Consider the following 269,410-nt stretch of genomic DNA (forward strand, 5'->3'; position numbering starts at 1 on the left):
GTAGATACGTGGGGGCTTTTATGAGGGATGTTTTATGAGGGATGTTTATAAGGGAAGAGGGGTATTGGATATGGTGTTATTATAGACAGATTCCTTATAGACAGATTTCTTATACACAGATTCCTTATACACAGATTTCTTATACACAGATTTCTTATACACAGATTTCTTATACACAAATTCCTTATACACAAATTTCCCAGAAACAACATTACACAGCCCAACTTCACAAAAACCAACACATCAGGAATAAATAACATCAAATTTATCACTCTTCATATGATAAATCACTAGTGTATATAAATTCCAAATCCTCTAAAAATCACATATCAACTGTCCTATTGAAACTATTAATATCAATATCACGCAACCCTTCTAATAATCCTAACCCAATATGGAATATATCAAATCATACCATTATATATGATCTCATAACAAATTTATCTTTGTATTTCCATAAACAGTTTTCCATATAGTATATATCGCATAGTCAAACTCTATCATTGTATAACAATACAATACAGTCTAGTCTAATTCTCAAAAAGAAAGAAGAAAAGAAAGAAATGAAAAAAATATATCATAAAAACATACCCCAAACATTCATTTCTCAGTCATGACTTGTCCTCATTCACTCCAGGAGTCACAAGATTCGTGTGATTGTATTATTGCTAATATGGCTATACACTCACAAACAGTCACTCATTCGGAACTGACTATGAGCATATAGGTTCTGCGTCTTACTCTCATATGCATCCATGTTCTTCTTTTCATTCTTTCCTGAACTATCAGAAGAATCAAACAAGATATCCGAGAACGAATCTTGCAGTCGTCTATCTACTTACGAATTTGTAAAAACATCATCGATATTCATCTTCTCAAGATCTCAAATATCCACTCCACTTGAAGCACTCCGACTCCCAACACCTCATCCTCGCCACCTCAAACCCCGACCTCCTACGCAACATGCCATCCTCATCCCCATCCACACACCAAGACACCCACTCCACCCCATCCCTCCACACCGCAAAACCCAAACCCCTCACAAGTAAATTCACCGAAGGACGCATGCAGGACGAACCATCGGGCCCCCCACCAAGAAAATACATCGACTCACAACCCAGTGCGCGATCTAGTTCCGAGACGGCGCGTACAGATACACATGTAGCAATAGCGACTTACGAACAACCTCCAAGGTCCGCTTCGGAACCTGTTGAAGTCTCGTCGTGGGTGAGTAAACGATTCCTATAACTTCCGTTAAGAATGAACTCTGCTAATTTTCCTTCCTTTCCCTCGTCAGGAAACTCGCAGATAAAGAGCTGGCGAAGAAATATGAGGGTTTACTATGTATTATCAGAGAATTTGATATCACTAGATAGGTAGTTCCCCGAGGCTGTTTTTACCCTGGAGATAAATAATACACTAGCATTCTCCCAGATGGGTTTTTGGATACCATATTGTAAAATAGATACTCATAATCAAATATGAAAATAATCATGACTTTTTATCTCCCTCAAACAAATAGATCCAGGTCTCTTGTGAAACAAATCCCAAAAGTAGGTATATCTATTGCTTTTAAGAGATTCAACGTATTAGTTCTCTGGAATTATTCTCTTCGGAAGTAAATAATGCACTAGCAGTCTTCCACAGAATCCTGGATACCGCTTTACTGTAAAATAGATACTCATGATCAAATAATGGAAGAACCATGTCTTCGTACTTGCTGTGAATGTAGAGGATTACTTTTCCCTTACAAACACATCACCCCCGCCCCCCTTCACAGAACTTCAAACACCACGGACAGATAGATGAATCAAACAGAAGGGAATCTCATTCCGAGACCTAAAATATAGTAAATTAGAGCCCCCGGAATCACATGTCAAATTGTGAGATTTCCCAAAATACGCACACCATGTACAATATAATCCTATCATCAACTAAGTAAGTACATCAAGCATACCCAATCCAAATTCAAATCCAAATCCAATAAAACATCATTTGCAAACCCACATATCCACAAAATCAAATGAACAACTCAACATCACAAAATCGTACCCTGAACTTCAGTGATCCTTTCATATACATTTTCATTTCTCTCATATCTCACAACCTAGCCTTTTCATTTTCCTTCTCTGTGCCCGGGAGTCATTCTCTCATATTAACCACACATCTAATACAATCACCCTTCTTCATATCATCAAATGCTTGGTTGATTCCCTTCAAAGGTTGTCTGTGAGTAATGAACTCATCAACCTTCAATTTACCTTGCATGTAATCATCAACCAATTGAGGTAATTGGGAACGACCTTTGATACCACCGAATGCACAACCTTTCCAGACACGTCCAGTGACAAGTTGAAATGCTATTAGAGATGTCAGTAATTTGTATCTTGTACGAATATCGGCTGCTAGCAAGAAAAGGGAATAACTCACGTCTAGTACTAATCTCCTGTCCAGCAGCAGCAACACCAATAACAATACTTTGACCCCAACCCTTATGACAAGCTTCCAAAGCAGCTCTCATAACACCAACATTTCCAGTGCAATCAAAAGTGTAATCACAACCACCATCGGTCATTTCGATCAATTTCTCTTGAATACTTTGGCCCTTCAATTCAGTTGGGTTAACGAAATCGGTGGCACCGAATTTATCAGCCCATTCCTTCTTGGATGAGTTTACATCAACTACGATGATCTTTGAAGCCTTTCTTTGAACAGCTCCTTGAATTACACTGAGACCAACACAACCGGCACCGAAGATAGCGACAGTAGATCCTTCTTCGACTTTGGCGGTTTCGACAGCAGCTCCGTAACCGGTAGTAATACCGCAACCAAGTAGACAAGTGCGGTCCATAGGAGCATCTGGGGTGATAGCGACAACGGAAATATCGGCAACGACGGTATATTGAGAGAAAGTAGATGTTCCCATAAAGTGGAGGAGATCTTTACCCTTGCACTTGAAACGGGATGTACCATCTGGCATGACACCCTTTCCTTGAGTTGCACGGATTTTTCCGCAAAGGTTGGTTTTACCAGATTTGCAGAATTTACATTCTTTACATTCTGGGGTACTGGAGAGATGTTAGCGGTACATGAAACAGATGCTTTTTGAATACATACTATAAAGCGACAACGTAATCTCCTGGTTTAACAGATGTTACACCTTCACCGACAGATTCCACAATACCAGCACCCTCGTGTCCGAGAACAATTGGGAAGGCTCCCTCGGGGTCTTTGCCGGAAAGTGTGTATGCATCTATCGGCCATTAGCATCTCTTTTTTTACGATTCGTACAATCTCATGATGACCCAGCGCCCGGCACCGTCCCCATCCCAATCCTCTTTCTATAACATCCTCCTCACCCATTCGACAGGATATCTTCATCCTCATTCCCCGTCTATCCCGTCTCCCGCACTGCCCAACTCACCCCTCCATACCCATCGTCCCACCAGCCCTCCTTCCCGAATCGGCAAAAAGTGAACAAAAAGTTAAAAAACAACCTACCAGTATGACAAACTCCCGTATAATAAATTTCAATTCTCACTTCATTCGCCTTAGGAGGGGCAACCTCAATATCCTCAATACTGAGTTCTTGAGCTGCTTCCCAAGCAACTGCCGCCTATTAATTTCTCTATTAGCTTTGTTTCTTTCCTCTTTCCCTACTTCCTTTCTCGTGCATTGTTTCTATCTTCTCCCTCAATGCTGAGATCGAGTTAAAAACCTCGCAGACTTTCACCCGCGCCATTCTGCAGAATCTGCCAATGCAGCAGATGATACTCTGAGTGCATCTGCAGCAGGAATAGTATATATCTCCGGGTTGTGTATGTGTAGAGGGGTATATAAAATGGCAGCTAACCTTGCAGGTAATAGTCTAATATGATTCACGAATTAGCACATGTACTATATTGTAACACCATGAATCTCCCTTTCCACGAGTCCGCGAGAATAGTATGCATCAATCGATCAAGCCATCAATCAACCACAAATAACCCTCTCTGACCATCTCCCGTCCCCCCACCAAACCGTGCAGACAAGCAAACAGAAAACAAAACATACCTTTCCAACAGTATCCGCAGGCATGTTGTCTTATTCTATTCTTTTAATTCGTCGATTCTGTTGTGTAAATTAAAGCTCTCAAGGTATCCAAAAGCTCTCAAGGTGCACAAAATGCGTCGTGTATTTCGTATGTTTCGTTTTGATCGAGAAGAAGGCAAACCAAGTAAATAGGCGTTGGTCACAAATGAGGGGTAAGTAAACGATCTTTTGTTAAGCTTTAAGGTTGAATGGAGCTGTTTGTAAGGTGTTTGTCCGGTATGCTATATCGGACTTCTTTCGGATACTGTGGTAGCTACTGAGTAAGGCAAGGTAAATGAGGGGCAAGTTACAGAACAGGTAAAACTATATCCACCTGTTAGAAATATTTCATCATCGATTCTATGCCATTATTCCATTGGATTTCCTTAACAGGTATTACGATACAAAAGCGACGGAAGCGAGTGTATTTTGACTCATACGGCGAGATTGTGCTGGATAGACAAGATGATGAATTATCAGATAGCATAATCTTCCACTCTCCAGGAGTAGACAAGACTTGACAAGACTTTACATACTTCATAGGTATCCAGAAGCTTGAGAATGAGGTCGGAGCTCATCGGCATCAATCCATCTCCCCACCTCGGGATCTTTTATCCACACCGAGTAACACTTTTTCATGCTCCAGACAAGATTCATCAAGATTCATCAAGGGCAACTGAATCCAGACTCTGGATCCTAGGTATCTCTATCCTCTTGCGAAATCCTCGAATTTATTTACACAAGCACAGTACACAATACCAAGATTCGTTTCTACTCTCTACATCATACCTCCCCTCTCTTCCATCCCCTCCTCTCCTCTCCCCTCCTCTTACCAAGAAACCAAGGCCATCTAGCAACCAACCACCCAGCAAATCTACAGATACCGAAACCCTCGCAATTCGGAGACTGAGCTATGATTCTCTCTGCATCTACGTATCTAACTTTCTATCTAGCATCATACTTCTTGGCACTCCTCTTCATCTCAAGCCGTCGTACTCTTATTTCATCCTATATCCCATATCCCATATCTAACCACCCATCCCCTCACCACCAATCTAACAACTTCAAATCAACACAGCACGATTCTCATTCTCAATCCACCAGATCCTCACTCCTCAATTCTCAAACCTCAACTTCCCATCCATACCCTCAACATTCACAACCCAATCAATCACTCCAATACAATCCAGTACCAAAATTCTAGACACCTAGCATCTTCCCACCTCCCTTACATCTATTTCTACATTTGCATTTATTTCCACACCTGTATTGGTTCCTACGAGGGTGTGTTTTTGATGAGGGCCCAGATCCATGTGCAAGCACTTTTTACACCAAAAGTTATTTACTTTAGAATTCAATATTAAATTTAATTAATATTATTATATGTCACGGAATTCACCGTATGATATAACACTACGATACTAATCCTAGTACTCCTCCGGAGTACTCATTCCTATAATTACTAAAACTATTTCACTCAGTTTATTTGTATACCCTATATACCTAATTAGGCAACTCTATCGCTTGATCAGAATATATAAACCAGGTATAATCCTTATAATCACACCTCAAGTCAATCTAGTTTATTATCACTCTATATACCTATCTCCTAATCAAAGTGACCATTAGATATAGCTATTACCTCCGTGATATTATATATTTGAAATTTTACATATAAATAAATTTAAATAACGTGGTTTATCAGCATATGGGCCATATCATCATATGGGCCACCTCAAAATACATACAAAATTCGTCTGTGTGTAACCGTGCACCTTCTTTATTTATAAATATAATCTCTCAAAAATTTAATATATGATATTTGATTATAAAAGTATTAAAGATTTCTAATTAGTTTTCGAAAATTCAAATTAATATAAGAGTTATTATTAAAATAGTTTTTTTGTAACGAAAATCGTGACAATTCTGACTTTTTCCAAAATCTAATAAGAATATTCATTAAAAAGATTTATTTATAGAAAGCTAATTTCTTATTATTATTTAATGATCTTTTTTTCCCTCAAAATAATGATTAGTTATTTTATAAAGAATATGAAAAAAGCCCTAATTTTGGTGTATTTTCAAATGGCCCACATGATGATATGGCCCACATGCTGATAAACCACGTTATATTATCTTTCAACTTACTCAAGATCTATAAAGAATTATTAAAATTTAAAATTGTTACAAAAAAAATTGTTTATTTCAAGAATTGAAATTCTATATAAGATTTTTCAATTGATATTTTATCAAAATTAATATCAAATTATTTATTTATCAAATCTTGATATATATTCTATATTTTAAAGTTTTGTAGAAAAATTATTCGAATTATTTCATATTTATAAAAATAGAGAATAAAGTATAATTTTTGGTGACGAAATTTGCTTAAATTTTATTCGAGTCCTCGTCAAAAACACGCCCTCGTAGGTATCTACATTTTTACATTCCTAGCTTTATATATCAATCAATCAATATATCTACACACTGATCTAACACTCATACTCATACTCAAATCCATACTCCCACTCATCTACAAATCCACCACTCCACCACTCCACCTTTCCACCTTCCAATCTCTATTTCTCTACCTCTCTACCTCTCTGCCTCTCTGCCTCTCTGCCTCTCTACCCCTTCATTTCGCCATTTTCCTCTTTACCCCCTCTTCACCCCTCTCCTCACCATCTCTTTACCTCATCACCTCACCCCCTCTTTCCCACACCCCACTACCTCATCTATCATATCATCACCCATCACCCATCACTCACCCCCCATCACCGATCACCCATCCTCCTCCAAACACCCCTCTTAATTTCCACCCCCTCCTAATATCCATCCCCCTCCTAATACCCATATCCCATATCCCATATCCCCAATAAACCAACTTCATATAATTCAAATCTCAATATCAATATCAAATCTCAATCTCAATCTCTCTCATCACCATCTTTCCAAATCTCCTTCTCCTCAAACCTACTCCCCCCCTTCCCCCTTTCCTACAACACCAACCTTAAAGCTCTCGTAACCCCCTACTACCCATCCATCCATCTACATTTCACACCCTCCCATCTAAAATCTCATCCATCACCCTTTCTACTGCTAGCCAGATCTCGTAGACACATACACGCAACCCACGCGTGCACAAGTCAGTCATATCACGTCACAAAATTAAAATCAATCATTGCTGGTTCAAAATGTATTATTTCATTTTGTATATGCCACTCTCCACTAGGTATTCTTGCGCTAGGTAGATGTCTTCCACCCATTGTTCGCTGTTTGTATTTCCTACTACAACAAACACACCATCATCATCATCATCCTCGCCAACACTAATGCCAGGAGCCCCTCCGCGCGCTCCACAATCCTTCACCCCGCAGTCTCTCTAGTTTTCCCCCCTCGTCTCCAGCGCGCTAGGTACTCTCATAGAACACTGCTCTCTCACCTCCTCCCACTCATTCATCAAGCCACCACAATATCAAACAGAAGAAAGCCACGACACTTCAGACTAGTTTGTCGTAGGCTAGCTGGCCTCCAAAGAAAGAAAGAAAGAAAAAAAGGAGAGAAAAGAAGCCATTCATCAGGACTCAGAAAAGAAAGAAAAAACGCCATTCCACTCCCCCATAATGGTATTTGTGATATAATATGACTACAAAGCTGTGCCCCTCAAATTCCCTTTCCATTCATTCCCACCACATATTAAGAAAAGGAGCGCGGCTACCGAAATGAAACTTTTGATGAGAACGTGGGTGTGTGCATAGCATAGATGGATGAAAAAGATCGTAACAACTTAAACCGCATCCTATCCGAATTAAAAGTTTTGTGAAATACCTGCACTTTGTTGACCTGGGTAATGTGATGGATTTTCGATTCGTGTGTTTCTTCTCGCTGATACATCACGTATAATTGGTTGACCCGCAGCTTCAGCTCGATTTTGTGGACTTCCATATGGTGTTGCATCAGTGTATGGGTTTCCACCGGCGCCTCCGTATTGATCATAATATTGTCCACCTCCATTATATCCAGCTTCACCTGATCCATCTGATCGGCCAGCTGCACTGTACGAGGAAGAAGCATTCGATGGTCCACGATTTATATCACGATTTCCCGCTGTAGCTGGTCCCATAACGCCCATACCTTCTTCTTCATGGTGATCAACTAAAGGATTGTCAGATCGAGTATCGGAAAGTGCATGAGTCGGCGATCCATCCGAATAAGCCATACCAATTCCACCTGCTGATTGACCACCAGATAATGTTGTTGAGGCTTTTCTTCCTGACGATGCTACGGCTGTAGTTCCCCATCCACGATATCCAGACCCTTCTTCTTCGCGCATTTCGAATGGCCCATCACTTCCACCTGATCCTACGGCTGGAATAGTTGGATCATTGTTGGGGTTGTATCCATATTCCTCCACTTCCTTTCGTCTCATTTCTTCGGCATCCTTACGTTGCTTGCGTCTTCTCCAGAAGAATAATCCAGCAGCAATCAAAGCAGCAACTGCGACGATAGGTACAACTACTGCGATGGCAATTGTTCCTCCACTTGAAATACCTTTACTACCCGAATTACTCGATCCTGCATTGCTAAGGCCGGCTGTTCCGGAAGCTGTTGCAGAAGATGAAGTCGACGATGTGGAAGATGCCCTAGATGTGACGGCCTGAGTAGATGTGATGTATTCGGTTGTGACTTGTCCAGACGATATGCCATCCGTTGGAGTTACAGTAACGACAGATACGACAACTGAAGATGATGGTGTAGGGTCGGCAGTTGTCGCGGGAGTTGTAGCGGCTTGTTGAGTTGTTGTAGGTTGAGTAACAACAGCGGAAGTTGTGGGAGTTGTTGCGACTGTCACTGGAGTTGTCGGCGCTGGAGTTGTTGGCGTCGGAGTTGTTGGCGTCGGAGTTGTTGGCGTCGGAGTTGTTGGCGTCGGAGTTGTCTCTGTTGAAGATTGTGTAGTGGGTAATACTGTAGGGGGAGTAGTTGCAGGATCAGCACTCGTGACTGTAGTCGATGGAGTTGTGTTAGCAATTGCACTCGATGAAGGAGCAACGGTGGATGAGGTGGATATCAAAGACTCTGAAGTCGCCGAAGGGACTTCAGAAGAAGTAGCTGCACGCGCACTGGTTGCCATACTTGTAGAGTTAGAAGACATCGTGAATTGTCTGACGACGAATTTTCTGGGCTTCCTAGATGTAGCCATATTATTAGTCACCAATCTCCAATTGCATTCAGCCACTCTCCATTGAACATTTAGGCAAAATGTAGAGATGGTGTAATTGATATAATATCTTGGACATATCTTACCCTCAGCCAATCTTTCCCTTTCTTGAACAATGTTAACCACCAACTGTATGTGTTGTTGTAGCTGTGGAGAATTACAATGCGATGCAGTTTCGAATTGGTTGAAGAAGGTATTCAACGTATTCAAGCACAAACGAGAGGTGCTTCGAAATGACCGGACGAAGATCGAATTGGGGGTCAAGTCGGGCTATCGGTTCTGGTGTAGTGTACTTGAGTGGTTCTCGTACAATGATTACGAACGCTTTGATTATTATTTTTTCCTTCCGGGGGGTGAGAGGGTTTCGACACGTCGCAGATGTTGGGAAATAAATGGTGGTTAAAAGTTGTATGTATAGAGTAGAAGAAAGAGTTAATAAGAGAAGACTGCAATCGAATGCGTCTTCCAAATTTCGATTATTAAGGCGTTTAAGTTTAAGATCTAAGACTTTGGACCGACAAGAAGAGGTTTGTTTAGTTTTGTGAATACCTAGGTAATGAACGAAGGGGTAATTTGGAAATGGTTGAAATCGGTAGGTTATTATGTTTTTTTGGTGGTTTTATCGTTTTAGACGAATGAAATACGAGATACCAGATACCTAGATAGGCAACGGAAAATGAATGTGTGGTTGAAAGTGGAAATGGAGCTGGAGGCGTTCAGTAGTGGATGGCAGTGGCAGTGGCAGTGACCGTCGCAGGAAGAGAGAGAGGCAGAGAGAGGGAGAATGGAAACGCGAGAAGAAAAATGAATGAGAGTAAATCGTTTTCGATCGAATGAATCGCTTTCGGTCGGCACCTCCTTGGGGATTTTCGATTATGTACGAGTACGGTCTTGACGTATAATTTCCAATATTTTGTGCCGGTTTGGTTATGTGAGACAACGAGTGACACCCTCAGACAAAGATTTTTCTCTTCTCTTTCCCTTTTCTTCTTCTTCTAACTTCTCTCAAAATTCAAACTCCACTCACTCAGTCTTCACGAACCACTGATGAGGTTCTAAGACTCCTAGTATGTACTCTGTAACTCTGTCGTTTTTACTTTTTCCTTGCCAGGGTTCAAGGTCTCTTTCTCAGCCCGAGCCAACGTGCTACGAAATTAGATTTTCTTAGCTGGCAGCGGGATGGGATGGCTATGACCGTGATATCGGAATTTGGGGGGGAAGATTGAGGACTCGCTCGTGGGTTGGTTGATTGATTTGATTTGATTTGATTGATTGATTGATTATGTCGATAAGAGTAGAGTGCTTAGGTAGTAGTAGTTGTTGTTGTCTTGGTTGCTGTTATTGCCGTCGTCGTCGTCTTCGTCTGTTGATTGTAGAGGAATGTGTCTTGTGTTTCCATCGAGGGATTCGCTGAGAAGAATTGATGTTGTTCGTACGTACTGTGAGAATCAATCAAAACAAATACATTGTGATGAATGGATGAATTTGTTTGGTCGATATAAACCTCGGAACAAGGTTGGAATCGGAAGAGAGGAAGCTTATGCGGTATCTGTGAGCCATTGAAAGTTTTACGGGTAGGTCCTAGGTAGATAGGAATGAGTTTGTTCCTGCTCTAAATTGTAACTACTATGTAACTACCTACCTAGGTAGTCAATGTAAATACCCTTTTGCAAAACTATATCTCTTCATATCATCTTTATGATTTCATCGATGACCATCTTATCATCACGATTCGGAACATTTTTGACATTTGAGTTGATGTTTTCCTAATACTATCATCACTCGTGACTATTTCTATAATAACTCTAAATATACTCCTGAAGTCTAAAATTTCCCTAAAAGTCTATATTTCCAGTTTAACAATTTTGCATCTTTTATTGTTGTGTTGCAAATGCCTTGTTCGCCATGTCTCTTAGTATTTCTCATGGAAATGAGATACGATGTCGATCAGACGGTATCTTAAAAAACTAACATCGATAGTCTCCAAGCTAAGATTCAAAAATTCCCGTCTACCAAATCATCTCAACTTCCCCAACTTCAGGGTCTATTCTTGTATAATATCGCCTGCAATTGCGCCTAGGTGACAAAAAAAGGCTTTCAGAAGGACAAACATTAGTTGTCTCTCTAAGCATGCAGTGTCAATCGTGATATCCCCACGAATCAGAAGTGATGACATCGTCGAAAATACGAATGTACAAAGTACGAAAATGACCGTTTCATTGGTGGCTGTGTCTCTATGTAAGTAAGAAATCTCAGCATATTAATAAACGGCTGCATCGTGACGGCGTCGGTCAAATGATTGTTTTTTCCTCAAGCCTCAATCGTATTGCGCCTACCTCACCAGTGCAGTTCGTTGAACTAAAATAATTCATGGCAATTCACGATTCGCGAGCCTTCATCCTTTGGCAAAGAATGTATCAAGACGTTTCTATCGACGCTCAATCCTTCTCTTCCACTTTCCAAGGACCTTTCCGGATTGTAACATCACTCGGGTCTCTCCTTCCTAATGCATCTTCACATAACCCAAATGCGGTCAAACTCCTCCGGATTTGATGATCGCCGTTACTGTGCTGTATCACAAAACTTGCATCTTCAAAACTGCAGGTTGAACGGGTTCATCACAATCCCCCTAACCCCTTGATTGACCCCTCACAAAAAAACATTTGCACACAACAATATTTTTTTCGCAACTTCACAACATTCAATTCCAATTCAGAATATCTCATTTAGAAATGAAACTTGATTCGTCAATCCATACCTTCTTCCATGTCTTCCTTGAGACCTTCCATTCCAACGATTTTCATGATTTATAAGATCCGAAAATCCACAATATGATTCGTCAATAAATCGGAAATTAACCAAATACTATCCCTACCAGTGACGAAAATCGTGTATAATTTTCATTCGATTTCCCCGTTGTTTTTCCAAGATGGTAAAATAATAAGCAAGGGGCGAGGAGAACATATGAGGAGAAACCACGAGATTTCTAGGACCTGGGTCTTTAGATTTCCTTGTCCTTAAAGATCCTCTGATATAAAAACATGGAAGAGCAATTGACGTCAGGAAATTATAGACAGTGTTGTCATTATTGACATTGATCATTTCCATGAGTTGGAGAAAGTGTGATGGGATGGTGCTGGTTTGCAAGTGATCTGGCCAATTGCTCATTTCTTAAATTTCTGGTTCACCTTGTAACCATTGATTGATCCTGTCAAATTTCAAGAAGAAATCGTTCCGCTCGTTGGTACATGGGAGGACAATAAGTTTCAAAGCACAAGAAGACCAAATTCACACTCGTGATTTGGATATCTGTAATTGTAAATAGGTATCTCCATTCATACTCGATTTTAAGACTTTGAAGCAATAATAAAGAATACATGGTCTTATTCCAATAGTCTATGCATGATATTTCCAATGGTAAAAGGGTTCAAAAAGTGAAAAAAGTAAATTCAGGCTTGTGTCACGTGATTATTCTCGAAGCTCACCTTTGCTGAGCTACGAGCTCTATGTCAAAAAAGCATGAAACCAAATTTCTCGATACTAGCGATCTTTTTTCTTCATCTCATAAGCACGACGGTCAGCGTGGTCGTGATTTCTTTCTTTCTTCGACACAACAACAGGTATTGTGAGTATTCTATTCCCATACCCATTCCCATTCTCCCATTTCACTTGATAGTCAGTCTATGTTGCATGATTCTTTGCTCCGTACATCGAATTGAGATATCCATATCCATCGTACTTTTCATAGCATAAAGATTGGTATCTTGATGGGAGTTATTGAACCACGGTCTTCACATTATTTCCCATCTCAAGATCGGAGTGATCTCGAGATAGCTGAAAGGAACTATGTTGTTTGTGCTTTGGAGCTTTATCTATGAATGGAAACTAACATGATCGTTCACAGAAACTTGCCATATTCTTTTCGCAGATTGGTACAATACTATATCACCGCGCGGGGCCGTTGATATTTATATCATTTGGCCCCAATTTTCATCATTGTTCTAAGAATCAATCAGCTGCAGAGAGTCAAACTCTAGCAAAGCGTAGCGACAAGCAAATCCAACCCGCAAGTAACTCACACCGACTTCAAAGTTTCATTCCATTTATTCCATTCGATCCAATCGCTTGGTATCTATGAATGATTACTTTCGATGCCTCACCTTTCGAGATAAACCTCTTTCCTAACCCCTGCTCTCGACTGGCTTCATTGCATCTGGGGCGGAGGGAGGCCTCGGAGGGCTTCACCCATGTTCTTCACAAGTTTATTTGTGTCGACGCGGTTCGTGGTAACCAATTCTTTTCTTATCCTGGGCATGATATAAAACGGCTCGCCTCAGATATTGCCATGGAGTTTCTTGTGATAATCACTTAAATTCTTCAAATGCATTTTCAAGGCTAGTCCTGAGCAGCGACGTTAAAAGGTTTATCCTCGTATGCATGGTTGTGTAGCTGCGGGATGAATTAATTTGACGTCTTTGGAGGCTGTCAAATTACTATCTTTTAGATAGCTTCAGTTTTCAATAAAAGCATATCAGGATGTACCAGCGGTCGGAGGACAGTGATGCCAGCTTTTTGCGTCTCTATTGAGAGCTTCTTTTGACCGTATGTTCACTGGACTAATGAAAACTGCGACTCTGGCTAACTGCTCACAGGTTTTCATTTTGCAACTCTCGCGCAATACTTTCAGCAAGTCAGATCCACGCCAAGGCTCAGCTGTTCTGATCAAATCTTTGTCGCGGTATTCTACTCGACAACACTTCCTCGGAATATCAGCTTCGCCAATCTATCGAACATCATGGGAACCTTTCAAAATCCTTCCCTTGCTCGCATTTGTTCCCTCCGCCTGTCGGCCATGGCCAAAGTCCCTTACCAAACGCTTTCCGATCATCCATGCCTTTTCGTCTACAGCAACGTACTCGGTATTCTTTTATTTCGGTGAGAACGTATACATGATGAAATTCTCGAGTTTGAACGGATTTTAAGCTCTTGCCAATTTTCAGTTCCGACTCGTAATTGAGTATGCAGATCACCGGGATCTAGCAACGGAAGAAAGGCCGCTTATTGAGAATTGGGTTCGACTCAGACGTGCATCGGTATCACCTTCAGAAATTTTACATTGGGCAGAGAAACGGGCATGGAGACTTGCGTTGGATGTTAATATATGATGGACTCATAGCAGATGGTGTGTCGGAGCCGAAATTGGGAATGGAGAAGGAGCAGTGGGGAGAAAGTACACGAGACACCTTTTATCGAGTAGGTAACCAGGAAACGATAGGAGAATAAGCCTTAGGGGTGGCGACGAGGACTACTGAGGAGAGGATTTAGCGACTATCAAACAGCGTGCAGATTTGACAATTATAAATCCCCTGTATTCTCAAATTCAAACTCCATCAGAATCATCAAAAAATCGAGAAAGTAACTCTCTCTCCCTCTTTCTCGCTTCTTTTCTATCTCATCTACTTTACCATGTTTTCAAACTCCCACACATAAATTCTTGATATACCTACGTTGTATTCTCATCATCCCTCACGATATCCAATCCCTTACATCCCATCCCGACTTGTATTCCTACGTTGATTTTTCTCTCACTGTCCCGTGTGTAGATTTCACAAGGTGTGAAATAACAGATGGCGCATAGTACACTTGAAAAAATATTCCGTCTTTTAAGATCTCTTCCTATTGGTTTCTTGTTTCTAAACTTTCAAATTTTCGAACTTATGTATAGATTTTTTGTGTCTTGAGGTATATAGATTATGCTTTCTCTGGCACCCTTTTCTGGGATAGGAAAGGAAGATAGATAGATGGTTTGTTGGGTGTGGAGAGGTTTCTGTTTTTCTCTGGGATGGGGAAAATGGAAGTTTTTGAAGAAATTGGGTTTTTGATGGAAGATATATAAATCTTCTCTCATGTGCGGAGCGAAAATTGCCATCAACGGAGTATTGATCTGATGGTTGAGGTAGGAAGATGTGAGAATTGAGGTGTGGAATTCTACTAAGTCATGTTTGATTTTGATTTTTAGGGATTTGATAAGAAGAAAATATCAGGAGAGGGGAAGTAGGCATCGAGAAGTGTATTCTTGAATGGATCATGGATAAGAATGGAAATGGAAATGAGAAGTGGAAATATCGAGTCATCCACAAAACCCATGAACTGGGAAAGAAAACCGAAGGGCTGAGTTCTTGGTTGATGAGAGAGGTAGATGGAGGGGAGATTTTAGGTTTACCTCGCTTTACTATCCGTATAGTGTACGGAATCTTCAAACTTGGAAAGAGAGAGTAGTAAGGGATTTCTATTCTCACAAGTCATTAGGAAATGTTGTGATGTATCACAGATGTGTGTTTTCCACAGTCTCACAATAGTGAGTGTATGGGAAGTTGGAACAATATTTTGCGGATGTGGGAATTTATTTTCTACCTGCCATCCAAAACCATGCGGAGCTGTTGCAGCTTAATCTATTGTACACTGAGTTGCTATAATCAGTTGAGCTCGCATAAGTTAAATTTCCGGGGCCAACTTTTAGATTGCCGGGGCCAATTTTTAGCTCTGTCCTGGGTTTTTATTGACCATCGTATGTAGATTCTATGTTGCTCAATCCTTGCCCTGACCCGCTGATAAAAAAGTTCTCTTATGATTCTTCTATCGCCGCCACCAGGCTTCCTCTCCTGAATATAAATTTCACTGAGTATTTTGTTCTTCAATACTATGAGCTTATTCCAACATTCTCGCTCGCTCGCTTTATCATTCTCCGGATCTGGTGGATGGTCTGGATGTTTCTGATCGTATGTGTGGGTGTGGGCGACATCGCTCAGGTAACTGTGGTATTTTTCGACGTCGGAAAACAACTCCCATTTTATTAGCTCCGGGCCAGTAATTTCGGTATCGATACCGCCAGCTTTTTCCAAGAGGTAGATTATGGTTCTCGCGTGGGAGGTTATTCGGTCGATGGTGGATTTCCCGTATTTGGCACTGCACTCAGGGCAAATTTTGGAAGCCAAAACCCTTACACTGTTCTTACAAGGCCTTCGTGTCTCGGTCTCAAAGAAGCTTATGTGGCGGAGATTTGGATCGGGGTTCTTGTCACATCCTTGCCATTCCTGGGCGAGATGATGTGTCTTGGAATAGACATGCGTTTTGCCGGGACGAGCGTGATCTTCGAAATCACATAGGAATTTGATGGTGCGGGAGGTATGGCACATGATTGTTCCTATAAGTAAAGTAAGTCTTGGGGTTTTTCTATCGATGGTTCTCTTAGATGGAACAAAAACATTACCTGTACTGGAAGAACTATCTTTGAGATCTGATAGTAAATAGACTTTGATTTGAACTATCGTATTATGTTTGGTTTTCGATGTTATTAAAAAGTTTTGTATTGATATATGAGCAAGTGTTTGGTTGTATGGAAGAAGGATAAAAAACAAATCCATGGGGAATTCTCTGGGTATTAGGTATTGAGTAATATCTTTACCAGTCATTGCAGAAGTAGGATTCATAACGATGAATCCTTTCTAGAATAATATATGGCAAATTGGAATAAAGTTTTGCGGATGAGTAAATTTATTTTCTGTCTACCATCCAAAGCCATGCATAGCTTTAATAGCTTAATGTATTGTACACTGAGTCATCACTAATGAGTTGACTCTAACTTTCCCGATAGCGTTGGAGATGTCGAGTTTGAGATCGATGAGCGCTCGATGGACCTCCCGCCTGTCGAGCGTACAAATTCTGCGTAGAATACTGTGTCATTTGCCTTGGACGAGAAGCTTCTTCGTCCTTTCTAGCTAGCCATTCACGGTTCGCATCATCCTCGCGTCTTTGCTCTGGGTTTTTTGCTGCCTCAATACGCTGAAGTCTCTCTTTCTCAGCACGATCCTCCTCATCTTCCGCTCGAAGACTTTCACCTTGCAAACGAGAGATCTCAATTACTACCCCGATTATCTGACAAAACAACTTTCTCATCGAATTCATGCGATCAAACAGGACTACCCCTGTATTCCTGGTGCTCTGCTTCGCGGAACAGCTCCTTTAAGTACACATTGCTTAGTTGAGCTGAGTATTGGGTGCTCTTGCGTGAAAAAAATGATGCGAATAATTTATAATTCGGATCTCTCGCAGGTATTGCGCCGTTCCTATATTGCTCTCCGAGCCGAGCGGGCTCCAAATATGTATAAAAGTCACACCTCTTGAGAAGGCGGTACAACCCCTCGACCTCATAATGGAGATCTTCAAAATTGCATAGATAGTCCTTGACTTCTGCAGTTCTGTACATTATGCGTGAAATATGGGACAGGATAACTTCTTGATGATACTTGCTGTGAGAGGCAGCACAGTCGGGACAAAGGCTTGTTGCGATGGGAACTGGGGGTGTATCAGAGCAAGGCTTGAGATGTTTATCTTCTTTGAATTTTCTGCCGTGGAGTCTTCTGTCAGGATGATTAAGGCATCCTGTCCATTCCTGGATATGGGCGTATCTATGCCAAGTAGAATCAATATTGTCATCACAGACGAATCTCGTGGTGTTTGCGGCAATGCACATGATTGTACTGGTAAGATGTTCTTGAGAAAGGGCCAGTGATGAATCCTTAAGTAAAACTGTATTGTCGTCTGTATTGGTGAAATGGAGTATGAGTTGCAATGAGAGCGAGATAAACTTCGAGTATTGTATGTTTTATTTTCGATCGTTGAATTATTGAGAATTTTAATGTTGATATCTGAGTAAGCGTTTAGTTGTATTGAAAAACAGAAAAAGTTGATTAAGAAAGGAGCTTCTAGGTATTAGGTAAAGAAGCCAATGTTTTTATTAGTCATTGAAGAGATATGATTCATTAGGATGAATCCTTCTAGGAGCAAGCTACAGGAGTCATATCGTAGTTTCGACTCATCCAAGTGCATGGGAAGTTGGAATAAAGTTTTGTGGATGAGTAAATTTATTTTCTATCTACTGTCCAAAACCATGCATAGGTAGCTTTAATAGCTTAATCTATTGTACACTGAGTCATTACTAATGAGTTGACTCTAACTCTTCATATAGCTGCTGGGTTGCAGCTAAAGTTATGGAAGACGAGGATCATTCAACGTCGCCCACGCCTCTTGATATTCAATCTTTGCACGAAAAAGTTGAAATACAAGGCAGGTCATCTTATCCCTATTAGGATGAGGTTTGTTGTACTCGGACTCAATGTCGTCCCGGATCCAACTTCTTTCCAGTCTCCTAAGAGTGGGTGAATAATTGTACAAGCGATCTTGTTCCGGATTCAAACGCCATGGACGTGGCGGATGACTGGGATGGTCTCCATAGTTTCTGTATTGATCGCCTGGCCGCGGTGTCGGTTGGAGATAGTCGGAATATCGTTCGACGTCGAAGAAAATGTGCTCTCTTATGTTCGGGGCTCCCGTAGCGAGACAACGGTTATTGCCAGCTTCAAGCACCAGTGCGAGTAGTTCGGTAATGTGGCTCTGTATTTTGTTGGCTCGTAGATCACCGTAATCCAGCCGGTGTTTGGGACAAACATCATCTGGCAAAGGGGGGTTTTGAGTAACAGGACATGGCGGTTCCTGTGGTGTTTCTAGGTAGCGTGAGTTTCGAAGTGCCGGATTCGGATGCTGATCACATGCGTGCCACCATTGATTGGGCTGATATCTGTGATGAACCCTATCATTATCGCAGTAGTATCTAGCGGCGTTGGCGGCTATACACATAATTGCAGTTGTAAGATTCCTCTTGAGAAAAAGTCAGCGACGATTCAATTCTGTAAAACAGAATATTCATATTACCTGTATTAGAAGAACTATCTCTGAGGTCTGACAGTAAAGTGACTTTGTCTTGAATTGTTGTATTATGTTTGATTTTCAATTATCGAATTATTGAAGATTTTAGTGTTGATATTGAGCAGGTGTTTGGTTGTATTGAAGAACAAAAAAAAGCAAATTGAGAGAGGAAATTCTGGGTATTGGGTATGGAAGCCAATATCCTCGCCAGTCATCGGAGAAACATGATTCATATCGATGAATCTCTAGGAGCGAGCTACAAGACTCATATCGTAGTTTCGACTCACCCGAACTTTCACCACATGTACTTACTACATGTGACTTTCAGTATTGAGTCAGAGTAGAATGAAAATACGAAGATTAGATCACGGGAAGTAGAAATGGAATCTCAAACGTCATGGTGTGAATGCTAAGGTTGAATTATAATAACAATCCAAGCCGTCGACCAAGTGATAAAACCCCAGAATAATGTAACCCCCAAAGCGCTGGATAACAAGAATGTCTTCAAGTATCACACGATGTTCCACCACCAACCATGCTCTATCTCAAATTTCATGTATCTATCTATGAGCATCATCCTCTCAACGTATGCAGCACGCAATACTCAATCTGACAACGAGCAAGCTGGCCAAATATCTCTGCCAACGATTCATCTTTCACCTCGCTATTTCCACGTCTTATAATATCCGCCAATTTCCGCCACTGCGGGATATCCACTTGGAGGAGCTGATCAAAGTACTTAGTACTACTGGATGTGTTATCCTTCCCGGTGCCTTTTGGAGGCGACAGATACTGAGTATACTTTTCATCAGGCGCGGGCATCTCTATATGCATCGCAAAGTCGAAAACCAAGTGACACGAAGAACGCATTTCCGCCCTGAGTTTGCTGGGGTTGTTGAAAAGCCCACAGAGTTCATCCATGCGTTGGAGAATAGCCTTCACATGCGCATTTATGATGGCGGTACGCTCAGCTCCCCATTTAGAATAGCAATCGGGACATATTGATTTCGCGAGTGGTGCTTGATCGGGTGCATCGTAACATGTTCTCTCTGGTGCTGAGAATACTTTTCCGCGAAGGTCTACATTGTGATGATTTAAACATCCTTCCCATTGCTCTGGATCTGGGTTGAGGTAGATGTGTGGTGGGAATGCTTGGTCGTCGTCATAGTAGTATGTGATGGGTTTGATGAGTCGACACATGTTTATGACTAGAAGTTCAGTATTCAATATCAGGAAGGGGTTGATGTTACGGATGTAAAGCTTACATGTATATTGATGATTTTTGAGATATAGTTAAAGACACCAAGTATTTCAGCGAGGTCTGAAGTGGGAAATCAAGGGAAGCAAGATAGTTAAGAATGATGTAGGAATAAAGATCATTGGAATTCCTCACCAGTCAACTTCTTGTGGAAGTAATAAAATTAAGCACAACTCGTCGCTTCCTCTCATCGCCACCATTATTACTACGGGGGCACATAACGCCTGCTCTTTCTTTAATTACAGCAGTGAATCTAGGCGGAAGACACATTGTAAATATTGATTAATACAATCAAAAGGGTTTTGGTCAAAAATCGGGAGTCATAAGCGAGCCGGTACTCTCAAAATGCAGTTTCCAATTGTTCACAACAACAAAGTAACAAGATGATCTATATCTCGACCAGATCTTGAGCTCGTGATGCTTCAAAAGTAACAAATTCTCAAAAACAATACAAAGATTTGCGTGAGTTGATTTCGCAGTTATATCCAATGTAGTGAACAATCAGAATTTTGTTCCTCTAAACTACTTGTATGATTCACTTGAGCTCCAAAGCACCATCAGGGAAATAGTCTAGGCAAGAGACAATATGATCATATACCAATGAAGATAGGGTACGCGGTTAAGCATTCTTTGATGGGCAAGTTCAAATTTCCCTGCTTTTGAAGGCCACTGCATGGCTCCCCCATACTGTGAGGGTAAGAGCGAGGGGGTTGAGGGCAAATATGGGAAACCACTTGATATTCCTCCCTGCTTCGAATTTTAAAGCTCAAGATTTTGTAACTGAAACTAGCCCTTGTGGTCTTAAAGTAGTCTTAATTAATTCCTCATCCACGTGCTTCAAATCAATTGAATACAAACTTCAAATCAATTGAAATGTTGAATTTGTTTCGACGAATTGAATTGTTTTCAAATGCTAAAACCTCATAACCTATATAACATCTGCTGGTCCAAACTGCAGAGTCAGCGACGATATTTTCCACTTGGTCATATTATCATTATAGGACTAGCAATGCCCGGGATCATTACAATGTCACTGTATCAATTGGTTTCTTCAGTTCATTATGAATTGGGAATTCGAAATTGGAATTGGAATTGCCAGTCGGAAAGAATCGCACCTGAAGCTCTGACCTCGGCATGTCACATGATGCGGCCGCATGTCAAAAGTCCATGACGTCCATATTTACTTCCCCACGCCGTGCATGATATCCTCCCCAGCTTGAGATTTTTCCAATTGCTTCACGAGCCTCGAGATCAATTTATTTACATATCAATTCATATTAAAATGACATCTTTACGTATTGCCCGTCGGGCTTTCCGTGCCTCAATGCTTAATACTTCTCGACCATTTTCCAGTACAACTTTCCGATTTGCAAATGCCAATCCCGGCAACGCAAAAGAGCATGATGGTACTGAAGAATATCGCAAACATCAAATGGAAAAGCCATTAAATCCACATATGACGAACACCAATTCTACTATTGTAAACGAAATGCCTAGTGCAGGTGCGGGAAAGGTTCCACCAGAGTTCATAACGAGTGTGGATAGGAATTTCACTCCAAAGGATAGTGTACCAGAGAACACGGAGAGGATGACTGGTGGCACTCAAGATGGCCATGGAAGTGGTGTTAACAGAGAGATGGCTGTTGGAGAAATGGAGGGAGCACAGTTCAGAGTTGAGCCATTGAGAAGGGATGGAGAGCATGAGGAGAAGATGAGAGCGCGATTATTGTGTATGTTTTTCGACATTTCGCCACAAAATCTACCTTGATCCTATCTTCCTATAAGATTCAGAACTCTGCTAACAGAATCTCTCATAGATCAATCGCGCAAACGAGGAACTCTCGAATCCGATCTGCTAATGTCCACCTTTGCCGATGCTCACCTTCCTAACATGACCGCTGCACAAATGGTACAATATGATCAATTTCTCGACGAAAATGATTGGGATATCTATTACTGGGTTACCCAAGAACCCTCCCCAACATCTCGTGAAACAGCTGAAGGAGCTGGCCTTGGAGCCGAAGGAGCTACAATCAATGCTATGGGTACCGATCAAAAGAAATCACCAGTAGCACAAGGCACGGATCCTGGGAAACAAACCGGTCCTGAATTAGAGACAGATGCATGGAGAAACGGTGCTCCCAGAAGTGGAGAATGGGCACAAACGATTGGAACTTTTAAGCCTGCTTATAGACCGGTACCAAGAAGATGGCAAAATAGTGAGATTTTGGCTATGTTGAGGAAACATGTTATCTCGAGATCGGCGGGAGGCGTGCATGATGTGGAATTGGGTTCTAGTAGTGTATCTGGTAAGGGAATGGCTTTCATGCCACCTATCTTTCAGACTGATCAGAAGCGATCATGAAATGGGGGTCAAAGGATTGTAACCACCTAGGAAGATGACTTTCTATTGGTCTGTTCACTGTGATTAGGGATACCATTCATGTATGATATTAGTTGGCAAAGTACGGTATGGCAATTATCATTAACATATTCCATATTCCATATTCATCATATATTCTGATCTCAAAATACCTCAGCCCACCAACCATATTAATCTATAACGCTGATAACCACATTCATCTTATATCTGAACTCTTATCTAATCTTCGTCTAAACCATCTAGATACATTCTTGAATCCCTCAATTACATATTACGACTCTCATCCAACAATACAAAGATTAGCCCCCGCCTCGGCAAAATCACCCAAGCCCTAGAACCGACCCCCTTTTCCTTTCGTTGCCGACAATGCAAGTCGTAAACACGAACCTAAGTCTGACCTTTCACAACTATTACATACCAGCTCCAGCCTGTGCTTCAGCAAAATCTCCTAGCCCAAGACTCAAGAGTGTGCATTGGACGAATAGCCATGTTCGTATCTGTGCCGGATAACGAATGATGGTGTGCAAAATTAGGGTGATACTTTCTCTGGGGAGTGAAAGCATATTAGACATTGTGATTTTGTCTTTGTGTATGATGATTGGTGATGCGGGAAATTGTGAGTAGGCAGCTTATGAGAATATATTGTAGCGAGGGTAGTAATCCGGTATGATAGAGAGCGCTCGTAAAAAGCTAATTGGGTAACGAAACGATTGCAAGCCAAAGATTTCCAAGCAAAGAGATATCCGCTTCTCTCAAAATCGAATCAAACACCCCTTCTGAAAACCAACTTTAGAACTTTTTCCCTGCCCCTCCACTTTCTCACAACAAATTCCTTACTTTTCCTCAACAGCTCTTTTTCACTTCTCAATAATTCCGCTTCGCTTCGCCCTCTTCCAGCACCCAACGTATAACAAGAAGAGACCGATTGCCAACAAAAACCTTCTCTACTCATTCCCTCTATTCCTTTCTTATGCTTATTCTTTTCCTTTCAAGAAGTTCACACCAATAACCCCCTGATACTTCTTCAACAAACCCTCCAGTCTCCTCGAAATTCTCTCTGTCCCAAATTCCGCCCTCAAGTTCGTTTTCCTAGCGCTAACCACCGGACTCAACGGACTCGGCAATCTCTCCAATCCAGATACGTCAGTCAACGTATCAGGCGTTCCAGTTCCCGGTACAATAGTTTTCTTCGCTTGAAAAAGGCGTTTCACCACAATTATCTGCCTGGTAAAAAGTCCGCTCGATTTCTTTCCCGCGCTTTTTGCACTCGAGAATGAGAGTGTGCCAGTAGAAAATTAGATCGCGACGAAGACGTTCGGCTTCCAGACGTTCTTCGAGAAGTCTTTCGAAGGCGTGTGAGAGCTCGATTTGCCCTTGCGGAGCGCTCATGTGGGAATTGGGATAGTGTGTATGTATGTATGTGGGTTATTGAGGGGTAAGTGGTGAGGGGTACGTGGGAAGTCAGACTTGCATATGCATATGCAGGTACAATAAGATATGAAACTCCCGAAGAATGAAATGTAAGTGGAGCTCAAATATCATGCAGATAGATGTCATGATAAATTCCTCTCTATTTTTACATCAACCCTTCTTATAACTACCTCTTCCCTCCCTCAATTTCCTCAGTTTCTTCAAATTCTGCAACCAAACTTACAAAAACCCCAAAGGCTGGAAATGAAAATGCAAAAAAAAACCGCAAAAAGTTCATCGCGCCATCTTGAAGAATTCGCGAAAATTGCTCTGGAATGTAAAATGAAACACCCCCCCTCAAGTCTGCCACAAAGAAATATTTCCAAAAAGCTTATTAACCAATTATCAAGGAATTGATCGACGCCATACATTCCTCGGTCACAATGTGTTTGTAGCCGACGCAAAATTGTGTATCTTACAGGTTCTCATCTCTTTATTCTTTGAGAGAATCCCCTCAAGCCATATGGGTTTCTTTGAGGAACTTGACAGCTCCATCTTCGCAAAGGAACTCGAGTCGATCAAAGAGAAAAACTTTTCATAGAGCTATGGGGGGGTAGCTATATTATGCTGTGGTTTCTCCAATTACTTTTGCAAGCTCTTTTCCGTCTATATTTAATTTCTTAAACGTTTGCATCACTTTCACTTCTATCCAAAACCGAGGCGAGGATTTTTCGCCTATCCATCTCCAAGAATGTACTGCATTCCCACGCCCAACGAGATAGCTCCGCATCGGCAAACACATGCACAGAACGGCATGAAATGGCTAGTATCGGCACGTATTGCCATCCCGGGGAATTCGAGACGATGTTTAAGGACGGTGCAGAGTGCACAATCACGTGTATGTCACGCAAATATACTTCATTCCAATGAGCACAGCGTATAATATAATGAAGAAGGCTGGTAGACACCTGACCTGTTCATAAATATCCCCTCCTGGACATTTTTGTCTTGATTGCTTCATCACCTACATCATCGTACATCTGGCATTTGACTTGCATATTCTGCTTCTCCCTCTAGCCTATCATACTTGTACTTTTTCTAACTTTACCTGTATACTCAGGCACGTTCATACCTTACCACTCAGCCTCTTCACACCAAGCCCAACATGTCTCCTCCTCCGAATGTTGGAAAGTCATCGGAATTATTCACAAATAACTTTGACGAATTAGACAACGCGTTTTTCGACGAATTTATTACATTCAGTCCGTCCAATGATGCTGATGATGACCTTCCCCAGCCGAAATCTTCAGAAGACTCATCAGATAGCAAAGATCAAGATTCAGAGACACTACTAGGATCTTTACACGATGCTGATGCCCTGGACATTGAAGCCAATTGGCAAGGCGATCCATGGGTTTTCGCCCAAGTCTCAGCCTCACCAGACGGCACACAAGATAATCTTTTCTATGCAGAACTTTCTGGCAGAGCCGCAATATCTGACTCTGATCTTCTCAGCCTTGAAGATATCTCTTTGCAACCACCTCAAATAGAAGCATGGTCTCACCCATCTCTTCCAACAACACCAGCACCCGCTGCTTCAACTAGAAAGAAGAGTCGTGTTGAAGCACTTGCCAACACCTTGAAGAAAGTGAGCACAAAATCTGAGAAATCTCTCCGAAGTCCTATCCGAAAATCGCATAAAAATTCTTCAAATATGCCACGAGGCTCATCGAGTCTTGGAAAAATGAGTCGGGAAACAATGAGGAGAAAATTGACTTTGGATTCTTCGAAATTTGGTTTCAATCCTCAACATCAATCCCCAATGTCACCTCCACAATCGGCTAGAATGTCCAATGCTTCTAAAAATACCTCATCGTTGAAGAAAATTCAGAAAACAAATGTTTCTGAAGATTCATGGACCGGTATGCCGCAAGACTTACAATTCCCATCCATACCTACGGATTACAACACACCACTCTCAACACCCAACCTGGACAATAAAAATACACCAGAAATGAGATATCATCAATCGTCGTCAAATGGATCAATGTATCCTATAACTCCAAAATCTCAACAAGTATCAGCCTCATGGTCACATGTACCAGGGTCAAATTTCAGCTCAATTGGAGCCTCATCTGGGTACCCCGTTGAAGTAGAAGCTGACGGAAACTCTCTCTGGTGGAACCACGCGGCAACAACACCAATGGCACAACCTTCACCGAATACGCTTCACCGAAATTCTCAAAGGGCAACCAAAAACCTTGCTTTCCATTTGCAAAATGAACTTTCATATAATAGCAATGAAATGAACATGGCGCAAGGATTAATGATATCCATGCCAGAAAGTATGCCCCAACAATCATTCGTCGTAGAATCTTCCCCTATGCTTCAGCAAGGATACTTCAACACCAGTACCAATGGAGGAGGACCCCAACCTCACACACCATATCACACTCACAATGGAGCATCTCGAACACACTCGCATTCACACTACTCCCATCACTCCCCCTCATCCCGCAAGTCGCATCAACACTCCCATTCCCATCATTACTCCAATCCGCGACCCCGCAAAACTCGCACCGGATCCAGCGGGTCCGAATCGCCCTCTCCCAAATCCTCACCTACGTTCCACGTGCGAAAACAACGGAAATCAAAGAACAGAAATACATCTCCGCGAACACCTACTTCGGGACGCGGCATGGTGGATTTTGTTAATTATACGCCAGATGATAGTCGCAAGATATTGACTGGAGTAGCACCCAGTGGATCAAGTAAGACGAAAGCGAGACGAGAGAAAGAAGCAATGGAGAAGAGAAGAAAATTATCGCAGGCGGCGCTGAAAGCTATCAGAGCAGCGGGAGGAGATGTGGGAAGTTTGGTTGAAGAGGGATTGTTTGTTTAATTCTTCTAATTTCTTACCTTTAATTTTATTTTAATTGTTCATTTGGTTTTTTGGATGGGTCGGATTAGTTTTTGATTAGCTTTGGTGCCTGGGTTAACGGATTTTACTTAATAAATTGTATCCACGTAGCTTGAGAATATACATAGACCTAGATACCTATATAAATTGAATATCGGCATTGGTTGTTAATCTTTCTTTCTGATGTCTTTTGTGATCGTCTTCGAACAAGCTGCTGTGATGTTTGACATTGTCTGACAATGCCTGTGTGTATTCAGTCAGAAGTAATCGATCTCGCGGTTCATGGAAGAGCTAGAGAAATCTAGAAAAGAGAAATTAAGCAATCAATAATGCGACACAAAAAGAATGGATGAATTAAATTTATTCGAACCAGTACACATCATTCATTGGCTAGGTATCTCGGTATAGCTAACTAGTCTTTGTACACTCGTAGTTCAGACGATAGTTAGTTTTGCAATCTGAGTACAAAATCTACCTAGGTAGACAACAAAAGAAATTTTTACTCTCCAATATAATCAATCACCACAACAAGATGGAGCTTCATGAAGTATTTATGATCAAGGCAAGCAGAAATGATGCGGCGAAGTCGTAGAGACAGGAACATTTCTTAAGAAGGAAATTTGATGATATTACCGCAAGTGGTATTCATGAAGAATTTTGAAGGCGGGCGGACACTTGGGATTTTTGCCCGTCACCATCAGGAATGTTGAGAGTACTCAAACGCACACCTATATTGGAGAACGATTGAAAAATGGCTGTACATAAGTATGACAGATTATTTTTCCCTTTCTCTGAGAATGATTCTAGATCCTCTTGGTTTCTCCTATCAATCACGTTTCAAGATTATGTCTATCACATTTTTTTCAATTCAATATCATTGGTGTTGTTTACGATGAATGTCTCAACCCACTCTTGTACAGTGTACATTGGCGAAACATGCCACGAGGACTGAATCGACACCTTTTGGTGGATTTCAGCCCTATCAACGAACTATTGCATACGTCAAAACTAAGCTTCAAAGAACATGACTTTGATATTTTACTATTTGGATTCTCTTTGAGTGCCTCAAATTCCATGGCATTCTTCTGTACCAGAAATACACACCTTCTCTTTCCCAACTCCAATTCCAACCCCCAATCACATCAATCTATTCGCGATATCTGAAACGCTCACCAACCTACAAGGGTATATATGATCAGAGATTCAGTACGCGCTTATCCAGAAGTTATTTCTGTGCATACACATTCGATTCGCTTCCACCTTTCCTAATCCGATCTATTTTGAGATTAGATGTGGCGAAAATGAGAAGAGGTGATTGGTGCTATGTGGTATCCTTCACGTCTTTTATTGGGGGCGTCTAGGTTCTAAAGCGCTCTTGGCAATCCAGCCCCAGCTTTTGGGATACTTTCAGATGAAAGGTCCGGTTCGTCTGGAGGGACGGGTCGTGATACAACGTTGGGAGGGAGGGAAGGAAGTGATGACTTTCGACCAGGATTCTTAGCTCCGGTTGGCGATAGCAATGTTTGTTTGTACCTATGAATAGGTATCTTCTTCTAACTTCACTTTCTCTGTTTTCTCTGTTGGTGTCGTGAATGGTTTGTATATCTTATCTTCATATCTTGTACATCTTACATCTTACATTTACATATACAAACTTCAGCAAAAGTCCCGTGCAGCACAGCCCATTCACATACATATCAGAAGCTGGGGAGCTTATCGCGAGGTACGAAAAGGCTGTGCCGCCCACAGGAAAGCCAACCAAAACATACATTCGAAAAAAACGTTACATCTTTCGCATTCGTACAATTAGAGTTTGGTACTCTACCACGATCGTTTTAAAGCTTTTAGGCTTCCACCAAAGGGTGTTGAAATATCCAATTACCGAGGGCGAGTGCCTTTAGACCCGCTTTATTATTCTTCCAGGTATATTCACTCTGTATATATGAAAGAAAGCGTTGGTTCTAACTTTCTCGCAGCCTTGTCCCTCGAGCTTGATATTCGATATACATAGAAGTTTGAAATAATTAAAGAATTGGGTCATGGCAGAACATGAATCCGGGGAGATCCCTCAATCCCATCAATCTACATCACCCTCCTCAAAATCGAACTCAACACATCATATCACCTCAATTGGAAATCAGCGCCCTCCGAAAACAGGCACCCAGCATCATAATAGAAATCGATCTTCATTAGCATCAAAACTTTCACCTACATCAGAAGCTCCTTTTCTATCTAATGAGAGTGATGAGATTGATATCAGTCATGTGCCCTTATCTGCGCATATATTGACACCATCGGGTCCAATGGATACATCATCAAAACACAATCGAAGATCACTATTCTTACCAGAAACTTTCAAAGCGGGACTTGCATCTCCAACTCAGAAATCTTTCAAACTTTTCTCGAAACGTGCTAGTTCGTATAATCCATCAACCACAAAAACAGATGCAGATTCCAGCAAAGACACCACGAAGGGAAAACTCGCCCCCAAGAGATTTTCCCAAGGAAAATCACTCCTCAGCCATTCTCGAGATGCGTCTATACCAGAAGAAGAATTCGATCTCAATCTCCTTAGTGCCGCTATGCCAATGGCATACCAAGGGAAAACCATCGACAAAACCGCCAGCGCAGAAACCGAATCTGAAGATGCGCCCATGGTATCTCCCATGGCCATTCCTTTCGATCTCTCCATGTTCCACGAACCCATCCACAACTCCTCATTAACCCCTGCAATGCGCGAGCAGATCAATCGACAAGAAGCAGCGGGGATACTTACCGGCGGATTGGGCGCTGGTTTTACTCCAGATAGTACGATTACCAGCCACGATTTAATTGCAGAGAGTTCTCAATCCAGCAACGCAGCTTCTCGTCTCTCCCGTCGTCTAACTCTACGGAATGGTCTCACTCGAGCACCCACACTCAAAGATCTCGCTCAGAACGAAGCCAACAGACGCGGCGAGGTAATCGAAGTCATCGTGCAAGAACCCATCGATGTACCCGTTGATATAAGTTCCTTTGCTGGGCACACCGGAATGCACGAATCGAATTTCGATTTCAAGAGTATGGATTCTCTGCCCTCAACCATCAATAAAAACGCCACATTCAAAAGTTCCAACGTGGAAGTATTCTACCCCCAAGCAAACTGGAAGCCTTTTTCCATGCGCGCCCCCTACCTCACCGCACTCATCATCATCTCCGTGATCCTCGGTGCCGCAGAAGAATATCTCTATCAAAAATCGCGCAAAAGTCCTCTCTATTCCTTCACATCCGCATCTGCGATGAAGACATGGGATTATTTTTGTTTCAAATATCTGCCTACTCTCGTCGCCGTTATCTTTGGCGTTTTATGGCAAATCACCGATTTCGAAGTCAAGCGTCTAGAAGCCTATTATCAGCTTTCCAGAGAAGGCGGTGCGTTGGCCGCGGAATCAATTAACGTGGATTATATCACCTTTTTTAACGTCTTGCGTCCTTTTCGTGCATTACAGTTTAAACATTACGCTGTGGCTGTCTCGTCCATCGCGACTTTATTAGCCGTGTCTCTGGTTCCCACGCTGCAATCTGCAAGCGTGATATTAATCCCCAGTCGAGAAATCCGAAGAGCAGATCCAACGGTACTAAAAGGAATCGTGATTAGTGGTCCCTGGTCTCGCTTACTCAGTCTATCGTTATGGCTCTGTGCTATCTTTGGGTGTATCCTACTCTGGCAGCTGGAGCGCCGCCCCTCGGGTCTCGTGGCCGATGTCAAAGGAGTAGCTGGAATCGCTGCCATGGCAAATCGCTCGCATATCCTGATGGATTTCAAAGACATGGACACCGCGACTCCGGATATGATTCATCAGAAACTAAAAGCACATCACTACACCCTACGCAATTCTTCTCTCGCCCCATCAGACCAAATTCTCACCCAAGCAGATAAAGATAAATACGATGCCCACTCCCACGTTTCTCAAAATCCGCATCCACTATTTCTGCGTCTCATCGCCGGCATCCCATTCATAATCTCCATGTTCCTCTTTACCATCCTTATCCCCATCATCCTCTTCACCCCCGCCAACACCATCACCGACAAAGCCCCCTGGCTCCTCACCCTCGGCGCCGTCTCCATCAAACTCTGCTGGGGCAGTCTCGAAACCGCCATCCGCATGATCGAACCCTTCTACATCCTCTCTCTACGCCACGCCTCCCCCACCGCCCTCACCCTCGACTACACCGCCATGGCCTTTGGCTGGCTTCCCATCCGCGCTTTCCTCAACGGCCACTACCTCGTTGCCGTCGTAGGTCTCGGTTCTGTCCTCGCCGAAATCCTCACCGTCTGCGTCACCAGTTTCAGCACCGTCACCGGAAATGATTTCACATCTCGCTCCTCCTCTCCCAATACCCCCTCCAGCGGCGTCGACGCCGGCGAAGAAACCTTCGCCTCCTTCTGGGCCTCTTTCTTCCTCGCGCTCTCCATCCTCGTCTTCCTAATCTGCATCTCCATCCTTTCCTACACACGTCGACGCCATCCTTTTCTCCCCCGCCAACCCAGTTCCATCGCGTCGATTCTGGCGTTTATCTATCAATCCAATATGCTGTATGATTTTGTGGGCACCGAGAAACTCAACAACCGCGAAATGGAAGAGCGATTGGTGGGGATCGGGAAGAAATATGGCTTGGGCTGGTTTAAGGGTAGGGATGGGGAAATGCATTGTGGAGTTGATGAAGAGGAGTTGAGTGCGAGGTATTTGCATGGGCAGAATAAGAAGGCGGAGAGTGAGCCGTGGCGGGGAAATTGGCAGGATTATTAGGGGGAAAGGTGGATGGGATACATTTAACATGCGAGCACAGATTGGATAGTGAAATGGTCGTTGACGTGTTAGTGTTGTCTGGGTTGAGCGATAACATCGTGAGGTACAACGCTCGGTATAAATCGAGGATTTGATTTAATCGAAAGGGAAGAAGGCGGAAAGCTGCTGCTTGCTACTGGGGTTGTGAGAAAGGTTCGAGCGCCGGAACACACCGGACAGAAGTTGGTGGGGCGCCATTGGGGAGCTGCTCGCTAAAGCCGAGCTTAAATATAGGCTACATGATGCTACGCACCTTCGCTGTCGCAATTATCAAGTAGCACGAAACCGAATATTTGGTATTAATTTATAATTAGCTCAATTACCCTAAGCTATCCATAGTGTCTAGAGGGGAATAGAAGGCAGTCATATGCTGTACTTTGTTTACAATATCACATAACGGCTTCGAGTATATAAAGCCACCTTCTCATTCATAGTTTTTAATTCAACCCTCTTGCGTAACATGATTTGGACTTACCACTCTTCACAAGTAGAGGAGATGAAAATAAAGCACATTTGAAAAAGGACTTCAACAAAACTCATTCTACTATATGCTACTTCAGAAGACAATCTGAGACGCCTCAATTGGCACTGGATGCTTTGGCGACAACGTGGCCACTGAGATGTGTGGCCAGCCCATCTCATCAAAGTCCAACGTGACGTTCTGGGAGTATTGAATCTGGGTAGCGTCGAGCTTCACAATCGTGTTTGGTGGTATCACCATGTCCAGCTTCAATTCGAAAGAAGGAGAAACCACTATCTTTCCAGCTGCTTTCTCCTCTTTCCGTGCTTCAGACTCCACAACTCTCGTCTCTTTCTTGTCCCCAGAAAAATCACCTTCCGGCAGCAGAACATCGTATTCAACGGTTGAAATCCAATAATCACATCCGACATTGACGCCATGGGCATTAGGGCCTGGGTTTTGGCGGCCATCACGAATACCGGAACCTTGCAGGAAAGCGATGTTTGCTGTGCCACCGCCGGGAATCTTAGAAATTACAGGGTCGGAATGGATTGAGAAGAAAAGGTGTTCTCGGATATTTTTCTTCGTGCTGTTTTCGTTGAATTCTCTTAGCATCTGATTTGGATCTAGCATGAGAGATGTATTGAGTACGTCGCCGTCCCTGATCTCTTGCGGAATCCGCAGCTCATACTTCCTCTGGAAATTCAGCTGAGGGAAAAAGTCTGCGAAGGTGTTGACATCGCCCTGCATACCCATGGGGAATGGTAAGACTGAGATTGGTCTGATATCCGGGTTACCATGTATAGGACTATTCATGTCTGGTTCGAAGCCTTGGCAGTTGATGGCAGTTCCGTGTGGTATAGATGCTAGGCGTGAGATAGTACCTCGAAGGACCTCAGGCCTGATCTCAGTCGGTGGGGTCCTGAGAAACATGCCTGACTCGAAGTGAATTGGAATTCCTTCCTCCCGATCAGCCTGTCCTGTTTTGGGATTGAGCATGTCCTTGATCGTCTGCATGTATGGGACACCCTTCAAAATGACGTCTCGTTGCCTGCCCAAGCCTCGGTTGAATATGTCGCCAATGTCCGCCAAGAATTGTGTGTCCTCTTCGGTCACGTTGTACTCCAGAACGTTATTCCTTCTGTTGTTTCCCCAGGATGGGCGGAAGATCATGTTCAACCCAGCACCGTGGAAATCTCCAGTGAGCTTCGCAAGGATATTAAGTTCTCCAGGGACTGGATCATAGTCCTGGTCAGCTCCATCACTGATCGGTATGAATGATGCAGGGCCCTTGTTCACATCGGGCTCGATGTTGGGTTTTGGAGAGGTGAGCCCATCAACTTGCGTTAACTTGAACGAGGTCGGAACATTGAGATAATTGGTATCCCCGTTCATTTTGGGTGTTATGCCAGAGAATTTGATACCAAAGTTGAAGAGGGAACAAAAAGGTATATGGTCGATCTTGAGAAGGAGCAAATAATCAAGCCTAGTATTAGTATATATATACTGACTCCGCTCCCCCCTATCGGAACGGGACTCGGCTGCTCAATCGGTACCTATGGGTGGCTAATTACATCTCTTCAACCTACCCCACATACCCCAAGAGGGCCCGTGACCACTCAATGGGTGCCCCAACCCACCCGGTAGGTAGGTGAGCAGCCTAGCCTTAGGTACTGACTTGACTATCCAATCTTAAAATTCCGAATTGATGAGTTGTATGTACATGAAGCTGAGATGCCATGCAGATACCTCAGCCTCGATCCTGTGCATAAGTCAATAGCAGAACCCTTTCTCCTATCTGTCATATCAATCATATTTGTCCTATCATATAAAGCTATTGAAATATTGTATATCAAGCTGAAATCCCCTACGTCGATCATGTCTATCCGGTTGCATAAAGCTGTTGTAACGTCGTGGATCAAGCTGAAGGCCCCCTCTTCATCAATTGTATTTATCCGGTTGCATGAAGCTATCGAAATGTTGTGCATTTAGCTGAAGACCCCTCTTCATCAATATAATTGTCCAATTGTATAAACCTATTGAAATATTGTGCATCAAACTGTAGAACCCTATATAGATTAAATTTCTCCGACTGCATAAAACTATCGAAATTTTGTGCATCAAGCTGAAGGCCCAGCTCACCATTTGCGCGCCAACCTTCCTATCCGCGATTTTCAGTTCTCCAAAGATTAAAACGTGGTACCTTTCAACCAGCTCGTAAGCCGCGAAAGCGGGGTTAATGGTCAGATAATATAAATTAAATGTTACTTATCTCTATAAACGTGGGGTACATGGTAATACTTGATGATGTGTTTGACCTTGGCCCTACAATGCTAGAGCGTTTCACCCAATAAACGTTTTACTAATTGTGAGACTATGAGGTAAAAATGTATTGATTTAGATTCATCTGAAGAACTAGAATATAGGAAAGCAGCTGGTTTCCTTCCTCAATATTGTGGCAATAATCGGAAATAGAGCTCCGTAAAAGGGGATCTAAATCTAAGCTAGGGGTCGTCGGACCCTCCCGCGAAGTAAACTACGAATAGCCTCAGATCTAGAAATCTAGATCTCATACTAATCATAGTATCTAATTGTTATCAACTGCGGGGTAAGCCAGATCATCAATCATTACAATACACGGTACCCGTACAAGCTTGGAATTAGTGGTTATCCTACCACAGCCCTACACAAGAGACAAGCTGAAGAACACAGCATGCAAGAGAAGTCTCGGCTGACCTGAAGCCAAGTGTAGGGTTACAGTGCCATCGCGCCACGTGGTAGCAAAGGAACGTTGACAACAACTACTCTAATCATAAATGATCTTATTGGCTTATACTTGTTACGCCTTTTTCATGTGCTTTATTTTGATCATATTTACAATTATGAGTTTATACCAAAAAGTCCTTTTGCATTGCATATGTGATGCAACATGTGCTTCCACGACTCAGTTAAAGCGAAAATGAACCAAAGCGTCTATGAGAAACTGGCTCACGGCAAAAAAGCGTGCATACAGTAAAGTGCAATCTGCAGCGCCATCACAACGCTTCCCCGCTTCACAATTTAACCAACCTAGGGTGTCTCAACGGCTGTATCAAAAAAGCAATTGGGTCACTCGATCCGAGCCAATCTTCACTGCACACTTGATCCAATCCGCTCCCCGCATTCGATCCGGGCCGTTCTCTACTGCGGAGGGAGACTGGTAGAAGCTGAAAGAGAAGCGCCGAGATGTACGAGACGAAGTCGTGAAAAGGGACATAAAATTTCATTTATCATACAGACCATCTCCTCTTCTTTACGCCGCAGATTCTTACGAGCTCCTCAAGTCAAGCTCCTAGTCATTTTGCCATACTCACTACTTGAGTGCCGTCAATACAGCCTTCTCACACACCCGGGCCCTCAACCTTCGAAGCAAACATGGGCGACAAAACCGTCCACGGAGAATGGGCTCCAAAATTCCAGCTTGGAAATTGCGCTATTCACCTTCACCTACTACCGACTGGCAAGGTACTCTATTGGGGTCGACGCTCTGCTGTGCACAGCATGGATTATTGGACCCTCAATGAGCACAAAACCCACGTCTACATCTTGGATGTCGACACCCTAGAGAGTAAACGCACCGCTGAGGATCCGATGAACGAAGACGAGCTTTCTGTGAATCTCTTCTGTTCCGGGCACACGTTCCAGCCAGACGGTACCTTGATCATTTTTGGTGGACATGTCCTGGATGGCTTCGGGGAAGACCAAGCTTGTGTTTACGATCCCTTCCAAGATAGGTGGACGGTAATGCCTATGATGGCTGCAGGTCGCTGGTATCCTTCTGCTATAACTCTGTCTGATGGGAGAGGCCTCGTTGTGTCAGGCAGCTCACAAGATGTCACAAACCCTGTGATCAACCTGGTCCCCCAGATTTGGGACTCACATTCCAGTACATGGGGCATAGTCCAAACGCCTCTGGTTGATATCTTCGCTCTTTACCCACGGCTTTACCACGTTCCAGACGGAAGAATATTCATGGCGGGCCCATTGAGAAGCTCTCGTTTTCTGGATTTGAATGCTCATGGTGGCCATGGTGAATGGTCGAGCGATGCCGATTCGCCATTCCGCAATGCAGGTCAGCGCGAGTACGCCGCTTCAGCTATGTATGATAGTGGCAAGATTCTCTACGTTGGTGGTGGAGGTGGTGATAATGTTCCTCCCACCAATGCTGCAGAGATCATTGATCTGAACGACCCAAAACCACGCTGGGAATATACGACTGAAATTGGCCACGGGCGCCGACATTCCTTTGCTACCACGTTGCCCGATGGCACTGTGCTTGTGACTGGAGGAACCAAAGGGTTAGGCTTCAATGATTTGTCTACGGGTCAGCCCGTACATGAGCCTGAGCTGTGGGATCCTACTACTACAGAATGGTCTACGATGGCCCCGGAGGACGATGATCGCTGCTACCACCACACCGCACTACTATTACCCGATGGCAGAGTTCTTTCAGCTGGTGGTGGGGAATACGATCCGGACAATCAAAAGAGACCCAACGAGCCTAAACACACTCTAATCACCGGCCAGATATTCAGCCCACCTTATTTGTTCAAAGGCGAACGACCCACCGTCAGTAAACCGCCAGAGGTTATCGAATATGGCCAGCAATTCAAAGTCACAGTCGGTGAACACGATGTGATTGGCAAGGTGAGCTGGACACGGCTTGGATCTGTCACTCATTCACACAACATGAACCAATCGTTCCAATTCTTGAGATTTAAAACCAGTGGGACAGAAGTCACTATAGAAGCGCCAAAGAATCACCATTTGGCTCCACCAGGTCATTACATGCTCTTCCTTGTGAGCAAGGAAGGCGTACCAGCAGTGGCGCCTATCATGCTGCTCAGACCGGACGTTGAGATACCTGTACAACCACAACTGCCCCCTGGGGTATCGACACAAAATGCAGTTTTGGAGAGAAACATCGGCGTGTCCCTTGAGATGCGCAATCAGAAGGTCGTCTCAGAACAGGAGGGGCCACCTGTCATTGTTGGTCTTACGCCCACGTGTCCCTACGGTCTCGGTGCTTGCTGGGGCGGAGCTTATGAAGCCCTGAACAACATCAATGATATCAAGACCGTCCTTCCAAGACCCAATGCAACCATCTCCGTTGCCTTTGTTTACCTTCACGACGACATTCTGCCCGATATCAAAGTGTGGAAGAAGGAGCTCTTCGAGGTCGACGGTGGCACGTACAATATGCGCGGTATTGAGATGACGCTCACTGGTGTAGTTAAGGTTACCAAGAACGGCACGAAACTAACACTAGCCGGTACATCGACAAGATCTGAAGTGGTTCTTAATCAGTTCCTAGCAGGTAGCAAGCTCGAATGGGATAACGTGGCGAAGGTGCCCAAGCCACTTACCAAGGAAGAAGCCAGCGCATATACCCGGCTATACCAGACAGTAGTCTCTCATCCAGAGGGATTGTCGCTACAGGTGACTGGACGGCTGCAAATGGACGAGAACAACAAGTACTCTTTGGATGTGAAAGACTTTGTGGAACCTTCAAAATCCGGCTAGGGCCACACCGCATAGGCATTGGTGTTCTTCATTTGAATCAGAGTTATACACCATGCAGCTTTTATGATTTGGCAGGTTGATTTTGGTCGTCCAAGGCAGTGTTACGATATGCTTTCGGGAGTCACGTGGAAGGGTTCATATTGAGAGCGACAAGTAGTAGATTGAGATCGGGGTAGTCGTAATTAAACAAAAGAATTACTATTTGAGTTAAGTATGAAACTTTATATAGTATGCGCGAATAGTACGTGCTGGTCATGTGACTATAGGTCCCCTTCATATAATATCAGAAAAAGCAATCAATTCCTACCAACTCAACATCCCCCTATATTATAAAACACGATCTTATCCTCTCATCCCTCTCCTCCACCGAAAACACTACATCTACAATAACACATCTACAATATATACAAAGAACTACTCTATAACCCTATCACCTTTCCCTCTTTTACAATATCTCTCTGAATCATAACCTTATAAATTCCCCATATCGATTCGATCTAGATTCTAATACTTTTACTCTCTTTATATTATTCCATCTCTATTATTCTTCATGAAAAATTTCATGCTCGGTCTTCTTATAGTAATTTCACTCCTTCATTTATTCATTCCATCTATTAATCATATCACAAACACAAACTGTCTTCTCAATTTACATTGATCTTTACATTATATTATTCATAAAAATAAGAAAAATCACATCCTTCCCTTCCCACAAATTGCCATCACCAACATGATCTCCCCCCCTTCCCCCCCCCTCCTCCCCTCCCTCTCAACCCTCACAAAACCTTCAACCCCCCATCTCCCCCAGCCCCCAGTCCATCAATTCCCTCCCCCGCATTCCCTCCCTTACAATCCCCCTCTCTTCCACCCTCCCCCTACTCCTCCTCCTCGCATCCAAATAAACCATAAACTCCCTATAACTCTCCGGCAAAACCTGCACCTCCCCCTCCACCTCAAACGTATAATTAAACTGTCCCGTCGGTTTCGTTTCTCCATGTTCTACATTTTTAACCTTCGTATCTACTCTGATCTGCACCCTGGTTTTCTTTCCTTTCGCTTTCCCTCCCTCTCCATCATTACTCTCCATCTCCCTCTCCGTCTCCGTCTCCGCATCTCCCTCTCCCCTCACAAGCGGCCGATCCCCATATGCCAGCGTAGCACTCACATACAGCACACTACCTACTGGCACGGGATTCTCAAAAGTACTCGGATCCAGACCCAGGAAAATAGGACGCGAATGCGATATAGCCGATGCGCAGGTGAAAGCGAGTTCGAAGGTGGATTTGAGGAGGAAACCGCCGAAGATCATGAAGTTGTGGCGGTTGCGGTATTGGGGTTGCATGATTTGGACGGATTGGATGGTGGAGTTGGACATGCGGGTGCAGGTTTTGGGAAGGAGGGAGGGGGTGTTGGGGTCTAGGGAGGTTAGTGGGTTGGTGTGGTGGGGGAGTAAAAGAGGTAGAAGTTGAAGTTGATGACGAGCGGGGTAGAGGATGAAAGGGTTGGTGGAAAATGGCTGGGGTAATTTAATCAAAGTATAAGAAGATCAAAGGAACTTTCCCTCCTTGTTCTTTCATAACAATCCATCAAAATGAATATCACGCAACCACAGATCTTCCATCTTCATTCCCCCCCCCCCCCCCCCAACCTACTCGAATTCAAGCAAAATTCTTCAACACAAATGGAAAAAGAAAGAGAAATGAAATGAATGAAACGAAAAGAAAAGAAAAGAAAGAGAGAAGACACAAATCCAACATACCATGATAATCCAACGTCTTCAACCACAACCTATGAATCAAATCACTCTCCTCATCATCCGGCTCCATACTCCTCAACCCCCTCCCCAACTCCCTCTTCTTCTTCTCATAACTCTTCCTCCCCCTCTCAAACCAACCTTCCTCCACTTCCCCCTCGGGCCTCACCCCCGCAATCCTCACCGCCTTCTTTGTCACCGGATCTAGCGACACCATCGTGAAGGCACATTCCATGAAAACATCTTCTTTCCTCCTCGGTTGATTTTCCTGTCCCGCAGACGGAACTTTGCATACTTGTAGCGAGACTTCCATGCTGGAGCGCCCGGTGGCAAAGGTCACTTGGCCGGATAATTCGAGATCGCAGATTTCGAGGAGGGGTCGAGAGAGCGTGATGCGGTCGACGGCCGCGGTGACGGTCATGACGCGATCGCCGGTGTGTTTGTAGGAGATTACTCCGGCGAGGGCATCGAGATCCTGGTGTGGGTGTTGGTAGGTATATTTTTTCTCCTTTCCTATCACGCATCTCATCTCCTTGCTCTTTATGAGTTCTCACAAACTTTTTGTAAGACTCTTCTTAACCCTCCTCCCTCTTCCCTCCCATCCCATCCCAACAAACAAAAAACAAGAAGAAAAAACTCACCATAAAAATAGCTCCCAATCTAATATGTCCACTCGCCGTGATATAATTATCCAAAAGCCAAGGATCGCTCGCCAATGGTAAAATCTACAAAACCACATTATTAGCATTCAATTAACCCTCTCCCTACCCCCTCTCCTCCATAATTTCTTGTCGTGAAGAAAATAAAATCCTCAACAACCCAAGACCATCAACCTCCTTCCATCATATCAGATATCAGATATCAAACATCAAATCTCACATGACCTCGCACCATCTCCTCTTCTCCCCCTCTTCATTTCCCCCTTTTCCAAACTCAATTCCATCTCTCATCTCATCCCATCTCATCTCATCCCATCTCCCTACCACACAATCCCCCACTCTCCACTCCACTCTCCACTCACCTCCCACCCCTCCCCCAATGTCCCAATATCCCAAAACCTCATACACAACAGCCAAAAAAAAAAAAAAAAAAAAAAAAGACTCACCACCCTATGAAAACTATCCCCCATCCTCTTCATTTGCAATTCCTCTCCCTCACCCCCTTTTACCTTCCCCCCCTCCTTCCCCACCCCCACCTCCTCTCCCCTCTTCCTCTTCCCCTCCTCCCTCCTCCACGCCTCAATAAACGGCACCCTCGTCCTCATCGCCGTCAACTCCCTATAAACCCCATCTGTCTCGCACCTCTTGCCCATTGAAAACCCTCTCATACCCCCACTCCTCACCCAACCACTTCTCACCCCATTTCCCCCTCGCCCTAGCGATCTCATCGCAATCGGGAGCTTGCATCGCGTTCCAATTAACCTTGTGCTTGTGCTTGTCATTTTTGTTTGGGATTAAGGTGGATTGATTTTATTGGGAGGGGGGGGAGGGAGGGGAATGGAATGTGGGAATGGAAAGTAGAAAGTAGAAAATAGAAAGAAGAGACAAGGGTAGTGGTGAAGATAAAGAGTAAAAATGAAGATGATGATACAATATCTATCGATCAATCAGCTAGCCAGCCAGCTAGCTAGATAAATAGGTAGATAGATAGCCGATCAATATATCAATTATTTTTAAGTATCGTATTGTATCGTATCGCAATATATCGTATCGCAATATATCGTATCGTAACCTATCATAAAAGATGTCGAGTATCGAACTCTTCAATCAATCAATTCAATCAAAGTTACACAATCAAAGTAACACAAACAAACAAATCCATCCATCCATACCTCTCTAATGTACCCCCCACAACTCGGCTATCCATGTTCCCTCAACCTCAACCTCAACCTTGCTACGGAAAAATACGGGATTGGAGATTGGATTACCAGATACATAGCCGGGAAAGCATTTATGCTTGCTTGCTTGCTCACTCACTTGCTTTCTGATGACCACATCTACTCGTATATAGATATATATATTCTTAAATCCCATTTACTAGGAATCAATTTACAATTTTTACAATTTCACAATCCTCACAATCAAAATCACACACCCAAAAAATCCAAATCACCAGAGTAAAAAAAAATTGTATCAAGAATTATTCGATATAAACCCCTCCTTAAAGCCCAAACAAAACAATCAAAGCCCACATAATTTTCCCACCCAAGTAACACCTTGCCTACGATAAAATAATGCATCCAGCTTCTCGATACCCTACCACCTAAAACTTCCTCTTCTTATATGTACCTCCTTGTTTAGGTTGACTTCCATAAGGTCTCTTCTTCTGCGCGGTATCCTTCATTCCAGCCGAGATATTTATGTCGACTCTTGGAGGAGCATCGAATCCAAAACTCTTAGCGACCTTGATCAAATCCAACTTTCCAACATCAAAAACACTGCGGAGGGAGTGACTTGCGTAGGCTTGAAGATAACTCTTGTAACCTTCCTTGGCGCTCTTATTTAAATAGTAGTTTTGTGCGATTAATTTCGAGAGTTGACTTTGGATGTTGACGATTTTTGATGCTGGGAATTCGAATTCGACAACGGGAATACGGGCAGTCTTGAGATGAGTAAGGAAACCGACTTCGGATGGTTGAAGGAAGAGAAGGGAACGTCCCTTTCCGTTGCTACCTCTAGCAGTTCGACCGACACGGTGAATATAGTCTGTTGGGTCATCGGGAGGATCGAATTGAATTACCCAGTCTACATCAGGGATCTATTGAGAAAATATTAGCTTTGTCGGTCGAAATAAATCGGGCAAGAAAACTTACATCAAGACCTCTAGCTGCAACATCTGTGCAGATAAGTGTACCTTGTTTAGCATTGCAGAATTCAAAAAAGGTATTTGTACGTTTTTGTTGCTTCTGTTTGCCATGCAAGTCGAGAACTGGTAAATCGATATAATTGAGAAGTTCGGCATGATATTTAACACAAGCGCAACTGGAGAAAAAGACAATGATCTTCTTCTTCAGGTTGCGCTTGAGGAAAGAGAAGAGTAAGAGGAATCGTTTATCGGAATCGCATACGACGTAACCTTGTTCGAGACCCTCAACTGTACTGTGTTCCTTCTTGTTATCGACATTGATGTAGAGAGGTCCTGGACGAAGGGAAATTCGCGCGAGATCTTCGACTTTGGTAGTTTGTGTTGCGGAAAAGAGCATGGTTTGACGATCATCCTTTGGTAAAACCTTGACGATTTGCTTCATCTCATCTTCGAAACCAGCTTCCAAAATTCTGTCTGCCTCATCGATAACCAATGCCTTCAAGTTCTTGAAAACAAATCCTTGCGTATTTTGTAAATGATCGAGAAGTCGTCCTGGTGTAGCAATCAAAAGATTGACTCCCTTTGCCAATTTCTCCGCCTCTGCTCTTCGATTTGCGCCACCCATAACAATACCATAAGTTTGCGAATGGTGAGCCATGATTTCCCTCGCGACTCCAAAGATTTGCAATGCCAATTCTCTCGTAGGTGAGACGACGATAACACCGGTACCATTTCTTGGTTTGAATCGCAAAGAGTGTAACATCTCAACCGCAGGAATCAAGAACGACAATGTTTTTCCCGAACCCGTCTTTGCAGCACCGAGCACATCTCTTCCTGCCAATAGTGGTGGAATACCTCTTCGTTGAATTTCGGTCATCGTCTCAAATTTCATGTCTTCGACGAGGGCCTTCATGGTTTTATCAGAAAGGTTAAGTTCTGAGAACTTTTCGACCGACGACGCATCTCCGACATTTGGTAAAGTCAAGTGCTTATTCTCGTCCACCTCCACCTCTACATCGCTTTGATAATCGGTCGTGGAGCCCATTTTGAATGTCGATAGTGATTTCGTGCAGTAAGATTGATATGGATGCGAAGTCAAACTTGACGAAAGCGATTGAAAATTATTTTTATACGCTAAGAAGTTGAGATAAGAATTTGCATTGGGGCTTATCCATTGGTCGAAGTTTAATCCACAGTTAATGTGAGATTTTGAGTGAGTCACGTGAGTCTAGGATTCGACCTTCTAGACATGCTCGAAGCATGTCCCTGAGATACTAACGTTCCAATTCACATTACAAATACAAATCGAGACATCATATTTTCCTATCCTCATATTTCCCTTGTCTCTTCTCCTCTATAGATCCATGACCCCTTCCGCAGCCCTTCCCCTTTCACAAAATTAAGAACAGAAGATCATTCAGATCAAATTATTCATGTTCTCATCCTCATTCTTATTCTCATACTTCTTGCAGTTGATCGTTGGTTGTAATTGTGTGTGTATTGTGTATTTGATTCTTTTATACAAGTTTGTTTCTTCTCCCTCCTATCTCGAATCCACTCATCACCTATTCATTCACCCACCTATCCCCCCCCTCTTCTCTCTCACCTCCTCCCCAGCCTCCGCTCTATTCCTTTACTTAATCCCCTCCTTCAAATCCATCTATCCCTTCACATATATCCACCACTTCAATCCACACCTCTATCGACATCTCTCCCATATTCACCATTCATCCACCATATCACCTCTTCCTCACCATCCAACAAGCACAAATGAAACAGACCAATTCAATAACCTCCCTCCGAGTCCCATTCCCAACACAAGAAAAAGCCCAATTGCAAGACTGAACCAAAAAGCAAAGCAAAGATAAAGAAAATCCACTCTTGAAAAGAGTACTATGTCACTTAAGACTTTATGATCCTAATGCAAAAAAAAAAAAAAAACGAATCGAACAAGAGAATTACAAAATAACACCTTCCAACCCCATAAGATTTCCTCTTTGATGGTGTTTGTTTTACGTGTAAACACGTTCCCCCAACTACCATCTATCAGCCAATATATTTCAATTCTCAACGCCTTTTTATGAAGCCCCTTCATTAATGATCATAACCTGCTCCACGTTGCCAAGGACTGTTGTATTGATTAGCTTATGTCCATATCTTGAATTCATCATAAAACTCTTACCTAGCATTGCTCTGGTTCTGATTCTGTGGTCTGAACCCCCCTGGTGCAGGACTACCACTATTTTGTGATCTATATCCCGTCGACAAATTAGATGTCGATTGGTTATCTCTATATGGAGCTGGCGATGCGTTGTTCGATCTATCATTTCCATACATCAAAGGAGCATTGCTGTTTGGTCGTCCATCTTGATAATTTGGTGGTGGACCACGCGAGCCAGTTGCTGGGAAAAGAGGAACCGAAGGATCGATAGGTGAGTTAGGTGCTTCTCTAACAGATGGGTTCGTATCTCTATATGCTCCTGTACCGGCTGAAGAAGGTGGAAGTGGCGTGTTTGCTGGGTTTCTCATGGAATCCGAGGACCATGAATCGTTGTCATCATCTAAATCGAGGTTGTGTTTGTACCCAGCTTTATCGCCTCTAGCAGTAGCTCCCAAAGCATCCAACTCGGTAGTCAAGCCAGTGTTTGACTTAATGAATGATGCACGATCGTCAGTCATTGGCAAGTAACGACTGTCTGGGTTCTTGCGAACAAAGGCGTAGATCGTAGCAAGTAAAACAAGAATGAGAAGAACCAAGGAAAAGACTGCGTTGATGATGAAGAAGACAACCCCCATAACACCAGTGACGATACCTGGTTGATTGAAAATATCCGTGAAAACCAAAAGGAAAATAGTGTTTAAGAAGTTGATAGCACAAATGGCGATGTTGAAAGAATTGGTACTTCTGTCCATCCATGGTCGAATGACGCTAGCTCCAATTAAAGCCGCTGCTTCGATCAAAAGAAGAGCAATAGCTTGGACGGTAGATGCGTTTTGTCCAAATGCGATGAACATTCCCTTGATCAAAATGTAAATCAATGTGGGGAGGATGAAATAGTAAGCCGTTGCTCTGAATTGGACGTAAAGGAAACCCCATTTGTTGAGAGCCGAAGGATCAGAGTAGAGAATGTAAGCTGGATTCTTGTGCATCAAAACCGATCTTTTGGCGATTCGAACAACTTTCATAGCTGCCCAAGCGAGAGTACCTGTCATACCAAAGAAGAAGAAAATGGCCAAAACGATCTCTGCGGGCGAATCATTTTGGGTGAATTCCCAAAGACATAAAATAGTCATCTGAGGGTATCCGATAAGAACCATGCGGAACATGATACCCTTGAGAACAGTAAACCATCCATTACGGAAATCTAGGAACTTATCAGACTTCATCCACTTCATTCTAACCGCAAGTTCACAGAATCCCTTGAACAATGCAACAAATAAAATGGTGAAAACAATGAAAATACAGAAGAAAGCAAGACCAGTCAAGAATAAATTGGTCGATTCGATACCGGCACGGAATGCTACTCTCTTAATACCTTTGACGAGATACGAACCAGTTGTTGTAGTGGTATCGGCTCGTTTCGTCAAGATTTCGTGTGCTCGAGTAAGAAGTTTGATGGTGTGTTCGACTGATCTCTTTCCCATAGAACGTTTCTCGACTTGAACGGAGGTGGTGGTTAAAGTGTTCAAGAGTGTGGCTGGAGTTCCACCAGTCGACTTTTGATACCAAGTTGCAATGCTTTGCATGAAATCAACCTCGATTATACCCATAGTCCAATCAAAGTTTTGAGTCCACGATTGAACAATAGGTGGAAGAGGAACCGCAGTGAGTCCGATCATAGCTTGGGCTTGGAAGTATCCAAAGAGTGACAAGGCGTTGGATGCTACATGAGCAGCAGTATTTGAATGACCCAATCCAGATGTTACAGCAGAAGCGACCAAAGCCAATCCAGCGATAACAGCAGTTGCCCATCCTACACCCTTTTGATCGACGGTTTGTCCGTTTGATAATTGGGCTTCGACACATGCCAGACTAACGTCTGGGTTCGCTGTACCATTGATAATAACTTTAACATTAGCATCCAAATCCGGTACTCCGTATGCGATTGATGGAATACTATCAACGGTAGATTGAGGGACCACAAGGTTAGATTTAATATCGATTTGACCGGTACTCATTGGGCAGAGACCAGAGATTCCAGCAGTACATGGATCGATGACCCTATTTAAAATGGGATAACCATAAGCCGTGACTTCAACATCGAAAGTAACATTTCCTTGAATCGAAGAAACACCAACTACGTCGAATGTGAAGGTTAAATTATCAGGTGTGAAGATGACGTCGAACAGTGTTGCCGTGAAACTCGAGTTGTCCTGACACGCGTTCAAGGACTTGGATTCAATTAATCGAGTGGATGCTGATGCGACCGATAAGAGAGTAAGAAATGAAGTCAGCAAGACCCATGGTGATGATGAGAATGTCGGTCGCATATTGAAAGATCGCAATATTAAACGGAGCCTATGAAGGCTTTAATGTAAGAAGAATGAAGTCCGTAACACCCGAAGCCTTTTTATTGTGCAGAGAGGAAGCCTTGTACTGAGTGATGAATTGTGTGTTTCCTTGGTTCAATGTTTCCCTTGATCGCAACCCCTTTGTATATGACCTTCTTTCGATGGGATAATTCAATTGATTGATCGTGTTGGTAAATATCGTAATGGGTGAATGAGGAATGGTTTCGTCACTGTTTCTTTCTTCCAAACTCCAAAAAGGCCGACAAAGATTCTATTATTGAATCATTGACAGACTTGGAATGATTAGCGACCGTAAGTAATTTCGTAGATCCAGCTCACGAGGGATTTTTTTTGTTGATAAACGAGGGAAAATGTATCTCTGCGAAAAGAGATGGAAATGACGACGAGGAGATTGTCGGAAGAAGAGAGAAAATAACGAAAGGAGGTCGACGACTAGGTTGATGACCTGGGTCTGTTGGTGGTCGTCGATTTGGTGAGATGTAGGAGGTAATTTTGAGGAGTGGGTGGTAGTAGTGGTGGGTGGTGGAGGTTGATGAAAAGGTTAAAAAAAGAGGAAAATGAAATGGAGGAGAGGCGGAGGAGGATGGAGGTGGTGGTGGAGGCGTAGTATTTTGGTAGTAGGTAGGTAGTGAGAGGTAAGGTGATAGTAGTAAATAGGTGTCGTGTAGTGAGTGAGGTAAGATAAAAATAAGAATAGTAAGAATAGTAAGAATACGGTAGTGAATGAGTGAAGTGAAAGATAATAAAGTTTCCAGGTTTATTAGTAAGGTTTTAGGTATGAGGATGAGGTGAGGTATGAATTAAGTGAATGGTCGAACTGTAATGTTTTTTTTTTTCTTTCCTCTCTTCCCTCTTCTTCTCTCTCTTCTCTCTCTCTCTCTTCTCTCTTCTCTCTTCTCTCTTCTCTCTTCTCTCTTCTCTCTTCTCTCTTCTCTCTTCTCTCTTCTCTCGTTTTGAGTGGTAATTTGTAATATGTAAGAGACGCCCAGGTGGTGACGAGTAAGCATTGTTATTAAAGGGAGGAATGAAGGGTCTGATACCCAATCAATGGATTGAGTTACTAGGCCGTTGAGCTTGGAAAATGTGTACCAGGTATCGTAGTCATAATGTCAAAGTAATGTACAGAGGCAATGCAGGCAATGTAGGTAATGTAGAGAAACCTCGTATTGGATATAATCAACAGAATAGCAAAATAGGTAGATTTGTACGAGTACGAGTAGGTACGAATGGATGAGGATGAGGATGATAGTATGACTATGAGTATCGGTATTGTGAATAAGAATAGGAATAAGAATCAATTATTATTTAGTGGTCAATCATTCCTGTTATTCATTCAATCATTCCTGTTATTCAATCATTCATTCAATCTTTCAATCTTTCATCCATCCATCCATCCATCCATTCCAGTTTCCAGTTTGATCTAATAAACTGACTACCAATTCAATGCCAGTTAATGAAAACTTTCCCAACCCGTGAATTCCGTATCATTCTCTCTCTCCTTCGTTCTCTCCTCTCCTCTCCTCCTTCACTCTTTCCGAAATTAAAGTGATGAGAGTGATTAATCAGAGGTGGCTGAGTTGATATTATAAGATTGGGATGAGATGAGAGGTATCGTACGCTGTTGTCGTATATTGCGTGTATACCTGTGTGTTGGAACTTTGGAATTCATATACCGGGTTGATTGGAGTTATGAAGGATGCATCGGATGGGAAAGGATTGCATCTACCGTATGTATGTATTACATCTATTACATCCACCGAATATACCCATCATGTATATTTTGTAGCAATACCAAAAAAAGATATAATTTAATACGAATCCCTTTGCAGAAAGACAAAGAGTATAAAAAGGAATCTCTTTTCCCATTTTCCCATCTTCCATTTGCCGTACAATTAGCTACGACCTTCTCACATCCTTTCCCTCTGTCTCTCATCCCTCTCCCTCTCTTCTCCCTTATGTAATAACTCACTCACCATCTCCCCTTGTCTAGACCCAATCTCCCTCACGGAATATGGGGATCTTTTCTCACAATCCCAAAAAAAACCCAGATTCCAGGGGTTAACATCAACAGGGCTCTCGCAGAAGGTACCTAGTAATGTATAAAATCACCCCCCCAAAAACAGGGGCAAAGATATGCAAGATTCAACGAAACTCTGGGCGCATGGAGATCTCTCCGAAAAGAACGGAGAAGGAAAAATGGATTGGAAATTTGGGTCCTTCTTGGGTAACAAACATATGGAGTATCTGTATCAAAGATCAAGAGCTTAGATAGATAGTGAATGGGAGAAATTGAAACAGAAATTGAAATTGTTGCGAAAGATTCTTTGTTGATGTGATGGGATGGGGAATGAAAGTCTGATTCAATGATTACGTGGATGACTTGTTAGAGTTTTGCTTCTCCTATGGATGGAATAGTAATACCTACTAGGTACCTATCTATCTACCCAGGATTCAATTCTCTAACTCCTCATCCGTCAGATATGGAATATGTAACAAAATACTCCCGACTGCAAACAGCTGAAGAGTGATATTGATTTCAGATGCGTATCGATCCATATGTCTTAGATATATATATGTGGCCACTAGGGAAGGAAGTAGCTGAAATCAAAATCACCTCAAATGAATCAAATGAACCCATCCATATTTATTATAATTTATCCCATTTCATTGGATTTCATTTCATCCAATAACTGGTACTTATTACCCCTCCGATACTTACTTAGGTAATTATCCTTCTCGTATTCTTCCAATCCTATCAAATCTCATTAATTAAATCTCCCTACGAGTAAACACCCCTCCGTTCATCTTGGCATTGTTTCTAGATTTCCATTCATACCTACTTATGAGCTAAATACTAAATCTCAAATACAATCCATCCAAACATCAAGTCTCTCCCTTCAATATCATATCAACATCATCTGATCTCCCATCTCACTCCATCTCACTCCATCTCACTCCAACTGATCACACTCCAACCTCTCAAATAGACATTCCATTCCTCAGCAGCAAACCCTCACAACATCATCACTTGCCACAAGCCATCAAAAACTAATAATCACATCACCATACATAGGTACATGACAGAGGTCTCCATCCGTATGCAACGCCTCATGCATCATGACATCCGTGTACTCCGTACAGTTCCGTTCCGGTTTCTAGACCAACCAACCTCGCCAACCAAACGCCTGGCCGGTTGGTCTATAATTATCTCAGCTAGATGCATACCTTGATATGTTGATAGAGTAGAGTATTGATTACAAACTCTGGTTTTCAGATATCGTAGGAAGGTAGGTAGGTAGTAGGTATCCAAAAAATGATTTTAAATCCTCTTCTAAAAGTTATTTTATCATCTCTATACTATCTATGCAGACAAAACACATCAAACCTATTAACTTGATTACAATATAATTATACCCAGTCATTCCAGCTCCAGCTCTCTCCAACACATCCAAAAATACCTATCCAAAGCAATAACCATCTCCCGTTCCAATCCATTTCTACCTCTACGATAATTCCCACACCCAAATCCATCGGCAGTTCCTCAATCCCCTCACTCAAACCTTACCATCAATCTACCCACCAACTTATCAAGATATCTAAGAATGTGCATACCAAGTACTCCGTACATATCTATCCATCAAATCCACAAGTACAAACGCACAAACAAAGAAAATAAAATAACTCAAATTACTCCTAGAACTAATATTCGCTCGCAGCACAGCCTCCTTGAGATGTTATTATCTCACACTAAATACCATAGGTACTCTACCTATCCTATCCTATCTTATCTATTCAATTCTCATACCAGTCCAGTCTAGTACCAGTACCGGTAGTTCCGGAAGCTTATAAGCAATTTGTAAATGATTTTATAATCGATTCGAGTCGAGTTCTTATGAATAAATATTCGCTATCTATTATAGATGGATAGATAGATAGATAAATAAATAGATATATAAATTCTTAATCTTTTATTTATAGATTCTATCTATCTATCTAGATATGCAAATATAATATAATATAATAATATACAAAATCAATCATATCTATAATCACACTCTTATTTACTCCCTCCCTCCTCCCCACCAATAAATACACCATCACATGACAAATCATCATCCCCAAGAGTCACCCCAAGAGTCACCCCCAAATTACGATAGTCGTCGATCAAACAACTCTCAAACCTTCAAACCCTTCTTTTTTTCTTCAAAGCGCATACGCATGCATATGGTGATATGGTGATATGGTCTTAAGAATTAGGTAAGATACTCCGATCTTTATATTGTGTTTGTTAAGGTTATATTGTTTCTGTGTTATGAGTAGAGAGTAGAGTAGAGTATGGTATGGTATGGTATAGCATATTTGATCTGATTCGATTTGATTTAATCTGATATTCAATCCGATTCGATTTGATTCGATGTGATCTGATATTCAACCCGATAAATCAATCAATCAATCAATCAAGAAACTCCTATCCTTCAGATGACCAAAGTACTATCCGCTCATCCATTCATCCATTCATCCATTCAACAACCTACTATCTAGGTACAAACCACCCTTAAATCAAGTGATCGAAGAAATCGTCTTCTTTCTTCTTTCTGTTCTATTCTTTTAAGTTTTACTTCTTTTCATCTTTTTTGGTTTTTTGGGGGTTGTAATTAGTAATTACTTGTATACTCTTCTCATACCTAAGTAGATATGTTGAGTAGGTAGTAGGTAGGTGAGGATTTCTATCTATCTAAAAGTCAAACCAAAATAAACAAGGTTTCAAATCTAATTCGCGATGCGAAATCCTGTGGTGATGTGGTGATGCGGGAGGGATATCCGCAGATGTGAGGGATTTGGGAGGGATGGGAATGCTGGGTTGTGATGGATGGATGGATGGATTGGATGGCCGGCGGTTATTTAGGTGCGGATGTGTGGGAACGAGGAGGATGAAAATGAAGTGTCATGTGATAAGAGGGATGGGAATGCGTGTTGTGATTTGTGATTTTAGGGGAGGGAGGGGTTTGGGATGCGGAGGGATGAAATGGGTTCTTGTACTTTGTGTAGATAGATAGATGTGGGTTTTGTTGTGGATTTGGATTGGATGGATGATGGGGATACTGGGTGTGTTTTTTTTTTGTGATCGGTTTGTATATAGTCTATTCTACAGTCTATCTCGCGTGGTTGGGAGCGAAGGGTGGTTTCTCGGGGTTTGAAGATGTAGTGGTTGAATTTTTTGTTTTGTTCGTTTTCTTCTTCTTCTTCTTCTTCTTCTTCTTCTTCTTCTTCTTCTTCTCCTCACTCAAGAGATCCGAGTTGGACATTAAAGAGAACGATTGTACAGCAAGATCGATACCGATATTATCTGACTACAGAGTGGTGTCGATTTTGGGGACAATCAAGTACGCTGATTTTATGATGAGTTTTTGGCTGAAAGAAAGGTAGCACTGCGGAGAGCAATGTGAGTGGGAGAGGTGGTTTCTTTGAGATGGTTGCTTCTTCGAGATTGTTGCTTCTTCTTTTTTGATATAGGAGAGATAGCAAAATTGAGAAATTAATCAGATGGTAGAATGAAGATCGGGTGGATAGAGTAAGATGCTCTCTTATCTTCTCTTTTCTTTTCGATCAATTTGTATATAGTCTGCCTCCACGGCAGTGGCCCCCGGAGGGCCAGCGGAGCGTCATTTCATCTTCATTTTATCTTTATATGAAAAGGAGACTGGTTTATTTTCATTGAATGTTAATATGACTCGAATTAGTGTTCAGTCTTATTTGATTTTCTCTCTCGTTTCTTTACTTCTGCCCTGATTGACTTTGCAGTGGGCTAATTGGGAATATTTCAAATCTCTCCAAAGGTGTCTTCTTTTTCGTTTGAAAGATCACAACTTCGTCTAGTTTAAAGTTGGGTTTATTATTTCATTCATGATGTTTTTTTTTTTTCAACTTATCTCGTATTTTCATGTTACGATCAATCACAAGGTCTCAACCAACTAAAATTCGAAAACACTCTTTGAAGATTTTCTTGATACAACGATATTGATTCCCAAAATACAATACATAAGTATGTATGTAAGCTTACAAACTGAGGAGGAGAAACGTTCTCGATAGATCATCTATTGGTCCATCAATCTAAATGTTGCAACGAGCTCACTCAGTATTCTGCTGTCATAATCTAAACGCCACCAGCATACAGTGTATAATGCACAAGCGGAGATAGATTACAGAGTTATAATACCGTGCGGTTAGACTATTATGAACTGTGACTTGCAAGCCCTAAAAAGGTGTTCATTATGACCGAATATGATTCTAACAGTTGGATGGTGATGACAGGTCATAATTTATTTTAGAAAGGAAAGAAAGAGTGTTTAAAGGGACTTTTCTTTTATTCTACTGAAACCTTGTATATTCGAAACCAGGATTATCATAAACCAAATTTGGCGAGGGTAGTAGTAGGCGCTGGCTCCCACATTATAACATTCCAACACTGTGAATTGTTACTTAACGGCACAAATGTCAACTCACTTCATGTTCAGAACCATCCGATTTACTTGATACCCGCGTTCGATATAAAAGCTCTATTCTCGTGAAGAAACTTGGCTTGGATCTCATCACTCTTTATTATATCTATCGCGTTCGCCCTGGTTCCTTGTGCGAGAATAGCGCATGGGGGAGTTTAGTAGAAGGTGTACGAAATTAAGTCGTTTGTAGATTTCTTCAGTTTTTTCGCGGCGTTTCGAGCGGGATCTTGGTATGGGGGTTATTATCTTTGAGTTGAGTTGAGTTGAGTTGAGTTGAGTAGCTGATGCTACCTACTCGGATTCGTTTGGTGTGTTTTTTTTTTTTGGTTCTTTCTGCGCGGGTCATTGGCTGGGTTGATTTATAATGGCTTTGCAGCTTTTCTTTTGGGGGGTCTTGGGTCTTGGTTCTTGGTTCTTGGTCGGGAGGCTTTGGATGGTGGATAGGATGGGTTTGTACTTTTTTATGATGAGCTTAGGTTGTGCCACCAGTGGGTGTACGGACTAACGGCACACTGCAAAAATGGACTTGCGAATACCTCTTGATATATCAACTTGCATAGTTTGGGAATCGTTACGATTGTGTATTTGAGATGAGAGAATGAAATTATAGATTCTGATATCAAGCAATCGAAGAATGAATTTGTTATAAAATTTCGATGGGTGGGAAGTGTCCCGTCAATCCATGCACCCACCGGTGTGCCTGAAAGAATCGTGATGTCTGAGTAGATGTCGGAATTGGTTTGCTGAGGCATGAGATATTGCTGGTTAACACTATCGTCTAGAGACCTCGAGGACGCGCGTGGATTGCGTGGTTTTGTGATTTCATTCGTCGACTCTCTTATGTGAGGCCAGTTGTGGATCTTCTCTCCATGGCGGGATTCTTGACGCTCTGTTTGGATTGGAACTTGGTCTTGATTGGGCGTGATGATCTACTGATGAGTAATGATGTTTTCTTGAAATCTCACGGCTGTCTGTGCATGGTAAGATCTTAACATTTCTGCTGATATTTTTGATATGCTTGTGGGTAGTTGCAAGGACATACGTGAATCTTCTCATATCTGGGGGATTCTGGAACTTGGCGAGAGGATGCTCATAGCTGAGATTATGGTCTTTACCGATTGCTTGGGCACTGGCTGGTTCCTGGTTTCATGAGAATGAGAGATAGATTTGACGGGATGGGATGGGATGGGAATGGATTCACGAGGTTTTCTGGGATCGTCCAAGGCAAAAGCAATGAAAATGATTCGGTGCTATGTAAATCGAAGTACATATTAGTGTTGTGATTAGTATTTTCCGTGTTTCAATCACGCCCGTGCTAAAGTGGTACATATGGATGTATATGGAGATATTTTCGTAATTATTAGTGAATTATGTACACCTCCTTTCCATTGGTAAAGAGACTTATTATCTCTTTACACTCACAACAACTCTTAATAGTTGTTTATTAAAGAGTTTTAGTATGACGGCCATACCGTATGTCTACTTCAACAGTTAGGTTTGATAGATATTTGCTTCTGATTCGACTTCAGAAAACCCAGCCAGGTAGTTTATAAAACAAAAATTGTATCTAGGGATACAAAATATTTACTTAAGCCAAAGTAACATCTCTATTCGCTCATCTATATAGTTTATTGAGAATATATTGGGCTTGGTTTATTCCAGTAAGATATTGAAAAGTAGATATTATTACTAATAAAATATTCATTAATATAAAATTGTTACTACTTTTTGATACATTTAAGTCGAATTCTGTCTTAGTTATTGAACTAAAATAAGACTTAGCCTAGGCTTGTGATTTTACAACCTTCTTTCACTGTCATTGTAGAATAGTTTCTTGGTATTCTTTTAGAGCTAAGCTTGTTTACCTTTTTCGAATAAGTTGTATCGCCACGATATAAAGTCAAATCATTAAAAGATTGCATAGTATAAACCGCAGCATTACGGGTTTTACGCAGGGTTTTTTCAGACCCAATGTGATCGATCGACCTCTCAGTCTCGACTACGGAATTTCAAGCTAGTTAAGTCATTACCTTAACTACTACCTATCCGAAATATTTATTGTCCTCTTAAAGCGGAAATTTACTTCCTTTCTTCTTCATATTTTTATAAGGTATTTTACCTTACTTTAAGGCAGCCAAAATATTAAATACTCAGAAAGGTATATAAAAAAGATACAGCTATAATAGATTTCTCCTACAATTAGGTTTGGACGGATTTTCGATTAAGAGAACACTCGCTTCGATTAATTTGCCATAAAAGTACTACAATACTAGGTATGTATGCTGAAAGAATCCTATATTTTGATAATATCGAATATCACTAGTAATATACTGAAATACGGGAAGTTACATATTTGTACTTTGAATTTATGAATTTTGAATAGTCTCTTTTCTGATTAGACTTGAACTCATTCAAAATATATACGACAAATTACTCTCGTGCTTTTCAAAAGTGATTTAGTTACTCTTGTACCCTAAAATTGAGAGGTGATTTACTCTTATATCTCTTAGATTCTACCCCCCTCGTATGGAATTTAGCTTAAAGTAGCTAGAATCTATTCTTCTTTAATTATAGAATCTAAGGGGCATGAGAGTAATTCGTCGAAATATGTAACATTCGATTAGAAATATGTAACTTCCTGCGTTTCAGTATATCCCCAGTATATACACTTTCCTATAATACGTACGGGATGTAAATATCAGTGGCTAATATACGCACTAGTGTACGTATTACACTCCCTATATCAGCCGCAGTAATACTAGCGTATACTAATAACAACACTAGTACACATACCCAGCAGCAATGACCTTGCGTGTGCGGGTTCCGACCAATCTTGAACCATCTCCAGGGAAATCGACAAGAAAGCATGGCATATTAGCCTCTGAATCATGCCATATGTAAATCGAATTGATTGCCTCGGTGAGTTCGTGCTGGTCTACTTTGAGATTCAGCAAGTGTTAATCCAGACATGTGAATATCAATCACTCCATGCTTGAGTGTAAGTGTTTTCACATTTGGCAAATCCTGGGTTCTTTGCTGCCCTCGCGAGGTTACAATAGATCGCTGAGGTTTACGTCGTCTTATCTTCGGCCCACGGGTGGGACAGGATGGAGTACTCTTCGTGGGGCGAGTAATAGAACCGCGGGAGACAAATATTGCTATGGGTCTTCCAATATACCAACGTCCATGAGGTGGATTTTTGGACCTTTCGTGATTCATGAAGCCACAGATGTGGTCAGGAATGTGACTTCGGTACAATAACAGACCAGTAACGAGCGGTCAAACTTTCGAATATCTTTGAGGGTGATCATACTCGAATAGGGGAACTTTTCGCTTGTCTTAGCACTGCCCATAATGCTTTTACGGGGTCATCTATAGAGCATTACGGTTTTCCACCGGAGAATTTTTCCGTCCGGTGGAGTCCTCACACTATGAGTCCCGAAATAGATCATCGGATGCCAAGCCTGTAAATTTGAAGCTTAAAATCAAGCATGTTGTCCCAATTAACTATTGGAGGTTTCTTGGCAGACTGTCACTTATCATCCTCAAGGGGATCTTTGCATGCGCTCCATAAAGTTTTGCAACGCTAGGGTCTTGGCTCTTGCTTACTTCCCGCCCCACCCAATACGGGAGGGATACCGAGAATCATACTTTCATTACCTTATTCTATGCCCGCGATGGCTCATTCTCTTCCACGTTAATCATTTCACCACAAAATTGAGTTTCTTCACCTTTAAGTTGAATAATGGCTGTGCAAATTGCAATTTGTGCAACTCTGTTTCATTACTGGCACGTGCGTCTCATTGGGGGGGAGTGGGGATTAACCTAAACAATGTAGTCCTCATACATAAGATGATCTGGTACATGTGCGTTCTTCCCCATACTACATTCGCTTGTCTAGAGAAAATGACATTTCTCTTCCCACCACACAATGGCGTGAACGTGTCAGGCGTCAGACTTTAGCACTGATCGAGAAAAACTTCCTCCTGTTTTCTCAGATCACCATGGGCAACTCTCTTTCGCGCATTGATCCTGCCAATAGTCTTCACTGCATTATTCTGTTCCGGTGGAAAACTCACCAATATTTCATCCACGCCGACCGAAGGTGGAATTGCCGACTCTTCACAGCAGATTAAAAGTCTGAAAGAAGCGCTGGATGGGGTTCCCCTCAAGAAACTTGTTCTTTGCCGGAATGGATTCAATGGAACGGAACTCAATTCGATCATAGAGACTGCGGTACAAAGGCCTCAGTTTGGACAAGTGGGTTGCTATTGACGATGTGGATGACTTGTATTACACTTGTCTACAATCACGGACTGGCATGTCCAACTGCTTCGCTGCTGTCATCTTCACCTCAATCAATGCTACCAATGTTGATTATATCATCGCCACCGACAGCGCTACAAGCCTATCGAGTACCGACTTTGCAAAGCATGAATCCTTGAGCAACGACCGCCTCCTACCACTGCAGTGGGCTATTGATTCTAGCATTGGGAGCTTCAGTAAAACGACTCCGCCATCGGAACTTCCCTGGTCTGGATATTTTGGGGACCAAGCAAAGGATTCAAGCTCACCACTTGATTCCGCATCTTGGTTTGTGGTAATTTACTACTTCGTCGCTCCGGCATTTCTCCTCGCTTTGATTGGTGTTGTCTACCATGCCAGTCTCTTTGTGGCATCGGAAAGAGAATTGGGAATTACCGAACTTCTAGATGCACAAACATGCACGAAAACACCTCGAATTTTCTCCACCATTGCTTCTTTTGTTGCAATTTACTCACCGGGATGGTTCGTTTGCTCTATTCTCATGACCCAGCTTCTCTTCACGCGTTGCTCGGATGTCCTCCTCCTGTTCCTCACACTAATAGCTGGGACATCTCTCACTGTGGTAAGCAAATATTTCCTGTCATCACATCAAAATCCTTCAGGAATCCAGACTTGAGGGACGTAATTCAAGATCTGCTTCTTTCAAATGCAGTCGTTAAGACTCATATTTTCAGTTCCAGCTTCAGCTCCATAATCTTTGCTAATACTATTGCAGTGGTCACTGTTCTTATCCTCATTTTTCAGGAAAGCCCAGCTAGCAGGACTTTATACTTCCATTCTCACATTCACGCTGGCCTTCGGCACTGTAGCGTTCGCTTTCGGTGATAACCCACCTCATACCACGATCTCAATACTAAGTGTCTTATTTCCTCCATTCGCCTACTCAACTCTCATCGGCGACATTGCGCGGGCCGAGGCGCAACTCGCCAGCTTTTCGCTCTTGAAGTCCACGGTGTCCATCACTGCCACCTCTGATACTCAACATTTCACTCCGCAAGTCACCGGCTACCTGTATATCATATTCTTCTGTGCCCAAATTGTGATTTATACCGCTGCGTGCTTTGCAGTCGACCACTACAAATGGAGTGTGAAAAGAACCTACGATGAGATTGATTCGTCTAGCGACGTTGCAGTACGTTGCACCGAACTTTCGAAGACTTTTGAAGCAAGCCGTCGATGGTACTGGCCATGGAGCACTGTGGGAAGCAGCCATCTTGCTGTTAACAGTTTGAATCTTGAATTAAAGACAGGTTCAGTTAACTTCCTGCTCGGGCCAAATGGGGGAGGTAAAACGACGACGCTGAAATGTATCGCGGGCATTATATCAGCGGACAAAAGTTCTCGACTGGAGATCAATCAGAATGCCACGTTTTTTGGCGTCTGCCCCCAGCATAATGTAAAAATCACTCCTTCCAGTTATGTACCGAGCTAATATTTGTAGGTTTTCTGGGAGAGACTGACAGTTGCCGAACACGTCAGAATTTGGAGAAAGATTAAAACTGGAGCAAATGTGGTTGGAGGCGAAGATGATGTGCTTGCGGAGTGCGATATCTTGACAAAATCTAACCAAGCTGTGGAGACATTATCTGGAGGCCAGCAAAGGAAACTGCAGCTTGCCATCGCATTTGTGGGAGGTTCCACAATGTGTTTCATCGATGAGGCTTCCAGTGGCTTGGTAGCTACAGCTAATCCAAAGTCTCGACCACTGCTAACAGGTTTCAGGATCCTCTCTCAAGACGCAATATCTGGAACATTATCTCAAATTGTCACTCGCGCCGTACCGTCTTGATAACTACGCATTTCCTTGATGAGGTAAGGAATAAGTCTAGATCTCGATTCTACTTACAATGCTAAGTCTTCTCAGGCCGACATTCTCGCGGACAATATTTCAATCATCTACAAAGGAGGACTTGTGTGTACCGGCACCCCCACTTCACTGAAAGCAAAACACGGACTGGACCTCGAGATCCGCCAGATTGCGACAGAAGATGACGAAGGCTACGAAGAAGATGACGAAAATGATGAATACAAAATGCCTACGTGGAACATGAAGACTTCTACTGAAGCAACAAAGAAGATTCTCGAATTGGAAGAGCTATCAGGTGGTTTATACTCAGCTACCTTCCCGACGCTGGAGCAAGTCTTTTTGAACGTCACCAATTCATCGCTGATCAATGGTAATGGTAACGGAGATGTAGCACTTGGTGATCAGATATCTAGACAGGAGACTGAGCTCGAAGAACTGAACCCAGGAAGTGTGGAGGGAGTAACCCTTGAAGTTGGGACGCAAACCAAGCTATCTCACCAAGTAGGTTGCAAATTCGTCGGCCTGACTATCGTACTAACCACATTCAAGATTCTAGTCATCCTGAAGAAACAATACCTTCTAGCACGGCACAGCTGGATGAGTTATGGCATCGCTCTCGTAATCCCACTCGTCATTACCGCTGCACTAGCCAGCTCGATCTCCAAATTCGAGAGCTTTGATATTTGTACACATAGAATAGATGTTACCATGCGAAATGCAAGCATAGCAGAGTCCATATCTTTGGGAGAGGGTTATGATACTTACGATGTTCTCGGTCCTTTGGATACCCCTGATTTCTACAGTGCTGAGGACCTTGCACACTATGCAATTTCTAGCATTGCTGGACCACCGGCTGCTTTTGATGGCGAAGCTCAAAATATACTTTATGTCGAGAACATGGAACGATATTTTGGGTCACTCACTCTTGAAAAAGAGGGTGTTACTGGAGAACAGAAGGCTCTAGCTACTCGTGGCAATGCATCTTCACTTACAGAAATGATTTCCATCATCAAAGATCACCACGGTGAGCCAGCATTTGGTGTTTTTGTTGACTCGGCCAATGTCACGCTCGTTCATCGAATGTATCCAGAATTCTCCATGGCGGGTATGAACATCATCACAAATCGACTTGCGAACTCCTCGACACAAACTGGAACGGCAAGGAAGGTCAAGACCACGTACCGCAAATTCCGACACGTCAAGTTTGAGCCCGACCCATTGTCAATTCCTATCTTGGTGTTCATAACACTTGGGTTCATATGTAGCACAAGTGTAAGCATCATATATCCGGTATTTGAGAGGATCAATAATGTCAGAGCCTTGCAGTATTCAAATTCAGTCTCGGTAAGTTTCTCCAACGGCTTGAAGATAGTGTGCTTTTGTCTAACATAGAAATAGTCTGCAGCACTGTGGACAGCCTACCTGATCTTCGATATACACATTGGAATCATCACGTCTGTCGTAACATGGGCAATTATATTTTCGGGCGGGAATAGCCGCATCTGGTATGAATCAACATTCATCCTCTTTGCAATACTGCTATTCTGTATTGCGACTTACCTAGGGCTTTATCTCTGCTCTTTATTCCTCCGAAGAGCTGCGTTTGCAGCTGCAGTTGGCGTGCACATCGTGCTAATGATCGTTTATCTCATCGCAGTAAGTGTCCCCCTCTTGATTCTGAATGATTCTAACGCAAAGAAGTATTACGTCAATGATTCCAAGGACCCTGTGAACGCATTCGACATAGCCCTCGATATTCAAGGCGTACTTGGTCTCACCTCGCCAGCAGCAAACCTACTCCGAACTTTCTTCATAGCAACCGATAACTTCGGCATCACCTGCGGCGAGACAGGGTGGTATGATCTGCATCCCATAGCATTTCAACTTTATGGTGGTGTCTACATGAATCTAGTTCTACAGATCATGTTCTGTAGTTTTGTGCTTACGTATATTGAAACTGGAAGCTCAGCATGGTTTTTCAAGCTTCTCCCAAAGAGAAAGATGCCAGCGACTCCAGCACAATTAGACTTTGGTATCGAGGGAAGAGAGTCTCCGAACTTTGAACCCACAGCAGAGCACGATGATGATATCCCCCTCAAGACTCTCAAAGGAAAGAACAATGTACTTGTCCTCGTTGTCTCCAAGATAACCAAATTTTTCAAGTCGCTACTAGCAGTACAAGAAATATCTCTCACCATCTCCACGAATGAAACACTAGCACTTCTCGGTGCCAACGGTGCCGGAAAAACAACAACCATCAACATGATCCGTGGTCTCATCACTCCTGATCATGGCAACATAACTATAGATGGGATCAGTGTCCTCGCTTCGCCTCAACAAGCACGAATTCACACTGGTGTTTGCCCTCAAGATGACGCAATTGACGAGCTCACCGTACGCCAAACACTAAGCTTCTACGCGAGTATCAAAGGTCTGCGGGACGTCAAGGGGAATGTCGACGGCGTGATGCGCGCATTCTGCATAGAAACCTTCGCCGACCGCCTCATTACCAAGCTATCGGGCGGCACCAGAAGGAAAGTTATGGTCGCGATCGCCATCCTCGGGAATCCGCGACTGCTGCTGCTGGACGAGCCGTCGACTGGGCAAGATGCCGGTGCCAAACGCGTTTTGTGGAAGATCTTGCGTTCGCTGAGTAACGGTCGCGCGATCCTGATTACCACGCATAGTATGGAGGAGACGGAAGCACTGGCGACGAAAGTGGCCATTGTCGACAAGAAAATGTTGGCTTCGGGCACGACGTCGCAGTTGCGATCGCGGTTTGGAGGGTTTTATCGCGTGCGGGCGTCTTATGAGGTGGGGAGGGAGACGGAATTGGAGACGGCGCTTAGGGGCATGTTTGGGACGCAGGTGCGGAATCTAAAGTGTGCGTTTGGCGAAGTGGAGTTTGAGCTGCCGTATGAGAGGAAGATAATTGGGAGGATTATGCTGAGTATGGAGACTTTGATGGTGGATAAGGAGGGGTTGGCTGGGATTGAGAGGACGATGGTTGGGCATGATACGAGAAATGTGTCGAAGGTGTTGAGGGATTATACTATTTTAGAGCCATCCATGGACGATGTTTTCTTGAATGTTTGTAATGAGGCCGAGATTGGAATCTTGTAGAGAAATAGAAGATTTTTCTGTAGAGAGAATCAATTTCGAATCTACACCCAGGATATACAAGTTGTCCTAAATAACTCCCAACTTCGAAATCGAGGCTGCCATTAATTGAGGAGAGGCTCGAAATTAATATGAGAGCTTGAATTATTAAACGCGATCTACTTAAACGATTCTCAAACCGTCTCATAGTTTTCACTACCTCCTCTGCTTCATTAAAATCAAATCAATCAACAACGCAAATACACCTCAAAAGAGTTACAGAATAGCGAACATCCCAGTCTATTACTGGACCATGATCAAACTCATTCTAACTCCTCAAATCACCTTAAGCAAGTAAAACCACTCGAATTCTCCTCAACACTACTACAGAGTAACGATTCTCGATGAGTCACTGGGAGTTAACGAGTAAGAGTATTAAGTCAAGTTGAGGAATCTTATGGAGTAATCCGCTGAAGTACGTTACCAATAAGTATGAATTGGATTTTGAAGTGGAGTTCGAAGCTCCTATCTGCAGTCTTACAATCCATAAAGCCCTCGTTCTGTCGGGCGTTCCTTTTGTGAGAGTCTATTAGTGAGTATGTAGACTCACAGAATGACGGAACATTCTGGAAGAAAATACAGTTTTGTATCGAAATTTATCGATTGGAATTTTGAGGGTCTTGTGGAGTCAATCTGCTTGGGTCTTTTCATTTTGAGATATTCATATTTATTTATTTCATTCATGGTATTTACTCCTCAACAATCACTTCTTCTCTTTTCTCCTCCTTTCAATGTTACAGATCCCATCAACTTATCAAAATTAAGACCATGGCTCGACCAGGATAAGTAGGAGAGGAAGGAGAAACTTCTTCGATGTTTAAGCTGCGTTTGATAGAAGTGATGAGGGAAAAGGGTTCACGTAGAGATTATACTATACAACAATTAGATTTTGATAACTCATTAAGATTCCACCAAGATTCACAGGGAAGAAAGCGACAGAATTTGACTCTTCTTTTTGTTTCCATGTCTAATAGATAGTTGAATAGTGAGGGTCTACAAACAAATTACCATGAAAGATTTCTTACTCATCTTAATTCATCATGATCCATTCAACAAGGCAGAGGAAAGATCAAGGATTTTTTCCATCTTGATATTCACTTCGACAGAGAAGAGCCAATGATCAAACAATCCAACCCCACAGCCTCTTCATTCCTCTCTCAACTCACCCTTCATACCCCTCCAAACCCCCTCGCCAACTCAATCAAAACATCACAAACGCGTTCCGGCTGCACAAGCTGCGGACTATGTCCCGTATCCATATCCCTCACGATCCACTCTTCCCTGGTACTTTGCATAAACATATCCTGAAACAGCAACGGGATCCCGGTATCATTGAGAGTTCGAATAAATGCAATTTTTCCTTTGAAAGATTCTTGATCCAGGAGGCGCGTGGACAGGGTGAGTGCCAGGAGGCGTAGCTGGGACAGAGAGTGGAGTTTACGATGGCGTTTGGAAGAGGAGGGGTGTGACGTCGGAGTAGAGGGGAGGGCTGGGGTCGGCGCAGGTGAGTATGCCGGAGGGTTTTTGGTGGGGGTATTAGGGGGAGATAGATGTCGAGGGAGGGGATGGATTATTGGAAATTAGATTCTAGGGATACAGTTGGGGACAGTGTTTCCACCAAGCGCGAAAATGATTCTTTCATCTACTACTAAGTAGTTGTGAAAATGAGAAGACGCTTCTTCACTTCTCCATCCCACCCGATACTCAAACAACCAAAGAGAAATCCTCAAGAACATCTAAGAATCCAAAACAATCGAGAGGAAAAACCAGCAAAAAACTCACATCAGGCGTAATATGCGGCGGAAGTGATCCTCCCAACGCATCAAACAATATTCCCTCCATCACCTCCTTTCACCAATAACGATGCGATATATATCTGTCCCAAAACAGATGTTTTCTTGCCCGCTGCTTCGCGATCTTTTTTGCCTAGTCCGTAGGCGGCGGCGCTGCCAGGGATACCGCTTTTATGGTGGGTTTGTGTTAGCTTTTTTCGGTTTTTCTTACCCTGTGGTCTACAATTTCTATTACTTTCTCTCTCTTCTGAATCTTCTCTTCATCTCCTTCCTCCCCCAACTGCCAAAAGAAAAAAAAACATAACGAAAACGAAAACGAAAACACACCTGTAAGAATGCATAACCATCACGACATCATGCCCCTCCGTATCCAAAATCGGCAGCAACATATGTTCACGCACATACTCTGCATCCACCTGCGCGGTTACATTCTTTGCATTTCCGGGGCCGGTACTAGGGATAATGGCGGAGTAGACGGGGTGGCCGCGAGTGAGGAGGAGGTGCATGAGGAGGCCGTAGTGGGCGGGGGATTGGGAGGCTCCGGGGACGAGGAAGAAGACGGGGGTGGAGGGGGGCGGGGCATGGTTGGAAGGGGAGAGGGGTGAGAGGGAGAAGCGAGGGTGGTGGGAATGGGATAGTGAAGGTTGAGGGTTGAGGTGGGAGCTTGGTATATAGATTATCTACTTGAGACTTGAGAGTTAAGAAAGAGATAATAAAGAGGAATGGAAAAGGCGATGAGAGAAAACTCTTATATTTTGATATGAATACTAGGGAGATATCTTACAACTATCGATCCATCCAATCATTCATTCACACATACATAACACAATATAACATAACACAACACAGCACTTCATCCTCAAGTAATCCACATCTTACCAACTGTTGGATAAATACAATCCGAGTATAACGAGAAACACAAACGGGTATGATTGGGTCGCTAATGTGTTGGTGAGTAAGTAGGTAAGTAAATAAGTAATACCAACAGTACCAACAGTAGAGTATGTAGCCAAGTATCTAGGTATATAAAATACTGTTAGAACCCGTTGGTGGCGTGAAGTTATTCGTGAGTACATCAGGAAGTTGGAAACGACAAATCCTCATACCTCCCCCAAAAGCCAACCGATCGAAGCTCAAATCAACATTCTTTATCTTCCATATTATCCTTCTCGCTCAATTCGAATCATACCTACCTAGGTACATACAGACATAAATCGAAATCTCAACGATACATCTCATCAAAAACAAGAAAACACATTACCCAAATCTCAAGTCCAGGTAATGACTGATTATTTCGTAGCAGATTATCAAAAAGTTATATCTGTTATAAAACAGGGGTTGGTGCTAGTGCACACTAGCAAATATTAGAAAGTGTAAAATATACTCCACAATCTGACCATAAGAATCTTTGAGTGCTATTGGGTAAGCCTGATTATCAGCTTCGCAACCATATCCCACTCGAACATTGGAATTCCATTTCAAGCGGTAGACTTTTCAACACCAGCCGCACTTACCCTTTCGATTCTCTCTAATCACTAAATACCCACCACTAGCAATATTGGATTTCGATATCTTGATCGCTACCGGATTCGCCGACTTACGGAGATGGTCCAGGCTGAGGTGAGTCTCAATTAGTATACGTTAGTCACTAAATACCTATTTCAAAGAAGCGGAATAGCTTCAGGGATTCTTCCGGGTTCTACAACGTGATTGATGTCAAAAACACAAAAGATTTAATTTCGGCATGTGCTATGCCCGGAATGATTTTGCTAGAGATATACAAACTATAGGTGCTATCAAATCAGGATGCAAAAGATTGGATCTCATGCTTTGCATTTCATCCCCAACAAGCAGTATCGTGAAGACTCAGCCAGAAATTTTGGCGATTTAGGGTAATGTAATGGGGGATCTTGGCCATCTACGGAGTCGCTGGAGTCGCGTCGATTTACTCGCATTGAGGTAAAACCATCTCGGGCAAAGCCAGGGTCAGTAGTAGTCAGAAGGGTTCTTGGTGAGATTTATAGACTCTTTGCTCTTGTATATCTAAACCCTGAGATAGTATCTCGTATTTCTTCTATAGTTGTTATCGACGGGAAATATATTCGAAGATTATCCGTCATAATCCCATGCAATAATCATGACAGTTTCCCAGAGCGAGTTTGTCATACCAGTGCCATACTTGTGGTTCCTTGTACTTTTCAGCAATTTTAAATGCTAGGTGTTACTCAAAAACGAGTGACGCATTAAATCAAATGTAAAAAGCATGGTCGTTCATGGAGGGGTCTATATGCTGCCCCTCGTCCGAAAAGAAGGTAGAGCTCCGTCACCTTTTCACTAAATTTTTCATTACTACCTGTTGATATCGAGAAAAGGGGCATCATCTCTTCTATCTTACTTTTTATCGAGGTCGTCCAAGCTTCGATTCCGGACGTACTTCCATAGCTTCTCAAGCCTAAGAGCACTATCACTGGACTAACCAATTCTACCACTATTGGCAATTGCTCGCTTTATGCCCTAAAAGTGGTGGTGCATGTTTGACCACTGTATCGGTAAATAATCTAACCTAAGCACAGCTTATATCATGGAATTCAGGCCTCACTTCAACATGCTAGTGAGTGAATCTTCGCCAGAACTTTGTATGCTCTGCTCGCCGGGTCTAAGATCAGACCATGCCTATATAAGATAGCTCACCCCGTAGTCTTCCTGTACGTAGTTTCATCATTTGTTCATGAAAATGACGATTTCAAACCCCCTTCGGTCTTCGCGTGGCTATGTTGAATAGTCCTGAGTCATTATTTCATGCTCCAAAACCCTCATCCCGAGTAACAACGCCCGAAACACCCGAATTGAGATCGCTCAATGCCCATCTTGTGTGTCAGTGCATTGCCGTTTGACCTGGCGCCAAATGGGTTCTGTTTGTTGCCGTAGATGAACCCGTTCGCTTGGTCATCTACACATTGGTACCGCATTGGAGTGTATCGCATGCTTGATCCGTAGACATGGACTATAACCCTAGGTCTTGCGTTGGCAGCTCGGTCATGCCAATCGAGAGTATCGCGTATATCACAAAGAACATCGCGGTAGTTTCCACGATCACCGACGATTTCCAAAAAAAACTTAATCGACAAATCGTAGTATTGTCGGAAGCGCACCGAGCAAGGATAGTAAATCAGGCCCATCTACGATGAAATTTGATAGACCGAAATATTTGAGCTTCTGCCATCGATCAAGAGGGAAGACGGGTTGAAGTGGAATGCAATTTTGCTCGAAATCGGGATAAATTTGATTTTAATCAGCAATTATTTGTAGTCTAAATGCTCTAAGTCAGGCGCTGCCTCGAATATTTTTTTCAAGTGACCACTGCGGAAACTGAACCAGTCGTCAACATAATCCTGTCCACCAGCAAGTAGGGCGAGATATATGCGGCAGAAGCCTGGCTGTTGAAGTAGATGAACAAGATTATCATACTCCTCACATGGTTCATCATAGACACGACAACTCATTCCTGTTTCGAGTTCTCTAACATCGATGATTAGCTCTAGGATATGGTGGTCATTCCATCCTGCAAGTATGTTGGTGATAACACAAAACCCTCGCCACCGTTTCTTAGCAGCCCATGGAGGCAAGGCATGAAGTCCAAATGGTCCAGAAGATGGCCAGTCGCATGGGATTGGATAGTTGAAACCTTTTGGAAAAGATTTTATCATGGGCGTTTCGTAAAGCGGTCGATCCAAACTACCATGAGCGGCGGGCGTAATAGTAATTCTTCGTAGTGATTGAAAGCGCTCCAACACATACGTCAATGCATTAAAATCAGCCCCAGATCTTAGCACTTCTTCCTGCTGCTCTAGAAGCGTCTCGTAGTAACTCCATGATTCAGAAAATGGCAAAAACTATCGTGTCTTTGGCCTGTCTCTTGACTCTTTTGAAATTTCTTAATTTATCACTTGAATTCCTAATGTTGTCCTTGCAAGCTCGTATAAACCAGGTAGTAGGGTCATCTTCCGCCCGAGGAGGACTCTGCTAGCATATGAATTGCTTCATTGGGCCTCACTATATCGTGGGCAAGTAGAGCATCATCCCATATGATCTCTTTGACCCCTTTGCGAAACTTTTCGTTATCAGCAATTGCTCTTGCAATTTCAATGTTTCGCGGATTGGCAGACAAGAAAACCCTTTCGAAATGGAGAGGAACTTTCTCGCCCAGAGCCTTGCACGTCAGACGAAGGCTCTTGAGATCCGGATTAGGGAGGTAAGAGACGATAGCAGTGGGAAGCTCAGGGACAAGGAGCACGAGATTTGATGTAAATGACGAGTTGGACATAATGATTATAATATCTGAGGGATTGGTTAATTCATTTGGGGACGAAGAGGGGAGTGGTTGGCTTTTGATTGCTTGATTGATTACGCAGGTGATATTGGATAACCCAGAAGGCGCTAAACTCAACTAGAAAATAAAGAATATCTGAATATATGTAATTCGAAGTCAAACTTAAAAAAAATCAAAATACGGGAAAGGTCAACATTCGATTGTATCTTTATATACCTATGTAACGATCGCGAACTCGAAGGGGCTTACAACGACCTGAAACTATCCAATTGGCTACCGCTCTATCTACGCTCCTTTCTTCTGTAGAGAGAACCTCGATACCTTTTTCTCCTTCTCTGCATCTTCCCAGTCGTCGCGATCTTCAATTTTAAGAATTACACATATACAAACAACCAATACCAGTGCATCTGTAACCTTACTCCATCCATATCCTCCCCTCCCACCAAACAGTGGATCACTCACTCACTCACCACAACTTCAAGCCATCCAAGCACAAAACAAAATCCACCGACCCACCCATCACTCATACCCCGCTCCAAAACTTCCCCTCTCGCTTTCACCTCAAAAACAACACCACTCAGCCCAGATTCCTCCCTTCTTTACCCCGGACAAAAACATAGCTTCCAGTAGATAACTGGAATCAAAAGAGCAAAATACATATCTTCCGAATCCGGGAATCGAACCCGGGGCTACTCGGTATCGTATCATGTGATAATGAAAGCGAGTTATGTTAACCCCTACACTAATTCGGATTCATATTTGATGGAAAAGCTGTCAATATTTGTAGATATATTTAAAGTTAGTACTATGAGTGGGAAAAATGGAAAATATAATGATGATGATCTCAAGCAGTGGAAGAAGAAACAGAGATATACCCAGTATGTGATAGATAGTATAAGACAATGTGACAATGTATATATAACATAATCAGAGGGATTCAAAAGTCAAGAGGACGAATCATATGACCATGTGTCAATCAATGTACCTATAGATCAATTAGCACAATCCGAATCATGAGTACTAGGTAGGTAGGTAGACTCTTCTCGACCTGTTTCCCCTCCCCTCCTCCAAAGTCTTCATATTTTGTGAACAAATAACATCTATATCTCCATTTACAAACACAATTTTACAATCCACTCAATACATATAGCTATCCATAAGAGAGACTACGCATTCTCCATATTTCATTCCTATAGAAAAAAGGTAGCTGCACAAACCTCACCCAATTTTCTCATCCAAAAAATCCTCAAGATAATGATTAAATTCAGCCCAATACAGATATGAATACAAATACTAATCTAATCCCTCCCCTTCCTCCTTCCCAAACTTTCGCTTCCCCTCCACCCCTCCACTCTCATCACCCCTAAACAAATCATCCACAACCCACGACCTCTCGTCACCTCCTCATTCAAGCCCCCTCGCCTACTCACGCTCTAATCACTTCAAAATTCACATCCACCTCACATAAAACACCATATTCTATTCTTTCTACACCCATTTCTCTGCTCCTCGAAATTATATCCATACATATCTATGTACTCATCTTCCCCCATCCCCTTTTCATTTTCATTTTCATTTTCCTTTTCCTTTTCCCTTTTCTCTTGTTCCCAAACCTCATATTATCTAATATCTCCTTACCCACCTAGATGATATAAAGCTCGCATTCCTAGACACTCATCGATCCGTCACATCAACTCACACTGGGACTTTGCCCAAGTATCAGTATACACATAGACTCATTTCTTTATTTCTTCATCTGTTCTGTTCTTTCCAGATCTATCATTTCTGTATTCCTCTCTATACCCTAGTCCAAGATCCATGCACTTAAACATCTAAACATATGAACATTGAACCCCAATGCATACTATGTAAGTAGGCAAATAAAAACTCCAAAACCCATATTCTATTGAAGGAAAATGCCATTCTCAAGTGATACCACATCAGATCATGACTTCAATAAACTGCCATTTCCTCATCCCAACCCCCCTTCCCTTCCCAGCCCATTCACAATCATCCCTTTCCCTTCCCTTTATAATTCGGCTGCCTCTCATAAGCATTCGGACTTCTTTTTCTTTCTTTGCCCTTTCCCTTTCCTTTCCCATGTCCACATCCATCTCCATGTTGATGATCGTGATCATGATCATGTCCATCACCTTTTCCTCTACCTCCAGAAGGTTTCGCACTCCCATCATCATCATCACTACTACTATCGTCACTATCACTCGAACTTTCATCCGAGGATTCATCGATAGCTCGAGGAGCGTGGTATATGCAGCAAACTATTGAATTCTCGTTAGTTCACACATTCCAAGTAAAGATATCAACCATGTAGATTCCACCTCGTCCCTTTCGTCCTTGAAGCAAGAGCCTCAAATCACAAATCCGAAAGACTCCAAAGAATAGAAAAATGAAGCAAAATACCTTTACTCTTCTTCCTCCCCAACCCTTCATTATCCACCACATCTTCCGCCCACTGAATCCTCCTACCTCTTCCTAAACCCGTTTCTCCATCCGCACTACTTTCACTTTCTGTATTTGGCGCACCTCTTAAACGTAAAACCGGTGTATTTGTATTCGATTGTGATTGCGTGATTGTTAAACTTCCGCGGTTCTGTGGAGCCGTTTGTGCTTGTCCTTGAATCCGGGTTTGTGTTCGGCCTACTGGAGGGGTAGAAGTTGAAGCCATTGTTATGGCGGGGTCGATGAATTATTTGGAAGAAACTTCGTATGCGTGAGAGGCTGGATATCGGGATAGAGTAGGTATGTAGGTAGGTAAATTTAATTCGATGATGGTGCAGAGAGTGGTTTGAATGTAGGTTACTCGCAGATATCTTCTTTTTTCTCCTTCCTCTTATTCCTTATTTGTCTTTACTACCACTTCTCACGATAAATAGGTATCGTAATAAACCCACTCACGAATTCTCGCAATTCTTTTCTCTTCGAAAGTCCAAGGGTTCTCCAGATTCTCAAGAATCTGATGCTGTCTGCTGGTATTCGATAATCTCCCTTATCCCGAAGTCTTTGATTTAGAATCACGTCCTCGTCTTCCTATCCTATGATATAGTACCGTGTCGTGTCGTATCGTGGCGTATCGTATCGTAATCCCACCAAATCACACCCTCCGCCGTATCTCTCACCCAATAAATCTTCGTCGCAGAAACTAGAGTCTCAGAACCGCGTAGACGCAATCGCAGACACAAACGTACAATGTCGCCCAATTTCTTCCAAATCGCTCACAAGCCTTCTTCAAAGTCCGCGACACAAATCTCTCTACTTTGTATAATTCTTTCACTCTTTTCTTCGACTTCGTCTTTGTCCTTGTCTTCGAGATTCGGTTTCGAAAGATATGCGACGAGTTCAAGTCCTCGAAGTAGGTAATCGAAGTAATCTGATTCTTCCCTGAACTTCTTTCCTTTTCGTTCCTTACGTTATTTTCTTCTCTCTCGTTGCCTTTTCCTTATTTCTATTCTTCTCCTTCTTAATCCTTTTATCCCTCTATCAGCTCAACACATTAAACCACCTTTCAAATCCCCAAAGTAAGTGAAAAAGCAAAAAGTATCCTAGTTTAACTCAAAAGAATTCTAATTTTAATCCTAATCTTCAGCCCCACGTATGCAAATCTCTAAATCTCTAAATCTCAAACTCAAAATTTAAACTTATCTGTATCCTCTTGAGACTTCTGTCATCATCATGTCATGTCATGTAAATCAACCAGTCGCATAAATTATTCATTATCAACCCCTCCCCGTACAAAAATATCCGAGGCTGAGGCTGAGGCTGAGGCTGCGCTGCTGTGGCGTCGTGATTTAGTACTCCAGCTACATATGATCTTACTAACTTACAAAACCTTCAAAAAGAAAGAATAATTTCATATCAATAAAATTCACTATCATATTAGATATTATGAAGTATTAAAATAAATATAATATATTAAAAACAAACTAAAATACTTAAAATTTAAATTTAAAAAATAAAATTTATAGTTATCTTTTGATATAAAATTATACTTTATTTACTTATAAGCTATTCCGTAAGTCTATACCCCTACTAATAATCTTTAATCGAAATAAGAAAGATAAAAAAACCTCTTTCAATAATATAGATATCGTCTTATTAAGACTCAAATAAATACAAATTACTATATCTAATTTCTAGCTTAAAAGACTAAGAAAAATCTTAGAGTAATAGTTAGAATAAGAGTTAGACAATTAGTACTTATTCATGAACTTAATGATAAGTCCTATAAACAATCGCTTATTCTTCTAGTGTGCGTCCATAACCCTTCAACTGATCTCGATAAATGGTATGTGCATGAAGCCTCAAATCCCCGTATTCATCATTGGTCTGTGGTGCGCTGCTGAATGTTAGCTTCCTACACTAGACCACGAAGTGATGATTTGAGAAATCTCCAAGAGAATATTCTCATATACTTGAAATCAGAGAAAAGGATGAGAGTAAAATGTTACTTACTATTCCACCCAAAGATTTGGGCCGTTGATGCGGAAATAGGACTCGCCGTTCTGGTTATCCTCCTTTGTGGTGGGACCGCTCCACGCAAAGTAAGTTTCGTTCAGACCAGCTTTGATCTCAACCAAGCGGGGCGCGTAGTGGACTGGGTTGAGAAGGCCAGCGCATTCAGACACGAGGTCGACAACCAATGCTTGCTGGGCTTCGGTGAAAAGGCTCACACTGACACCTTCTGTGATGTACTCTTCGCCATCGTGACCAGGTCCAAGAGTGAGGGTGCTCACATCATGAGTGATGTTGGCTTGTGCGAAGAGGCTGTCGTCAAGAGACCCGACCAGAGAAAATGCGATGTCATTCTCTGCCGCCAGCACGCGGTTGGTGACGTTGTTGATGGCTGGCAAGCAGCCGGTCAACAGTGGAGCGATGACGGCCTTACTGCCATACATGGCCATGTTGATCCCAAGATGATGTCCGCCGAACTGAATCATCCAAAGAGACGTCAAACTAGGCTCCCCGAAAAAGCCTAGCGTGTAACTTCCCAACCCAGCTTCATAGTCCACACCACGGTCCTCCTCGACTTGGTCGGCGTTCATGATCTCCTGAACCTTGTTGTAACCATCTTCACTAAACATGACGCGTAGCAGGTTCAGAACCGCTTCCTCTTGCGTGTCCGTGAAGTTGTCACGGGCCAAACCAACGCGATCAACGATGCCGACGGGGTAGTTGGTCCACACCGACTGACCGAACTGCTCACCGGCAATGCCGCCGGTGGTCGCCGATCCGAAGTAAACGGGGGTTGCGTTCCCGGCTGCTTCGTAAGGGTACACCAGTGATGCATTCTGCTCCGCGGTGAGAAGGCCTAGGAGAGTGTTGGCAGCGTCGACAATGGCCATCGATTTAGTAGTACTATCGTCGACTTGCCTAACTGCGTGCGACTTTGAGGGAAGTGATTGCACTAGGGTGCACAAAGCAAGAGAGAAATTCCGAAAAAGCATTGTAAGAGCCTTTTGTTGATTTGACGGATTCAAAGAAGTAGACAAGAATGAACAGTGAAGGCAAGTAGAAGATGCAAGCGGGAAGGAAAGACTCAGCTGTAGTTAGCTGTCCTGAAGTTAACATCGATAGAACATGCATCGCCTTCCTTATATAATGCAAATGTTGTTGCCCTGGAGTTCTCTCCTGGTAGGTAAAAACTGTTCATAGACAGCCAAGAAACGTTCCTACCGGTATTACGCAGCCATCGGCGTATGCAGACAAGGCTTTGCAAATTAGAAGAGTCAAAAGAGGGCTCGATTTACTTGGCGTCGACATATTTAGGTTGATGTACCTATTCTGGTTGGGTGGGAGAAATAAGTCTCAATATATGGTGAAAAGAGTTGTAGTTGATTAACAGTGCATGATGAGGTGAAGATATGAACAATATTAAATTAACCCCCTTGTGGAAACCCCCCCCCCCGCATGATTCGTATCACTTTCATATGGGAACGTGGAATTAAGCTTTTGGTCGATATAATTCATACAGTAAAGGTATACGTATATGTAGTAATTAGTCCAGAAGAGTGCGGATGTATCGTTCCATTCGGGATCGGACATTATGGCATCGGACATTATAGCTTGAGGTACCAAGGCCTTTACATAACCATAACCCGCCATGTTCTCCTTCTCCTCTATACCCTTCCTCCAGCCTTTCCTCCAGTCGTAGAGATCTACCGTATTTGATCGATGCCGGGTACATAAGAGGCGTACGTAACCTGCGAAGATTCTCCAACGCGGCAACCGCACGAAGCAGGAATATCCCCGCCTTGGAAATACACATACGTGATTGTTCTGTTACGCAGACAGCCTTTTTGGTTGTATGGAAGTAGTGAGAGCTTTGATCTCGAGGTAGTTTAGACTAAACTCCAAGTAGGTGGTTGATAAGGTAGTATAATATCAATAGGTTTGCTATTCTCGTAACTATACTATAAAAGTAAAGATTGATCTTACGCACAAAGTTCTACATTGTAATAGAGCCCCGATTCTTCATATAGACTTTCATACTCTACAAATCGACAAGTCCACTATAAACAAGTCGATTACCGCAAAGCTGGCTTCGAGAGCTCGGTTTCGTGGTCACGTGATATTACCAGTTGTAATATGCTCACCAATTGATGAGGGCCAGGGCACGCCTAGATTGTATTTCAGTATACAAACCAATATTATACCTCCCTTCGAATAAGTATAAAGCTCCATATATTCATTGCTCATAACCCATCGTCATCATCATCATTCATAGCTCATAAATCCATCCTCAATCAACATCCCTCCCTCACAAAACCAGCCACCAAACCAGCACCCCCAAACCTAGAACTCCTCCTCTCGACCCCCTAACTCTTCCCCCCTTCCCCGGCACCTCCTTCTGAAGCACCTCCGTAGTCGTAGCCGTCGCCTGCACACTCACACTCTCACAACTAGCCGTTCCACAAGCCCACCCACTAGGACAACAATCACCGCCCAAGCTCGCCGCGCAACTCGTCCAACCCGTTGCACACGCTCCTGTTGCCGAAGTGATCGATGCTGCCGATCCAACCGGAACCGCTACTGTAATTCCACTACTCACTATTGTCGTTGATGATGTTGCGGGACAGGATGTCGTATCGCAATTTCTACCCGTTCTACAACATCCTCCTTGATAATGTGCTGAGCAGGCATAAAATCCCGTGGGACATGTATCTTGAGTGATTGTTGAAGAGGTAGTTGTAGTAGTAGTTGAATAATCACCTGTAGGACGAACAGGGACGACTCCCGAAGCAGATGTAGTTGTACTAATCGGAGTCGAACTTTGAGAGACAGTACTAGATACGCTTGAAGATTTTGTACTAGTAATCGTAGTAATTTGAATCGTAGTCGTTGGAGTCGACGAAACAACAGTAAAAGTTTTGGTTGTAGTAACAACCACCACAAGTGATGGATTGATCACACATCCAATTGAAGCGCATACATAATTTGGTATACAACAACCTCCTCCTACATCGGCCGCACAAGGTGTATTTGGCGAAGCGCAATTCGTAATCGTTCCTCCGCAATTTCCTCCACTAGGACAACATCCTACAGGTCCCAATCCAGTATCTGTGATTTGAAAGCATGTTTCATCAGTTGCGCAACAACTATTTGGATATCCGATTGATGAACAATTCGATGTTCCCGTAGGACATTTAAAATCTCTTCTCTCCAGTATAGCCAACGCGGCAGCCGAATCCTTTTTACGAGCTCGAATTTCTTCATAATCCAAGAATCCTGAATGATTTTCCGTATGTAAGGCAAATGGCGCTCGAAAAAGAATAGGAATCGATGAATTCGCAAGTGATCTAGCCTCCTCCTTCAAATCCCTCTCCCTCAGAAACTTATCCTCTCCATCCAAACTCATGTGCGTATCCTCATTTCCAAATCTCCAGTATTCCATATAGAATTTTTCTCCTTCATCCTCACTCATCTTCAGTATCCCAACTGGACTTTTCGCAACCACTACATCACTCCCCTCCAATCCCTCATCTCTTTCCCTCCTCGCAGATCCATAAACCCAGTCTTTAACATGTATCCAATCGCGAGGCCACAGAGCCAGTAATCGATTATTATCAATATCAACCGCCTGTACCGAATGTGTCTGCGAAATCAACAATATCAAAATCGAAGTCGGGAGACCTAAAATTTTCGCCGAGAGACGCATTTCGAGAATGGCTTATCCAGCCAGCTCCCGATTTAAAATTGATAGCAGAGTGGAGACTATGTACCTAATCGATATCAGTACTAGGATCAGCTTTCGAGAGCTTAAGAGCTATCGGGTAGATCAAAGGTAATTCAGTGATGCATACAAATTCGCAACAAATTAAATTGACAAATGGAAAAGAAGCTTCATTTAAAGATTATGCAGGTAATGAGTATGTAGTAGTAGTGGAAATAGAAAAGAAAGTAAACTTTCCTTAAAGCGCGCAACAAACGAGGCTGGGAAACCAAGAATTAAAACGGGATTGATTCACTAGGTATCTACTAGGTACCTGTCAAAAATCTCCGGTGGCTGGGATGCGAACTTATGAATACCTACCTAAGATCAAGTAACAAACACAAACACACGACATATGAAACTTAATGTATTACTCTAGTAAACATTAAACAATTTCTACTCTTCAGAAATGAGTTAAACCCTTTATAAGTATAATTATATCGAGATAGTAAATGAACAAGTTGTTTACTTTCAGTTATATTGAGGCGGGGTGGATTATATTTTACTTAAATAGATACTTCTAGTATTAATAAAGTATTTACTATATTATTATATAAACGTTCTTCAAATCTAAACTTTTAATATATAAGATTGCTCGAATATACTTATACTTTTTATAACGATATTTCTTTAGCTTCTTTATAGAGAATAGTAATGTAACGATTGCATCATTTAGAATACTAAGGTGAAGAGCTAGAAGAGCTCTTTGGAAGGAAGTGGTAATATATAGGATTATAGATTATGTGAGGATCTAGCCAATCTATTAATATGATAGGATCGTTATACTACCCCCTCCTTCTGAAAAGCTTACCCTCAAGTATATTAATAGTATTCTAAATATGGTTTTTTAATCTAATTATATTATAATCTATATTCTTTATTATTATTAATATCTAATTTATAGTTCTAATACTAATTCCAATATTGCTTATAATATAATTCATAGTATTATTAATCGCTTTATGGAAGTATATGTTTTGCAATTTTATTACTTTTGCGAGAAAGGTTTTGAAATTAATAAAAAAAGGTTTCGAGAGTTGTTGAAAGATAAAATGAGTGAAAGAAAGGAGATCCGCTTGAAATACATTTCTTGTTGATAATATTGATAGAGTGGTGAAAGTGTTAATGGAATATGGATTGGTCTAGCAGATTAATTGAATAAGCTGTTTTGTTGTGGTATCAATTGTGCGAGTGTATTGATGTTTCGAATTGATCAATTCCTGTAGTTTGTGTGTTAGGTTCAGGATTTTCGAATCTATTATTGATAGAGTAAGGAGATTCTAAATGATATAATAATAAAATATCAGTTTGTCGGTGAATAAGATTTGCAAAAGTGGAGTTAGGGAGAGATCTTGATTAAAGATTATACAAATAATTGTATCGGGGAAGTAGATGTAGAAGGTAGTAAGCATTCGACGAGCGGGCTAGCGATAGAAAGCTTTGCAGGAGTAATCAAGAGCTTAAAAAATTTATATGACCTTAGTATAATGTGACGATTGTATCATTTAGAATATTAAGGTGAAGAGCTAGAAGAGCTCTTCGGAAGGAAGTGGTAATATACAGGATTGTGGATCATGTAAGGACCTAGCCGATCCACTAATATGACAGGATCGTCACAAGTAGAGATTATTCATGTATCAACTAGATGATTATTCAAAGAGAGAAACTCATTTTATTATTGTAATTTTATAACTTAGAATATAAAGTATCTAGATATATATAGTTACTATCTTATAAAATCTTAGGAATTTAGAAAATGTCAAAATACTCTAAGTAGATAGCTATCTATATATACTCGCTTCTATTTCTCTTTAGATATAGCTTATATACTTACTCCTAATTATAATTATTTCTCTTATATCTACGAGAATTCCATTATATATTCTAAATTAGATTTAATCTCAATTCATACTCCTTCAAATAATAGAAGAAATATCGCGTCTACTCTAATCACTCGAACTTCTCACTAGTCAATAAAATCTATTATATTCGAGAACATCTTATCCTAAAACTATAGGACTAATTTTCGGGTTTGATTGAGTCCATCTTTTTACCCAAACTTGCCCAAGACCAACTCTCTGAGCTACCTTTCCACGCCAACGTAGTAGCATCACATTCAAAACCGGTAGTTCGTCAACTAATCGATCGCAAAGTGGTTTATAATAGCCTTTGTATCTCATCTCTTGGAAGAATTTCTCCTTCGACTCGGAAAACAACTTTACTTCATCTTCTCGGGTAAAAGGCGCTTGATACAAATACTTACTCACTTGTGTATTGTCAAGAAATCTGTAAAGCGGGCTCGAACCATCCCATATATAGGAAATGGAAATAGCAGCAAAGTCAAAGAAAGCCTTGTTGCCACCTTTACACATCTGCATGACCAGTTCCGCATCATATTCCAATAGCTGAATTATCCCAGTCCATTTTTCATCTTCATTCCATAGAGAAAACTCAGTTGGTGATTCAGGCTCGCCAGAAAGTGTGCCATAATATTCTAGACGTAACCTAGCAGTTTGGGTTAATAGCAACAAACGTCCAGGTATAAGAGCTGCATTGGTATCTTCATCGGAGAATTTTTTGAGAAAAGTCGATGTTCTTCTCTGCATGTTCATTTGTACACGAGTGTGACTATCAAGGCAGCAGTCTTCGCAGCATTCCTGATTCAAGCCTTTGCACTTACAATCACGAAGATCGATCCAGTGCTCAAGATCAAAGAATCTTTCTGTATGAGCTAATTGATGCAATCCGTAGCGTTTCATTTTAGGTGGAATCAACACGTCAAAATTGTCCTCTTCCGGTGAGAAATGAGCCCAAGTTGTCACCGGCACATTGTAGATATATATTTCAAATTTAACAGGTCCGGCGACTGAACTCCATGACCAAGTTGGGAATAATGCAGCTTCACTAGAATTGTGAGTTCGACTAGTTTGCTTCCACAAACACGGCCGCCAAAGGATATTGTCATCGAATTCATTCCAAGGCATTCATGATTGATGCAGAATTCCAAGATGATTGAAAATTCCTGAGAACGCTCGAATTCTATCTGCATCACAGGTCAAGTGACGTTCTGAATATTTCTCTATCAAGCGGCAGATATTGCGGGCTTCAAAGTCGTGTCTTTGCAGACTCATAAAATCGTTAGGTGGAAATCCAAAGGCACCCCGACATCCATATTTGGGTTTGTCTTTTGGGTTGCACATGTAACATATTCCGAAGTCTGTGAATATAAGCAATCTAGAGCTGAGAACAAGCTCCTGGAAAGTCCACCCTCTGGTGTGCTATTTTGGAATTGCCTCTGACTGTATATAGAATGGATGATCCACATCTTCTACTAAAATCATTTTGTTCAAAGAGATGATCCAGGGTGCTCTGGTCCGGGGCTTGCCATCAATCCCTGCTAGGCCACTTCTTGCGTCGGTCCCACACGCCCCTACTATGGTCAAGAATGCAGATGAGTAGATATCACCCATTCTCTCTATCTGAGCTAGTTTAATGTCATCACTATCATCCTGCACAATACAGAGGCGATCGACCTAAAGGTATCTTTTGCCAATCATTGCACAGGCTATCATGTCATCTGTGATAGTTGCTGGAATATCCATTCTAGAGATAGAAATTTTTTTGGCAAGCTGCTGAACGTTGCTGGTACACAGCATCAGGTCGCTGGTTGTCTCACCCCATACATAACTTAGCGCGACAAATTCACAGTGATCAGGTGCTAAAATCACCTTGTCTCTTTCGACATCTATAACACGAAACTGTTTCGGAAGAACTAGGGAGCGTTCAGGTTTGGGGTTAAATCTGCATTCGTCTGTTTGAATCCACCCCTCGATTTGATCCCAATTAATCGGCTCCCGAGACATAGATCTGACAGGATCTGTTTGCCTTGCATGGGACAATTGGGATGACGTGAATTTGATCGTCGAGTAGATCTGGACCCGGTTGCCTTCTTTAAGCTTCACATGGATAGAAAGTTCCTTTCTCCGTGAAATTTTGGTGGTGGTGACAACGTACTTGTCTAAGAAATCCTCGGTAAATTTTTTATTTTTCCATCGAAAAACAAATAATTCCATAATTTCAGAGCAAAGCTTACAGCTTGACCGACCTTTCAGTTCATTAAACGTGCCTAATTCGATTCCGATCGCGATATTCGATGACCGTCGTTCCTCATGCAATTTCCTCACCACCTGTTGAATATTATCTGTGGTTTCGGGGAATCGACCCCTATCATCGCTCCCTAACCAATGTCCATATAATTTCTTCCCTGCATGCTGAATGTACTCTAGAGCTTTGGTGAATTGACTGCGATGTTCGCTCGCAAACCAAGATTGACTACAAGAAACCAAATGTTGTAGACGAAGATGCCTGCAAACTTCACAAATCTGAAGAGTCTGGTCTTCTTCAGCGTCGCACGTTGCGCATGGTTCAGGGAAGAACTTCTCACGAAAATTTTGAAGGATAGAAGGTTCGCAGGGTTCCAGATATGGCAGAGTTAGACGTTCACATAATGAGCACGATGGAACATCCATTCTGGGAGAAACATAATAGGTGATCGCGAGAGATGTTTTCCAGGAGAAAACTTGCAAATTTGTGTGTATGAATACTTGTTAGTTGATCCATGGATAGTTGAATGATGTCGTGTTGTATTGTGATTAGTTTGTTGTTAAATCTAAAAATATACGAGTAACCTTAAGTAACCCCGCATTTGCTTTCCCTTAATGTTGTCATGAGTTTACCCGCATTTGTAAGCAAAGGTAAAAATGCCTGAGGCATATATAAACTAAACCTTCTCCGTTATTAGAATTAGAATTAGAATTTAGATATAAATAAGTATCTCTTTTAAAATATAAGAAGAGGTCTTTTAAAAAGTATTGAGAGTACTTTTGAGAAGAGATAGAATACATGCTCTACTTTTCACTGAGATATTCTTGATATTTTCAATCAATTTTTGCTCGGCTAGCAATTTCAAAAATTCTGAAATTAAAGAATTCGTCTTTGAAAAGAGGTCTATATTATAGTAGTATAATACATCTATATAAAAATCAAAAAGAATTAAACTCTAAACTCCAAAACCAAATCATAATTACAATCTATAAACTATAAACTCTATTCCTCTCAAATAGCAAGAGATTATTACTAGATAGTATTCTTATTCTCAAATATATCTATTCATCAATTCGTCTACTCATTAATTCCCGCTTCCTCCCTCCCCTCCCTTCCTCCCGGTTAGCTGTGCCCTGCGCCCTATATACTTCAAACTTTATACTTTATTTTTTATACTCTATACTTTATATCAATAACCCTAATAACACAAACCCTTCATTTCAATAATCACATATTAATTAAAAGACTGATTTCATATCCACACACCCACAATTCAAAACCCCTCCTCCCTCCTCCCTCTTATAAAAATCTCAGATACAGAGAAACAACACAACACAACACAACACAACACAACAACCATTCACCTAACCCCAACTATGCCCCGCACCGACGAAGCAACCACCTTCTACCACTCCGTCTACAGCGCCATCCAAGAAATTCCGTTTGGAAAAGTAACGACATATGGACATATTGCGTGGTTGATTGGGACGCGTGAGTTTTCTTTTTGATCTTTGTTTTTATCCTCCTCTTCCTCCCTTTTCCTTTCACACTTTCCCAAACCCCATAGACACACACACACACACATACATACATACAAACAACTAATCCCCTCTCCCCCATCCAGCCAACCGCCCCCGCCAAGTAGGAATTTGTCTTAAGCATCTTCCCAGCGCCCCCTCCTCCACCACACCCCCCTCTACCTCTCCCTCTACATCCACTTCTCACCTCTTCCACAACGGAAATGTACCCTGGCAACGAGTGATTAATGCAAAAGGGGAGATAAGTCCACGGTATGTATTTTATCTCTTTCTCTTTTCTCTTTTCCTCGCCTCTCCCTCATCATTATACATCATCATGCATCATTATTATTCACTATTTTCTCAAACTACATTCTCAAACTATTTTCTCAAATATTTTATTCAAACTATTCCCTTTTCTTGTTATCCTCTCCCCTCTCCCCATCTCCCCCCATCTCCCCCATCTCCCCATCTCCCCCATCTCCCCCATCTCCCCCATCTCCCCCATCTCCCTCATACCCCTCATACCCCTCATACCCCTCATACCCCTCATACCCCTCATACCCCTCATACCCCTCATACCCCTCATACCCCTCATACCCCTCATACCCCTCATATCCCTCCTCCTTCCAACCCCCTCCCTCTCCCTCCAAACCCCCCCCATCCCCCAAAATCAAACTAACCCCCCTCCCCAAAAGATCCCACCCCTCGGGCGCACAAACCCAAGCCGCCATTTTACGTAGCGAAGGTATCGAAGTAACGGTTGGTTCTCGTATGTATTTATTTCCCTCCTTTCTCCCCATATCCTCATCCAACTAACTAACCCCACCCCCCCCCCCCCTCCAAAATAGTAAACACCCACCACATCTCCCTCCCCACCTACGGCTGGTTTCCGCGTCAACTACCGAGCGAAGAAGCGGCGGGTCTCGATCCCCCTATTAATTCTGATTCTGATTCCGAGTCGGGAGTTTGAAGTTAAAGATGGTGGTTGAGGCGGAAGAATGAGGCAGAAGAATGATTTAGAAGTTAATGATCCGAAAACTAATGATTTGGAAGCTGATGATTATTTTGTTTACTTATTTATTTACTCATTTATTTATATGTTATGAACCATTCGAGTTTCGTATATATATCATTATTTAGCAACTCAGGTTAAGGGAGTGCGTGCTTTATCTGAGGAGTCACTAATTAAGATCATGATTAAATAAATCCAAAATAAAGATTATTGAACTCAGTACATCGCCTCACATCATATCAAAAACTAAAAAATGGTGATGGAATGGTGTTTATGCATATAAATCTAAAGCTATGTAAGATACATAACCACAATGGCAGTAGAAAAGTATAATCCACTACCCCATCAGCAAAAAAAAATTCTTTATAATTCATTCATTCCTTCCATCATATCTCCATGTATACATTTTCATCAAGCCATCTCTCATAAGATGGAATCCCGCATCGCATCTGCTATTCTGGCCAGCTCACCAAATGCTTAATGAATGATTATTTCTTTGAAGATAAAAACATTCCATGCAGATGGTTCCCTTCCTTCCACCCCACTGTACAGTTGGATTGTGAGTTGTCCAATAAACTTAATAGCAGTCGAATCCATCAATTTGGTCAAATCTTCTGATACAATCATCAGATATACATCTCAAAGGCAGTATATAATTCTCCATACTACACAGCTAAGCAAAAAAAATAACTTTGTACCAATGAATACCACCATTGATTTGAGATCAAACCGGTGGGATGGATCCAACTGCCCTGATCTTTGGATTATTGATGCCAATGATCCAAATAAGGTCTAATGAACTATACTGATGCAATCACTATAAAGATGCGACAAATAAAGATCATAGACTTGATGCTGTTCTCCTCCATATTGTCAAAATGCATGATGCTAAAGCATCGACGTGATGAATATATTTTCCAAAGTCAGAGCATCTTCGCTCATTTACTCTCATCAGCCCCAGGATTAGTTTGAGCTTGAGGGCCGGTAGGGACTTGGTTGTTGGGTGGGCCATGTGGGTGTTGGTTGTGTCGGAAATTTTGTTTGTTGCCATTGAAATCTGGGTTATACTGATTTCTTGGACCGCCTTGAATATTCTGAGGGCTTGTAGCGTATTGGTTCGGTGCTCCATAAGCACCACCTCGCATTGGCACTATTGGTACATTAGAATCTATTGCAAAATTTCTTGAACTTCTCAACTTACTTTGATTTGGGATTGGTTGCGGGAAAACGGGTGTTCCATATTGAGGGACTGGGCTCATACCATACATAGGTTGTGGGTGACCTTGTTGAGAACCTTGATTCATCATCATTGGAGCACCTCGGCCCGGACTTGGATAACCGCCATTTGGCATGGCTGGAGGATGTCCATTATTTGGTGGCATGAATTGACCTTGTGCGGGTGGATACATCATTTGTGGACCAGGTCCCATTGTTTGTGGAGGAATGAATCCACCTGCAGGGTTAGCCATCATAATTGGTTGACCCATATGACCTTGTTGTGGCATAAATTGATGAGTTTGCGAAAGGGATCTGAATGGTGGCATTTGAGGTGCACCAGGGTAAGAGACCATCTGTGGGTTGTAAGCCAATTGAGCATTTCCCCCCATGGGAGAATGGAAGGCTGCCATTGGAAGCTGTTGCATTCTTGGTGATGAAAAGGATTGTGCAGAATGCGATGGCATCATACGCAATTCATCAGCATTGAATGTTGGGGCAGGATGACCCATCTGAGCTCCATGCATGTTGATAGGTGGTTGACGCGGGGATTGTCTAGCATTGATGTTGTGAACGCCAGATTGAAGATGGAATGGCAATTGATGTTGGTGTGGTACTTGTGGAGCTGCTTGTGGTGGGTGAGGCTCCGATACAACGGGTGTAGTAGTAGGGAATGGTGCCTTTTCAAAGACTTGTATATAAGACTCCGTTGGTGCATCACCAGCAGTGAGTTTCCAGAGCAAATGAGTGTCATAAGCTGGCTTCAAACCACCATTGGCTAGCCAATTCTTCCCCTCTCCTGGCTTAAGAGTCTTGATGAGCTCCATTGCATCATATTTGCCTTGGAGTGAAGGACGAGCGCTCTTAGCCATTGGCTTACGGCGAATCAAGGAACGTGCGACTGGTGCTGTTGAAGCCTCTGGAGCATTGGCTGCTGAACGAGGACTTGAGCCACTGCTTGGACCAGCGGGACTAAAGTCTTTTGCGAATGCATTGGGCCGGAATTCGCTGACGCTAGCATTCAATCTTGGGCCACCTTGCGCACTCGCCACGCCACTCGAACGACGGGAGAAATTTGAATCGGCAGCGTTCGAAGGACCAGTAGGAGGAAGTCTGGCTTCATGGGCTGGCATGACATTGGATGGAACTTGAGCTGGTCTATTTTGTTCGATATTTCTCAATCGCTGGGCCAAGTGTCCGGCGGTGCCACTTCGGGGCATGGTCTGCTGTGCTTGAACAGGTCTGTCACTGCGAGAATTTTGTGTGAAACTGTGGGTGCCTTGAGGATAAGGTCCACGATTAACGTTTTGGCGACCAGATGTAACGGGCGGTGGCGATATAGTATGAGTAGAGGTTGTAGTAGCGGAACGTTGTGCAGAAACTCCGTCTGCCCCTGGGGTAATTGGCTTTGCCGAGTCAGTAGGATTGAGCTTTGCTTCTTCAGCATTGCGTTGTGCTTTCTCTTGGATCGCCTTTTGCTTTGCTGGATCCTTAGCAATGATAGGGACAAGATCCGATGGAACTGGAGTATGCAACTTGAAATCATTGGCAAATCTCTTGAGGTCATTTAATTTGATTTGCTTATCATTCTTGATCTTGTTGGCGCGAATTTGTGAAACATTGTTTCTTTGAGTTGCAGCAAAGGTCTTGAAAGCCTTGGAAACATCAGCCTCAACAGTTGCAGTAGCATTTGGCCCACCCAGATGTTTGACTGGTGGAGGAATTGTGCGGCTTGCAGAAGGAGCCACAGTCTTTTTGACCTCTGGAGTGGGAGTGGTACTTGAATCAGTGGTAGCAGGTGGAGTTGCGACCTCTGGCTTTGTTGACTTCGCGGCTGTAGCTGGTTTTGCCTTGTCGGCGGGTTTATCGGCGGGTTTATCGGCCTTAGCTCCTGCAAACATGATGGCTGAGTCGACAAGAGTACGATCTGCCGGAGCAGCAACTGGGGCAGTGACTGGGGCAGGAACTGGCGCAGCAACGGGAGCAACAACGGGAGTAACAACGGGAGCAACAACGGGAGCAACAACGGGAGCAACAACGGGAGCAACAACGGGAGCAGCTGCGGGTGCGCGGTCAACTGGAGCACGCTTTCCAGGTGGTTGATATGCACCCTTTGATGCGGTGAGGGGTGGGAAATCCTGTTGTCTGCGAACGCCACTGTATCTGCCCATATGTTAGCAATTATATGCAAGGGATAGAATCCACGAAACTCACTTGTCTTCTTCATCAAGTCCATTCTCATTTGGTCCAGTGTGGTCCGCAATACGTTCTTCTGCAACATGAGAGTTCATTGCCGTGCTGCGTTCAATTTCTCTAGCCTTTCGATCTGCCTCGGCGACTCGCTGCGAATATTGCGGATGGCTTGTGTTGATCTGGGTTGTGTAGATGTTCTCATCGTAGTCTGTCTTCAAGCCAAATCGTCGCTCATTCTCTGCGAATTGGTCCCAAGGAGCTACTCTTCCTCCTCGACCTGATTCCAAGCCACCATCATTATCGGCGGGCTTGTCAGGAACCCATCTTTGTAATACACGCTCTCCTTGGTTTCGGTTGCCCGAAATCGCAGTGTCTGTACGGAAAAAGCTCGAGTTACCTGAGCAAGGTTAGCATTTGTGATGTCATTGACACAATGTAGAAAGGACCAACCATTTTGCGACCTGCCATCAACCTTTCCATTACCATTTCCTCGAGCGTCTCCCATATCTTTTCTTTGCGACGTCATGTTTCCTGATTGTTCTCTGTACTTTGTGCCGCCGTTGGGAAGGTCGTTGCCCTTTTTTCCTTGTTGTACCATATTCAACAACTGATGGTCCGATGTAAGTCGATTCTCTTGAATTTTGTCGTGGTACGTGTATGATCTATTCGAAGAGATATCTGGAGAGGAAATAAATTAGTAACCCAATCCATGTGAATCACAAGATTTGAAGGTGAATGTTGCAGGTAGGTAGGTAGGTAGGGAAGTAGGGAAGTAAGTAGGTAAGGTGAGTGTGATTCGGCTTTGGGTTACACAACGCACAAGAAATGCGCAAAGCACTTCATCAACTATGCATGCAATGCAATCGATGACAGAGGGAGTGAGAGAGTCATCAGAGCTGGGGAAGAGAGATGGAGGGAAAAGCCGCAATACATACCACACAAATGGAAATCTCCAAAACACACCCTTCCTTTGATCTTCTCAAATCGCGCCCAATATGTGTGCGTGGTGTCAAGGCTGGAGGATTCGCGAATAATCTGGGGTTCAATCTGGAACTGGTCCCAAGTCGAAAGATAAAATTCTAATGGAAAAGGAATGTGGTTAGCATACATGCAATGTCATGCACAATTGCCGTAACTAAAGAAGTGAAATTGTGATGTGGTTGTTTGAGTTGATTGCGAAAGCTCCAAGCTTAATCAATCGTGTCAAAAAGAAAGGCTGGGGTTGTTGTAAAAGTGTATAATAATCATAATATTAATCATAACTTTTGATAAGTGTGTGCGTGTGTGTATGTATGTGTAGAATTTAAAGAACCATCTTGTCTCACCTCGGATAGGAAAAAGAATTATGAGAAGAGAAGAAGATGAATCGAATGAAAAAATCAAAAAGACCTCCACTGCTCTCCCTTTCGTGACGAGTGAAGATGGTTACAGTATATCGTAACAGATCAAACAATCATTGAAAGTTATGAGTGTTGGGAGGGGGAATTGGTGGTGGTGGTGGTTATGGTTATTCTGGATCCTTCAGAAGAGGGGAAATGTCCATCAGAATTTCTGAAGGGGGTGGTTCGGGTGGAGGAGAGGGAGTGTAAGTAGTTAAGTTGTGGTTACTAGGTAGTGAAAGTTGGGTGATGAATAAATGATGTCCTCAAGCGAATGGGGTATTTTGGCTTGGTTTTATCAAGCAACGGGTGTGTAGGTAGGGAGGTAGTAGGTAGATTCAAAAGACAATAAGTCGAATGTATTTCTAAATACTCGTAGACTCATCATATTAAGTCTAGAATACGCAGCAAGTACCTAGTTCTACGGTAGGAGAAGAATGTAGTTGCAATCAAGAATTAGGTAAGATTTCTATCTCGAGATAAATAAACGGATTAGTAAAGAGAGAAAGAAGTAATTGTTTCGATTTCTTTCCTATTGTCTGTTGACCCAAGGGAGGTTTGCTTCAGTGTTCGTAGAGATATTTGATTGTACGGTGGATGGGATGGATGGATCAATGGATGGATGACTTGGGTGACGTTTCTTGATATATCGAATCTTTGTTGACGGTACTAGCAATTAATCGAACTTTTATCATTCATAAAGTATTTCCTTATTGGAGAGACTACTAAATATAGCCAGGAGGAGAAGAAGTAGGATAGGAAGAAAAAGGTACCTAGTAAACTACCCAGGAAGAGAAGTCCAAAAGAAAAAGAAGTGAAAGTTTCAACATCGAGGATGAAGTTTGCAAAGGGTGACAATAAGTGAAGATTGATTAATCCATGATATGATATGATATGACTGATATGACTGATATGATTAATCTGACAGCCGTACCAGTCCACCACGCCCCAATCGACCACCGTATTAAAAGCTCGAGGTCAACACCATCCCAGCCCCATCCACTCTTTTTCCTTCCCTCGAGGCAGAATCCACGGTTATTGATTTATTAGCTACTGGGGGACCTATCCATCCAAGAGCTCTTGTCTCTACTCCACGATTCTCTCCGACACGATGACCATACTACAAGGAACTTCGCTGGACCACGACCCCAAATCAATCGAACAGTCAACCGTCCAGCCTTCTTCCCTTTCCATGTTATTAATATCTCGGGGATCCGGTAGAGTTCATATCCTAGTGTCGATAGACGGGAGCATTAATCCGAATGGGGGTTTGATGGGATGCAAATGTGCCTCAATGGTAGATATCATCATCATCATAACCACATAATGAAACGTTTAGTCACATCGTAACTGGGGAAATCAGATATCGTACAGTCAGTAATAAAAGAAGTGTGGAATTCGGGAGGATGGACTGTCGGGAAAAAGGGGCTTGGTTTTATTTTCATTTATTTTCATTCTTCAGATGAAAAGGAAAAAAGAAATAATGCATGATGGAGAGTACCTAGATGGTGAAAACCACACAGAGATACTCGTAAAGGCTTCTCAGATAGGCTGAGGATCGTAAATGCAAAGATGCGATTCCAATATTTTCATTCAACAAGGGGGAGAGAAAGGTCCATTTGGGTCGCTCGGGTCACATATACGAACACCGGGGCATCCTTTGACCTTGGTATGAGAGATGTGCGTGCGGTAACAATTGCACAATAATCTTCCTTGGTGCGCAGGCTTACTTGCATAGGTAGGTGATGATGGCTGATGAATGATGGATGATGGATGATGGATGATAGACTACAGATGTTCTATATTTATTTCAAGGGGATTTACATAGTAGGTAGTCAGGCATTATATAGACATTCCTATACATTTCTATGAATAATGAAGTATTGAGTTCCTACCTAGAATGGTCTAAAATATCACGCTTCAATATATACATTCATCAGATACTCTACTAGTACAATGATAAATCCAACTCAAACCATAGACAATAGCCTGGTTACCTAGGCAATTACCAGGTAATCAATCACAGGATTCTCATTCTTCTAGAAAACAAAGATCCGAAAGCGCTTCCTCCATTACGAAATGGCCTGATCTTACCTAGCCCAGACGATCCAAATCTTAAGATGCTTTTCAATCCTCTTCTTCAAGGTCCCGAGCGCTTTCATAAGGTACTAGGCATATTTAAATGTCTGGTAACACAGGCCTGAGCTTCGAATCCCTACATGGATTGGACACTTGCATGGAAGATTCAAGTACGACCGGACTTTTTCTGGCATCTTATAACTTATATCCTCTCGCGTTTGTACTCGGCCACGTTACAAATATCATGGATGACGTCGCGTAGGTAGCTAGGTACCTCGTATGGAAAGAATGGAAATACGTGACGTATGTGATGATCTAGGGGTGAGGACATCGTCGAGTATCTCGTAGATAGAGAAAGCTTTTGTTTTCATCCAACTCCTTCATTCTTCACGATCAACAAATCCTTTACAAAATTGTTGAGGATTCCTAGGTCATTCTGATGTATGTTTGTCTGCTGTACCTTTCCTTTCTCTCGGATATCTTCATCTGCACGGGGGTCGAGATAACAGCCAATCAGAGGAAAAGGAAAAAGGCTTGCATGCCCCCACGGCCTCGGAATGCGGCCTGGACGGGATTGAATTTGTTGAATATTGGTCACTGCCGCGCGGTATGAAAATACCCGAGTTGTACCTCGAGCGCAGTGCCATCTGACACCTGTGATATACCTGATACCTTGGTTGTGGGTATCGCTCTAGATTATACGTGTTTAGTATGATATAATAAGCAGTAAAGTACCGGTGCTTGATAAGCTTCAAACAGTAGACTCGAGTCTGGAATGCTTTCTCTTGATGGTTGATTTCGAGAAGTAATTTGAAGTTGTCATGGTTGATGGAGGGTTCATACAGCAAGAAACTTTAACGAGGCCGATGGATCTCTCTAATGTCAATTGGGCTCGAGGATAACCTAAAATGCTGGTGTAGCTCTACTTCTTTCATCCACATTGAGACCAAGTAATGTGATCGCGGTCCCCTTTAAGAGCTTGTTTCGCCTTGTTTGACTTCTAGAAGCTACTAGGGATACTAGGTATGTATAACTCTGACTTGCGTTCTAACTCTCTTCTAACTCTCTTCTAGTGCTTCGTCTATATCTGAAGTATATGAAGGACGCCTGCATTTGTCAGAAAAGACTTTCTTCGTGAGATTACCTTCACCCATCTCACCATTCCAAGGTTGTTGTTAAAATAAAGAGGTTGGTCTGTTAATATAAAATGCTTTCGTACGGGAGCAGAATGAACCCAAAATTGGAACGGCAGGGATAGTCCTTGTCATTTGGATGTCTGAAAATGGAAATCCAAACTGGACTTATTTAAAATGATTAATTTGATGTCTGAATGCCCAAGTGTCTGTGAACGACAAGTACCGTCAAGTGGTTCGAAGTTGTTCTACATTAGACAACTCCAGTCGTGCATCTTTCGCATCTTACCTAATCCATCAAAGTGATCAAAGTTAATATCAACGCACTGCACTACCTCCCTAGTACGAGTAATATTTTATTTTTACTTCATGACCTGCCTATCTCACTAATCTCCTTTTGTCCTAGTCCCACTGCACTCACGTTATTCATTCACCCTCTCCTCTCCCTCAATCTACCCTTAAACATGTGATTCCACTGTAAATCTCTCCAAAAGCTCGGACCTACCCTCTTATAAACGTTCCCCAGTCAGAAAGGTTTCACCACCTGAGTAAACCTTTTCGGCTAAACTAGCGTGATCTGGCACACTTGCATGAGGCACTCACCTGCCGTGTAGATTGATTGAATTGAATTAAATCCATTCGAATTGATACCCATCTACTTGAACAACTTTTACGACAACCACGAAGGATTCACATTCATTTGCCGCAAATTTCTTTCCTAACCCTCTCATCATCGGAGCGCATCGAATTGCATTGATTTGCCAAATAACTCGGGTTATCATAGGATACTTTGGTGCATGGCGCGCTGACTCTTTGCGGAATCCTCCTTTCGACTTCCCATAGGATATCAATAATTAGATCGGTCGCAGAAATGCAAGCACCTCAACGACCCGTTCAAAGACGATCTCCAGCATCGGATTCCCCTGGTCCCCCTCCGACCATATCCGCCAGGGCTATATCTCCAAGTTTGGGTCCCCAGCCAAGGAATTCAACGGCTTCGACCAAGTCTGTTCAAAGCAATCACTCCGGAAGAAGACAAAATGTAAGTGATTGGTTCCCCTTGATGTAATTGATTCGCCTTGGCGACAATGATCTCGTCCATGAGAATGCATGCTAATGTGTTGATTTTGGAATAGGGTGGTCAACCTCCGACAAGCAGCAGTAGTCAAAGTGGTCAAAACCCCCCACCATTATCTCAGATCGAAAAGAGCGTAACACATCTTCTGGTCGCCACGAAACAACTTCTCGAAACCCTCACACAATGGTCTCGACATCAAGCGACAGACGCACAAGTTTCGGATGTTTATGTGCGCTTGGGATATGAGTTCAATATTGCGTGTAGGGCATTTACAGCAATAAATGTTGATACTTCGGATTTGGGGAATGTACCAGAGTTGCTCCGACATATACTCGAATCAACGCTCAGTCAAGAAGCAAGTGTCGAGAGCTTGGAGAAATACCTGCCTCGAATTAGAGATATAATCATTACTCTCCTGCATGGTTTAAAGCGGAAGCAACAAAAACTGCGGCAAAAACAAGGGCGAGATAGCGCATCACAAAATGGAGAAACCATACCGAGAAATGGGAGCCTCAGTAGCATTGCGAGTAATAGTACTGGGTTGACTACATTGCTGAATCAAGGGCTGGAAAATAATTTTCAAGGGGAGTCGGGTGTGGCAAATGATAGGGGAAGCAAAGGACAATCTACCACCGACTCTAACATACCTCCGAGGACTTCTTCGGCTACAGGATCATCAAGCAGAAGAGCGGCTGGACCACCCAGAGACTCATCTCGAGGTTCAGTATCTTCAGATCAATCTACACTGTCAAGCCAAACAATGCAGAGCATTCCTGTTGTTCCACCTTATCCGGGAGATGAAGTCTCTATACCAATGCCACGTCCAAATGATCCTGGTTTTTTGAATGTGGATAATTTTCCACCACCTCCGCCGCCACCAAAGACAAATGCTGCATTGGTAGCTTTACAAAAAGGGGGGGATTTGGAAAGAAGAGCTTCCAGACGTTATTCTGCTTATCAAATCTCAAAACTTGTTGGTGCATCTCCCAATGGAGTTCCAATGATGCCTGTTCCACAAAACTCGCCAATACCAAACAGAGGACGCAATGATGCCAGGGAGTCGCTGAGAGCTGTTCAAAATCGTGACCAACGTCTCGGTCGAACAAATTCTCGTCTGATTCAGAATGAGACATCCCCAGTTCGAAAGCCAAGTGTGATTGCCGAAGATAGTCAAGAGTCATTAATTCAGCAGCCAGAAGAACCACCCTCGAATGACAGTCCTATAGTCAAGACCCCAGAAGACAAGTTCAGACAGTCTATTAATGATTATGATGGACCGAGTGCAACTCTCAATGGACCACCCCCTGATGTTCTTCCAAACTTTGATAATCAAGATCAAGATGAAGAAAAGGCTACTTCTGAACCTCCTCAAGCCCCCCAACACAAGCGATCCCCTTCGAAAAGAGAAAGTCCTTCTTATGGTAGCCAAGCTAGACAATTTACACCCGAAGAATCTCCACCTCCACCTGATAAAGAGATCACAATTTTCTTACAATATAAGACCAAGGTTAAGAAGTTTGTCCTTGCTGATGGATACAAGGACTTATCTATGGCAAGACTACAGTTGGCGTTCATCGAAAAGTTTGCCTGGAATACCCACAACAATGGTGTTGATCTACCCGAGATTTATATCCAAGATCCAGTATCTGGAGTTCGTCACGAATTGGAAGATCTTCAAGATATCAAAGATCGTTCTGTACTTGTACTAAATGTTGAAGTTCTAGATGAAGTGAAGCGACATATTGATGATAGTCTAGGAGGATTGAAGAAAATGGTCGAGAGTGTCAAAACAGCAGTGGATGATCAACAAGTTACAATTCAAAGAGTCTCGGATCGCCAACAGGATGCTGCAAAGGAGATGGCTCGAATCGCATCTGCGCCACCTAGTTCTGCAAGACTTTCAATGATCGACACTGGACGTATCACCAATGGCATTAATTCCAGCCCATCGAAAGCCAATGGTCAAGCTCAACTTACTGAAATCCAAAGCCTTCGTCGCGATCTTGCAGTACTCAGGCAAACTTACTCTAGCTTCCAATCTGACATTCAAAGTTCCATGGCTTTGATTCGCACAAAGGCTAGCTCCGTCAAAAGTGTTGCCGTTAAAGCTGTTATTCCAGATATCAATGGTGATTCTGGACGTTCTTATGTCAATGGTGGAAAGAAGAACCTCAGCGAAGATTCCGATAAATTGGTTGCACAAGTGGATGATCTTCAAGATATTGTTGAAGATCTACGAAAGGATGTTGTACAACGTGGTGTACGACCTCTTCCCAAGCAATTGGAGACTGTTGCCAAGGATATTTCTCAAGCGACAATGGAGTTGAAGAGGATGCAAGACTTCTTGAAACGTGAGAGACCAATCTGGACAAAGATCTGGGAGAAGGAATTGGAGACAGTTTGCAATGATCGTGAAGAGATTACAATGCAAGAAGACCTTGCAGCAGATCTTCAAGATGATTTGGAGAAGGCCGCACAAACCTTTGCACTCGTTGAACAAGCTACTAAAGAACAATTGAAGGATGGATCCCCAAGTCATATCGGTACCGGTCGAAGTCTTTCCAAACTCAACCGTATTGATCCAATTGATCCTGCCGCGGCAAAAGAAGGTGTTCTTGATGAAGTTCGTGCCTTGCAACCAAATCACGAGAATCGTCTTGAAGCCATTGAGCGTGCCGAAAAACTTCGACAAAAGGAACTTGAGGGTCGCCGAGGCAATGTTCTGCAGAAAGAATTGACCTCTTTTGTTGAATCAGGAAAATTGAAGAAGTCTGGAGGCTTCGAGGAGGTCGAAAGGCAAAGAGTTGCAAAAGATGAACGAATCAGAAGAGAAGTTTGGGAACGTCAAAATGGAATGACGCAAGCAGATGCAGATTTTGAGGAAGTTAATGATCCTGCTGTGGAAGAGGTAGCAGAGGCAGATGAAATGGTCGAGGAGAATGTAGACGAACATTCTGATTTGGAGACATGAAAAGATATGATATCACGATGGGGAATGCGAGTTGCATTTCCGAAGCATGATGACAATTTTTGAAAATTTTCACTATCATGTCTTGAAGGAGCGATACAGGAAATGTAATGTCGAACTTTGATTTCAACCTTTACACGATTATACCATGTTAATTTGACATGGAAGGCGCATCTGGTGTTTGTTATTATATTCAAGCAAGGAGTTGTTAGGAATTGGGCATGTTTGTTTCATTGATGTGGTTGCATGGTTATTGACATGAGCGTTTCTTGTGATTTTCGCGTGGCGATGAAAGCGTGCCATGTCGATATATGGAAGATTCCATGGCATGTTGTTATAGGGGCGTTGTTTAAACTTGGCATTTGATTTGAGGCCTGGGAGGGTAGTTGATGGATTGACATTACATGATTGTGGATGAAGTGTGAATGAAGGTGTATGAAGGGAGAGGAGGGAAGTAGAAAGACATTGGAAAGGAAATGATGGGAAATACAGTGGCATGATATGATACCAATGCAATACAAGGAATGGTAGATAGTATGTGTATTTTAGTGGAGCGGAGTGTAGTGGAGCCCAATACTAGGTATGAAGTACCAAGTTATCATTGTAGATGAGAGAAATTTTAAAATATACCTTGGTGTTAAATTATTTGGATTGGTGATTGTGGTTATGGTGTGCTTGTGGTTGTGTGTTGTTATGATGGGATGGGATGGGATGGGATGGATGGGATAGTATAATATAATATACTCCTATGCCTACTCCTCAATCCCCTCTCCATTCTCCATTCTCCATTCTCCACTCTCCACTCTCCACTCTCCATTCTCCATTTTAGGAGATTGTAAACTCGCCTTCTCTACTATCTACTATACCTCGTAATAGATCGATTTCCTTGTTTGATATAAAGAAGGAGGGAGAGGGGAGAGGAAGAGAGGAAGAAAGGGGGTGAGGAGGGAAGCGAGGGGAAAGGGAAAGGAAAGAGGGTGATAAAAAAGGGGAAAGAGAAAGGGGGTGAGGAGAAGAGGAGGAGATAAAAAGAGAAGAAAAGGGAAAAGGGGGGGGGGGAATAGTAAGCGAATTTGAGTGGATAAATAAACATTATTTTATCCCTTTCTACTGATTTTTACTTTAATATTGGATTTATTTTTGATGGGTTAAAATTGAGTTTTGTTTTGAGGGGAGAGAGGGGAGGGAAGCGAGATGAAGAGGGGAGAGAGAAGAAAGTAGACAGAGTAGGGAGAGAGAAGAAGGGGGTAATTTAGGTGAATAAGTAATGACTCTTTTTTCTTTTTCTTTTTGTTGATTTTTACTCTTTTCTTGTTTGTATTTTGATTTTGATTTTTGGATTTGGATTTGGATTTGGATTTGGATTTTCTTTTTGAAAGAGGTGAGAGTAAATAAGAGAGAGAAGGTAGCGAGCGAACTTAGATAGATAGATCTCTCTCTCCCTCTCTCTCAATTTTCATTTTAAATTTTCATACATTTTATAATAAGTTTATAATAAATTTATTTTTCATCTTTGGGATTAGATTAGATTGAATTGAAGTTTATATTTTGATAAAAGGGGACTTTGTATAGGTAGATAATTGAAATAAAAGATAGAAATTGAGTGAGTATCTAGTAATTAGCTTTTTGAGGGATTTTTTGATTAATGAATAAATGAATGAATGAATAATTTTGTTTATATGAAACTTGAGTTTTCTTTACATTGTTATTTGGATCTATATATGTATATTTAGTATAATATTGTATATATTGGAAAGAGATTTATATTATTGAAGTTCTAATAGATAGTATTTGTATTCTATCTGTCTCTTATTTCGATTATAGAAAGGGGGTTGATAGTAATAGTAATAGTAATATTGATATCGAGTAGAAATGAAATGTGAAAAAAAGAGAATAGAATAGAATGAAAAGAAAACTTTTCTCTTATCTCTCATCTCATCTTTTCACTTTTTTTTCTTCCTGGGATTGAAATTTTACATGGGGAGCGAAGTGGTAGCTATAGCGATTCTTGTTCGTTATTTGTTGTTTATTGAAGGGGCTCGGGTGAGTAGAGGAATGGATGGAATGGATGGAATGAATGGAATGGGTTGCCGATTGTAACCGTGGGTAAGCGGTAAGTTTTGGGTTTGGATTTGGATTCGGATGTGGGAGTGGGAGTGGGAGGAAGGGGGAGGAAAGGGAGCGAGCGAGCGCTTGGAGAGCGAATGGGATGGGATCGAAGGTTCGAGATTGGGGGTCTGGGTAGGTGCATAGATATGTTATAGGATTTGTAGTATTTTAAACTGGAGATAAAATACTTTGAAGATATTGATAGATACTAGATAAGTATATTGAGTTTGAGTTTGTGGGTATGGGTATGGATAGGTATTACGAGGAAATTTTAGCATGCGAATTAAGGTTACAACGCCTCTTATGTCATTTTTCTTTTTCCTTTTTACGCATTTCGGCATTTTGGTATTTTGGTGCGGAGTATGTCGTCTTACAAAGCGAACCTGAGGGTGATTACCTAGGTACTATACTCGGAATTCGAATTTGATGCATGGGTGACAAGGGTTCTTGCATAACTTTTTGCAAATACGGAGGGCCCGCTACATTACATGGGGGTTTGGAAGGGGTTTATTGCGGTGTGTTTATTATTTGTTTGTTAGTGATCGGCTCATGGGTTTAGGGTGACTTGGAGGTGTAGATGCCGATAGCCGACTGGGCGGAGGATGGATGGTACGAAGTTTGGTGGAGGACGGTAAGGACGTAAGCTGAGGTAGGGGTTGGGTTGGGTTGGGGCTGAGTTTGAGTTTTTGAGTTTTTGAGTTTGGTTTGTGTGTTTGTGATACTCGATGACTCGACGTGGAGTCGGAGCGGACAATGTGGGTTGCGGACCGGTGTTAAGCTCGAGGGAGTCTGGACGTGTGGTAATCGTATGTTAGGGGTTAGATGTGATGGTGATGTGTGAGTTCGGTGAGAGAAGATGTAGATGTAATGTAGATGTAAATATACATCTACATGGATATACATCTACATAGAAGGCTTACTAGATGAGAGCGAAAAGGAGGAAAGATGAATGAGAAATGGTATGATTATGAATGAAGATTGGATGATGATGATGAGAGATTCGAGGGTTGAATAAAATTGCAATCAGAGATTGCGAGTATCAACTTGTGTAGTTTTCATCTGTCTACGAGTATTAGCTGATGTATAAAATCTGATATCTAAAATCTTCCATAGGAGATCAAAATCGAAATGAATTTAAGGGTTTATTAGTCTAGCTACAGATTGAATAGTTCGATTAGTTGGAACGTCTAGATGGCTGACAAATTGTCAAACTGTCAAATTATCGAATTATTGAATTGATGTCAAAATTGATAGGTACTTACTATAATCTAATCCGCTGGTGCGCCCGTATGAGTGGATCTAACATTCAACGGCATAAAATTAAGATCGGTATCACTCTCCCAATTTGCCCGACTATGGAGTTCGTCCATAGTCGTGTTACGGAGTATGGAGATGGAGTTTAGAACTTTACCTAGGTAGATCGGGGTGGGAACTTTTTTGGAAAAGAAGGTTCTACTAATCTTCTTATTTCCCCTTACCAAGCTCAGCTAAGATGGATATCTTGTCATATAACCGGTTTTATGCTTCGGCAGTGAAGATTTTATGTCCCGTGTAAAAAGTTTTTTAGATTTGAGTAAATAGAATAAATATCTTATGATCCCTTTGTTTTTTTAGTTTTGAGGTTTTATTTTTTTCATTCATCATTCATACATAACATACAATTAATTAAATCCTCATCATCATTGTCATTGTCAAAGAACAAGGTCTAGACGAGTCCAAGTCTGATAAGCTTATCTCTCCATACCTATACATCGATAACTACTCGGACGAGTATAAACACAACTACAATAATCAATTGAGAACAACCACAACATCACAATCGCAGCCATGAATGAGGCAGATCGAGAAATAGTACGCGCCGAGCGTGATGCCTCTCCAGAACGTTATTCCGTCGAATCTCCCATCCATTCTCCTCTACCCCGCCATCCTTCCCACGAAATAGAACGTATACCCACTGCATCCTCCATCTCGACCACTTCTTCCGATGCCTCAATTCGTCCTACAGTTTCTCGAGCTCCCACACAAGCTGATTTAGAACGGCATCCAACTGTTATATCTCGCATTCAAACTGCGCGTTCGCAGCATACGGGGACGGTAGGAAGAACTGCGACGGGAAGGAGTAGTAGACTTACCAGGATATTCAGTACGAAGGAGAAACCATTACCGTTGATGGGTCTAGGAAAGGAGTATCCTCCATTGCTACCGGCTCAAGAAGAATATGTAGTAGAATTTGATGGACCAGATGATCCGCTTCATGCTGTCAATTGGCCGATGAAGAAGAAGTGAGTTCCCAATAGTTTTCCTACTACTCGAATCGAAGTGAAGCTAATCGATCGAAATAGGGTTATTACAGCAGTAATGTTGGCTTATACAACATTAGTGTCATCATTTACATCGAGTATTTTCTCAACAGCAACCAGAGTTGTAGCAGCGGAATACAATGTTTCCACGGAAGTAGGATTGTTAGGACTCTCGTTCTATGTTTTAGGATTCGCTTTTGGACCAATATTATGGGCTCCTTTGTCGGAATTGAAGGGAAGAAGATTACCGATTGTTCTCTCTATGTTTGGATTTTCGATCTTTCAGGTTGCAGTCGCGGCGGCGAAGGATTTACAAACAGTTTTGATTTGTAGATTTTGGGGAGGTATGTATACCATTATTTTCTCGCTTCGAGATTTGGCATAGACAAAAGCTAATCATTGGATGAATAGGTATGTTTGGTGCAGCTCCTCTAGCAGTTGTTGCAGCTGTTTTCTCGGACATGTTCGATAATAAAACGAGAGGCCTTGCTATTACCGTATTTTCGATGACAGTTTTCACTGGACCTCTTCTAGCACCTTTCATTGGTGGATTCATCGTTGAATCTCATCTCGGCTGGCGTTGGACTGAATGGTTGGTTGCTATAATGGGTTTTGCAGCATTCATCCTAGATCTCTTCTTCCTTTCGGAAACCTACCCACCAGTCATCCTGATCGAAAAAGCAGCCGAGCTCAGAAGAAGAACCAAAAATTGGGGTATTCACGCCAAACAAGAAGAAATCGAGATTGATTTCCGTGAATTGGTCACCAAGAATTTCTCTCGTCCTCTTAGACTTTTGGCATCAGAACCTATCGTTCTTTTTCTATCTATTTATATGGCTTTCATCTACGGTCTTCTATACCTCTTCCTTACAGCTTATCCAATCGTCTTCCAACAAATCCACGGTTTCACAGGTGGCGTAGGCGGCCTCCCATATTTCGGTATGATCGTTGGAATGTTAATCGCAGGTATCTACATCGTTCTTACTCAACCATCTTACAATCGTAAATTAGCAGCAAACAACGGTATTCCGGTTCCTGAATGGCGTCTTCCACCGGTGATTATTGGAGGAGTGAGTTTCGCAGCAGGACTATTTTGGTTCGGTTGGTCGGGGTATAGAGCTGATATTCATTGGATCGTTCCCACTCTTTCGGGTTTACTTACAGGATTTGGACTTTTGGCAATCTTTTTGCAAAGTTTGAATTATCTTGTGGATGCATACCTTATGTTTGCAGCATCGGCTATTGCGGCAAATACATTGTTGAGATCGTTGGCAGGAGCGGGATTCCCGTTGTTTTCACAATATATGTTCAAGGCAATGGGAGTCAATTGGGCGGGAACACTGTTGGGTTGTGTAGCACTTGTGTTGGTGCCGATTCCAGTGTGCTTTTATATGTATGGAGAGAAGCTCAGGGCGAAGAGTAAGTTTGCGCCGATTTATCCCACGCAGCAGGCTCCGAGGGATGAGGAGGAAGGAGGGAGTACGAGTACGAATGGGAATGGAGAAATCGATAGAGATGTTAATGGAAAGGAGAAGGGAGAGGAGGCTAGAGTTTAATTTGAAGAGAGGGGCGGGGTGTAGGTGAATGGATTATGATTTCATGAGGAGATGAAAGATGGAAGATGGAAGATAAAGATACCAATATTAGATAATTGCATGGGGATGGGATGAAGAAAAAGTAAATATTTACAGTGGATATAAGGATTGAATGGGAATGAAAAGGAAAGGAAAAGGAAAAGGAAATAAGCGATATCCAGGAGTTTGAGAGTTAAGCGATGAATAATAGATACCTAATTAACGATGACCTTTTTGAAAGAAAGTGGGGTTGTATTATGGTGTTTGTATATATTACTTGAGTAGAGTGGTGGGGTTTAGATTGTGTGGTAGTAGTAGTAGTTGGTAGTGTAATGGTTGGTAGTATAGTAGTTGGTAGTATAGTAGATGGTAGTATAGTAGTTGGTAGTGTAATAGTTGATAGTGTTAATGTTAGTGTTAATGTTAGTGTTATTGTTAGTGTTAATGTTATTGTTAGTGTTAATTTTAGTGTTAATGTTAGTGTTAGCATTAATGAGTTTCAAATAATGATAGATCTCTGATAGTTGTTTATGAGTTTTGGGGTGTTTGTGTTGTATTGTATTGTTGATTGATTGATTTAATTAACGTCCTTTTCTCAGTCCAAGACTATTTAGGACGGCTAGGCTTTAAGAACCTAACAACTGCTAGTGGATATCTATAGTAGATATATTCAATTTGGGGGAGTAAAAACGAATGCTGGGGTGCTATGCCCGATCTCTATTTGGAGTGTAAATAGAGATTAAATAGTCTTTATCCTTTGAGACACTTTCTTTCTCACTTTTCCCCTATTTTTAATTCAATTAAAGCATCCCAATATCCAATTTCTCTTTTTAAAATCCTAAATCCAATTTGCTATCCCTCCTTTTCTATAAAAGACAAAATTATCCCCTTCCGAGTTGCTTTCAATATAATAAAAGGTCCTCTTGCTAATGAGATAGCAGAAAAAGACACCATTTTTCTCTATCTTTATTTCTTTTAAACTAGCCCCTTGTATATCTTCATAAACTTGATATCCTTCAGCTCTTATTAAATGTGTATAATCGAAACTGTTGAAAATAGTAGAGCAGAGCTGAATCCTAAGCCCTATTGCCTATACACAAATCAATTCGGAAAATTCGAAAATTCGAAAATTAAAAGAAAAACATTGTATTGTATCAATACCCAGAGCATAGTATTAATTTGAAAGCGATGGCATTCTCTGTATTGTATCGTCGTAATATTCGAGTGGCTGAAAGCCAAAGGGTATAAAAAAGGGTTGTAATACGAGTAGAGCGGCGGCAAGCTCTATATCGAAAAGACTCTTCTAAAAGAAGAGACCTACTGCGTATCATATTTCTGTATTTGAAATAATAATCGATAATAAATGTTGAATCTAACCAGAACTTCCGTAACCTTCGTATCCGCGTCTAAAACTGGTATTCAACTCTTCGTAGATATTGCTGTCGTAAAATCGTAATATAATCCTTCGCTATATCTCTGAACCTCTCTCCTTCCAATTCTTCCAATTCCATCTGCGACTCAATCTTAGCTCTGCAGACTCTCAAGAGAGAGCTGGAGGTTCGTAGGATGCACCGCGTACAGGTGTTGAGTCTTCGCATCCCTGTATTGTATTGTATTGTGTTGTGTTATATTGTGTTGTGTTATAATGGGCGATATTGTATTGAGCGATGTTGTATTAAGATTGGGGTTGAAGTAGAGGATGGAGGGAGTGGATATGAGAATTATGATTTGTTGGGGATTGTGGTTGTGGTTGTGGTTGTGGTTGTGGTTGTGGTTGTGGTTGTGAGTGAGTGAGGGTGAGTGAGTGAGGGTGAGTGAATGAGAGGGAGAGTGTGAGTGAGGGTGATGATAGGAAATAGATACATGTATTATATTATATTATATGTTGAAGATATGAATGGGAAGATGTAAGTGAGAGAGGAGGTTTGAGGAGGAAAGGAGATTTGAGGAGAGAACAAGGAAGGAATGAGGAATAAGGAGGATAATGAATGAGTTTGTAGAATGGTTTGGAGGATGGTTTGAGCAGAATTGGTAGATTTCTGAGACCTGGGTATGATGGTTTGTGAGGTTTCGATGAAATTTGAATTCTGATGTTTTTTCGTGGGGGGAGCGGGATGAAGGGGAGTTGGAGAGTTGGGGAGTTGAGTGTTTGGGAATCGAGAATCGAGATGGGGGGGTTGAGGGTTAGAGATGGGATGGGGATGATATGGTTGGGGGGGGGGGGATGATGTGATATAATAAAACGATAAAGAAGGAATTTCAAAATCGAGAATTGAGAGATCAGGATCAAGAATGAGGATAGAATATTAATGAGAGGAAATGTAATTATGAGGAGGGAATAAAGAAGAGAAGACAGAGAGATTGTATTTGTATATGTATATGTTTAGGCGAGAGTTTGTTCTATTATGATTTACATGTGAATACTTCTTGATGAAGGAGGGAAGATAAAAGGTATAGAAGGTGTATGAATATGAAGGGTGAGTGGAATTTGGGTCGTATTGTTTGTATGTATAACAAGAGAAGATGGGATCAGATGGGATCAGATGGGATGGGATGGGGGCAAGTGGATGAATGGATGGGTGAAAAAAAATAGAAATACATTCAGTTAGATATTAAACACATAGTATATAGAGAGTATATAGAGATAGATATAAGAATAGATTTCAAAGAACTCAAACTCAAATTCTACATAATATGATAGGACATGATTCGATGTAAACAAATCTAACAATTCGATATAATACATATATCACGAAGATATGATTTGTTCACTCAATGCACAAGTGTATGGACTTTGAGATTTGAATGAAGGCTTCAAGTTTTGATTTGTATGGATGTAGGCAGATACTAGTTATAGATGTGGAAGCTTTCGAGTGGTTTTGACTTTGGAGAGGTCTTGATATTTTTTTGTGATGTTTGTTAGTTCATGAAAAGGGGTTTTAAGAGGGAGGAGACTTTGGAGCTGGGTGGGAGTTTGGTTTCGGGGGGTTAAGAAAAATCGAATGGATAATAGGGGGGAGGAGATGTGAGAGAGAGATGAAAAACAGGGAACATTTTGTTTCGGAGTGTAGCGAAAGAAACTTATACGTTGGATTTTATGGAATTTTTGTATAGTGTATAGTGTATATTGATTATATTTTTTATATTCAGGAATTCAATTTGTATGTGATTATATGATCTGGATATAATATAATATTTTGTATTAGTTCAATTGTATAAAGAATTAAAAAAAGAATAAGCTTTATTTTCAGTTTTTGATATCAAAATTTTATTAGATATCTAATTTAGCGATATTGGAGTTATTCAAAAGATAATCCAGCAAAAGAAACTCTTTGTTTATTCTTATTTCCCTTTATCAGGACTATATATAATACTAATATTAAGCGCTCCGAAACACTAGAGAGCTGGCTCGCCTCGAAATGATGGGTATGAGTTTCAAAGAGAAAGTATATGTACTTGTGTGTTTTTGATAGAGTAATGTGATTCAGTAATAGATAATCAGCTTTTCTTTATAGTATGTTTTGATTTAACGAACTCAAGTTACTCAACTTAGGAATGTAAAATAAGAAGAGAGTTAGTTTTAAGATATGTTATATATATAAAGATATATAGAAGAAACAATATCTCTATATAGCGTACACTATATATATGTTTAGCTCCAAGAACTTGAAAGATGGATTTGATCAGTATGACTTATATTTTGAATTTTTGATCTCGAGTAGAGAATTTGAGAAACAGTACTGAGTTGAAAAGTTGCTTTGATTAAACGTTTTCTTCTCAGAGATTATAGTGATTCTTAGAAGATGGATTTATGGGAGTACTACATATAGGATTTCTGCAAATTGATACGAGGAAGGTTTTACTTGACTGTAGATCTATAGAAAAGTAGACGAGGAGAGGATTAGAAGTCAATAGTGAGGAGTTAGCTGATTTGAGATTTTCTTAGTACTAGGACTAGTAGATTCACCGTAAGATGATACAGAAATAGATACATGATATCCCTCAACTATTTTTCAACACAATATCAAGTCAGAGCTGTCTGTCACTTGTCAAATAAACCCATCTATTCAAGAGCATCAGAGAAGGTTATTAATCAGCTCTTGAGCAAATGATCAGCCGAATATATAGAAACTTTCTCAAAGCAAAATACTGTTCTTTCATATTTTTTTATTATAAATTATTCATACTGCTTCCCCAAACTACGAATAAAGATTCTGAGTGCATTTGGAATATTAGAATGATTAAGGGCAATAATTTTTATGTGAGAATGAGAATGAGAATGGAAGTGAGAATGGCGATAGAAATCTTATATATTCTTTTTTGTAGTTATCTTCATTCAAGTTCGAAACTTGCGCTGTTCAGATTATGATGATGATGAGATGGACGGGTGAGAATACCACGAGGTTGCTGGGAAGAGCTTCAATCATGACTATGATGGGAATAAAGATTTGGTTGGTTTAACAAGAATACATGAGATAATTCTGAAGAAAAGGAATGACTGGAATGATATTGAGTGGAAAGAAGGTGATTGAGGTCTGGAATTCATGGAGGTGAAACTATGGAAATGCACACGGTGTTGTACGAGATCACAATTTACTAACGATAGGCATGCTTTGGATATTCGAAAACGAAAACTGAATTGCAGTTTATCACATATTCACAATACGAAACACGACGAATAACAAGATTTCGATGCAGCAAAAAAGCCATAATATTTATGCACATAAAGCGATGTAAGCTTCAAATAGCTATATACAATTGAAAATACCTCATCAGAAGATAACCACATCCCTCATTCCCCATCCCCAATTACTACTTTTACGAGTCATACCGATACCCCCTTTAAGAAAGGTAAGAGGTGTCAACCCATTTGGAGTAGGAGCTTCCTAAAACACCAGCGATGGTGTAGGCAGTACTGTACTTCTTTGAAAAGCTAGCACGAGTACCTGAAGCACCGGGCCCAGAGTTGTCATACTCCTCAAAGAGAACAGCACCAGTTCTTGGATCGCTGGTAGACCATTGGGACCATCCGGCTTTCTGAATAATGCTGCCGAGGGAAGTTTCTTGGTAAGCAACACGAGCATACTCAGTCCATGGACGACCGAGATAAACAGTTCCCGAACCAGCAGTCGAGGAGGAACTGGTAGTAACAGTGCACTTGTTGATAACGTAGAAAGATGGGTCAGAAGAAGTTGCGCGTCCGTTAGCAGTAATACATCCACCGCCAGCAGAAGCAGCAATGGTAGAGCCATCAATCCAAGTGACGGAGTGTTGGCCAAAGATCCAATCAACGGCTCCCTCAATGTAGCACTTGGCGTAAACTTGGTTACCGGTTTGTGTCAAGAGGGTATCTTGGTATCCGTAAAGACCAACACCATAGTATCCTTGTTCGGTGTTGTAGGCGGCCAAAGCAATGGCTTGCGAACCCTTTCCATAGGTATTCTTGATGTTGATGTTGTAGAAAGCGGTGTTCTCCGACAAGTTAATGACGGTTCCGGTTTCTTCATCATTGGCAGCTCCACTCAAGAGGGAAGAGCTGTGTACGATGTTGACAACATTGTTTGAGTAGCTGGAAGTGTCCTTGGTGTATCCGTAGACGGTGAGCTTTCCCTTTAAGGCGGGAATGGTCACTTGTTCCGAGTAAGTTCCGGAGTAGAGGAAAATGACTTGGGCGGAGGTTGTGGTCTTGCTAAGAGCATTAACGGCTTTTTGGAACTATTTGCTTGGTTAGTAAAAGCGGATTCTTGTGGATACATTCTAAGCAACTTACGGTAGAGTAGGTTCCTCCGGACCCAGCCGTGATAGCACCCGAGGGGGGTGTTGTACGAGCAGTGGCCAGCACAGCAGCAATGAAAGAACTGAGGGTAAGAAGGACACGCATCTTGGCAATTAAAGTTAGAACGAAGATACGGATGAATGATTGAATAGAGTGGGTTGGAATGTATTGATTTTCGACGGCAAAGCCAGACTATTTAACATAGGGCAATCACATCATGCGTGCGTAAGCATTAGAGAAAAGAAACACTTCGTGGAAGAATCCGAATTAAACGCTGAGGGTAGAGAAACATGGAAAATTCCTGATAGACAACTTTTGAATAGGATTCCGTGAATAATGTTTCGCCTATAGATGTCAGGAGCTACTAACCCCACACTTGCACGCATAAATACCCTAATGCTACTCTGCATATATGAAATGGGATCGCTCAATGAGGTCTGAATAACCGCTTTTATACAAGGCAACTCGCCAGATTTACATTAGTATGTTCAGCCAGAAAGCTTGTGCTTATTCCATCCATACACAACTAGCAGAAGGGAGCTCATGTTGATGAAATACATTTTGGACATAAAACATGACGTTAGCAAATCTAGTCAATTCGTCACATCTGGTTTGCTCGTCAAGTTATTTCTGGATATTTTTATCAGATAAACACAAACAATGGTTCAAGTAAAGTTTTGCTACTTGGCTGCTTGATCATCTGATCTACGAAACAAGCTATCCGTCATGAAAGCCCTTCTTCACCAAAATTGTAGAAACATGAAACGCCTCTCGCCAATGGAAATAAGAGTTCTGGCCCCTGCTCAGCGCACATGTAACGCTTTTCCGGCTAAATTACAAGATTATTCATCTTTTCATATCCTAGTTTATTTATTATAATAAAAGATAAAATTAAGAATTATATTATAAAAAGATTTAGAATTGTTGAAAGTATTCGAAAAAATATATTATTTATTTTTGAATATTTTTATAATAGTATTTTTGAAGGGTTAAAGTTGAAAATTCAAAAAAGTTCGAAAAATTTGCTTATTTTATATAGGAAAAGCGTTACAAGTCAAAAATTCTGAATTTTTTGATTAAAAGCTTATATAACTTTTTAACAAAAATATTTAAAAATAAGGTAGAAATTTTTATATATATATTATGATTCAGATTACTCATCATTAAGTTTTTGTAATTTAATATCGATAACTGAATTAATTATATAGTATTTTAGTTTATATAGAAAAATATGAATTTTGCAGGGATTTTGTTGCATTTGTCACAGGGGTGCGGTAAGTAGGTTCCAGAACCCTTACAAGTAAAGTCTAGACGAGTCGTACTCCCCCTGACCTGAATTCAATTGCAAGGGAGTGAGAGATTGAGTAGATGCACGGACAGACCATTCGGCGCATTCTAGACTTTTAAAAAAGTAAAATAGAATGTAAACACTTTAAATGGACGATGAATCATGTGGAATGATATATAAGGCCACCAATGACAAACTCCTATTTTATACATTGAGACATCATTCGATCTTTTGATGATTACGAGAGGGATAATAAAGAACAATACCGATATACAGATTGAAAATCGTAATCAGAAGAGCATGAAATTAATTTTTCCTGCGAATTGATGAACCAAGTTTCCAAGAAATTTCTAGTCGTTCCATGTTCCCCCAACAAATCCACTCTCGCACCACTTTCTGTCTATTTGCCGAGAGGGCGTGATGCACCTTGCGAAATCCGAAATGATTTACAATCTGATTTGTTCAATCATGTTATAATGCCGTTGCGGGACACGTGCGGACTATTGCGGAGTTTTAATATATTATTCAATGGGTATTCTTGCATGTATAGATTAATCTCTTGTTGCTCGCAACAACTTAGCAAAAGCTTATGCGATGCCAATAGGGGTATTGGGGAGCCAAGTCGATTTATATGAATTGGGATCACTTGGAGGCGGTAAACAAGCAACGCCGAGAATCTTTATTCGCCTGCCGGCAGCGTCGGGGAGATCTTGGTACTGCATGTAGACGCAGAGAAACGTAAGTGTTGTTCTGTGTAGATATATCTTTCTGTTTTTTTGTATGACGTCCAACGTGGAGCGTACAGAACAGAACAGACCAGACCAGGCTCGCAATGACAGGTCAATAGCATCGGGGAGTCCCCTGATGTCTTGAAGATGGGGGTAAGGTTTACTGTTGCGATATCATTTCAGAATATGGAGCTGGAGCCGGAGGGTTAGATTGTGCACCACTGAGAGTTTAGAAAGTATATCACGGAATGTTTAAACTTTGGTATAGATAAAGTACATATTAATTTTACATTTTATCACCCGCGGGCCGTATCAGATACGATGAGTGACATTCTAATCACAATTCTAACGACCGTTGAACCTAGTCACCTAGTTGTTTTCCCGCCGTGTAGCTCACGTGTTTGCGTATCCTCGAGTAAGATGAAGAATTAACCTGAACTTCTCATTAACCAGGCCTTTAAGTTCAGAATGTTGCACTTCCGATCGGTTATCGTACCTTAATCTTAGTGAAGATGGTTAGCAAAGTCCGAAAGGTCCACCGGGTACGATTAGTATGGAAAGTGTGGCTGATGTACCAACAAAAAAGAATGATTCCCTGTGATGATGAAACGTGGGTTCATGCACCTGTCCACTTTCATCTCAATCATTGGACGGAAGAACTTTGTGGGATGAAAAAAAAGCCACCTTGGTAGTCATTTTATCTCCTGTAATGCGAGCTGGTGATCCACCTTCTTTCAATTATCAGATTTCCAATTCCAAAAGCATTAATCCCTACGATGCTCCGTACTGAATGGTACTACCTCGCAAAACCACCAATTAGAATCTCAGGGGTTCCTAACCACACCAATCATATCCTTCTACACTTCCATCAAATTTCTAGCGCATCCTGTCATTTATTGACATTTCATCAACTCAAAACATCCAACAACTTCGCCGCATCACTTTTTGGGTTAGTTGTTTATTAGTCACACCAATTGAGGTATTGTACTCTGGTAGTAGTCTAGAAGAGCTTCAATCTCATCACCTTGACAAGTAATTATGGAGTAACGGAACTTCGAAATTACTTCGGGATGATATTTTAATATACAGGAGGGTCTAGCCAAGATTGCTTCTTATGCTTGTTGAAAGCTTCTTTTGCTTCGTTTCATGTTCCAAGCCTTTCGTTCCCCCTTGCTGTGTGTGCCATTCAATGAGAAAGTGGTGAGATTTGCTACTCCACGGGCAATCTCTCCTTTTTTGAAAGCTTGTGCTTGATGATGTTCCAAGGATTGCTGTAATCAGAATGCGGACCTTGACCAAAAACGTACCATAGCATGATAGATACTTTGGCTCGCCGCGGGTTAGGTTTACCGCCGTTGACATCTCGCATCAACATCCGACGGCGGGATTCAACCGGGTTCCACTTCTTTGATGCTTCTCCGAATTTCAATCATCATGTATTCACATATATAAGGAAGCTTCAAACGCCTTCTTTTCATTCCTCATCTCATCATCACTTACATTCTTTTCCATACTGTCTAGTACATTCACTCTTTAAACTTACATTCTTTTACACTACTAGCCAATATGGTTCAAATTCTCTCCATGGCCTCGAGCCTCCTTGCGCTGGGCGCAATCGTCGCTGCTGCTCCAGCACCAGCACCAACCGCAGCCCCAAACCCAGCTGATGCTCTCGCTGCTATCGAGAACCGTGCCGCCGCCTGTACCTTCTCCGGAGCTGCTGGTGCAGCCGCCGCCTCCAAGTCCAAGGCTTCCTGCGCCACCATCGTCCTCAGCGCCCTCTCTGTCCCATCCGGTACTACTCTTGACTTGACTGGTCTCAACTCGGGTACCCAGGTCATCTTCGAGGGTACCACCACCTTCGGTTACGAAGAATGGTCCGGTCCTCTCTTCTCTGTCTCCGGAACTGACATTACTGTCAAGGGTGCCGCTGGCAGCAAGCTCGATGGACAAGGAGCCAAGTACTGGGATGGTAAGGGAACCAACGGTGGAAAGACCAAGCCAAAGTTCTTCTACGCCCACTCCTTGAAGGGTAAATCCGTCATTGATGGTATCAACATCTTGAACTCCCCAGTTCAAGTCTTCTCCATCAACGGTGCTTCCGGTCTTACTCTCTCCAACATCAACATTGACAACTCTGCCGGTACCTCCCTCGGACACAACACCGATGCTTTCGATGTTGGCTCCTCCAGCGACATCACCATCTCCGGTGCCAACGTTCAAAACCAAGATGACTGTCTCGCTATCAACTCCGGTACTGGTATCACCTTCACCGGTGGAACCTGTTCCGGTGGTCACGGTCTCTCCATCGGATCTGTCGGTGGACGTTCCGACAACACTGTCTCCGATATCATCATTGAATCCTCCACTGTTAAGAACTCTGCCAACGGTGTCCGCATCAAGACCGTTTCTGGTGCCACTGGATCAGTCTCCGGCGTTACCTACAAGGACATCACCCTCTCCGGCATTACATCCTACGGTGTTGTTGTTCAACAAGATTACCAGAACGGTTCCCCAACCGGCAAGCCAACTGCCGGTGTCCCCATCACTAATGTCACTTTCTCCAACGTCAAGGGTACCGTCTCTTCCAGTGCTACCAACGTCTACGTTCTTTGCGCCAAGTGCTCTGGATGGACCTGGGATGTCAATGTTACCGGTGGTAAGACCTCCTCCAAGTGCGCTGGTGTCCCATCTGGTGTCAAGTGTTAAGTATCTTAACACCCTGATGAATAAGCCCTGCAAAGGGTTTGTTCAAACAATATAGAAGGGGAAAGGGGGCGGTGTTGGAGGAGATTGCGCTCAGTGTTCAGGTTTTTTTTGTAAATATAGCTTCTATTGTCCATATCGACTGTTTAAACCATTGTAATCGAATTGATTTGATTACCTTTAAAACTTTAGTCTCCAAATATGCTCTTCGGTGAATTTTCCATCTCCCAGTGATAAATTTTCTATTTCTTACTACTGAAACATCACCTTCTATGATCAACTTCCTCTTCTGTTCGATAGACAAAGTATATTTAATCATGAGATCAAACTCAGCATTCTCCAACTTACCCCGGTTTTCTCACTTCGACGATCAGAGCATAAAAATGTCGAGACTTCGTTGCTGTTTGCTGACGTTGCGGGGGTAGGAGTGCTTCAATAAGCACTGTACTATCAACACACTTTCCTTACCACTTCGGCTCCCCTATTGCCAATTGCCGTTCCTCTCTTTGGAAATCAATATGGGGGCAGGCCCCCAAAACCCCATGGCTCGCTGCGCTCGAATATGTGAATTACCTAGCATGAAATAATCTAGACATTCTGTCTTCACATCTCCCGACTACCAACCATGAATATGTGGTAAGCCGGCGCGGCGTTTGCTACTTCTTTAGTTAAAGACAAGATACATACAAGGTATTCACAACCCTTGGTATGAAATGCTCATCTAGTAAAAGACGTCGGGACGAATATAATTTCGTAAGTCATTATGTAAGACTTACAAATTTCATAAGAGACAGAATTGAGCCGCTTGTTTGCATAACTAGTACTCTCAGAACACCGTAATGTGTAATTCTTTTACATCATCATGCGCTCATTCGGGAGCTTCCCTTGTCAAAAACGTGGAAGGAATTTGCCGTCTCAAATTTTGGTAGGCTAGTCCCTCATCAAAACTTTAGTGGAATATAGCGACGGATTGAATGAACCACGATTTTAAGAGCGCATGTTAATCGAAACATTGCGATGAATTACTGAACTGCAGGAAGGAATGAGAGTCTGAGATTATTAATTGACCTGTCAGCTTATTACGAAGTCAATTATACAGGAATCAGCACTTGCGAGCGGATTTTCCGGACATAGTAAACGAATCCGGTTGTTGGGACCCCTCATTTCGAGATTGCGAGGATATTTGAAGAGGAAGAACGAACGCGATTGAGTACGACTTTGGAATTTAGATGGTAGTTACAGGAGGGTGAAAGAAAAAACAACATATCATCCGATTCATATTGCGGTAGGAGAAATCACCAAGCGCAAGTATGTTCCGCGCAACGATATCAGGACTGAGGGCTGGGGGAATGCGCCAGTTCATCACAGCTTCTCGGACTACGATTCAAAATACGACATCTACAAGATCAGCTATTCTGCGCAACCTGCCACAACGACCTATAACTACATTAACCTCTACTCCTATAAATTCTCTCCGCTCAAAATCCCGTTCGCAAACTACCAATTTTACATTTTCCTCGAATCCGAGACCGTCTTCGGAAACATTATTCCAACGTCTTCGCACAAGAACAAATAGATACTTTCACAATTCAAGACCGAGGAGGAATGGAGAAGCAAAGCCTGAAAATTTGGGGGATGATACCAGTCTATCAGGGAGAATGAAGAAATTGAGTAGAGAATATGGGTGGAGTGTGGTGGGAGTCTATATCTTTTTATCTGCGGCGGATTTTCCATTTTGCTATTTGTTAGTCAGGACGCTGGGAACGGATAGAATTGGTAAGTGAGATGTCTCTTTTTTTCTTTCGAATTGAGTTGGGTGGTTATATTGGGAATTGCATATGCGCGGGAGTTTTATTCTATATCCCATGAATGAATAGTTCAGACGAAGGTCTATCTTCTGTCTTATTTTTATCCAAAGCCCAGTCCAAGTGGCCGGCTAACACACTACCATAGGTGAATGGGAACACACAATAACCTCCTCCATCAAATCCATAATCCCCGAATCCATCAAAACCACTTTCCACGAATGGCGTGTCGCCATGCAAAAAGCCTCACACGATGTTACCGGATCCGGCAAGCTGGGCGACGGAGTAGAAATGGCAGGATGGGGTGTAGAAGAAGCAGAAGAGCGCAATAAAAGGGATGCTAGTTTAGGTACTCAACTGGCTCTCGCTTACGCGATCCATAAATCGTTTATTTTTATTAGAGTGCCGTTGACGGCGGCGGTGACCCCGAAGGTTGTGAGGACGCTGAGGGGTTGGGGATGGGATATCGGGAAGAGAACGACTAAGGAAGCAAAGAAGATCGCGGCGGTGAAACATGCGGCTCAACCGGCGAAACCTCTTAGGACGAAGGTTAAGAAGGTCTTTCAGACGAGGAAGAAGTAGAGATGATTGAGAAAGGGCATGATTTGAAGGAATGAAGTGTATATATGGGTATGGTACATATGTTTGGGGAATCTCACTCTACTGTAATTATGTATGAAGAAAAGTGGTACATGAAAGTGGTACAGTGGAAGAAAAGGATATGAATGAAATGGAATGGGAAGGGAGAAGGAAGGAATGTTACGATTAGTATAGCATGGTAGTGTATGTGGTATGGTGAAAAGAAAAAAAGCATTGGAAGGAGTTCATCGTGTGTTATCCATATATCACAAGCTACACAGCACGCATAGATAGCAATGGATAGGTACTTTTGGATTGGAAGGGAAAGTGATATCAAATAGAATGCTCTTCTCTTGTTGTTTGATGGTAATACATATTTTGAGGTTATGAAGCTATTATAGGAAGTCCCCGAAGAAACCCCCGACCTCGGAGTAAAATAGGTGGGAAGGTTATGCGTTTTTATAAAGTTTATGAAGTTATGAAACGAGCTGTTAGTATTTATGCAACAATTGACGGTCATCACCGCCTCTTTTGGTAAATAAATCCCAAAGTCATTCCTCATTGCCATTACTCCGAGTGATTGTAGCACCCAAACATAAGCATTTTCTTACCAAGACCACTCATTCTTGTCTAATAGAGCTTCAATTATTGGTCCAATCGGATAATAACGGAACGGAACTATTTTCAAGCTGGCTTTCAGACGGGTGTTTTACCCCGCCATTCCTCAAATCGTGGCTCCTCAAGCTAGACTGTCTGCTATTGCACGACAGATAAATCCCAATTTACTTGACAGCTCTACCAATTCGGTATCTACAACACCATCGAGAAGCTTCAGTAATTCTACGCAAGTTCAAGAAAATAATATCAAAATGTCGACTCAACAAGCTCACCCTACTTTGCTCATTCCGGGCCCAATCGAGTTTGATGATGCTGTCTTGCAGTCTATGAGCCATTATAGGTATGTATTTACCTATCATTACCACCAAATTGATTTGAGCCTTAAAATAGAATATATCACTAACAAATCCTCAAATAAAATAGTGAAAGTCACGTCAGCGCTCCATTTGTAGCAGTCTTCGGCGAAACTCTCTCTATGCTGCGCAAGCTCTTCCAATCTACCGATCCCTCTTCCCAACCCCTCGTCATTTCTGGTTCCGGTACTCTTGGATGGGATCTCGTGGCTGCAAATTTGGCAGAACCAGGTGATGAGGTCTTGGTTCTCCATACTGGCTATTTTGCAGATTCGTTCGCGGATTGTTTTGAAACTTATGGAGTCAAACCCACACAATTGAAGGCGAAGATTGGGGAAAGACCTCAATTGGATGAGATTGAAAAGGCATTGAAGGAGAAGAAATATAAGTTGATCACGGTCACTCATGTGGATACTTCGACGGGAGTTTTGAGTGAGTTGAAGAAATTGAGTGAGCTTGTTCATCGAGTTTCTCCTGAGACGTTGGTTGTGGTAGATGGTGTTTGTAGTGTGGGATGTGAGGAGATTGAATTTGATAGTTGGGGTTTGGATGCTGTCATTACGGCGAGTCAGAAGGCGATTGGTTGTCCAGCTGGTCTTTCAATTTCATACTATAGTGGTAGAGCGATTGAGACATTCAAGGCTAGAAAGACTCCTCCAGGATCATATTTTGCTTCGTTCAAGAATTGGTTGCCAAGTAAGTTTGACATTTGCATCTTTGGTGTATACGATGAGATGCTAATGGAAAATAGTAATGCAAAACTACGAAGCGAAAAAGCCATCCTACTTCGCCACTCCATCTCCTCAACTAGTCCACGCTTTACACACTTCTCTCACTCAAATTCTCTCTATTCCTCTCTCTGAACGTTTCGCTAAACACAAAGCTACATCACAAAAAATCAAAAAGGCAGTCGCGGATCTAGGGCTCAAACAATTGGCACCTAATCCTGCCGATCAGGCAAATGGTATGACAGCTATTTATCTCCCAGAAGGTGTTAAAGCTCCGGAGCTATTGCCAAATTTGGTGAAGAAGGGAGTCATTTTTGCAGGAGGCTTACATAAAGAGATTGCGACAAAGTACATTAGGGTGGGACATATGGGAGTTAGTGTTATGAATGAGGGCAGAGGGGATGTAGAGAAGGCCATCGAGGCACTTGGTACTGGATTGAAGGAGGCAGGGTATGAAAAGGCTTAGTTGCGTTAATTGAAAACATGCAAAGGGTGAGAGCAGTGCTGAACGGAATGAGACGAAGTGATGTGTAATTTCTATTTACTTATGGGCAAAGATCAGCATTGTTCGAAAATCATCGTGGATATATTTGGAATCGTTTAGGGGAACTCAAAATCTCTCTTAGGTGGGGATGGGAATATGCAGATAGGTTGGAGAGATCAAAAATCATTGTCTAGGTGGTTATGTAAAATGAATGGATGAACATGGATGAATGCATATAAATACTAGGTACATAAATGAATGAATAAACGAAGGAACTTCATACACACGTACCTTTGAACTTTTGCATGTGTTGATGAGGTGAGAGATGGATGTTTTAGGTAGGTATTGATTAGATAAATAGATAGATAGGTCAGTATTACCTGTTCAGAAATAGAAGATGTGGGATGGAAGGGTAGTGTTGACTTTTTTGTGGGGAAGAGGGGGGGGGGATTGGGAGTTATTGTGTATGTGTAGGTATGTAGGTATGTAGGTATTATAAACGCAATTTGAGTATTGATTTTATCTCTTTCTTTCTCTTTCTTCCTCTCTCTTCTTTATGTGTTTCTTTGTTTCTTTGGAGGGAGGATGTTGTGAGGAGGGTGTTGTGATATTGGGTTGGGTTGTGTTAAGTTGTGAGTGTTTGTTTGTTGGAAATGGAAATGGAAATGGAAATGGAAATGGAAATGGAAATGGAAATGGAAATGGAAATGGAAATGGAAATGGAAATGGAAATGGAAATGGAAATGGAAATGGAAATGGAAATGGAAATGGAAATGGAAATGGAAATGGAAATGGAAATGGAAATGGAAATGGAAATGGAAATGGAAATGGAAATGGAAATGGAAATGGAAATGGAAATGGAAATGGAAATGGATGAATGGATGGGGATGGAGAGAGGGGATGGAGAGAGGGGATGGAGAGAGGGGATGGAGAGAGGGGATGGAGAGAGGGGATGGAGAGAGGGGATGGAGAGAGGGGATGGAGAGAGGGGATGGAGAGAGGGGATGGAGGGGATGAGGATAAAGGCATAGAAAATACATAATATTGATTTTCTACTAGGGATCAAGAGATTGAAGCAGAGAAAAGGGAGGAGCAGGAAAAAGTGTCTTCGTGGATTGATTCAGAATGTGTGGGTGGGAGATGTGTGAGTGGAAGAATGGGGATACGGTAGAAATGATAAGTTCAGAGTGCATATGTACTCCGGTAGTGATTGCTTTGGTTGGGAAATACATTCAAGGGTTTGTGTACGAAGTATGTATGTATTCTTGATATATCTACCTACTTACCTAGTAGATAGGTAGATATATTCTATAAATTCCCTATTAGAAAACGGAGATTCTAGAGACTGGGAAGGTAGAGTATGTAGACGTGGAAATTATCCGGTTTCTCGAATTTAATCTTATATAGGTACTTCTTTTTAGTTAGAGAAATCTGAGAGAAGGGGATGTGTTTCTGGGGATTTATGTATCTATGTAATATGTAATATGTAATATGTAATATGTAATATGTAATATGTAATATGTAATATGTAATATGTAATATGTAATATGTAATATGTAATATGTAATATGTAATATGTAATATGTAATATGTAATATGTAATGTGTAATGTGTATGGAAGATGTGGAATTGTATGTGGAATTGTATGTGTAAGTGTAGTTCTGAGGGGCAGGTATATGTGATTTTTAGATGTATGAGTGGGAGAAGATGAGAAGGGAGGAGAGGAGATACCTATCAATATACAAGTGAGTGGAAAGTCTTGGGAGAGAAGGATTTGTGTATGGAAGTTTGTGTTTGTTTTGTTTTTTATTTTATTGGTAAGAAGCTGGGTGGTGGATTTGGGGTGTTGAAGTGGAGGATTGATTTTTGTTGAAAATTATATCCATGCATGTTCTCAATTAATTGTCCTCAAGTCACTGCGTTTTTGAACATCCCGCTGACATTACCTATGTTTCTAGATTTGTCTAGTCTTGGGCCTCATAGGTATAAATTGGTCTTGTCTTGGAGAATTTACCTCTAATGAGCTGAAAAGGCTTGGGTGTTGTCATATAGATATACTGTTTACTATTTGGCACTTGGGTCTGCATTTATCTGGGATTGGATTCTGCTATAACTTTTGGTCATTGGAGATATATATCTCATTGAAAGAGTTATAACAGCCATGAACTTAGAGCTGCAATGTTGTCTTTATTTTCCTTTCATAATTGCATTTGTCAAATTTTTGTTGTTTGCTAGGCATACAAATTTGTTTTGTGTGTGGTTGACATATCTTCATCTCTTATGGCCCACTACTCGTAAAGCAATGCTGTTGATACTCTGCTCTGACATTGGATTGATATAGTACTGGTTATTCCCAAATTCAACCTGAAAGGCAAAGCAACTGCAAGAAAAGACTACAAGGCCCCCAGGCTCCATGGTCGTACAAACAAACCATCTTGCCTCGACACCCTATTGGACAGTACATTCATGTGTAACAAACGCAAACTCATTGGTTCGGAAATTTAGATACAACTCGGTAGAAGGAACACGGAAGATTGTACGGAAGCCTTAGCTTTCCACAAGATCCTGCATTCAATAGATAGGTAGATATCGGGACTTATAGGCAAGAATGTGATGTATCGAATTTCGATTGATGAATGTGTTTGGGGAAGAAGCTTCTTGGAAGATCTGGTAATCTATGCCTAAATATGATATCAAATTCATAATGTTGGATCACTTAATTTAATGAATGTTATCATGATGCAGGTATGTATAGCTGTGAGCGAAATGAGATATATGACATAGAACTTGGCAATGACTGGTACTGTATAGAGAATGAGGAGTACGCGAGTATATACTACTGAGTATATATGAGATGATGAGGTGAAGTATTGATACAAACAGTAGATGGGCATATTAAGAGGTATATTTAGTCTCAGGACAAGAGGGCCAAGGAGCAGAATGATAGATGTAGCCCCAGGACGGAGAGGATCGAGGGGCACATCGATCAAGCTTCTCATTCGCCATCGATGTACAGACTTGAGGATCGTGCTGAGCTTATGCAGGAGAATGGAAGAGTGGGTAAACTAAATATAGAATATTAACCACCAAAGACAGAGAATGGAAGAGAATTGATTTTGTACAGCTCCCTCGCTCACCACGCTTAGAGAATCGAGGGGTATGATGAGTATATGCAGTTTTCTCATCCATGACTCTACTGTAAGGTTAGTTGCTTATAAAATAATCGTAATCCACGGTGGATCAATCTGTTTCCAACAAGGGAAAGAACTGCGGTATAGGTATCGTATTAAAACAAGGCCAGAAATTGAGTGTAATTTGATCGAATACCCTTGAACAAGCTTCGAATTATAAATCACATCAGAGGAATTCACTTACGGATAAATCTTCCGAGAGTGATAATTTAGGTGTGATCACCTGACCTACTGGTTTACCGATCGGTATTCAAGGCCCGCTGAGAGAATCCCTCCTCTTAGTGGGGCACAAAGCACTTTGAACATGCGGCTGGGTCCAACAATCTTCAACTTGACATTTTCGAACAACTTCTTCAACCATACCATCAACTTCGTTTAATAAAGTTTCTTGTAACAGCGCAAGCTGCACAAAAGGATATTAAAGCATATTGCTTATCTATTGAGAGCAGGATAGGGTACTATACCTAAATCAAGCTGCAAAGATGGCTGTCACCATTGAAGAGCTTGACGCGACCGTCAAGACTTTCTATGAAGGTCGCGGTGAGGCTGTGAGTATATATCATATACCCAAATGAATCTATTCATACCGGAACATCTTTACTGACGCGTTTGTTCCGTAGCAAAAAGCCGCTCAGGCTGCAATGAACCAGGTACGACCTCTTCATGCGCCGAAAATCTTTCTCGTTCCATATCGCCATCGATACTGATATACTATATAGTTCAAGGAGGATCCAGATGCGTGGTTATTAGTTGATAAGATATTACAAGAGTCTACATATCCGCAAGCCAAATGTCGGTCAAGGTTCCTTAACGCCCTCTCTATGCTGTTTCGCTGACAAATTATCAGATTTGGGTTTGCAAGTATTAGATCATGTTATCATGACAAGGTGGAAGGTTCTGCCCAGAGAGCAGTGCCAAGGTAAATAGATTCTGTTACTCTCCTTAACGAAGAACGCTATAATGACTTGTTCTAGGTATTCGGAATTTCGTCGTTGGTTTCATCATACAGTGTTCCGGATCGGAAGAGTCTCTGAGGTCCCAAAGAGTCCTCTTGAACAAGTTGAATCTCGTCCTCGTTTCCATCTTGAAGCAAGAATGGCCTCACAACTGGCCTACTTTCATCAACGAGATCATATCCTCCTGCCACACAAGTTTATCGATATGCGAGAATAATATGTCGATTTTGAGATTGTTATCGGAGGAAGTTTTCGATTACTCGGCGGACCAGATGACTTCCGCAAAGACGAAGAACTTGAAGACGACGATGTGTGCAGAGTTTTCCTCCATCTTCCAACTTTGTAACGAAGTCTTGAACAGCGCCACTCAAGAAAGTTTGATTAAGGCTACCCTCGAGACTCTTCTTCGATTCTTCAACTGGATTCCGCTTGGTTATATCTTTGAGACGACCGTTATCGATACTCTTAGAGAACGATTTTTGGAGATGCCCGAATTCAGAAATGTCACATTAAAGTGCTTGACAGAGATTGGAGGACTCCAAACTGGTACTGGGAACAACTACGACGAGAAATTGGTTCAAATGTTCACCGAAGTTTTGACCACAATTTCCAAGATTATTCCTTTGACTCTCGACCTCAAGAGTACTTACAATTCGAGTAACTCCAAGGACCAAGAGTTTATCCAGAATTTGGCCCTTTTCTTGTGTAACTTTTTCTCTTCCCATCTTACTGTAAGTTTTCTGTTACTCGTTTAGTCTTCCTCGATGCATTCTAATTATTCCAATAGCTCATTGAGAACCTACCGAACCGTGATTTCCTCACACACGGCCACTTCTACCTTATTCGAATTTCTCAAATCGAGGACCGAGAGATCTTCAAGATTTGCTTAGAATACTGGACTAGACTGGTCCAGGAATTGTACGATGAACAACAGTCGCTACCCATTGGAGACGTCAACCCTCTCGTCGGAATGGGCGTCGGCGGCATTTCGAGTCCCGGTGCTCCCAACCCAAGTCTGCTCGCCAACTATCCTCTCAGAAAGCACAAGTACAACGAAGTACTTTCGAACTTGCGAGTGGTCATGATTGAAAAGATGGTCAGACCAGAGGAAGTTTTGATTGTTGAGAACGATGAGGGAGAGATTGTTCGTGAATTCGTCAAGGAGAGCGACACCATTCAGTTGTACAAGACAACCAGAGAGTGCTTGGTTTATCTTACCCATTTGGATGTAGTCGACACCGAGAACATCATGACTGAGAAGCTATCTCGACAAGTCGATGGTACCGAATGGTCATGGGCCAATTGTAACACATTGTGCTGGGCTATCGGTTCCATCTCCCTTGCAATGAACGAAGAGACTGAGAAACGTTTCTTGGTCACTGTCATCAAGGATTTGCTCGGGTTGACTGAGATGAAACGAGGAAAGGACAACAAAGCCGTGGTTGCTAGTAACATTATGTATATTGTTGGTCAATATCCACGTTTCTTGAAGGCTCACTGGAAGTTCCTGAAGACCGTCGTCAACAAATTATTCGAGTTCATGCACGAGTCCCACGAGGGTGTTCAAGACATGGCGTGTGATACTTTCATCAAGATTGCCAGACAGTGCAAACGTCATTTTGTTGCTTTACAACCTGGCGAGTCTGAGCCATTTATCGAGGAAATCGTCAGAACTATGCGTAAGATTACTTGTGATCTATCCCCACAGCAAGTACACACTTTCTACGAGGCATGTGGTTACATGATTGCAGCTCAACCACAGAAGAATTCACAAGAAAGACTCATTGCTGAGTTGATGTCATATCCAAACGCTGCTTGGGATGCCATCATTGCCCAAGCAAACACTAACCCCCAAATTCTTCAAGACGCAGACACCATCAAGGTCATTGGCAATGTCATGAAGACTAACGTGTCTGCTTGTTCCTCCATCGGAAGCTACTTCTATCCTCAAATTGGACGCATTTACCTGGATATGTTGTCCATGTACAAGGCTACTAGCACAATGATTTCTGAAGCCGTTGCAAGTGAGGGTAAGTTGTTCTCTCATAACGTGTTTACGATTCTTGACACTAATTATGAATAGGTGAAATTGCCACCAAGATGCCCAGAGTTCGAGGTCTAAGAACTATCAAGAAGGAGATTCTCAAGCTCATTGAAACGTTCGTTGAGAAATCCGATGATCTTGAGATGGTTCGAACCAACATTGTTCCAAACCTTCTTGAAGCGGTCCTGATTGATTACAACCGTAATGTTCCAGGTGCACGTGATGCCGAAGTTCTCAAGGTCATGTCTGTTATCATAACCAAACTTTCTGTACGTTGGACCCCATATCGCTCGAAATATTCAGTGGTGCATACCCTTTCTTATCTTAGCCTCCTTATCTTGGAGATGCATCCAGCACTTACTAACATCTAATATAGGGCCTCATGGAAGATCAAGTGCCAAACATTATGTCAAATGTGTTCGAATGCACTCTGGAAATGATCAACAAGGATTTCTCGGAATTCCCAGAACATCGTGTAGAATTTTTCAGCCTTCTCCGAGCAATCAACCTTCACTGCTTCCCAGCTCTCCTCAAACTCGATAACAGACAATTCAAGTTTGTCATCGATTCTTGCATGTGGGCTAGTAAGCACGACAATAGAGAGGTTGAACATGCCGGTCTCAACATGTGTTTGGAGTTGATCACCAACATTGCAGAAACGGACCCTGCCACGTCTAGTGCTTTCTTCCAGCAATTCTTCGTCCCAATCCTCCAGGATGTATTCTTTGTACTCACCGATACCGATCACAAAGCTGGATTCAAGTCACAAGCAACTTTGTTGGCAAGAATGTTTTACTTTGTTCACCCAGCTGACGGTACCGCGCCAAAGATTCAAATGCCTATCTATGTCCAGGACCAAGCGCCACCAAACACAAGCAACAAGGATTTCCTTACAAACTTCGTGGCTAGTTTGTTGCAGAATGCCTTCCCTAACCTTCAAGCGTAAGTCATTGCCCTTATCTCTATCAGTATACCTTACTAATCCATTTTAGACCTCAAATCCAAGCCTTCGTTGAGGGTCTCTTCACTCTGAATCATTCTGCAGATCGATTCAGACTTAACTTACGGGATTTCTTAATCTCGTTGAAGGAGTTTGCTGGGGACAACACCGAGCTATACGCTGAGGAGAAAGAGACAGCCGAAAGAGATGCCAAGGCCGCAGAACGCGAACGTCTGTCCAAGGTCGGAGGACTCATTAAGCCTGCGGAACTCGACGATGAAGATGAGTTGTGACTTGACGAGGAGCTACGGATCGACTTTGCACGACCCGAAAACCCACCCTCAGATCAAAAACGCCGAATCAACTACAATGCCAATAAACTTGATGGTTGGGATGTTTATGATCTCTAAACAACTTCCATATACATCTAGCAGGACAAACTGGTGTCCGATCTGGATAATGATTTTTCCCTTTTACTTTTTCGCCCAATGATATCACATACTTAGGAGCAATTTCGCTACCTACGTGGAGTTACTACGAAGGATCAGAATGATATTGTTATCTAAAAAAGTAATTTTCTGTTTAGATTCAATTCTCCGATGAACATCGTGAGACGATACACAATAGGCATTTGCGAAGCAATTTTTCATTTCTCGATACCTTTGAATTTAGGAGGCACATTCTGCATGTGTCAGTTGGTGGAGGAAGTTTGAGCAATTTTTAAGGCATTGAGCGAAATGAAATGGGAATGAGATACGTCATATGAAAGAAATGCAGAAGCATTTTCAGATATCACAAATATGGCATCAAGGAATTATGAATTTTTTAATGTGACAATTCTTCATAAAGTACTTGGTAGGTATTTTTCATACTGATATGCATTGCACAGGTTACTCCATGGCAAATATCCCAGTCAGAGTAAGCTGGCCAATCAAGACTCTCAACGCTACAACGTGCATGTATTTAACCACAAGTCATGGTGACCTTCCCTTCTTGCATAATCTTCGTCATTAGTTCATCCTTCAGTGCAACCATCTGGAAAATTGTACCTGGGGTAAGAAAGCTAAGAAGCTTCCGCATCTTCAACTTCAGGCACGTTGCATCATTCATTGGTCGGTTTTCCGGTGGCAATACGGATCCTTTGATCGTCAATTTATTTCGTGTATATTGGCACCCGCTTCACCCGGAGCAAGGAATATATGTTCTCCATGTTACCCCGCGATCTTTACAATGTTCCTGTGTATCTTTACTTCTTTTCTTGTTGGCATTGGTACTGTTGATAAGATTTCTAGTGATGTCTTTAAGAAAGTTCCTCGTAGTGACCCCTCTCTTTGGGCTGGCAGCAGCTCAAAGCAATTCATACGTTAATCAAACTATATGTAATGGAAACACATATACGTATCAGGCACTAGGAGGCTATGGATATATTCCAGGTACTGCACGTGATAAATTCGGGGACACAATTGGCGGGATTGGGAGTGCGATCGCGATTGACACAAAGAGTTGGGAGAAGTTAGAGAATGGTAGTTATACGGGGGTTTTGTGGGCCTTGCCTGATAGGGGATGGTTTCGTTGCATTTCAGTTCCCTTTTCCCCCTTAATCTACCACTTATCTATCGTTCCTGGAGTTACGGCTGAGTTACTTGAGGTATTTGGGGAAGCAGGTTGATTGAGAGTTCTAACAGACATAACAGGAATACAGAAGGCACCCTAAACTTTCAAACCCGGGTTCATAAATTCGACATCGTTTTCACTCCAGCGGCTAATGCGACAGTGAAAAGCCCTTCAGGAAATAATTTGTGGTTCAAATATACTGACACGGTTCTGTTTTCTGGACCGGATGGGACGCCAACGACAGGGCTGGACGCGGATGGATCGGGTCATTTGAGTTATGCGGGGTTTCCAGATTTGCCCGTGGCGACGTATACGGGTGATGGATTCGGAGGAAACGGGACGGGAGGGAGGAGGGTATCGGTTGATGCTGAGGGATTGGTGTTGGATGGAGCTGGAGGGTGGTGGGTTAGTGATGAATATGTATGTTTCCCCTGTCTCCTAATGTTTCACCTTGTCTAACTATCCACTAGGGTCCCTATATTTACCACTTTAACTCTACCGGCACAATGACATCCGCCATACGACCACCAGATGCCTTCATTCCCATGCGTAATGGCAGCGAATCTTTCTCCGCTGACTCTCCCTACCATTATCCCGACCAAGGTTCTGGCGATGACGTCTCACCTGCCGATAATCCTACTGGTAGAGATAATAACCATGGATTCGAGGGTCTCAGTATATCTGCCGATGGAAAAACTCTCTACACACTTCTCCAAGCAGCAAATAATCAGGAAGGCGGTTTGAAATCTCAAACGGAACGCTATAGCCGTTTCCTCTCATACGATATCTCAGACCCGGGAAACCCATTGTATTTGAGTGAATATGTGGTCCCTCTTCCTTTATGGACAGACCCAACAGCTAAAGCTAGTAAAAACCCAAAAGTAGCTGCGCAGTCTGAAATTCATGCGTTACCTAATGGACAATTCTTGGTTCTGGCGAGAGATTCGGGGTCAGGAAATGGACAGGATAGCACGGAGAGTATTTATAGACAGATAGACATTTTCGATATTAGCAACGCGACGAATATTAAGGGGGCGAAATACGATTGTACTAGTTGTGCGATTGCGAGCTCGACGGGGGTTCTAGGGAGCGGAATTAAAACGGCAACCTATTGTGCGTGGTTGGATGTTAATGATAATGATGAGTTGAAGAGATTTGGAGTACATAATGGTGGGAAAACGGATAAAGGATTGTTGAATGAGAAGTGGGAGAGTATTGCTGTGGTGCCTGTTGATGGGAAGGAGGGTGCGGATGGGGAATGGGTAAGTTTTGTTCCTTGGGGAAAGGGAGATAGGGATATTTGCTAATGAAGGATTGATATAGTATATTTTCAGTCTGAGTGATAACGATTTTATCACGCAAGATGGGTATTTGGAGGGAGGAAAGTTCGCGTACAGTGATGGGAGTGGATATAATCTTGATAATCAAGCACTGGTGTTTAAGGTGAAGATTCTGGTGGGTGGGTTTACTGAGAAGAATGGGGTTTGAAAGGGGGGTCATAAGGCGAGTCTGAAAGAAAGAAGTGGTTTTTGGGGGTGACGGGTATACTGGAGTGTTATTCAAAGAGGGGAAGAGATATAAAAAGCAACGATTTTTTTTGTATTTAGTAAAGCAACGGACTAATTTCAACTGGCGAGTGTACTATTTGTGTGATCTTCTTTTTCGTTCTGGCTTCCAAATGCTCTCAAACGCTTGAGTATGCCTTCTCAAGTTTTCCTGCTCCGCTTTCGTATCCTTGTCTCGCCGTTCATTCTCCCTGGCTTCATTTTCATCCGCTTCGCGATTTATCTCTGCTTCTCTTTGACGCGTCTGTTGTCGTAATCTATGGGAATCTTGTCTTGGACTCTCTAGGGGGACACCGTCCCTATTCACCGCATTCTCTCTTTGAGGATAAGAACGTGTTTCAGTGTTGTAGCTCCCTCTCGAGCGTCCCGATTTACCCGAGCTTCTAGAAGGACCCGATGGAGCGGGATTTTTGACCGACTTCTCATGATCTTCTGGATTTCCAAATGTGTTTGGCGGTAGTTCATTCTTGTAAGGTAAAAAGCTCGTGATTTCAAAGTGCTGGATGCAGCTGACATTTTTATCCCATGGAAACTCTGGCTGCGCAGAATCCTTGCATCCCCACGTACGATCATGTGTCAATCCATAATAGCATGGCAACCACATTGGGCGGCATTCATGGCAGAAGAACTTTTGACTAACCGCTGGATTTTGGCAAATCTGATCTCCTATTCTTCCATTGGAGTATTCGACTTGGACGGCCGCTGGCAATCCGTCAAGGCCTTTTATGTATTGCCCAAGAGCATCCCGCTGATAGATCTTTGATATACATTCGTAACCGTACTGATATTTTCCCTCGTGGTAACTACATATGAGCTTTGTTCTTTTGCAAGGGGCATTACACCGTATCATGTCTGGCCTCTTGTCTGCATCTGGAGAGGCATAATATGAATGGGGGGCAGGCACCGGTAGTAGATAACTGCATTTTGTAGAAGTAGAAGTATAGTCTGAGGCGAAATCTGCATTGGCTGCGGGAGGATTGTAGCCTGGTGGTTTTCCATCCGAATTATAGAATGATTCTGTGACAAGATAAGGATTATTTGATTGAGAAGTCGGTGGAAGGTTGTCGAATGTAGGAGCTGCACCCATATAAGTTGGCGTCGTGCTTAGTCCACCCGTCGTACAGTATGTAGGGCTATAAGCTGGAGCGGAGTTGTAGCCGGCTCCTGAGCTGTAGGACTGGCTTCCTTGCTCCGTAGCGAAAGTATCACTAGATGCTGGCTCTTTACCTTTGGGACTTGGGCTCCAGCTTGGTGCGACGTTACGGACGAAAGAAGCTTGGGTCTGAGATTCATAGTGGCTGACTTCTTGAGGTTCCGCGGTAACAAACGCTTGGCCATTTCTTATGATATACTGACATCCGTTTATATCTTGATAATGTGGATATTCGATGCCTTCGAATGTATAATCACCAATGCGAAAAGGAGATTGATCATAACTCGACATGCTATTGATATTTGTCAGCTACCATTGATACATGGTTGAGATTAGAACATGTCAAATACCTTGAATGTATAAATATCGATCAGATATCAGGGGCATGCGACGTCTGATGCTAAGTTGCTGCCATCATTTAGGTTTCAAACTCATACATTATAGGTAGTGTGACTTACCGAAGCCTGCATTCGATCAAGAAAAAAAATAAACAGTGATTTCAGGAGCTCGAATGAAGGGTGAAACGCACTAGAATGCTCATAAAAACAGGCAACGAAGGGGCTGCTATGTAGAGGTAGAGCTCTCAATCTATGGTGTAGTTGTATGCCACTGATGCTGTCTTACATAGGACTTTTGTAGTAAGAGGCAGGCGTGTTCTTGTAAAGATCTTGTGTGGTATGCTTGAGAAATGTGGTAAGTGTTTTGGTACAGCTTATTGTCGACGAGAAAAGAAGAGCTACAGAAGGAGCAGAACCGATCGTATATAAGCACAATTGAACACTGGAAATGACGCTAGGAAACATGTCATTCGAGTCCAAAATTGCCTCGAAGTCATACACATTCATAAAGACTTTTATCTATTCTGTGTCATTCAAGGTACTCTCAAGGTATTCCTGCGTCATTTCATTGACATTTCGAGTCAAAAATACCTTAAAACGGCGCAGAACTATCTATTCACTATCATATCTGTGTCATTCCGTTCCATTTCGAGTCAAAAGTCCTCGAATTTAAGTACATTCATACCTAAAATACAAAATGTGTGTGATTCAGGGCGATTAATCATCGTTTGTTGACTTTTAGAGTAATCAAACCTCAAGATGTGGTGGTTTCACACTCATATCGATGTATATGAGTGACTTGTGGCCGTAAACAGTCATAACAGATATTTCGAGTCAAAACAATTTCGAAATGCGACACAGTCACTGAATTATCAGGGTGATTCACATGCAAGCTCAAGGTGCTTTTCGAATCATTAGGAATTTTGAGTCACTTAACAATTCACTTCTAAACTTTGATGACCCTAGGTAAGAATACACTGTATGCCCAGGTGATACTGAAGAATAACCTTCCAGGTATTATCTAGTCAAAATGAGTCGGAAATACCCTGGACATCCTCGGAAAGAATCTCTGAATACTTCATCGTGTATTTAAGTGCAATCATGACCTTTATATGGGCTGAAGAACACCCAAGAATGGTATTATAACCTCGAACGAGCCAAAATGAATCAAAACGTGCATAGAAAGTCCACGAGACAGGAATTTTGGTGCTTGAGGCCTGTGGCACTGGGCTTTAAGAACACCAAAATACACCAAAAAGTTCCAGACACGAGGAATATAGGCTTTATTCGGTCCAAATGAATAAATGGCATATCTCGAATGACCCAAGATTAGCTTTTGTCTGCTTTGTCTAGTGGTTTTTGGCTTTTGAGGCCTGTATGCATAAACAATTCCAAATGGCTTATTATATTCACGAAGCACTTTGAAATCCTCATGAAAAAGCTCAAAATTTCCAAGACTCCCGAGACGATATGAAAGATGATATAAATAGGCATAGTCTGAGAGACCAGATTAGACATCGGATATAAACAATGTTATCCGTAGATGTCAGACAAGATGATTAAATGTCTTAGCGAGGATGAAAGGATGAAAGTAGAGTGAGTGACTAGCTCTTAATATTGTAAGCGATAATACTCCCTTCCGCGTTTATTAATCTATACGGCAACGTTGAATGATCTGGTGAGAATCTAAGCTAGACATTACGGATAATTGATTCCCTCTCGGATCTACTAGACGAGATGATTTTGTGCTGAATCGGGGAATCAATACATAATTATTCGGGATGAAAGTACTTCCACATTGATAAAGGAGTGGACATATTAGCATAATGTTCAATTATATACTAAATTTTGAAATAAATTGGAATAATCCTTGCTAGATTGCAATCTTATTCATTAGCGGTGCTTATGACTCCTTATCTTTATCTCCATCAACTTACGAACACTTCATTAGTTTAGTTTGATATTCGTAGATCATGCACACCTAAGCGTCCCCTTTTTCGCTTAAAGTTAGCCTTTGGAGGCGGCAAGTTGGAGCCGCCTGGATAACGAAAAACAAGTGCGATTACTGCAAACCCCACTCCTTCGATCGGCCATGTATTAACATCTAGCAACTCACTGCTCTATCTCGGGGTATCGTTTTGATAGGCTTATTTACTCCATATGTGTAGTTGGTTTGAGAAAGATACGAGATAGATTATTCAGAGGCTCGGATTCTATCATGATTGAAGAATGATTGGAATTGTAGTGACAAATACTGTGTGGTTATAGAATCAGCCAGAGCATAAGTGATTGAAAGAGTTATTGATACAGATTTTCAATTCTAGTGATAAATGAAAATCAGAGCTAGTGAAACGATAATAGTTGTCCAAAATGACACGATGCACGACATGTTAGTCTTTAGCCACAACAAATTTCGAAGGAAACTTTTTCTTCGAAATACGACCCGTTCGCGATCGATTTAGATCATAGTTATTAAACCAAATTGATTGCAATTGCCCCCCAGTGATTCTGACCAGTAATTATTATACTACTATTGTTGACACTCCGAACACAAAATATACACAAAAATTCGCATAAAATTTTCTCATTCCGAATTACCAGAATAAGAATAAGATCCTCAATATAAGCTCTCTTAACAATCCATCAATATTTAGGAATACGATTATAATAAAGACTCCTTCTGAAGCCTTTATTATACTAAATACTTATCCTATTATTGTTTTAGATACCCCAATACCTTTAAGCCCTCCCCCGCTTTTTGAAAACCCTCAATTCGAAATCTCTAGCTCTATCCTATCAACCAACCAGCTAGCCAGTTCTAAAAAAGATTTGAAGAATTCAATCTATTTAGTAACCCCTTTATTACTCAAAATACAACCAATACTATCTATATATTCAATCAGAATAAGAAACAGGGCTCTACAATACCCCTTAGCAATCAGAACAAACAATCTAGAATCCAAAACAATCCAAATACACCCAAGGAAGCTATTTTGAAAGCTAAAGACCTTATAGTGCTAGCTTCTTCTTTCTCCCAATTACACAAAAAACAATCCAAGCTCTTAGATCTCCTAAAGATCTTTAGAAAATATACTAAAAAGGGGAAGCTTACTACAGCTTCGAATATCATTACCTCTCAATCACCCATTTGGAAACCGCTACACACAAAATCGAATCACAAGCAAAAGCATTAGTTAAACCTTTTTCGCCCACTACTACTACTACCACTATATTGAAACCAATATATACTAATATTTCAAAAAAAGAAGAATGAAATTTAGTTCTCAAAGAGAAAAACATTACATCTACTAATATAGAAAAGAAATCTAATCTCATCCAAAAACAAATTATCTTAATCAAGCCAGGTTTTCCAAACCCTATCTCCTTTTTCCCTTTAATTATCCAAAACAAAATAAATAAAGCCTTTCAAAAGATCGGAATCAAAAGGCCAGTCATTATAGCAGTAATTATATTCTTCAATAATAATATCATTATTACAACAAATAATCCCTTTACATTACAATTCTTATTAGAAAAAAAAGCGATTTGAAGTAATATTATCAAATTCGAAAGAATCCAAAAGGATCAAAAATAGTATAAAGTCATTATTCACAAAATCCCAATTAAAGAATTCTCAGATATAAAAGGAATGAATCTTATACTCATAAAATCAAAATCTTCAATCCAGACTTCAAGCTTATAGGAATCCCCTTTTGGCTTACACCCGCCTTCAGAAGAGCTCATTAACGAGAGGGTGCTATCGTTATTGCTTTTGCTACAAAATCAGAAGCAGAATTAGCTATTCGAAAGCGATTATATATTACTGGAAGTAGTATAAAAATAAAACAATTCTACGAATCAAAACCAACTATACAATATCAGAAATATTAAGGATTTGGGCATCAGAATGCTTATTATAGAAGAAACCCTTTTTATAGATTATATGGAGGCAAGCACATTACATCAATATACTTATATATGATATATAATATCAAAGGAAAGTTCTATTAATACTTAGAAGTAAAATGCTCGAATTGCTAAGGGAATCATACAGCAAATTCGAAAACATGCGAAACCTATCAGGCTATTCAACAAAAATCGAATACTACTTATTAATAAATTATACTAATATTCGAATCCTTCAAATAAATCTCAATCGGAATTTATAAGCTATAGAGAACATTCTATAGCTTGTAATAAAACTTAACATCAACCTCATTATGATTCAAGAACCTTGAATTATTAAAAACAAAATCGATTACTCAAATTCAAGATTTATTATACACTCCAATTTCATACAAATATTATCAAGACTCAATCCTAATTACCAGTCACATATACTACTATATATATCAAAAACTCTTCAAGCTATAATCAATCTAGCTTCCGATTTTCTAATAGATTCTGATATACAGATTTTCAATTGTCAAAATGAAAACAAAACCTTTCAAATCATTAATATATATAACAAAGCTAATCAAGTTAAAAAGAAAGGTTTCACAATCAAAAGGTGCTTGTATAATATATTTATCATACAAGAAATCATCCTTTTAGATAACTTTAATGCCCATCACTCATAATAGGATCCTTTTTTGAAGAAAAGCGGAAACGCTGATCAATTAGCTGAATAGTTTGAAGATCAGAATCTTATTCTTTTAAATGAGCCTGGAATCAGCACTTTCTATCAAACTAATTTCCTTAATCCAAGTGTTTTTGATCTAACACTAATATTAGAAGGAATCTCTCCTCAAATTCACAATTAGCAAACGCTTTCAGATACAGGATCTGATTATATAGGAATACTATTCGAATTAAAAGGAAAAGAAGATCTAAGTACTTCTAATACTAAATCGATAGCTAGATACAATACTAAGCTAGCGAATTGGGAAAAGTTCGAATCAATACTCAAATCGGAATCCTTATATTCCCCTATTCTGTTGAATTTAGAATTAATCCTTCCAATCAAAGAGGATTCCTTAAATCTTTTGAAAAATAAAGATAATTACTATCTAACTTTAAATTAAGTAATAAACGAATTTATTAGGATTATTTAAAAAGCAATAGAAAGGTGTATATTCAAAATTGTTTTAATCAAAAGGGTCAAACCATAATGAACACCTAAATTGAAAGATCTCTGAAAAGAGCTAAGAGAAGCAAAGCAAAGAATTGAATCAGATCTGGAGAATCATAGCTCTAAGGAAGAATATTGAATTACTAGAAATAAATACTTTCAAGCTATTAAAACAATAAAAAAGGATTATTGGAATAAGTTTTTAGAAAAGAAGGATACAAAGACAATTTTCAAAGTAATAGTCTATACTAAAGACTTTCAAGATTAAAGGATATTGGATATTGCAATAGAAAGCTTTTTCAAAAGAAAATGCTCTGCTTTCAGATCAACTCTATTCCTATCCCCTTTTATTATCCCAAAACCACAATGGGAAGGGTATAAACAATTCAAGAAATGGGAATGGCCTAATCTTATTCAAATCGAATTAAGCAATACCTGTTCAGCTAAAATCCAAGGAAAAACCCTTGGCCCAAATAGAATCACTCAAGAGATCATTATAAAAGCTTATAAAGCAATCCCACATACCTTTTTTATTCTCTTTAATAAACTTATTAATCTAGGATATTATTCGAAATGTTGGAAACAAGTCATAGAAGCTATTCTGAAGAAAGCTTCCAAACCAGATTATTTCCTTTTAAAAGTATATAGAGTAATTACACTCTTAAATTGTCTGGGTAAAATAAGCGAAAGGATTCTAGTTCAACAATTAGGATATTTAGTGGAAACAATCTATTTCCTTCACAAAAGTCAAATGGGAGGATGTCAAAAGAAATCAGTAATCAATGCTGCACTTTTACTGATTATAGAAATCGAAAGAAATAAGTAAGCCAGTAAAAAGACCTCAATATTATTTATGGATATAAAGGGAGTATTCAATTACATTTCGAGAAATCAACTATTAGATATTTGTAAGAAGCTAAAACTGTTTACAAATCTGATAGTCTGGATAACCTTATTTCTTCAACAAAGATAATTGAAACTATCTTTTAATAATCAAATCGAATCTTTCAAATCAATTTCGATCGGAATACTACAAGGCAGCCCGATTTCTCCAATTCTCTTCCTTATATATATCAGAGAGCTCTTTTTACCCAATTCGATCAAGTTTCTTTCCTATATAGATGATATTGCTTTAATCACATACTTATCTATATGGAAAAAGAATATCAAAACCTTAGAGAAAGTTACAAAACAAATCTATGAACTTAGTTCTAAAAATGCAATCCAATTCGATTTGGCAAAAACAAAGCTAATACACTTTTCATTATTCAAATTGACGAAAAAATATCTAATTACGCTATCCAATTCGGAAATAATTGTATTCCAATCTCTTATTAGATGGCTAGGAATATAGTTCGATCCGAATCTCAAATTCGATTAACATATTAATATTCGAATTATACAAGCGAAAGGTACCTTCCATCAAATAGCTTGATTAGTTAATACCGAAAAGGGCCTTAATTCTAAAGTTTTTAGATAATTATATATAGTATGTGTAATTAGTATAGCTGATTATGGATTAATGATTTGGTGGAGAGATCAAACTCATTTCAAGAATATAATATAATCGCTTCAAAACCTAGCTTTTCGAAAAATATTAGAAGTTTTTAAAACAGCCCCAATCCTTTTAATGGAAATAGAAGCAGGCCTAAAGCCCTCAAAAATTCGATTAGATTCAAATGTTAGGTAATACGCGTTTTGTTTAGCTAAATTCTCGCCAAACCATTCAATCAATATCGAAAAAGAAATATCAGCTTAATATCAAACCGATTTGGAAGTAATCTTTACTCCTTAAAGAAAACGATATAAATCAATCCAACTTGATAGAATTAGAGGATTAATAAATCAGGATCTCAATCCTATTTCACTTGAAAAGATTATTCATTTCAACTTCCCCCCATAGAAAAAGGAAACTTCTTTTAGAGTTAATATTAGTAATTTATTAAAAAAGATATTGTTATTCTTTATAATATCGTTTTCAATTATAGAGATAAGGATACTATCTACATTTATACTGACACCTTTTTTATTGAAAAAGGAATAGGTATAGGTGTAGATATAATCGTAATACAATTAAACAATCGAATTTCATATTAATAATAATTGAATTTATTTATTTTATTTATTTATTTATATTAATTAACGTCTGTTTTGGACCTCCCTAAGGGTATTTAGACGTGCTAAGATAAGGAACTATTTGAGCGGCGTGATCGTCGCGATTGAATTTAGCAATTTAACTTCAATACCAGGGGCTATTCGCTTTTCTGTAGGTGTGATCCGCTTCTATTTTCAGAAGGGAATATCTGATCTGGGTTGTTGTTGAGGTAGAGCTTGATTCCCGGGTGGATAGGCTTGTTGTGGGCTTTGATCTCTATGGTAGAGGAGAAGAAGCAAGAGTGGGTTGCTATTTGTTTAGTCGAATAGCAGGGCTCTTGTGTTATATATTGGGTTTGCGGTTTTTAGAATGTAGTATATTCGAGTGATTAGTTGAATAATGAGTTTATAAGAGATGGGCAGTAAGCTTTGTTGAAAAGATTGTTGCTTTCTAAGGGTTCTTTAATAGTTAGGATAGATCTGAGTGTAGAACTTTGAGTCGGTAATCAGCTGAGTGAGCTTGTTAGATGTGTGTAAGAGTTTCTTGATATATGTAATCGCCTGCTTGTTAGATTGTATTTCTATAGAGGCAAAAGGTCAGTCTGAATACTTTAGGTTGTTTATAGTGCATTTAAAGAAGTAATATAGTTTCTTAACACTACTGTATGAGTAATCCAGCTTGTTATTTTGATAACCAAATCGCTGATGGTAAGTAGCGTAATCGCTGTAGCCTGTTTTTATAGCTATCAATCGATGTAAGATTGTTTTTGGTAGAGTTAGTTCCTTTGGTTCCTTTATATTGTATCTAGGAGACCATTCCTTGTAACTAACGAAAAGAAAGGAGTTCATCTCTTTCCATCAGATAGATTCTGTGTGTAAATGCTTCTGACAGATAATCGTTTGGATTTCACTGATTGTTGATAACTTATTGATTGTCTGGTCCATAAGCCTAATTGCGCCTGCGTTTGCTAAGCGATCTGCTTCCTCATTGCCTTCGATTTCCATATGTCCAGGTGATCATTTTATCCTGATGTTGAGTTGTTTTATTGCTTTGTGATACTTGTGAAAGGCCCATTGTGTTGTAGGCAGTGTGTTTCTGTATATACCCCAAATAACCGATATACTATCAATACATATCCAGATCCAACTATTCAAGGGATCTTCAAGTATAGTGATTAAATACTCTAATCCATATTATACTCCTATCGCTTCTATATCGAATATATATGAGTCGCTTTGGATCTGCTTAAATCCGGAGGCTATTTGAGTGCCATTGCGATATATTGCATATCCATAGCCAACACAATATTTGCAATCAATAATTTATTCTGATTTGTTAGAGAAGATCGTATAATCTTCGAATAGGAATTGTCGCCATTACTTTTTAAAGGCTTAAGCTATTTCTTCTTTGATTAATCCTTTTATTGGATCCATTCTACAATTACTCGAAAAGTGTAAACAGAATAGCTTCGAGTATTGTATCTCTAGAATAAAACAACTAAACTATTGGATTCTTATAAAAGATCCTCTTACTATACCTGCTCCTCATTTGTATTTTTGTATTACTAACTTTAAATAATTTATTAACAAATATTGATTATCAATCATTTTTAAACAAAATACAAATTACAGCTTGATATATTCTAGCACGACTATCCCCAATAACAGACCTGCTTCTTTAATAAAAACTATAATCGATATAATCTTGTATACTAGGATTGCTCCTCTTATAGCAATATTAATTATTTTATTGATGTAATAGAGATAACCTTTTATACCTGCATTTATACTTGAATCGCTTTGGCCTAAACTAAGCTTATATTTATCAGCATATCATACTTCCGTGCCGAATAGTGTTACTAGGAGAATGTAGGTAATCATTGCTTTTCTTAAAGAGGAAGCTAACAGCTCATATATAATACAGGCGATCAATCTGATATGCAAAACTACTTTCATAACTTTCGCTATACATATTTTGATATATTATAAGAACGAGAGCTGGCGATCGAAGAAGATACCCAACCATTTCAAAGTAGGCTAAGCATTTCCATTCGTTGCAATCAGTATTAGAGTAATTATTAGATCTGGATTTACTATCAATAATGGATTAGTAATATTATATTATCTGATAATATAAAGTAATTCGAATTTCTCAAAAGCAAATAGGATTCTATTCTCTTTATCCTATCTAATAATCTATTATACTTATTGTTACAGGATTCTAGTATTTATAAAGAAATGCTTGAAAAAGTAGTAGATTGTAATATTATCTATATAGCCGAAACGGAATTTTGTATCTCAATTAAGAAGCTTAGCAAAATAGAGTATATAGAGTATAGGTGATAATAGGAATCCCTAAGGGATACTGTATACCACTAGATATTCCTCAGTTGTAATATCTTCGAGTTTCATTCTGACTTTTCTATTGTAAGGAATAAATCTATCAATTTGAGCAACAAAGTTGACCATTCTTGTTTGATTATTCGGCTCAAAAGTCGATGTTTCAAGAGAGCATCAAAAGCTCCCTGTATATTCATAATAATAATTAAAACTATATTATTAGTTGCTAATACAAGCTCCGTATTGTAAATAAAGACAGCTACTAGATCTATTTCTAATCTTTTAGGAAGCGCTTTACAATATTATAGACTAATTATTTTATATCTCAAAGCTATTCAAAATATTTGACTAGCTATATATTATTCGAAACCCTTTCTGATACAGGAGATCAGAGCTATTGGTTGTTATAATCGCAGTGACATTTTGTTTTTCTTACCTACCTTGAAAATCATTACTACCTTCACTAGCTTTTATCCTTTTGGATAATAGTTTAAAGCTAGGCATAATACAAATATCTCCCGGATCAGTGACTTGACGCTTAACTAGCATACCTTAAGGAAATGTACAATAGCTCGATCCACTTCTGATACAATACACAAGGCTTTTATAACATGCTTTTCTACCTCTTTAGTCGAGATTATTCTTTTCTAGGAGAGAGTCCCTTTGTGTGTTTAATTGTGTAATGGATATTTGAAAGATCATCGTTTGCTTTGAATCGATTCAAAACCGCTATAAATAGAGTGTCCGCTTTCTCTCTTGTATCGCAGATCTCCTGCTCACTGATTATTAGGGAGAGGGATTTCGCATTACTTTCGGGGATCAACTTATACTATTCCATAATTCGATAAAGTTCTTTATTGTCCTTAACCCCATTTAGACATATAGCCTAATAGGATCTCTTGGCTTGTTACACTACTTTTTATAAAAAGTATATAGTATAAGTTTTCCTTTTCAAGTTTATTCCTCTTTGTACTTTTATATATGCTTGATAAGCTTCTTTGCATTCATCCGTTTACTATAGCAAGGCTTTCCCTACTTTTTGATTGATTTTGCTAACCACTTGAATTGACTTGTCTAATGCTTTTGTAAGCTTATTAATATAGGTTTCGATCTTGGTTATAGTCTGGATATCTATATTATTGAGGTGGGTTAGCTGATTGGCCATTAGTTTATCCAATCTCGGCAGATCCGTTTCCTTTATCTGGTAATGGTACTAATCCCACTCTGTTGTTCCGCAGTTTGCTAGATTAATAATCTGAGTAATATGATCAGATCCACAGTGAAGTTCTTCCAGCACCTTTGTATAAGCGAATAGTATATTGGAGAAGGTTAGATCTAGTATATACCCTTTTGTATAGATGGGTATACCTAAAGTATCTATAAACTCTATACCCTATTTGTTTATCTATATTGCAAGCTGCACCCCTTGATTAACTATAATTACCCCTGGTTCTTATAGCTTATGCTTTGCATTAAAGTCTTTTTCTATAATTGTATATTTATTTGAAATCAAGTGTATAATATAATTAATAATATCTAAAATACACAAAGCTCTATAGATATTCAGGATCGAGTATCCATTGACTCGTATTTAAAGTAGATCTCTATTTTCGAGTCAACCCATTTGCTCTATTTTCAAGTGCATATCTTTTTGTATATATATTATAACCCGAGGGCCTTATTTGTTTTCCTCCAAGTTTCCTTAGAGATTCTAGTTATCGATCAGCTGATATTGATTGTATGTATTGTGATTTTATATAGTTAAATTTTAGTATAATCTTGGCTCCTGTAAACAGATTATATCCAGCTGAGCTTTAGCTATTAGCTATAATAGTATAATATGATTCGCGTATCCCCAATCTACATTCACCTAAGCAATAGTGAGATTTTTGTTTCTCTGAGTGTACTTGTTGATTATGCTATTTATAAAGAGGATCTAGATACAATATCTACCGTTATAAAGGTCTCTATATTGTTCATCTCCAGATCTATTAGAGTAAAGGCTTTTTCTGCTAAGACTTTTATATTGAGATTCCGCTGGCTTTGGCTACAAGCTGGGTGTGTGCATAACATAATTAGTGTGATCGGCAGACTTGTACTAAACCTACACGGATGTTTGCTAAGGTATTTATTCTTATATGCTATAATTCTCGCCCCCAAAGTGATCGGGGTTTCTACGATTGTTACTCTAGAAGGTAAAGGTAGTTCAGGGGTGTGATCCGTTTTGTCTATATCTGCTCTATGTAGTATCTCATAGTCTTTTCTATCAACAGTTCTGACTGTGGCTAGTTCCTTTACGGTTAGAACAATCCGTTGTTTAGCGTAGACTCTAGGAGCAGCTGGGCAATTGGAATGGTCAGTGCAGAAGGGCCCATGACAATTAGTGCATTGAGCTGCTTTAGTATATTACTGATATACAAATGCATTCTTATACTCAATATTTAGTTTACCGCATATCGAGCATCTTAAGGTTCTATTATAGGTAAAGGGGTTACAATATTCTAGACAACTAATACTATAAAATTGAATTTCCCGGGTTTATCTAGGAGAACCGAATAGGAGCTGTTATTGAATAATCGAAACCGCAGTACTGCAGTATTGAAGTCAATAATTCAGGTGGCTCTTTTAGTAATCGGGTTAACCCTGTTATATGCCAATCTATAATTGATTGACTGCTTACCGGTTTGAGTTGTGATCTCCTTCTTGATAAGCTCAGTAGGTATAGGAGCAGGAGCACTTTCGATATGATAGAAATCGTATAGTACTTGTGGGACTATATACATAAACCATTTTTCTAATCTACATATACTTGTTACATAAAGGGTTTTAAGTACTCGCTCAACATTTTCTGTTTTCATAATCTCCTTTTGACTAGCACTAAAGTTGCACCTTAATGTCCAGTTTGTATTGTTTCTCTAAAGAAAGGGAATCTCTATTAATGTAATCCTAGCAATTGCCTCTTTTATTCTGAGTCTTAATAGGAATAGGCTAGTTTCTGAAAACAAAGCTTCCCCGCCAGTTATTATAAGGATCGTTTTTTCGATCCGATCATTCTCCCTTTTGAGTCTGTATGCTCCCAAGCGATTAGTATTTGTACTTCCACTAAAAGCAGAGTGTATTATATTAGTGAAGCCTGTAGTGGGGCTTGCTACCTCAGGCCTTATTTAAGTTTTCAGTACATTAGTATAGGTTTTTGTATATTGTTTTTTAACTGTAATTACTCCGTTGTAGACTTTCTCTCTTGATTAAGGGTAGTCTCTGTTACTCCTAGCAAAACAGAAATAATTGTATTCTTAAACTTTGCGGCGAGTTTGTGTTGTTGGTTTTGGAATCCTTATGCAAGCTTATCTATTAGCACCGCAAATGCTTCAATTATTTTCCATCTCTTTTCCTCTATCTTATTGATCCTTTTGAATTGTTTCTTGATTGCATTAAGGGCAAAGCCTGTAGGCGATCTTATAATTGGTGGGGGCTGTATACCAGTCCCTGAGGTGTTAGTGACTATTTGGAAGGAGAGCGTCCTTTGGGTTGAGGAACCACTCGGTGTGCTAGGGGCGTGCATCGCTATCGGTATGATGGGAGCCTCCTGTGGTTACAAGGTTTGATAGGATTAAGCCTGCCGGGGCAGGGGAAATAAATAAGGAGTATATGTGAATCGTCCCTTGTTTGTTGATATCGTTGTCTATTGACTATAAAAAGTCATAATATAACTGTTTTTTTCTATTAAGAATTGTAATGTAAAAGGATTATTTATTGTAATAATGATATTGTTATTGAAGGATAAAGTAGCTGCTGCAATAACTGATCCTTTAATTCCAGTCTTTTGAAAAGCTTCATTTATTTTGTTTCGAATAGTTGAATAACAATTGAATATTGGTAGCAATTAACTAATATATAATGAAAAGCTTTACAGGGTTACTAGAGCTATTGAATATACTAGCATAATTGTTTGTATTAGCAACAAATTTAAGATATATTCAGACAATCAAGTTGGTCTATATTACTTAAAAACACTATTAGATTACCCTGGACAGGTTTATCAGATTCGAGTAATCAAAGCAGCGGAAATCATCAAAGCAAAAGGAGCTAAAGTATCTCTAAATTGAATTTCAGGACATACTTTAGTAAAAGGAAATGAGCTAATAGATAAACTAGTAAAGGAAGCAATTACAATATATTCTATTTCAAACAAAACAAGTTTTGGATTTTTAGGTATAATGATTAAAGAGTACGATTCAGATTAATGGCTTTCTACTCTCAATCAATACAAACTCAAATCAAATCAATCCCCTTTAACCTATTCAAAGCTATTTTTATAGAAAATAGAATCGAAAATCAAGCTATTAAGCGAAATCAAGCGAAACACTACTAATACATATTTTCAACTCAAATTAGATCATGGATATATCAAATCTTATTTACATCGATTCAAACTCTCTAATAACAAATATATATATGGTAATATTGAGGCTCCACAACACCTTCTTATTAATTATCCTATATACAAAGCAGAGAGAAAAGAAATATTCAAGAATATATCATTATCTAAGATTATTATATAGTTCCTACTCTATACAAAAGTAGGTATTGAATTAGCTATTAAATTCATCAATATTACCAAAATCGCCATAAGAGTATGGCATCTGGTCAGGGCTCTTATATAAGACGAGATAGAGGAAGAAATAGTAATAGAAGAGGAGAGAGGAGAAGAGAATGAAGAAGAAGTAATTAGGGAAATAAGAGAGGGCTTTGATTTCCTTACAATTTCTTGATTTTCACAATTTTCTTATTATATGCAATGCATATAATGAGCGGGCACTGTTCCCCAGTATTTGTTTTCACTTCTCTAAATCGTATATATTCATTTTTGTAGAATAAAAAGTTATCCGCTAGAGCCTCTAGAGGCCTAGCCGTCCTGTATAGTCTTAGACTGAACGTGGACGTAAATGAAATCAATCAATCAATCAATCAGACACGATGCACGAAATATCTGTCCGCGGCTGCCGGTAGCGACCAAACTGACTTCGTGATTGAAAAACTTGTACGAGGTGGCATGTTTCTTGTCGATTGAGACAATAATGCGAATCTGAGGTTGTGAAATTGGGTACACCGAAGTTCGTAGGAAGGCACTTATGTTTTTTTCAGAGATAGCTTAGAAGGAAAATGAAATGAAGTATTATCCATCGTCTATCAACTAAATTTACGCACTGTCCGCCAAAACCCTTTCTATGTCGTTAACACTTATAGTCAGCAAATCAGGTCGACTATAATGACCACAAACATCCAAGAAACTCCTCGATTTCAAAATTTCATCTAGATCGAGGTCTGCATATAAGAAACCCTCAACTGTATCTGACAAATCTTCGGACAATTTTCGTCCATCTGGGCCGAAAATGGCAGAAGTGCCTCCACCAGGCATGTTCATAACAAGACCATTACTAGTATCCATTCTATCGATTCCGTCCTGACTTAGCACTGCTGTAGTATGCAAGACGAATGATTGTGATTCTATGGCATATGCCTGCGAAAGAGTTCGGCTTCCTAAAGAAACTCCATTAACTTAATCATCTCCAAATGGTAATATAAACACATACCGTCTCTGGACATGGACCAAAGATCAGGCCCTCCACTATGTTCCCATATTGGTGGCCACTGGGAGACGTGAATACTTTCGCGCTGGCTATAACTGTGGTATTTGAGTAGAGGAAGTGCATGTTCCCAGCAAGCTAAAGCTCCCACTCGTCCAATGCCAGCGAGATCAACTACGTTCGTCAACGATGATCCCGATGCCTCGCCAAATACAGTTCTCTCCATATGTGTAGCCTTAAGCTTTCGACGTTTCACTTGTATGATGCCTTCATGATCGATTATTGCTTGAGAAATGTAAAGAGAGTGATTCCAATTCTCGCTAAAACCTAACACGACTGATATATTGCCTTCTTTCGCTGCTGCACATATGCGACCCATCTCGGGTGAATCGATGCGTAATGAGTTCTTGATATAGGTAGTAGAGAGATCAAAATCAACACTTTGAGTCCTTGAAGAAGTATTCATCGTTAGCGAGAACTAAGAATCTATGAGTGAAGGAACTGCTACCATATCCATGATGGATACCCTGGGAGCCAGCATTCTGGGAATGATACCAGCTGTGCCCCATTTACAGACGCTTCTTTGATAAGAAGACATGTTTTATCAACTGTCTTTTGCAAGTCGAGCCAAACAGGTTCAAATTGTGTCACTGCGACTCGTACATATCTGGGTGGTATCGGTGTTTGGGTCATTTTTGCTGAATTTTAGCTGAATTGTTCCGCAAAGTTGTGTTATTTCTGTGAATACAAAACTTTTCAGGAAAGACGAATAGTTCGCTATTTATCTTTTCTCGGGGGCAAATGCTGAATTGTAAAAGATATGAAGATATTACCTCATGGTTACTTACTGGTGACTCTGATGAGTTGGTTGGTTAGTTGTAGATCGGCTGAACCTCGGATAAGGCCGTGACATGAAGCTATCACGGCGGCATGTTTGAGCCGCCTGATTGTCTGATAAGACTAAGATCACATCAATCAAGCCACTTGATAAGATGAAATTAATGGCATGTATTAGATACCAAAAGTCTAGATAGACTGAAATGGATTTAAGATATAAGAAGCCGCAATGGTTTGCTCTAGAAACATGTATCCAGTCTTTTTCATTATCTTCATATTTAGAAGAAAATCGAAACAGCTTCCTTAGTGAGCAAATCGCCACATCTATTCTTCAAAGTAAAATCGAAATGGCTTTCGGAATTCTGGAGCCAGTGTCAAGCACAATCCCATCTGGAACGAATCTCCTAGAGAATTTGCGCAGTGCATCAGACCCAGACGGAATCGAGACGCGACTCATCCTTGTCCCCAAGCCATCCGACTCGCCATTAGATCCATCGAAATGGCCTCGATATAAGAAAGAACTCCTCTTCGGGACTATTGTCTTCGGGGCATGTGCAGCCGGGTCATTAGGGCCAGTTCTTGTGCCTGGCTTTACTACGGTCGCCATATTGCTCGATGTGCAATTGACTGATATGGCTCTTCTGAATGGGAGCTTGATCATGACTCTTGGTGTGAGCGCATACCTTTGTCCCTGTATAGCCGAAGTATACGGAAAGCGAATGGTGTATCTTGTAACGACGACTATTATTGTGGCTGGATGTTGCTGGGCTGGCGCAGCAAGTTCATACAATTCCCTATTGGCGGCGCGCGCAATACAAGGTGAGTTCTAGTAAAGATCTTTCTGGAACAATTTGAGCACTATTGACTTATCACCTTAGGTCTTGGAATGGGCGACTTTTTTGCGATGGCAGGTACCGCTTCAATCACGGATGTATTCTTTGTGCACGAGCGAGGGAGACGTATTGGACTTTGGAATTTCAGCGTCATGATTTCAAACAATCTCACACCGATTGTGAGTGGATATGTCATCTCCAATCTGTCCTGGCACTGGAGCTTCTGGCTTCTAGCAATTCTTTGAGTTGTGATTCTGGCAGCAACCCTCGTCTGCTTCCCCGAGACGACTTTCTACCGCAATGTAGCCTTAGATAACTCCGTTGAAGTCGATATCTCCGGTGATAGCTCAACTCCAACAAAAGACAAATCAGAACAACCAGCATCGATCATAAGCTCACCAAATCATGAGGTCAAAAGCTTAGATGTTGAGAGGTATTCTCAAGTATCCAGTTGGAAATATCATTTTGGGTTTGGCGCTGTAAAGTTTCGCGACCAAAGTCGTGTCTTCAAGCTTTGTGTAGATCCAATTATTCTCTTAGCACACCCAGCAGTCCTTTGGGGATGTCTAATGTGGTCGGTGGTTTTTACATGGATCATTCTAATCGGCACTGTGGTCTCTCAAATCTTTGGAGCAGAACCATATAGCATGAGCACAACCGCAGTCGGAAACCTTGCAGGAATCGCACCTTTGATTGGATCCACAATAGGAACACTCACAGCGGGGTGGGCTTGCGACAAGATAGTCGGATATCTGGCACTACGCAATCGTGGTATGTATGAGCCAGAGTTTCGTCTTCTTATCATTATACCGGCATTTATTACCATGGCTGTTGGTGGATTTGGTCTTGCAGCTGCCATTGATAAAGGCCTCTCGCCAGTTACGTGCGGTGTTTTTATGGCGATTTTAAATTTTGCGGTTGGTGCTGGGTGCACCGGCGTTGTTGCATACACCAACGATGTATGCGGTCAGCGATCCGGTGAAGCCTTTGGTCTTGCTATGGTAAGCTATCGTTTCTTTGAAGACAAGATGAGGAAGCAATTGTCTAACATTTATTTTAGATTATTAAAAGCGCCTTTGCTTTCGGTCTCACGTTCGCATTTAACGATTATTATACTACAGCCGGCCCTCTTGTATTTTTCTCAACTTTTACGGCGTTGACTTTAGGTATCATGCTGACGACAGTCCCAATGTATATATTTGGAAAGAGGATACGATCATGGGCGGATACAACAACTGCGTTGACTTTCTCTGGGCCTAAATGAGGTATTCGTGTTGGAGAAGAGCGAGGTATATACTCGTAAAGATAGGGAAATAGTTGTTTAAGGTTGATCTAAAGGAGGAAATAACCAATTCATATCGTTTAACTGAAACGGGTCGCCCATTTCATAAATTCCCAGCGTGAAGTCAGAATTTGCGAAACCTCTACCTTGCTTAATTTCTGTTTCAGGAAGATCGTCCTTCAAAGGAAGATTTTCGAGCTTGTCGGCCGAGTAGGAATTTGCAAAATTGTCGTCTTTGTTGTGTGTTTCCGAAGAGGCTGTGATTTGGTATTCCATCGATGATTGATCTTTATGCTCGCTTGAAATATCATTTTGGGAGTGCGCGGGCAGAGGATAGCTTAGTCGCATTGGCAATGCAAATACTACAGACCATCTATGCGCAAGTTCTTGAAGCAACGCGATGGCCTTTCGCAATCGCTTCCAAGCATACTTCATTTCTCCTAGCGCTTCTATACACTCTCGGAATCGAGTAATTGATCGCTTACGCAAAGTACCATTCGAGGAGGTTACACTAAGCAGATGCATAATGGCTGCGGTAAGAACATGGTGTACTACGACAAAAGGAGCGGTTCGGAGACATCCGGCTTTTCGATAGTCTCGGAGCAAATTCGTGATAGCGACAGCTGAAGAGTTTGATGATTGCACAGCCATGCGGTAAAGAGCACCATTGGAGTCTTCGCGCAATAGGGGTCGCTGCACCAATATGAGGCACATGTGATATGTCATTCGGAGACTGATAGTGGTGCTAGACTGTCCGTTCCGTTCGCTCGATAGCTGTCTATTCATTTCATTATAGAAGGTACATAAGGCTTCGCGGGCATCGAATAAAAGTTTATTGCGGCTTTGGCTGTCCAATTCATGAAACTGGAATGAGTAACTAAAGCTATTAGCAATGAAAATTGGATGCTATACCTAGCTGACCATACATTTGATCCATATATTTGTCGAATAAAAAAAGAAGCTGACACTCGTAATTGAAAACGAGCTCTGGGAGCGTCGCTGATGATGTCAGAATACTCTCTAACCATGGAGTTCTGACACGAGTCCATGGTATACAGCATTGTCTTCCTAAGCTGAATGTAGCAATTCTTTGAAAATTAGTCGATATCCATAAATATATTTGCCAAGCTTACCGGTCGATCCGAAACCAAAGCCAGAATGTTCGGATACGCGAGTCTTTGCTTTCAGGTGAGATACCTGCGATATTCTGCAGATTCACCACATGCAAGCCAAGTTGTGTTGTTAGAGCTGCGCCCATACCTATTAAGAGAAGATACTGGTTAATGATCAATGCTCTTAGGTCTTTCAATGAGACTAACAATTATACATCCAGGCCGTATTTTCATTGTCTAAGGTGAGATCCCGCCAGCACAGCATTGCCAACGCCCGAACGGTAACAAGCGATGGGCAGATTCGACAACACTGCTGGACAATATTCTCAGCACTCTTGTAAAACATATCGCCGATATGAGTAGCATTTTCTCTCGCGGAAAAACAAGCTGCAAGAGCAAACATTGCAGTTCGTAGCAATATCTCATCCAAGTCAGCTCCAGTAGAAAGAACATCGAAGTTGTTGAGAAAAAACGGATCAATAAATTGATTGTTTGGGTTCACAACAGAGTTAAAGACATCAAAGAGCTCCTGTTGCAACGCCTTATCCGCAAGACACTGGTCTAACGAAGGCATATCAGATGCCGTGATTCTCGGATTGCTTTGAAGCTGGCTGTCACTTCTGGATTCTTGAGCAGCAGATATAAACTGGAGGTTAGACGACGGGCCAATAAATGAAGTGTCTCCGTTGCTATCTATCTTAAGCTTCCACATCAAATTTCCTACCTCGTCGACTGCAGAAGCCGATCGTGTTTCTTGGTTAGAAGGAGCTCCAGAAAGCCCATCCATCCCTGGCCTTGTGGGCGAAGATGTTGATGCTAGAGTAGCATTGCGCGTAGAGTTACCAGAAGAAGCTTCATTCTCTAATTCTTTTACCCTTTGTAGAAGGATCTCAATTTGTTCTTCGAGTTGTTCAACCTCTTCTGGGTCTCTCTTGCGTCTGAGCGGAAATAGATTAGCAAGCTCTAACTCTACTTTGACAGTACTAGAAAGTAGAGATCAAAGTTCATTCTCACTTTCGATTGCTTCGCTCATTCTCGTAAACACACTCTCTTTCTTGAGCCTGGCATGAAGAACATTGTGGTTTTCTCCCGTCGCATTTGCGCTTCCTTCGTCGGCATTCAACACAGGCAAGGTCGATTCTTTTGGCGTGATCCATGCGAGACGTTCGAGGGGGAGATCAGAAAATTTGAAGTGGAATCGAACAGATAGTCCATCTACGGACAGAATTCAAAGTTATCAGGTTCAAAATCTGCAAGTCAAGTGGCCTACAGTTTGATTGTTTGTGATTGAAGTTGTAACCTACACTGGCCCACATGATGATTAGATAAGATAATATTAACTTAACACGTGACCTGACCAATTCTCATATGTCGTACCTGGTCTTTTGTGTGATCTCGTTCGAAATGCACGACCATTCTTTTTACCATTTTGAAACATGGAATGTGCGTGCCCACGCAGAGACAGTGGTGTATAGATCAAACGATATCACATACAAAATTAACTAATCAGTCAACCTCTCATCTACAATTGTCCATCGTCTTTGGTATCCATTTTGAACGACCTGCAGTTTGGCCTTCCAACGAAGTCGCGGTTTATATATTGCGATCTCCACAAACCTCCGTACAGTGACAAGCCAAAGTACTAAGATATTTTAACCAACATGTTAGCCAACGAAGACTCCAGGATTACATCCTGCAAAGTCCTCCATACTATGGTTAGGATGAAAGCTCAGCATCGTTCGAATTTTATAACCGAGGATAGAAGAATAGGTACGGCTACCAACACTATCCGGCCTGCAAAAATTCCATCTTATTACTAGGGTGCGACTTGTGAATTGTATTTCACTGTACTGAGAACTTTGATCATTACGCATTTCTTGCCAATTTTTGCGTGCACAGGTTTATGGAGAGACCTTCTAGCTTCGACGAAGAGTCAGTGGTCTAACGTGGATCATGAGTGGTACAGATTGGACACAACAGTTGCAAATGATCAGGTACCATTCTCTTTGAAATATTTCACGTCCACTAACAGGGTATTCACTTTCGCGCCCGGTACAGCTTACAAAACGGGAGTTTGATTCGGTATGACTTTGAATTTGGATATCTATTTTGATGAATCCAGATGAAATGTCTTCTCGAATTCCCCGCCCATGATGTTGGGCTAATGTCCCTCTCAATCAAGGTAAGCATGTAAGAATACTAGAGAGCTTGCTCAAGACTACTGCTTGGTTGGCAGCACTACTATCCCTCTTGTTTGTTCCACCAAGACTGATACTGACATAGCATCCATCGGTTCCAACAACTTTGGTCTCAGTAGGGAGTCTACCTCCATTGTTGCAAGTTACGACATCAGTACCACTAACCAATGGAACTGCAGTGTAAATTCTGGAAAGAACGAAGCTGAAGTCAGACGCCGATGTACAATCGGCAGTTTCAGGGAAGTTGATGTTTAAGAACGTTTCGTCTGGGAGATATGGGGTACCGGAAGCAACGATGGCATCGACTACTATTGCACCTAATTCGCCATAGATAGTGGCATAGGCGGGTGCTGCAACATTCCAGGCGGTTGCGGATCCTTCGGCTCCACTGAAAGCAATTGCTGGTACACCGAGCCCTACGGCCTCAATCGCTGCTCCAACAGTACCAGAGACGAAAGATATAACACCAGTATTGACTATCAGTCATTAGTCTTCATTTTATCAACCTCCATTGCAACTAAATACATACCTCCGACGTTTGGTCCAGTAACTGCAAGGTCAGGGGCACCTCCAAAGTATCCTGGAGCCAACGTTTCGATGCCATACTCCATTGCAGTCGCAGGGTAAGAGTTGACGTAGTTGAATTGAGGAGCTGAGCTATTATAGCCTACTGCTGGACTCCCGCTTGGACAGGAATTAAATTCGCATGCCTCAGTGAGGACAGTAGGTGTACCAGTTAGAGAACCTTTTCGTAATAATTAGATTTGTTCCTTAGAATGCTGAAGGAGGCCATACTTCATACCTGCACCACTCTTGTTCTCTGCAGGGGCAGAAACGAGAACATCATGTCCCGCACTGGTCAGAGAATTGTACAGAGTTCTGATATTGATCTCGGCCCAGCCATCATCGTTTGCAGAAACAATGTTAACTGCCTGGGCAACAGCTGGAAGCAATGCTAAAGATGCAGCTGCGAAACGCATTATTGATGGCTCGGTGCAGAACTGAAGAGTGTACAGTTTCAAAGATTGATTTGGAGACCTAGAAAGCGACAGCGAGAAGAGCTTCTGTAACCTCCTATCGCCGGGTTAATCAAACCATTATATACACAAACTCACAGAAGAGAAACGCAATTGTCCATTCACCTCACCTCAAAAAAGCGGGGTCGACTTGGTACCTTGTGAAGTGAAATTGCGGAGATTACAAGAATGTGACCCACGCACGGTACCTGTCACTTTTCACCTTCTGTGAGGCCAAGCAATTATTTTTCCATACGCACGTGAAAAAATGTAAGGAGTTCGTGATTAGATCGAGTATAGTTTAGATGGACAAGAGGGGAACAAAGCCTGTGAGCTTGTATCTTGTAGAGTACCGGCATCTCTCCGTATATTAGAGCTGTAGGATGCCGCGGTGTAATCCTTGGCTTTGAAGAAGGGCCTTCCGGAAGAAGATATTGCTCCGATGGTGTGGTTAAACAACCATCTTTCCTACCATCAATGCCAATACCCACCAGCGGTCGCACGGCGAACTTCAAGCCGAGAGTCTGACCTTATTACTGTGATTACTAGATGTGTTTAAGCATCTAGAAACTCTACTTGGTACGAGGATAAGAATCACGTTTGATGTTCTTTGTTGATGTGAATTTTGCTTGGTGATGCGGTGAGAGTGGAGAGATGAAGGGGTTATCTCGCTTCCACTTATCAGATGATTATCTCCGGATCTCCACGTGTTTAGCTAAGAGGCTCGAGGCTAACACTATTCCGAACTTCCGAAGGCTGTGTCCACCTGACTGACTAAGCTTCGTGAATCATTCAGCAAGTATCGGTACAGAACGATGAGAACAGGATCTTTTTTTAAAAAATAAAAAAGAAGAGTGTTGGCAAAAAAACCATACTCGATGGTAAAAAAGTTGGCCATGCCACATTGGAGCAATTGAAGCTCCCTAACCGGTTCGAACGATTGACCTGAAGATATTTGTACGAAACTGCAATCTTCCGCTCTACCACTGAGCTAAAGGAGCGAACATAGACCATTTATTATGGAATTTGAGGGCACGTTTCACTAATATATACTACCAAAAAAGTCCAAGACCGCTCAGTTGAAAACTCAAACACAAAGGAAGTCCGTATAACATGGGTATGCAATGCGGGTACGCGTCAATCATAACAAAGGTAATAAATACAACAAAGAGCCTTTATTGCCCTCGATAAAATTTCCTTTGTACTGACTCGAAATACGGGGCCATGAAGTACTCGGTCGACAATCCTAGTATTCCACCATACAGATTGAAATGATTGCTCTATATTCGAATAACAAAAAGTGGCACTTCACTAGATTCAGCAGCCTCAAAATGTCGATTGTCTGAGGTCGAGTTGTCCTATTCATTAACATAGTTCCTTTGGCTCCCGAGTTCCGACCATCATTGTTGTTTTGCTTCAGGTTATAGCAGTGGATTATGTCCCTTCTTTTGGGGGGAGTGGAAGGTCTACTACAACAGCTTTAATGTTCCCAATATTTAGTACAAGTGCCAGAGTTTTGTTGGACTGCTATATATGATAACAATCGTTTGTCAAACATTATGTATTTCGCGAAAGCAAGAGTATCATTTATATTCAACTAGTGCTACACAGATCTTTATTTCCAGACAAATCTAGGCAAGACAAAGTGAAGAAGCCGGCTTTTTGCGTCTGTATTATCTACTATCTGCTATCACATCATCCCTCGTCGGCTTCAAAGCAAACCGCACCCGATTTAACTTTGGCATCCGGTCAAGTACGACAGTTTCCATCCGCACAACCGCCTCTTTATACAATGTCGCCGTGTTTGCATCATAAGAACACAAAAGCATCCGTACTAGTCCACGAGCGCGCGCACCTGCCAATACTACTGATGGCGGAAGCTCGGCTTCGAATTGAAACGCTGATAGTGTGCATGTATCTATAAGTGTGAACAATCTCAGTCCGCTTTCATAGCTATATTCGTCACCATCGGGATGATCAGTCACACTATCCCCTCCTTCCATCCACTGTAAGCGACCTTGATCAGATCCAAACATCAGCTCTTCCACCCTCCCCAAATTTGGACGCCCAGCTACGCCATACAGTCTAGCCTGCGCTTGATGGACTTCAGGACTTTTGTAAAGGTATCGGACTACCCACGGTACTATAATGGCATTCGCCACGAACACACCCAAAGCTACCTTCCAGAAGTTCGAGAAAAATGTATCGAACCTTCTGCCAGATCTTTGAGACCAGAGAGGAGACATCACCACCACAGAAACCATAAATACCATACTGAAATACGAACAGATTCTCAGCAGTCCCCAACCAAATCTCTGTGGACGTGTAGCCTCATAATCAATTGCTTCAAGAAACTCCCAATTAACCATCGCACCTTTCGCATCCCCTAATATCACAGTATTATTCTCCACCACTTCAGAAATCTGACAAATCGGCGTGATATCCCATAATTTTGCTCCCCAAACATCTTGCATCTCATGCCATGGTGCCCGATTATCCTTCAATTTGAGGCAGAGAAGTCGTTCAAGAAGCATATCACTATCGTTGGCAAGAGAAAGTCTTGCAAAAGCCTGGAAATCACTATCAGATTGAAGAACTCGAGGACGTTGACGAAGTAATCCCTGTAGAGCATATGCTACGTCGCCGGCCATGCGTTTCTCCGTTTGGCGCCGCTTGAGACATTCAAGGGCAATGGAAATCAACTCCAACTTCGTGAGATGAATTGAAGATTCATAGTGATCAATCAACTGGCGTAAGGCAATGGCATCATCCCAAACACGACCTGGAAGATTCCGTTTTGCGACTAACTCGGGCTCAGCAGTACCAGGTGTGTAAATCGAAATGCGGTGTTCGCCTGGACACAGGAGAGCTTCGGGAACAGTCCAGAGACGACTTCCCCAGTCTCGTAGCCATTGTGTTTTTGTATTTGAAAGATCGTCTGAATCCCCCTCCATAGCATCATGGGTGTAATTGGTAAAGTTAAATCGTGGTCCAACAACTATAGCCATTGAGTGACATGCCCGTACGATATCACATATTCGATATACTTCTCCTATACTTCTGTCCGGATCTTCATCTTCTTCGGGACGTATACACTCATAATCTATCCAAAAAGCATCAATACCTGCGGTATTTGTAGCACGTATCGCGAACTGGATAAGCATTCCCATGTCCTGCTCCGCGGCAGCCTGTCGCTGAGCATTAATAGAAGATGGCAAGCTGGGGTCTCCAGAAATGATGGTATAGAATTGAAGGCGGGTATAAGATATGAAAATGTAATTAGGGTAACTGTTTCCATGTGATTGAGCCCAAGTAGAGACGTGACGAGTGGTGTAGCCGGTAGATGAGGAAGGGTCCAAGAAACAGAGGTAAGAGGGGCCGAGTTGTCGGTCCGGAACGTCGCTTGTGTTGAGCGATGTAGATGGATGATGGGTGGGAACTTCGCTGTAATCAGCGATGCTGTGAAGACTCATGATATCGGTAGAGTGATTAGCTTCTTCGTCAAAGTGGGTGATATCTGTAGGTAATGGGCGTTCTCGTAATGAAGCAAGAAAAGGCTGTCGGCCTTGCAAAGGTGCTTTTATTTGGTCATGGCGTCCTAGTTTTGGTCTGTTGTAGATCCATTTACTGCGGGCGTTTTGTGTGATTTGAATTGAGGGTTCGCCAGGAAATCGTGGGTGTAAAGGGATCTTTGAGATCAGTTAGCTTGGCAGACTCACTCACACAGTCTGACTTCTAGCAAAAGAACGGAGACTGGGTATACGCACTAGGGATAGAAGGGCGGGCGTCCCGATGAGACTTTTTAAAAGCATATAACCAACTCCAAGAACTTTCGATCCCCAAACGACTATCACCGCCAACTTCCCCCAGACCCTTCTTTCCTCGAAGTTGGAGCTAGGATCATTTGATATCACGTGAAGCGGCGCATGAATCCAAAGCATTGTTTTAATAATAAAATTGTTCCGGGAGGTGAGATTAGATGGACTGAGAATCTTGCGCGGTACAAGATTCATTCCGGGTTCAATATAACTCTCATCGTCATCCTCGTTAACGTTGTCATTGCTATCACGACGATTTCGCCACAGCAGATACCAGGTCCATGAGCCGTACGCTAATGCTGTGCAGTATGAAAATCTTTTATACATATATATCAGCATTCTGATATGGCATGATAATTAGAGGGACGGGAGGGGGGCGATTATCATATTTGTTTGTGGGACCATTTAGCAAGATGAATACATACAGCAAAATTATCAGTCGTGCCCATGCAAAGTATGCATAACGGTACCTTCGATCGCTTCGTAAAGTGCCAATAATAACTGATAAATGAAAAGTCACATGAATGACTCGGAAGAAATTGGATAGGGAATAGTAAGAAGGCCTCAGGCGGTTGACGGATATGAAGTGGAAATACGGTTCGCAGACGAGGAGAATAAAGCCAATGAGAGACGTGACAGGGACTATGCGGGAACCACTAAAAGAATTATCAGTGGGAAACGTGAGGAAGATGGCGGTGAATAGAGAGACTAAGGGATTGAGGTGGGAGTGTGTAGGTGGTACAATTGAGGGAGACCATAGACTGAAAAAAACTGGAATAAGTGAGGTGAGAATTAGAACATATTATCACCATGGGACTTGATAAATATGTATTTGGAGACAAAATGAAACATACAAAGGCAGTGGCATTACATGTTGGCGTAACGAAAGGGCTAAGAAATAGCTGATGTCGATATAGGTAGTGTAGGCTCCCAGGGGGAGCTGTATGAACCAGAGAGTGACGAGAACAGAGGGATTCATATTGCAGCTCATTGGCCTAGAGACACTGAGTGGGGCGGGATTGCACTATACAGGGAATAGTTTAGGCGAAGTGAGCAAGCGGAGCGGAACGAAGAGCGGAGAGGTGGAAAGTTGGATCAGCGCAAGAATAAGAAAAGACGGGAAACAAAAGAGGTTGAATTTTGAATCAGGCTCGATCCACAAGTTAATGGTGATGAGGGGAGTGTAAATTAGACTGGGGCTGAAATGTAAGCCCAGCTAGGTAACGAGAAAGGATTCCTTGGCGTTGTGGCTATGCATAGCAGCCATATCTATATTTATCTTGATATGATTGGATGGTATCTATCCAGAAAACGAATTGTATGTCAAACGAAGAACATTCAGATCAGTGTATATTATTGTTGGTATCAACTTGGTTGATAAGTGTAAGTACTTTAGTTTATTATGGTTGTATTCGTTCTTGATCATTATTATCTATGGGAAGCTAGTATTTAATATAGTGAAGTGCTAGCGCCACGCTAGCTAATACAGTGTCCTCTTTGATCACATGATCGATATCCCGACAATTATTGATGACTTTAAAGCTTTTGTGAGACTGGAATTGAAAAACTCAAATGATGTGAGAATCCGTTCGTCTAGTCGGGAAGTTCTATCCATCTAAGCCTGTCCATTGCAATGAACCTACTCGGCCTCAACAAATATAAATTATTACTTACAAACTCATTTTGAGGAAATCTTTCACAGTGTTGCCTCCGAAATTCTATACTTTGGCCATGTGAATAGCGTGAACCTGCCCGACGAAAACAAATACCTCCAATGCATCACAAAATCCACTTTTAATGCACATACACTGGAAGAAAGCTTTTAAAGTATAATTGCTTATCAAAGAATTTCTGGACAGCTCCGGGAGCTCCTTGCTTGAGATGGCATTCGTAGGTCTCATCTCGAATGAGGGAAAATTAACAAACAGCCTTTCAAACAATCAGCTGCTTGGTATACGGTTTAAGTCGAGGGGAGTGTAGTCCAATGTGGTGGACGAAACACGAACCCACAAGGAAGTACATTTACTTCCAACGAAAGATTATCAAGTAGTGATATCGATGACTACTAGCAACAAGTAAAATACGAGAAAACAGCCCCCGATTGGGGCACAATAGCAATAAAGAGGTCGATCGCAGAGTCCAGCTATGATGAGATGATTTGAAAAGTGTGCAGTTGTTGGAAAACGTGCCCAAGGCTGTATGTCAGCGGATGTTGGCAGCTTATCTTTTCAGATGTTTGGGATATCTTTCAGCAAGCTGATTCTGCAGAGAGCGTTACTTCAAAGTTGAAGTTTGCAATCAATACCCATGAGAAGGACACTAAAGGAACAGTGAGTCTTTATGATGTCAGAGATTCGTTGACTCGAGCATCGCGTAAATGGGAGGTGCCAGTGAAAATGACCTGCGATAATACCAGTGAACACAGAGTATTAGGCTCAAAAGCCATAACTTTGGGGGATACCGTGTGCGCATCCAAGAGTTCGAGTACATAGTTATCACTCCGCATGAGATGGGGATGTATATGATGGCCTTACTTACCCGTTAGTTCTGTCAATGCCAATATAGAGCCTAGAAGATATAAAATAGAGAGACAATAGGAGCTCATGTCAAGTCAGTGGCGCATGAACTTTCAATCTATTTTCACGATGATTTCTTGAAGATATGTGTAACACTAGCACAGAAATTAGATATAGTTGTGAAACAAGATTAAATAACACGAAATTAAAGTGTCAGCGAAAACCGGTAGCAATGATGCAAAGAGCAGATGACAAAAACAATCTAGGCATTCGCCGCGAATTCATCCTAGGAAGTTGATCAAGATTAGCAGAACCTAGCTATTGGCTAAGGGTGCATTGGCGGCGCATGCTAAATCAATAGCTTTCTAAATTTCCAAGTCAAGTTGTCCACCCCAATACCTAACTTCCATATAACAATGCCTGTCATCTGACCTCCACCCAAACTAATATTCACACTCATCTGGTCTCACCAATTTCAAGCCCGTCGAAATTCAGACATGCAACAAACCCATCTCCATCTCCTTTATGATTCTTCCATTTGTTCTTTCATTCTCAATGGATCTCATCACCTTCGAGTACAGCCACAACTCTGTGGCTGAAGCTAAATATGACAAATCGCAATCATGAATACCTACCTACTGTCAAGTAGGTATCAATCACGCGGCCAATTTGCGAACCAATACGACCCAAGTAAATGACCAGAGTTGAGTTGTGAGTGAAAAAGGGAGCATGCGATATGATCAAACTTCATTTTTCCATCTAGTTTTCAAGTGCCGAAACGACAAAAGTGGGGGAGGATCAAGTCCCGAGATGTTAAATAATAATAAAATTAGAATCCATGTTTCTTCGACTGATTTCATACTGTAGTACTACTACCCTACTCCTTCAAGCTAGCGATGTATGTCTTGCTTTACCAAGACCGGGTATCAACCTTTTGATGTCTCGGGGAAATATCCATGAATGTATGAGAGGCTACCCACTCTAGATAAATGAGATGGATCGCGCGATAAGGTACTCTCCCTGGTGACGTAGAAGCTTCGCTACTACTGCGAAAGATAAGGAGAAAGGTGTGTGTGATGACAAGTTCCCAGATATGAAGAAATATCCGAAGATGGGATACGGGACGAGCGGTATTTGAAGGTAGAGTGGAGCATCAATCTCGTGATCACCGCAGCACACCCATTCACGGGAAGCTACCTAGTAAATTGTAACGGCACGAATCTGCTAACACGAGAAATAAATGACTCTCATCGTAATCGCCATCGCCATCGATCGCAAAACTTGTTTTCACAACAGTCGCCATGCCGATTTCAACTGCAAATGTCAAAATGCACATATGAGACGCGGAAATGTCTAAGAATCCCTACTTTTCGGTATACCGTTGCCGAATATTTATACGCGTAGAGATACCTCCCATGCCAAGTAGAAAGCATCGAACTTGTCGAAGTACATATGAATTTCTAGCACACGGTAAATGTCTAAGACTAATCTCATATTCTATACCCCGCCCTTCTCAACATGCCGAACACGTGCTGTATACAGATCCAAAGATGCCTAAGTGTAATACTCCGTCAATCTATATATACATATGAAACTTGTACTACTACAAGATATCCATATGTATGATTGTGTCTTAATTGGGCCCGCTGCCCTAATGTATTCATGCCGTTTCTCGTTCGGCACCCATGTCTTCTACAATATCAACACGTGTGCTCCAGATACCGTCCCGGACCCATTACCACCCTTAGATCAAATCCCCTAATCATCGACCCGCTCCGCTTGTTTTCTTATAGTTTTTGTATAAATACCTAGCTTCGCTCAAACATACGAGATGGGAAATGAAGGTAAGCGACATTAGGTTACTTTCTGCACAAACTTTCAAGTAATATACAAGGGAAAATATGAGGAGAATATTGATATATGATGGAAATATGTGCTAGAATGCGGAGGGTCACCAACGAGTTGGTGGATACTTGTAGGATTATGGATTAAAGATAACTGTGCAACCATGCGTTACACAAACAAAGAAAATAGGCATGGGCGAGGAGAAATGGATTGCCACGTGTGTAAAAAAGTAGTATTAGCGGATTTGTTAGATAGCTTACAGTTTATGATTTTGAGTTCTGTAGGTCGAGATGAGATATTATGAGAATATGCATCTCCTGTGCCTTTGGGAAAGGGGTATCCCAAAACGGCGTTCAAAATCACTGCAACGATAATCTCATGTGAGAGGAAAAAGAGATTTGATCAACGCATTAGCAAAATCGAGCATGAAATCTATGATTTGGCTATGTGCATCGCTATGTAGTTCAACAGATCACCATGCCAGTGCTGTGCTATATGACATATCTCGACCCTAGATAATCATACTTCTCAACTGTCCTCCACCAAAAGATACCCACGATACATGCGTCTTTTCGGAGGAATTTAACCAAGATTGCTAACTATGCAAGACACAGATAAATTGATGATGATGTCGTGATAAATTAAACAGATTCGGTTACAGCCGAAGACATTTCTCGCCACACTTTTATCATTATATCCATCCATCCTCCATGTCGGGACCGAGATATGGAGCTAATGCAAAGCATCAAATAAAATAAGAGGGTGTTACCACAGGTTTTGTAGCGTATCATCTCAGCCCTTACGCATCTCTTATTATCCAAACACTCATCACCATCCTGCCGTAACACAAACAAGCAGGTAAGTATGTATGGTTTATTCTCAACTTCCAGATGCTTTGAAATCAAGATAAGTCAACTACAACACCACGCATAGTGCCCTAATTCGATCCCTTATCGTCTGAAGCCTAGAACTGACCTTTGATAACGTACTCTTGAAATTACAGCATCCATGTACCACCCATGAGCTGCTCCGGCTCCCCGGATGTATAGTCTGCAGGGCGCGGAGTTCTTGAAGGCGATATAGGGGTTACTTGGAGTGTCCCCGATTCGTATGCAAATGTTGTATATCGTGCTGGGCCACTAGCTACCGGTGAGAATTTACCCAAGCCTTTCTGGTAGCATTGACCTCAGCCATGGTCTCAACCTTGATCAGGAAAGATTTTGATAGATGAACACAGCATAGTCCCCAGTATGGGCAGCATAGGCTATACAAGCCAGCCAGGAAAGACAGATAGATGGAATATTCTCGAGCACCATCCATGAAACAAACCTTGAAATGCAGGCTGTGGTGCAACGTAGTAGCAACGAAAATGCAAAGACTTCTTTGCCTCGGATGATTATCTCCACGAACATTTCGCGTCCAGGTGTTGAGTTAAGCTTGATTTGCTTTATATCCAAGCAAGTCGACGCGCCCCTTAGCACTGTTCATTCTCTTGTCCGTCCATATTCATTGCGATCGTCAACGGGACGAGACGAAGCAAGTATGTGGCGGGAAAGCTGTGGGCGGTTTCGAAATACTTTGCTTATCCGAACTTCAGACAGAAGAAAGCCACTGGCCTGTGGTGTAATTAAAGGGTGGCAGATTTTCAAACTTTGAGAAGTCGCCACCTCATGCAATCCCACCCTCTATGCACGATTTTACCAATTTGGCATTGTATGTACTCTAAATATGCCTATTGATTCATCCATCGACAGACATCCTAGTTCATTCTGGCCGCAGTAGCACCTTGAAGGCCTCACTAGATTGGAATTATCCAGTGAGAATATTTGATACCCTTGCTGAAATGCATGAATGATATTGATGGATGAAGGGAAATATAGTAAGTAGTTCATGTGCGATTTGATAACATCTAGCAACTATGATACCATTGGCAACGGTTGTACACTAGTAGCCTGCACCCACACCAATTAGCAACCATGTTTCTCCTATTTTCTTTTTTGTCTGCGTCAATCCATGAAAAGCCTTGTTTTATAGAATTAGGCTATCGTCAAGTCAATTCGCAAAATTAATCTAAATTCATTGCTACTATCTTGACACTATTGATCCTTTCACGGAAGACAACCGAATGAGTGTGCCTACCTGCCGCTTAAACATACCTGGTAAACTGAGCTGCGTTTCAGTATGGAATAGCTGGCTAATTGGGGGCAACCACAAAAACCACATCTTCAAAGCAGCGGATGATAACATCAATGCATGTGTCAATAAAATCTGCTGTGCCAGAGCCTTGCTTTGATAGAATATACTGACCAATGAAATCTTGAGCGCTAACTCTCATCCATGTTTATGATTGTCATTCTATTTTATACGAGCAAAGCGCTATGTGTGACACGCAAGTTGGGGTTGAAATGCGGGGAAACAGTTCAAGGCATGCCTTTATTCGACATTCGTCTTCACCTGCATAGTGGGCGTCATGATTCATTCATAAAAATTGAAAAATGTTGCTTACTCTGGAGGCCTATAGTGTCGTCACCAATAATGCCTACGTAGGCTCACCGAAAAGAATCATTGGACAATGCTGCAGGATCTAAGCTTGAAAATCATTGCGAAGTTTAAGAAACGCCAGCAAGGATCCAAAGCAACTCAAGATGATGCAAATGCATCAGAATCTTGAAGAATCCTGGTCTAACTGCCTAGATGTAATTTGGTTCCTGAACTTCCTGCAGGTAAACTTTCAACAAATCGCCCTCTCCCGTTCATCAAGACCTTGTTCCTCTACTATGAAATGAACAGTACAAAATTTGCACCTCTTAGGTGCAGACAACTCGAGATCGGAGATCGCCATGAAGATGTATTCAAACTGATGCTTAATTTTGATTACAACTGGTGTTTCTCATGCCGCTGTGTATTATAGGAATATGTGAAAGGTCAATTAGAGATGATTCTATGCCGGAATAGTACCAGGGGGCTGGTGATTCTTGAATAGATCATCCATCGGGATTTAAACTGCCGATTTCCAAAATGAATGAAACTCTGAGGCCCCAAAAGGTTGTGTATTCTCGATCAGGATCGTTCGATGCAACAATGTGTATCAAACATGGATACGGCTGCATATTAGCCGACCGATGGAGATGGAAAGAATAAAGGATGTCTGAGACTTTGAGTGCAATTCAACGGCAAGATTTCGCACCGATGAAGGTCATCTCTTAGTAAGTAAACCAATAAGAAAGGTGACCCCGCAACGCTATTGAAGCCATTGTATGTCAGCATGTGATGGGGCGACGACGACTTCATGTTAAGTGTGGAGTTGTGCATACTTCAGGGAGATAGGAAGTCGGAACGGAGAGTCAAAAGAATAGAATACCGTGGGAGGGCTGCCTATCCCTTGTTGATACAGGTAGAAGCGCAGGGTATATATGCGTTATCCTAGTTATAGCCAATAGTAATACAGAAAGTGATGCAGTAGGTCCGCGATACAACGAATCGCAATCGTCGGTAAATTCTATCAGATTAGCGATGGGGGTCTAGTCATTTTTTAGTCTGTGTGCTTGCATTAGCATTCGATCGTCATCCCCTGTCAATTAGATTGTGGGTGTGGGGGAAAAAAGTAAAGATTTGAATGAACGGTTGTAAAAACGAATTTGGAAGAGCAGCTGCTACTAATGTCCAAAAACGCTCAGACTAGTACGAATAGAACGATATAAAGACAATCCATGGCCGGATTAGTTAAACGAGATGGGCACCTTCAGCAAGTGGAGAGGCATTGCTACGAGCCATGTGTTCATAGATCTAGCTTTCTATGATTTGGTGTATTCAAGTGATGGGTTAGATAGATACCTTTGAAACTCATTCGAGTAATCAAGGAAACTCAATCTAGTGAATTTACACATGAGACGTTCAGGAGGCTTTGAAGGTGTGACAGGATTGAAGAATTTTGCAACTATGGCGCATTAACCGCAATAAATCGGAAATGGTCTAGCTCAATTACTGATGATGCGGAGTTGGTATGCGAGATAACTAAAGAGGCATGGTTTATGTGGAATTATAGTTCCTTTAGTCCGCCCCCTGTCTTGGAATTGAAGGGACGAGGCAATCTGATATTGATGATTATCGCGCAGGATGTGTGGAATGTTGAATAAGAAAAAGATAAGGAAAGGAGAGTTTATGTGCGGATATTGAAAAATAGTCGAAGAATATTAGGATAGCATCATTTTGGTAAAATTTCACGTTGTGCTTATGATGACTATCAAGCTATTTCGATGAATAGTAGTTGATGAGTGATCCACATGACATTCCAGTCTACAGTACGTAAATTCTCGTGATAACGGTGATACGAGCTGAAAGTCAGCTCCTTGGTAAGAGACGGCATCGGTACGACCGACTAGGGCTGAGACTTTTCCATCATTAGAATTCCGAAGCTCTCCAAAGCCGTCCGATGAAGAGTCCACGAAGCCGTCTTATGTCGTCGGTTAGAGATAGTGCTGTCTTGTGAACCCCCACTCACTTCTCAGCCCTTAGTGTGATCACCAACTAGCATGGGATTCCTTTTGTTTAGTTCGAAATCTTGTAACCACATTTACTCTGTATACCCGCTTCAAATAAAGTATCGGAGAGCAGATTGGCTACCGTAAATGAATTTCGAGGTCGCTCTCTTCAGCCTCATGAGAGACTAGACCAAAAAGATCGATGAGCATTGCCATATTGTTGGGTGGAAAAGATTTAATTTCTCTCAAGAGACGGCTGGTTTGTGGGGGATAGATTGTTTTGCATAAGGATCTTGTACATGGGGTCATAGTACTTCCATGGGTCTGCAGTCTCTTGGTAAGTACCAGAGATGCAGTACGTTGCTTCATAGAAGATGGCATGTTGTAATTACATACCAGAACATTGTCATAATGGCCAGTTTGCCTATGTAAGACTGCAGTCGAAAGTGCATACCGTCAAATTGGTTGTCGCTGTACCCCGAAGTATGTAATGCTTCATAGTGGCAGGAGGTTAATAACATGACTTGGTGACGTTGAATACAAGACGGATACAAGCCATGTACAACCACAACCCCACGAATTACTGTCGTGAAAGCACCAGCGACATGATTCAACGACGTTGCAACCCAGGGGCGCAGAAGGCGTAGCAAGCAGCCGCCTCTCACAATCTCTGGGTTTGGTCTTCATATCAAGCTTGTGAGCGTTTTGTACTTTTCATGCATTCGTAGTTCTAATGCTATAAGATAAGAGAAGTTGATTGGATCAATGAAGCTCAGATATCAAATGATTGAACCACGGTTCGAAGAAGTGAAATTGGGATAATCTCCGCAACTTTTCTCCGTTTTCGTGATTCCCGTAGTTGATATCACTGAAACCTATTTTTATTTAGGGTCAGATAGTGGACAATGCTTCCCATGTTTAGAGTGGATAATATCTACAACGCCGCTTTGTTCGGGAAGAGTCCTGGGAGCGAGAAAGCGAATTCAAGACCATGAAAATGTTTATACTCTGTATTTATTAAACCTTTCGTGAATAGGTATCCAAGAACAGGGAGATTGAGGCATTAACTAGATGTAAGCGAACAGATCAACCAATTGTCAATCAATTGTCACTCAATAAAACAATAAAATTTACAAGGCTCCGTCTCAGAAGGTTTCTAGCTGGCTCATCAAGCGTCTTAACTGTTATCATACCTATCTATTACTTGACTTTACTAACATAATTCACAATCTATTTCATATAAAAGCTATTCAGGTATATTGAAGCGCCGAGGAGCTAAAAAGACCATACAGAAGACCTAGCCTTGGAGCACGTTTCGTGGCTAATGACTCTCCAGTCTGGAGAAATACGTACTAACACGGTCATGGAAATTAGACCCTAGATCTTGGCCCATGAGGCTGTGGCTCTTGGAATCTTGTCCCGGATATTTTGAAGCAGCCCAGATTCCGTGACGTACTCCGTAAAGCTCATTCGTAAAACATGTTGCAAACTTGTAATGTCGTGTTTGAAGGCTTCTCGTCGAGGAGCTTCCGTGAAGCCGTGGCTTTCCGGTTTATTGTTGTCATTGGAGATGACGAAGGCAACGGCTATAGTCCCAATATCAAAAGTCACATCCGATTGTACATGAGCATATAGATGCTATAACAATTACTATCCACAGCTTTCGGAGAGTATCTTAGTACCTACCAACCCAGCTTACCTTGTGGTGTAACATGGTTCAAACCATTCTACTGTGACCTAATGTGGTGATGGAGAGATAATGCCGATCTTTCTTTTTGGCGGGTTTCTTGGAGATACGGCTATAATAGAAAACGGGTGGTGCCAAGCGGGAAGTCAATAGTTTGGGACACTCGAGGTTCTTCGCTGTCCCAATCTAATTATCATGAAATGAGGGGAAATCTCAAGGATCCACTGGATATTTGGTGTTCGTTGCTGCAGAAGCGACCAAAAGGAGAATAGAATGCACATCACTTTATGACAATGACCATCAACGTACCGTATAGAATTTTGGATGAAGGACAGTGTTGATGTTCCGAAAAGATTTTAAGGTTGGGTATGATGAACCATTTACATTTTTATTGCCGCTGTAACCATTTCAACAGGATAGGCAGATGAGGCCATTCATTCATGACTCCTTCATTAACCGAAGTCGTCATCATCATTTTGTTCAGCGCACATCATTTTATCAATTTCTCCATCAGAGCGGACAGAGCGGACAAAGCCACGGCCAGTAACCAATCACATGAAATTAGCTTGAGAATGATGATTTAATCGTCGCCCAGCTCAGGTGATTGATCATGGCGTTTTTGTTTTATTTCCTCTCGCTTCCCATTTCGCGATGTCTTGGCTGTAAGGCCTTCTGCTTACTTGGATAAGTGAACTATTGCTTCAACAGTCACTCTCACTAGTACTATACCAATATCAGTCATTTCCCCTCCTGAATCTAATTCTTTCGCGCGAAGTTCGCGATGATTAATTTCCTTTCACGATCCTGCCTTGGATCTTTGATTATTTCCATTTCTTCACTCGTTACCAAGGCCTTGAATTGGGTTACTTATTGAGATTTGACAAGTTAATTATGTGCCCTGTACCTGGTTCAATTGGGGATAAATCGGGAGCTAGACTTGATTTAGGTATCTTTGGGTTCTAAAAATGACGATATTTCTGGTGTTCGAATACAAAATTATCCCATCATGAGCCTATTTTATGGAGCAACAATACTTTGAACACTTGAAATGAACCCTGTGCAAGTTTTCATAAACACTCCTTTTATGGATGTACGGGTTTGAGAAAACATACGCCATAGTTCAACTCTTCGTGCGCGATTCTTTTCGAAAACCAATTCTCCACTCACACTATTCTTTTTATTCTCATTCCAATCGATACCCCAGCATTAAAGCCTTGCTAGAAAAATTTACGAGTAACCCTACACACTGCAGGGACACAAATGCGGACTCTACTAGAGCCAGAAGGATAACTTGGACCCTGTGTACCACTAACCACTTGTCTTGCCTAGTCAAACACCATCCCACGTCGCTGTTTTAGTTGAAGTATTTTGCTTCAAGACTGAAGAGCGGCCATGAACATGGATGGTATAAAGCCAAGATTGCTCAAAAGGTGGGGAACTTCTATGCAGCTGCTACCAGTCATAAGTTCAAATGGTATAGCTAAAAGTCATCAGGGCTAGTATTTAGCTTTCTAATAAATATTCAAGGATTAATTGTGCCATTTTGTGAGTGAGCCATATCTTGATTGCTGCTATAGTTACAGTGCATATGTACATATTTGAGGATTAACTTTAACCAAAAGGGGTCAGCAGAAAGTGGCATGATGAACAACTATACGCTAATCGGTAATTAGTCTGATTATCTTTGTACTCATGATAACACCACCAAAATCACCCACTCACACCACTTGAACACACCATATCAGAAGAGAAAGAGAGAAAAAAATCAAAATTCCCGCAGGCCTCCGATAAGTCTTGCCCTTTTGATACATGTCTGTACACCCAATCAGTAATTGTGAAGCGCACACACACCTTTTCCTTAGTAACGATACTGATTTTCGCATGACTACCATTAGGCTAGCGTCTAGCAGCCTATTTTCACTGCCCTCTACCCCAAATTGCAATTGATCTCTGCGCTTTACCATTCTAAGGGAAGTGGCCAAAAAAGCGAAAAAAAAAAGCCATCTGCACAAGACAGGCATTCTATCTGCAGGACCCAGACAGGCCAACTCCCAGTCAACCCCAACTCGCTACTCAAATCTGTATATACTTCGACCTCCGCCCTCATATTTTTGACCAATATCAGAACTTCAAGGACTTTCAAAACATTACTTTTCTAAACAAGCAAGACAATTGAGTGAAATAAGGGAATGATACCATACAATAACTCATATTCGTCAACTATTATTTATTCATAAATCACCTCATCCACTTTAGAAATTACGGCAGTAGTCTTCATCGCACAAGATCTCCTCCACTTAGTACCGAGTGGAGCCTTTCGTCGAGTCACACCATAGCATACTTGACCGAGCTTTTGTCTACGACATAAAATCAGACAACACAGCATTATTCCTTACTACGAAAAGATCCATAAAGGAAGACTCATCCTTCGAATTTTGGAAATTTTACTTCCTCAATTAATTCGATCCTCATCAACCATTCCCAATTCCTTCTACATACTCTAGTTCTATCAAGCAATCAATATACAAAATGTCTTTCGATATGGAATGGTCTCCAGATTTCTGCCTCGCCTGTGACAGGCAAACAGATGGCAGTGTTTACTGTTCAGAAGCTTGCCGTTTGGCAGAATACGAAAAGGCTTCCTCCAGCGACAGCTCAGCACCCTCCTCACCATCGTCACTTCATGGAGCTGCTTGGCCCACAAAGTCGAATGGTTTCTACATGGAGCCAGCATACAACTTCAGCAATGCACAACCATACGGTACAACCCCCTCTAGTACTGCATCCTTCTACCAACCTTCGAGATCATCTCCAGCTGCGAAGTCTACCTTGACTCCTTCGAGCTCGCAATCTAGTCTTTTCTCCATGCAAAGCACTTCCTCGACCTCGTCAGAACCAGCACAGTTATCGGCGGAATCAAAACGGGCATTGAGGGCATATGCTAGCTCATTCGATCAATCTCGCAACAACAGACGACAATCCGGTAGCCATTAAACGATTACCTCCTAAACTTTACTACAATATCATCTCAACTTCTGGCATTTATTGGCGTTATTTCAGACCGCACAAATTTTCTCTCATCATGATATAAATACCCATATCTCATCTCTAAAATCCTTACAACGGAGTCGGCGTTTTCTCACAATATACGATCTAAAATCGGTTGTTGTACAAAAGTGTTATCATTTGGGGCATTCGGATCACATCATACATTCACACAATTCACATCTCTTATCAATCTTCGGCATTTAAAAAATTTTCTTTGGGTCCAGTCTTTGTTCATCATTTGCATCGGAGCATTCAGAATAGCGAGGAGCGGAGTCTCGCATTCTTTTTATCATATCGGCACTACACTTTTTTTTTCTCCTAATACATCATGGGCATAAGGAAGGCACGGGACGGATATAAGATGTCATTTCAGACTATGGGAAAGCATGGGAGCAATGGGATAGGCAGCGTTGGAGCAATTCAATTTCATTTGTTGGAAAGGAAGGAATGATTCACTTTATGGTGAAGGGGCGCCTTTTTTTCTCGATTGTTTCTCGCTTGATCAGCAAATTCATCTCTTGTTAGCGATAGTTTGGATTGGGAGGAGAATATACCACACGGTATGAATGGATGGATCACTCTGGTCTTGTCATTACTTCTTAAGAATGAAGTGAAATGGCTTGTGTTATTAGCATGATAGTAAAGAAAAAGAATATTAAAGATTCTTCAGTCCGTTCACAAGATGACGGATTTGACACCAAACTTTATCTCTCCTCATTGCTTGTTTTGTGATACAATACATGTGAGAATTGTAAATTTTCCTTGACTATTTTCTCTTCCATAGCTTTGACCCAATGACTTTCCTCATCCTACAACACCGACAATGGAGTACGATTTTTTCCCACGTAGTATGGTACCCCTCGCGCTCCCACTAATTCACTAATTAGAAGACAAGCAAATGATGTTCGTCGATCGGTACATTATGGCGGCCACCACTCCTTCCTTCAAACAAACAAGAAATCTAGTGTAACAAGTACCTTGGCAGCTAGTTTGCGGCGAAGCCCAAAAAAACAGCAATGATGTGAGCGCTTAAATCTTAAATGATGAATATTCGTAAGTGAAATTAGGTCAGCAATAAAGTAAGAATTTATGTTTGCACCTTGTTGGTTGTTCACTAGGTAGTAGTAGAAGGAAACGACTCTGGATTGAGTGAGGAAAGCTGATGAACTTTGCACAGGGTTAGTGGGAAGGGAAATCGGAGAATTTTCTATGTATAGTTCTTTCGCAATTTTACTCACGAAATACCTGGCGGCAAACTGACCCATATGCTTTACAGATTTCTAGAGTGGGAGGATTTCACGCATTAGATTTCTTGTGTAAGATGGAGATAGATTTTGATATTGTAGATATCCGTGATAGAAGTGATTGATTTCTATTGTTTAGACCCTGATCTAAAAAAATTACTCGAGTGAGCGGTTCGGGGCGTATTGGGAATTGATTTGATTCGATCGAGAGTTAGACTTTTGGCCAAGACGATTTGGAATCGACAACGGACTTGAACTCTAATGTCGCGTCTAGTTCTTGAATCTAGATTCAGATAGAGTTTGGAAGATTTTTTTTGTTGGATTCTACACGAGATATTATACTGTACATCACTTCTTCGAGTGTTTCGAGGTGTTGTAGAAGCAGAAAGATACCGGAAAGATGGGATAGTTCAACGTCGACTGTTAGTTGGGACGGACTTTGGGAATGCTTAGACATTAGGCTACAATTTAGAGAGATATTTGTGGATTCTTTGGGCTTGCACGTGTTCTGTTCCTCGAGATCTTCTGGGAATCATGGATGGAGTCTAACATTGTGTGGGGAGAGCTAAATGGATGATGATGCGATTCTCATGTAAGGTTGGATCATGTATTTACTCTATTAGTGAAGAATTCATGGATGAGCTGTCTTGAATGCATGAAGTGAGGTCTCCGCTGGGGGAATTCTTGTTAGGTAATGGGATCTGTGCTAGAGCCTTGGGAATCTGGGAACGGAGACACGTGCGAGGGGTTTGAATGAATGTGGTGATGATGAACAGTTGGATTGGGGTAATAGCACACAGCATACGGGGAGTAGGATTGTTGGAAATTGAGGCATTATTCGTGCTTGTAGGGCGATTGATGAGGGAATTGAATATGCAAAATTTTATCCCTCATTCTTTCAGATTACATTCCACCCCCAGAGCCCCGCTAGCTTCTAGATACCTCCCTAAGCATGAAGCATGATGATTCTAAGTTTCTTCCATTCAACCCCACCGCCCCGAAACCGAAACATCACAGTATCTACGAAGCAAAAAACAAACATTGCGGAAACCCCAATCCATACCCGCGGAATCTCCACTGAACAGCATATTTGCTCCATCGGTACCACCCATTGAGATTCTCTGACTCCGGCGCTGCCCGGAGCTCTGCCTTACCGCTTGTACCTTGTTTGCTAACTTGCTTTGCTTGCTTTGACCGTTGATCCCCAGAATTCACTCCACTGTAGAAACCGTCCGTTACAGCGGCCTCGAGGGCGGGACCTAAATTTTTAGTCACAGCAAAGGTTAGATGATCGCGGTCTTATGAGAAATCTACAAGGAGTGACCAAGAGGGGATGAAACACAATTAAGATTTTCCAGAAGTTTTCACCGAAAAATGACTTTCGATAAGGAGAGACTTGAAAGGGGAAGGAAAGATGCTTGAGAGAAAAATTGTAGGAAAAAATGTAAGGAAGAATTGCGCAATGATCGTCGTGAGGAAGCGGGAATGCCGTTATTCCTCTCATTTTTCGTCCGAGTAGTTCCAGGTACGAGATGTTTTGGGAGATGAACTCCCTTGCCTTGTCAGGTGAGATGAGAGGGGTGTTGGTTCGTCTGAGGATTTAATGTTGGTGATCTCAAACACGAAGGTAAAAATAACCAATCAAAAAATATCGGTTGTAGACATTTAATTCCTTCTATGGAAACGGTAGAGAAAAAGAGATTATCTACCCGCCCGGCCAGTCTGTTTTCGGGATTTTTTCTTAATAGTAGAGGCTTTGAAGTAGATCAATGGGGACCGAACCGTGAGCCCTATAACCTACCTACGCGCCGAACTACTACGCAACATGAAGGAGGCACAGTTCAAATAATTTTCCATATATCTTAATTCAATATTTTATTCTATTTCTATTTTCATAATTACTTAAATTGACAACACTTCAGACTCCACCGTCACTATACCAAGAAGAGCAATATCCACATCTAGAACCATTCATATATAGCAGTTGGTGACCCAATGCTTCCCTGCTCCATAAAATAACATAAGTTACATAATTTTCTGACTCCATAAATATAACACACATCAAGACGGATCTCGTCCTTGGCTAGCGCTTCACCACGCTTCCATCTGTCAGGTACAACATCCACTTGCTCACCTCATCCTACACAAGGATTTAGGGTTAGTGAGGTTCCGGCTTCCATTGTAGCTCCCGGCCGGGTCTGAAATCGGGCGGGTCCAGTTCTATGACATGTGTTTCGATGAGTGGAGGGCGAGTGGAGAATTCCCATTCTGCGATGTACGGTATCGGCGATGAATCCAATCGTTTGAAACTTCTGGATACACGTGGAGTTCTCTGGAGGTGTTTGGGCTTTATGAGAGTCTAGAATCTCGATATACTTACTTGTGGTGATTTTGTACAAATTGTACAATGCAGACCCACGAATTGATACCGAGTAAGAATCTAGACACCGAGTTTGTTTTGTTTGAGAACGGGACAACGATTCAATTGTGGATTTCCGAACTCGGTGATGTTTTTCCGTGGTTACATGGGTGGGAGACTTGTTGTCGTTCATTTATTCCGTTTCATTGCCGTGGATTCGGCGTTGTGTGTGCATTATGGTCTTGGGTTTGAACTTGGGCTATTATGGAGTCTGGATCTACAATATCGGGTTCCGTAAGGTTAATTATGGATTGTTTTGCTTGCATTGATGATGTTTGATTAAAGTGGCATACTTCCTACGATTGCGTGGTGGTGTCGTGGCTCGTGTATTCATGTTGGTTGGGCTGAGCTGAACTCTCGAGGATTCATGTAGGGAGAATTTTTCTCTCGTTACCATTTGCTCGGGAATCCTTTGAAGAGTTTTCACTGATCTGACTGTATTCGGTCGGATGGAGATGTTTATTGTTACTTTTGTTCAAACCTACATTATGGTTTGAGACTGTTAAGTTTTGACTTTTTCACATCGGTGGATAATTTTTTTCCTCCGACTGTAATGAAGGGGTACATGTGAGGCGGAAGCGAGAATGTTCTGGATGACGCCGCAAAACCTCAATTTGGAAAAAGATGAGGCTGATGTTGATGGATCGGAGCGATATTTCAAATTTCCAAATCGAGTTAAATGCTCATCACGTTTATTTCTTTTATGTTTGCTTATTTTTTCCTCAATGTTTAATGTTAGTGGTTGTCACTTGGTCAGGTACGGAAAAAGGAATTTGAGATATGACTGAAATGGTTCACGATAATTCAAGCTTCAAGTGGGGTCATAGCTTCGAGTCTCAGTAGCATGCACGTCTCTATATGTACGAAATTACAAATAGAGAGGAAAGTGTATCCGATTTGGGTATGAATCGTGTTGTTGAGGTTCGCGATCTTCGGTCCATACCTTATACCCACCACATGATATGACCAGCAGTTTGTACCTTAGATAATCCGGGTTGTTGGTACATGAATACCTCTATCATTCACCAGGTCATTGGTACGAGAACGAAAGCTGCAAGATGAAAGAGCTTTCCGGTCACCGAGTTCTTTGGCTTGTATGGTTTCATATGTCGTGGAAAGTTCTATTTGTTCTTTGAGACTGAGACCTTTGTAGCTGCAGGACCGGTGGTAAGGTCAAACACACACGTACCAATTTCCTGTTGAAGTGTCAAAATATCTAGTCTAGTAACTTCCCGCCGAATTCCACATTTACAATTCCAATACCAGCCTTCTCCTTCCCTCTTCTCCGAAGTTCCACAACTAAGTTCTGCACTTCTGCATCAATCTCTCCATGTTTGCTTTTGTAGTTACACTTTATGATCAATATCTTGCTCACTCATGTGTTACAACACCACGCCCCGAAAAAGCCTACAACTCTAGTACAAACTTAAGTACAAAGCCCATCTTACTGCGGTACAGTCCATACATTCCTTAGCGTCCCCTCGGGAACCTGCATATGTCAAAAAAACTAAGCACTGTTTCATCTGCAACTCCAACACCGATCTATTACCGAAAGCCGTTGCTGGCCGACGCAAGGAGAAAGATTTGGTTAGATATTTACTTGCTTGTTCTGTTGGTCCAGTGATACGACAGCTTGTTGTACCTCTATTTCACGTGCAGTGGCTTTCCTTCTTACCCCTTAGCATCAAGAATTGTGGGGCACGGAAATATGCATTATTATTAGTACAGGATTACTTTTTGTCCGTCTTTTATTAATGAAATAAGAATTGAGTTTTCTAGTTTCGTCCCTACATACATTTGTACGGGATACAAGAGGATCTTGGCGTCAATTGTGACCGATGAGATGAAGATATCATGCGGAGATCACGAGATGGAGTGTTACTACTGAGTTCTTGTTTCTTCTTTTTATGTATACGTATGTGGGTACTCAGTCTATCCAACCAAGATCTGAAGACCGTCTGGTTTTTCTTTTTTCTCCTTTTCCTAATAAGCGGGCATATACTGGAGATATGTAAGGGAACATTTTACAACGCCTACTTTGCATCTGCTGCGTGCAGCATCTGTTGTTCTCGTGATGTATATGAAGACATTGCTGCTTTATGCTGCACTTAAGTCCAGGTAAAATGCCGTGTCTAAGAACTCCACACGTGGAGATGGAGCGTGGGGGTCCCCCTTTGCTTTTTCGACGCCAGCGCAGTGAGACGCTTTGATACTTGTCCCAAGACTACGTCCCAAGGAGTAAGAAAGCAACAATGAGCAGATCAGAAGCAGGTATCACGGGAAATTAATTGTTGATGCATAAATTTCAAGAGTACTGCAGTTGTAAGAACGCGAGGATCATGTACAATCGGCCTAGATCTCGACCGAGTGATGGGGTAATCGGGTCTCTGGGCTTAACAGCGGTAAAGTATGTCACTCGTACAAATGTCGTACGTTCATGGGGTGGATGGTACCCCGCACTATATCGCTAGGGGTTAGAAGAAACGGGATACATCCGCCGGGTCAGAATGGTGGACTTGAGCCATTTGATCGGAGGATAATTTATAAGTTTCCCCGATGAGGATGAGTGACGCGGTGAGAGACGGGTCGCGGCCGGAAGAGAGAAATTGAGGGATTTATAAGCGCTAATGACGGTTGTTGATACTTTCCGGCCTGGGAGGATTTTCGGTGGTGTGATAAAATTGAGACGGCTCATGTTAGTCGGCCTGAAGTGGTGCCATGATTTTGGATCGTTGGCCATGAGAAATGACCATGAAGGATCACGATATGCAGTAATGCGGCAGCATGGATATTGAAATGATCGTGTACGGAAGTGAGATTGTGCAAATTCTGAATTGGCCAAGTTTCGAACAAGTCCCTTAGATCTGAAGTAGTAGTGGTCTATGTTGGTATTGTTCTCAAGAATTTTCCAACCATCACAGTTGATCAGAAATATTGTAATGTAAGAGTACGTTCTCCTATTTTATATTTATACAATGTATTGAATCAAGTCTTGTGACAAGACACAAAAATGTCTTCGCCATCCCATTCCCGTTGTTTAGTTGCCGATTTTCTCTTAGCTAGTTGTCGCCTCATAAAGTAGTAAACTGCTGTTGTTGTTGTTGTTGTTTTATCTTCACCTCTTCCTTACTCCTCCAATACAAAAAGTCTTGTTCATACGTGCAAGTCAGTGACTACACTCTTACAGACCCAAAATACTTTCTAGTGGAAGTACTGTGGCCTCAAAAGTTAATGGCCAAGAAAGCTATCTGAACAATGGAACCAGGTTATCGAATATTTCGACGGACGCTATATGTACTCCGAATAAGTTCTTCTATCCACTGCCGCAGCTCGTGGGTGAGTGTGGGAGAGCATTATGTCACTCTGATGTTTCTTCGAAGATAAATGTGATATAACGGATATCTTCTATAATCAGCCTCTATCTTTGATGTGTTGACCATTTTTGCATTCTTAGATATGCTTCATTGTCATTTCTAATTATTAATCATCATCGTTGATTCACTCATCATCCTATCCTCAAGCTTTTGCTGTCAAATACAGAACTCACCTCAGGCTATACCCAAAACCCAAGACCCAAGGAATGCTAACGCATATCTGTCAAGGCTCGTATCATATGCAGCCTTGATCTCAAACGGGGTGGAATCCTCCTAGCTCTATTCACCCTTATGGTTATTTATTGGGTATAAGAACATGAGACCAGTAGGTTTAATGAATCTTTTATAGATGGTTTCGATGAAGTATCTAGTTTCGTTTACTAGAAGGACCTTCATGTTGATAGCTGTCAAGGCTTGCGGCCCACTAACTGAAAAGCCTCCCATGTTCATAGTCAAAAGCCGATATATTGAAGTGTCAAGTATGAGGGCAAAATATCTAAGTGAAAAAGCTTCGGTCTACTTCAATCATTTCATTGCCAAATCAATTATAGAATGATTGTCATTGTCATAGCTGCACCTAATAATGTTGCTATCCACACATGCTGTCTACGATTAGTATCAAAATCAAACAATATCTTTAGCTAGCTTCTCTTGCTCTTCTAGAACACCCAAGTCGAGGTTACCAAACTTTTTGACCTACCTCTGTCTATTTCCCCTGCAATCTGACCGATTGTCAGTGCGTACTCTAAATGTCTCGGGGTTGGTCCAGGAGGAGGACTTTATATACCTATTGCCTATTGATATTAGAGAGACTGAAGTAGGGATTCGACTAATGAGTGCTTTGACAAGCTTAGCTCCCACGCATGTTTTCCCAATAGGCACATAGAATAGACCAATATTCACCACCGCAGTAGTTATATGGCACCAAAAGCATCGTCTTGAGTCCAGCTTTCAAAAAATAGAAGATAATCTTGGGCAGAACAGGCGCAGTATGTAAATCGACGTGCCGCTGACTTAGGAATAATATCTATAATACGAATAACAGCCCCAAGGAGGACAAGAATTAAGCAGCTTGCAGATCTTACATAGCAAGATATTTGATTAGAACTTAGATGGTAGGCCCGGCTTAAAGGTTGCCAATCATTTGGAAATACGTAAGTATTCGGTGATTATGACTTAGTCTTTCATCACAGGTTATTCTCGTCAAAGGTCACCGGCTCAAGGTATATTCTTTCACTGTCACTTATTTCTACTTATTGTCCCTATTATCATCAAATCATTCTTACTCTCCTTCTCTCCTCCACCATCATCAACTTTCAACATCACCACTTCCACAACCCACGCGTCTTCGCAAAAGTTACCTATCACACCACTGCCCGAATACTCAAAATCACCACGAAATCCCTATGCAAGATGATCGACAGAAAGCCCCAAATACCCCTCCGCCACGAATCAGTTTCCCTTCCGTTTTCCATCTCTATTGCACTATCCAAGTTAGTTTTTGTGTCACTGACCTCAAAAATCTTTTTATACCATAAAATCCTGAAGCAGCAATCTATATCCCAGGATTAGTCTCGAGTATCGCGAAGGTTCAAGATAGACGCACAAACCTCATCCCCTTCTTCATATCATATACCTCTTTCATCAAGAATACCAAAAAAAATCACAGACGTCCTTTCTTCCTCTACCTGCTATCAATAAATCCTATGTCCTCAAATCTGCCCTCCACAATATCCTCAAAACCCCTCGCAAAGTTCAAATTGCCGTCAAGCTTAGATGCATACGCACACAATCCATTTTATCCCCCAATTTCACTCACGTTCACCTAACAAACTACAAGATCATCCATTCATCCAACCAACCATCCATACCCCCCCAACTTCCCAACCCGCACAAGATCCCCTTTAAATACAGCTACATCCCCTTCATAGTGTACCCCCCCCCCCTCAAAAAAAAATGCTCACAACCTATCTATTAAACAAATTCCCCTCCCTGAAACCCATATTAATTTCTCATATATCCATCCATGTACCAAATACCCATGGCTCATTCACAAACAAATGATGCCGGGGCTGATTAAAGGTCGGAGAAATCAGAATCGGCTGATTATTTGATAGTCTACTAAGCTTAAGATTGAGATTAGGATTAGAATTCGATGTGTGAGAAGCTTAATGGGAGGATATATATCCGACATCAACAAAACATGCAATGATAACCTCACCAGGTTTCACTGAAGTCTTTTGGACGGTTGTAAGACCCAAGGATACGGAGAGTGATAACAAGAACAAGAATAGGAAATGATGATGAGGAGAATGAAAATATTTGTCGATGATCTTTTTGATTTTGTAGAACCAATTCATTCGAACAGTGCAAGCAACCACTCACTCACTACTGGTGAGCAACGTAATCTCTCCGTGAAGAGGTATACTGTATGAACTACCAGTGTGAACGTGAAGACTTACACTCTCCTGTACACAATCACACACAAACTTGACTTCCATATGAAATGTGAAAACTAGAGAATAGCAACTATTCCTCATTTTAATAATTCATATGATTACTTATCAATACAAAATACACTGAACCGCCCACCAATAATCATGTAGTCCCCAGCCCCATCCCAACAAAGACGAGCAATCGATTCATCTCGCATACATCTCCATCCTTACTTTTCGAGCTGAAAATTACAGTCTCGAGATACTCCTGTACAGACCAATCCATTCCAATAACCTATACAAACTCCCGATTCATTCTCCCCCAAGGTATAATACTCAACCAAGTCCACCACATTCCCACCAATCCGCTAAATCAAACCTCCCGGCCCTCCCCCTTCCTTGTAAATTCATATATTAGGACACCCCCTACTCCCCGGGAATATATGTATGTGCTGTACACCATACCGTGAGCATAACCATATATTTTAAACTCCTTGACTTAAAACAAGATCCAGAAGCGTGCTGTCCACCCGTTCCGAACAATACAACCCCCCTAAGATATTAAACTGAAAAGAACGTATAATATCAGACTTCAAAAGCCAAGTCCGACACGAAGAAATTGACAATAACGTATACGGGTGCCTAACGCGTAGGCTCATATATCCATGTAAGCATCCTAAGCCGAGCATACTGATTCCAGACAGTTTAAAGCCAAATTAAAACACCGAAAACACCACAAACAATTTGATCAACCTTCACTCAAAAGAAAGTAGAAGACTTTGGACTAGTAAGCACCTCACCCATTGCTTTGGCCTTCTGTCTTTCCGCCCACTCCCTACTAGCCGCCCTTCCCTTCTCTGCCGCCTCTTCCCTTGCCCTGATAGCTGCCATCTCCCGTTCCTTTCTCTCTCTTTCAATATCTGCTGTATACATTGCATCTTTATTATAAAGTTCCTTGGCTCTCTGTCTCTGCAATTCATGATCCGAATCTGATACCGTTCTCTGCATTGCCATTCTCGGATGTTGTGGACGTTGCGACGCTTTGCGATTCAAAGGAGCAGGAAGAGCCTTAGTACGGGGTGATGAGCCAATAACATTTACTTTTTGCATGTCAAGAATTGAAGGACGATGACCTCCAACTAAGCTCCCACGTTTGCCGATTGTGAGACCACCACTATCAGTACTGTCACCAGTTGTTCCCGTTTTACTTTGGCGTGCGCGACTAGCAGCTGCATCGCGGGGAAGTGTACGGGAAGCAACGGTTTTACCTATGGGTCTGGCTTTGAATTCACGTCTTTTGCGATCTTCTTCTTCTTGGGCTTTGAGTTTTGCCTCAAGTGCTTCTCGCTTGCGTCTTGAGTATGCTTCGCCAGGGAGTTCGAATTGAGAAGATTTGGTGGGGGGCTTCGTGGATTTGATTCTTCCTGGTGTAGTTGTAGTTCTAACGACTGTCATTTCGGATGATTCTCGTTGCGCAATACGAGCTTCTCTCTGTTCCTTTAATCGTTTAGCGACAGCGTCACCAGGAAGCTCGAACACTGGCTTAGTGGATGGCTTTGTAGATTTCGTTGGTGATTTTGGAGGAAGGAGACTAGTTGGACGTGGAACTTTACTTGGAGATGTCATTGTTGGCTTTTCCGGACTGACAACAGGTCTTAAATTTTCGAAGGACATAGATTTAGCCTTTTTGAGGGTTGGTTCGGTGGCTGTGGTACGTTTGACACGCATTGTTGCGTAGGTAGATTTGGGTCTTTGTGAAGTTGCTTGAGCTAGACTATCATGTACGCGAACACGTAGTCCAGCAGCGGGGAGCTCCTCAACAAGTCCTCGTTGGGGTGGTCTTCTCGAATTGCTGTCAGAGGAAGCTTCAGTTGAGATATTGACCGTCTTGGGTGAGGTAGCAACAAATTGTTCAACGGTGGTAGCTTCATCGAGCGCATCTATGGCATCTTCCAGATTGTCGAGCTCTTCCAAAGAGTCTTCTATGCGAGACACAGGCTTTGCTGGCGATCGATTTATGATTATATCGATGAATGAATCCTCTTCAATTTCGGCGGAAGATGAGCGTTGGCGAACAGAAGATGTTACCTCCGAAGCCTTGTAAGCTCTTTCAATCTCCTCGAGTGTTGTGATTTGCTTTGTGAAGGGCAAGGTGCCAGAAGCAGCTGGAGGATCATTCTTTTTTGGGGTGTATCGAAGTTTTTCTGATGTTAAAGACTCGACATCCTTTGTTTCTATGTTGTCATTATTCTTCCTTGCTAAATAGTCCGGGGGATTAGTGTTATGGTCAAGTCTCAATGGAATGAAAGGTCCAGTCTGCATAGGAAAGTGGGAACCAGCGAAAAGAGATGAACCACAACTAGAAGTTTGAGGTGGTTTCCAGAAGACATCTCCAGTATCGGCCGCTCTAATGAATGAAACACCTTTATCATACTGACCTGCTTGTTGTCTTGCAATTTGACCTCGAGTGGTTCGTCCCAATTGTGGAAGGTGAGGTAAGATAGGCTGTCCCATGATGTAAGGTGGTTGAATGGATTTTGGCCGACCAGTTTGCGTCCTTGGAAGCTCAAAATTAGAGACAATGTCTGTAGAGCGAGCACCAGGTGGGCCTGCAGCAATTCTTGGGACAGTTTCTGTGTTTGGAGTAGCTTGAACAGACGTTGGATTAACAGTAGTAACCTCGATGTGCTCGACCTCAGGGACAGTAATCTTGGTATGCTCTAGGTCTGTCAAAAAGTCTTGCTTTCCCTTGTTCTTATTCTTGTTGTACTTTTTGCCTTTTTTTGTGATACCGAGAGCACTTCGATATGCAGCTTTGAGATTTTTCATATGTTGTGCGAGATCCGTTTCTGAGCTATCATGAGCTGCCATGCTATTCAGTTCGTGTACAGTTGAAGTAGCCAATACTTTTGAAGCAGGTGTCAATGGAAGAGGGATTTGGGCAGCAATGGATGCTGTATTATCTTCCACAATATTGATCGTGGTTGATCGTGTTACTCGAGACATCTTGACTGTCAAAAGTCATAAATAGTCTAGAAACAGTCGATCTTTTGTCGAATAGTGTTTCGGAAATTAGATGTGATCTGAGTATTGAGAAGCAATCGATTTTGCAAGGATGGGTGGAAATTGCGTTCTATTTTTGAGTGACAATCGTATTCCGTATTCGTAAAGTCAATAGAAATGTAGTACCAAGTTTGATGAATCTTCTTTTCCAAAAATCAGAGCTTTCTTCTTATCAATTATGTGAATTGTGAAGTCAATGAAATTCAATCGATCATGAGAATATTCGTTTGAGTAGCTCGCTACGAAAGTGTAGCTTCCTTCCTTTCCCCTCATTTGTTTGAGCTTACATCATCACTATAGCAACCGGCAGCTGAAAAAGAAAGGCGCGACTGTGAAATCGTGAGCGATGATTGATTAAAGCTATTTTGGGGATGAAAATGGTGAATAGCTCTTGACAAATTCATTCATTGTCCGTCAATACCTTGGTAGGTACGCAAAAGACTTTCGGCGATGAGTTTGTTTCCTTCGATGAAGTATTCAACTCCTACTCACTGTGATGTAATGTAACCTTCCTTTCCATCGACCTTTCCGTCATTGGGTTTCACATCTTACCTACTTATGCAGGCCACAACACCATGTATTTGTTTAGATTGCATGACTTTTCCGACATTTTTCTTTTTCGATCAATCTCTGCTAATATGTCGTCAATCATGTCATCATCAAAAGTCCAGCTGCTTTTTACCAGCCATTCCCACATGGACACGATCCATCACCAGACCGATTTTGGTATCAAAACTCACAACCCCATATCTGCCTGTTGCGCCGTTTAATGCACCAAACTCGTCATAAATGCATGTATATTCTCTTCTAGTCTCCCAGCGACTTAGCGTGTACTCTTCATTCATTCGATTCTTCATTTTTGGATGGTTGTAGCATTGGCGCGTGCTCTGTAGGTATTCGGACTAGAGTTTGAGGTAATGGTATTTCAGGTCCCGTTCTCTTTTCCAATTCCTCTTCTCCATCGTTTGATTCTTTGGGTTTCGGTATTTTCACTGTTGATAGTTAGAAAATCGCGGCAAAGAGAGGAGTAAATCATATCTCACTGGATGCCATGCTAATAGCTTGCAGAACATTGTGCCAGTTGCCCAACACTGTTGCGACTGCTTCTGTTCCATCTGAAAGAGTCGAGAGTTTCTCTTCCAACATTTGCATCTGTCCAGCCAATCCTGCGCTCAAATCTCGCAGTTGCTTTAGATTTTCTAACTCTGCCCTTTTCTCATTGATGCGCGCTTGTAAGACGGGGGATTGACCAGAAGATGAACCCAGACTACCACCCATGGACTGCTGTCGCAGATGCGAACCGAGGGGTCGAGATGAGTATGACATTATTGTGATCTTTGCTTTACAGACCGAGTGTTGTAATATTGGATCTCCAATGCAAAGAGATGGAGACTTATATTATAGAACGCTTGATAATTGAATTTGATATGAATTAAATCTCCATCCGTGGACAACTCAAGGCGGGACTGATAGCGATCTTTTTACAACCAATCAAATTTGAGAAATTGATCCACTTTTATGATAGCAGAGTCAATGCTCCCCAATCTAACCAATTCAAGTTCGATGTAAACAAATCAATTCACCCTAATTTTTCACTGTACACAAACACTCTAAGAATCACCAGAAATCACGAGAAATCACCGTTATTTCGACAAATCCTTCGTCGTAGCTTCCAAGAATTATCGAAATAATCCTCAAACTTCTCACGTCTTTTTCTCATACTGTACTACTAATCATATTTCATTCCGCATGCATTGCCAGCTCACATGGCCCGCTTAAATGAGCCTGCAGCTTCGTTGGAGAGTATTGAATCTCGTGAGTTCCCAAACAATGATTTCCTGACAATTGGCAAAAAATGGAGAGGCGCCTTTCTGATGCAATCATAGTCAAGCGCAAGTACAAACGTCAGAATCGCGATATTGCATCCGTCAATTCCTCCCAAGCTGTTCGAATCCGAAGCCTTGAAAATGAAACATCGAAACTTCTTGCCGAAAATCTAGAACTCCGGGAGGAGAATTTACGCCTTCGAAGTGAGATCGATAATGGAAAGGCTCGAAGAGCTGCAGATAGAGTCAGTGTTGTCAAATCACAACTCGAAGAGAGATTGCTGGAGATTGGAGCTCTGATAAGTGGTTTGGGAGAAGAATCTCCAGAAAGAAAGAGATCACCACATGTTCCAAGGCAATTTGGAGGGTTGAGAGCGGGTTCGAATCCTCCTCGTAGCCCCAAGGAAAACAAGTGGGATAATCTGGATCCATTGAACGAGGATGGTACAAGCCCGGAGCGCAAAATGCCACCAAGGAAAAAGATGGCTTCATCGAGTGAAGACATCGGTAGCCCGGATGGCAAATTACCCCCCATTTTGGAAAACAAATATTATCCCAGGAAAACTTTAGAGTATGTTGCGCAATATTGGATATATTGAAGTTTGCACGCTAACAATTCATAGACATCAGGAAATCGAAAATATGTTAGCTGAAGTGGTAGCAGAGAACGAAGATTCACCTGATATCGGGCCGCCACCAGTATCACAATTTGTCGACGAAGATCCTGTAAAGATTGATTTGGCAGGAAAATTAGCCTATGAGAGGGAAGATGAGCCTTGTCTGGATCCAATAACATCAACGAATCTCGAGCAGAGGAAGAAACGCAAGGATAGTATGGTGGCTTCTGATATTAGGAGGAACAGCCGATTGGAACTTCCGGCAAAACGAGAGAATACGGGAACACTCAAATCAGGTGCAAAGAGGAAGCTTAGTGCAAGAGAAGACGAGGAACTGGAGTCGACAAACGTTAATGATATCGACGATTTCCAATTCACACGTGTATCTACCGAGGAACGAGCGAAGACAAAATCGGCAGTCTCGTCAGCCAAAGAGAATACAAAGCCATTGAAGGATGTTATGAGCTCTAAAGGATTGTCGAAAGACAAGCCGGCTTTAGCTCCTAGCACCAGAAAGGTTCTGGCAGCCAAAAGTGTGAATAATTCCCCTAAGAAAGGAGCCAGCAGCAGGAATTCCAATCACGATGGGATCAAGCCAGGCAAGTTGAATCTGTTCAAGGAAAGCCTATCGAAGGAGATGTCGAGCGAAGAGAAGAAGATGGAAAATATCGAACCTATTCAACAAACCATGCAAGCTCCACTGCAGGTCTTCAATATGCAGGCGGAACCAGAGACGCCTGCACCTGTCGATATTTTTTCGCCTCTTTCATCGCATCCGTCAACCAACATTCGAGTGGAATCTCGTGATACTCCACCGCCTTCAGAGATGAGGGAATCTGCTGAAGGTCAACGACCAAGTCGACGAGCTCGAAGCTCGATAAGTTATGCGGAACCCAATCTTCGAGACAAAATGCGCCGACCCGGAAAGGAATTTGTGAACGCCGTCACAGCCGATGGCAAAGTTCGTGCCATTAGAGTAGATGAGGAAGCTGGTCCGACGACGATAAGCAAAATCAAAGCAGAACCCGAATCGGAAGATTCCTGGAAACAACTATCAACCGCATCAAACGCAGATCACAGTCCACTAACTAGCAAAGCTTCTGCACCACTTCCTGATATGTTACCAAGCAGCATCACAGATCACCGAAGACGTCGCGAGTCAATTTTATATCTCACAGAGTCGGGATCTTCAGCATCAGGATCAAAATCAGTCGCGGAGCTGTTAGCAGAGTCGAGGAAAATAAAAGCGAAATCAAAGGAACAGTCGGCTAAAGGCGACGATATAAAAGTAGCTCTTGAAGATATGGATATATATGAATTTCAAGGTTCCCCCCAACGCGATTCTGAAGAACCCAAAGTCATAAAAGAAGAGAAAAGTGATAGAGCATCATCACGTTTTTCTAGAAGAGCTTCCACTATTCCAGTAGGAGATCAGGACTTCGAACCAGCGAGAAAATTTTCGGCATCAACGGGATCATCACAATCAGGTTCAAGAAGAAGACAATCGGCATTACCCTCTTCAACAATAGCTAGAAGCGCGTCGGCTCAAGGTCACGAATCGGAGAGGGATACCACGGATTCCTCGGATAAATCCTTGAGGAAAAGTGTCAGTAGCACGAGTATGGCGGGAGCTGCCGCAGCGAATGCGAATAGGAGTGACAGGATAAGTTCGAGGAGGAGGAGTATGATGTTATGATGAGTGGTGTCTTACAAGTCAAGTTTGGGCTATAGAATATTCTTAATTTCTTCTGCGTTGAGTTCAATTGAATTGGATCAAATCGGTTGTGATAGATTGGATTAAAATCGGGAGTAATGGGATTGGATTGGATGATTAATGAGCTTACAGCGGTTCTAATATGCTATGCGCATATCTTCTTTGGTCTTGATGAATGGCGCAAAAGTAGTTTTAGTTTTCTAGTTTTTTTCGATTCTCTCAGTTTTATGAAGCGGAATATGATATCAATGAAATCTCTCTTTTATCGTCGAATCACGAACATTGTTCTTCAATTCTCAATTTCTGCATTGCAATGATTCGCAAATGAGTAGCTTGCGCTACAAATGTGATTTTCATTGTATGTTATGTATCATTAGGTGGTATCGTACGCAATCCTATTTGTTTGGTATCCAGTAGGCGTCCATTCGTTCACCTCCGTGGATGAATATGGCAAGACTTTTCTTGAAATAGGAGGAAGAAAAGTCTAGCTCTCTGGTATTATGTGCATGTATCTCTCTCTCCAGCAGTCATAGTCTATCGTTATGCCATCATATCATGTCATATCATATCAATTGTACCCCCATCCCGCAAAAGATCAAGATTCCCAAACACCGTAAATGCCAAAGGACTTTTTTGTAACTGGCGACCGCAGGGGAAAGCAGAAGGAAAAGCACTTCTTTAAATGGAAATGTGGTGGAGAAATGGGGTATCATTATGTGGAACTGGAGGCGGCGGTGGTGGGAGGGAGAACCTTGGTGTAAGAGATCTTCTCGACGGAGACGGATTCTTCGCCTTTTTCGCTGGTGCGCAGTTGGTAGACGTAGAGGGTGAGACCGAGACCTTGGACCTAGAGGAAGGGGGAAAGTTAGCTGGGTGTTTGAGGGAGGAGGGGGAATGGGCGAATAAATTGTAGCTCAAGCAAAGTGCGCAAGAATAGAGAACTTACATCCATCAAACAGAAACTAGGAACAATCTCCTCACCCGGCTCCATCCAGCCCGTAGTCATCGCACCAGTCGCACTTCCGGGATTGATAAAGAACTTATTGTCAAGTTCGAAGGCATCAAACCTGTGAGTTCCTCCCCAGCACAATACATCAACGTCCAACTTATTGGCTTCGGCAGTCAATAAATCAACCTCGTTGGGCGCAACAATGGTAAAGCCTTCAACGAAGCCAATGCGAAGAGAGCCATGTGTAACGACTTGGGAGAGTGGAAGAGAGGTAGCGTCGGTATCGTAGCGGCCGCGAACGATCTTCAGATCGGGGGTTATTGAGCGGAGATAGTCGTAGGTTTGACGATCGGTGAGGTTTCCGAGACAGAGAGTCTGGCCAATTTTTCCCGGGGTGAGAAGCTTCTTGAACTGTAATTTAAAGATCAGCAATCAAGAGAATCAGGTGCAGGAAGCGCAAAAGAAATCATACCTTCTGAGGAACATCAATAGCTCGATCTGGGATATGCAAATCGCCAATTACGAGGACGAGTCTGGAAGTCATGGTGGTAGGTTTCTTATCAGGAGGTAGATTGGCAAGGCTTGATTTTCGAGTGGGATATTCGACGGCGCCAGTAAGTAACTCGGAATTGGGTAATACAATGGGATCGTATTTGGTGGGCTGGGGAGCAAGCTGTAAGCTCTTGATTGATGGAGTTGGAGACATGGTTTATTGATTTGGGTGATCCGAGCGTCGGGGAATGTTGTTCCAGATCACGAGTCGATGGGGAAGAAAATTGGAAGAACTTTGTTAGAAGGAGGAATGAGGGAAAATGAAGATATGATGAAAGCATGATTAAGTTAAATTTTGATTGTTATTCACTGGACATGTTCTTATCTGATTTCGAAATGTACTTTCAATATTACAGGTGGGAAGACTGTCAAAGTGAGAATAGTCTTACCAAATATCGGCTCAGTGAGCTAGAAAGCGTGAGACATCAATGAACAATGAGTAGTTTCTATCAAAGATGATTGATTAACATGAATCTTTATATCAAATGGGTCTTATACATGAATACAGATTCTGTTATGAGTTTATTGAAAGGCTGCATGCATCAGTTGTTCTAAAGTATCTAACACAGCTGGAGAATAAACTTCTGTCTAAAGTTAGACAGGTGAAATAAGGGGTTCTCAGATGAAGTATCAACACGTTCACATTATATAGCAAAAGTTTGATCTTTGATTCAGGGCTTCAGATGATAATGATTTTTCTTTGAACCTTTCAATCAACCCTTCTCCGTTTCAACTACCCCTCCCTAGACGACAATGATGTCATATGAACCCCCTATCTTCGAAGACACCCCCTTCTTAACGCTTTCGCCTTCCCCGCCACCCCTTCGTCTTCCATATGATAGATTTTATCGCCATTAAGCTCAAACGATATGGCGTCAGAATCAACATCCATATGAAGTTCAATAATGCAGTGTTATCCTCGCGGTCTCTTTCTTGCCCTAGCCGTGCGCATTATCTTCTGTGGGCGCTAATGTTCGAAATCTTGTGAATATATCTCGTGGTTTCTACTTTAGATATCTCTTGCTGCCAACTGTAATTTCTTTTCATGTCTATTGATCCATGTGGAGTATACAATGTGGCTTTCTAGATTACAGCAGCTCAGCCCGACACCTAAGTCCCAAGGCCAAGCTTCCCAACGTATGAGGATGAATCTGCGTAATTGAGTAATTGTGATTCAATAAAGTCAATTCTATACTACGATGACGCGAGTTACACTAATTAATAAGTGATTGACTAAGTATTTGTTTCCAGATTCGCACTGGTTTTAATATCATAAAATCACGTCTTTCCACATGCCACTTCCTCATCTTATGCTACAGGAGCGTGGACCACGAGCAAATAGCCACTTCCACGTTCGGGATCTATTAGATCTATATTATGAGTACTTTTGTATCCACTCGACGCAATAATACTAAAAGTGTGAGTTCTAAGGTTCTTCGTACCTTGCGTGGAGCGAACATAAAGTCTATCCAAGATCCAAAAAAGCAATTCGCGAAAAGAGTTTAGTCAAGTGATCCTATGGTTCTGCTATACTTTAGCATTGATCCTCAAATCGATATTAATTTCTTCATAGCCCGTTGACCAGAGGTTTCTGGGTGTTTGTATTTACTCCCCAAGCGGGGCTTGATATCATTCGGCAGCGATCCCATATCTCGAGAGTAGGCATCTCCCGTTACCGAAATCATTGAACCAGGAGGACCTAATCGGCACGATTTTGACATTAGCATGTAGCACATTAATTGGCCTTGTGGCAGCAAGTTGCAAAGATCCCGATCCATCAAAGTAATTTTTTGGTATCTCATGCGGTCAGTTGAACATGAATTTCGATCTCTCTTACAAAGGCGGCAGTGGACTCTGTGTTTAAGTCTGACCTAGACCAAAGGTAAAACTCAATTACTCCATGAACAACACACACCTAAATTTAAAGCGCAAATAGATTAGACTGTCTAATCACACATATGTATGTTTGGCGATTCAATGAACACTCAAGCCGGCATGGCACAAAGGAGATTGTGGAAAGCAAGTTTGTTTTCATTGCGATTAAAAAGATATCTTCAAGTGTAGTTTTTTCCTCCTCATTTTACCGCAGTTAATACTTACGACGATCTTACCATAAAAATGTCAGTATCAATATTTCATAAGACATGGATTGAAGGCATCCTGTAAACATCGTCGGAAGAATTCTGCTGCCCATGACCGCCAGATAGTTCGCGACATACACGATACAACACCAACCAAGAACAATTCAATAAGAGCTTCAATCGCGAATGTTGAAGTTATCATCAAGAAACAGGAAAAAAGACATGGAACTTAGTTATTCTATCCCGGAGTTCCCAAATCGCATCACATATCCTTTATCCCAATTCCCATAACCAGTTTCCCATTCCCTAACTCATCAGACAGGCTCTCCTATATATCCCCCAAAGTCTTCACATACCTCACCAAACATATCCCCGTGGTACAGTGGTCTACGTAACGCCTCCACCCATGCCATAGTAATCGGGGCCCTCTCAATCGGGCCAAATAGGGGACAGCTTGGTACAGTCATTCTATAGTACGAAGTTGATTGGGATTTACAGCGTCGCAAGACGTGTTGAAATTTTGCTCTTTTTGTCTTTGTTGCTTATTTTCTATTTCGAAGATATCATTTTTGAAATAGTTGGTTGTGAGAGGTTTGGATTGAGTTTTTGTGGGGCGAGTGTTAGGCGACGATGAGGTTGGGAAGTGAGGAGTGGGTGGATAGTGGGTGAATTTTGCGTGGGGCGCACTTTCGTACACTTTTGACATTGGTGTAATGGATGACCTTACGATGGATTGTAGCCTGTTTCGACTGCACAAATCACGAACTGTTCGTCGCTTCATAATAATCTAGAGAATTATCATGTGTCTCAAACACTCAATACAAGTTTTGCAAGACTTGCAAGACTTGCAAAACATCTTGTTCACGCAGACCGAGAGTTTATATGGGGGTGAAATTTTATCATGCTACCGATGTCTTCACTCAACGAAGCCATGGATGCATGCGGATGAGATTTCAATCCCATTTTATACTTCGTCCACTGTTTATTCGAGTGATGAAGCAATCAATCTTCTATATCGGAAATACCTATGTCTCTCAAAATTAAAGGCGGTGAGCGAATTCTGGGAATTTTTGATTTGTGTGCCCATTTCAGAGGTATCCATAGATTGGTACCAAGTAGTGAAAAAGTTAACTTCCAGGAACCAAATAAGCTGCGGAAGCCAACATCCGCATTCGCCAGAAAGACAGCTCACTCCTAAAGAACCCTCAAGCTGAAGCTTCGGGAGACGTGTATAGTTCCAACGTAGGGGGAGTCATATTCAACTCCGCGAACATATCGTGGAATGATCAGTGTATTGACAGCATTCACTGTCACTTCCACTCTTACACGCCCCTGCTGTCAGAAGAGTATCCATTGGATAGATCTCAATGATAATGACAGCGGATCCTTCGAAACATGCAGGGCACACAGACGAACCGTATCTTTGTCGTGTAATTATATGGCAAGCAATAGGATCATACCATTCAGTTACGAACTAGCTCCGAGCAATAGTTCCTAAGATTGCTGGAGAATATCTTGAGTGCCACATAAATTTTGATGTGTACGAACCCATTTGATGTGTTTAATACAGGACGACTGAATATTCCGAGGATGGCTAGATTAGGATTCACTAATCAGGCTCCGAAATAGGTCTAGAATTTGAGTTTGATGTTGGTATGATGAATGATGGTCACAATCCATTTGTGCTTTGCGTGGATAAATATAAAGGCGCCGTTCTGTTGTGAGTTTTATCCATACTGACTCGGTTTGACCTGCCGTGAAGGCATTTCAGGAGTGCAAAGCCCCGATCAAAGATCCAGAAGAATAAAAACAATAACACAGGATTCGTTCAGTAGATTACGAAGACTGAGGCTGGCGTATATATCCCATTTCTTTGCATTGTAGTAATCTAGACACTGTCATTGAACATTACCATCTAAATGCACTCGAAATGTCTAATCTTCATCACTGTCGAAAACTTCAATTGTCATTTGAAATAATAGGATATTTGGCCCACGACAAATTAACAGAATGATGGGCTTGTATTGCGGTGTCAAGAGTTGATGCTACATTTTGTATGACAGACCAATGGAATTACTAACCTTCGAAGTAGTGGTCCGCTGTTTCTTTTGGTAATGGAGAGGTGATGACTTGAAGAAATCATGGTGTTTATATAGTCAGGCATCGAACAGTATTTGCGCAAGTGAATATCGATTGTATACCTATCGAAGCACATGGATGAGAGGGCGTCTCGCTTGGGAGAAATGTCGGATATTCGTATTATCTTGAGTACTAAGAGACGAGGCATATGAACGCGAAGGACTGTAAATATTCGACGGACGACTTGATTCCCAGTTGCATGATACATCTATCATGTCGAGCTTGAGTATAGCTACTTTTCAGAGGCGACTACAGCTTTATATAGTCTAAGCACATTGCTTTTCCCATTTGAACCATTCACAATATTCAATATACAGTTCACCCATGCCTGTCCCGAAACGTATCTTTAGCTTCCCTCCCATCTTTGACACAACCTTAGTTCCCTTTCATCTTTTCCATCATTTCGCCGAACAATTTCTTCCTCCTCATCTCCACCTCCTCATACCCAAATCCCTTCCACGTCGTCCCCACAGGAATATCTTCATCGCCCCTCTCCAATCCTCTCCACGCTTCTTCCGTAAACTCATCCAACGGCATTCCCATATTCCTGCCATCTTTAATATCCGGCTGATGTTTCTCATCATGTAGCTCCGTCTGAACAGCCGGCGGATAGATTTCAATAACCTGTACACCCTTACTCTTTCTATTCTCCCCCGAAGTCTGTTCCTCCGCAGTATTTCCACTTTCGCTCTGACCCACATCTCTCAACTGTTCCCGCATAACGAGAATTAGTTGATGCATAGCAGCTTTACTTGCACAATAATTTCCACATCATACAATGGGTACTAAAGCCAATCCACTAGTCGTGAATATCAATCCCGCGTTTTCGCCACCCTTGACTCTATTCTGTAGATGTGGAAGAAGTGCTTTAGTAAGATGAACGTAGGAGAGATAATTAGTCGTGAATTCTGTAGAAATTAGATCGAGATCTATGGATGAGGGTTGGGTGAAATCGAGAGATCGTTGTATTCCACTATTGAGGAATGCGCAGTCGAGGGAGGGGTGGGATTTGAGGACTCTGTGAAGTTTGATCCATCAGTATTCGTTTAGTGGCAATTGATCGAAATATATGGTCAACATACCCCTCAACCATCTTGGGAATACCCTCAAGATTCGTAATATCAAATTTCACGGTTGAAACTTTCGAATCTCCATGTTTTTTCTGTAAGTCATCCAGTTTATCTTGACGACGGCCCAAAGCTATGATTTTGGTAACGCCTTCGGAAAGCATTTTCTCAGTGAGGGCAAGCCCAATACCTGAGGTGGCGCCAACCACCAGTACCTGGTTTGTTATCTCAGCAAAGACGAAATTGACGATGGACGATTGAGTAGGCTTACAGTTTTGTAGGGAAATGGCATTTTACTTCTCGTAATTGAGTATGATGAATTAATTCTGATGGAATTTTGTTAGAGTACGACGCAAACTCCCTCCTCCCCCCAAAAGCTTCCATGAATGAGCTATATCGTTGACAAGCTGGTTTAGTAGAAATGCATGACATCATGGATTGCTTATGTCAATATCACACATCATGGGATCCACTGGGGAAACTAGTAGTAGTGTGATACCAGACGGGTATTACCCGTCGATGGCGTTTCTAGCGCGCGCAAATCAAATCTTGGATGCCGTGATATGCGAGTGCCAAGATTTAGCTAACATAACATTTCTATATTCAGACTTCAATGGAAAATGTAGAGGCCAACGTAGATTTGGTACTTGAACTGAAGCTTCACTAGATGATTGAAGGGCATTATGACTGTAAGAAAATCATACACTTTGTCAACCACGCACAATTAGACATGGAAGTGCGTTGAACCACTTGATATTAGTCGATGTTTAACGAGCCAAAATCTCCAAATCTCTGTACAACTATCCTAAAGTTTGATCCATATCCCTATATGCTAGCCTGGCCCTCGACGTTTTGTCTCGTTTCTCGAGGCTCAGCAGTCCAGAATCTTCTAATCTCTGTGTTGACCTCTCCGGATCAAGCTCGACATAAACAAGATCTGCAATCATCAATATCCCTATTGTGTTGAAGATAAAATAGTACCACCCTCCAAGTACCCTGAAGATAGAAGAAGCAACTGTCAGATAAAGCGCGCCAAAAATCGCTGCCGGGGTCATTGGGAATGGGGTGATGACCTTGGGCACCCGTGATTTTAGGTAAATTGCTTCAATGACATTGCCGTCAAAGTCGACGATAGAAGCTGCATAGGCATGTCGATAATCGATAATCTCTCCGCTTTGGATGTTGTTAGATTTGGCTCTGCAGATGGAGTTAGTGTCTTATTAGTAATTGTTGAAAAATGATGGAAACACGTACAGTCCGAGAACATAAAATCTATCGACTTGTGATCTGGATGATGCATGAATGGTGATACGAGTACCTCCAATTGGCCCATAGGGTCTATCACGTCTCAAGAAAATTTCAGGGTGAAACGACAAGCTTGGTCTAAAGAAAGTCTTGTTACGAGTTTGAAGGTACGTTTTATAGCCTAAAGGCTCTAATACGGTTGCGTAGAACTCTTCTGATGCTTTCAAGTCGGTACATGGAAGGCTGATATGATACAGACTCATTTTGTGTAAATTTCGGTATGATGAAACAAGATTAAGTGTACTGGGCGAAGTTGAAGTGTGTTCAATATACACTCGAAGCTAATTAAAGCGAAGTGCCGGATCGATCATGTTTGACGGCTTTGTTGTCTGGATTGCTAATAAGTGACAGGAAGATAAAGAATTCTTTACAACAAACTCACCTAACAAAGACTGTCTCTTCCTCGTCCTCTATCGAATAAAGCCAATCGTGTTATGTAATTCCTAAGAACCTAAGCTTCTCCCTATCATCCTCTTCCAAGTCAACATCCATATGATCCTCCCTATCTTTCCCCTCTAGCCCTACGATACCCCTTTCAACTCTCAACATCAACATCCTCATCCTCTCTAATTCTTTCTCGATTTCCCCGTTCTTGGTAACAATATTTTCTTGTATATTCTTATCCGCTTGATCAAAAGGTTCTAGTAATTTCTTGGCAGCTTTACATTGTTCAAGTTTCTCCTTTGCGGCTTTTCGCTTCTCATTTAGTCCCGAAAGTTTATTTTGAAGCTCTTTGTATTTCGCAGCTTGCTTAGGTGCTTTCGTTTCTGCTTCTTCGCTCCACTCCTCTGGTAATTTTTCAATGTTAGATGACAAGCCTGTCGATTGAGATATTGATTAGCATAAGTCTACTACGCCTTGATTGATATGATTGATGGAACTCACGATAGTCAGCGCCCTTTTCGCTCCACTCCTCTCCATTCACATTAACATCTCTCTCCCCTGCAGCCCAGTATAATTGATCGATCTGTTCAGCAACATGTCGCTGTGCCTGCGGAGGGTAGCTGATCTTGTTATGTTGTTTCAGGATAGTATTGAGCTTGAATAATGCTTCATCAATTGCGCGTTGTCGTAAAGTATTCTCTTCCTCCGATATCGAATCTTGCCATTCTTGAGATGGTTGAAGAGGTTGAGAGAGTGCGAAGATTTGTGCTCGTAGGAATGAAGATTTAAGATCAATTATTGTTGGGTCGCTGGACTCCATATTCGAATTTGTGGTTGTTGAATTATACTCAAAGAGAAGCTGGTGAGACGCGTAGTTTGAACGTGCATGTCGCGTCTTTATTTTAGGGTCATGTGACACAAAGTTTGGATCACTAGGATGCACAAGAAAACGAAACATGCCGGTTTTAATTCATTGCATGTATCTTCATGTGCATCATCAACTTACAGAAATTACAGATTTTGACCAAAAAGTTACAAGTGTACCTCAAAAGATCACCTCATGGATACATTTTCGTCAAGTAGTATGAATAATAGTAGTCTATAAGCGTCGTCTGTGAATACCATCCAAGCTCCTCCCGCCTTCCTCATCCCGTCAACAGGATTTCCCAAAAGCAAAACAGAAAAATAAAGGATGTAAACGCATAGAATGGACACCCAAGAATCTGGTGGTGATACTAAACACTCGTTGCCAGGCGAATGGAGAGACGCGGAACACCTCTTTTCGCCGATCTACGGACAAGCTGTCAGCTGTAGAGCAGGGAGATAGGTCATGGCAACGAGGATCTATTGCGACTCAGTTTCTCGGTTCAATCCATTCTTATTATTGTCTTATTCGCCAACAGGAGACTTATCAGCCTCTTGCTGTTTCTGGCGGGCATCTTTCTCTTTCTTGCGCTGAGCATCTTTCTTGTCCTGACGACGAAGTTCAGCTTCTTGCGCTTCTTTTTCCTGGTTGTCTTTAAGGAGTTGAGCCTCCTCTTGTTCTAGGGGCGTTTCTTTCTTGTGACTGAACCACCCGGCAATCCGTCTCTTCATGTTCCCAAACAAGACCTGCCATTCCTCCATGATGAACTTTGCACCAATGATGAAATCCACAAAAGAATCCAGTTGATCACAAACCAAGAAGTCTCTGCGATATGTTGTTGAAGAGCCTTTAGGGTTAAACACAAGGTTTCGAATAATGCCGGTGAATTCCATCACATGTCCGCTGAGACTATATGAGGATGGACTTTTAAAGTCGGTTGATATCTCGGCTTCTTTACCAGTCTCTTTCACCCATCTTCTCGAAACTACAAGTGGTATGTCGGACCCCGAATCGAGGCGGCATAAACCTGGCATTATGGCCTGACCTACGGAAGTTCGAAAGGAGAATTCGCGTTCAAAGGGCTTCTGAAGAAAGTTAACACCAGATAAGGTCTAGACAGAATTCGAGAGGACAGTTCTCATACCTCTCCTTCAAATTTGCCATCCTTACTGCCATATGCGTCCTTACTCTTTCGATAGCGACGATGTTTGCGAGACTTTACATCGCAAAGTGAAGTGCAGTTTTCTTCCCATATTATCTTTACACCCCGGTAAAACGGAATTGAATGTGTTTGCCAAGCATCATCATTATGAAGAAGCTTTTGTTTAAGAAGATTGCAGTGAAACAACTTGATGTGATCCACAGTCGGCGATCTTCCCGGGATAATGGTCGAAACCGTCTCCATTGAACTTCCAACCATTATTGACGACCCAAGTCTGGTGTCGTCAACTTCAAGGGCCGCTGATGGGCTAGCTCTCTCGAAAAGACGCACCTTTACCTCCTCAAACGTCCTTTCTCCTGGGATGGTGGTCAAAGCCGTCTCCGTTAAACTTTCAAACATTGTTGGCGATCTAAGTCTGTTGTTGATTTCAGAGAGTTGTTGAGAATCTAGGTCTGTTGTTGTTAATTTCAGAGATACAAATGCGATAGTGCGGCTGCAACTCTGATTGTGGCTGGAGTAGTCAGCTGCTGATCAGGCTCAGTGCTACGCAGACATCCCGAACTGCTTCAACTACAATAAACCAGCAATTATGAGAGGATATAACAAAATAGCAAGTTTTATGAGCAAATATCCCGAATCTGCAATTGTATCACGATTCTCAGAATTGAACATTCAAAACATTATTTACCTCCAAGCCGAGATTTTTGGACTCCAAATAGACCTAAAAGAGTTAGAAAATGCCAATGATAGATCACCAGATGCTGGGGTAGGGACTGGTTTGAATTAAGTACTGCCGATGAAGTAGATGGGTCGGAAGAGCAATGGAAATTAGTACTAAAGATCCGGGAGAAATTGAGAGAATACAGTATGTGTGTACTGCACGAGTTTGAGCCCACGAACTGACCACAACCTGATACTAGATGAATCCGTATTCCTCTGGACTCAGATCTCGAAGAAGTTCATCACCGCATCCAAAGCACTTGGCTAAATTCCAGGAATGGATGAAACGTCCTTCCTTGGGTGGTGTTTTTCTGATTGGAAGAGACCGGAATATTTGGGCTGATGGAAAGGATCTGGTTGCCATTCAGGAAAAAGTACCCGAGAACATATTCTTCGAATTATGGGCCAATACAATCACACCCATATACCATTACTCTGTAGGAAGATTTTACAAGGTGATTTCCACTCCCCAAATATGAACCATTGGCTTTTTCTAAAACTCAGTTTGCAGAAACCAGATATCGAGAGGACAGACTATGCGTCGAATATAGTTGACTACTGCGATACTGTAATCTTTCGTATTGTGTCATTCTTTGGTGTCATTATGGCATCGATACTTCCTGTGATGACAATCGTAGTACTGTATCTAGTCGCTTCGATGGTGAAACGTTTAGCACTCGTTGGAATCTTCACCACAATATTTTCCGTGTGTCTATGGTTCATGACGGATGGAAGATTGGTTGAGGTTTTCTCCGCAACTTCAGCGTATGTCTTCTGACTTCACATATGCACTTCAACTGACAGTAAGAAGTTTTGCCGCTGTACAAGTTGTGTTTATCAGTACGAACATAACGTCCACTTGAGGTCAATGGGCAGTCCGACGTTAAGTTCTGGCAGTGTTTCTGGCTTCTGCGATCTTCGTGGAATACTGTATCAGTCCTGCTCTGCTCTGCTCTTCTCTGCTCACCGAAAACCGCTATAGATTGAAATTTTCCTGTCGATGTTATACAAGCTCGCGAAATTCTGTCTTCGCTTTTGTTGTTGATTTAGCGCTGCCATGCTCTCAAGTTTCTTTGTCGCCTAGCAGCTTGGATATATATTGGAAGCGATTACTGAGTTTATCAAATCATTTAAGAATTTTAGATTGCCCTTAGCCCTAAGTGATGCCGAACCGATCAACTTCATTCCGAAGGACTTCAAACATGACGTCAAAGATAGAGACGATTGGTATCAGTCTCGCAAGAGTGATGAAATGATATTGCCTTGTCTTTCAAGCTTTGTAAATGTAAGCCATTTTGTCCCAACAACGTGTAATTGCGGTGGACTAATTGTCTCGTACATGGATATTTTAAAGTACCCCGAACTCCATTGCCAGCTGTTTGCTATACGCCACAGCACATCTCAGATAGAAACGGTCGATCGTTTTCTTTATGCATATACTTTTTAATTGTTGAAAGACTATAAGTTGCAAAATTAACGTTATAATTGGTTGGGACACACAGGATGAAGGTTGTCTCCAAAAGGGGGTTTCTGAAATAGCGCTGGAATTTTGCCCGACCAGAAAACTTCCGCTTTTTCCAATTCATGTTCTATGAGATTTGAGTATTGAGGAGTCAAGATTTGAAAGGAAAAAAAGAAAAAAGAAAAAATTCTATGTAATACTAATACTCTACAGATTATGCTTGAACCTAATTTTGGATTTACAGAGACTTGAAAGTTTAATTATTATATTTCAATTAATTGGCCATAACTCGGAATAATTTCTCAAAAGGTAAATATTAGTAGGGTGGCTTGATGTTCCACCGCCATTCCAGACGGCTCTTTCAAAAACTGAAAGTTACTGCTCCAGGCTTTGGACGATTTAGAACCTGAAATCGAGGTCGAATTTGTTCCAGGGAGAATAGTACTTTGGTAACCCCATTTTTGCTATTGATGCTGATTTAGATAACTAAGAATCGTATAAATCTGTCCGGAAATGCAGTTTTAACCACTGATGACGAATGCAAAAAGTTTTGCAACGGTGAAGAAGCACTTGCACTTTGCTGCAAGGTGGGAGTAAGTGCCGTCTTATCTTGTGTGGTTATATGATGACCTGCTGATGTAGTGGAAATAGATTTTTGGAATATCTGTTTGCGAAGAGGTCGCTTGAAACCAGAGAGATCGCTGTGCACAATATGTGGAGCATCTCTCCGTAGAATATAGACGAGAAACCTCATAGGTTGTGAAGATCTTAAAAGTTAACAGTTCATGAATGGTTAGGAGATGGATGAGAGAAATTCTTTCGCTTCGAAGAGTAGCGAAGCTAAATACCTTGTTCAACAATGGTATATTATCAATGTATCAGATCCCTCGATTGCACTTGAATTTTGTGAACCTAGCTACTGATGATATATGAAGCTATATTCGCAGAGTATGTACTTATTCAATATTGAGCAAAGACCTGTCCACGATCGCTGCTGACTTCAGCTTCCCCAAATTCCTCAACTGGAGCCGCGCTTAGCTAAGTATCTACACCCAGAAATCAAGATCCGCCTAATTGCAAGTTGCATCTGAGACAGTAGTGCCCTGAGAGCCTTCCTTCACTTCCAAGTTTACTCATGGTTTGCAAATTCCTCGCTTGTCCCTTCTCTCTTAGCCGCTTCTTCGATCCTCCTTTTTCTTCCTCTACTCTTTGTTTAATTGCTTCTCTCTCCATCATCACTTTCTTTGCCCGATCCAACCCAGCATTGGACGGATCCATCTCTATGTTTCGATGTTCCATGTTTCGAAAAATTGTCCCCGTACCATGCAATTGCGGGTGATTGCGAAAATAACTCTGATGGTTGATCTCGCAAATAGTGTTGTTTTCAACCGCTTTGTGTGTTGCACAGAATATTCGATTGCAGAGCAAACAGTGTTGCAATTCATCTGGATGTGAGAGGATGACCTGCGAGTTGCGTTAGTATGAGCTGAGCGAGGTCAATAGAATACTCACTCGTTGCGCTGAGCTCGGCCTAGACATCATCCTTTCGCAGATGAAGCACATAGGCTGGTCTGACATTCTAAATTTGGTTCTTGTCTTAGAGGTAGATATCGATGATTGATGGGATATACGGTGTATGGCAATGTTGATGTGATTGATGAGAATGTATGAGGTTCAACCGGATTATTTATAGCCCTAAATAAATAAACGAAGCAATAATGAGGTGCCATGATTCATATATCCCACAAGTCAGGAATACCACATATTCAGGTTCAGTTATCCTTCGTTTTGCCTGTTCAAACTGACGATGACTCACGTCGTCAGCGACTCTTTGCAATCCCACGGCAATTTTGAAGTTCAGAATGTAACATTAATCTATCTTCCGACTATCTGGGGAGTGCAAACAACGCCCTGACAACGACTAAGATCTCGGTAAACTCCGGTAACAGACTCTTGAAGTAATACTTGACTATCTGGTGAGACGTGGACGATGTACACAAAGAACTTTCTATCCTGTCATACAGTGTGATAAATGAAAATTCACCAGGGATATCCAAAACTCAATTTCATTGAAATTAGTTGCAACAACAAGCTGTTATGTACCGCCGTTCGCCATTCTCATCACTAAACATCACCAAGACCCTCGTATTCCCTTCTTTAACCTTAAACTGCGATTGAAAATCCCCCACTTAATTCCTTTGCAACCTTCACAACTATATCGCCTTGAGCACTAACCTGCGTATTCGCATTTGTGCTATATTGCTTTCCAGTGCTACTGGTCAAGCCTAAGAACACTACCCTCTCAATACTTACCCCAGCATCATATCCGAAGTGCCCGGATACATCAAAAGTTTTGCCATCCCAGTAGAATTCAATTAATGAATATCCTTGTTGCACAATACTTACTCCATCATCTAGATATAACTCTCCTTTTGCTGTTCCATCATCACCAACTGGAACAATAATCTCAAAGTTTTGCTTCCTAACTTCTGTGGTCGTCATTCCGCTTTCGATACGTTGAGGAACGATGACTCCACCGCGATAATGAAGGGGTATATCTGTGATATTTTGATCGGTAATTTGAATTGTGTTTGCATGGCCAGTCACTTGAGCATGCGTGTAGAAATCATAGTATATATCCTTCGGAAGATACAAATCCACAGTCGTAGAATTACCTTCCATGACTGGACTAACGAGAATTCCCGGCCCATAGAAATACTGTGTTTCCAATCCAAAGGTGGCGGGATCGGATGGGTAAATGTAAAACATAGGATTGATGAGTGGTGTTCCATCAACGGATTGTCGATAAAAAGCTGTGTATATGTAATCTAACAATCGATACCGTATATCGATCGCCTTTTTAGCTGCTTCGGTGACGGCAGGCCAGAGATAGAATTCCTGGCTAATCACTGGGGGATAACTGTTGTGATCACGATAGAATGGGGCAAAAGCACCGAGCATAGCCCAGCGAGCACATAGTTCCTCGTTAGTGTCTTCCGCGAATCCGCATACATCGGCGCCAACCATGGGAATTTGATATATAGATGCAAAAGCTAACATGCCACGGATGGACATACGGTAGTGGAGCCAGTCACTGAAATTGTCTCCAAGCCAATGACCTACTTTGGTACCCGCACCGGCGAATGTGCTGCGTGTAATGATCAAAGGACGATCTTCCGGCCGGCGGTTTGCCATTGCGTCATAGGAAGCGGTGGACATCATGGTCCCGTAAAGATTATGGGTGTCGTACATAGTGAGACCATTCTCGTGGATTACATCTGTATTGATTGTTTGGTTGGAAATTCCTCCTTTAGCGGCGTTCCAGGAAGGGAGATACGCCGCAGCATTATGGATTGCGTACCCGGGGTAAAGTAAATCGCGTCCGGGCAAACCTTGCTGTGCCCCTAATGCTCGTTTTGCGGGATTTACTTGAGTCGGCAAGACAATCTTGGGATCTCTGCTAGTAATTGATCGTCTGCTGCTTGCATCTGTGCAATTGGTTGTACCAGAAGGCTGGAATGCGCAGGGGAACCCAGGTAATGCACGAGGTGGTGTTCTGACTGCAGGTGGATCAGGCGGAAATCCTACTGCTGATGCATATGGATTATCGCATGGGAAGTAACATGGAAAATTTGATGGTTCATTCATATCGATCCATAGTCCATCAACATCAACGCCAGTCGCTGGATCGAAGAATGTAGAAAACTCATTGTTCCACCAGCTCACGACATTTTTGGAAAACCAATCTGGGAATACAGTTACTCCAGGCCATACGACGCCAAGCCAGAAAGATCCATTACCTCGCTTGAGGAAAACATCATCGACAGCTCCACGATCGTAAGCAGGGTTATTTTTATATGCAACTGCGGGATCGACCATGAGAATTTGTTTTTGGTCGTGATTGTGAAGATAGTGATTGATGTCTTGCATCATATCTAATGGAAAGCGCTTAGGATCGAGAGTGAAAGTCTTTCAGAATTAGCTATGTGTGTTTCAGGCATGGTATACTCCTTACCTTTCTTGCATCCATATAATCAATGTCTGTCCACATAACCTCCAGAGGGATTTCTGCCTTCGAATAATTATAGATAACTTCTGCAACTGCAAAAGCATCTTGATAACCATAACGACAATTATGGAACCCAAAACCCCAATAAGGCATCATTGCTGGTAAGCCAACAAGCTCTGAATACTGTTGAGACAGAACAATTGGATCGGGTCCGGCTAGGAAGTAAAAATCTAAAACACCCCCAAGAGTGTTATACTCAAGATACTGATTTTTCCCATTTGTATTGTTGATCATTATATCCATACCATTAGAATTCATTAAAAACACTCCATGAGTACCACCAGTCCTATGTTCAAAATATACCGGGTGGTTTCCGTATAAATTGCTACCTGCAGGAGTTCCATAGGCGTCACGAGACCACAGTGTGCGAACATAATCGGTAGTGTTTAAACGAAACGCATCGGAGTGTTCGCCGAGACCATACAGATTTGGGTTGGCCGGCAATTTCGTTCTCAATCTCAAGTATTGCGGTTCGAATACAAGACTCGCAGCGGAAGTGTCGAACAAGACTTCGCCTGTCTTTGCTCGTGTAATCGAGAATGAGAACGGGGAGCTAACATAATGGAATTTGATATTGGCATCCTTGGGATTGGCCGACGATCCAGTAGGGCGAGGGAAGACCGATTCGGGAACTTGGTACACAACATTGGCTGGATCTTGAATCAGCACATGTATGCGATCATCTAGTAGTAGTTAGCAAGAATAGTAGTATTGATTTGTAGCTTGCCAACCTGTTTCATATACCACTTTTAAGGATAGACTGTTCAGGTCAGTACCGTAAGTGTTGCAAGCAGGGCCGGCCAGAGTCAGATCTGCGGAAAGTGTTGATCCTGTTGTCTTGACATTAGAAGCTTTGTAACCTGGACATTTCGAGAGAGGAAGTGTGGTATTAGGATGGTGGCTTGTATCACGACGTAAGAAGTCAATATTTGCTGCTGAAACAGCCCTTGCTGTAAACAACAGCCAAAAAAGTATGGTTTTGACCATGTTGATTAACTTGACGATATTGATTGATTTTTCCAAATATCTGTCACTTCTTATACTCCGTAGACCTGGACGGGGTATTAAGGGGCAAATTCAAAGTAGGAAATTCACTTGTGGTCGACATGGAAGCTTGCACGTATACGGATGTAACCGTGCATGAGACAGGCTGACAACAAGTTTTGACATGCAAGTGATAATTCCTAGAACGCCATTGTGTATGCAGGTCTTGGGGTGAATCACATCTCGATAATTTTTTGATAGGCGAAGACGACGAAGATCGCTAGAGACGAAAATACTTTAGTATACTTTTCCTCGGCCGCTGGCCGTCAATAGAAGTACTTAGTTTAAATTTACTATTGGAAGAAGCAATGCGCAAAATTGAACGGGCCGATTTACACAATTTACCCCTCATTTTGTCTTCATCCCCGCGAATTCTGCATGAAAGATGACGGGTTGTCTTGGTCCCTCGCTAGTCTCTACCCCACAATAACACTATTTTGCTAATGACAGGGAAGTGAATCCTTTGAGAGATGAGGGGGCACGAGATAATGCCTGGTCAATTCTCACCTGAGTCCATTCTCGGTTGAGTTCCATTCTGAGACCATTTCTCTACTAATCTGCTAACTTCCCCGGATCTTACATGAAGACCATTAAAAACTTTAATTTTCCTCTCAAAAATTTCCGAATCTATGAATTTGTTCTCATGGCCGGATATGTTCGAAATCGGTGCCAAGGTGCATATTCTACTTCCTTGGTGACACTGTTCTGTATGAATCTTAATGCGTTTACATCTATGTTGGACCTCAGAAGCTTCCCATTCGCCTTGAGTTCCGCTGCACTCGCATATAGTTGTGCTATAGTTGTAGCCTCAGTGAATGGCCTATCGTGTTCCTTTTGAGAGCACGAATACTGCCAGGACTAGACCAGTTTATGGTTTCCTTACATCGAGGACTTCAAATTCCATCATCGAGCATGAACATCTTTGCGACAGTGTCTATGGAGTCCCGGGCATTCCGATATTTGATCGGGTAAGTAGAACTTATTTGCCGGCCCGGTTATGAACCGATATATCCGACGCAGCCGGAACATCCGAGTTATGGTCGATGCCCATTATTAATCGTTTAATGTATTCTTGCCATCATTCATTCATTTCACTGATCCAGAAGAAGATACTTCTACTTGATTCGATCTTCTAACATTGTAGAAGAATACTCTACGCTAGTTTTGTTTGTAGCCGTCGGCTTCAACGGCATTATTTCGGTACTCTTTTCCGCATAATCACGGGTGTAGTCAGATAAAATTTTCGCCCCACTAACTCCTGATTGAAGCAATGTTCTTTTGAGATTCGAGATACCATTCACATTTTAGTGGTATAAAAACTAAGATCATCTCGCAGCTATTCAGTTCGGAGGCTAGACTATCTTATCAATTGTGACTATCGTCTCCTGCCACCCACATATTCATGCAAAGCAGACTCACAATCCTGCATAATGGAGTCTCGCATCAATGGAGAATTACCCCGGATGACGATCCAAGGCCTACACGATGCTGAGGAATTATCTTTTGAGGAGAAAAACATCACGAACGAGGAGCTGGAGTCATTCATGACGTTTCCAGATTCTGCTTTTGATATGGATACATTCTTACAGGATAATTTAGATATCAATTCTCAATGGCAAATGGTGGACCCGGTCCTTCCGCCTCAATCCATTGTAGAGCCAGGCAATGGTCCTTCGGCATTTGATACGGCTAACAATAATGTTTCAAGCACTTACTTTTCGGAGACAGCTGCAATGGATTTCTCTTTCAATAGTTGCAATACTCTTGGTGGTCATCTTCCAAATCTCGAGTCTGACGGGTGGCTTACATCATTTCTTGAGTCACCCGAGTCGATACTTTACCCCTCTTCGGAAGATAATTCATTTGCAGAGCCGCAAATACCTTGTGAGCCTGTTCAATCTAAAGTTCAGATTTCTTTTAAGAATAGAGGCTTGAATAGTGGTGCATCTGAAAGAGATTCGCCAATTGATGAGGTTAAAAAGGAGGTGCCCGAATCGGTACCATCAGAGTCTCGGATAGAATCCCCCCATGCTGAGGATCAAGCAACTTCATCCCTCAATGGAACAATTGTGGCAACTCCTCAAAACATGGAAGACTGTTTGATAAATTTTCATAGTGGAGTAAAAGCGCCGAAGAGAAAAAGAAAAGAGTTCAATCGACGGGAAAAGCTGAAAGTTCATTTGGTTAGACAAGCTGGAGCGTGTCAAAGTTGTCGAGCTCGTAAGGTCGAGGTAAGTTGAGTTAATTATCTCTATATTCGTCACCGGAGTAAGGATCTAATATTGCAGTGTACATCTGATGGCGTTTGTGATCGATGCTTCAAGTTGGCTGGTGATCCACTTATGGCTCGACAAATTTGCATCCGACATAAATTGAAAGATGTGTACCTTGGAGTCACAGGTAGCCAGAACCACCCAAAGATACTCTTCTAGATACTGACTCAACATAGATGTTCAAACCAGATTGCTCACGTCTGGGAAAGCGCAAGTATATCAGCTACTTAGTGCGCTTGAAGGTCATATGGCAAAGGTTGAACTTCGTGCCGACTGTTCCATGGAAAATTTTCCATGTCGCTCACTTCCCTGTAAAGTGATGGTTTGTAGATCTGAGGATTTCTGCCGGTGGAGAAGTTTGACAAAAATGAATGGTGTTTACATAACGCACAAGTCGTTGCGAGATAAGACATATCTAGTTGTCCCAGACTCACTGCCTACCGTTGATGAACTGGATTTCTTCGGCAGGGAAATTCTTCTATCTTCTCCTGAGAGTCATTCTGGTAAAATAACCCACATCTTGGATAAATTTCTTTACATCTATTGCAAACAATATTTTGGGTCGCACCTGGTGAGTTTTCTTGTTTTAAGAATATTTGGATTTTGATTGACCAATGACAGGCATGTCTATGTAATGCTGCATTCAGAATCACGAGCTTAAATAGCCTTGTTTTCTATGGAGTGGCGAATATCCATTGCCATCCCCATGGCCAGCTTGATGTAGTCAACACAATCAATGATACTTTCTCTCCAGATACCGTCCGCGAACAAGTCCGCCTCAAAGCCTCCGAGGGTCTCGAGGAAGCTGAAAAGTATTTCTTTTCCGAAATTGAAAATCTCTGCAAGAAGTCTGCAAGCAACAAACAAACGCGCATTATTGCCGGTATATGTTTGTTAAGACTGATGCTTTTCTATCGGGAACGAGTCGTACGAATCGAGTTGAGATCTAATCTTCCAAGATGCAAGACAGATGAAGACCTGAAAAATTGCATTCACCCCGGAAAAACAGATCCTCAAAAACGATCCGAACAATGTGGTTTCATGTACAAGCAATTGGCTGTGGCATTCAGCACTCTTTGCAGAGGCGACAATACACCACTGACCACTGAATGGGAAGCTGAAGCTGCCGGAAGAGTAGCCCCAGATGCTCCCATGCTTGCGAATACTTTCTCGGAACTTAAGATCGCATATACGGAATTTTGTAAGCGGTCCCCACAATCCTGGTTTGAGGCATCACTAACAATGATCTAGGTGAGAAAAAGTTAACTCATAGGGATGATGATGTGTTTAAGACTTTGATTGTCGATCCAGCCGAGAAAGAGAGGGAACGAATAGCGAAGAAACAGTCGAAGCCGCTCAAAGTTCGGAAACAGTCCAAGGGTTGAGAACTCTTGCCGGCTCCTGCATCTACCTTGACCAATCTCATGGAAAAATACCTCCCCCTTTTAATTTTATGGGGATATCCGCGCTAAAATTATCTGGAAGCTCATTCACAATTGCAACCCCCAATTCTGGTACATTCCTAAGTCGTCAATTTTCGCAAAACGTGGTTGAAGTGGTCTAGAATCCAGCTCCACATTACTGTATCCTTGAGAGTCCCTCTTCAAACCTTTTTACTCGTTTTCCTCACCGATAGAAGACAACCAGCATCATGCCGATTAACCAGTTGAAAGCCACAGGCTCGCATATAACGGCGCCGAATCTTTCTCCCCTCGTCAATTGACGACGAAAATGTCCCTGGGCGGTTTCGATTGTCGATGCACGACCAGTACCAGCTGTAATCAATTCATGATTGGTGGCGAACTGTCGACATCATTATTTCCGCCGATAAAGTCATCGCTTTTGTAGCTGGAATCACACTTATTTCTGAAACGGGTATCAAATCAACTGCACAGTCAATTCCACCGAAATAAGTGCATGTTACCTCGTTATCTGGCATTGTTGGGCTAGAGATACTTACAACAATTCTAGATGCAGTTGGCGAGTTCTACTAGTATTGTAGAATAAAACGAAGTGTGGAATTAAGAAACGCAACGGAGGTTAGAAGGTTCTATGGATCGAGTAAATATTGATCGCTTAGGAGTTTACTCAATCATGTGCATGTCAATTTGGTGAAACCGTGCTCAGATCTTCAGTGCAATCAAACTTACCACATCCAAAGCTTCAACTGTGTAATGTGCACCAGTCAATTTCTTTTTGTAATACGCTAATGCTGTAGACTTGTCTTGTGAAGCATTGTAATACTGGGGCGCAGTGAAAAATCTCATGACCCGATCACGATGGCTTTTGGTGAAACATTTTCCGGGGCAAATTATATTATTTCACATCTGGGCTCTCCTAAATCAGAGTCATAGAATCATGAATTGGAAACTAATCTTGTGAAAATTTCTTTTTGATAAACTTGCTGTGTTTGGTCCTCGTATGTGGGTTGAATATATATATATATTGAAAACCAGGACGACATGCAGAATGGACTAAGCTATGCGATGATAAATTTCTCAATATATCTGATTCGTTAAGTTAGGAAATCGGTCATGTAATACCACTGATCATTCTTTCCACGCCCATGACAGAGACGAAAGAAAAGCTAAGCTAAATAAAAAGCTCCAATTGGCTAGATACAGCCCTCCAATCATAACAGGCCAGAGAACCACTCCAAGCTCGGAATTCTTATGGACAAGTTCCAATTAGCTCGGAGAAAAATCCATTCAATCCGCTGTGCGTGGATGCATTTTCACGATGAAATCCTCGTTGTATGACACTCCACCTGCGGAAGTGTATATTCCCTCCTTGAGAACTTCGATATCGAAACGTCGGACGATCTTTAGAGAGTATGTTAGTTCATCTCACTAGTAATATCCTGATCGAACCCTCCTTCAATTTCTCTTCCTTTTTCCACTTAATATCCACCTATTGTCTATTCTTATTTGCCCATTTACCTTATCAAGTACTATTCCAATTCTCCAACTTTGAATGTTCCTAAAAGCAAACGGAATCAAATCACTAACCTCGGAAATCAACTTATATGTTTCCATAAATGCAATCTCTTTTCCCAAGCAACCTCTTGGCCCCACTCCGAAGAGAAACATACCATGTTCTAATTCTACATCTTTACCATCCATCCAGCGCTCTGGCCTAAAGGCATCTGGGTCGGGGCCGCTTTTCCGTGTCAGCGGAAACAGATAGAAGAGAATAGGAAGCAGAGAATGGAGAGAAGGCACCAAAGCGTATGCTTACAACAAAATTGGATCCCTTTGTACGACCATAGCCTGACACGTAATATCCGTCCCCCCTGGCACAAAGAATCCATCGATAACCTTCCCCTCTGGCGGAACAACTCTCGGAAGCCAGTTAGATACGCTGGGATTTAAGCGCATGCCTTCTTTGACAGCACAAATTAGGTATGGAAGATGAGCTCGTACTTCTTCATCCTGGATCGGCGTTGAAAGTAAATTCTTCGCTTCGGCCTCACGTATTTGGGCTAATGCTTTAGAATAGCAACCAGGTGTTGTAGCTAAGAACCGGATTATGGCGCCGAGGGCAGTACCGGTTGTGTCAGCGCCGGCTTGGATGAGAAGGGTCACGTGAGACCGTTTTTGTAGGGGAGTAAGTGGTTCGTCGTTGATTCTTGCGTCAAGACAACTACGAGATTCAGTACAACGCTCCGTAGACGACACTCCGAGATGCAGATACTCACTGTTGTAAAAAGTCCGGTTTCTCTGGATATATGCCTTGAGATATTTCATATTCGCGCTGTGTGATGGCGTGGTCGGCTTCGTGAATTAAATGTCCCATACCACGTTGAACACTGGGCTTGGGTAATGCCCATGAAGCAACTCCCGGAAGGTTGAGAATGTGTTTTCGAAAAAAGGTGAATCTGGCCGAGAAACCAATGAAATCAAGGCCTTCTCTCCAGCTATGAAGTAGCCCTCGTTCATCTCGACTATCTTTCACGAAGCCCCATGGTTGATTAAACGAGAAGACGGTCATTATCTCGGCTGAGAATTGTCTGTCTAGGGTAAGCTAATGTTTTTAATACTTGAGACAAAGAATAACTTACGCTACTTTGTCACAAAGATCAACTGTTTCACCTGCATTTGCCTTTTCAGTCATAACTTAAGTGAAAATGAGGACTTGATCATCCATGCTTTTTTCCCAATCTTTCCGTAATTCTCCGATTGCCCACTAGATATTTCATGTCAGCAATAACATAACGAGCTCCTGAATCAGCCGAGATAAGAGAAAGGTCGTTGATTTATTTTCATGGATAATGGGCATGAAACTTACCGGTCCGGCCCCTAATGCTTTTCTTAAAGGTGTATGGTCTACGGATGAAAGGGAAGTGAATAAATTTGGTGGACCAAAAAGACCAGTACCATAGAAAGTAGACTTTTCGTTAAGACTTCGATCCCAATATATCTCTTTCAATGCGGATGGTCTTGGGAAAAGGAGAATCTCAGGGGCAACACGAATTGGTGCATCCCCTAAACATTATTAGCTGTGATCATTAGCACTTGAAGAGATTGACATACTTCCATACTTCTTGACCAGATCAAATACCCATTGATGCTCCCATCTTTTCAACGAAATAATTGCTAGAGGAAGAGAGAAGCAAGCTGTGTACCACGGCCCACGAAACTTTGCTAGAGGATGAAAGTATAAATTATAAATTATACGATAGGCAATAGAAGTAACTACTGTCAGAACCAGAAAATTCAAGGTTGGGTAAAAATCAAGATTGGAGAGAAGCATTTTGACTGAACGATGGCAGATAACATTGAACATCACATCACATCGAGCAACAGAAGCTGGATATCCATCATACAGATATACCTCAAAGTACCGAGGAGATGATCTTCAACTGGATACGTCACTAAAAGATCCTCCAAAGTGTGTCCCTGTTAAGCAAATGATGCATATTCCCTAGGCATGTATCACCCGGAATAATCGATAAGAGACAATCTGATAGGCTCGCAAGTGGTGATATGGGTGACACCACCGCTTTTGTGTGAACGATTCGACGCGTTGTTTCGACAGTCAACGAGTCAAGTACCGAGGGCGGCATTACAATCTATCGGGGCACTTGCCAAGATTGTATTACTATTATTCATTTTACCCCTCACGAACTTCTGCCAGATTAGCCACCACCAGCACCCTGCGAAATGCAAACTGCGACAGATAATCAGAACCATGTAGATCATGGCTCATTAAGATGATGAAATACGCTGATCATCACGAAGTGCAATCGCTGAGCTTTCATCATCTTGCGAGGGGATGGTGAGCAGCCAAAATGCTAACCAATAACCTCTTGGAGAAGCATGACTGCATATGTTGTTAAAATTGCATGTGCACGAAGCCGATAAATTGGATCACCGACTGAATTGCCGTTCGATGATAGATCACTATTAAGCCAACTAGTTCTTCCATATTTGAAAGGTGACCGGTATAAAATGATACAAATGGTGATACGTTGTCATTCATGTCGTTACCCGCAAAGGAAGGAAGGAAAGAAATTAAAGTTGACGGAGCGGGAAGGTCGTTGTGATCAGATTAAGGTTATGCACGGATCATGTAGATTGAAGGTCACGTGTTAATGTTCTCACCAGAGCAGAGAGGAGAGAAGTTCCTTCCCTTTCAAGGGCAATTCTTAGGTACCTACCTGGTAGGTACCTATCTAGTATCTGCCTAGTGCTACCAAGTGAAGCATACTTGGTAATTGGTACTTGGAGCAAACGGAAGAAAAATCGAATGTTCTCTTCACTTCACCTCCACTGATTTCCATTTCATATCAGAGATGGGGTTTTGATCTTTCTCTCCATCTTCACGCTCATTCATTTCTTATAATTCCTTCAGTCAATCATTAAAACCCTCATTCCTTTCTTTAAATAAAATGCTTCTACGGTATAGGAGTAGTCTCTTCTCTGCCATTGGGGCTCTCTTCATTCTTTGGACGTTGTTAAGAAATCGCGGAAAGATTGTAAGCCATGTGGTTGAACAATACAAAGGTACAGTGACGACGGAAATTGTGAAAGGACCAGGGTTTGAACAAGTACCTACCATTCAAATTATCGATCCTCTGGTAATTGACGTCCCAAAGCCACAAGAGGACCTGTTCCAAGCTCCACCAAAAGCGCCAATTGATCCGCCGACCGTCATCGAACCTGCGATTGTGAGCAGCAGAGTTACCATTCATTTGTCAATACAAAACCACGAGGCCACGATAACAGCGACATCCTCTTCACAAACCTCAACTTCAACTGCCACGTCCATCCTTCAGGATGAGTTCGTGAAAGAGAAGGCGATACTTGGACAGTAAGTTTGTAATAGCTCTCTTCGAATGTCTGTTTGCTGAATATCTTTGTCAGGGAACTAAGTGCGGGCCAAATTTACGGGAACACACTAAATGAAGTTATATCAGCGGGCTCGCATACTGAATCTCACTTGTCTGTCCTCAAAGAGATTGATGTTTGGAAATCGTATAGCAAATCGAAACCACTTGAGTACAACCCATATCCCGACTATAATAGTGAAATTTGGAGGTCAAAAAATAAAGGACTCTATGTGCCATGTGATGGAGCAGATGGACCAGTCAAAAATATCTTGGCGTTCTCAGGACATTCGAAAGTCTTCGAAGAACCGCAGATGGGATCATTCTCGCTATTTGATATTGACAGTAACTTATGCTTCGAGAGAGAAACCAGGCTCGGCTTATACGGATATATGGAAGGCCTCATGAAACCGATTAGTACTAGTCCACTTGCTGGGAAGATTCAGCATAAACGCGATATGCCTACACAAATACAATGGGATGATGTTAACTGGGGATCGCTTCAAACTCAATGTGTTGAAAAGAACAGGAACCGATACCTGATTTCCGAGAATCCTGAACCACTTAACGGAGAAATAGTGATCCCTGCTCAAAATTCATCGTCGGCATGGAATGACTCGAAGACAAAAGAAACCAACACCAAGAAGAGAGTACTTGGCACTATCATTAATCAAAACCAGGATGATGAGAATGAGCCGAAAGATCATTTCGTTAGGGCTCACCTAGCAAAGGCTGCCAAAGCCGCAATTGATGCAAAAGAGCCCTTCAAATCACGTACAGCGATTATGCTTCGATCTTACTCTGGAAAGAAGTGGAACGACAATGACAAGCAAAACGTTCGTTTGCTTATTACAGAGCTAGCTTTGAAATCTGGAGGGGAGTACGAGGTTTTCTTGCTGGTTCATATCAGAAACAGTACCATTGCCATTGAGAGTGACGCAGACTACATTGAAGCTCTTCAAAAAAATGTCCCCAAAGAATTTCATGACATCGCGGTGCTTTGGAATGAAGCTTACGTACAGGGATTCTACCCACTCATTCCGAAAAAGATTACCAATGTACATCAATCTCAATGGCTTCCCGTTCAGATCTTTGCACTTGATTATCCACAATTTGACTTTTATTGGAATTGGGAAATGGACACTCGATATACTGGCAATCATTATGATCTTCTCGAGAGACTCACCAAGTTTGGAATGGACCAACCAAGGAAATACCTGTGGGAACGAAATGAAAGATACTATATTCCATCGATACATGGTTCTTACAATACTGAGTTTCGCAAGTCAGTTGAAATTCTTTCGGGCAAAGATACGATATGGGCTCCACCAAGAATTGCAAATGTCATTCCTACTGGTCCACCGCCGCCTGTTTCAGACCCAGCACTAGACAATTATGAATGGGGCGTTGGCGAAGTGGCAGATTATATATCTGTTGCACCAATGTTCAATCCAAATGGCACTGGATGGGTTGGAAAAAACGATGTCTGGGGATTCGATGGACGAAATGATACTCCTCGTCGTACAACCATCATCACACATTCAATGTGTAGTAAGGAGTTGCTGGATGCTATGCACACTGAAAATCTTAAGGGGAATCATGTCAGCAGCGAAATGACACCCCAGACGGTCGCTCTGCTCCATGGATTGAAAGCAGTATATGCACCACTTCCTATATTCTTTGACAGAGCTTGGAATGGGACGAGTTTAAACAAATGGTTTAACCCTGGACCGAAGGGAGAAAGTGGTATTTCGTCGGATAGTCCATACGGTTGGGGTAAAGAAGAAAGATTTCTGGGGATGACGTGGTATTATAGAGCTATTCCCCCAGGTAGATTGTATAATAATTGGATGGGATGGGAAGATCATGGAATTGGTGGGGTTGAGGTATGTTTCAATCTTGGCTTGGCTCGTGCACAGTAACTAACGTACGTACACAGTGGGAGAAAATACATGGCAGGCCGTGTCTTCCTCCACTCCTGCTTCATCCTGTTAAAAACACAGAGAATACGAAGTCTGATTATGCTACGAAGTATGATTTTCCTTAATGGTTAATGGCTATAGATATGTGTTGCTTTTGGGTTGAAAATTATCCGGGAGTTGGGAGCAAGTGCATACAGACGGGAATTCGCCTGCTATACTTGCTACCAGAGACGGATATATTGGGGAGTTAGACAGTGGGCAAGAGACTGGTACCCGATATACAAAAGATGGAATTATTTGCTTGGCTGAATTTGCTAGATAATAGTATAATGTACGAATTTGCGATCGTTTGAGTACAGGGTCGATTGTTCTTCAAATCGACTTGTTTTCATGATATCCTGGCGAAATCGAATGAATGAATGAATGAACGAATGTGTGAGTGTTGATTCTCAGAGGATATATTTATTTTGTGCCAATATTATAGCGAAGACTACAACATGATCTCGACAGCATAAATCAGCACCTTCGCCTCGATCTAAGTAGAGGGCTGCAAGTCGTAAATTTGACGATTCGAGAATCTAGCGAGGATGATTTAGACAGGTGTCCCAGTTCTACAGTGGCATCGGAATGTAGAGAATTCTTCCGTTTTTGTTCTTGGCAATGCTGAGATGTATATGAGTAGATGTTGGATATTGTTTATGCTGGTATAAAGAGTATAGATAGAGTGTTTGGGTGGAGGTGAGGGTTTTGGGGATGGGTTGGTGAGTGTTTAGTTTTGGGAGGAGGGGGGAATTTAGGGGTTGAGAGTTTATATTTGTTGGGGAGAGAAAAGGTGTGGGTTGGGGGATTGGAGGGTGAGAGGAAGGAAGGAGAGGAGAAAAATAGAAGAGAGTGAATGGGAGAGTGAGAGTGAGAGAAGAATGTGGAGAGAATCAAGAAGGATCAGTGAATGTATAACTGGATATCTGGGAAATAATGGACTATGAATACCACGAAGTACCTATTGATGAACTGCAGTATAGACGTTTGTGATGGGGGGGAATTTTTAGTGAGGATGACCAGTAATTATTTCTGGATTCCGAGTGTAGTTGTTGAAATTCTGGGGTTTCTCTCGAGAGGTCAACGAGGAAGATCTGATCATTCTGGGAGTATTTATTGTCATTCTCGTGAATCTTTGACTACCTACCTATGGTCGTTTATTGATAGCGATCTTAGGATGGAATGAAGTTTTCTTCCAGGGCTTTAGGTTCTTGTGATGATTGGAATCGTGGTTGGTAAGAGTGTATGACAACAAAGGAGAGATGAGTTGAGTTCAATTCACTTGAACTGGGTAGCGGAATTAGACGAGTTGGATAAGTCGATATGATTGATTGAAGATGGGATTATATGATAGGTGTAGTCTTGTGATTTGGGCTTTGTTTGGGATTCTGATGACAGTAAAAATGGATATTTGTTGAGCGAAAATTGAAGTGACTAGGCCAGTCGCCTTACCGAGTCGTTCAACCGATCATCTCCTTTCTGCTTGTGACATACAGTATATATATTGTATGGCTAGGAGAAACTCTGAGTTTCCTTCGACATACTTTCAGGATGGAGAATTCATCTCCTGGCATGGCAGGAAATTTGATTTGTGGGCTTTTCGTTCAGAATGTAGGGGTTTGGAGATTTATGGTTCAGAAAAGTGCGGTCTAAGCAGATTGATGAGCAGGTGCGATGATGTAAAATATGATATGATCGTTATTGTTTCTTTTTTTATTGTCATCTGAGACTTATTGCCGATTTATCATATCAGATGCAGCCTTTCTAGTAGGTACCACGAGAAGACATCTAAATTCTTGGCGTCGAATCTGGTACTTTAATGAGCGACGCGCTTTTCGCGGTGATGAGCTTGAGCAAATATTTGCTTTCCGTGGATTCTCTTGGAAGTCTCTCTCAAAGTTTTATCTTTACTGGATGGATGAGGATGGAAGGATATTGAGAAAAGGGTTTTATATAGTAATGGAGGATTTAAATTTTCAATGTAACGGGAAAAGAGTTTGGGGGAGTGATTTAGGTAACGGGAGGAGGAAGAGCGGGATAGCATGCGGGAGCGATTGGTGAGTAGAGATTAGATCGGGCCAAGTAGTGAATTCTCGCCATGAAAATTAAAGGTTGGATGTCGATGATTGATTAGTGAATAGCTGGAAAGCGATCAAGGATATCTTCCTGTGTATCTGGAATGATGAAGATCTTGAGCTCTACTGAGTTCCAAAGTATCAAACAACGCTTTTCCCGATGACCAAAAAACGTAGGAAGGTCTTGCCATAGGTATGCTACTTTTCTTCCCAGAAGAAAAAAATAATAGTTGGGGAAAGGGTGATTGAATGGTCCCTCCTGAAGCTCATATCACACACTTGGTTTCATCGATTCTTTATATTTGTTGTGAGTTTGAGCATTCCGAATTTACTATCTTCTAACATATTGCTACCGTCAATACTCTTCACTTGCACTATACTTCATTCATTATCGTTTTCATCAGGCTTAGCATTTATTGTGAATTCGAAATCTATCGAAGTTTATACACGTCTTTGAGTAGAGAATCTCAAGAGGATCCGGAAAACAATGATAGGAATCTTCCGTATAGTAGGGCTTCCTTGAATATGGAGTATCGGACGTTGATGAGCGGTAGTCGTACTACATGAAAACTCCCTGATATCTGTTTTTACAAATTGTTGTTGATTCGATGTCTTACAATCGGGGATGGGCGCTTTATACAGCTACAATAGAGCCTCTCCGATAGTAATCTAGGACTTTAGCGAAGATTGAACGAGAACAAAGTAGGTACCCACGTGGTACCTACCTTGATAGTGCTGAAATGATAGCCTGTACCTTGTAGAAGATGTGAACTGGTAAATTTTGCAAACCAATATGGTTAAATGTTGGGATCTGAGGTAAAGAGATCACGCTGTGGCTAAAACTATGGCGTTATTAAGGGGGTTGAGTCTGGTGACAGATATTATTAGATTACCATTTCAATATCATTACACAGTTTATAATTTCTAGTGCTACCTACCTATAGCAAAATAGAGTGTAGAGGCATGATTTAGCGAGTCATATAAACTGCACTTAGAAGTTGAGAGACCTTGATTTTTGTTCACTTCTTTTTGTAAATGTCACAGCCATGTTATCGTTTAATGTTCTCAGGTTGTTGCCAGGGGAAATGGGAGGGCTTTTGTTGCCGCTATATTGCTTGCTTTCTACGATATTGCTTGGTGTAGCGATTTGTGGACGAGAGTGTGAGAGCAGAGGGATGGTATCGTGGAGAAATTTAGCACATAACTATCATGCCAGAAACGTTTCCTTGATTACTTGGACGAGATCGACTGTCATGAAAGTTCGAGGCGTTAAATATTCCCAGTATTGACATCACAAGGTGATTCTTACTTTTGCTAACATGTTCCTCTTGTCGTTTTCTCTTCGCTACTGAGATAGAAATCAGAGAACTTTGGCTAAGTACAACATGTTGTATCATTCAAAGTCTTAAAGGCTCATGAAAGCCGCTAGTTCCGCGCGCGAGACGATCTAGAGTACACCCTTTACGAGTTTCATGAACAATTAAAGTTGTATGTTTGTTGCATGATAATTGGCAGCTGAACGCACTTCAAATAACAATGCCCTGACTATGAATACGAAAAGACAAGAGGACTTGCATCTGGAGTGTATTTGGTTGTGTGGAACGACGAACTGATCAACATAATGATGTTGATTTAGGAAGCAGAATATGAGGAGTACTGTCATTCTAGTACCGCCGTAGATATATTTTCACTTTTTATTCACTTGTGTTTACCTCTTTTGCTGAGGTTTTATGTAAGTTACAGGAAGAATTGTAGTCTGGGGAGTGTCCAACAAGTTGTCGCGTGAAGCATTAGATGCTTCAGATGAGATCCAGTGATTTTTTTCTACTAGATCACAAGATCTCATCTTCAGCCCGAGCATTCTGTGATTCTTTCAAGATCACCAAGAAAGTATGTAGCTCTTCTTGTCATATTTCTCCATTTAAGTTACAGAATTGGGATCGTATCACCGGCATATCTTTCTTGTTATTTCTCAACCACTTCCATCGCTGGCCAGAAGTGAGTTCTTTCATACAGATGATAACTTTAAATTTCCATCAGAACGTTCGGATGAATATGCGAGGCAAACAAATGGTGCCAGGTGTCAGAAACCTATCACTCTGAGGCAAAGCTGAAGACTTGAACATTTTGACTGTTTGGATGGAACAGTTTGAGGAATCCGCAGACGGAAAACGGAGGTTCTGTAGGCGTTCAGTAAAAAGAAAAAATCGAGACAGGAAGTGGGAGATGGGGTCAAAAATGAGGCTTGATTCACTAATACAAACGAGAGAATGGTAAATTTATCCCGGATAGAGATCGCTAAGACGAGCAGAGGAAAGTTAGAAAAATCAATGGTAGCCCGTCGTTCTCCATTCTGGCTTGCACCCCTGTTTCGATTGTCCCCGGAGCTTCCATAATGGAATATCTAGAAAGTCCGAAAATCATTTAAAGTTGCTCGATCGGCACTTCACCTTGGAAATTGTCGATATCGTGAATATCCGGAGAAATTATTAAACCCCATATCATAATATGGCATGATTTGACATGACATCTCGCTAGGATCAGGGGTAAACACTTAGACAGCAATTATGTGGGGTTATGTCCAAAGCTAAAATATCTGAAACCTTGTAACATGCAAATCAAGGAATCTGGACTTGTACGTCCGAGAGAAATGGGTCGGACCAAATGACTAAGATATCAATTAGTGTTTAGCACTGTTGTTTCATACGAGAAGTGAGTGCCGAGGAGCGTTATAGGCATGCATGTGTGTATTATTCTGCAAGCATGAGGTCGTCTGAAGAATGAGATGAAGACACTGAGATAATCTCGAGGGGAACGTGCTATCATTCCCCGGAGAAGACACATGACAATAAACGTTGGTCGTTTGTATTTCCAGCTCCACCGCCAGGGTTTTGGTTACACCAAGGGAAAAATGGGGGAGTTGGAGTACCTGATCATCCTGACTAAGGTCTCTCTTTTTAAGGTTGAACCTAAGGTTATTGAAATTTATGCGGAATGGTACCAGCCCTTTTGATATCCTTTGATTGGAAGAAGGTACGAAGTAGATTCTTTCTGTAGGTCTATTGATGTGCACGAAAGCACGTGCTTATCATGTGACCTTTGTAGCTAGTAGTTATCTATAGACTTCTTTGTGTACCTAGTCTAATCAAAGGTAATCTATGTTCCTCTTACCTATTTGAACTCTAGGTGTTATGTGAGAGTATCTCACACCGTTCTCTTCGCCTCTCCTACAGGGACACTAGTTTCAGTGACTATTGTACGGAATATATGAAAGACTACTTTATAACCCTACCGCTCTACTCTTTTACATTGATTGAGATATCTTCTATTCACTGTATCAAATAGAAACATCATCTCTTTTCGTTGAATCAGAAAGGGAGATGCGGGCCATACAATGCTTAGAAATGTCGATCCTTCTTTTTTATTATTAATTTCTTCAAGAGCTTGACCTAAAGCGTGTTTCGTCAACAAAGGCAATCAGATAGAATAGTTATATGGTCAACACTGATGATTGAATTGTATAATCGATTCTTCAATTATCTTATATCACTACAATCAATTGTATTGCTTTCTCAATTTGTAACTTCTGCTTAATATAATCAACGGAGGATGTTCTAGCTCAGAATCTCATCAAAGGAATCCATTTCATACCTCGTTGTTATCAAGAAATGAAGGAGAAGATTGAAAAAGCAATTATTATCAAAACCGTCCGCATTTACTTTCACACGGGAACGTGCATTGAGGCGGTCTAGGGCATGAAGTGTCGGAACCAGAGTAGCCTCTAGGGGTTCGAAGCTTGATTTGAGAGCTAAAGTTCGGCAAGCTTTTAGCGCCTTCTGCAGAGCCTTCAATTTCATAGGGCAACAAGTGTAAAGGCTCGGCTTAAATTAAGTTGCGCTATTAATGGGACAAAATTAGAAGGGTAAACTAGATAAGCTCGAAGCGAAGTAAAATCAAGCTTTGTTGAGATGAGACACCATATTGCCGGCCAATGAAATGGAATGGTAAGTTTCGAAAGGTACAAAATAGATTGATTGAATGCCTATTCTTTAAATAAACATCTAGAAAAGTACTTGTCAATTCTAGAATCTTTCATAATTCTGGGAATGCTGCGTCACCTGGTCGAGGAGTAGTTTGGTTCTCCTATGTGGACAAACGACGCTTAGCCCCATTTGTCATAGTTAACGAGACATTAATGCTTAATTACACTCAACGACTGCGGCTTGAAACTGTAAAGCTTTCAATACTCCGCGAAGCCATCATTCAGAGATCGCATTTCCCGACACTGCCGAGCTAACGTCCGCTATTCACGCAGCATGAAAACTTAGCGGAAGTTTTTCCTTCAATCATAAATTCGCCGTCATAAATTGTAAACGAACAGCAAGAGCTGGGATATGACCGAGGCCTTGTGGTTACCATTCAAAGCTTCTCTCTGTTGACTTATTTTAGACTTCGATGCCTTTCAGAATACAAATGAAGAAATAAGAAAGTCAAATAAATTGTATTCTTCTCATTCCAGTGAACGGACATCTTGCTTGTTGTCCGATAGGGTGCTTGGGATAGCATTGCCTGTCTCCTGTATATGATTTTGTACCTGTCTACCTTCGCAAACACAGTGAGGGATTTCTCCGTGTTGAGAGAAATTCAATAGATCTATGATCTCGTAGCTGCGCAGGGGAGGCATGCAAAGACCATCAGTGATCACCTGCGAGTGCGAAATACCTCTATGTCGGATCTCAAATTTTTCTATAAGTAGGAAGCATATTCCCATTTCTTATTCTTTTCTCACACACTCAATCAATCTTCAGCCAGCATACACTCCAACCAACACACTCACTAACTTCACTGAAAATGATCTATCCCACAAGCCTCATCGCTTTATTGGCCAGCACGGCTTTCGTGTCTGCAGCTCCAGGTTCCGTAAGATTCCTCAATCCACTGACATATGAAATATATACTAAACGTCCATTCTTAGTCCCTGGAGGTTCTTGAAAAGCGTGATGCTTGCACATTCACCACCGCCGACGCTGTCAAATCTGGGAAGCTTGCTTGCAAGACTATCATCTTGGATAATATTCACGTTCCAGGTGCCACCACTCTTGACTTGACTGGCCTCAACACCGGTACACAAGTTATATTTCAAGGAACCACTGGGTGAGTTTCCTCCCTCACAATGCACGAAATAATCCTAACAACATTTCAGCTTCGACCATGCTCTGTGGGCAGGTCCTCTTATATCCATCTCCGGAGAAAATATCGTAGTCACCGGTGCGAAAGGAAACGTGCTTGACGGAAACGGTACAAAATGGTGGGACGGACTTGGTTCTAACACTAAGTCCGTGACGAAGCCTAAGTTCTTCGCTGCTCACTCATTGACTGGATCTTCCAGTATTACCGGTCTAAACTTCCTCAATGCACCTGTCCAGTGCATTTCAATTGATTCATCTGTTGGATTGTCACTTATCGGTATCACTATTGATAACTCTGCTGGAGACGCTGGTAATCTTGGTCACAATACCGATGGTTTTGACATCGGTAACAGTCAAAACATTTTTATCTCCGGAGCAATCGTCCAGAACCAAGATGACTGCGTTGCCATTAACTCTGGCACTGTAAGTTTCATCCCATTTTCCAACATCGTCGACTTTGCTGATCAGTAATAGAACATCACTTTCACCGGTGGAAACTGCTCTGGTGGACATGGTCTCTCCGTCGGTTCCGTCGGTGGACGCTCTGGCACTGGAGCCAACGATGTCAGCGATGTGAAGTTTCTCTCTTCCACCGTTTCAAATTCCGTCAACGGTGTTCGAATTAAGACTGTCAGCGGTGCCACGGGCTCTGTCAAAGGCGTCACTTTCCAGGATATCACCCTCGCCGGTATCACCGGGGTTGGTATTGATGTCCAACAGGATTATCAAAATGGCAATCCAACTGGTACACCCACTGCTGGAGTTCCAATTACTGGATTGACTGTGAACAATGTTCATGGTACTGTTTCTGGTGGTCAGAATGTTTACATTCTTTGTGCAAATTGCTCAGGTTGGACATGGGATAAGGTTGCTGTTACAGGTGGAACAGAGAAAAAGACTTGTGAGGGTATTCCTACAGGAGCTTCTTGCTAAGCTTGAGATATTTTCAAGCAAAGCGGTGGGAGAATTCATGGCTGCTGATAATACTTGATAATTATTGAGTTACTAGGAGGAGGATAGTGAGATGGGCTCTTTTTGAGAGACATTCCGGTGACATATTATAACATTTCTTTTGCATGTGGCTGTCAGATACTGGACAGATAACCAAGGAGGGCAGATGCCTCTGTAAATTAGAAACAGGCTTCTATCCAGATTATTTCTACACCTGCCTTATACCATATCTGTGATTTTTCTTTAACATCCTTTCTTTTTTGTGTCTGCTTAATGACGGAGTTGGATCTTTGTATTTTTAAGTGGAGAGCTACTTTTTGCTGTTTTCTCTCATCGGCTTAGATAGTTATTTTAATGTCATAATTTAAGCTCATGTCTATCATTCAACCACAGTACACACCAGACTTTTCAATCATCAAGCATTACAAGAAAAGAAGGGGGTGTTGTTTGAAAGATTACCTTCCCAGTTCGAATGTCATTAAAAATTACTGAAAAGTTATGATAAAACCAATTTCATTTGAAAATTTTTTGTGGGAGTACTAAAATAATAACCAGGACGAGAGAGACTGTGAGTTAGCTAAATCAGTTCCCTATCTTGCCCTTTGCAATCTCATGCCCATTCAACCCTCGCAACCTACGCTTCCTCCTTCCAAAAAATCAAAGAACTATTTCTCACAACAACATCACTCATGACTCTGATACTTTCCGCCCCCATGATATCATAGACGGCCACGTTCGTACCCAGCTCTTTGCCAAACCAATTGCGCAACTCCACTGCCAATAAAGAATCGACACCATACGCGTGAAATGGCTTATTTGTATCAATATCCGCTACTTCAGTCCCCAATGCTTTCGCCAACTTCATTACTATTGCTGTCGATACCACTTCCTTTAATACTTTTACAGAATCTGCAGCTTGCAGTTGATATTTGAAGCTCCTTTCAGGAGATTTGGTATCGGTTGAAAGAGTATCGTCTCGGCCAATATATGCAAGGGGACTGAAAGTGGGTGTTTGAGCCCAGGATGGTATTTCTAATCCCTGAGCGAACAACTGTGATGGCGCTAAGAGACAGATAATGGGTAAAGCCTCCTCTGATGCTAGTAACTCTAGTGGATTATCAGGATTACAGTAGTAATCAAGAAGTGCAAGAAACTCTTCTTCTTTGACCGATGCGACTTCATTTACAAGGTCCCTATTTTTGAGTACATCGGGATTCTCACTAATGATGCCTACATCGTTCATGATACCTAATCTGAGAGAAATTGCTTTTTGACCTTGACTGTTCCTGTAAAGACAGAATGCATCTTGGAATGTGTTTCCGGCGGCGTAGTTTGATTGACCTATTGATCCAAACACGCCAGCGATGGAAGAAAGGAGTATAAAGAAATCGAGGTTATCCGGCAAAGCTCTATGGAGATTCCATGTGCCCTGGACCTTTGGAGATGTAGCTGCCGACCAATCTTCGAAACTCATCTTCTCAAATAGGACATCCTATTACTTGTCAATAAACAACAGTTGTTCGGATTTTGGATTCAGCTACCTTTAAAACCATCGTAGCTTGTATACATCCTTTGATGAGAGGAAAAGCTCTAGAGCATTGCGAGATAGCTTTTCTTAGTTGATCAGAAGATGTAATGTCGCATTTCGGTGCTTCGACAGAGGACCCCATATCACGTAGCTTGATCAGCAAAGAAGTAGCGGCATCTGTCGTAGGTCCAGATCGTGATAATAGAATGAGATACCTTGCTCCTTTATCGGCCATCCATAGTGCTGCACTTCTACCCAAACCGCCCAAGCCACCTGCTATTATGTATGATGATTTTGAGTCAAAGCTCCACAGTGCTTGCGGTTGAATAGTTGCCTGTTATCGAGAGTTGTTAAATAACTGGGATATTAAGCCATGCAAACAATTTGAAAACTTACAGGGATTACATCTGCTCCATCGATGCTTAGAACTATCTTTCCAGATGTTTTACCGCTCTGTGATAGTCTCATGGCCCCTTTAAGATTCTCAATAGATATCACGTGAAATGGTTTGAAAGAATGAAATATCCCCCTATGAAAATAGTCGATGACATTAAGCATTATCTCTCGAAATTCTTTTGGTCTCTCAATGTTCAGAGAATCAATGGTGATCGCGGCGAATGTGACGTTCTTTGCAAAGGATGACATAGGTAGCTTGGTATTGGTGTATATATCAAGTGTACCGAGCTCGATAAATCTTCCATAGGGTGCAATTAACTCCCAAGTTGCGATTAACGCGTCTCCAGACAATGAGTTGAGGACAACATCTATCCCACGACCTTGTGTCATACGTTGTATCCCCTTTGCAAATTGAAAGTTACGACTATAGAAAATGTGGTCTTCAGCGATACCATATTGCTCCATAAGCAATTCTTTCTTTTGGTCAAATCCCACAGTAACATATATATCACAACTCAAATTTTTCGCGATCTGGATTGCCATTTGACCAGTTGCTCCGGACGCTGCATGAATCAAAATCGATTCTCCACTTTTGAGCTTTGCAACGTTGATGAGAGAGTGATATACGGTAGATCCGGCCATGATCATGCCTGCAGCCTCCTCTGGAGCCATTTTTTCGGGAATTTGAAGAACAAGATCCGAATGTGCTCTGACATATGTATTCATACATCCGAATTTCGCTATATAGGCTTTATCACCTGGCACAAAGGTCTTGCAATTGACTCCCACCCGAGTGACTATACCAGTAATTTCACAGCCTAGAAGATTGTCGTTATTATGGTATCGACCAAGTGTCACAAGAAGATCGCGGAAGTTTAGACCGGTATATTGAAGTTTGATCTCCACTTCGTCTGGACCAATCTCCACTTGGAACTTTTCATCTTGAATAAAGTGAAGAGATTCGAGCAGTCCAGGCCTTTTTAATGTCAAGGCTACTGCTCCTGCTTGATCGATTCGAACATCTCTCGTTTGTTCATGTATCCTAGTGTGTACCTGTTGATCAAGAGCTTTTGCTTCTCTGATGCGACCAATGTACAACAAACTATCACGATCCACATATTCCATGTCGCTGCTCATTCCTGTACCCAAAATCTTTTGAGAAAGAACGGATGCAATAGTCTCCCTCCACTTCTTGGGATCAGTCCCATTACCCTTGATATGTAAAGTGATGAAGGCAATGTCAAGTTCTGAACGTAGAACTCTAGCCAGTCCATCGACTAGACCATTAAAAGCTGCGGATCCCGTATCTTTTGAGCTATGCGTTACCTAGAGAAGATTCTTTGCAGAAACACACATTTGTTTGAGGACATCAAAATCCGAACTGGACAAGTTAGACAGAAATGGCACTTCAACCTATTGAAGAAACACGAGGAACGAAGATTGTGCATCTGTAATAGAAATTGTCTCTTTGAATGACAGTAATTTGATCTCAATGTCGATGGAAGGTTTCAAGCACGCTCTAATGTTCTTCACAACCTCAACTTGTTGGGAAGATGTGAGATCGACCAGAAAAATTATCTTCTGGACAGTGAGAGGTGTTTCTTCATTGTTTGCCGTGGACACAATGAGACTGTACTCATGATATCTGGGGTCATCGGTGTCGCGAATCGAGAAATCGACACCAGTGAAACCATTTTGGAGGAGAACTGTATGCCAAGTTTCCTCTGAAACACAAGGACCGTCTGAACGAAATTTCTCCGTGCCTATTTGCTCAGATTAATGCTACTGAAAAACACGTCTGATCAGAATCAAACTCACCCAGCCACCAGCCCTCCAAAGTTCCAAACACAAATCCTGTCCTCATTAGATCCGGTTGCGTATTCTCAAGCATAATAAGCTTTCCGCCACTAAGACGATTAGCAGGGAAATTGGAAATTTTGAATTTTGACTCACGGTCTCAATAATTTGCGACAGTTTCGCAGTGTATGTGCTAGGCTACTTGTAGCATGTAGAACCTATTGAAAATCGTCACTAATCACTAGGTGACTATTTCAAGAGTTGGTTCTGGGATCTTACACTGTGGGCAAGAAGTAAATCAAACGATCCTTCTTCAAAGCCCTGGGACACAATATCACCTTCAATATCCAGCACGCGGAACTGGATCTTATTTGTCGATGTCTCAAACTTCTCACGGGCTTGTTCAAAAAAGCTTGGTGAGATATCCGTATAATTATAAGAATTGAATCTCTCCGTGCATCGCTCCGTTCCGTCACGTTGAAGTAAAACTGACATCACACACTCTGTGAAAGCTCCTGTCCCCGAACCTATCTCCAAAACATTCAATCCGGGGTTCTGATGTGCAATTAAGTCAAGATACTTGGCGATATCCTTGCCATAAGTCTCTCTCATGCAAATATCTCGATAATACAATTCTGCCACTTTTTCCCCCGAGAAAAGAATTTCTAGTGGATTAACCTGATCTCTTATAATCCCTGGGAGTTCTTTTCCAATAGCAAGGTAAGTCCTCACCAGTGGATGATCTTTCATGTCTTTGGAGATAATTACATCAATCTCAGAATCATCATTGACCCCCTCGGCACTTGAAAGAAGCTCACTTGAAGAAGTGTTTTTCTCACAAGCCTTCAAACGACGCCGGAGACTTGTAAGATACTTTTGGATAAATGGCTTGGCGTTATCTTCTTCAACTTCTGAGATTTCGTTCAGCGCTTTCCTAGCGAAGTATTTCAACATGAATTCTAAAGTTTGGTAGACTTTGAATCGCTCAACATCTTCGATAGTTTCTGATCGACGGAAACGAAGTACTTCATGTGGTTTCAAAAATGTTACATCTGGCTTTCAAGAAATGTACCAATTGAGTTGTCGTGGTTGGATCTGTTCTTGAAAACTAGTACTATCGGAGACTGTGCTTGATTCTAGGCGAGATAAGGATAATATGAGTTTACCCATGCGGTCCAAAGCAAAACTAGAAATTTCGGCCTTCTGAGACCCTTTCCTTTCTGCTGTACAATAAACCTGTATTGATTGAGTCTCTGGATAGCTCAGACCGGTACTAGAGATCCAAGCATTATCAATTCGGGTGGGAATCATTGTCGGTATTTTAGTTGAACATCCGTCTGTAAGAGGAATCCATGAAAGTTGCATGAGAGCGTCCAAGGTAGTAGGATGAATGGTGTGAGGCTCTACTGCTTCGATACCTTCATATCCTGCCCAATCAAATGTGGTAAGGTCTGCAATTGAAGCCTTATTTCCGTCGTGGAATATTTTATCTAATTTTTTGAATGATGGCCCTAACTCTACACCCATATCGCTTGTGCATTGCTAAAGGGTCTCCTTGGAAATGGATTCTACACACTCACGAGCAGCAATTTTGTATTTCAATGTATAGTCGTCTTTTTCGTCTCGTTTCACTTTACCGCAGTCAACCTCGGTGATATCAGTCTGATGCTCAACCTGAATTATTCCGCGGCAGACCTCCTTCCAGTGACCATTATTGATGGCGTGTATACGGAACTCGGAAGATGTGCAGTCTTTGTCAGATGAATTCTGCAGCGATCGCATACATAATTGCGCTTCTGTTTTAGGATCCTGGCCGGATATCTGAATTGGACTTGAGATGATGACATCTTTCAACCTGAATCCGTTTATTTTTTGATCTTTTGCTACCATCTGCTTTGAAGCTTCTATGGCCATCACCATCATACCGGTTGCTGGATATATGACTTTCCCATTAACCTAGAGATTTTTTTTCGTTAGCAACTGACTAGTGAAAAAATAGATGCAAATTAAAAGCTAACCTTGTGATCCTGGATCCAGGAAACTCTTGTTGGATCAAAAATCTTGCGCCACCTAGATTCTAGGAGGTTTCCATCACTTATTGGCGTGCCAAGCAATTCAAGCTCAGGATGTTTCCTGAAAATAAGCTCTTGTCGTCTCCTTGGCTCATGCCAACATGAACGGGAATGATTAAAAGGATATTCTGGTAAGTCGACCAAAAGCTTTTTCCGGGAGTCACAAGAATTTTGAGGCTCGTTCACACAATCAAAATTGATCTTGTAGCCTAAGGAACTTAGGCGACCAGCCAACTCTTTCATGGCAATAGCGCTGGAAGTATTACGCGATAGGGTAGAGTGGTATCTCAGTCCTGATTTAGGACTTAATCTCTCGGAAATCTCCTTGACATATCGCTGTAGTGCAGGATGTGGCCCGATTTCCAAAACATCGCAAACTTCAAAACTGCGATTTTTTGCACCCAGTTTCCTCTTGGGAGATGATATTGCTGTAGCAACAAGATCATCATAAGCCTTCGAAAAGTTAACTTGACTCACCATATTTCCGACCCAATATTGAGCTTGACTGAGGCTCTCCAAGTCGAAAATACGTTCACCTGTGACCGAAGATATCATAAGGATAGGCGATAGGGGAGTTTGACCTATTGCCAAGGTTTGTAGTAGCTCAGAGTATTCATCTGCCACATCATTCATTTGAGGGGAATGATAAGCAACACCAGTTTTCAATTTGCGCCCAAATATCCCATCAGTATTAAGTTGCTGTTGAAGCAAATCAATTTCCCTTTCCAAGCCTGAGAGTGTCACATTGCAGGGACTATTAACGCATGCTACAGTGAGGCTTCCGGAATTGGAAAGGCCCAAAGCTTCTGCTAGATATGGCTGAACCTCGAATTCTGCAAGGTTGATAGATATCATTGCACGAGGATGTTTATAACTGTGCCGAATTTTCTTAGCTACCTGCCCTCTAAAGAAGGCTACCTTGCATGCAGATTCGAAAGATAGACCACCACACGCGTAACTAAAAGTTGATTTCTTAGTGCAAGTATTCTGTCATGGGGACCTTAAGAGTGACCTACGCTGCGGCGATTTCGCCAGAGGAATGTCCCACACAATAGTAGGCAATATACCAAATTCTCGAAGTAATTCTATTAGCGCAAGTTGCAGAGCGGTACAAAGTGGCTGAGCATAAGCAGGATCATTGATATTAGAAACAATTCCGTCGTGAGCAAGTTCATCTTAAATGATAAGCGTCCGTTTTTCTTTTGAAGATACAGGGAGATAGGTAACAAAGAAACACAACCCTACCAGAAAGACACCAGGTACATCCAAGCTGGCGAAATACTTCTTCGGCTTTCTTGAATGTGTTGCAAAATGCAGGAAAGGAGAGTAAAGTCATCCCCATTCTAGAATACTGTGCACCCTGGCCTGTGAAAATAAAGGCAACGCCCAGAGAAGAGGCAGCCCTGATTGGTGACGATAGCTTGATCGAAAGATCCATTACATCGGTCAAACTATCAGTGACAACGAAGGATCTCCATGTCAGCGCAGATCGTCGAAAAGAAAGAGTGTAAGCTAGGTTCCTCAATAAAGAGAGTTGATTGATTTGAGTTTGCAAAGCATGACCTGCAAAGTAGGAACTATAAGCTTCTGCAAGGCGTCCTATCCCATCCATGTCGACAGCACTAAAGACTAGTAGTTGCGGATCAGAAACAGGATTGCAAGATTTGGCGGTAAGCCCATTGACCTGAGTTACGGACCAGAAGTCAGCATAATGAATCATCAAGACATCGAGAAATGCGGTTCGTACGTATGCTTTTTCTTCCGATTCCGAATCATCTTCACAAATTTGTGGGTCAAATATAGTATTATGATTACCGACGAAGGAATTTAATTTCAAAAAATGGTATGCATCATTCACGATGCAATGGGAATTTGTTGGTATCAACTTGATGTTGATTAAAGTGTAAAGTACTTCAATCTTATCAATATAATTGATTGTATTATTCATCTTGATTATTATTAATTATGGGAAACTAGTACTTGATATAATAGAAGTACAAATGCTAGTGCTAGTGTTAGTGTAATATAGTGCTCTCTTTAGATCACATAATTGATATCCCAACATTAACAACTCTTAAGTTGAATATGATTATATGTCTAAGCTCATTATTCAATCTTAAATACAATATTCTATTTCTATTCTCTTAGCTCTTATTTCACTATTCTTTTTTCATTCAATATATCACTTTAATGATTATTTTATTAGTATCAATCAAGTCTTTTAAAGCTTGATATGTACTGTTTTTAGTCATAGCGTCCGCAGGATTCGACTTCCTATCAATTCATTTAATTTTCCCGATTTCCCTATTTTCGTAGTATTGTTGTACAATTATAATATCGATTAGAAAGCGCTTTTTTGTATTAATACCGAGCTTAGTTAATAAGTTATATAGTGACTTAGAATCCATATATAGTATCAATAGTATTTACTTTTTAGACTTGAGAATAATATTGATAATGCTTTTAATAGCAGTATCTATATCGAAACTTAGAATTAATGCATATAACTCAAAAGCTAGTATATTTTTAGTAATTCTTTTGTATTTAATCGATGTTTAGTAGATGATATTAGTATTATTGTATTTATCTATTAAATATATAATATAATCAATTTGTGAAGATAAATCAGTATTATTAGCAAAGGATGTATCGGTAAAGACAATTAATTTGATAGAATCTATATCAAGAGATATAAAGGTTAATCCTTTTCTTGGATTGTTCATTTGCTATTTGATAATCTTATTGAACTTAATAATATCTTTTTTCTTCGGATTTATTATCTAAATAATAATTAAAAGATAGTATAATATCTCTAATTAATATATTATTGTAATATATACACCTCTTGTATATTAAGTAATATATTGATTCTTCAAAGTAATATTCTTTGAATCTTTCACACAACAAATTTCGAAGGAAACTTTTTCTTCGAAATACGACCTTCTCATGATCGCTCTAGATCATAGTTATCAATACAATTCCATTGCAATTATCTTCAAGTGATTTTGGCTAGTAGTTGTTGTGATATTGCTGTCGACACTTCGAAATACAAAACGCATGTAAAAAAAACGTGTGAAAAACTTTGTTCTAAGACTTTAGAACAGACAACTTAATCTCAATATCAATATGGAATACTCCGATTGTATAGTTATAAAGGTTCCAAATACTAATCTGAATATTTTTTCAGATATAGATATGAGAGAAGCCATTTCAGATCAATCTATAATATCAAATACCTATCCAGCAATCACTTCCAGCCCTCCTACAATTCCAAATTTGCCTATTTATTTCAGAAGAACCCCAATCGAATTATCAAGCCTTACTTTATCAATCAATCAAATAACCAGCCCTGAAATCAGAATACAAGATTTCAGTATATCTAGCGATCCTTTTATTATTCAAAAGCCAAACAACATCATTCAAATCTTCAATCAAAACAAAAAGCGAAACTTTATTATACTATTCACCAATCCAAACAAGCAATTCAAAATCCAAAACGATCCAATTACTTCTAAAGAAGTTATTCTAAAAGCTAGAGATCTTATAGTTTTAGTTTTTATTCTCTTTCAATTATGTAATGAACAATTTAAGTTATTAGATCTTTTAGAAATCTTTAGAGAATATATTGAAAAAGGAAATCTCATTACAGCTTCCAAAATCATTATATTTTAAATCAATCATTTGAAAACAACTATACAGAAAATCGAATCTCAAATTAAAGTTTTAATTAAATCGGCTTTCATTAGTATTATAATATCAATATCAAAATCTTTTTATGCTAATATTACAAAAAAAGGGGAATAGAATCTAGTTACTAAAGGAAAAAGTAACAAATCTATTCCAATAGAGAAAAAGACTAGTATTATCCAAAAACGATTACTCTTAATTAAATCAGAAATCCCTAACTCCAAAACCTTCTCGTCTTTAACGATTCGAAACAAGATTAATAAAGCCTTTCAGAAAATTGAAATCAAAGAACTAATAGTTGCTATAGCAATACTCTCTCTCAATAATAATATCATTATTACTATTAACGATCTCTTTACAACACAATTTCTAATTAAAAAGAAAGCCATCTGGAAAAATGTTATCAAATTCGAAAGGATTCAAAAAGATTAAGAATGGTATAGGGTTATTATTCACAATATCTCTATAAAAGAGTTCTTTAAGTTTAAAGGAATAGATTTGATTATAACTAAAATCAAAACCTTTAATACAAATTTCAAGCCAATAGAAACTCCCTTCTGACTCACTCCAATAGCTAAAAGAGCCTACCAAAAAGACAGCGCTATCATTATAGCTTTTGCCTCAAAATCAGAAGCCGAATTAGCTATTCGAAAGCGATTGTATATTACAGGCACTAATATCAGAATAGAACAATTCTACAAATCCAAATCTACTACACAATACCAAAAATACCAGGGCTTTGAGTATCAAAGCTCATATTACAAAAAAGACCCTTCTTGCGAATTGTATAGAGGCAAACACATTACAACAATATATCTCTATATAATCTGCAATTTAAGAGGAAAACTCTACTCTCATATTATCACTAAATACTCTAATTATCAAGGAAATCATACAGCTAGCTCTAAAAACTATGAAATCTTCAAAGCTATTCAACAAAAAAGCCAACAGCATTAATCAATATATTATAATAATATCAGATTTCTTCAAATAAACCTCAACAAAAGCCCTCAAGTTATAGAAAACATTCTACAGCTTGTTCTTGAGCTCAATATTGATCTGATTTTAATTCAGGAACCTTGAATTCAAAAAAATGGAATCAATTTCTCTAATTGCAGATCGACTATATATTCCAATTTTATACAAATTCTCCCCAACTTCAACCCCAATCTCAAACCCCAAACCCTCTTATATATTTTCAAAGACCTTTGAGCTATAGTTAATCTAGCCCCTTATTCACCAATAGACCTGGATATACAGATAATAAACTGCTAAAATAGAAGCGAAACCTTTCAAATTATCAATATATATAACAAAGCAGATTAAGCATAGAAAAAAGGATATATAATTAATCGATCTCTTTACAATCTATCGATTAATCAATAAACAATAATATTAAACAATTTCAATTCCCATTATCCATTATGAAATCTCTTTTCAAATAAAAGTGTTAATATTAATCAACTAGTAGAGTGGATTGAAGATCAAAATCTAAATTTATTAAATAAGCCTGATACTATTACTTTCTTTTGAATTAATTTAATAAATCTAAGTATATTTGATTTCATATTAGCTTCTTAAAGTATTTCTTTAAGGATATAAGATTGACAAATACTTTTTAATATTGAATCCGATTATTCAGGGATTCTATTTGAATTAAAAAGAAAAGAGAATCCAAATATCTTTTATCAAGAGTCAATAATCAGATATCATACAAAGCTAGCCAATTGGGAGCTATTCGAATCTATTCTACAATTCAAAGCCAAACATTTGTCTACTCTAGCCAAACTAAGTATGTTTATAACAATTATATAAGATTCGATTGATTTCCTTTAAGAAAACAATATATATCATTCCAAATTGGATCATACTGCTAGCGAACTTACAAGGATTATCCAAAAGGCAATGAAAAGCTGTATTCCGAAGGTTATAATAAACAAAAGAGCTAAGCCATGGTAGTCTTCTGAATTGAAAGCCCTTCGAAAAAAACTAGGAAAAGCAAAACAACAAATTAAATCCAATCTCAAAAATACTAGTTCAAAAAAAGCTTATCGAATTATTAGAAATAGATATTTTCAAGCTATTAAAACAGCAAAAAAGAATCATTGAAACGATTTCCTAGAAAAAGAGAATACTCAAACTATTTTCAAAGCAATAGTCTATACAAAGGATTATCAAAATCAAAGGATCCCTGATATTACTTCAGAAACCTTTTTTGAAGGAAAATGCTCTGCTTTTCGAATTATTTTGTTCCCTTAATCTCTTATTATAGTCAAATCTGAATAAGAAGGATATTAATAATTCAATAAATAGGAATGGCCTGATCTTTTTAAAAACAAACTAAAGAATATTTGTTCGGCTAAAATTCAAGGGAAAACTCCTGGTCCAGATAGTATTATTCAAGAAATCATTACAAGAGCATATAAAGCTATTTCACAAACCTTCTTTATTTTATATAGTAAGCTTCTCAATATTAGATATTACCCATAATACTAAAAACAAGCCATTAAAGCAATTCTTAAAAAAGCTTCGAAACCAGATTATTCAATATCAAAAGCATATAGAATTATTGCACTTTTCAATTGCTTAGGAAAAGTAAGCAAAAGGATTCTAGCTCAACAATTAGAATATCTAACGGAAACTACCCATCTCTTACATTATAACCAAATAGAAGAACAACAAAAGAAATCGGCAATCGATACAGCTCTCCTTTTGAATACAGAGATTGAAAGCAATAAGCAAGCTAATAGTAAGACTTCGGTTTTATTTATAAATATAAAAGAAGCATTCAATCATGTTTCAAAAAATCGATTATTGGATATCTATAAGAAATTGAGACTACCAACCAATCTTATCTCCTAGATAGCTTCATTTCTTCAACAAAAACAACTAAAACTATCTTTTAATAATCAAATTGAATCTTTCAAACCAATTTCAACCAGAATACCACAAGGCAGCCCTATCTCGCCAATCCTCTTCTTGATTTATATTAAAGATCTTTTCCAAAACAATTCAATCAAATTCCTTTTATATATTAATGATATCACTCTTATCACTAATTCATCTATTTAGAAAAAGAATGTTAATTCGTTAGAAAGAGCTACAAAACAATTATACAAATTCAGCTCAAAGAATGCAATCCAATTCGATTTAGCTAAAACAAAGCTAATGCATTTTTCCTCTTCCAAATTAACAGCTCAATATCCTATTACTTTACCCAATTCGGAAACAGTAATACCCCAATCTCTAATTAGATGGCTTGGTATCTGGTTCGATCCGAATCTCAAATTCGATCAACATATCAATATCAGAGCAGCACAAGCGAAAAGAGCCTTTCAACAAATAGTTTACTTAGCTAATACAGAAAAAGGCCTTAGTCCTAAGGCTATAAAACAACTATACATAACTTATATAACTAGTATTGCTGACTACAGATCAGAAGTTTGGTGAAAAGGCCAGATCAAATTCAAGGACACACTTCAATCACTTCAAAATCTAGCTCTTCGAAAGATACTTAGAGTCTTCAAAATCACTCCAATCCTTCTAATAGAAATCGAAGTAGGACTAAAGCTAGCAAAGATCTGTTTAGACTCAAATATAAAACGATATGCCTTTTGATTAGTGAAACTATCACCAAATCACCCAATCAATATTGAAAAAGAAGTGCTATCTCAATACAAATCGGATCTAGAAACAATGGCTACCTCTCGAAGAAAACGATACAAGTTATTTCAATTAGATAAAATAAGAGAATTCATAGAACAAGATTTCGATCCATCTACTCTCGAAAAGATTATCTATTTCAACTTCCCTTTCTGGAAAAGAGATATACCTTATAAAGTCAATATTAGTAAAGCCTCGAAAAAAGATACAGTTACTCTTCATAATATTATATTTAAATACAGAGATCAAATATAGTTTATATATATACTGATGTATCTTCTATCAAAAAAGGAATTGGAATAGGAGTAGGGATAATTGCAATACAATCAAATGGATCAATCTCTTATCGAAAACGTTTGAATATTGGTATCAATCAATTAGTATATAATGGAGAATTATTGGGAATTACAAAAGCTATCGAATATGCTAGCACTGTAGCATATGAAGGACAGAAATTCAAGATCTATTCGGATAATTAAGCTGAACTCTATTGTTTAAAAACCTCCTCCAATCATTCTGGGCAAGCTTATTAAATATGAGCAATCAAGGCAGTAGAGGATATTAGAGTAAAAGGAGCTGAAGTCTCTTTAAATTGGGTTCCAGGTCACACTTCGATATAAGGAAATGAAATGGCTGATAAATTAGTGAAAGAAGCAACTTCAATACAGGCCACTTCAAGCGAAACCAGTATAGGGCTATTTGGTATGATAATAAAGGAATACAACTCCGATTAATGACTAGAGACTCTCAATCAATATAAATCCAGATCAAATCAATCAGATACAACCTATTCGAAATTCTTCCTATGGAAAATCAGCTCCAAAATCAAGCTACCAAAAGGTACTAAGCAAAATACTGCTAACGCCTTTTTTCAATTCAAAATCGGCTATGGTTATATTAAGTCTTATTTATATTGATTCAAACTTTCAAATAAGAAGTATATCTGTAACAATATCGAAACAGCTGCACATCTCCTTATTGGTTGTCCAATATATAGAAAAGAAAGAAAGGAAATCTTCAAAGAAATATTAATCTCTAAAATCAACCTACAATTTCTGCTATATACAAAAATAGATATCGAACTAGCAATCAAATTCATCAATACTACCAAAATCACTACTCAAACTTGGCACCTATTAAGAGCCGAGATATAAAACGAAATTGTGGAAGAAGAAGAGACAATAAGAGAAGGAGAGAGAGTCATTTTGGAAATAGAAAGAGAAGGAGGAGGAGGAAAGAAAAGATAGAGAAAAAAGGGTTTAACCCTTTCTATTCTATATCTTACTATATGCACTTTATATAATAAGCGGGAACGAGTCCCCAGTATTAGTTTTCACTTACTCTATTATTAAAATTCCTAATTTTATACTTTAAAAGTTATCCGCTAGACCATTTGGCCTAGCCGTCCTATATAGTCATAGACTGAAGGTGGACGTTAATTAAATCAATCAATCAATCTTTTGAATCTTTCCCCTCATTCTTTGTATATCAATGCTCTCTAGTATAACCATTTGGAGATTATTGCATTGTTTCTTTTGATTCAGATAGATTCTATTATCTTTAAAAATAATTAAATTATTATTAAACTTAAATAAATAATCTTCAATAAATTGCTTTCTATTTTTAGCTATAAATCCAGCTTTTTCCAATTACTTTTATTCTAATTATACAAATCTTTCATCTACAATTATAAAAGTATTATCAGTTTGTAGTTCTATAATACTGATGCTGTTATTGTAATAAAGTAAATAGGGATTGTATGTAGATTGTGTTATATTTAGTCTATCCCTATAATGATTGTGATAGATTCCAAATTAGTGATTTTCTGCTTTTAGTATATCATACAAGGTGTCACGGGATCACCTCTGGGAGTATTCAGAAGCTTTACCGCTGAGCTAAACGCCCAAAAGACTAGGAGGTAGAACTAGAAGTTCTACCTTACTCTCACATATATAGCAGGACAGGATAAAACAGAAAGGGCTTAGTATCACCCCGTGACACTATTCTTCTTCTTAAGGTATAATCTCCATACCATCACCTACTAAGAGGTTTCAGGATTCAGGATTCTGGATTCTAATGCCTCAAGCATTCAGACAGGCAGACAGGATCTATATATACTAGTCCCCAGACCAATGGCCTGTAAGCTATAAGTGGGCCCCCCCACACAGCTTCACTTATAACCAAGGGTAGTTCTATTTAATGTTACGGGATCACCTCTAGGAGTATTCAGAAGCTTTACCACTAAGCTAAATGCCCAAAAGACTAGGAGGTAGAACTGGAAGTTCTACCTTACTCTCACATATATAACAGGACAGGACAGGACAGAAAGGGCTTAGTATCACCCCGTGACACCACCCCCCTCCTTAAGGTATGGTTTCCATATCATTACCTACTAAGAGGTTTCAGGATTTAGGATTCTGGATTCTAATACCTCAGGCATTCAGACAGGCAGACAGGATCTATATATGCTAGCCCTCAGACCAATGGCCTGTAAGCTATAAGTGGGCCCCCCACACAGCTCTACATATAACCAAGAATAATTCTACCTAATGTTACAGGATCACCTCTGGGAATATTCAAAAGCTTTACTGCTGAGCTAAATGCCCAAAAGACTAGGAGGTAGAACTAGAAGTTCTACCTTACTCTCACATATATAGCAGGACAGGATAGGACAGAAAGGGCTTAGTGTCACCCCGTGACACAAGGGCTTTATAATGTATAGTATATATCCGAAATCAAGTCCAACCTTTTCTAATGCTTTTATATAAATAGGTTTGTTTAAAGTTGTGGTTGATTGAGTGTATATCTATATGATATTCTATAAATAAATCTGAATATACTTGTTTAATACTTACAAAATAATGGCAAATACAAGTATAATATATTGGCTAATGTGTTGAATAATTAGTGATTATATCAAAACAATAGTTTTGTCTATATCTTGGTATGCCTGAACTACTAATCGTGATTTCGTGTATACTTTATTAGTATCTTTTTATTTTATTTTATTAATAAATCATAATTTAAATAATTGTGTTCCAAATAGTATACTAGCTTTTGAAATGATTTTAAAGACTTCATTTTCTATTAGTCCATTAACTTCCTTGTATTATAATTCTTTATATTGTATAGGTATATTATCTTATAAAAATACAATTAATTGTGGTGGTGGTAGCTTAATATCGATATCTGTTAAATTGATTATATTAGTTAAGTTGCTTCTTATGCAATAACGTAGTTGCATATCTAATTATACCGCTAGCAATAATGTTTGCGGTTGTGGTGTCTCTATTCGTAATGTATCAACTATTATAGTATCACTGTTATCATCACCATTCATATCATTACCGTTATTCGATTCGATTTCTTTAGGCTCTTTATAAAAAGGTTATACAAATGTAGATCGAAATTTAGTCAGTCCACTGGTGAGTTCCACTTTATATGTTTCCTTATCCATTCCAATTAAAATATATAATCCAATCCACTTGTTTGATGTATTGTTACCTTTTTCTTCTCTTTATATTAAAACTTGTAAATTAAGCAATAAAATAAGGATTGATGTTATAGATAATCCATTCCTCAGTTTGAGCGCTTTTATGATCTGTCTCTTAACTTATATATAATATACTTCTGCCATAGCTTTTTTTGTAGCTTTTGCGCATTAAATGATTATCGGGATTGGTGGGTTAATATTACTCAATCTAGGGTATATCCTATAAATTAGTAGTATAAGAACAAGCCTATTCAGTCCAGCTGTATTATTCACAGCTTTCACTATTATTTGCAGGATTATTACTTTTATCAAATTATTATTTTCAAGCTCTTTAATCAAGATCTTATATACATAGTATAAGGAGTAATAATATCTCTTTACTATACTTATAGAGTTGTATACTTCAACTAATATACTCTTAATAATAATTAATATAGATTTTGCATTTTAAATGAATTCTTTATTTACAAAGTTCTTTTCTGTATTATGAATAATATAATCTGGTGATTCTATATATATCAATCCAGTACTCTCGAAAAGTATCGAATATATACTTAACTGAAATGTTTTTAAGAAACCGAGTTGCTTAATAGTATATTGTCTTATCAACAATATATAGAACTGATTTGTCTATAATATATATAACATCGATATATATAGTATAATTAAATTCAATATCCTCTAATAAAGTAAACCTAAAACGTCCAGATGATTTGCTATGCATTTAATAGTGCTTACAGTATTTAATAAGATATTTTATAGTGTCATTACTTTCATTATAGTCTGTATATTATAATATACTATAAAAGCATTGTGCAGATGGGTAGCCGAATCGTCAATATAAATACTGTAGTTCAGTAGTTGTTAAATAGCAATCATTCTGGTAAATAGACTCTTGAATGAGCTAATCCATATTTATCTTTTATATTAAAAATATATGCCCGTGTTTCCTAATAACAGAATATTGATTAGTTGGATTAATGAATTTGTTGGTAATATTGTTATAAAATGCTTTAAACCGGTTTATATCCTCAAGTTCCAATAAAAATGGAATATCGATATTCACAATATGAAAAACAACATATCCAAATGGTATATCGACATAAAATAAATCTATTGATATTGCAATCCCTTTTTTAAAGCGTATATTTGCCGCTCCCATTGTTTGTAGATTATATGTTATTGGGTATACCTGTTGTTATATATTATTATTATTATTAGTAATTTTCAACCGGGCCGTATAGGCGAGCCTCCCAGGGGGCATTACGGTTGGGCTAACTGCGGGATGATCTTCTAGTTTATATGATCCCCCTTTTCTAGGGATAGGGTCTTAATACCCTCAATAGCCTTCCAAGCGATAGCTAATGTACTTATGCTTTTATCTCCAATCCTCTAAGTACCTCCATACACGCTTTCCGATTTCCTATATAGTATTTATTTGAAAGCTGCTTTATTCTGTAAGGGTAGCTTTTGTATACATTCTATTGCAATATGGTATGCCATGTGCTTTAATTTTCTTCCACATAGCTTTTCTAAATCTATCCCCTCCTATTTCCTGCTTATGTTCGCCTGAATCAATCGATTCCTTTCCTTCTCTCTTTCTATTCTTCTGATAGTGTTTTAGGGTATATGCTTTTATAGAAATCTATTATAGTAATAAATTTAGCGAATTTGGCTGGTATATACATTAGTTATTTCAATAGTCATTCTTAAACTGCTTGATTACAGGATGAATATTTGGGCTTGATATCTGGGGGCCAGGTTTTATAGGTTGTGAGGACTTTACAGTAATATATAATATACTTGGGGGATTTGAATACTTTACATAAGTAGTAGATTGTTGCTTTTTTGTATTTAAATCATTAGTAATAACTTTCGAAATCATTATATACTAAACGGATCGCTAGTATACAATAAAGAATTGCTTATAAGAGTTTTAGTTTCTTAGAGTATTTGTTTATACTTTTTGGGTTCTATTTCTAATACTATTTGGAGAGTATTAATATCTGTTTAATCCACTACACCTGTACTACCGATTCCATAGCAGTTTTTGCTATAAAGTAGATATCACTTGCTATAAATCGATTCGCATATTTTAAGGCTGATTTTCTTATCCCTTTGTCAATAATGTATTTATATATTCATTCTCTTTGATCCTTGTGTGGTCTGGTGATCATTTGATCTGAATTGAGTGTATTTATATCAATTTGTAATATTTGAGGAAAGCCCATTGTGATATGATAAAGGCTATGCCTCTTATTTCCTATATCATTGATATACTATCGATGTACATACAGATTTCCATTTATTTTATACCAATAATATTTCTGATTACTGCTTGGAGACCTTGGTATACCCTGATTGCTTTTGTGTTGAATACATAAAAATTGTGATGTAATCTATTGTTTCCTTTATATATTACTATCTATCCTCTATATACAACATATCCATATCCTACTCGCCTATCATCCTTATTGATTTGTTCCGATTTATCAGAGAATATGATGATTTGATCGTGTGTATGCTTATTCCATCATTCCTGAAACCACTCTACCATTACCTTTTTCGTAAGATCTCTAGTAAGATTCATTCGATACTCTAGTATGTAATGAGATCTTGCTAAAATCGTTTTCTTGATTCAGGAAAAGCATTGGCTGATTATCTGAACCTTTATTCTAACTAATTACAATTGGCCTTCCCTGTTACCAAAGGAATAGGTAGCTTTTATCCCTCAGTGATAAAGCGAGTGTTTTGAATCAATAATTTGGATACAGAAGGCTGCTCTTCATTTTATTTGTTTTAATATTATTTTTACTAATAGAAGAACGCTATCCCTTATTATTACTATATTCGGGATTGTTCGCTAGACTGAAAGGACTCCTCTAATTGCTATTTATAGAACCTTATTGATAACTAGAATCGCTCCTCCTAATCGGACACTCACTATTACTAATATCCCGTTTCGATATTATCTAGTGGTTTTTGTTTATTCTGTGTACCATATCTCTGTCCCGTAAAATAGGGCTGAATATAAGCAAGTGATCACTGCTTTCCATAAGGATACTGCTGGGGGTCTGTTTGTGATCCAGACTAGCCCTTGGATATAATGAGCCAATTTCCAGCCTTTGGCTGCTCGCGTTTCGATATGCTGTTTGAATGTGAACTTGTGATCAAACTATACATCTAGCTATTATAAAGCTGATCCTGATGTGATCAGAGAGATAGTACAATCGCGGTTTATTTTGTATATCGGATTGATGGAATACTTATATTGTATTATATAGATCATTTCCATCTTTTCGGGTGTGAAAATTATTTTGTTTCTAGTTTCCCAGCGGAATATGCTTTTTACATTTTTTATTAGTATTATAATGTTTTATTGAATACTTATTAATAATCAATATAGATAGATATTGTCTATATATCCGAATTGGAGTTTAGGGTTTTGCTGGAATAGCTCTACAAGATAAAGTATATACAGGACTAGCGAGAGGGGTGAGCCTTATGGGGTACCGCATTCCACTATGCTGTAGCCAGTTATTACTTCATTAAATCTAACCCTGAGTTGCCTTTAGGTTAAAAAGAAATCGATCAAAGCGATTAGGTTTTGTAGGAACCCCTGTCCCCTCATTTGTCTCAGAAGTCTGTTTTTAAATAAAGTATTGAATGCTTCTTGTATATCCAGTATAACCATTATAATCTCGTGGCCTTTGTTGAGTGCTATTTTTATATTATAAATAAACAATATTACTAAGTTTATAGCCAATCGTTTCGGAAGGGCATTGTAGTATTGTAAACTAAGTATTTCTTGTATTAGGGCTATTTATATTAGATATCTTGCTATAATCCTTTTAAGGCCTTTTCCAATACAAAAGAGGAGGGTAATAGACCACTATAATCATAAGGATGTTCGGTTTGTCTTCCCCACTTTTGGTAGTATAATTATTTTTGCTTATTTCTATACTATAGGAAAGTGATTGAGCTATAAATACTTATTGAAAATGATATATAGAACTGGGCCTATTTCTGTCCAGATAGTTTTTAGTAGTTTTATTATAATCCGGTCTGTCCCTGGGGATGTATTCGAGACTTTTATAATGTTATGTTTTACTTCCTTTATAGAGATAGGCTCCCCCTAGGGTAGTTTTTTCTCATTTTGATTGTATTCGGAGTCCAGGAGATTGTTAATGGCTTTGAAGTGCTGTAAAATCTTCGAGCATAGCAGCTCAGCCTTTTCTTTATCCAACATAACAGTGTATTCGCCTATTATGATTGGTGGAAAGCGATATATAAGGCTCAGATCGTACTATCCGATTATTTTATACAAATCTCGATCTGATTTTATTTTATTAAGGAATTTCCTTCAGTACCCTCTTTTGGCCTATTATATATATAATAAAAATACTCTACATTTTATAGAGTAATCACTATTGATTGTATAGCTCTAAAGATATATATCTCGAGCAATCGTGCAGTCAGATATCCATCAGGAAGCCGATTTTCCTATCTTTCGATTTGGTCTTTCTATCATTCTGATTGTCTATTATAATACCTTCTATATGTTTTTGATGATTCAATTCAGGACTATACTTGTAACTACTATTTATACCTTCTATTTGATTCCCATTATATTAATTAATACTATTTCTTGAAATAGAGGTAAATCTTCCTTCCTAATATAATACGCGTATTGAAATCTCAATGCTAAGCTTGCTTTTTGTATAATGATAAGAAGGGTATTATAATCAAATCTGTAATATATATTAGCCCTAACTTTTATATATATTTCTGGAATATTGGAAAAGACTAAATCGATTATATGTCTTGTTTTGTATATCACTTGCTCCGGGATATTCGTGAACTTGAGGTCTTTATCGTTAAATCATTCTGTGAGCCAATTGTTATTATACACTATATTTATATCTGGCTCGAATAGTGTATAGTAAGCATTGAAGTCTCCCCCAATAATCATATCCCCAATTGATATTAGATCAAGGATTATCTCCAGAACTCTTAAGGTATTCGATTCTCTATATAGGTTTAGTAATTTAATTCTGTTTATAGAAAACTATATATAATCTCTATGCTCCTTTCTTACTAATTGTAGTATTTGTAATCTAATCTTAATTCTGATATATATCATTATTTGTGGGCATCTCTGCCTTTCCTTGTATGTCCCGTTCTTCCTTTAGGAGGTTATTGGGGATAGGTATTAATATCTATTATATGTTTGAGTGTGTGTATTGGATACCTAGGGCTTTTGTATATATATTACATCAATCTTTTCCTCAAACACTCACTGCAATGCTATTGTATGCGATACGAGGCTTTTCCATGTGTTTATTTAGGCAATAGATAGCGGCTTCGATCTATTTATATAAATCTTCCATTGTTGTATCATGTTCTCTAATTATAGTCTAATTACTCAGAGCTTCAAGGTTGAGATTCTTATTGATCTTTATTACTCTATTATAGATGATATATTAGCCTTATGTATCTTGCTTTTTATTTATTAAACTCCTCGAGATATTATTTGCTTGCTTTTTTTCAATATCGCTTTTCAAATTACTACCATCTTCATATCGGGAGATTGCATCCATTCTAGATTTCCTTTTCCTTCCTTGCACTATTATCGATATTTGAACTGTTACTGCTAGTGTTGAGATAATAATAATATTGATTTCTCTTATTTATTGAATAATCTAGATCTGCTTTCGATTTAGACATACTGTCTTGCCATTCACCCACTAGGGCTTAATAGGATAGTTGTTATAGTCCACTGGGAAGAGCCTGCGGTATTCTATGCATTGTATTGAATGATTACAATCCCTGGTTGGCTTATAAGTAGATAACAGGTGTACACACTTTCTGTATACCGTTTCTCTTTTGCATTTCCAGTTTTTATAATATTATTAACACCCTAAATCATATCTTCCTAAGACTCGTTTTCTACTTACTAGGAACATTCGAATCTCATTGAATAGATTATAATGAGGTGGCTGCTTCTGAAAAAATAGTATCCAGGTAATCCGATTCTACTTATCTACTCCGAGTTTGGATTTCGCTACTCGTATTGGACATAGTCCCATCTGATACCAGATTTCTTCCCTCATTTGTTTTTCTCCAATCTTTGTAAACATTCCTAGGAAATCGGTAATAATCATCGGAACCCCTAATGCTATATATATATACCATGACTTACTGATTGCAAGATTTGTAGCTTTAGTAGCTGCTATAGTCTGTTGCTTGTTCGCAAGAAGGACTATACAGGCTTCTAGGGAAACTGTAACTGCCCATCCAGTTCGAATGGATATTACTGCTGTAATAGCTCTAGCCCCTAAAGTAGCAATTTCTAGAACCACCTTTACTAACACCTATCTAATCCTTCATAAGGACAACTCCATCTTGATTCGTTTATCAAATCAAAGGAAAAGTTTTTCATTTATATATTCTAATCTTGATACTCCACTAATCACCCGCTTAAGCCCATTTGCAGCCCCTATTTTTATAATTGAGCCGGAAAAAGTAGCAGTTACAGTTTTAAGAATTTGAAGTATCCCTATATACATTTATATAATTGGCTTTACACTTTCTATTACTAATTTTGAGTTGAGAATCCCTTTTGTACCGTTTATAATAGCTATTAATGCTCTACATACCAATTCTCCTGCCAATCGGCTCAGATCCTGTTTCACAAATTGCACTGCAAACTATACAAGGATCATCTCAAAGCTGATAAATATTAGAGCCTTGTTTGCAATACACTTCCATTATATATCGATTTTCTTCTAAATAACTATCTTCACAACTATTTCAATAATATTCTGACCACTCTCAAACAAGCTTGAAAGAGGACCAGCGCTTTTTGTTGCTAATCCACGCTCTCTTCAGAGTGGTAATTGAAGAGCAATCATTGAGATCGATCGGGAAGCCCGCTATCCCTGTAGATGACGGCTGGCTCGCCAGCCCTCTCTGATTCTGCTGCAACAGCATTCTCAAGCCAAGCAGCTCGGTGCGCTACAGCGATCGCACTGGTATGTATTGTATAATATGATTTCGGGATATCCGTAGATATGGTTGTTATGAGCTCGTTTTGCCTTCTTGTATGGCCGATTTATTGTTGCTGTTGTTATATATGATATTGTCCAATCCCAATTGTAGATTTATTTGTACAAACTATATCAATATATATATCGAAGAACTTCTTGCTTGTGTAACTTGCGTAAAAAACATTTATCACACTTTCTATCAGTAGAATAGCTTCAACAGGGGTTTCTAATTTTTATTTTATTTTATTTATTTATATTAATTAACGTCTGTTTTGGACCTCCCTAAGGGTATTTAGACGTGCTAAGATAAGGAACTATTTGAACGGCGTAATCATCACAACCGAATTTAGCAATTTAATTTCAATACCAGGGGCTATTCGCTTCTCTGCAAATGTGATTCGCTTTTGTTTCCAGAAGGGAATATCTGATCCGGATTGTTGTTGAGGCAGAGCTTGATTCTTGGGTGGATAGGCTTATTATGGGCTTCGATTTTTATAATAGAAGAAAAGAAGCGAGAATGGATTGCTATTTGTTTAGCCAAACAGCAGGGCTCTTATGTTATATATTGGGTTTGCGGTTTTTAGGGTATAGTATATTCGAGTGATCAGTTGAGTAATGAGTTTATAAGGGATGGGTAGTAAGCTTTGTTGAAAAGATTGTTGTTTTCTAAGAGTTTTTTAATAGTTAGGATAAATCTGAATGTAGAACTCTGAGTCAGTAATCAGCTGAGTGAGCTTGCTAGGTGTGTATAAGAGTTTCTTGATATATATAATCGCCTGCTTGTTAGATTGTATTTCTATAGGGGCAAGAGGCCAATCTGAACGCTTTAGATTGTTTATAATGTATTTAAAGAAGTGATATGGTTTCTTAGTATTGCTGTATAAGCAGTCTAGCTTATTATTTTGATAACCAAATCGCTAATGGTAAGTAGTGTAATCGCCATAGCCTGTTTTCATAGCTATCAATCGATATAAAATTGTTCTTGATAGAATTAATTCCTTTGGTTTCTTTATATTATATCTAGAAGACCACTCCTTATAACCAATGGAAAGAGAGGAGTTCATCTCTTCCTACCAGGTAGATTCTACATATAAACACTTCTGACAAACGATCATTCAGACCCCACTGATTGTTGGTAACTTGTCGATTGCCTGATTCATAGGTTCAATTGCGCCTGCGTTTGCTAAGCGATTTGCTTCCTCATTGTCTTCGATCTCTATATATCTAGATAATCACTTTATCCTGATGTCGAGTTGTTTTATTGCTTTGTGACATTTGTGGAAGGCCTATTGTATTGTAAACAATACGTTTCCGTATATATCCCAAATAACCGATATACTATCAATACACATCCAGATCCAACTGTTTAAGGAATCTTCAAGCATAATGATTAGATACTCCAATCCACGCCATACTCCTATCGTTTCTGTATCGAATATATATAAATCGCTTTGGATCTGTTTAAATCCAAAGGCTATTTAAGTATTATTACAATATATTATATATCCATAGCCAATACAATATTTACGATTAATAATTTGTTCTGATTTATTAGAGAAGATTGTATAATCTTCAAGTGAAAGTTGTTATTATCATTTTTTAAAGATTTGAGCTATTTCTTCTTTAATTAATCCTTCTATTAGATCTGTTCTACAATTACTCGAGAAATATAAGCAGAGTAGCTTCGAGTATTGCATCTCTGAAATGAGACAGCTGAGCTGCTGGATTCTTATAAAAGGCCTTTTTGCTATACCTACTCCTCATCCACGTTTTTGTATTACTAACTTCAAACGATTTACTAGCAAATGTTGATTGTCGATCGTTTTTAACCGGAATGTGAATCACAGTTTGGTATATTCTAGCACAACTATTCCTGATAGCAGGCCCACTTTTTTGATAAGAGTTATGATCGGTATAGTTTTGTATACTGGAATCGCTCCTCTTATAGTAGTATTGATCACTCTATTGATACAACAAAGATAACCTTTATGCTTACACTTATACTTAGATCGCTTTGGCCTAAACTAGGCTTATATTTACCAGCGTATCATACTTCCGTGTCGAATAGTATTACTGGAAGAATACAGGTGATCACTGCTTTTCTTAGAGAGGAAGCTGGTGGCCTATATATAATATAGGCGATCGATCTAATATACAAGATTACTTTCATAGTTTTTCGCTATATGTGTTTTAATATGTTATAAAAACAAGAGCCGGCAATCGAAGAAGATACTCAGCTATCTCAGAGTAGGCTGAGTGCTTCCACTTGTTGCAATCGGTATTGAAGTAATTATTAGATTTGGATTTATTATCAATAGTGGATTAGTGATATCATATTGTTTGGTAATATAAAGTAATTCGAATTTTTCAGGAGCGAATAGGATTCTGTTCTTTTTATTCTATTTGATAATCTGCTATATTTGTTATTATAGGATTTTAGTATTTGTAAAGAGATGCTTGGAAGAATAATAGATCGCAATGTTATCTATATAGCTGAAACGGAATTTCGTATCTCGATTGAGAAGCTCAGCAAGATAGAGTATATAGAGTATAGGTAATAGTAGGAACTCCTAAGGGGTACTGTATGCTATTAGATATTCCTTAGTTGTAATACCTTCGAATCTCATTCTGACTTTTCTGTTTGTAAGGAATAAATCTATTAATTTAAACAATAAAATTAGCCACCCTTATTTGATTATTCAGCTTAAGAGTCAATGCTTTAAAAAAGTATCAAAAACTTTTTGTATATTTATAATAACAATCAAAACTATATTACTAGTTGCTAATACAAGCTCCACATTATGAATAAAGACAATTACTAGATCTATCCCTAATCTTCTAAGAAGCACTCTGCAATATTGTAGGCTGATTATTTTATATCTCAAAGTTATCCAAGATATTTGACTGGCTATATACCATTCGAAACCCTTTTCGATATAGGAGATCAGGGTTATTGGTTGCTACAACCGTGGTGATGTTTTATTTTTCTTATCTATCTTGAAAATCATTACTATTTTCACTAGCTTCTATTCTTTTGGATAATAATTTAGAGCTAGGTATAATGCAAATATCTCCTGGATCAGTGACTTGACATTCAGCTAGTATACTTTAAGGAGGTATATAGTAGCTTAATCCACTCCTAGTATAATACACAAGGCTTCTATAACATGCTTTTCTACCTCTTCAGCCGAGATTGTTCTTTTCCAGAGAAGGGTTTTCTTATATATTTGATTATGTAGTAAATCATTTGGAAGATTATTGTTCGCCTTAAATCAATCCAGAATTGCTGTAAATAGAACGTCCACTTTCTCTTTTGTATTGCAGATCTCCCGCTCACTAATTATTAGAAAAGAGGATTTCATATTACTTTTGGGGATCAACTTATACTATTCCATAATTCAATAGAGTTCTTTATCATTCTTAATCCCATCTAGACGCATAGCCTAATAGGATCTCTTGACTTGTTATACTACTTTTTGTAAAAAGTATATAGCATAAGTCTTTCTTTCCAAGTCCGTTCCTCTCTATACTTTTATATATATTCGATAAGCTTCTCTGTATTTATTCATCTATTATAACAAGGCTTTCCCTACCTTTCGATTGATTTTGTTAATTATTCGGATCGATTTGTTTAGTACTTTCGTAAGCTTATTAATATAAATCTCGATCTCAGTTATAATCTGGATATCTATATTACTGAGATAGACTAACTGATTGGCCATTAATTCATCTAATCTCAATAGATCCGTTTCCTTTATCTAGTAGTAATACTAATCCTACTCTGTTATTCTGTGGTTCATTAGATTGGTAACCTGAGTAATATAATCAGATCTATAGTAAAGTTCTTCCAATACCTTTATATAAGCGAATAATACATTGAAGAAGGTTAGATCTAATATATACCCTCTTGTATAGGTGGGTATACCTAAGGTACCTATAAACTCCATACCCTGTTCGTTTACTTATATTACAAGCTGCACCCCTTGATTGACTATGATTATCCCCAGTTTCCATAACTCATGTTTTGTATTAAAGTCCCCTCCTATAATCATATACTCATTTGGAATCAAATATATAATATAATTAATAATATCCAAAGTACACAAAGCTTTGTAGATATTCAGGATTGAGTATTTATTGACTTATATCCAAAGTAGATCTCTATTTTCGAGTCGATCTATTTATTCTACTTTCAAATATACATCTTTTTGTATATATATCATAACCCAAGGGCCTTGTTCGTTCTCCTCCAAATCTCCCTGGAGGTTCCAATTATCGATTGGCTAATATCGATTATATGCATTGTGATTTTGCGTGGTTGAATTCCAGTATAGTCTTGGCTCCTGTAAACAGATTATATTCAGCTGAATTTCAGCTGCTAGTTATAATAATATGATATGATTTGCATATTCCTGATCTACATTTGCCCAAGTGATAGTAAGACTTTTGTTCCTCTGAATATGCTTATCGATTGTATTACTTATAGAAAGGATCTAGATATAGTATCTACTGTTATAGAGATCTCTATATTATTTATCTCTAGATCTATTAGAATGAAGGCTTTTTCTGCTAAGACTTCTATATTGAAATTCCGCTGGCTTTGGCTACAAGCTGAACATATATATAGCATGATTAATGTGATCAGCAGATTTATATTAAACCTATATAAACGTTTGCTGAGATGTTTATTCTTATATATTATAATCCTCGCCCCCAAAGTAACCAGGGTTTCTGCAATTATTACTTTAGAAGATAGAAATGGTTTAAAGGTGTAATCCGCTTTGTCTATATCTACTCTATATAATATCTTATAATCTTTTTTGCCAATAGCTCTAACTGTGGCTAGTTCCTTTATAATCAGAACAATCTGTTGTTTAGTATAGACCCTAGAAGTAGCTAGGTAATTGAAATAACTAGTACAAAAGGGCCTATAACAATTAGTATATTAAGCTGCTTTAGTACATTACTAATATACAAGTACGCCCTTATACTTAATATTTAGTTTATTGTATATCAAGCATCTTAAGGCTTTATTGCAGGTGAAAGAGTTATAATACCCTAGGCAGCTAGTATTATAAAGTTGAATTTCCTAAGGTTTGTTTAGAAAAATCAAGTAGGAGTTGTTATTGAATAATCGAAACCGCAATACTGTAGTATTGAAGCCAATAATCCAGATGGCTTTTTTAGTGATCGGGTTGATCCTGCTATATGCCAATCTGTAGTTGATTGACTGCTTGTTGATTTGAGCTGTGATTTTCTCCTTAATAAGCTTAGTGAGTATAAAAACAAAAGCATTTTCGATATAATAGAAATTGTATAGTATTTGTGGGACTGTATACATAAACCATTTTTCTAATCTACATATACTTATTGTATAAAGAGTTTTAAATACCCACTCGATATTTTCTGTTTCATAATCTCCTCCCAACTAGTACCAAAGCTGCACCTTAATATCCAGCCTGTATTGTTCCTCTAAAGAAAAGGGATCTCTATTAATATGATTCTAGTAACTGCCTCTTTTATTCTGAATTTTAATAGAAATAGACTAGTCTCTGAAAACAGAGCTTCCCCGCTAACTATTATAAGGATCGTTTTCTCGATTCGATTATTCTCCCTTTTAAATCTGCATACTCCCAAACAATCAATGTTCATACTTCCACTAAAAGCAGAGCGCATTGTATTAATGAAGCCTGTAATAAGGCTTACTGCCTCAGACCTCATCTGAGTTTTCAATACATCAATATAGATTTTCTGTGTATTGCTTTCTAGCTATAGTTGCTCTATTGCAGGTTTTCTCCCTTAATCAAGGATAGTTTCTATTACTCCTAACAGAGCAAAAATGATTGTGCTCTTAAACTTCACAGCAAGTTTGCATTGTTAGCCTTAGAACCCTTATGCAAGCTTATCTGCTAGTACCACGAATACCTCGATCACTTCCCATCTCTCCCCCTCTATCTTATCGATCCTTTTAAATCGTTCCTTGATTACACCAAAGGCAGAGCCTGTGGGCGATCTTATAATTAGTGAAAGCTGTATACCAGCCCCTAAGGTATTAATGATTGCTTAAAAAGGGAGCGCCCCTTGGATTGAGGAACTGCTTGGCGTGTTAGGGACGCACATCGCTATCAGCATAATGGGAGCCTTTTGTGGTTACAAGGTTTAATAGGATTAAGCCTGCCGGGGCAGGGGAAATAAATAAGGAGTATATGTGAATCGTCCCTTGTTTTGAGGCCTTTCAGGACTATCTAGAACCTTCTGTTTTATCTCTTGTATTTCTAATCAATGACAGGGTTTCTAATCAACGTATATAATATTATATTGACTGATAACTGATTGAATATCTTTTGACTATTTATAGATTCTGAATTAATAAAAAATGCTTTTTCTTTAGTATTATTAATATCAAGATTTGTAAAGAATTATTCTATTTCGGTTTCTGAATTAGATTTTATATTAATAGCTTCTCCCTCATATTCGATTAATTATTGATTATAGTACTTATTAAATACATTATTATTATTATCCTTAATCTTTTCCTGATATTCATATTGGTTTTTATTCTATTCTTTCTGGGAATACTTTATTAATCAATATCTCTCTTTTTTGTATATCCAACAACGATTTTATTGATTTGAAAAATTAGATTATTATCGAAACCTATTGGTATTGCCCTTGAAGCTATTGCTTTTGAAATTATTACTTCTGAAATCTCTAGAATCACCTGAACTATTCTGATTATTATTATTATGAAATTTTCTGTTAGTGAATAGTACTATATCTTCTTCCTTATATAATCTTTTTTATATTTATTTATTTATTTATTTATTTATTTATTTATTTATAGTGATTAACGTCTAATATCTGACCTCCCAAGGGGTATTCTAGACGTACTAAGGAGCGGGCCTACGGGCCGCTAGCGTTCCAGCCGCTCATAGTAGTGTAATGTTAGCTAATCAGGGGCTTGTTGCCTCTGGTATTCCCCCGCTCAGTACCGCTCATGGCGATCCTGCGGCTGTTCTGTCTAAGGGTTTGTGGTCCTGTTTCAGAGGGCCTTGTTTCGTATGCCATCCGGGTGTCGGCGGATGATCAGGTCGATCGCTGTCGATCGGGAGAGCGCTCGGAGCGCTTATGGCTGTTCGGTGCGGGTCTTAGGTTGATTGAGGTGGCAGAAATGAATTATATTATAACTACTTTCTAGAATATATTATAATACAAAGTAGGTTCGCTACACCTATAAACACTTTCCCGGCTTACTTGTGATAAAGCTACTAGTACTAGATTTCTGTAAAATCTTTTGATTACATTAAACCACCTATTATATAATTGCCTTCGGAAATTCCGGTTAGAATCAAAACCATTCCTTCACACCTCCATTCCTATTTGCTCCTTAAACCTATCTAATACCTCCATCATACCCTCTACCCTATAATATCTGATTATAAACCAATATACGTATTCGTTCTCTCAAGTTATATAGATAGTATCACTGTTGCTATTATTATATACTACACCTCATGACTAATAGCCGTTTTGCATTACCTTACCGGATCTCTTTTATATAATAAGACTGACTATATCTCACAGGCTTATTATTTCAAACCCCTAGTCAGACAGTCCTTCTATAATATTTCCAATCTACTAATTAAAGCTCTACTTGTAAAATCTATTTCCTCAATATATAATTTGTAGTTGAAAGTAAAGTGCTAGGAGTGTATTATATATATATATTATAGAATTAGCTTCTACCTAAGATCCTTCACCGCCGTAATATCGATCGAGTATTATTGAATATAGTTTACTAAAAGCGTCCTTCCTATACTAAAGCTTCTCTACTGCTATACCGCTTCCGTATATTTGGAGATAAGGTACTAAAAACGTTCCTTCTCCTATTCTATATATATTCCTATCGGTCCTAGTAGATATTATTCTAGTCTTTATATACTTCCTATTATTCTCCTTACCATTTGTAAATATCCGATCCGGTATATCCACAGATTGTATATATTATTAGATTGTGAAAACTCTACACACTAGTGCCCCAAAGGTGTTCTATCGATTTTCGTTCATCAAGTTAAAGATATCGGCCCTGCTCCCAATACAAGCTTCAGTCAGACTCAGCTATATTATAGAAACTTTATTATCCGTTATTTCAAGGACTAATTCCGCTTTGCAAATACTCTATCACGATATGCTCTGGCTCTGCTCCCCACACAGATTCGTAAAAACATAATTCCGCATCAATCCCGCTCTCATCTCCCTTCCACCGTCGAATGGTTTTCATCTCCGTTTTGCTGATAATCCTCTATTCCGAGCATCTTCGCGATTACCCTCTGGTGATCAGCTACACGTACCTTCGCTCCCAGTACAGCCTCCGATTAGTGTACAACCACCACCCGGCTCCAGCTGACTCTACTTAGCTCTCCGATCGCACGATCGAAGGTTCGTAGGATACACCACGTACAGGTGAGAGTCATCGTATCCCTAATCTTTTTTATATATTAATGGATTATTGTAATTGGTTAATTAAATCAGATATCTCCTTTTTGGGGTTGAAACAAGCTAGGTTATATACCTTAATATCTTTATATACTAGTATAAGCTTATTATATAAATATAATATCTATTGTATAATAGGATCAAGTCGATGTTGTAGTATGTGTAGCTATTTGATTATAATGATAAGATACTTATTAAGTGGTTTGTTTTTATACTCCTTTTTAATTGATTTGAAAGTAATACTGTTTCATTTAGATAATATATTGTATTAATACTTTTCTCTCTTAAAGTTATTTTATATATAAGTATAAAGCTTTTTGAATATAAGTAATAGTACTTTATAGTTGACATAAAAGAATTCGAGTATGCTATCCTTTAATATAATTAGGAATACCTTGTATTGCATATCTATAGACACCTCTACATATTATAAGATTTCGTAAAATATCGAGAGTTTGAAATCAAAATTATTATTGTCCCCATTATATTTCTCCTCATTAATATAGAATTTCAACAAACTAATAAGAAATTGTATATTAGAATATATTGATAATTTCTTATCCCTATCACATCAACCTCTATTATCCTTCCTATTATTATCATTATTATTATTATTATCAGAATCTCCTCCTTTATCACCCTTCTTATCATCTTTTCAATTATCTTTATCATATTCAAAGTTGTTATCAATAAATCTGTTAATTATTTCGAATCTAAACTTAGATTTTTTAAAATTACAATCTTCAAAACTTTCTAAACTTGGTTTTTCATTTATATATTTATAATAGATCTACATAATTGATTATATAAAACTATAAATACTTTAACACTTAATTTCGGTATCCATACCCTTTGGACATGTAATACTATTTATAGTTTTCGTATATCCAACTAATGGATCTTCGTAAATTGCCTACTTTTGAATATATTGAAATCATTATAAAAGACCTCAACTAGCTCATTGTTATTGATATCCTCATAATCGTATTGCTTGTACTTAAATTTGATATATTTGGTAAACTCCTTAAAGTCAAAATCAACAATTCCATTATCAGCTTGTTATTCCTTCAATAAGCTTAATCACTCTTCGCAATACTCCTTTTCCTCTTCTGTGTATAATTCCTTACTGATAATCTTAGAGATAATCGGAATATTATCGCTATTCGATATGATAAAATATGTATAAGGGTATTTCGAAGGTTATAGGTATTTCGAAAGTTATAAGTAGATTGTAGATATGAGAGGTATAAAAGAGTGTATGAAAGGTATTTAAATAAAGGGTTTATTTTATATAATGTATAGTATAAAGGTAAATATATAATAAATACAAAATCGATTTATTATATTTAACTAATCGATTCTTTTGAATATATTTTCCTGATACAATTATTCAAAGTATATTCTTTAATACAATAAGAAGAGAAAGTATATTATATTCAATACAATAATATCTTTCTTTATAATCTCTTCAGAATTTCTACCAATTCTGAATACTATTTCTAAACACCTAATACTTTCTAATAGAATCTAAGGCCCTAATTTGTGATATCACTAATTAGTATTGATATCAACTTGATATTAATTAAAGTGTAAAGTACTTCAGTTTTATCAATATAATTGATTGTATTATTCGTCTTGATTATTATTAACTATAAAAAGCTAATACTTGATATAATAGAAATGCAAGTGCTAGTACTAGCGCTAGTGCAATACGGTGCCCTCTTTAGATCACATGATTGATATCCCGACAGAATTAGATCCACCGAAGCCGAATGAATTTACGGAAGCTCGACGAAGACCTTGACAAGGCCACGGAGCTTGCTCTGTAGGAAACTAGTACTAAATTAACAAAGAAACATCATACCGCCATATACATAAGCATAGAAATACAAACCTTCAAGTGGAAGAATTCCGCATCTATGTTTGAGTTTGCTCGCTCGAAATTGGCATTTGGCGGAATTATACCCTTCTCAAGAACGAGGACGGTTTTGATCAAGCTAGCAAGACCACTGCCTCCTTCGAGATGACCTATGTTAGATTTCAAAGCACCGCTATTCGACTGTAAATACTTGATCACATGAGAAAACTTACACTGGATTGCTCACATGTATAAAGGCTCGGTAGTACTAGGGGACGGGATGGGAGATGTAACATGGAGGGTGCGAAAGGAAAGAGGCGGGGAGTTGTCACTGACCTGGAGCAATGGGACAGGGAACAGAGCCTTCGATAAAGTCATATGTATGGTCGAGAGATAGGGCGTACCGGATTGCGACTGTATGAGTGTAAGAGAGGGCCGATAGAAGAAACTATGTTGATGTGCTAAGAAGAGAGGAGAGCGGAGGACCGAGTACCAGTCTGGAGTTCAAAGATCTAAATGCCGAGCAGATCGGATCAGTCATGTCAATTCTTACTTTCCTTGGTGAAATTCACCTACATCACTGTTAGTTCCCATTCCATGGAGACATAAAAATCTCATTTTCACTTCGCTTGTTCGCAATCAACTAGCGTGAGTATGTGTTTTGGAGCTTTCAAATTTGATGGTGTGTTTATTAGATAGTAAGATTATTCACTGGAAAAGATCTTTCGGCATTTACTAATTTCCTTACGAGTTAGAATAGAGATGATGGAATATGTATGTGTGATACCTGAGACGCTGGTGAAGCTGTCTTGATACGAGGTACCCTGGAACGATATTTGAGACACGAAAAATAAGCACTTAGGTCGTGGAACCCAAAGATACGATACCTATACTGTTGAATCTAACGGTTCATAGGTGGTACAATAATAGTAGGGGGAGATAAGCCTAATTAGAATTAGCTCAAGCCTCATAAGAGAGCTTCTTAGAGATCATAGATTCCGAACCCTAATGAAAATAATTATTCCAAGTGGGCTCCTTCATAATCATATCCTATCATAGATCATTCCTTTCAACATAACTAGTACTTACATAGGTATAATTACATGGATTGCGGTCTTTTTGATCGGGACTCACTACCATTTTAGGCTCGCAACTTTGCCGAGAGATTCATGTGCTTTTAGTCTATCTATTTTGGCATAGGTCTTACCATTACTTTAGTAAACGCTTTTGTTCAATTTTGAGACACTAGCATTCAAGGTGTCTGAAACAATTCACATGGATAGGTACCTAGGTACTTAAAGATCATTCATTAGGTAATCCTGAGTAGTCATTCCCAATAACCAGCAAATCCAAGAAAGGATGATCGGGTCACACCGTGAGAAGGCCTATGCCGCGGCGCTGCAACCCATCCCTAAATACCATCACGTATTCTCAAGAAACAAGCAAGGAATTGACACAGGAGTAAAAAATCATTCAATTTTCAAGATCTCTGAGATTCAAGATTCTCAGAGAGCACTTCACAGACACAAGATCGCCGAAACTATCATTCCATCTCTCTCCAGCTGTCTTCACAAAAACTCAACATGTCGTTTGCAAAAGTCACAGGTGTTGCCCTCGTAACAGGTGTGAGTAACTTACTTTCATCATCAAACAATTCGTCTTTCAGATCTTATCAGACTAGCTGCTGACGTTTTATCACAGGCAGCTACTGGTATAGGTCGAGAGACAGGTTACGCATTTGCAGAAGCTGATGCGCTCACTGTAGTATTCGCAGATATCGATTCCGAAGGCGCCAAAACCAGTGCAGAGAAGAGTAAAGAATTTGCAGCTAATTCTAAATATCAATGCTTTGCAATTCAAGTTGATGTTGCGGATGCAGATAGTGTTCAGTCGATGGTTGACTGGATGGTGGAGAAATTTGGAAGGATTGACTATGTTGTTCATAGTGCTGGTGTGAGTCCAGATCTCTCTACACTTTCTTATTTCTATTGCTCTTGTTTCGCGTCCAAAATCATCCTGCAAACGCATTCTTTTTTTTCTCGAATGCAACTTCCTAACCGCATTCTAGCTAGGAGCTACCTCTCTTAAGCCGACCTCTGACGTCGATATCGAGAATTTCGACCAAATTCATTCCGTTAATACCCGTGGAACAATGCTTATCACACGAGCAGTAACTAAAGCCATGTCGACACAGGAGCCTCTCACGACTAAGGGTCGCCATGGCGACGAACGCAATCTGGGTCGAGGATCCATCGTGCATATTGTAAGTGCGTTCTCGTATATTGCGGCGCCGGGAATGATGGCATATGTTGCTTCGAAGCATGCAATGATGGGAATTGTTAAAGTTGCTGGTATGTTTACTCATTTCGTATATCTACCACATTTGGCCATCTAAATATAGTCCTGTTCTTGAGATGTTGCAACTAACATAAACCAAGCGCTTGACAATGCGAAATACCAAATCCGCATAAATGCACTTTGCCCAACGTGGGTACAAACTTCAATGTTGGAACGTAGCATAGGTCGATGGAAGGGACTCGAAGCAGTGATTCAAAAAGCTTCACCGGCAGGAAGAGCGGCTACTGCGGAGGAATTGGCGAATGTTGCAGTTTTTATGTGCAGTCCTTCTGCTAGTTACGTCAATGGATCAGGACTGATTGTTGATGCTGGTATGACAGTTACGTCCCATATTTGAGAGATATAACGGAACATGAGGGTTTGGGAATAGCAATTGGTTAACGTTAGGAGTTTGATTAAGGGAGGTAAATTAAATTGTTGCTACGTCAGTGGTTTGCTTATGGCTATGAACTAAAATACGACATCTTAATTTCATGATACCCGGACCGAACAATGACATCAAAATCTAGGATATATTCATCACTTTACTCAAGTACAACTTCCTGCGTTGTTTACTCAACTACCTTTCACTCTATTCCATCTCTATATTCTCCATCCCTATCTTTCCCACCCTGAAGGTACTGCTAAATTGTGCCTTCGCATGTGCAAAATTACTCCTCTGAAAATTTTCACACTGTCTTTGTGCCAGCTACAATATTAAGATTTCCAAGGTCAAACATCTCGTCAGCTTGTTTTGTACTACCAATTCAAATTTGACGTTCGGCGTAGTTGCCTAGATTATTGTGCATACTGCGAAAGAGAAAATACAGTCGAGCTTTAACACTGTCAGGTAAAGTTCTCTTTTCGTCAAATTTTGTCGGGTGATTAAACTGGCGTTGTTTCCCTTGTTTTCTTACACCTTTGCTGTTAGTACTCGGCTGGTTAGGTTGTTATAAACAACTCGTATAGTGTAGTGAAACAGGGAATGGTAACTTACTACAACACAACGCCGATGGTCTCTGTTTTCAACCGGTGGGGACATTCCGTACTAAGCAACGTTTCTGAATTTCAAACAATTTTCGAATTCAAGAATAGGAGTTGGGAGCCTATTTATTAAAACATGTCTCTTTGAATACTGGAGACATCTTGATAATGAGTAAAGAAAAGATGTTGTGATGTGTGGAATATTCAGCCTTATTCTTTGCCCTTGTCAGATATTTATTTCAGAGTGAATGGGTCTCGTAGTTATAAAAAGAAGAAGTTCTACCGAATACTCGAAACAACACACTCAGAAACCAAGTTTTTACCTCTCCAAGTCAGCTGCTTGTTTTGCCCGTTAGAAAATGTCGCACGCTTTTATTTCCTACTCCTAATTTTTACGACGAGAACTGAGGGAATTTTTTCGAGGAGATTTTTGTGTCGTTTTCGGCAGTGAATAATGAGCGATGTTGTGTGGTGTAGATTATCATCTAGACTTTCTCGTCTCATCACTTACAATTTTATCGCATAATTTCTCTTTGTCGTTGTCGTTTATCATCTTGCAAGCTCTTCGGAAATTGTTTAGATGATAACATTAATGCGTACTCTCTTGACCACAATCATAACATATTCGCAACCCGTATTTCCCCTGAAGATACCTTGTGCGACACATGTCAACCACTTCCATCAACTTTCGCTTTCCCATAAGCAAAGTCGTGTAGCTTCAATACCATATTCTCTGTCAAAAGAAAAATGATCGGAGCTCTTCGTGAGAATATAACCTCGAAAATTCGGCAGGAAAAGCACACCTAGATTCATTGTTGTCGCAGTGAAGGAAATGAGGGGTAAGTGGATCCTCCTCGTCTGTTTAGCGAGGAATCCATTTTTGCCAAGAACTTTGCGGGGTCTCGGAGAAGGTTTAATCACTGACTACCTAGGTATTCAAGGCTGCCTCTGGTCCTTTTGAATTGATTTTATCAGTACATTCTTGAAATCAACCACTTTCTCTTGAAAGAGTGAATAAACAAACAAGTCTTTCCCCCATTCCGAAATGAGATTAGTGATTTTCAGTCGAGACAGAACTAAAAATAGGCGTACAATTGAGTGCAGTTGTAAGCTCTGATCTACCTGGTTGTCTCAGGTACAAAATGTAGCTTGAAGACTGAAATGAGAAAGTTGAGGACATGTATGCGCCTGATTTATCCGTGAATTTCACAATGCGATCGCCCGTGCTATACCTAACTTTTTGGCTATTGTCTAGTAACGTCCTCTCATCTACTCAGATGTTTTCGAATTTGTTGGAGTTTCTTGCTAGGAGTGCTGTCATCTCACTACTTTCATATCTATTTGTTCGTCGCGAGGAGCTTTGTTATACGTCTCAAGTCTGACCTGAAAAACACGACGGTTTCTTCATGTAATCTTGAAACTCTTTTTCTTTAAATTGGAGAGACCATGTAAATCTAGTTTCAAAGTGGGCATGGAGTATATAGACACACAAAGAGGTTTAATGGTCTGATTCTAGTAGGCATAAGTGGCAAGACGCCCAGACCATAAAATGTCAATGAACATAGGAAAGAAGAGTTCCCAATCATCGTGCTGCTGTGAGGTGACAAACATGGAGCTGGAGTGTACAATTGCATGGTAGGGCTTTGATCGCCTGAATGACTGTACTCTTGAATATCTGTTGTCATACTTTCGCAAGTTATTTCCGTTCATCAATATTGCTGTCATTCAAAACCTAAATTCAGACCATAATTACTTTGTCAATGAACCAAGCATAATTCCTAATGATGTCCAGAGAGCTACTAGGCAATTAGCATATAAGTATAAGCTTCTACATATTTGTAAAGGCGGCCAGAACATTTTTGGTCGTTCTTTCTGCATTAAAAGGTTTGTTTGATCGATAATTGCTGAAATACTTCTTAAAAAGAGTTTGGTCAGGCGGTAAGTGTTTGACTCGCTTAGGACGAACACAAGCCATTTCCACTAGCACACAAAACTCACTCCTTAGCTCACCTCTTTGTGTCTATAACTTTCGGGGCTCCAGAAGAGCTCACAACTCAAAATATCATCCTCACATATAATAGTATCAAAAGGAGAAGCTAAATTAGTTTTAGCTCAACCTCCAAATTAGACGGAACCTCCAGTTGTAATTGGCAAGAGAATATGGCGATGATTTCACAATTGATTGAAAAACAGGAGAAAAGTCAAATTGATGTTAACATTTGTTATCATTGTTTCTAAAGAGTTTTTCTGATTATCGCGGAGCTTGTTCCGTTCTAATCATGGCTAAAAGCTCGACCCTTACATGTGGAAAAATGGAATGACGGCGGGGGGCAACAAGATTTATAGTGACGGCGGACTTTCTTTGTACCTTCCATTCATCTCGAAACTACCAAAGATATCAGTTGGGTCTCTGTCTCTATCACTTTTTCCCACAGGATATAAACCCGTGTGAGTGTGAGGGACAAGAGGGGCAATGATATCAGATTTCAAGGGAGATCCACTCGTACACAGACTGGTGCTTCTGGTAGACTGCTGTGAAGCCTTTTGATTGTTTGAACAAAATTCTTTTGCACTGGTCTCTTAAATAACTCTCAAATGTCTAGTTGGAGATTTCGAATCTCGGAATCTTCAACATCTAACCATTCACTGACATGTTCTTCAATCACATGTCTGGGTAAGTAATCATAAGATCTCTTCCCCCGAGGGAACAAGCTGACTAAATGATTCACTCATATAAAAAAACGAGAAAATACTTTCCCTTCCCACATCCAAGAAGAACGGCTGTTGGCCTGGTAAGCGACATAGCACATGTACATCTCACTTGATTAATAAAATACTCTCTAATCATAAGTAACAAAGCATGTATTCGATTCCATCATCACTGGATACGAGCCGGAAGTTGTTTATAAGGCACCGAAGGACATAAAAGTGTTGAGTAACGGGGAAACTCAAGCACTGAAGCTCAAATCACTAGATAATTTTAGAGAATCAATTTCACGGAAGTGTAACTACTGTAAAACATGGCTTTGGATGAAGGATTTGATAGTGAGAATACACGACTTCCGTCTGTAATTTTTATCGCTGTCGGAAATCTCACAAGTTCCCATCGATTCGACAACAAAATGGTGTTTCGGATGCATCTATTCAAGAAGGAAATATCATAAGGCTCTATGGAGAAATACCAGAAACCACACTAGCACCGCCACTGTTCACATTTATTTATCCTTTGGACTGTGGTTAAGCTTCTCAACTCCCTTCTTTTTACCTTGAATTGGTGTGTTGCAGCCATCTCAATATCACTTGATTTCATGAATTTTAAACTCTATGAGTTACTTATGTTCCTTACTTATGGAGTGATACCTAGGTAAAGCATTTTGTGATAAGTTAATATCAACGGAGTACAGTGACCCACAAAAAATAAGGGCCGTAGCTCAAAAACACACCAAAAATAGTCATTTTTCAGTGTTTTTAAAGAGCTTTAATTCTTTATGAATTGAATATTTAGATTTCAAACTTTCAAATATGATAGAAATTTAATAAAATTTTAATTAAAAATAGATATAATATTTTTAGAGATTTATTTGATCTTTGTTGGAAATCACATGTACGGCACGTGTGTGGCACGTGCACACCACTACAAAACTCCCCCTTCCGAGCCTTCCGCTCTAAGGAGAAAAATATATACATAATACATTCTCCATATTACTCTACAGATTATGCGTAACTTGCTGTCTATTTCTGACAATCTTAATATTATGATTTAAAATCCAAAAAGTTGAAAATTCGAAAAATACGATGAATTTACTAGTGAAAATGTCACAAAATCGAACTTTTTAATTCAATCGATTTTAATTGATTATATTAAGGTGAAATAATTTATGAAAAAAAATTCATCTTCTTTTTATTAAAATTAATATAATTTTCTATATTATTATGAAATTTCATTATAATATATCTAGAGAGTTTCTAAATATATAGAAATAGAAAGGTTGAATAATGGCTGTTTTTGGTGTGTTTTTGAGCCACGGCCCTTATTTTTTGTCTAGTACTGTACCTGCTTTCAAATATTTTTGGAATTTCACAAACTCCTAAAGTCAAAGATATATCAACTGATCATTCACAGCTCAAGGCTTGGAAAAGATAATCTGTACCGACTACGGAGATATCTAGTTCGCTAAGCTTGACTGAGAGTGGCGTGGAGGCAAGATTTCTTCGGAGATGCGTCCGGTCTTTTTCAATTGTAAGTGCGTAGGATTTCGATGAAAAATATAAGAGAATTCGGCGATTACATTTTAGTCGTTCGAAAGTCAATGGTGCTATTAACATTGCCTTTGGCGGCGGTAATAATAAAGTTTTCATCTCATGGTAGGACAGAGATTTGCCCAGCTTAACACTTCTTGCCATTTCAGCTTCTAAGAACTAACATGCAATTTCACGAGCTGTCAGGGTTTCTGGTTGAGATGCTGCTGTGTACAGAGGCGTGTTGATTGGATTCTTGTCAATTTACAGTTACTGATATGAACTGACAGTCAATGTTTAGGTCATACGACGACAGCAACAAGATTTTATCTTAGAAACTCGTTAGACTAAGTGGTCTTCCTCTGTTATAGAATGAGTCCTTTGGCTTTCATCTGTTTCTGATTCAAACAGTCACGAAAAAGGTATGGATTAGTTCGCCATGAACGTCCTCAGTTGCCTTATTTTTATTCGAATACAAAATTTTCTTTTTTGAATAGCTGCTGGTGCTTTTATACTGAGAAATTCATGCAACTGTAATGTAACTGGGAGATGTCACTATCTAATTAACTTTTTGTGGAATAAAAGAATGGTGTATATAAGAGTGATGATTTTTACTGGTTCGAATATCTCTATCTCTCACAAGCAACGAAAACAAGGTGATGACCATATGGTGATGGTTGAGCGATAATCACTACTTGGTTTCCGAGACTACTTAGATCTTGTGTCAATGGGGCCCAGTGATGGAGTACGACTTCAAATGTCGATATATCTAATATAGGATGATCTATCATCATTCAGATGATAGATGTCCACAAGAATGACAATATGGTTATAATCTTATGACAGTGAAAATTCAAAGGAATTCAAGCAAAGACTTGTAGAGAATTAAACATTTCCCGCACTAAAATTCCCAACAACGAATACAAATTCAGATTAATTGCGAGGATAGGCTCTCATATATACACTGGAAATTCTGGATATATGCAACATTGTCTTCTTATGATGTATTACATTTCAGAATCAGACAGTTCTCTGAATTTTGACCTGCCAAAATAGTGAGCATCAAGTATGTTCGCGCTGCTTAATGAGAATACTCGGAATGAAACAGGGTTAATGCAAGGTTTGTTGGAGTTAGGTTGCGGTATTATCAGTGGGGAAATGACTGTTAATAAATCTTTTGAGCTTTTTGTACTAGGATAATCAGAAATGGAACGGAATAAGAAAGCTGAAATCAATTCGAGTCCTGACCGTGACATGCGCCATGATCATCAAATTCACCTCGTAGCTACTCAGACTTTGATGGCGTGTTAGCTTCTGAAAACCCCCGAAATCTCAATATTAGATGCTTTTTCTATTTAAATTGTTACAAAGGATCGTACGGACTCTAAAATCAAGATCCGAAACAACATCTCTACCGAGAAAGTTTAAACAGGCAAGTCGATCTGAGCTCCAGCTGTCTAAGGCACATTGAGCGTACTCTTGGAGTCTTCTTTAGAAGAAAATTCTGATTAAAGAACGAGCTGCAATGTCAAAAATACGGCTTAATTTGCTGAGGCTCAGACGCAAGAGGCGGTGATGGTATCGACGGCGATAGAAACATCCTTGCTGTCAACAAATCAACGGATTCTATGATATTTTTACCTCTCCTTCCAAGTTTCTGTCCCACGAAGACAGTCGTGGTACATTTTATGGCAAACATAACAAATGCAACAAAGAAAGGCTACTTTATGTCCATCTCCAATCTCCTCTTCCTCTTCCTCAAATACGTCATACGAGCTTTTCTTGAAATTGTATCTCCTTGTGCCTGTGCATAACTGTGAATATGCTATAATTTTTATTTTTTGAAGTTCAGCCAATTTGATCGCTTATAAGCTCACAGCATGATTTTTCCATGGTTCACATCCACTATGTCACCGGCCCTTCCTAGCTTCCTATCATCGGGTGGGTACATTTTCTAGAAGATTCACCCGATCATACTTGATCTTAGTTCTGAATATGACCTATCTGTTTAATGTTCTGCGTGGAGCCTACTGAATGGACAACCCAAACAGGTATATAAGTTCCTGCTTCCTTTTCATTTCTTGATCTCTAAAATAGCTAAACATACCAGTTCCCACGCCTGAGGGCGAAGTAATTTGATACTACACGAGAAAGTTACACGTTTACGATATTATGCGTGGAGAGTGGTTATTGCTGGACTGAGCAGGAATGAGAAATCGTACCTTCAGCCGAGAAAAGCTGCAAGAGAATCGACAGTAATGGAGAGTACTAACATCCAAAAGCAATTGATAAACATCTGAGACTAAGTTCGACAACACTGCAAAGCAGCTCTGCCCTTCTCACCTTTCAAACAACTCTTAATATAGCAAATACAGGAATACCACACGAAGCGATCGTCGTCACATAGTTTAGTGGAAACAGCTTGCTCTTTTGAACCTGATTGATGAATCCAAAGTCTCACAATCGACGAGTTTGTAATCTGCGCATATCTCGCTTACACTTCATCTAAGTGAGGAAGGCAGTTGTTGCTCATTTTCCTGGTCTCTTAATTTGTTAATACACATCCATGATTCTAGTAAAGCTAAATTCTTGGACAAATAGTAATTTCCTCTTCTCCCTATTGAGTCCAGAAAAGTCATGGAGCCCAAATTCCACATTCCACCGTTCATATCCATCCACCTCTAACTTCCGCTCACTCACTAATTATTGACAATTCCGAAACTTCCCATATCATGTCTTTGAAAAATATATATTTGCGAAACACTCCCCTCATCTCTTAATCCCGCTGAAGATCAAATCTCCTACTTTGCTAAATTTGCCGTACAAAGAGGCATTTCCTTTTTCCAATCAAAGGACGAGAACTATCTTTTCGACAAATGAATCTCTTGGGGTGTTGGAAAGTTAGAATTAAAATTTCAACAACAAAAAGCACAAAATTGCCCGTAGAGTGACAGTAAAAAAGAAATAATCACAAAGGTGACAACCAAATCCCTCTCTCAGAAACTGGCGAGGTATAAGCATATCACTCCTCCATCACACCTCTGGGATTATTTTTCTTCGATTTCCAGTCTTGCTCCTCCATCTCTGCCAGATTCGCCTGGGACATTATCTCGACGAAGACGGCTAATCGATGGTTTCTTTTGGCTTTCGCCAGACTTGTCGCGATTTTCGTCTTTTCATCTTCCTCCATTTCTGTTGGTGATGGGTGAGGAGTTAGGTATACCTTGATACATGTGCTGCTCTGCAGGCCTTATATAGTCTATTCTAAATCGTATTAAAACTCTATTTATTCACTTATCTACCTCTTTTAACCCTACCACTTTGATGATTCACATCCCTCTCTCAGATTTTCTCATATCCCTTCCGCCCCCACTTCCTGAATGTGGATAGTGCCGTTACCTACACCCTCTAGCGTTTATATAAACTTACACTTCTACCTCTAATCAGACATGTTTAACAACCACTGAATTGTCGATGAAAATTCCATTCCACAAGGCAGATATATCAAGTATGGAAGCAGAATCTGCCAAGTTTATAAGGTCATATCCCTGAATTGACAAGATGGGTAGAGGTCAGAAACGGTAGAATTGATTAGAACTTAGTTGATAATATCGCGTACATACTGAAGAGTGAAAATAACGGATGGTGACAGTAAATAGGGGCTGTTGTTTATCATTTTTATGTGAAAGAAGGTATCGAAAGAGGGCTTTTCGACAGTCAGCAACCCTTATACACTAACTATTTCCGCAAATCTCCAGCTTTCTCACTTGGGCTATCTCCTCTAACTATCACCGCCATATCTCCACGTCTATTACAGAATAATATAAACCAAGTGGAACAACTAAGTACATTTCCGGCGCCCTTTCCCTAACCCAAACTCACATCTCTACTAGCCATAATTATCAACAACCATTCATATGAATTCCACCCAATTGAGAAAAAATAATAATGTGTGTCCTGAACTCCTCCATTGGAATCGCCTGCACCCATCGAGAAAAGCAAAATACCAGTCAAACCGAGATGAAGTTTATATATATCCTCAATCTCTTTTCCATGAGTTCAAGATCCCCAATACACTTAATCTCAGCCCCCTCTATATGCACAATCTCACATTCATTGTTCCGATATCAGGTATATCGTTAATTCTCCTCGCTTAACTCACTCCCCCCATCCACTCCTCGTCAAGACCCACTAATCTTACATCCTAAGCGATGTAAGCAATCCACTGAACCCTATATAAAGTCCTTCCCTCCAATAAGTTTTGTGATCATAGAGAATGAGAACGAAATATTCCCAACACCAGGAGTGACTTCTCGAAGGAGCGAGGCATTAAGGTAAATGAGGGATCTTTTTGCAGATAATGATTTCCGGCCATAAATTACAGAGGTGAAGCATAAGCAGATATACAAAGTCATGAAAGAATAATACAACGAAAATGACATCGACAATAAAAAACCAAGTACTTTTGTCATTACCCCATCTTAATGCAAGATTTCCAACATTAATATTGAAACCTCCTTCTTGAAATATCTTGACCCTCGATCTCCCCACCAAATCTACGACTTATAGCCCTATTCACATCAAAGCTCTCTTCCCCACACTCTCAACACTCGCACAAGTACCCAAATGATCCCTTGACACATATGTGATGACTCTTATTCAATTTCCCTAGGGGAAAGAAAAAAACAAGTAGATGACACATGGATTTTATTACGCCGCTGATCTAGAATAATTTCATAGGGGATTGATTCAATATTTCATAGCCAAAAATGAGCCGGGGAGGATTCATCACTTTACCGTGCATAACCATTCACATACCCCTCTCTCCTCACTAAGCACTCTACTCTCCTTTGCTATTCACCTCATTAACTCTTCTATGTACCTTGTTGACCCCCTGCAGATTCATCTCCCTCCATCATACGATTTTCCTCCCCTAACATGAATATCTCTCCCTCTCTCACTCATCACTCATCACTTTACCAACTTCTTCCCGTAGACACCGAGATGGATGACGTAAGACACTCTCTGCTCTCTACTCTGCTCCATTAATTCGCACATCCACAAGTAAACCCTTAAAACCTCTCCCGTCCTCATCTCATTACTCTCAATCTCATCATCAAAACTTCCTCCGATTGCATAATCATTACTATTATTACAAGAATCGACAGCAAAAGAACCTCAGATGATAACCCGAATCTCAAACAAAAACCTCGTTCTATAGCAATGAAGAACACAAAACAACAATTCTCAACCCCAAATCTCCACCCCCCTCAAAAATAACCAAACAATATCCCCCCTAAAACCAAATAACTCTCCCCCGCACACAAACAACAACACTCCCATGCATATCGCTCTCCCGCCAGTACCCCAATATATTCATCATCGATGCGTATCCAAGTTGTCCCCAACTAGCAAAAACTCCCAAGAGATCTACAGGTTTATATACACTCCCCCTCCTCTCTCCTTCCCTTCCTTTTAACTCTCCACCAAACTCCCGAACTCGGATATAGATCGGTAGTTCATCATTCACCCCTTTTTGAGATCATGCACTGTCTATCCCTTCCCCTTCCGCTCTATCTACTTCTTCCAAGGCCCCCGGCCACTTGAAGAAACATTACAAACCGACCAGCCATCCAATCCTCCCATCCAATTTAATCTCTTCACACCAAGCTCCTCGGATTTTCGATCTACTGAGATTTAGAATCCAACAGTTTTTAATATTTTTTTATAATTCTCAGAATCACAATCCGAGTAATTCACATATTTTCTTTCTCTAGAAATTCTCTTAGGTGTTTGATTCATTGTTGTCCTCATTCTTTCTCCTCTTTCCAAGGATTTTCATCTCCTTTCTCTTCCCATCTCAATTCACACCCCTCTTACCCCTCCCTTTTCACCACCCTCTTCCCCCCCCCCCTTTTTCTCCCCCTCCACCATATAAACACCCTCACCTCCTCACCTCCCCATCACCCCGATCTCCAAACACACAACAATCCAGACAATAAACGAGAACATTCCAGGGTCAACCCCCCCCCCCCCCCATCCCCTCTCAGTGTTCTCCATTCATATTCCCCTTTCCCTTGTAATCCCCATCCCAATCCGTGAATGAAATACTGAGCGTTCCAATTTTCCCTTCCCTTT

General features: G+C 40.6%; 55 protein-coding genes across 55 annotated transcripts; 22 read left to right on the top strand and 33 right to left on the bottom strand.

Annotated features, from left to right (window-relative positions):
* Positions 1 to 963: 963 nt before the first annotated feature.
* EAF02_005576 (uncharacterized protein) lies at positions 964 to 1,248 on the top strand (the record flags this gene model as incomplete). Its single annotated transcript, XM_038901624.1, has 1 exon — positions 964 to 1,248. One exon carries the CDS (start codon positions 964 to 966, stop codon positions 1,246 to 1,248), a length of 285 nt encoding a protein of 94 aa, XP_038758964.1.
* Positions 1,249 to 2,142: 894 nt separating this feature from the next.
* On the bottom strand, positions 2,143 to 4,077 carry EAF02_005577 (uncharacterized protein; the record flags this gene model as incomplete). The annotated part of the gene is made up of 6 exons (XM_038901625.1): positions 2,143 to 2,360; positions 2,431 to 3,068; positions 3,118 to 3,253; positions 3,502 to 3,616; positions 3,854 to 3,868; positions 4,054 to 4,077. The coding sequence occupies 6 exons, from the start codon at positions 4,075 to 4,077 to the stop codon at positions 2,143 to 2,145; spliced, it is 1,146 nt and encodes a 381-aa protein (XP_038758965.1).
* Positions 4,078 to 7,879: 3,802 nt separating this feature from the next.
* Positions 7,880 to 9,223, bottom strand: EAF02_005578 (uncharacterized protein; the record flags this gene model as incomplete). Its single annotated transcript, XM_038901626.1, has 1 exon — positions 7,880 to 9,223. The coding sequence occupies one exon, from the start codon at positions 9,221 to 9,223 to the stop codon at positions 7,880 to 7,882; it is 1,344 nt and encodes a 447-aa protein (XP_038758966.1).
* A 7,704-nt stretch (positions 9,224 to 16,927) lies between these two features.
* On the bottom strand, positions 16,928 to 17,822 carry EAF02_005579 (uncharacterized protein; the record flags this gene model as incomplete). The annotated part of the gene is made up of 2 exons (XM_038901627.1): positions 16,928 to 17,187; positions 17,273 to 17,822. The coding sequence occupies 2 exons, from the start codon at positions 17,820 to 17,822 to the stop codon at positions 16,928 to 16,930; spliced, it is 810 nt and encodes a 269-aa protein (XP_038758967.1).
* A 515-nt stretch (positions 17,823 to 18,337) lies between these two features.
* Positions 18,338 to 18,985, bottom strand: EAF02_005580 (uncharacterized protein; the record flags this gene model as incomplete). Its single annotated transcript, XM_038901628.1, has 1 exon — positions 18,338 to 18,985. One exon carries the CDS (start codon positions 18,983 to 18,985, stop codon positions 18,338 to 18,340), a length of 648 nt encoding a protein of 215 aa, XP_038758968.1.
* A 642-nt stretch (positions 18,986 to 19,627) lies between these two features.
* Positions 19,628 to 20,254, bottom strand: EAF02_005581 (uncharacterized protein; the record flags this gene model as incomplete). Its single annotated transcript, XM_038901629.1, has 1 exon — positions 19,628 to 20,254. The coding sequence occupies one exon, from the start codon at positions 20,252 to 20,254 to the stop codon at positions 19,628 to 19,630; it is 627 nt and encodes a 208-aa protein (XP_038758969.1).
* A 1,340-nt stretch (positions 20,255 to 21,594) lies between these two features.
* On the top strand, positions 21,595 to 22,838 carry EAF02_005582 (uncharacterized protein; the record flags this gene model as incomplete). Its single annotated transcript, XM_038901630.1, has 2 exons — positions 21,595 to 22,042; positions 22,130 to 22,838. The coding sequence occupies 2 exons, from the start codon at positions 21,595 to 21,597 to the stop codon at positions 22,675 to 22,677; spliced, it is 996 nt and encodes a 331-aa protein (XP_038758970.1). The 3' UTR covers positions 22,678 to 22,838.
* An 831-nt stretch (positions 22,839 to 23,669) lies between these two features.
* On the bottom strand, positions 23,670 to 24,084 carry EAF02_005583 (uncharacterized protein; the record flags this gene model as incomplete). The annotated part of the gene is made up of 2 exons (XM_038901631.1): positions 23,670 to 23,919; positions 23,963 to 24,084. The coding sequence occupies 2 exons, from the start codon at positions 24,082 to 24,084 to the stop codon at positions 23,670 to 23,672; spliced, it is 372 nt and encodes a 123-aa protein (XP_038758971.1).
* A 1,186-nt stretch (positions 24,085 to 25,270) lies between these two features.
* On the top strand, positions 25,271 to 27,007 carry EAF02_005584 (uncharacterized protein; the record flags this gene model as incomplete). Its single annotated transcript, XM_038901632.1, has 1 exon — positions 25,271 to 27,007. One exon carries the CDS (start codon positions 25,271 to 25,273, stop codon positions 27,005 to 27,007), a length of 1,737 nt encoding a protein of 578 aa, XP_038758972.1.
* Positions 27,008 to 29,064: 2,057 nt separating this feature from the next.
* On the top strand, positions 29,065 to 31,815 carry EAF02_005585 (uncharacterized protein; the record flags this gene model as incomplete). Its single annotated transcript, XM_038901633.1, has 1 exon — positions 29,065 to 31,815. One exon carries the CDS (start codon positions 29,065 to 29,067, stop codon positions 31,813 to 31,815), a length of 2,751 nt encoding a protein of 916 aa, XP_038758973.1.
* Positions 31,816 to 32,410: 595 nt separating this feature from the next.
* On the bottom strand, positions 32,411 to 33,709 carry EAF02_005586 (uncharacterized protein; the record flags this gene model as incomplete). Its single annotated transcript, XM_038901634.1, has 1 exon — positions 32,411 to 33,709. One exon carries the CDS (start codon positions 33,707 to 33,709, stop codon positions 32,411 to 32,413), a length of 1,299 nt encoding a protein of 432 aa, XP_038758974.1.
* Positions 33,710 to 35,728: 2,019 nt separating this feature from the next.
* Positions 35,729 to 37,876, top strand: EAF02_005587 (uncharacterized protein; the record flags this gene model as incomplete). The annotated part of the gene is made up of 1 exon (XM_038901635.1): positions 35,729 to 37,876. One exon carries the CDS (start codon positions 35,729 to 35,731, stop codon positions 37,874 to 37,876), a length of 2,148 nt encoding a protein of 715 aa, XP_038758975.1.
* A 787-nt stretch (positions 37,877 to 38,663) lies between these two features.
* EAF02_005588 (uncharacterized protein) lies at positions 38,664 to 41,070 on the bottom strand (the record flags this gene model as incomplete). Its single annotated transcript, XM_038901636.1, has 4 exons — positions 38,664 to 39,292; positions 39,636 to 40,104; positions 40,271 to 40,354; positions 40,735 to 41,070. The coding sequence occupies 4 exons, from the start codon at positions 41,068 to 41,070 to the stop codon at positions 38,664 to 38,666; spliced, it is 1,518 nt and encodes a 505-aa protein (XP_038758976.1).
* An 821-nt stretch (positions 41,071 to 41,891) lies between these two features.
* EAF02_005589 (uncharacterized protein) lies at positions 41,892 to 43,479 on the bottom strand (the record flags this gene model as incomplete). The annotated part of the gene is made up of 2 exons (XM_038901637.1): positions 41,892 to 42,386; positions 42,442 to 43,479. 2 exons carry the CDS (start codon positions 43,477 to 43,479, stop codon positions 41,892 to 41,894), a joined length of 1,533 nt encoding a protein of 510 aa, XP_038758977.1.
* A 438-nt stretch (positions 43,480 to 43,917) lies between these two features.
* EAF02_005590 (uncharacterized protein) lies at positions 43,918 to 47,820 on the bottom strand. Its single transcript, XM_038901638.1, has 2 exons — positions 44,617 to 47,820; positions 43,918 to 44,562 (listed from the first exon to the last, which is right to left on the bottom strand). Exons 1-2 carry the CDS (start codon positions 46,923 to 46,925, stop codon positions 44,529 to 44,531), a joined length of 2,343 nt encoding a protein of 780 aa, XP_038758978.1. The 5' UTR covers positions 46,926 to 47,820; the 3' UTR covers positions 43,918 to 44,528.
* Positions 47,821 to 57,373: 9,553 nt separating this feature from the next.
* On the top strand, positions 57,374 to 62,723 carry EAF02_005591 (uncharacterized protein; the record flags this gene model as incomplete). The annotated part of the gene is made up of 9 exons (XM_038901639.1): positions 57,374 to 57,411; positions 57,466 to 57,703; positions 57,729 to 58,355; positions 58,509 to 59,189; positions 59,235 to 59,468; positions 59,516 to 59,605; positions 59,658 to 60,944; positions 60,999 to 61,256; positions 61,302 to 62,723. The coding sequence occupies 9 exons, from the start codon at positions 57,374 to 57,376 to the stop codon at positions 62,721 to 62,723; spliced, it is 4,875 nt and encodes a 1,624-aa protein (XP_038758979.1).
* A 5,128-nt stretch (positions 62,724 to 67,851) lies between these two features.
* EAF02_005592 (uncharacterized protein) lies at positions 67,852 to 68,876 on the bottom strand (the record flags this gene model as incomplete). The annotated part of the gene is made up of 3 exons (XM_038901640.1): positions 67,852 to 68,445; positions 68,474 to 68,572; positions 68,607 to 68,876. 3 exons carry the CDS (start codon positions 68,874 to 68,876, stop codon positions 67,852 to 67,854), a joined length of 963 nt encoding a protein of 320 aa, XP_038758980.1.
* A 2,016-nt stretch (positions 68,877 to 70,892) lies between these two features.
* Positions 70,893 to 71,568, bottom strand: EAF02_005593 (uncharacterized protein; the record flags this gene model as incomplete). The annotated part of the gene is made up of 2 exons (XM_038901641.1): positions 70,893 to 71,161; positions 71,304 to 71,568. The coding sequence occupies 2 exons, from the start codon at positions 71,566 to 71,568 to the stop codon at positions 70,893 to 70,895; spliced, it is 534 nt and encodes a 177-aa protein (XP_038758981.1).
* Positions 71,569 to 73,136: 1,568 nt separating this feature from the next.
* EAF02_005594 (uncharacterized protein) lies at positions 73,137 to 74,344 on the bottom strand (the record flags this gene model as incomplete). Its single annotated transcript, XM_038901642.1, has 2 exons — positions 73,137 to 73,236; positions 73,353 to 74,344. 2 exons carry the CDS (start codon positions 74,342 to 74,344, stop codon positions 73,137 to 73,139), a joined length of 1,092 nt encoding a protein of 363 aa, XP_038758982.1.
* A 1,313-nt stretch (positions 74,345 to 75,657) lies between these two features.
* Positions 75,658 to 77,055, bottom strand: EAF02_005595 (uncharacterized protein; the record flags this gene model as incomplete). The annotated part of the gene is made up of 1 exon (XM_038901643.1): positions 75,658 to 77,055. The coding sequence occupies one exon, from the start codon at positions 77,053 to 77,055 to the stop codon at positions 75,658 to 75,660; it is 1,398 nt and encodes a 465-aa protein (XP_038758983.1).
* Positions 77,056 to 79,109: 2,054 nt separating this feature from the next.
* Positions 79,110 to 80,093, bottom strand: EAF02_005596 (uncharacterized protein; the record flags this gene model as incomplete). The annotated part of the gene is made up of 1 exon (XM_038901644.1): positions 79,110 to 80,093. One exon carries the CDS (start codon positions 80,091 to 80,093, stop codon positions 79,110 to 79,112), a length of 984 nt encoding a protein of 327 aa, XP_038758984.1.
* A 2,496-nt stretch (positions 80,094 to 82,589) lies between these two features.
* EAF02_005597 (uncharacterized protein) lies at positions 82,590 to 83,703 on the top strand (the record flags this gene model as incomplete). Its single annotated transcript, XM_038901645.1, has 4 exons — positions 82,590 to 82,704; positions 82,838 to 83,003; positions 83,429 to 83,502; positions 83,582 to 83,703. 4 exons carry the CDS (start codon positions 82,590 to 82,592, stop codon positions 83,701 to 83,703), a joined length of 477 nt encoding a protein of 158 aa, XP_038758985.1.
* A 980-nt stretch (positions 83,704 to 84,683) lies between these two features.
* On the bottom strand, positions 84,684 to 87,751 carry EAF02_005598 (uncharacterized protein; the record flags this gene model as incomplete). The annotated part of the gene is made up of 4 exons (XM_038901646.1): positions 84,684 to 84,895; positions 84,947 to 87,123; positions 87,175 to 87,550; positions 87,604 to 87,751. The coding sequence occupies 4 exons, from the start codon at positions 87,749 to 87,751 to the stop codon at positions 84,684 to 84,686; spliced, it is 2,913 nt and encodes a 970-aa protein (XP_038758986.1).
* A 4,588-nt stretch (positions 87,752 to 92,339) lies between these two features.
* On the top strand, positions 92,340 to 96,432 carry EAF02_005599 (uncharacterized protein). The gene is made up of 2 exons (XM_038901647.1): positions 92,340 to 92,786; positions 92,881 to 96,432. Exons 1-2 carry the CDS (start codon positions 92,616 to 92,618, stop codon positions 95,791 to 95,793), a joined length of 3,084 nt encoding a protein of 1,027 aa, XP_038758987.1. The 5' UTR covers positions 92,340 to 92,615; the 3' UTR covers positions 95,794 to 96,432.
* A 3,081-nt stretch (positions 96,433 to 99,513) lies between these two features.
* EAF02_005600 (uncharacterized protein) lies at positions 99,514 to 102,215 on the top strand. The gene is made up of 3 exons (XM_038901648.1): positions 99,514 to 100,181; positions 100,242 to 100,543; positions 100,611 to 102,215. The coding sequence occupies exons 1-3, from the start codon at positions 99,727 to 99,729 to the stop codon at positions 101,753 to 101,755; spliced, it is 1,902 nt and encodes a 633-aa protein (XP_038758988.1). The 5' UTR covers positions 99,514 to 99,726; the 3' UTR covers positions 101,756 to 102,215.
* A 4,400-nt stretch (positions 102,216 to 106,615) lies between these two features.
* On the bottom strand, positions 106,616 to 107,654 carry EAF02_005601 (uncharacterized protein; the record flags this gene model as incomplete). Its single annotated transcript, XM_038901649.1, has 2 exons — positions 106,616 to 107,488; positions 107,544 to 107,654. The coding sequence occupies 2 exons, from the start codon at positions 107,652 to 107,654 to the stop codon at positions 106,616 to 106,618; spliced, it is 984 nt and encodes a 327-aa protein (XP_038758989.1).
* Positions 107,655 to 111,131: 3,477 nt separating this feature from the next.
* On the top strand, positions 111,132 to 112,274 carry EAF02_005602 (uncharacterized protein; the record flags this gene model as incomplete). Its single annotated transcript, XM_038901650.1, has 1 exon — positions 111,132 to 112,274. One exon carries the CDS (start codon positions 111,132 to 111,134, stop codon positions 112,272 to 112,274), a length of 1,143 nt encoding a protein of 380 aa, XP_038758990.1.
* Positions 112,275 to 113,233: 959 nt separating this feature from the next.
* On the top strand, positions 113,234 to 115,046 carry EAF02_005603 (uncharacterized protein). The gene is made up of 2 exons (XM_038901651.1): positions 113,234 to 114,047; positions 114,225 to 115,046. The coding sequence occupies exons 1-2, from the start codon at positions 113,582 to 113,584 to the stop codon at positions 114,656 to 114,658; spliced, it is 900 nt and encodes a 299-aa protein (XP_038758991.1). The 5' UTR covers positions 113,234 to 113,581; the 3' UTR covers positions 114,659 to 115,046.
* Positions 115,047 to 115,222: 176 nt separating this feature from the next.
* EAF02_005604 (uncharacterized protein) lies at positions 115,223 to 117,534 on the top strand. The gene is made up of 3 exons (XM_038901652.1): positions 115,223 to 115,613; positions 115,697 to 116,322; positions 116,378 to 117,534. Exons 1-3 carry the CDS (start codon positions 115,525 to 115,527, stop codon positions 116,818 to 116,820), a joined length of 1,158 nt encoding a protein of 385 aa, XP_038758992.1. The 5' UTR covers positions 115,223 to 115,524; the 3' UTR covers positions 116,821 to 117,534.
* A 2,634-nt stretch (positions 117,535 to 120,168) lies between these two features.
* Positions 120,169 to 125,067, top strand: EAF02_005605 (uncharacterized protein). Its single transcript, XM_038901653.1, has 9 exons — positions 120,169 to 120,577; positions 120,650 to 120,679; positions 120,749 to 120,821; positions 120,877 to 120,948; positions 121,004 to 121,716; positions 121,773 to 123,015; positions 123,069 to 123,298; positions 123,406 to 123,971; positions 124,022 to 125,067. Exons 1-9 carry the CDS (start codon positions 120,512 to 120,514, stop codon positions 124,260 to 124,262), a joined length of 3,234 nt encoding a protein of 1,077 aa, XP_038758993.1. The 5' UTR covers positions 120,169 to 120,511; the 3' UTR covers positions 124,263 to 125,067.
* A 196-nt stretch (positions 125,068 to 125,263) lies between these two features.
* EAF02_005606 (uncharacterized protein) lies at positions 125,264 to 127,071 on the top strand (the record flags this gene model as incomplete). The annotated part of the gene is made up of 4 exons (XM_038901654.1): positions 125,264 to 125,535; positions 125,664 to 126,003; positions 126,054 to 126,845; positions 126,907 to 127,071. 4 exons carry the CDS (start codon positions 125,264 to 125,266, stop codon positions 127,069 to 127,071), a joined length of 1,569 nt encoding a protein of 522 aa, XP_038758994.1.
* Positions 127,072 to 127,224: 153 nt separating this feature from the next.
* Positions 127,225 to 128,592, bottom strand: EAF02_005607 (uncharacterized protein; the record flags this gene model as incomplete). Its single annotated transcript, XM_038901655.1, has 1 exon — positions 127,225 to 128,592. The coding sequence occupies one exon, from the start codon at positions 128,590 to 128,592 to the stop codon at positions 127,225 to 127,227; it is 1,368 nt and encodes a 455-aa protein (XP_038758995.1).
* Positions 128,593 to 143,141: 14,549 nt separating this feature from the next.
* On the bottom strand, positions 143,142 to 144,425 carry EAF02_005608 (uncharacterized protein; the record flags this gene model as incomplete). The annotated part of the gene is made up of 3 exons (XM_038901656.1): positions 143,142 to 143,685; positions 143,739 to 144,181; positions 144,241 to 144,425. The coding sequence occupies 3 exons, from the start codon at positions 144,423 to 144,425 to the stop codon at positions 143,345 to 143,347; spliced, it is 969 nt and encodes a 322-aa protein (XP_038758996.1). The 3' UTR covers positions 143,142 to 143,344.
* A 491-nt stretch (positions 144,426 to 144,916) lies between these two features.
* EAF02_005609 (uncharacterized protein) lies at positions 144,917 to 146,666 on the top strand (the record flags this gene model as incomplete). Its single annotated transcript, XM_038901657.1, has 4 exons — positions 144,917 to 145,388; positions 145,448 to 145,585; positions 145,649 to 146,403; positions 146,463 to 146,666. The coding sequence occupies 4 exons, from the start codon at positions 144,917 to 144,919 to the stop codon at positions 146,664 to 146,666; spliced, it is 1,569 nt and encodes a 522-aa protein (XP_038758997.1).
* Positions 146,667 to 146,723: 57 nt separating this feature from the next.
* Positions 146,724 to 148,953, bottom strand: EAF02_005610 (uncharacterized protein; the record flags this gene model as incomplete). The annotated part of the gene is made up of 5 exons (XM_038901658.1): positions 146,724 to 147,561; positions 147,611 to 147,772; positions 147,818 to 147,944; positions 148,004 to 148,734; positions 148,811 to 148,953. The coding sequence occupies 5 exons, from the start codon at positions 148,951 to 148,953 to the stop codon at positions 146,724 to 146,726; spliced, it is 2,001 nt and encodes a 666-aa protein (XP_038758998.1).
* Positions 148,954 to 149,245: 292 nt separating this feature from the next.
* On the bottom strand, positions 149,246 to 151,586 carry EAF02_005611 (uncharacterized protein). Its single transcript, XM_038901659.1, has 4 exons — positions 151,142 to 151,586; positions 150,797 to 151,068; positions 150,524 to 150,739; positions 149,246 to 150,470 (listed from the first exon to the last, which is right to left on the bottom strand). Exons 2-4 carry the CDS (start codon positions 150,972 to 150,974, stop codon positions 149,974 to 149,976), a joined length of 891 nt encoding a protein of 296 aa, XP_038758999.1. The 5' UTR covers positions 150,975 to 151,068; positions 151,142 to 151,586; the 3' UTR covers positions 149,246 to 149,973.
* Positions 151,587 to 152,583: 997 nt separating this feature from the next.
* On the bottom strand, positions 152,584 to 155,991 carry EAF02_005612 (uncharacterized protein). The gene is made up of 4 exons (XM_038901660.1): positions 155,683 to 155,991; positions 155,254 to 155,484; positions 154,778 to 155,144; positions 152,584 to 154,699 (listed from the first exon to the last, which is right to left on the bottom strand). Exons 1-4 carry the CDS (start codon positions 155,817 to 155,819, stop codon positions 152,684 to 152,686), a joined length of 2,751 nt encoding a protein of 916 aa, XP_038759000.1. The 5' UTR covers positions 155,820 to 155,991; the 3' UTR covers positions 152,584 to 152,683.
* Positions 155,992 to 167,886: 11,895 nt separating this feature from the next.
* EAF02_005613 (uncharacterized protein) lies at positions 167,887 to 168,351 on the top strand (the record flags this gene model as incomplete). Its single annotated transcript, XM_038901661.1, has 1 exon — positions 167,887 to 168,351. The coding sequence occupies one exon, from the start codon at positions 167,887 to 167,889 to the stop codon at positions 168,349 to 168,351; it is 465 nt and encodes a 154-aa protein (XP_038759001.1).
* A 10,285-nt stretch (positions 168,352 to 178,636) lies between these two features.
* EAF02_005614 (uncharacterized protein) lies at positions 178,637 to 180,883 on the bottom strand (the record flags this gene model as incomplete). The annotated part of the gene is made up of 1 exon (XM_038901662.1): positions 178,637 to 180,883. One exon carries the CDS (start codon positions 180,881 to 180,883, stop codon positions 178,637 to 178,639), a length of 2,247 nt encoding a protein of 748 aa, XP_038759002.1.
* An 894-nt stretch (positions 180,884 to 181,777) lies between these two features.
* On the bottom strand, positions 181,778 to 182,266 carry EAF02_005615 (uncharacterized protein; the record flags this gene model as incomplete). Its single annotated transcript, XM_038901663.1, has 2 exons — positions 181,778 to 181,932; positions 181,984 to 182,266. The coding sequence occupies 2 exons, from the start codon at positions 182,264 to 182,266 to the stop codon at positions 181,778 to 181,780; spliced, it is 438 nt and encodes a 145-aa protein (XP_038759003.1).
* A 440-nt stretch (positions 182,267 to 182,706) lies between these two features.
* Positions 182,707 to 185,079, top strand: EAF02_005616 (uncharacterized protein; the record flags this gene model as incomplete). Its single annotated transcript, XM_038901664.1, has 3 exons — positions 182,707 to 182,755; positions 182,827 to 183,337; positions 183,390 to 185,079. The coding sequence occupies 3 exons, from the start codon at positions 182,707 to 182,709 to the stop codon at positions 185,077 to 185,079; spliced, it is 2,250 nt and encodes a 749-aa protein (XP_038759004.1).
* Positions 185,080 to 185,809: 730 nt separating this feature from the next.
* Positions 185,810 to 186,752, bottom strand: EAF02_005617 (uncharacterized protein; the record flags this gene model as incomplete). Its single annotated transcript, XM_038901665.1, has 3 exons — positions 185,810 to 185,944; positions 186,044 to 186,457; positions 186,519 to 186,752. 3 exons carry the CDS (start codon positions 186,750 to 186,752, stop codon positions 185,810 to 185,812), a joined length of 783 nt encoding a protein of 260 aa, XP_038759005.1.
* A 4,441-nt stretch (positions 186,753 to 191,193) lies between these two features.
* On the bottom strand, positions 191,194 to 192,177 carry EAF02_005618 (uncharacterized protein; the record flags this gene model as incomplete). Its single annotated transcript, XM_038901666.1, has 4 exons — positions 191,194 to 191,526; positions 191,596 to 191,836; positions 191,901 to 192,100; positions 192,157 to 192,177. The coding sequence occupies 4 exons, from the start codon at positions 192,175 to 192,177 to the stop codon at positions 191,194 to 191,196; spliced, it is 795 nt and encodes a 264-aa protein (XP_038759006.1).
* A 401-nt stretch (positions 192,178 to 192,578) lies between these two features.
* EAF02_005619 (uncharacterized protein) lies at positions 192,579 to 193,393 on the bottom strand (the record flags this gene model as incomplete). Its single annotated transcript, XM_038901667.1, has 2 exons — positions 192,579 to 193,082; positions 193,140 to 193,393. 2 exons carry the CDS (start codon positions 193,391 to 193,393, stop codon positions 192,686 to 192,688), a joined length of 651 nt encoding a protein of 216 aa, XP_038759007.1. The 3' UTR covers positions 192,579 to 192,685.
* Positions 193,394 to 193,622: 229 nt separating this feature from the next.
* EAF02_005620 (uncharacterized protein) lies at positions 193,623 to 194,394 on the bottom strand (the record flags this gene model as incomplete). Its single annotated transcript, XM_038901668.1, has 2 exons — positions 193,623 to 194,008; positions 194,076 to 194,394. 2 exons carry the CDS (start codon positions 194,392 to 194,394, stop codon positions 193,623 to 193,625), a joined length of 705 nt encoding a protein of 234 aa, XP_038759008.1.
* A 569-nt stretch (positions 194,395 to 194,963) lies between these two features.
* Positions 194,964 to 196,000, bottom strand: EAF02_005621 (uncharacterized protein; the record flags this gene model as incomplete). Its single annotated transcript, XM_038901669.1, has 2 exons — positions 194,964 to 195,524; positions 195,584 to 196,000. 2 exons carry the CDS (start codon positions 195,998 to 196,000, stop codon positions 194,964 to 194,966), a joined length of 978 nt encoding a protein of 325 aa, XP_038759009.1.
* Positions 196,001 to 196,190: 190 nt separating this feature from the next.
* Positions 196,191 to 197,509, top strand: EAF02_005622 (uncharacterized protein; the record flags this gene model as incomplete). Its single annotated transcript, XM_038901670.1, has 4 exons — positions 196,191 to 196,367; positions 196,522 to 196,776; positions 196,833 to 197,086; positions 197,133 to 197,509. The coding sequence occupies 4 exons, from the start codon at positions 196,191 to 196,193 to the stop codon at positions 197,182 to 197,184; spliced, it is 738 nt and encodes a 245-aa protein (XP_038759010.1). The 3' UTR covers positions 197,185 to 197,509.
* Positions 197,510 to 198,842: 1,333 nt separating this feature from the next.
* EAF02_005623 (uncharacterized protein) lies at positions 198,843 to 199,361 on the bottom strand (the record flags this gene model as incomplete). The annotated part of the gene is made up of 2 exons (XM_038901671.1): positions 198,843 to 199,247; positions 199,296 to 199,361. 2 exons carry the CDS (start codon positions 199,359 to 199,361, stop codon positions 198,843 to 198,845), a joined length of 471 nt encoding a protein of 156 aa, XP_038759011.1.
* A 275-nt stretch (positions 199,362 to 199,636) lies between these two features.
* On the bottom strand, positions 199,637 to 202,934 carry EAF02_005624 (uncharacterized protein). The gene is made up of 3 exons (XM_038901672.1): positions 202,584 to 202,934; positions 201,799 to 202,535; positions 199,637 to 201,752 (listed from the first exon to the last, which is right to left on the bottom strand). The coding sequence occupies exons 1-3, from the start codon at positions 202,837 to 202,839 to the stop codon at positions 199,947 to 199,949; spliced, it is 2,799 nt and encodes a 932-aa protein (XP_038759012.1). The 5' UTR covers positions 202,840 to 202,934; the 3' UTR covers positions 199,637 to 199,946.
* An 857-nt stretch (positions 202,935 to 203,791) lies between these two features.
* EAF02_005625 (uncharacterized protein) lies at positions 203,792 to 207,276 on the top strand. Its single transcript, XM_038901673.1, has 5 exons — positions 203,792 to 205,127; positions 205,185 to 205,296; positions 205,346 to 205,740; positions 205,791 to 206,370; positions 206,421 to 207,276. The coding sequence occupies exons 1-5, from the start codon at positions 204,327 to 204,329 to the stop codon at positions 206,552 to 206,554; spliced, it is 2,022 nt and encodes a 673-aa protein (XP_038759013.1). The 5' UTR covers positions 203,792 to 204,326; the 3' UTR covers positions 206,555 to 207,276.
* Positions 207,277 to 207,877: 601 nt separating this feature from the next.
* Positions 207,878 to 209,921, bottom strand: EAF02_005626 (uncharacterized protein; the record flags this gene model as incomplete). Its single annotated transcript, XM_038901674.1, has 7 exons — positions 207,878 to 207,991; positions 208,178 to 208,328; positions 208,407 to 208,811; positions 208,867 to 209,178; positions 209,230 to 209,270; positions 209,457 to 209,653; positions 209,702 to 209,921. 7 exons carry the CDS (start codon positions 209,919 to 209,921, stop codon positions 207,878 to 207,880), a joined length of 1,440 nt encoding a protein of 479 aa, XP_038759014.1.
* Positions 209,922 to 210,649: 728 nt separating this feature from the next.
* EAF02_005627 (uncharacterized protein) lies at positions 210,650 to 213,771 on the top strand. The gene is made up of 3 exons (XM_038901675.1): positions 210,650 to 211,481; positions 211,535 to 213,383; positions 213,437 to 213,771. The coding sequence occupies exons 1-3, from the start codon at positions 211,060 to 211,062 to the stop codon at positions 213,542 to 213,544; spliced, it is 2,379 nt and encodes a 792-aa protein (XP_038759015.1). The 5' UTR covers positions 210,650 to 211,059; the 3' UTR covers positions 213,545 to 213,771.
* Positions 213,772 to 220,259: 6,488 nt separating this feature from the next.
* Positions 220,260 to 221,655, top strand: EAF02_005628 (uncharacterized protein; the record flags this gene model as incomplete). Its single annotated transcript, XM_038901676.1, has 5 exons — positions 220,260 to 220,285; positions 220,342 to 220,453; positions 220,509 to 220,687; positions 220,737 to 221,145; positions 221,197 to 221,655. 5 exons carry the CDS (start codon positions 220,260 to 220,262, stop codon positions 221,653 to 221,655), a joined length of 1,185 nt encoding a protein of 394 aa, XP_038759016.1.
* Positions 221,656 to 222,307: 652 nt separating this feature from the next.
* On the bottom strand, positions 222,308 to 229,414 carry EAF02_005629 (uncharacterized protein; the record flags this gene model as incomplete). The annotated part of the gene is made up of 13 exons (XM_038901677.1): positions 222,308 to 223,165; positions 223,215 to 223,535; positions 223,598 to 224,912; positions 224,952 to 224,978; positions 225,033 to 225,360; positions 225,416 to 225,504; positions 225,551 to 225,612; positions 225,674 to 226,446; positions 226,510 to 226,911; positions 226,975 to 227,350; positions 227,413 to 228,424; positions 228,483 to 228,585; positions 228,712 to 229,414. The coding sequence occupies 13 exons, from the start codon at positions 229,412 to 229,414 to the stop codon at positions 222,308 to 222,310; spliced, it is 6,369 nt and encodes a 2,122-aa protein (XP_038759017.1).
* A 27,881-nt stretch (positions 229,415 to 257,295) lies between these two features.
* On the top strand, positions 257,296 to 258,407 carry EAF02_005630 (uncharacterized protein; the record flags this gene model as incomplete). Its single annotated transcript, XM_038901678.1, has 4 exons — positions 257,296 to 257,337; positions 257,414 to 257,665; positions 257,781 to 258,063; positions 258,151 to 258,407. 4 exons carry the CDS (start codon positions 257,296 to 257,298, stop codon positions 258,405 to 258,407), a joined length of 834 nt encoding a protein of 277 aa, XP_038759018.1.
* Between the last annotated feature and the right edge of the window lie 11,003 nt (positions 258,408 to 269,410).

Source organism: Botrytis sinoallii (assembly GCF_014898435.1).
Source record: "Botrytis sinoallii strain Bc 23 chromosome Unknown BSIN_008, whole genome shotgun sequence".
Classification (NCBI taxonomy): domain Eukaryota; kingdom Fungi; phylum Ascomycota; class Leotiomycetes; order Helotiales; family Sclerotiniaceae; genus Botrytis; species Botrytis sinoallii.

Excerpts from the sequence above, each read along its gene's own strand:
- EAF02_005590 (XM_038901638.1), bottom strand. The coding sequence starts at position 46,925 with ATGCGACCGACATTCTCATCATCACCATGGGTCTTGCTGACTTCATTT. Across the intron at positions 44,563-44,616 it reads CAGAACCAGAGCAATGCTAG|TCCTTGGCAACGTGGAGCAG; the intron begins GTAAGAGTTTTA and ends TCAATACAACAG.
- EAF02_005599 (XM_038901647.1), top strand. The coding sequence starts at position 92,616 with ATGCAAGCACCTCAACGACCCGTTCAAAGACGATCTCCAGCATCGGAT. Across the intron at positions 92,787-92,880 it reads ACTCCGGAAGAAGACAAAAT|GGTGGTCAACCTCCGACAAG; the intron begins GTAAGTGATTGG and ends ATTTTGGAATAG.
- EAF02_005600 (XM_038901648.1), top strand. The coding sequence starts at position 99,727 with ATGAATGAGGCAGATCGAGAAATAGTACGCGCCGAGCGTGATGCCTCT. Across the intron at positions 100,182-100,241 it reads AATTGGCCGATGAAGAAGAA|GGTTATTACAGCAGTAATGT; the intron begins GTGAGTTCCCAA and ends CGATCGAAATAG. Across the intron at positions 100,544-100,610 it reads GATTTGTAGATTTTGGGGAG|GTATGTTTGGTGCAGCTCCT; the intron begins GTATGTATACCA and ends TTGGATGAATAG.
- EAF02_005603 (XM_038901651.1), top strand. The coding sequence starts at position 113,582 with ATGTTCCGCGCAACGATATCAGGACTGAGGGCTGGGGGAATGCGCCAG. Across the intron at positions 114,048-114,224 it reads GCTGGGAACGGATAGAATTG|GTGAATGGGAACACACAATA; the intron begins GTAAGTGAGATG and ends ACACTACCATAG.
- EAF02_005604 (XM_038901652.1), top strand. The coding sequence starts at position 115,525 with ATGTCGACTCAACAAGCTCACCCTACTTTGCTCATTCCGGGCCCAATC. Across the intron at positions 115,614-115,696 it reads CAGTCTATGAGCCATTATAG|TGAAAGTCACGTCAGCGCTC; the intron begins GTATGTATTTAC and ends CAAATAAAATAG. Across the intron at positions 116,323-116,377 it reads GTTCAAGAATTGGTTGCCAA|TAATGCAAAACTACGAAGCG; the intron begins GTAAGTTTGACA and ends AATGGAAAATAG.
- EAF02_005605 (XM_038901653.1), top strand. The coding sequence starts at position 120,512 with ATGGCTGTCACCATTGAAGAGCTTGACGCGACCGTCAAGACTTTCTAT. Across the intron at positions 120,822-120,876 it reads TACATATCCGCAAGCCAAAT|ATTTGGGTTTGCAAGTATTA; the intron begins GTCGGTCAAGGT and ends ACAAATTATCAG. Across the intron at positions 123,972-124,021 it reads GCCTTCCCTAACCTTCAAGC|ACCTCAAATCCAAGCCTTCG; the intron begins GTAAGTCATTGC and ends AATCCATTTTAG.
- EAF02_005611 (XM_038901659.1), bottom strand. The coding sequence starts at position 150,974 with ATGCGTTTCGCAGCTGCATCTTTAGCATTGCTTCCAGCTGTTGCCCAG. Across the intron at positions 150,740-150,796 it reads AGAGAACAAGAGTGGTGCAG|GTTCTCTAACTGGTACACCT; the intron begins GTATGAAGTATG and ends TATTACGAAAAG. Across the intron at positions 150,471-150,523 it reads TACTGGACCAAACGTCGGAG|TCAATACTGGTGTTATATCT; the intron begins GTATGTATTTAG and ends AATGACTGATAG.
- EAF02_005612 (XM_038901660.1), bottom strand. The coding sequence starts at position 155,819 with ATGAGCTGCAATATGAATCCCTCTGTTCTCGTCACTCTCTGGTTCATA. Across the intron at positions 155,485-155,682 it reads CATGTAATGCCACTGCCTTT|TGGTTCCCGCATAGTCCCTG; the intron begins GTATGTTTCATT and ends TAATTCTTTTAG. Across the intron at positions 154,700-154,777 it reads CGCCCGCCCTTCTATCCCTA|ATCCCTTTACACCCACGATT; the intron begins GTGCGTATACCC and ends CTGATCTCAAAG.
- EAF02_005624 (XM_038901672.1), bottom strand. The coding sequence starts at position 202,839 with ATGGTCAAAACCATACTTTTTTGGCTGTTGTTTACAGCAAGGGCTGTT. Across the intron at positions 202,536-202,583 it reads AAAAGTGGTATATGAAACAG|ATGATCGCATACATGTGCTG; the intron begins GTTGGCAAGCTA and ends AACTACTACTAG. Across the intron at positions 201,753-201,798 it reads ATTATATGGATGCAAGAAAG|ACTTTCACTCTCGATCCTAA; the intron begins GTAAGGAGTATA and ends TAATTCTGAAAG.
- EAF02_005625 (XM_038901673.1), top strand. The coding sequence starts at position 204,327 with ATGGAGTCTCGCATCAATGGAGAATTACCCCGGATGACGATCCAAGGC. Across the intron at positions 205,297-205,345 it reads TGTGTACCTTGGAGTCACAG|ATGTTCAAACCAGATTGCTC; the intron begins GTAGCCAGAACC and ends GACTCAACATAG. Across the intron at positions 205,741-205,790 it reads AATATTTTGGGTCGCACCTG|GCATGTCTATGTAATGCTGC; the intron begins GTGAGTTTTCTT and ends GACCAATGACAG.
- EAF02_005627 (XM_038901675.1), top strand. The coding sequence starts at position 211,060 with ATGCTTCTACGGTATAGGAGTAGTCTCTTCTCTGCCATTGGGGCTCTC. Across the intron at positions 211,482-211,534 it reads GAGAAGGCGATACTTGGACA|GGAACTAAGTGCGGGCCAAA; the intron begins GTAAGTTTGTAA and ends TATCTTTGTCAG. Across the intron at positions 213,384-213,436 it reads ATGGAATTGGTGGGGTTGAG|TGGGAGAAAATACATGGCAG; the intron begins GTATGTTTCAAT and ends GTACGTACACAG.